The sequence below is a fragment of the Manihot esculenta genome, chromosome 15 (assembly GCF_001659605.2).
Source record: "Manihot esculenta cultivar AM560-2 chromosome 15, M.esculenta_v8, whole genome shotgun sequence".
NCBI classification, from domain to species: Eukaryota; Viridiplantae; Streptophyta; class Magnoliopsida; order Malpighiales; family Euphorbiaceae; genus Manihot; species Manihot esculenta.
In genome coordinates this window covers 8694250-8925451 of record NC_035175.2, presented here as the reverse complement: position 1 = coordinate 8925451, position 231202 = coordinate 8694250, and the positions used below count along the sequence as shown (strand labels likewise).

General features: G+C 35.3%; 27 protein-coding genes across 55 annotated transcripts; 16 read left to right on the top strand and 11 right to left on the bottom strand.

The window, feature by feature from the left end:
• Window positions 1-429: 429 nt before the first annotated feature.
• On the top strand, window positions 430-2230 carry LOC110602748 (L-ascorbate oxidase homolog). The gene is made up of 3 exons (XM_021740344.1): window positions 430-668; window positions 746-1852; window positions 1930-2230. The coding sequence occupies exons 1-3, from the start codon at window positions 430-432 to the stop codon at window positions 2228-2230; spliced, it is 1647 nt and encodes a 548-aa protein (XP_021596036.1).
• Window positions 2231-5150: 2920 nt separating this feature from the next.
• Window positions 5151-7028, top strand: LOC110602716 (L-ascorbate oxidase homolog). Its single transcript, XM_021740308.2, has 3 exons — window positions 5151-5413; window positions 5498-6604; window positions 6694-7028. Exons 1-3 carry the CDS (start codon window positions 5151-5153, stop codon window positions 6992-6994), a joined length of 1671 nt encoding a protein of 556 aa, XP_021596000.1. The 3' UTR covers window positions 6995-7028.
• Window positions 7029-7778: 750 nt separating this feature from the next.
• On the bottom strand, window positions 7779-9452 carry LOC110602697 (gibberellic acid methyltransferase 2). Of its 2 annotated transcripts, none has more exons than XM_021740276.2 (3): window positions 8671-9452; window positions 8272-8565; window positions 7779-8172 (listed from the first exon to the last, which is right to left on the bottom strand). In XM_021740276.2, exons 1-3 carry the CDS (start codon window positions 9193-9195, stop codon window positions 7810-7812), a joined length of 1182 nt encoding a protein of 393 aa, XP_021595968.1. In that variant the 5' UTR covers window positions 9196-9452; the 3' UTR covers window positions 7779-7809. The 2 variants fall into 2 exon arrangements, with proteins under 2 accessions (XP_021595968.1, XP_043807447.1); XM_043951512.1 differs by having other exon boundaries at window positions 7927-8203.
• Window positions 9453-12475: 3023 nt separating this feature from the next.
• Window positions 12476-19672, bottom strand: LOC110601929 (transcription factor Pur-alpha 1). Its single transcript, XM_021739340.2, has 5 exons — window positions 18981-19672; window positions 18844-18891; window positions 16025-16165; window positions 15664-15906; window positions 12476-12982 (listed from the first exon to the last, which is right to left on the bottom strand). Exons 1-5 carry the CDS (start codon window positions 19317-19319, stop codon window positions 12830-12832), a joined length of 924 nt encoding a protein of 307 aa, XP_021595032.1. The 5' UTR covers window positions 19320-19672; the 3' UTR covers window positions 12476-12829.
• A 1549-nt stretch (window positions 19673-21221) lies between these two features.
• LOC110601928 (pentatricopeptide repeat-containing protein At5g56310) lies at window positions 21222-31126 on the top strand. 4 transcript variants are annotated; one of them, XR_006348779.1, is made up of 4 exons: window positions 21222-22958; window positions 23063-23227; window positions 27312-27703; window positions 30449-31126. XR_006348779.1 is itself a non-coding variant. In XM_021739339.2 (1 exon), exon 1 carries the CDS (start codon window positions 21251-21253, stop codon window positions 22898-22900), a length of 1650 nt encoding a protein of 549 aa, XP_021595031.1. In that variant the 5' UTR covers window positions 21222-21250; the 3' UTR covers window positions 22901-23057. The 4 variants fall into 4 exon arrangements, 1 of the variants encoding a protein (XP_021595031.1); XR_006348780.1 differs by lacking the exon at window positions 23063-23227; XR_002485914.2 differs by lacking the exons at window positions 23063-23227; window positions 27312-27703.
• LOC110601927 (kinesin-like protein KIN-14T) lies at window positions 25417-32364 on the bottom strand. 2 transcript variants are annotated; one of them, XM_021739337.2, is made up of 12 exons: window positions 31932-32364; window positions 31537-31741; window positions 31381-31464; window positions 31041-31208; window positions 30842-30948; window positions 30541-30719; window positions 29692-29853; window positions 29228-29443; window positions 28813-28850; window positions 27978-28105; window positions 26232-27678; window positions 25417-26037 (listed from the first exon to the last, which is right to left on the bottom strand). In XM_021739337.2, exons 1-12 carry the CDS (start codon window positions 32082-32084, stop codon window positions 25922-25924), a joined length of 3003 nt encoding a protein of 1000 aa, XP_021595029.1. In that variant the 5' UTR covers window positions 32085-32364; the 3' UTR covers window positions 25417-25921. The 2 variants fall into 2 exon arrangements, with proteins under 2 accessions (XP_021595029.1, XP_021595030.1); XM_021739338.2 differs by having other exon boundaries at window positions 31537-31801; window positions 31932-32074.
• Window positions 32365-37605: 5241 nt separating this feature from the next.
• LOC110602692 lies at window positions 37606-42637 on the bottom strand. 3 transcript variants are annotated; one of them, XM_021740270.2, is made up of 9 exons: window positions 42487-42637; window positions 42181-42313; window positions 40860-40962; window positions 40630-40689; window positions 40398-40460; window positions 40088-40285; window positions 39883-39994; window positions 39562-39779; window positions 37606-38071 (listed from the first exon to the last, which is right to left on the bottom strand). In XM_021740270.2, exons 1-8 carry the CDS (start codon window positions 42500-42502, stop codon window positions 39775-39777), a joined length of 690 nt encoding a protein of 229 aa, XP_021595962.1. In that variant the 5' UTR covers window positions 42503-42637; the 3' UTR covers window positions 37606-38071; window positions 39562-39774. The 3 variants fall into 3 exon arrangements, with proteins under 3 accessions (XP_021595962.1, XP_043807441.1, XP_043807442.1); XM_043951506.1 differs by having other exon boundaries at window positions 39562-39994; XM_043951507.1 differs by lacking the exon at window positions 42487-42637 and adding an exon at window positions 41116-41188 and having other exon boundaries at window positions 39562-39994; window positions 42181-42314.
• A 1413-nt stretch (window positions 42638-44050) lies between these two features.
• Window positions 44051-45113, top strand: LOC110602471. Its single transcript, XM_021740005.2, has one exon. It carries the CDS (start codon window positions 44205-44207, stop codon window positions 44979-44981), a length of 777 nt encoding a protein of 258 aa, XP_021595697.1. The 5' UTR covers window positions 44051-44204; the 3' UTR covers window positions 44982-45113.
• Window positions 45114-46185: 1072 nt separating this feature from the next.
• LOC110600831 (60S ribosomal protein L9) lies at window positions 46186-47760 on the bottom strand. The gene is made up of 3 exons (XM_021737723.1): window positions 47318-47760; window positions 46624-46746; window positions 46186-46466 (listed from the first exon to the last, which is right to left on the bottom strand). The coding sequence occupies exons 1-3, from the start codon at window positions 47690-47692 to the stop codon at window positions 46380-46382; spliced, it is 585 nt and encodes a 194-aa protein (XP_021593415.1). The 5' UTR covers window positions 47693-47760; the 3' UTR covers window positions 46186-46379.
• A 4220-nt stretch (window positions 47761-51980) lies between these two features.
• Window positions 51981-76173, top strand: LOC110601863 (nuclear pore complex protein NUP214). The gene is made up of 17 exons (XM_021739231.2): window positions 51981-52384; window positions 52484-52692; window positions 52772-52943; window positions 53276-53422; window positions 54135-54259; window positions 55709-55821; window positions 57481-57620; window positions 58196-58358; window positions 58503-59520; window positions 59667-59819; window positions 63985-64042; window positions 71798-71931; window positions 72018-72142; window positions 72377-72722; window positions 73512-73707; window positions 73802-75853; window positions 75935-76173. The coding sequence occupies exons 1-17, from the start codon at window positions 52171-52173 to the stop codon at window positions 76099-76101; spliced, it is 5532 nt and encodes a 1843-aa protein (XP_021594923.1). The 5' UTR covers window positions 51981-52170; the 3' UTR covers window positions 76102-76173.
• A 32-nt stretch (window positions 76174-76205) lies between these two features.
• LOC110602428 (E3 ubiquitin-protein ligase SIRP1) lies at window positions 76206-80956 on the top strand. Of its 3 annotated transcripts, XM_043951148.1 has the most exons (3): window positions 76206-76526; window positions 76758-76915; window positions 79560-80956. In XM_043951148.1, exons 2-3 carry the CDS (start codon window positions 76899-76901, stop codon window positions 80761-80763), a joined length of 1221 nt encoding a protein of 406 aa, XP_043807083.1. In that variant the 5' UTR covers window positions 76206-76526; window positions 76758-76898; the 3' UTR covers window positions 80764-80956. The 3 variants fall into 3 exon arrangements, with proteins under 3 accessions (XP_043807083.1, XP_021595642.1, XP_021595643.1); XM_021739950.2 differs by lacking the exons at window positions 76206-76526; window positions 76758-76915 and adding an exon at window positions 78390-78598; XM_021739951.2 differs by lacking the exons at window positions 76206-76526; window positions 76758-76915 and adding an exon at window positions 78627-79031.
• Window positions 80957-82864: 1908 nt separating this feature from the next.
• Window positions 82865-89108, bottom strand: LOC110602490 (2-oxoisovalerate dehydrogenase subunit beta 1, mitochondrial). Of its 3 annotated transcripts, XM_021740023.2 has the most exons (13): window positions 88843-89105; window positions 87727-87838; window positions 87440-87475; window positions 87312-87371; window positions 87171-87228; window positions 86962-87059; window positions 86131-86220; window positions 85962-86030; window positions 85804-85890; window positions 83918-84013; window positions 83766-83843; window positions 83221-83307; window positions 82865-83096 (listed from the first exon to the last, which is right to left on the bottom strand). In XM_021740023.2, exons 1-13 carry the CDS (start codon window positions 89031-89033, stop codon window positions 83061-83063), a joined length of 1098 nt encoding a protein of 365 aa, XP_021595715.1. In that variant the 5' UTR covers window positions 89034-89105; the 3' UTR covers window positions 82865-83060. The 3 variants fall into 3 exon arrangements, with proteins under 3 accessions (XP_021595715.1, XP_043807369.1, XP_021595716.1); XM_043951434.1 differs by lacking the exon at window positions 87440-87475 and having other exon boundaries at window positions 88843-89106; XM_021740024.2 differs by lacking the exons at window positions 83766-83843; window positions 83918-84013 and having other exon boundaries at window positions 88843-89108.
• A 7024-nt stretch (window positions 89109-96132) lies between these two features.
• On the top strand, window positions 96133-101696 carry LOC110602722 (probable serine/threonine-protein kinase PBL16). Its single transcript, XM_021740317.2, has 6 exons — window positions 96133-96709; window positions 97827-98134; window positions 98267-98402; window positions 99568-99704; window positions 100707-100830; window positions 101046-101696. Exons 1-6 carry the CDS (start codon window positions 96646-96648, stop codon window positions 101408-101410), a joined length of 1134 nt encoding a protein of 377 aa, XP_021596009.1. The 5' UTR covers window positions 96133-96645; the 3' UTR covers window positions 101411-101696.
• A 15596-nt stretch (window positions 101697-117292) lies between these two features.
• LOC110602724 (probable WRKY transcription factor 50) lies at window positions 117293-118863 on the top strand. 2 transcript variants are annotated; one of them, XR_006348699.1, is made up of 3 exons: window positions 117293-117516; window positions 117742-118376; window positions 118463-118863. XR_006348699.1 is itself a non-coding variant. In XM_021740318.2 (3 exons), the coding sequence occupies exons 1-3, from the start codon at window positions 117479-117481 to the stop codon at window positions 118668-118670; spliced, it is 375 nt and encodes a 124-aa protein (XP_021596010.1). In that variant the 5' UTR covers window positions 117360-117478; the 3' UTR covers window positions 118671-118863. The 2 variants fall into 2 exon arrangements, 1 of the variants encoding a protein (XP_021596010.1); XM_021740318.2 differs by having other exon boundaries at window positions 117360-117516; window positions 118248-118376.
• A 1062-nt stretch (window positions 118864-119925) lies between these two features.
• LOC110601812 (ruBisCO large subunit-binding protein subunit beta, chloroplastic) lies at window positions 119926-124425 on the top strand. Its single transcript, XM_021739140.2, has 15 exons — window positions 119926-120080; window positions 120741-120995; window positions 121094-121219; window positions 121492-121629; window positions 121727-121822; window positions 121931-122173; window positions 122264-122498; window positions 122640-122809; window positions 122913-122990; window positions 123077-123148; window positions 123239-123343; window positions 123457-123549; window positions 123635-123727; window positions 123963-124086; window positions 124185-124425. The coding sequence occupies exons 2-15, from the start codon at window positions 120756-120758 to the stop codon at window positions 124196-124198; spliced, it is 1827 nt and encodes a 608-aa protein (XP_021594832.1). The 5' UTR covers window positions 119926-120080; window positions 120741-120755; the 3' UTR covers window positions 124199-124425.
• A 580-nt stretch (window positions 124426-125005) lies between these two features.
• Window positions 125006-141651, bottom strand: LOC110601989 (protein PHOTOPERIOD-INDEPENDENT EARLY FLOWERING 1). 6 transcript variants are annotated; one of them, XM_043951034.1, is made up of 22 exons: window positions 141439-141651; window positions 141287-141312; window positions 141118-141163; window positions 139926-140006; window positions 139690-139797; window positions 139446-139526; window positions 139267-139355; window positions 139031-139161; window positions 138880-138938; window positions 138041-138176; window positions 137002-137070; window positions 136843-136916; window positions 136626-136757; window positions 135824-135874; window positions 134549-134617; window positions 134328-134390; window positions 131173-134242; window positions 130774-130838; window positions 130612-130682; window positions 127189-127981; window positions 126385-126905; window positions 125006-125902 (listed from the first exon to the last, which is right to left on the bottom strand). In XM_043951034.1, exons 3-22 carry the CDS (start codon window positions 141160-141162, stop codon window positions 125461-125463), a joined length of 6150 nt encoding a protein of 2049 aa, XP_043806969.1. In that variant the 5' UTR covers window position 141163; window positions 141287-141312; window positions 141439-141651; the 3' UTR covers window positions 125006-125460. The 6 variants fall into 6 exon arrangements, with proteins under 6 accessions (XP_043806969.1, XP_021595111.2, XP_043806970.1 ...); XM_021739419.2 differs by having other exon boundaries at window positions 127189-127978; window positions 141439-141650; XM_043951035.1 differs by lacking the exons at window positions 138041-138176; window positions 138880-138938; window positions 139031-139161; ... (5 more) ...; window positions 141287-141312; window positions 141439-141651 and adding an exon at window positions 137721-137949.
• A 1119-nt stretch (window positions 141652-142770) lies between these two features.
• On the top strand, window positions 142771-145074 carry LOC110601001 (protein MET1, chloroplastic). Its single transcript, XM_021737968.1, has 7 exons — window positions 142771-143319; window positions 143534-143640; window positions 143729-143823; window positions 143930-144006; window positions 144204-144324; window positions 144488-144547; window positions 144635-145074. The coding sequence occupies exons 1-7, from the start codon at window positions 142904-142906 to the stop codon at window positions 144776-144778; spliced, it is 1020 nt and encodes a 339-aa protein (XP_021593660.1). The 5' UTR covers window positions 142771-142903; the 3' UTR covers window positions 144779-145074.
• Window positions 145075-151069: 5995 nt separating this feature from the next.
• LOC110601798 lies at window positions 151070-152525 on the bottom strand. Its single transcript, XM_021739113.2, has 2 exons — window positions 151768-152525; window positions 151070-151327 (listed from the first exon to the last, which is right to left on the bottom strand). Exons 1-2 carry the CDS (start codon window positions 152172-152174, stop codon window positions 151264-151266), a joined length of 471 nt encoding a protein of 156 aa, XP_021594805.1. The 5' UTR covers window positions 152175-152525; the 3' UTR covers window positions 151070-151263.
• Window positions 152526-158742: 6217 nt separating this feature from the next.
• On the bottom strand, window positions 158743-159309 carry LOC110601304 (dirigent protein 4). The gene has a single exon (XM_021738394.1). The coding sequence runs from the start codon at window positions 159307-159309 to the stop codon at window positions 158743-158745; it is 567 nt and encodes a 188-aa protein (XP_021594086.1).
• A 2647-nt stretch (window positions 159310-161956) lies between these two features.
• LOC110600949 lies at window positions 161957-165182 on the top strand. Of its 2 annotated transcripts, none has more exons than XM_043951463.1 (2): window positions 161957-162477; window positions 164755-165182. In XM_043951463.1, the coding sequence occupies exon 1, from the start codon at window positions 162099-162101 to the stop codon at window positions 162432-162434; it is 336 nt and encodes a 111-aa protein (XP_043807398.1). In that variant the 5' UTR covers window positions 161957-162098; the 3' UTR covers window positions 162435-162477; window positions 164755-165182. The 2 variants fall into 2 exon arrangements, with proteins under 2 accessions (XP_043807398.1, XP_043807397.1); XM_043951462.1 differs by having other exon boundaries at window positions 161957-162482.
• A 12011-nt stretch (window positions 165183-177193) lies between these two features.
• On the top strand, window positions 177194-180577 carry LOC110601965. Its single transcript, XM_021739382.2, has 7 exons — window positions 177194-177631; window positions 178269-178355; window positions 178458-178715; window positions 178857-179021; window positions 179137-179190; window positions 179293-179439; window positions 179912-180577. Exons 1-7 carry the CDS (start codon window positions 177461-177463, stop codon window positions 180287-180289), a joined length of 1260 nt encoding a protein of 419 aa, XP_021595074.1. The 5' UTR covers window positions 177194-177460; the 3' UTR covers window positions 180290-180577.
• A 156-nt stretch (window positions 180578-180733) lies between these two features.
• Window positions 180734-190200, top strand: LOC110601975 (calpain-type cysteine protease DEK1). 5 transcript variants are annotated; one of them, XM_021739403.2, is made up of 7 exons: window positions 180734-181650; window positions 181740-183310; window positions 183598-183740; window positions 184419-184632; window positions 184719-184856; window positions 189596-189729; window positions 189806-189943. In XM_021739403.2, exons 3-7 carry the CDS (start codon window positions 183706-183708, stop codon window positions 189837-189839), a joined length of 555 nt encoding a protein of 184 aa, XP_021595095.1. In that variant the 5' UTR covers window positions 180734-181650; window positions 181740-183310; window positions 183598-183705; the 3' UTR covers window positions 189840-189943. The 5 variants fall into 5 exon arrangements, with proteins under 5 accessions (XP_021595095.1, XP_043806864.1, XP_021595092.1 ...); XM_043950929.1 differs by having other exon boundaries at window positions 189803-189933; XM_021739400.2 differs by having other exon boundaries at window positions 189596-190200.
• On the bottom strand, window positions 186261-187931 carry LOC110601976 (acyl-CoA-binding domain-containing protein 3-like). Its single transcript, XM_021739404.2, has one exon. The coding sequence runs from the start codon at window positions 187366-187368 to the stop codon at window positions 186604-186606; it is 765 nt and encodes a 254-aa protein (XP_021595096.1). The 5' UTR covers window positions 187369-187931; the 3' UTR covers window positions 186261-186603.
• Window positions 190201-190801: 601 nt separating the features above from the next.
• On the bottom strand, window positions 190802-193464 carry LOC110601348. Of its 5 annotated transcripts, XM_043950978.1 has the most exons (7): window positions 193276-193464; window positions 193037-193144; window positions 192656-192871; window positions 191946-192216; window positions 191785-191862; window positions 191422-191475; window positions 190803-191032 (listed from the first exon to the last, which is right to left on the bottom strand). In XM_043950978.1, the coding sequence occupies exons 3-6, from the start codon at window positions 192856-192858 to the stop codon at window positions 191425-191427; spliced, it is 603 nt and encodes a 200-aa protein (XP_043806913.1). In that variant the 5' UTR covers window positions 192859-192871; window positions 193037-193144; window positions 193276-193464; the 3' UTR covers window positions 190803-191032; window positions 191422-191424. The 5 variants fall into 5 exon arrangements, with proteins under 5 accessions (XP_043806914.1, XP_021594140.1, XP_043806913.1 ...); XM_043950979.1 differs by lacking the exon at window positions 193037-193144 and having other exon boundaries at window positions 190802-191032; XM_043950977.1 differs by having other exon boundaries at window positions 193037-193464.
• A 2059-nt stretch (window positions 193465-195523) lies between these two features.
• LOC110601106 (probable LRR receptor-like serine/threonine-protein kinase At1g53420) lies at window positions 195524-201604 on the top strand. Of its 2 annotated transcripts, none has more exons than XM_021738120.2 (24): window positions 195524-195682; window positions 196185-196341; window positions 196422-196496; window positions 196575-196646; window positions 196752-196823; window positions 196905-196976; window positions 197083-197154; window positions 197346-197417; window positions 197499-197570; window positions 197645-197716; window positions 197852-197923; window positions 198026-198097; window positions 198212-198283; window positions 198447-198515; window positions 198607-198675; window positions 198754-198822; window positions 198951-199012; window positions 199162-199523; window positions 199604-199928; window positions 200018-200148; window positions 200245-200515; window positions 200602-200845; window positions 200945-201101; window positions 201190-201604. In XM_021738120.2, the coding sequence occupies exons 1-24, from the start codon at window positions 195589-195591 to the stop codon at window positions 201502-201504; spliced, it is 3120 nt and encodes a 1039-aa protein (XP_021593812.1). In that variant the 5' UTR covers window positions 195524-195588; the 3' UTR covers window positions 201505-201604. The 2 variants fall into 2 exon arrangements, with proteins under 2 accessions (XP_021593812.1, XP_043806789.1); XM_043950854.1 differs by having other exon boundaries at window positions 196716-196823.
• A 2349-nt stretch (window positions 201605-203953) lies between these two features.
• LOC110602305 (disease resistance RPP13-like protein 4) lies at window positions 203954-207661 on the top strand. The gene is made up of 3 exons (XM_021739793.2): window positions 203954-204092; window positions 204333-204379; window positions 204607-207661. The coding sequence occupies exon 3, from the start codon at window positions 204704-204706 to the stop codon at window positions 207365-207367; it is 2664 nt and encodes an 887-aa protein (XP_021595485.1). The 5' UTR covers window positions 203954-204092; window positions 204333-204379; window positions 204607-204703; the 3' UTR covers window positions 207368-207661.
• Window positions 207662-211555: 3894 nt separating this feature from the next.
• LOC110600716 (phosphoribosylaminoimidazole carboxylase, chloroplastic) lies at window positions 211556-217625 on the top strand. Of its 2 annotated transcripts, XM_021737558.2 has the most exons (15): window positions 211556-211934; window positions 212017-212232; window positions 212688-212799; window positions 213621-213683; window positions 213783-213921; window positions 214409-214538; window positions 214704-214851; window positions 214967-215140; window positions 215355-215442; window positions 215529-215645; window positions 216213-216310; window positions 216448-216565; window positions 216648-216742; window positions 216929-217035; window positions 217146-217625. In XM_021737558.2, exons 1-15 carry the CDS (start codon window positions 211702-211704, stop codon window positions 217237-217239), a joined length of 1932 nt encoding a protein of 643 aa, XP_021593250.1. In that variant the 5' UTR covers window positions 211556-211701; the 3' UTR covers window positions 217240-217625. The 2 variants fall into 2 exon arrangements, with proteins under 2 accessions (XP_021593250.1, XP_021593251.1); XM_021737559.2 differs by lacking the exon at window positions 211556-211934 and having other exon boundaries at window positions 212049-212232; window positions 212684-212799.
• The last annotated feature ends 13577 nt before the right edge of the window (window positions 217626-231202 follow it).

The following is a 231202-nucleotide window of genomic DNA, read 5'->3' as shown; positions in this document are numbered from 1 at the left end:
TTTGTTTACTTAATTTTTGAATGACTTAGCCGATGAGGAGAAACTTGTGGGAAATAAAATGTTGAATGTTTGGAATGCAAGAAAATGAGAGAATTCGGATCCAAAGAATCTAATTAAGAGTTTCAAGGACAAAAGAGGTCTGAGGTCAATCACATAATAAAAATAGTACGAGTTTTTTCAGGAATAAAAACAGCAAGTGTGTGTGAGGAAGAGCGAAATGGAAGGAATGGTTACCATTTATCCATGGAAGAGGATCCCTTCCTATAAAATGCCAGGCGAAACAGCAGGTAGCTATGTAAGAACGCAGAAGAAGCCAAAGAATCTTCTTAAATATAGAAGAAGAACTCACTCGAAACATATTCCTATAAAAATTATCATACATAAAATAATATATATATATATATATATATATATTAATTATAAAGAAAGATGGGTGGGGTGATGTTAATTCTATTACTATTCCTCGCAATTCTGGAGGTTAAAGGTGAAGATCCTTACCTGTTTTTCACTTGGAATGTCACATATGGAACCCTCTCTCCTTTGGGAAAACCACAGCAAGTGATTCTCATCAACGATCAATTTCCAGGGCCTGTCATAAACTCCACAAGCAACAACAATGTTGTCGTCAATCTTTTCAATAATCTTGACGAGCCTTTTCTCTTGACATGGTATAATCTTTGGTTTCCTATTTTGTTTTTTCAGCATAGAATTTGGGATGTTTATATCTTGATTGAATTTATTGCAGGAGCGGCATCCAACAGAGGAAGAATTCTTGGCAGGAGGGTGTGCTTGGAACCAACTGCCCAATTCCCCCTGGAACTAACCACACTTATCATTTTCAAGTCAAGGACCAAATTGGGAGCTTTCTTTACTACCCAAGCACATCGATTCACAAAGCAAATGGTGGATTTGGTGGCCTTCATATCAACAGTCGTTTGCTCATTCCTGTCCCTTATGATGCTCCTGAGGATGACTTCACTGTCATTGTTAATGATTGGTACCTCAAGAGCCACAAAGATATCAGGAAGTCCTTGGACGCTGGAAAAACACTTGGTCAACCAGATGGAGTTCTCATCAATGGCAAAAACGCTAAGGGTGATGGCAAGGGTGAACCTCTCTTCACTATGAAACCTGACAAGACTTACAGATATAGAATCTGCAATGCTGGGCTGAAGACATCAATCAACTTCAGGATTCAAGGCCATTCAATGCAGCTTGTTGAAATTGAAGGCTCTCATGTGATGCAGAACGACTATGATTCACTTGATGTACATGTTGGCCAGTGCTATGCTGTACTTGTGACTGCTGACCAGCCTCCCAAGGACTATTATTTGGTGGCTTCCACTCGATTCTTAGAGAAAGTCCTCACTGGTAAGGGCATCGTTCGATATGCCAATGGCCAGGGACCACCATCACCAAAGCTCCCAGAAGCACCTGAAGGATGGGAATGGTCCCTAAATCAGTTCCGTTCCTTCCGATGGAATCTCACAGCCAGTGCTGCCAGGCCAAACCCTCAGGGCTCTTACCATTATGGATCCATCAACATCACCCGTACTATCAGACTCGTTAACTCACCAGGCGAAGTAGAAGGCAAACTTCGTTATGCCATCAACGGTGTTTCTCACACTAATCCAGAGACTCCACTCAAACTTGCTGAATATTTCGGAATTGCAGACAAGGTCTTCAAGTACGACACCATTCCTGACGATCCACCTGCTAAAATCGGTGAGATTGTGATAGAACCCAATGTCCTCAACATGACTTTCAGAAATTTTGTAGAAATTATCTTTGAGAATCATGAGGAAGCCATGCAATCATGGCATTTAGATGGGTATTCGTTTTTCACAGTCGCGTAAGTATACATATTTCAATTGATGAATGCCCATAATCGACTGGTAAATATAACTAACGAATTCAAATGATCAACAGATTGGAGCCTGGAACATGGGCACCTGAAAAGAGGAAGAACTACAATCTTCTCGATGCAGTTAGCAGGACAACAGTGCAAGTATTTCCAAAATCATGGGCAGCAATCTTCTTGACATTTGACAACGCTGGAATGTGGAACTTAAGATCTGAATTGTGGGAGAGGACTTACCTTGGACAACAGCTTTATGCAAGTGTTCTTTCTCCAGCACGCTCACTGAGAGATGAATATAATCTGCCTGACGACCAATTGCTATGTGGGTTGGTGAAGGGCTTGCCGAGGCCTAAACCTTACACCATTTGATTGAACTTGCACTTCCACCATATCTATGATCGGTAGAGATAGAGGCCGGAGGAGGAGGATTAATAGTTCTGACAAGATTTTCTGATTTGTGCAAGAACACGAGGTAGATGATAACACACAATAAGAGGGGTTGGGACAAAATTCAGTTGGCCGTTTCAACCCCTTTCAAAATGCCATTACACTTTTTTTTTCCCCTTTTATTCAATGAACTGAAATTACAATTTTCTTTGCTAATTTTCACTGTCAACTTATATCCATGGGAATAAGAAATTTATTTATTTTATATTATAAATTATAGCAGCTTTTTTTAAATATATAGCTACGCTCTAATTGAATTAATACTTTTTTTATTTTAATTTTTAAATCGTGAAAAATCAATTAAAACTCAATTGAAAAAATATAAATTTCTTTATGCACAAAACTATACTAATTAAAGATTAATTTCGTAATTGTATGGATTAAATTAAAATGTTTTTCTTTTGAATAAAAATATTTTTAAATGTAATCTATATGAAGATTAAAGACTTAAAACAAAACAAGTAAAATTGAATTGAAATCAAACCTATACGCATTGCACATCTTGAATACTTTTCAATAATCTTCGACATTCTTCGGAGGAAGGGAGAGCTTTCGTGAACCAAAGAGGTAGAGAGAATAGGTGAGGGGCCGGCCCTTCTGCCTTAATTAGGGCAGATCTTTCGTCTTTTTTTTTTTTTAAAAAAAAAAATTTGTTGGTTTTCTTTCATGCATGTGTGTCTTTAGGTGTGGTGGCTTTTGGTTTCAGTTTTGTTGTTTTTGGGTTGGGGCTCTCGCTTGGATGGCGTCATAAAAAATGCTCAAGACCAATGATAATCGGTGTCAGAGCATGCGTTTGGCTCTATAAAGTGGCTTTGTTGCTATACTAGATTGAAAATATCATGGATCTATCTTTGATTTCAGCGACTTTATTATTGAATATAGATACCTTAGTTCTGGTTTTCTGGGTTCGTGGTACCAGCACCAACGGTTGATTTTGAGCTCTCATTTGCGTTTCTGTTATATATGTTGTTCCCTAGAATGGTTATGGTCTTTGGATTTGTGGTACCAGCGATAATGGTCGACTTCGCACGATAACATTTGGTCTCTAGTTTGTAGGCTCTCTCATGATTGGCTCTGTGGGGGTTTCTGGCTGTTGCATATTGTTGTCCTCCTTGGTCTAGCGTGGAGCACTGGTCGCGGATGCTATTGATGATGCCATTTGAAGCAGTGCAATGGATAATTGATCGACGGCATGAGGCTTTCCTATCAGTTGCGGTGCATAGCCTGAGTTAGGCTGTGATTGGTTTTAGGCTGGGTTGGACTGTTTGTGATCTTTAGTTTGGAGCCTTATCTGTAAGCAATATGTTGGTTCCTTTTTCTATAGCCAGCTTTCTCCAGTTTTGAACCATAGCTTGTGTCTGTTCGTTTCAATATTTCCTTATATCATATTTTTAGGTAGGATGGCTAGGCAATCTAAATGCAATTGAGTTTTAATGATAAAAAATACTTTACAATAAATGTTAAAATGTTTTATGCAATTAATAATATTAAAGTCTTTTTAGCATATTCAATTAATATCATATTATAAACTATTCACTTAATAGTAAATTTATATTGTAAAATTAATATTAATTTTATTAACATGAAATTAAATAAATTAATAATATTATATTAAAATAATAAATATTAATTTTTTACACTAGAAATTTATTTTTTTAATATTTAATTAACTTATTCTCTTTATTTTTAAACTCCAACTAATATTATTTAATTTTTAGTAGACATTCATTTTCGAAATTAACCATCCAAAAATATTGTTAGCAAATTTGCATAATTGCATTAACTAAAATAGGGTTTTTTTTTTTTTTTTTTTTTTGATATAGAACTAAAATAGGGGTTTAAAAATTCATTCTGGATATACAGACATCGACACTAGTAGGTCTTTCTTTTTTTCTAAGGTCATCTTATATGTTTTGAAGAAAAGTTCGAATTTACCCTTAAATTTTTTTTTTTATATATATAACTTGAAAGGTTTTTTTTTTTAATTCTAAATTCTTTTATAATATATTTTAATTGAGTAACTAAACATGGTAGTTCCATTTAACATAATAATAATAATATTATTATTAGTATTAAAAATTAAATTTTTTTTTTTGAAATAGAGATTTGAGAATTGGATCTCTTAGATTTTTTTTTTTTTTTGAAATAGGGGGTGGGGGAGTCGAATCTTAGATCTCACAAGACTGCTAGGATGCACTTTCCACTAGGCTAAACCTTGGAGTGCTAATAATTAAATTATTTAAAATCAAATAATAACAATAATTAAAATATATGATAACATTTATTGAATAAATAATAATATTTTTAATTTTAGTTATGTGTCTAAATATTTAGAAAAAAAAGAATTTAATCAATTGGATCAAGTGGAATTAAAGTGTAATTGTATTTCTTTTCCTTTTAATTTTCAAAATATTAAAAAAAATTAATTTGATGGGAATAAATTAAATTAAAGTTTTTTTTATTTATTTATTTTTATTATAAAAATAGCGACTTAGTCTGGCATAGGAGAAAGGAGAGGAGACAGATCTTACATATGTAGCTATCAAGGCAAAAGAAGAGGTAAAAAATAGAAAATTTCTATTTCAGTAAATGCCTAAAAATTGTCATAAAACAGCAAAATTCATTACAACTCTGCGTAATATGCGGATGAATACTCAGTGGTTTGTATTTTGCGTTTGCAGCTATAAAAGGGGATAATAGAGATGGAAAACAAAATGTAGAAGAAGCTATACTTCTTCCATCAGGGTCGGTCACTTCAATTAGCTATTACCCTGAGAGGGAATATATTGGAAAGGGCTATATTATTATATATAATATATAAACACATAAAATCTATTAAAAAATGAAGAAGACGGCCGCCGGAGTGGTGGCGCTGATGCTAGTTTTATGCCTCTCGGCTGAGTTAATGGTGGGGGTCAGGGGTGAAGACCCTTACCTGTTTTTCACTTGGAATGTCACATATGGAACCTTGTCTCCTTTGGGAGTTTCACAGCAAGTGATTCTCATCAACGATCAATTTCCAGGGCCTGTCATAAACTCCACAAGCAACAACAACCTTGTCGTCAATGTCTTCAATAATCTTGATGAGCCTTTCCTTTTGACATGGTAAACTTCATGGGAATTTATCTTATTTTTCTCCAAGCTTTGATTCTTTTGTTGGTTCATATATTAGATATACTTTTGTTGCAGGAGCGGCATTCAACAGAGAAAGAACTCATGGCAAGAAGGAGTGCTTGGAACCAACTGCCCTATCCTCCCAGGAACCAACTACACCTATCGATTCCAAGTGAAAGACCAGATTGGGAGCTTTCTTTACTACCCAAGCACAGCTTTTCACAGGGCAAATGGTGGCTTTGGTGGCCTCCATATCAATAGCCGTTTGCTCATCCCTGTCCCTTATCCTGATCCTGAGGATGACTACACTGTCATTATCAATGATTGGTTCACCAAGAGCCACAAAACTCTCAGGAGTTTCCTGGATAATGGACGCTCCATTGGTAGGCCTGATGGTGTTCTAATCAATGGCAAGATTGCAAAGGGTGATGGTAAGGATGAACCTCTCTTCACCATGAAGCCTGGAAAGACATACAAGTACAGGATTTGTAATGCTGGGCTTAAGACATCCATCAACTTCAGGATCCAAGGCCACACAATGAAGCTTGTCGAGTTGGAGGGCTCTCATGTGATGCAAAACATCTACGAGTCCCTTGACGTGCATCTTGGCCAATGTTTGAGCGTGCTTGTAACAGCAAACCAGGAACCAAAAGACTACTATATGGTGGCTTCCACTCGATTCCTAAAGACTGTCCTCACAGGTAAAGGGATCATTCGATATACTAACGGCAAGGGACCAGCATCGCCTGAGCTCCCAGAGGCACCTGTAGGATGGGCTTGGTCTCTCAATCAATTTCGTTCCCTCCGGTGGAATCTCACAGCCAGTGCTGCCAGGCCAAATCCTCAGGGCTCCTACCATTATGGATCCATTAACATTACCCGTACTATCAAACTCGTTAACTCAGTAAGCAGGACAGGAGGCAAGCTTCGTTATGCCATCAATGGTGTTTCTCATACGAATCCCGAGACTCCACTCAAACTTGCTGAGTATTTCGGGATTGCAGACAAGGTTTTCAAGTATGACACAATTCAGGACAACCCACCTGCTACGATCGACAAGGTTGTGATACAACCCAATGTCCTAAACATGACCTTCCGTAACTTCGTGGAGATCATCTTTGAGAATCCTGAGAAAAGCATGCAATCATGGCACTTGGATGGCTACTCCTTCTTCGCAGTCGCGTAAGTACTATTTGAATTGATCAATTAACTCCATTAAAATTCCTGAACATAAACTCGACTGTTAAATAAATGAACTTTTGGATCAACAGTGTGGAGCCTGGAACATGGACGCCTGAGAAGAGAAAGAACTACAATCTACTTGATGCAGTGAGCAGGACCACAGTGCAGGTGTTTCCCAAATCGTGGGCAGCCATCTTATTAACATTTGACAATGCTGGAATGTGGAATCTAAGATCTGAGATTTGGGAGAGAACCTACCTGGGACAACAACTTTATGCAAGTGTTGTTTCTCCAGCACGATCTCTCAGGGATGAGTATAATATACCTGACAAAGCTTTGCTTTGTGGGCTCGTCAAAGATTTGCCAAAGCCCCCACCATACACCATTTAAACTTGCACATCATCGTCCTCCCCTGTGCCATACTTCCAACTCACTCCTCTCATCAAGTAGAGGTTTTTTATGTGCTAACCCTTTCCAATATATAAAACATATATATTTTGCCATTTTCATCATACATATATCATATTACTCTTATGATAGTCCATTCATCCAATAATCCATATGGCATGAGTTTGGGCACAACGATGATAAATTGAAAATCTCCCATTCACATGCAATAGTGAATATAAGTGATTGAATGGCAATATCAACAACTCAATTATTTATATAAATTTATATAAAATTACGTTATAAAAAAATTCATATTCATTAATTGAATTTTTTAGTCTTAAAAAACATATTAAAATATTCTAAACGTTTTATAAAGTTTAATAGCCAGTTGTATTAATTTTAACTGTTAAATATTATAAAAAAATTAATATAAAAGAACTAATTATTAAATTATTTATAAAAATAAAAAATTAACTAATAAATTTTTGTTAAATTATATAAATTAAATACTAAAATATTTAATGGTTAAATTTAACGAAAAAATTAATTAATAAATATTTTTAACACGTTAAAATATTTTAATATGTTTTTAAAAGTTTAATTTTTTTTATAATAATATAATGATTAAATAGTAAATTTTTTAAAATAAATTAACGTTTTTTATATTCCACATTTCTTCCAAATTTAACAATAGTTAAACTTTTTCCGGTTCAAATCTAACATAATCCTACAAGCTATAGGCTTGAAATATATGCAAATGTAATGAAATAGCAGCATAATGAGGTGGATGAAACTTTTGTGCATTATAGTACGTGTCACGTTCGGATGGCACACACAACAATAACACCATAATAACAGGTTTTATGGAGAAGAGCAATATCAGAAGAAACCCGATTTTGGAAGCGGATGAAGAGTTGATGAGAGAGATAGGGACCAAGGTGGGCCTCAGCAATGGGCCCTAGGGTGGCACGTACTAAGTTGGCTTTGGCTCTGCCGTAGGAAATGGGATCCCTCATCCATTGCTTTTGCTTCTCCAATGAATGCTCCACTATTCTGCTATATTCCATTCTTTCTATCTCAAACCCACCGCATCTCTTTATTGCCCTCTCCACCTCCGCCATGCTCCTCATGTACGCCGGAATGTTGAACCCATCTCTCGTCTCCTCGTCGATCAAGCCCTGCATTACGTCGCCAACGAAGCAAATTATTCTTTCTTTCCCCTCACCATATATAAAGAAACCCAAAAAGGAAATGTACTGTAATGTGATGTAATGTACTTCGTTTATTAAATCTTGCCAAGCTTGATCCAGGGAAGTGGTGAAGGGATGCTTGGCTCTGGAGTCTGGATCGCCCAGCTGGTTCTCAGGCTGCTGAGACGCAGGCCTCCCTCCCATCAGCAAAAACAGCATTCCTCCTTGCACCATTTCTTCTTTCCTGCAGCTCAAGAAATCCTCCAAGTCTTTCTCAGATTGTTTCGCATATGCTTCCACTACTTCCTTTTTTGCTCCATCAATCCACACTCTTCCTTTGTTCCAGGCTGCTGATGTTTTCTCCAAAACAGCGTCCGGTATCTGATTGCCATTCACTATTATATTATTATTTGGATTAATTTTATATGTCCAGAGAAAGCTAGTGCCAATGGAATAGTAAACAAAATTGCATGTATATGAGTTTACCTGAGAAAGCCAGTGTAAGGCACTTAAGCTAACGGCGACGTGAAGCTTCCCTCTAGGAAAGAGACGAGTGTAAAAAGATCCAGGCACCCCAGCAGCGTAGTACTGCTTCGTTTTCTTGTCAGCAATGTTGCTCAATGATCTAAACAAAGAGTTGAAATCATTGGAAGGGAGATCAGAAAAGAAGGCCTCGAATTCAGGCTCAAATCCGCAATGGTTAATGTATTGCTGTCTCAAAGCATCCACCACCATATCTATTGTAGCTAAAGTATTGTACCCAGTTGCACAACCCAAGTCTGCAATCCTTAGAGACTCAGCTTCGTCCTTGTTACTGAAGAAAACTTTCATGGATTGAATAGCTTTTAAAAGCAAAGGTCTACATAAGCTGATAGCAGATGCAGGCGCTTCTGAGTTTTTTGCATAGCTACTATCGTCGTCTCCGCCTTGCATACACAAGACTCTGTGAAGAGCTCCTCCTGTCTCCTTGGTAATGCAGCAGCTAGTGGGGTGCTCTTGGGATGAATCCATCTGCCTGGATTTCTTTGTATTCTCTCAAATTAACAGGGAGAGAATCAAGAATCGAGATCGGTGGGTTGCCCACATGGGAATCAACAGAAGCCAGCAGATGATAAAGATCCCACAAAGGCAACCAGAAACTAAAAGTAGGAGAGATTTCGGGAGTTTCCAGTTTCGTACGTCCAGACTGCCTCCCCTTTACGATTAATATCGTTAGTACTTTACAGCACAGGAATCATGGGGGGGCCGATCACACTTAATAATTTTATTCTCTTTCTTCAAAATTTTTTATTTAGTATATATAATATTAATCTTAAATTGATTATTATTTATCCAAAAAATATCTGAATCTCATTTAATTTTGTAAATTTTAATTTAATAATTTAGGTAGAATATAATTTAAACTGGTTTATTTATGTTTTAAAAATTTTAAAAATTAAATAATTTTTTAAAGTCCATTTAATATATAATATACGTATACATATGTTTATAAAAAATATATTAAATTATCTAATTAATTATCTATATAAGTATGATGTGACAAAAAAAATGAAAAAAGAAAAAGAAAAAGACATGACCGTGCAAATCAGCCCTAGCTAGGTCAAGAAGCATGAAAAAGCGTACATTAAAATTGTTCTTATTAGAGTTATGGAGATTTTAATTAGGATGAAAAAAATTATATGGTATTATATTGAAATTGAAAAATAACCGCTACAATAACAACAATATGAAATTTATGTTTACTCTTTTGCTTCATTTCTAATTTTTATAAAAAAAAAAAATCAAATCAAAATTCTTAAACAGGTTCAAATTAGAACCAAATCGAAAAAGTAACATGCATACATATACTTTTAGATATATTTAAAAAATGAGGATATTCTGCATTGGTTAATTTTGGTTCTAGCTTTTAATTAGAACCTTAATTGAATATCTAGATTTCGATATTCTGCACACAGATTCATTAATTAATAATGTAAAAAGTAAATAAATCGATCGATATACGTAAATGGAGACTAAAATTAACCTTTTCAGGGGAAAAAAAACTTTGAAAACTTGCAGAGACACATGGAATCAAAAGGGTTATTGATCTAATGACCACAGTCCAGGCAGAGCTATATGTTTATCTTTTGTGGGTCGCCATGTTATTGCTAAGAGGACCTCTCTCCAGAGGGGACCCAAAACTAAGAGCTTCCATTGATCAGCTTTGACATCAATTGGTTTGATGATGCATTATTGCCATGGAGAATTTTTTTTCAAGGAGAAAGGAGGGAAGTGGGTCTCTTTGATTCATCTTTTAATTAAATTATACTCTTTGTTGTTTTGTATAATAGAATGAGACAAACTACACACTTGCTAAACTCAAGTCCCTATTCTTTCCCTTGTTCATTGATTTCAAAATCACTGATCCTCATGTTACACTTGTCTTATTTTTCTTAAGAATTTCATGATTTAATATCAATATAGAGAAATCAATTAAAATTTCTCTTAAGTTTTGTTTGGAAAATAACCAACTAAAACAGCAGTATTTTAACATTTCTTAAAAACTTCGAAGTTTTTTTTATGGTAAATTGAGTTATGGGTGTATTAGAAGAAGAAAATGATAAAGCTAGCAGCAAACCACGAAAAGAACTTTTTTTTTTTTTTTTTTTTTGTAAAAAAGAAAGAAAATTAAGAGAAAGAGAAGGGTAGAGGTAAAAAGAAAAAAAAAAAAAAAACCATAAATAATTGGATTTTTTTAAGCAGTGGTAGTTAAACAGTCTACTATCATGGATGCAATTCAGCAATTGTATCCTATAAGTTTTTTTTGATAAGAAAATAAAATGATATCTACTTTGACCTTTTTTTTCTTTTGAAAAAATCACAATCATAATGATGTTCCAGAACTAGAATACCGGCAACGGTCTTGAGCTGGCACGACAAAGAAGCGCAGACTAAGATGTAAGCATGATTTATTTATTATTATTATTTTTATATTGAATCACATAATTTCATTTTTTAATTAGTTTCTATGATTACTGTTATTATTATTAACTGATTAAACTAACTACTATTATTTTATATGGGTATGAGAGAGTTTAAAAAAGAAAAGATATAAAGCAATGAGTTTGACATGGAATCGAGTAAGGAGAGGAGGAAGAGATGAGAAAGCTGGAGACAGTAGGAAGTGGTCCTAAAACACTTCAACAAATAGAGACTTGTCACATTCTATCTGGGCAAGACATCACTTGTATTATGAGAGAATAAGATGGTCCATATCCATGTATGTATCTGCAATTTTCACCTTATGAATAATCTCTACAAAATCAAATTAATTAAATAAATAAAATCAGCCATGTTTATATAATCATTAAAATGAAGATGGGGAGTCAGCGTTAGGGGTCGTGGGAGTGAAAGCGAGGCACATTGAAATATTCCTGAACAAACAGAGAAGCAATTACATGTGGAATCGAAGAGAGGAAGAAAGAAAGAGAGGAACGGAAGGGGGGGGTCGCACTCACATATCGCTCAATTCATATAGGTATCTCCATCATTCAACTGACGATAGTTGTCAGTGAGAGTACTAAGCACAGACAATCCCTCTGAGTTGTCGCTTTCACCATAGCTGTGACCCATCTGGACTCCAACCCCTCCTTCCTTGTTCCATTTCTGCTTATACTTTCCTGCTTGTCATTTTGCTTCCATCCATTGCAGCAACCCTATTTTCTTCTTTTTATTATTGTTATTGCTCATATCCATCAGCAGTGCAAGAATTTGTAGTTCTAAATATAATATTATTATGTCAATCTCATTATTTACGTAAAGTTTTTGACCACGACTTTCGAATGCTAAGAGGCTGACACATTATTCTGTCAACGACTCGCGTCCAACTCCTGATATTCCCCTTTTCATTCTCTACTCCCTCTTCTGCCAAACATAACGAGTGTTGATTTTATCAATTGCCCCATCGACCACTAAGCTTTGAATCTCAAACCAATTGAGATCAACTATATTGAATCATTTTGTCATTGACCTCTATTTTCCAAGTTAAAAGCAAGCAATCAATCATTTTCACAATTAGTTGCAACAACAAGACCTGAAATACAAGCTCAAACTGGACAAAAGCATCAGGAATCGGCATTATTGAAAATAGAATAACAAGGGTTCCACACTATCAAACTCACAATTACAAACATCCCATTTTGTTTCTTCTGTTATTCCCTTTCTCCTGTTTCTTCTTTTCCAAGTTAAAAGCAAGCAATCAATCATTTTCACAATTAGTTGCAACAACAAGACCTGAAATACCAGCTCAAACTGGACAAAAGCATCTGGAATCGGCATTATTGAAAATGGAATAACAAGGGTGCCACACTATCAAACTCACAATTACAAATATCCCATTTTGTTTCTTCTGTTATTCCCTTTTTAAAGCTACTCACTCCTACTATTTCCGAAACTTTCCTGTTCATCAAACAGATCAATCGGATTATTTTTTATACTTAGAATCAGAGAACAAGAATTTAACAAGAAACAAGCTAAGCACAATTGCACGCACTGCACTGCACCCCCTAATCAAACACCTATTTGCAGCACCACATCATCCCCTTGCACCAAATATAATAATATGTTGTTTCATCAACATACAAGAGCCTCCCGGAGTTATCCCCATTCATCTCTGTGGAGGATCCACAGTCCGAACATTTGCACCTGTCATTCCTTCAATTCTATCTTTTGTTATCTCCACAAAATGCCCCACTATCTCATGAAACTGCTTCAGCCCAGACAGGGGGAGAATTATGGACGACCTATCCGAACCAGCAACCTGTAATTATCACAACACTTCTTTAATTAACCCAGAAACCTTTGAGATATTATGCTTTAATCATCAACATATATGCATACATGTACATCAGCTACTTCTCAATTCTAATTTTCTTTTATATATAATTATTCCTTTTTCCCTTTTCATTTTCTCCCCTTCTTGGCAATCAAGTATACATGCTTTTATCAAGGGATTCAATATCAGCAAGTTAACAACCATCATCAATACCACTATTTGCATCTCCTAACCACCAAATCAACTACTCACTCATGGCAACTCCCAAAACCAATAGCCACAACCATAACTATTTTGGTAGTCCCTCACTGTACCACCATTTAGGACAGGTGTCCAATAATGTGGCATGTCAATGGTAAAATCATGATGGTATACAATTTGGATCTTTAAAACCAAGATCAATACTTCTCAACTTGATCTTGCTAGCAAGAAAATTATACTAATGATCACTGTTGAATCCCACATCGATTGTGGAAAGGGGTAATGTGCCCCTTATATGGGCCATAGGCACTACTCCCCCCTTGAGCTAGCTTTTGGGGTGAGTCAGGTCTGACCCAAATTTAACATGGTATCAGAGCCTCCCATCCGATGTTGGGCGTCCCATAAATGTGCCTAAAAATTCTGAGCGTGAAGGGATGTATTGAATCCCACATCGGTTGTGGGAAGGGGTAATGTGCCTCTTATATGGGCCATAGGCACTCCTCCCCCTTGAGCTAGCTTTTGGGTGAGTCAGGCCTGGCCCAAATTTAAAAATCACTAAACTAGTTGCTAAATTCTAGTAATAATTAAGTCACTAAGCTTCAATTTTAAGTGAACAAATTTATATCCCATCTTTTATTGTGTTCCCAGGTTTTATTAAAATGTGGAATTCATAACACCAATGCATAGTATCTCTCTTAATCAATGAAAACCTAAAATAAAAATACCATGAGTTTGGTCTTGGATCCCAACAATATGAAATCAGCTTAATAAATTAATAAAAAAATTGTCCACATCAGACTTCCATTCACCTGTTCACCAGAATATATTCAATTAGACCAAATAGATATAAACCTAAAGTTTAGTGATTCATTTATAATAAATTGATATCTTGCAGCCACAATAGAATTTAACAACAAATTTTAGTGATTGCGAGGCAATTACCAAAGAAAGAAGAAAGATCATAAAGTCCCGGCAAAATAAATGGCAAGGGAAATCCACACAGTAGAGAAGTAAAAGAAGCAACACGAAGCAAAAGAAGGAACTCTCTGCTTAGATCATTTTGTGCTGCTATATTATTGTTGCTGGTAAAAGGTTAAAAAAATAATGCATTTTAACTGTTGGAAGCCTGGTGAAGAATAATAATTTCTTCCAACTCCAACAAGTTAAAATATCTGGGTGGCAAAAGAAAGTTAATCAAACCCTTGGCACTTTTCAGCAAAGATTTGATTATGGAGCTGGCAATATCAAGGAATCTATATCCTTGATATTAAATCACTTGGTGAGCATTGCAAGCCCATTTTTCATTTTTTATTTTTGGCTCATATTGATGTTCAAACTCAACATTTCACAACTCTAAAGACAGCTTCAGTAGCCAAAAAAAGAAAAGAAAAGAAAAGTATCAACATTGATGATGCCTCTTGTTCTATTACATTGGCTATTCCACCTGCAACATATGCAGATTGATCATGCTGCAAAATATGCAATGGAAGCTCTCAAGAGGAACAAAAAATGTATGGACTCAAGCAAGATGATTGCAATTAAAACTGCCATTGCACTAATCAAACCATCCCATCTTAAGACATTTAAGGGTTTGGATTGTTATAATTGTGGAGGAAAAGGACATACTTATAAGAATTGCTCCTAAGAAATATAATGTTAATGTGATTCAATAAAGCTAACAAGGCATAAAACAAACATAAAGATTTCAATAGTGATTACAAGGAAATTGTTGATCTTGTGAAAATTTCAGGTTTTACAACTAATATGAAGAAAATGACAGGCACCTTGGGCTTCACGCAAAATCACAAATGGTCATGCTTGCAATGTTCAAATACATTTGAAGAAACTGAGGAGGCACCCAATATGCAATGAATATTTTAAGTCATGTGCTATACAAAAAGCAATGGAGTGAGTATAAAACCGTGTGCAAGTATCTGTTTCAGAATATCCTTGTCCTCGTACTGATAATTCCAAACATCTAAAGCTACAATATGAACAGGCATATAAAGATGGACTCTGAACCAACAACAATAACATGTTCTGCTCAACCTAAATGGCAGCCTGTTACTCAAAACCTCAATATCTTTGGAGAGTTTGAACACCCAAAGTTACTGTAACTCTCCTCTAAGGAAGAAACTTTATTTTTTCCCTTTTTTTTTTTGGGGGGGGGGGGGGGGGGGGGTTTGGGTGGTGGGGTATCGAAGTGAAAAAACAGATAGAAGAAAGAGATGAGAATGAACAATAGTAACTCTTTCAATTGCTGAATGCTCAACCAAAGACCTAACCTATATATACATGCACATTAGCACATAATGAAACCCTTAATAAAATAAAATACGTGAGGATATAAATCCCATAAATAAATATTAAAAATAAGGTAAATAAATCCTACCCAAAAATAAGGTTGCATAAAACCCATTTGACCAAGAATATAAAGCTCTACTAAATTTTTTTGTAAAACTTGCCTCGGAAATTCTCAGGAAATGACCTCTGTTGTTGCTACCAAGATCAAAGAAGAATTTCTTCTGGTCAGCTCTGATCACCTTTGAGACCCCCATATTTCCAATTTCTTCCTGTGCTGTTAGTTCAACTGACCTATCTACATTCAATTCAGATGCTGAAGCAGGTTGGCTACTGTGACCAGATATGAAGCCGGCCCCCACATCATCCGAAAGGCCAACAAGGCGCTCTGAAGGTTCAGAACTTTGCTGTTTAGGCACCCAAGAAACAGGGTGGAAATTTTGGAAAGTGAGATCCCTCTTAAAAACAGAATGAATGTTCTTTCAAGGAAAAGGGAAGAAGCATGAGCATGCAACACAAAGGCACCTGATTGGGCATTATAAATAGTCTTGAAGCTTCATTGATCTCTGCTAAAATATTCCTGAATGCTGCCCAACCTTCACTCCGGGCACTTCCAGCAGGAACAATTATAGTACTGCGGTTTCTACTAACAGAAGCTTCAGATACCTGTGTGTATATGTTTATTAGAGCAGTTAATACAGAATATGTATCAAGTCTAACAGGCTCAATTTGATCAAATGAAAGAGATGATAAAGCTGCTTCAAGTATTCTTATATTTTCACCCACTTCCAAAGGGAGGAAATGGTGCTTCAAGCAATAGGAAAATTCATGTGATTAAGAAGGACACTGCTATTTAAGTTTTTTTAGAGTGGCAAGGATCCAGCTACTTCTTTCTCAGTTTTGTCCTGTAACTTAAGTTTAATAATATTTGACTTTGGAGAATGAACCTCTAATGACTAGTCCTCTAAATGATTCTCCAAAATTTAGAAGTATAATAATAACCAGGCGTAATGCTAGAAATTATTAACGAGCAGATTGCAGGCTAAATTTCAGAACCCATCAGCAGCCACTGAACTTAGGATAAAATCATGCCAATAAATTAAACCAAAATCTATGAGATCCAGTATTCTGAGAAGATTGGAGAGGATACTTCCTATCTTGCCAACAGCCAAGCCCTATCTTGTTCCCAGATAAATATGGGAACTTGACCATTTAAAAACAAGAACAAAATAGTACCCCATAGATAGATTATTCTTGATGAAAACTCACACCAAGTGAAAGTTACAATAAGTTACATTGGATCTATATAGCTCTATTAATGGTTCTCAAAGACAAAGCATCTAACTCAAGCCTCATTATTCAAGGTCCCTTGCCTTACTAGGCGCAAGATATCATACTTTTCTGAAAAAAATGGTACCTGACACCTGCAAAGGCAGCTAAGGGATTGCAAATAATCCAGAAAAAAATTAACATCACCTTTGCTCAAAGAAACATGATCAAACCTTACAGTCTGATTATTTATATAGTTTGGCTGAGAAAACAGCAGATTATTTTCTTTTTTAGAGCAAAAGCAAAAAAGAGAACTAGTTTTTCTTAGGGCGTAGGATTCACATATTGAAAATCATGTGACCAACATTGGTCACCCCTACTTGTAGTTTTCCAAACAAATTAAGATCAACTGACATCAACATAAAATTATATATGCAACGTAAGTGGAATGACAGCATTAAAACAAATAATTGCATAAAAAAGCACAATACACTGGATTGTAAAAGGAAAAGCTCAACAGTATTAAAACAATTGCCAATTCGATGCAAAATAAACAATATCTAAAACCCTGAGGTACAAACACTTTTCTGCTTTATCCATTTACTTAATAGGCAGCATCCTCAAATGACTTCCCAACCCCTTAGTCGTTCATACTTCAGATCATGATAACCAACCTGGTTACTTCTGGATATTCCAAGCTATCAACTTCCACTATTCTTTTACTCGTAATAATTTCACAGAAACTAAGGAGCTGGTGCTTTTAAATAACATCATCAAAGTTCCACTTACTCATTAGTTGCTCCACAGCATGGTGCAGTATGCTGAGTGATGGAACTCACTAGGAGATAAAAGAATGGATAATCCAGAAAAATCAGACCTACATGCATCTCTAACTTTACCAATTAAATCTTCAACTGGAAAAGGTTTAAAGATGTTTTGTACAAAAACCTGAAGCATGTCAAATGCCACATTCAACTTGACTAGTAGCACAAACCATACTCCACATCGGCACATCTTCAACTTTAGCCCAATTTTCAACCATCTCAGTAATGTTAAATATAAAATTAACCAAATTCTAGTTAGATGGTCCTCAACAAGAGAGCCAAACTGTCATAGGCGAGATGAATTAAATAAATGAACAGTACTGAGGCTAACATCATAAGAGCGTAGGCCAAAGAAGATGAAATTAGCTAAGAGGACTAGATCATATAAAATGAAACACCATTTTATCTCTCTGTGGAAACTTAATCCAAATGAAAGGGAAATATAGGATAAAAACAGACCAATTGGACCAATTCTGATAGGCATAGTAGTAATTTCATTAAAGAGCACAAAGGAAGTACAACCTATGTAGAAAGAAACTAAGAAATCAGATGCAAGGTAAGAATTTTTCTTCTATGATAGTTGTTTAGTGGTTTAGCACCTTCTAAAAATTTCTTCTCCATTCTGCACCAATACACAGCTGTCAACATATTAATGAAATCTCAATTCCTAAGGCTGCTACACAATACAAGTAGTGTCAAATGCTACACAATACAAGTAGTGTCAAATGCCTAAGGGGGAGGGGGGGGGGATTAATCTCTGATTGGCTCTTTGGTTCAGTTCCTCACAAGATCTGTAAAGTGTTCTCATTAAAGCACTCTATAAAATAGATATTATCTCCCTTCAAGTTTGACTTTTAAATTTTTATCCTATCCACATTTTAGTACATCTTGAATAAAATGTAGTTGATGAGGGAATACTGCATTGAACTCCAACCAGGGACTTAAAATAGTAATTTGAGGAATCATCAAACCAAGCAACTCGATTAACAAAGTTCTGCAGATTGACGTTTCTATCAAAGGCAAGGACATGAAAATTAGAAAAATTAATTTTATAACATAGCACATCCTGTATGCAATTGAATAAGCACCCCAATATTTACAGCATATCTAAACTGGAAGAAGAACCATATGAACAAGCGATACAGTATGACTCAAAAGCATTTGACGTAAGAGTAGTAGCAAGTAAAATGTTAAAGAGTGTTTTGTGTTGAAGTAGAAGGAACTGAAAGAGAAGGGCCTTGGTCCGGTTACCTTCAAGAAGCGGCCTCTTCTGTTTTCACCAATGTCAAAGTAGAACACCTGCAACGGGCATTCATAATGTGGCACTTAGGTGAAATAAATGAAAACGAAAGAAAGAGGAGAGGAGAGAAGAGGAAAAAGGGAAATGCCTTGGTGTCGAGCTGCAATTCTTTGCTAAAGAGGTCCTGATCATCAGAATTGACATAGTAATTGAAGAGATCCAGGAACCAAGAAATCCCAGAGGAGGGAACGATGATGGTAGACCTGGTAGCGGACGTCTTCTCAGAAATCTTCAAATAACGCCCCCGAGGGTTCTCCTTCAGATCGAAATAGAACAGCTTGTGTTCCACCTGTAGTGTCTTGCACATGAGCTCGACATCATTCCCTCCTCCACCTCCAGGACCACCAACACCAACAGAACCAGCACCGGCGGCAGCAGCAGCAGCAGCAGCTCCACCTGCTCCTCCACCACCGGAATTCCCCTCCATATACGCAAAAATATATACAATAGGATGTATATACGTACAGAAGAGAAGTCCTTTGAGCGACAAAACCCTCACCTCAAAAGTCAAAACCCACCACCATAAAAAGCCAAAGCAATCAGAATGAAGCGTGTATATGACAGTTGGTTTCAAAACAGAGTAATAAAAGACAGATCTGCAAGATAATTGGTAGATTCAGAGCTCCCCAGTTCTGCAACAACTGATTGCGTTTAGGGTTTGAAGAAGGAGAAGGAGGTCGGAGGAGCAGCAGGAGGGATAATGAGGATTGACTTAGTCTCATATTCAATTTTTGGTAAAAATAAAAAAAAAAAAATAAAAAAAAAAATTCAGTTTCCTTTCTCTCTCAAAGGGTGACCTAACCTTAACCAAAATAACGTTTTTTACGCTCTTCTACTTAGTGCTGGGGGCTCCGCCTCTGACTCTGCCTCCCGATGCTAAGCACTTCACTTTTAGGCATCATATTAAATTAAATATTTTTATTTAAAAATATTTACTTTGAAAAAAAATAATAAACATTTTTTATTAAACATATAAAAATAAATAAAATATATAGAATAAATTACTAAATTATAATAGCATCTTCCTTTTTTTATATAAACAAATGCTAACATCTGCGATCCGCGTCATCGATGTTTGTTTAAAAACCGACTTCTTTAGTTGCTTTCAAATGCTACAATTATTTATTTATATTTATACAATCTTCCCTTCGGTCAACTTTCTTTGTTTGGCATCCTAAATTTCTACTCAAAATGATTTTTTTTTTTTTTATCTTATTCTGAGCCTTTTCGAAGTTAGAATATAAAGGAGTAATAAAAATATAATTTATTAATAAATTTATATATATAGTAATATTAATAAAATTTTAAAGGGTAAAAAATAATTTTATTTTTTAAAGAGTAAAGTGTAAAAAAGAAAATTCTTTTTAATATTATAGGTGATTCATGTAAAAAGCCATAAAAACTCAAGCATTTGATTAGCTTAATATAAATGTTTAGTGCATTTGATTAGATTTTTAAAAGTTGCTAATTATATTTAAGTTGTGTCAGTAGTCAGTAATTATAAGAGATAATAGTTTTATATTATTTTATATATATAATTTTAAATTATTTTATAAATGTTATTTTTAAAAGCTTTTACCATTAAAATGCATAAAAATAAATTAAAATAAATACATTTAAAAATATTTACAATTTGTTAATGTTAATATTCTTTTTATAATAATTAATAATTTAAACGATAATACAAAAAAAATCATTGCTCAGCTATTGGCATTATAATGGTGTCGCTGTTGTTTGTTACTATGCAAGCAATTAGAGGAGTATTTTATATATTTTTAATTTATTTAATTTGATTTGATTTGATTTAAATTAATAAAATATTTAAAATAAATAAAATATTATATTTTAATTTTTTTATTTATTAATTATAAAATATTAAATTTTATATTTAAAAAATGAGAATGATACCTCTTGTTTTATAGTCATATTTTCATGTATATTATATCAAATTATGTTCATGCATATATAAAATATTTAAATTTGCTTGATTGAAAGATGGAAATTGAAATAATAATTAAAAAAAATAGACTTCAACGAGATTATAATATTTTTTTAACAAAAATTTTCGTTAATGCCTTTATTTATTTGTAAAAGATAATTTATATATGAAAATAATTTTTTTGTAATAAAAATATTTTTTGAAAAAATATTTTTGAATAAAAAATATTCTATAAGAAAATAATTATATAGATGAAATATTAAAAAATAAAGTTTCTAGAATATAAAAAAACGACTCATTAATTTTACTGAATATATTAAATATTTAAAAAATGTAATATTATATTATATATATATATATATATATATTAAAAATATGTCCAAGAAAAGAGATTGCACAAGAGATGTGCAGTCTGCACGATGCGCCTCGTTTCGCTTTGGGCGTCTCTAGAGTTCCACACAGACAAGCGTCTAGCAGAGCAGTTGATTTCCTCGCTACGCCACTGCTCAACTCTTAAACACATAAAGCAAACACATGGGTTCATGGTTTCCAGAGGCCTGGACCATGACAACTTCCTTCTTAGCCGATTCATCGACGCCTGTTCCTCTGTGGGTCTTTCTCTCTATGCTTATTTCGTCTTCACCCATAAACCAGAACCTGACATCCATCTATATAACACTATGATCAGGGCTCTCTCTTTCTCTCAAACACCTCCTCAAGCTGCAATCTTTCTTTTCAACGACATACAGTCCGCGGGCTTGCGACCTGACGCTTATTCCTACCCTTTTGTCTTAAAAGCCGTCATTCGACTGTTAGCTACCCGAACAGGGAGGCAAATTCACTGTCAAACAGTTGGCGTTGGCTTAGACACTGACCTTCACGTCGTTACTGCCCTTATTCAGATGTATTCTTCTTTTGGCTGCAGTTGTATCTCTGATGCTCGTAAGCTGTTTGATGGGGTATGCCTGAGAATTAGAGATGTGCCTCTGTGGAACGCAATGGTTGCTGGTTATGCCAAGCTGGGTCACATGGAAAATGCTCAACATCTGTTTGATTGCATGCCGAAAAGAAACGTGATTTCTTGGACGGCGTTGATTTCTGGGTATTCTCAGATGAATCGGCCCCACCAAGCAATTGCCATCTTCCGGAGAATGCAGCTTGAAAAAGTAGAGCCTGATGAAATCGCTATGTTGGCTGCACTTTCTGCATGTGCCCAATTAGGTGCATTAGAATTGGGGGAGTGGATTCATAACTACGTCGACAAACATGGATTACGCAGAACTGTTCCTCTTAATAATGCACTTATAGACATGTATGCAAAGTCAGGGAATATCAAGAGGGCATTACAAGTATTTGAGAGCATGAAGCATAAAAGTATCACAACATGGACAACTATGATTGCGGGACTAGCTCTGCATGGACTTGGAAGGGAAGCTCTTGACTTGTTTTCTTGCATGGAAAGGGCTAGAGTTAAACCTAATGATGTTACTTTCATCGCCATCCTTTCTGCTTGTAGCCATGTTGGATTGGTTCAAATTGGTCAATCATTTTTTAGTAACATGAGATCGAGGTATGGCATTGAACCTAAGATTGAGCACTATGGTTGCATGATAGATTTACTCGGGCGTGCTGGTTATCTCCAAGATGCGCAATTGCTGCTTGAACAGATGCCATTTGAGCCAAATGCAGCTATTTGGGGATCTCTTCTTGCTGCTGCTTATACTCATGGTGATGCTGTGCTTGGAGAGCGCGCATTGCAGCACCTGATTAAGTTGGAGCCCGATAACAGTGGAAACTACGCGCTCTTATCTAATATATATGCTTCTTGTGGTAGGTGGAAAGCTTCCAGGGTGGTGAGGACAATGATGAGGGACAAAGGTGTTAAGAAGATGCCAGGAGGGAGTTACATTGAAGTGAAAAATACAGTTAATGAATTTATTGCGGGAGAGACATCTCATTCTCAATTTAACGAGATATATGAAGTTCTGTGCAATATCAATGGGCAGCTAAGACTTGCTGAGCATTTGCAAAGCGAATGTGTTGAGTTGCTTGAACATGGCGAGGGATAGGATGTACTACTTTTGACCATGTGGAATCTGTTTCCAAGCCAACTTCTGCCAGGAATGGGTAAATTAAAGCTATGACCACCTGAGATGCTACATTACCTATTTGCCTTGCCTGTTCAACGACTGAGTAATTAAACTTATGATGTTTCTTTCTACTGGACTTAGATAAGTTTATGGATGTCATCAAATGGTTTAGAGTTTGTTTTACTACGGGGGCAGTTGGGAACTGTTTTACTTCATACCATCTAATTTTCGACTTGATAACTGATATCCTTCATGCGAGTGGAGCACTGCAGCACCATTGTATGTCTTCCATCTCACTAGCATGAGGTACATAATTGTAAAATCTCAACGATTTTCATGCTGCTGGTAGATTTCAGGCACACACATATTCCCTCTCTACTCTTCTTCTGTTTCTGATAATTAAACTGTTCTGCTAAATGTGGTCTGCTGTAGAAGGAAGCAGACATAATTTTCAACCTTGATTAGAAAATAAAATGGATAGCACATTTGTATCTAATTGGTCTAGTAAATTCTTTGAAGCAGCTATTGGTAAGAACCTTTTGACATCTGAAATACATTAGGGAGCTAAAGGGAATACCTAATGCATTTTCTTTTGAGCCTCTCCCAGAAGTCAATTGTTTAAGGGGTTCGGTTATGTTTGATGATGGTTATTCTTCTCAATTGCTAGTCCAAATTAGAATAACTGAATAGGTGTGGGGTTTTCTATATGATGCTCATACAATACTAGAATGGCTTCAAAGGGGCAGAACAAGAAAACTTCATTGTTGTTATAGAGAATAGTTAATCCACAACATTTAGATTTTGAAAAAAATGCACAACTGCGTTCAATAAATTGACTCATAAATGGGAAGAAACAAAAAGCAAACTATTGATAGAATGGACTATAATTCGGAAAAAAAGAAGATATTAAACTAAACTAGAACTATCGTGCAAACCATAAAAGCACCTGGAAACAGATAATTGGAACCTCCTATCATAGTGAGTTTTAAATAGTTTAGAATCTTTCAAGAAATAGGAGGGAAAAGGTTTATCCTTTTGGTTTTCTGTGGTGATATTTCTCCTGTAGACAGTGAATTAATGGCCAGAAACCTCTTCTCAAATTTTGAAAGTTCCGTCTGTGTACATTTTAAACGTAGACATTGCTGTATCCATATAATGAGACCAGTCATATTTTCTCTTGTAAAATAAGCCAATTCTCAAATACATAATTCCTAATTGATCTTTTATACTTATTTAGATTTAAAAAAAAATTAAAAGACACGTGCACAACAAGTCAAATTACTTTGTTCTGTTATGCTTTGTTTATTTGAAGGAAGAGTACAACGGAAGTTTGTTTTAGTCATTTCCTCTTCTTTGCAATTTTGGAAACCAAAAGAAAAAGGGAAAGAGGACAAAGGAAAGTAAATTTTTCCTAAGTTCCTTTAAAAGAGATACATTTTCCTCCAATTTGGAGAGAAACCAAAGGAAAAGAAGAAAATAACATTTTTTTTTCTTTTTCTTGCATACAACCGAATAAGGGAAATTTAACGTCATTACAAAACAACATGAGGGAAAATTTAATATTACTTCTTTTTTCTTCTCTTCTTTTCCTATCCTATTTTCTCTCTTTTTCTTTTGCTCAAATAGATAGCAGAACACAGTGTTAGTTAATCGGTGATAGCAAAAATGTATGAATTAAATTTGATGAGCCAATAAGAAAATTCGATTTTTATTGGGATTACCATTACATTCCTAAGGCGCTTGAAAGAAGATTTGGGTCCAAGTATCTGTTACATACCAGAGGAAAAGAAGAGCTGAGATTGTCTATAGAAGAGAATAAGTAAAGAGTAAGCAGGCGGATAGGAGAACTACATTATTGAGCTATAGAGTGGCTGGAACAGTTACTTGTGAGATCTAAAAATGTATTAGTAACAGCTATATTAACTAGACAAATCAAGCATCTTAGATTCTAATTCAGTTCTCTTTATTTTTCTCTAAATTCTATTTATTTCTATGCTAGCTTCCCATCTTCCTATCCTTCTCTATTGTCTAATTTCTCTGCTGCAATCAAGAACCATAACAGTGTCCCTAATTCACCCTCCTTTCGCTTCTGGAGTTCAATTTTATTTTGTTTTCTCCTTTCGCTTTTGTTCTGCTTTTGAGAGTGAGTTGTTATTTGTAACAGTTAAGTGAACTCTGAAGCCTTTAAGAATTGGATAGACAATAATATTCTGAACAATGACTTGTATTGAAAATCTCATCTTAGCCTTTGTTTGGGAGGAGATTTTTTAAAGTAATTCAAGGTTTTTCAAAGTTAAAAAACCTTGAACTTATGTTTGGGACAGAGCGAGATTTTTAAAATAAGGTTTTTGGAGGTCTCCATTTTCAAATTAGGTGGATTGAAAAGGTTTTCTCTTTAAAATCTCCAAATGCCTTAAAAAACTATCATTAAGTTTTAGAAAGAACTCTGAAAGTGAAGATATATGTGCACCTGTGTCTTTCAAAACTAACTCATATATGAGAATCTTACAAAATTCATTATATAATTTAAAAATATGTATACATAGACAGGGTCAATACAAGGTTTTTGTATGCAAGATGGCTTTTGTTTATCCCATACAGTTATGGCAAAAGCAAGTGAGCCTATTGCATAGTTGCAGTTAAACGTACATAAATATGTACATAGACCAATAGTTGTCTAGTCTAGCTGATGCACATCTTTAATTTTTGTGAGCTCTTGTTTCTTTGGATAGATATTCCAGGTTTGGAAGCTTGACCAGAACTTCAAAAAGAGCTTTCCTGCTATGGAAGCAGGTACTAATTACAGTATATCATTTAGACAAAGCCATGAAAACCTTTCCTACCTGCTTTATTGCACAAATATGCATGCACGCATCTTAAGCTTGCACCAAGCAAATACGACAGAAGGTTACAATTTGAGCTTTTGTGATGTTTCATTTGCATCTCACTCCCACCTCTCTCTACCACCAATATACAAGACTTTCATCCACTGGTGTCGTTTCAAAGCATTAAACCGGAGAAGAACTCATGCTCATATCCCAGGTTACAGAACCCCAGTCCTAGAAGAGCACTGATGTATAAAATCTCGATATGCTGTTTAAGAATATAGCATATTCCTGGCCAAAAACAGATCATGAATTTTGTAAGATGAACTACATCCTTAGTTCCTTACTAAAGTTGGATGACCACAGATCTAAATATTTTTCCTGCAGTTCTTTGTGCATGTTAGCTTATGAGATGTATTACTTTAGAAACAATGAACTTGGTAAAAAAAAAAAATTCAAATATCTGGTTGACCTAAAATCTTTACCTCTTTTCCGTGTTTCTCCTTGAAATTTATCAAATTGCTTAGTTAAACCCTTCTGGTTTGAACAGTTCTCAAATAAAGCTCTTTGAGATCTCATTTGGAGAATGCCACATCTTTCTTTTGCTGAGAGTAGAATAGAGGAGTCTGAGTCTTGCCTTTGGCCATCTTCCGTAACTGATTCAGTGAATGCTTGTGGACAGCATGATTCAAGTTCTACTGTTGATGCTGAGTCACTGGAATTCCCTTTTGAGAAGATGTTAGTGCCACCTAAATCGGATTGCAAAAGTTCCCAGCACCCATGATTCTGTAACTGTAAATTGTCTGAAATTTCATTTTCCCCTTCTACCGCCTGCATGATAGACAGTGCATTGGCTCCATTATGATTCTTACATTCACCTAGTCTATGATACACATCTTCTGGAGAAAAAATGCTCCATTTGTCATCATCTGTTGATGAGTTATCTACAGAATCTTGTGTTTGTATCATTCTGTTTCCTTCAGTTGTCTGAGATGTTGAACTGAAATGGGATCTCGAGTCCTCAATGAATAAATCCTGGAAATGTGTTGGTGGTTTGTTAGTTGCCACTTCTGATATAATCATTCCAACTCTGCTGACAGTAACCATATCTTTTTCAATGTGGACTTTTTGCATTCTACAATCATGAAAACTACTAATTTTTTCATCAAAAGCCACCTTTTCTTTTCTCTGCTTATTTTGCTTATGTTTCTTCTTGGGATCAGGAATAGCTAAAACCCGCTTAGTCCTATGAGTATAACCATTCGCATTGGTTTCATTCTTTTGTAGGTCAAGCCAATTGTCAACCTTAGAAAATTTGATGTAATCTTTAGTCGTGCCTGTCTGTCTATGTGTAAATTTCTGAATGCAATGACTGTCATTCATTTGACTAGCTGAAAAAGGTGCTTTTTCTTTCTCTCGGATATCAGTCATTTCAACCTCTGTTTCAAGAGTGTCTTGGCTGTATTCTGTTGCATTATCAGCACTCTTTCTCGTCTCCAATCCCACCAAACAGCTAGATCTGGAAACACTATGTTCTGATTTGTAATCTGAATGATCCTTCACAGGAAAAGTCACAGACTCAGCACGATGAGATGATGGCCTTTTCCTTCTTCCAGGTACTGGGATTTTCCATTCTGAAGCTTGGAAATTTGTCCCTGATTTTCTTTGGCTGCAAATGGTTGGCTGCATAAATCTTGGAACATTTGACAAAGGACCTACTGTTGTGTGTCCAGCACTGTTCTTTGTAAGTGGTTCTTCAATAAAATTATATGTCTCAAGTTGCTCTTCAGAAGATAAACTTTTTCCTGTGAGATTGTCTAATCTCTTTTCTAGTTTCTGAATTTCTTGTCTAACATGAAACTGCTCATTTTCAATCTCTATCATCTTTTGCTGCAGATTTGCCATTGCTACTTCCTTCTGCTCTCTTACTTCCTGGTTTCAAAAGTTCACCTTTTTGGTTAGCATCTTATTCATAATGGCTAATCCATCTCATTTTGCAGCAAAAACATCATTTTTATGACAAAGCAATTTGTCATTCATTTTCATTTTTATCCCATAATATGTTTTACTTGAAATATTTAGTAACATAAATTTAAAAAATTTATGCCTTTATCAAATAACAAAGCTCGATCTAATTAACAATTACTCTGTACTTTCTCAGGCTTAATACTTGTGATACAAAATATACAAACTAATGAACACAATCTTAATACAGTACAATGCTTACTTACTATTGTATCCTCATTCCCCAGGTGAATGTTTTTCACCCTTGTTGCAAAATTTAAAGAACATATGGTCTCACACAAATCTTGTTCTTTGGGACTGACATGGACTAGCATTAGTGTTTTTGAATCGTCACCTGAGGATAAAAATGTAAAGGTCTAGATAAGAAAATAATATTTAGATCATGGCACAAACAGCCTATACTTTGAAAACAACCAGTTATAGCTTATACTTTTGCTTATTGGTTGTAGTTCTGGCTATCCTTAAGTTCATTCTATTGCATGTAAAATTAACAAATACTAAGGACTAAAGCACATCTAATAAATTTGGTAGCCCATATCCATGACTTTTATATTTATGTTTGCATATTTTCTATATAACTTACTAATTTTACATGTAACTTAAAAGATTTAGGTGACTTTGTTATAAATGTGAAGAATGACCATGGTCTAAGTTTATTTGTTAGCCTATTCTTAGGCATGTTTGAATTTACCCTAGAAATGGAAATAGAATTCAAGTCCTATATTAGGGTCTCATTAAGCTGCTTGGTATAAAAAGAGCCCAAGCTCTAAGTTATTATGATATGTCATGCATTTGATTCACTTTTTTTGGTGAAAATGAGATTTAATTTTCTTATAACTTTTTAAAATTATCATTCATGCTTAAATCTAAAATTTCTAGTTTTAACTAAATGGCATTGAATTCCATTCCAATTCCATTTTTAAGGGAACCAAAATTGCCTCCTTGAGAGGATTAAGAAGTATGGCGCCCTACACTGAGTTCATAGCTGTATCACATGTTAGTATGAAAGTTAACATGAAATTTAATATAGGACATAATTACCTAGAGAATCTTTGAGAACTTGTGTCAACTTGCTATTCCTGTCAAAGGTAAAAAAGAGTATGTAAGTTCAAGTGTACTCTGATGCTGGATGATCCCCCATTAACTGGCCATATTGATTGGTATGTCTGATGCAGAATAGTGATGAATTTCTGTTTAATGCATGTGGAATCTTGAAATCTTAGCAGATTATATTCATTTCTCCTTTATAGTTTTGAGATGGTCATTGCGAGACAATTCTTGTTAGTTGGTCTTCTTTTGCTGTCACTAATAAAAATCTGTGAGGCACAGTGGGTGTTCTTCAAATAATCAAATTAAGGCATATGGGAGTTAGCATAGCACCAAGCAGCCAAAACAATTCTCTTGACCAACTGAAATTATGTTGATGACTTGAGAGATTGGGGAGTTTCACAGCTACCTGTAAGGTATGTGACGCCTTTTCATTTGGAGGGCATTAATTACATCTCCAAGAGAACAGAGTGACAAATTAATAGCTTTTCCTTCGTCAAGTCTTTTCCCCCATGCCTTTGTCTTCAGCACTCGCTCACTTCCTCCAAGGTCCACTAACCAAATTTTGTTTGTTTCCCGGCGCCTCTCAGGAGCATCAGAGCAAGTTATTGCTATGCGGATCATGCTATTGAAACATTGACAAAATAAAGAATTTAGAACATAGATTATTCTTTTTAAGACAGAATAACAGGGACAGTTTTATTGCCCCGCGCTAAGGAATTTTATTTTATTTTTCTGCACTAAGCAATTTCTGAACTTTGTTACAACTCAATCTCTAGAAAACTACATAATTGGTTATGTTTTTCATGCTTTACTCTGTCATTTATGCTAAATTGAACTGACAAGTAATATTCTAAGCTGTAAAGTGGTTACCAATGTGATCGGCTTGAAGTTATGTTGGAGTTTGTTGAGGCAGTTGATCTGAAACGGCATCCTAATCTGTACAGCCTCAAAGCTTGGTGGAAGTCATTCACTTGGATTGATACAAGATTGTCTATTTCTATTCTTCCCTCAGGATCTGTTTGAATTGAAAGGCTGTTCATAAAGATGTTAAATTATGTTGTAGAGGATTGTTGTAATGCATACATATTAAAAAGTAATGAAAAAGGTTCTTGAATGCCAACTAAGCTAGTTCTGGCTGTTCATCATTATTATTTAATACCTTAGAAACCATGAACTTGAAAACTATGAACTACCCTTTTTTTTGGGCATAAGTTCAGTGGTAAACGTCTCACTATAGGCATAAGACAAGTGGTAATGTGTTGACTCTAGATAAAAGAAGGCAAAAGCTCATAGTTTAGTAGTACTAAACTCTAAACTACTAAACTATGAACTACCTTTTTCCTTACAAATTGGGATGTGCTAGGAGTAGGACTGCTTGACATTTACTCTATAGCAGGTCAAAGATTGCATTTGTGGCTGCAACTGCAGTTTTGCTGAAGCCCGTTTTTTCTGCAATCTCAAACAGGAATCTTATGATCACATAGCACCCTTGTTCCCCTGCTCCTCCTTCAACGTGAAAATTTTCAACCCTTTGCTATAATGTCCAGATATTTGTTTTACCTTATTGGTTATTTCTCTTTGTTGATAAAACAGTTTTAGCTTGATGGCCATGAACTTTTGGTTGCAGAACGATTTTTGTTGATCATACTGGCATTGTGGATGAATAGAGGTCTAAACATCCAAACAAATATTGCATTCTCACTCAACCAACTTACTTACCAAGGAGACAAAGGATCAGTAGCTCTTGTTGGCTGGGGGACTAGCAAATCCTTTAGATTTCCCAGGTAAATCTCAAGCATACTGAATCTGATGAGAAATGAATGGTTACTGTCCACTGCTTGCTTGAATAGTGCCTGGAATGTGCGATGAACAACCCCAGGGGCATTTGGTGTACCTTCCTGAGAATATCATACCAAGAACAAACTTTAGCTAGAACAATCTCTTATAGATAGATTGTATCCATTTGATTTGTATGTTATGCATTTAATATGTCTTCATCTGCAAATTAGCTAGTCCTCACCATTGTGAAAGTTTTTCCTGTGCCGGTCTGGCCATATGCGAAAATGCAAGCATTGTAACCATCAAGGACAGACTTGATAACTGGTTCAACTTCGGAAAAAACTTCATCTGCAAAATTCCAGCTATCAAGCCATGCCCTTAACATACGAGCACTCTAAGCTTTTTGGCATTGAGACTTTGGTAAAAAGGTATTTGATTACCTTGTGATGATCCTGGGTGGAAAACCCTGTCGAAACTGTAATTCTTACTCTTGTTATCAGCAAGTTTTAAAAGAACAGTACTTGAATCCGCAGCCACAGCTGGTCTTAACCGACCAAAATTCTCCGCCATTGTGATAGGTCTTATGCGACAAAACACACGAATATTCCCTGCAAAGCCAAAATGTGAAAGAAAATAAAAAGCAGGCTCTTCAAGTTGCAATCTAACTTTATGACATGGAATTTCAGATTCTCTGACTCATTTGTGGAAGTCTCATTCTACAAAAGTTAAATAGGATAGAATTTATCAGCTGCAATTGATATTAAATGAAACAGGACTGACCTTTCAAATCCAGAAAACGATTTAGGAGCTGCCGTCTATCTACGTTGAGCTTGTTTATACGGCTAGTTAAGGCATCAAGTTCATCTGTTTAATTACAGGGAAGAATTAAGAGAAATTGCTGGTATGAGAATAAGGTTTATGTCTAATTCTTCTTACCTTTTATTTTTGAAATGACATTTCCAGAATCATCACCATCATCATCATCTTCTTTGGCATCAAACTCAGAAGGCAGGGTTTTTATTATATCACAAACTGATTTGACCCAGTTGGGAGTTAGATGTGCCTTTAGATCCAGAAGAGCATGAAGAGTTCCTCTAAGATTTCTTAAAGATTTTCTTGTATCCATGCTCGCTTCCTGAGACTATAAGATATGCACAACAAAACTTGTGTAAGAACTTCCTGTCCTCACTTTATTCACTTTCTGCAATTCCACAATTAGCAAAATAGATTAAGCGCTGGACTTTAAATGTAACATGTTCATTACTAAACAAGAGAAGAGATTAAAGAAAAGAAAATTTTCAACTGAAAATTTTAGAGAATTGAGGATACACCATTGACGTTCTGGTTGGCAAAAGGCTCAGAAGTTGAGAACTGGAGCTCAAGCCATGGAAGGCTAAAGAGATTATCTCATAACGAAGTAGGGAACCGTTCTGATTCCTGAACAAGGACAAAATTACTGCTTGAAAAAACAGGCACTGTTCCATCCCATTGAGTCATTTGTCTGAATGGTTCGAGTCCCAATGGCATAAATAACATGTGGGTTGGGTAAGAGATAAGGAAAAGGTAAAAAAGAAAAAAAAAAAAAAAGTTAAGGTCATGAAGGGATGAGAGAGATGGTAGAAATTTCAGAAACTGAAGAAAGAATTTCAAGTCTTCAGTTGCTGCAGCAGAACTCAAATGTAAGTTATTAATTATTCTGTGAATGAATATAAAAACATGTCTCTGAAATCCCATGTGAAACCCTAAAGCAAAACAACCCTCGCTTTCGTAATGTTGTACAGATTATTATAGTTGGCTAACTTGGCTCATACCTCATGACAAAACAAAACCCTACAATCAATTCCTTTGCATTTATGATCATGAAAGAGAGAGAAAGAGAAAGAGGGTAAAATTAATTACCATCTTCACTTACTGTTGGGGTCCCATTACGAAGTTTGATGAATTGTCTGCTCCTCACCAACCCCACTTGTTTATATATATTGCATGCAATTCACAATATGTCCTTTCCATTAAATTGAGATTATATATGTTCGCACCGGGCGAATAATAAAGTGTTTTTAATAAATATTTATTTAATTTACAAAAATTAAATTTTTTTATTTTATTTAAAGGAAAAAAGGTATCCAATCAATTATTTCAACCCTCTAAATTATTTATTCATTATATTGCAGTAGAGAGAAATTTTAGTGTACAAACTAAGCCATTACAGATCAATCAATGGTGTGGAGCTGAGAAAACACTGTTCCAACTTACGATAATGACACAAACCACAAGAAACATATATATTACAGTTGTTAATAGTTTTATAGTGATCAAGATTCAAGAACGTACCATGAATATTTGGAGAATGACACCATGATCCTCAGCCTAACCTCAAACCATTGGTTCCATTTCTGATTAATTTAATATCTTAGTTATCCATAAAGAGATGGGATCTCACCCATTTGGGCATTTTCCAATCAAGATGAAATCTTTTTTGTAATATATTTACACTGTGCATGTGAACTTCTTTGAACTACTAAACCCTAAAGCGATTACCACCAAGAGGATTCATTAAACAAATTAAGAGAAGGCATTAAACTAATCTTCCCCGTATCAATGCAATTGATGAAATTAATTGTTTCCCAGTAAAAAAAAAAAAAAAAAAGAGAGGGGTGGCCTTATTTTAGGGTTTGTTGGTGGGGAGGAATGTGGGGTTGGTGTTCTTAATAGTGACACATAGTGTTGAAAGAGTGTGGGGGTTGGGATTGGGAAAGGGCAGTATCTTTAAGTTAGGGTTCAATTTTGTGTATATAAAAGTTAAGCTTGATGGCAAAGTAATGATTTAATTACCCTAGGAAAGGAACATTCTCCTACTCCAAAAGCGACCATCATTTTTTTTTATATATTATTATTATTATTATTTTAAATTAGTTTGTGACTTTTTTGACATTTCTATTCATGTGACCTTTTAACAATAAATCAATTAATAAGAATAATTCAACATAAATGATAATTCTACTCAAGTTTTCTGATTTTTAATAAAAATATAAAATGGAGAAAATATTATTTAAACTCACACTACCATCCGCTTTTATATGTTATTTTTAAAGCTTATTGCATCAAAATTATATATTGAAAAAATTATTTATACAGTATTCTAAGAGATAGTAAAATTATTTACCATCTTCAATTGACTATAAACTTTACTTTATTATTTCTACAATTTTCTAAAAACTCATTTTATCATATTTTCTCTTTTGATTAAGCGACATAATTAGGGATCATTTAGTTAAATAATATAAATTTTATTATAATTCAGGAAAAAAAATTAAAATAAAATTATAAAAATAATCAACATTTATATTTGCATCCAACCAAATTCAATATAAACATTAACTTTAAAATTTAAAGTCACCCATTATCTGAATCTATTTTTATGAAAATAGAATTGTAATGAAATACCCAAAAGCAATTCTTACTTGTGTGTTTCTTTGTTTCTTGAAGCAATGTCTATATAATAAGATTAATTGCTAAATTGAATCACTTCACTCATTATAGATTCCTTTTATATAAAGAATCTAATCTTACTTTCTATACCTAACTAATACTCAATCAATTATATGCATAGGCATTGAAGTGGTCACCTTTCTAAATTCTTATATATATATTTTTAATTATTTTCTTGACATTGTTTTAGTTCATATAATCATGGTGATTGAGTATTGTATTACTTACAACTTTAAGAGACAAATTATAAACTGTTTGGAAACCATTAGTCTATTAATGGATAGATGAACATTCCTAATGAATTAAGTAATTAATTTCAATTTGCTTCAATAAAATTTACCATTTTTGTTATTTTATATCAGGATAAAAATATCATAACATTTTTTACAGTCACTCGTGAGATTTTTTCAAAAAATTAACTAAATTCAACCAAAATTTTTCAAGAAATTAAAAGGGTATTTAGATTTGATTATTTAGTTATTCTAGTTAACATTAAACAGTATTAAATTGACTCAAAGAAAATGATCCAATTAGTCACTTTCATCATAATCGTGCTAAAATACCATTTCAATTGAGAAAGATATTTTTTAAAAAATAAAAATTAAAACTTAGATATTAAAACAAGGTGACAAAAAGTCGCATTTTCAGTGAAGCACATGTTTATTTATTTTCTTCTCAATCTAATTCAAACGTCACATCCGTTTTCTACCCATATTTTCATTCAAAACTTGACATTCAAAGTGGAAATCCAGCTCTTTTCACTCCGTTTACAAGAATTAAAATAAAGGTTTTTTCTATAATTTTTGAATTTTTTTTTTTTATGTTTTCATCATTTAAAATAAAAACAATTCACATCTTATAAATAAAATAATAATAATAATAAAAGTGTCGAAATGGGCACCCCAACACCTTAATGGACTGGGCTAAGCCTGGGATCCCCATGGAAGAACTCTCTTGTTACTTGTTGACCCTTTCAAGTAAATCCTCACCTAAAACCGTACGCTTTATAAAAATCCCAATAATTGAATTTTCAACAATTTTATTTTTTTTCCCATTTGTGTTTATTTTATCAAAGTATTTCGCCTGAATATTAAGTTTAAGTATTTCCATGTTTCTTTTTTTTCCTTCAAATCAAAGATAATTAACTTAATGTAGTTTAATACTCTGATTAGAAATAAATAAAGATAAATGAAATAAATTGAAACACTATTAACTACTATTGAAAAAATAACTATTTAAATACATTAATAGAGAATGTGAAAAAATTAATTTATAAAATGTATTTAAATTATAAAAAAAAAAATTAAACTACTACATATTTAACATTTTTTTTTTAAAAAAAAAAAAAAAAAAAAAAGGTTATTTGTTGTTCTTTCAATCTCAAGTCCAAGTGACGCATTAAGCTAAAAGGAGAATGTAAATTGATAAAGTTATTGAAATTAGTGAGAATGGAAGTCCTTTCTTAACAATAGTTTGATTGTGTTAGTACTAAAAAATAAAATCCACAATGCGCCCCACCAGTCCAACCCTTGAGATTAAAGAAGATTCGACGAGGGGACTTTAGCCTTGATTATGTTAGCTTTTTTTTTTTTTTTTCCTGAAAAAAGGATGAAGGTTTTCATTTCAACAAAAAGAAAACAAAAGAAAACAAAACAAAGCACGGGAAGCAGAGAAATGCATATGTTGATAATAAACCAAGGAAGAAAAGTAGGAATGAAGAAGGCTGATGAACAAAAGTTTAAACATATACATCATCCACGGCTTGGCATGCAGAGCACAAAGAACCATGTAGCCAAGGACAACTTGCCAACTTGGTCTTTTGCTTCTTCTTGAATAGGCCACTGGTCGGCAAGTCATCCTTGGCTGCATACCACTTTGCACATCTACATGCAAACCCCATAGACGAAAACCACATATGCACGGGAGCTACTCAGGCTAAGCACTAGCAACAGATGTATAAGAAAGAAACCGAAAGGAAGGGCAGAGAGAGAGAAGAGAGGGCAAAAAGGGATGCATGTAAAGAGAGTTAATTAAAAGACACAGCTAGCCAAAAAGAAAATGTCTTGAATGGTATAGCTACTAGAAGTATCCTCATGTGGCCCCAATTAATGGGTTGGATTTAGAGAAGGCTGTTTGTATATTCCATTTATGCAAAAGTGTAAAAAGAAGCAAAATCGTGAGAGACTGAACATATAATATCCTTCCACCCTAGTTTACATTTTCAGAAAACAGTAAACAGTGACATAAAACAAGAACCAATGACATTTTTACTAATATATAGTGAGAGAAGATAATAGAGTAATGGCTTCGATGGTGATTGTCTGGCAGTGCAGAAAATAATGTTCACGTGTGTACCTCATTATTGCTCAGTAGTATCTCTGGAGCTGCTCCAAGGGTCACCAACTGAGGAATATAACAAAAAGACAAGCAAATAGATGAGGAATTGACAAGTGGGAGAATCTTGTACATATAAACATGAAGTTGAGTACTGCAACAGGTATATGTTCATTCTAGGGAAGTGATGCGAGTCAGAGATCAAGGCCATATGCGTTGCTGTGTCAGGATCTTGGATTTTTTCCTTTCACGGTCTGGGTTCTAAGAATAGAGCAAGGCCCATGTTCTTCACTCTGCCACAAAGATATCAGTGTCTCTCTCTCTCTCTCCCAAAAATCTCTTGCACACAAAAGGAAAGACGCAAACTAACTTTGCCCCTTATCCTGAAAGTGGGTGTCACAAGTTGTTTGTGATGCTAGATTACCATAAAACCCTGATGCTGAAAGATATTGAAATATCCACTCAAGAGTGGGTAATTACAAATCCGTTTCAAGAGTGTAATTACAAATCCGTTTTAAGAGTGGGCAATAATGCCACAGGCAGCAGAAGGCCACCTTTACCTTTATGCGTCAATTCGAGAGAGAATCAGTTGCTAGGCAAGTTCCCGAATTTCAAGAAAATGTCTCCAAAAGGCCATTGATTCAGAAGGCCCTTACACAATTGACATTATTAGGTCAATTCAATCCTTAATTAAATGACCAACTACTGTATTTTGATGGTAGGAGAATTGAACTTGAGAGTAAACAACTCATGTCCATTATAGTTTGACTGTTGAAAGGCAAACAATATTTCAAAAGACAAAAAATGTACAGAAATGAAAACTCTGCAAAACAGTGGAACCCATTACCTGCACTTACAAACGAGGGGAAAAATGATTAAATAGCATGGGACAGGCCCTTTGGATTTGAAACTGCCATTTGTGCGTTTGTATTTTCCTCCACACATCTCCGTGCACTAGAAGTTAAATATTGAAGAATATATAGAAGCAATAAAGTAATTATTCTAGTGCCATCTACTTCTAATAGGAATAGCGTTGCTACAGAGAGTTTGAAGAAACATGCAATACCAATAGCATTATTTCCTACTAATTTTCTCTCCAAAGAAGAGTAGAGAATGACAGCAAAGAAAATCTGGAAGCTCGAATAACTGCTGATAAGTAGTAAACATTTGCAGCTGAATATATAATACCAAACACAGCAGCATGTCTTTTCCATTACATGCCAAAATAATATCTGTTCTGCATACAGACTATATTTTCTACTCAAAATATTGGAGGCCATAACTTTGAAATCGATCTTAAATTTTGTTGCAACAAAGCTAAGGGCTTCCCCCACAGCCTACTCAAAGAATCAAAGATTACATTGCACAGGGATGAAATAGGAGTGCACAAGGTACACGATGTCCACACAAAAATTACTGTACTACATTACTGCCAACATCACATTAAGTCCTTACTGAGTGGACTAAAATCACAGGGCAATCTCTTACGCTACTAAGTACCACCAGAAAAAGAAGACTCAGTGCACAAACAAAGGTATTAGCTGACAGAAAACTGTTAAGAGTCTTGAGGTGTCTCAAATTTTGTCGGAGTATCAATCCCCATCACACAGCAAAGGCCTGATATTAAAATGATAAGCAAAACGATCCCCTGGGGCATCAGAAACAGGTATCATCAGGACCACACAAGCATCAAGATGTAAAGTATAATTTGAAAATGAGATGTAAGGAAGGGAAACAAGGAGATAAATATGATGGGCAACTCCAGCAAAGACATATTGCAGAATTTTTCATGCATGATATTAGAAACCAAAGAGCAAAATATTACAATTTTGAATTGAAGGTGGAGGTGAATGCACGGGCTAGAGATAAGAGTCCATGAAGTGTGAAGATTGGGCTTATGTGAGTTTTAGACCACCCATCACCAATAGGTTAGAACAAGCCAAATTAGTTAGTTGGCTCTTGACCCTTATGAACCCCTTAGAATTGATGTCTTCTTTAGATGTGGGATTCCTAAAGAAAATTTTACTGTACTGGTTTCTCCCGAGAACCAAAAATAAACACATACCCCTTATAGACAAGGCACTTACCTGTTCATTATGTTACAATAAACTAATCTCTCAATTCAATGTTCTCAGTCTTCTTATTCTTTTATTCTTTTTCTCATCATTATCTCTTATATCTAATTTCCTTTCTATTTTTCCTTCATTGTTTCTCACAGCCAAACATGCAAGTTATATCCAAGGTCCCAAACATTAGTTATTGCTTCGCTTTAAAATAAGCTCATCAGTCTTTCTTGCAAAAGGTCATTTATGTCATTAAAAAAAAAATAAAAATACAATTGGTCATGGAGAAACAGCAACTGTAAACCAGCTAGAGTTTAAAAAAGAGAGAAGAAACATCCAGTTAGGCACTTGGGTGTCCAAAGGATTTTTTAGCCATTAAAACTAAGGCATTAACATGGCTCCACTTAAAAATATAAAGGCTTGATGCTAAGTAAATGGCATATTCTGGGAAACCAATCAGGGACATCTAACCTCATTTGATCAGATGACGATTACTAAGTGGATTTGGCATTTCACCAGTATCTACACTCTAGAATGAAGGGAAAGATCATCAAGTATGGCGTTAGTACCGGAGAGTGGAGACTGGAAAGAGAGAGGGGGAGGTAAGTTTGTTGGAACAGCCTTGGTCAGTTTTGCTGGTAATCTATCTCTTGTATATGAATTCTCCTTTGAGATCCTTACTTCTAGTGCAGTTAGCAGAGACAAGTAATGCAAATTATAATTGTTGGTGGTCCTATGACTTTATTTGGTTTCTCTTTATTGTTTCTTCCTAGTCTAAGGTAGACTTGCACTTGCAAACTCCTTATGTGAGTGAAACCTCCAGATATTTTCTAAACAAGTTACTTAAAAAAGCTAGCATTTTCCTCAAAGAATACACATTACATAGACAAGAGAAGCACTCCTCATAAGAAAAAGTATACAGCAGGCCCTCTCCAATGAAAATGGACTATAACATCAATGACGACTCAAAATGACCATACATTCCACTGAAAAAAAAAAACTGAAAAAAGAAAATGCACACACACAACCTACCATTACAAAATTCAATTCAACTGAAACATTAAATGGAACTTACAACTAGAACTCCCTCCAGAAGTGATGATTTGATCTTGCAGACTTCATCACAAGCTGTGGAATTGAGCGGTCCATTTCCAGCAGTACCTTCAGCAAGAAATCTTTCCAGTTCTCGATGAGAAGGATTCTGGATTGGTCGAAATGGATCTGAAAGATAAAGTACTTCATACTTTGCCCCTAGTGTCTCCACAGAACTGATAAGCTTAGACAAAGTTTAACCTGTGTATTTAATTAATGTATTTGCATGAACATTTCTCAGACAAACAAGATGACATAAATTAAAAGATTTTGACATCCTCTATGATCAAAGAACTCAACAAACTTTCTGTTTGTGGTTGCTCAGGTCCGTTTGCAGAATAAGAGCCTCCATGGCAGAATACAACCAGATCTGCTTGCCCATTTGTTCTCTTTTCCATTGTTGAAACCAGATAGTCCTGTTCATTTTTTACAGGGGAAAGATAATCAGCAGTTCTCCACAGATCCCCAACAAGTGTATAATTAGTCAAATATTATTCAAGTTGATTTACATGAACTGCATCGACATCTGCAAGCTTTTGAAATTTGTCACCCTCTATAAAGCATGACTCTGAAAAAGCAACATTATTGATAATTGAGTCCAGCCCACAAGTTTCTGCAATACATGAAACAAAAGAATTCTCCATCGGCTCCTCTGATGCAGCAACATATGGTAATGCCAAGGAGAAATTAGACCTCATAAAAGAAATCTGTTCAAAACACGAACATAATTTTAGAGACAAGACAACTATATAATTTTGAAGGTTCCAATTCATTGACTCCAGTCATTAAGCAATTTGAAAATAGACAGGCTCCAGTCACCTTAAGCAAGTTCAGAAGAGCTGGATCTGCATTTTTGTTTGAAGAAATATCCAAGGACAGCAGCTATAGATAACAAAATTTATATCATCAGTAGACTGACACTTGAAGAATAGCACAAAAGAGTGCACCATATTGAATGGCCAATCATACATCATGGTAAAACTAAAGGCATTTGTATAGGACCATTTGCTTCCACAGCCTACTATACATTATAAGTCCCAAAATTTCTTACCTCTCTACCAACAAAAACAAGTGCTAGGTCCACAGACTTCTGAAGTTTCTTTTCTGAACACTACACAAACAAAAAAGTTAAACAAGATTAACATGTAACAGCTTAAACAGAAAAGAGGTGGAAATAACACAAGTTTTCTTTACTTGAAAATTTCAAGAAGAAATCACGTGTGGAATTTTAAATACTCAAAGCATGGAGGGAAACTATCAGCATTAAGGAAAGCTTAGAACCAGTAAGTTTGACCAGCCCCCTTCAGACAGAATAGACCTGGCAAGATCCCTTGAAGAAATTGTTTGATAATTTACTGCTTCATCCATTCTGTTGTTTGAAAACCTGTGACCACCCATATTAATATAGTATAAGATTCTGCTCTGCATGATTTGATAAAACTGAAAATGCTATCGGGAAAACATGATAGCCTACATTATTCAACCAAACGTTGTTTACATTGATCTCAATTAATATGAAGCACTTATAGCATCTTACCAATTATGCAAATGAGAACCATGGTTATAAAATCCTGGCTGCATTGTTTATGACAGCGGTAGTCAAAGTGTTACTGAAAGAGACGTGATGGACAATATTAATGATCATAAACGTAAATTCTTTATCTTCATGCCTCACGAACTCTACAAGAATTATACTATGACTAATCATGCTCACACTTCAAATGTGGAGCAAGAAAACAAAGCATCGTTCAATGGGGGACTCACAAAACTCTGCCCTGAGATAGCATGAACTATGAATGGCTATTGGAACTCTATATCACAGGGAATTTTGATAGTTCTTCAAGGAAAAGTTGTTTATTATTAAAGTTCTTTCAAATATTATTATATGCCTTTCATGTTTAGAATGTGGCATATCTTACAAGTTTAAATATTTAAATACCCTATACATAGTGATTTGGTTTCTTTGATCACAGAACACAGGGAATATTGACACGACCACGTTATTCTTTCATTTTACAAATTGAAGCTATGAATGCTATTCATTCCACTATCCAAGAGTGACACTGATGGCTGCTACTGCACTAAAAAGAATTATTATTTTATTTTAGTAAAATATGAGCAATTCGTAGGTGCACTAAGAGTCTAAGACTACGCATGATGCAATGATTCTCATGATTGCTAGAACTTAATGTGAGTGTCAAAGGAACACTAATAATCGTCTCCAAGCCTCTAATTTCATGGTGTCTTCATACATAACTACATTTACATAAATATTCTGCAGATCCTCAGGTGAGCTATATAAAAGTTTGATGATAAGGCAAAACTAATGCCGGTATTATTCTACTTTCCTATCAGGTACAACTATAATAGATCTTTCTTCTTATGATTACTCCAAAAACTTATGAAAAGCCTAAACTCAATCCCCATTCTCACAGTTGGGAATAATTCATAAACCCAATAAGAGGGTTCTCTCCTTCCTTACATTTTAAGAGCATGTAATCAAGCATTTTCCTTCTAACATCTTCCCAGGGACATAACTAGCATCTCTAAATCAGTAAATGAAGTCCATATTAATTTAAGAAAACTAAAGAGGAATACATACCGATTGTCGTGGTGAGAAGACCAGAAAAAAGCAGGTGTTGTAGATTGTAAACCCAGCACCAATGGAACCTGAGTCACAGTTAACAAAAAGGACATCATAACAGCCTTGACCATCATCGCCATCTTCATTCGACCTATAGACACCATACAAAATCAAAATGCAAAATCAGAATAGCTTAACTTCCAATGGATCCTGAAGAAATTACAAAAAGGAAAATCTCTAATGGAATCAATATCGACGAAAAATTCACCATTCTGCAATCCATAATTAAAAACTAAATCCAATAAAAATAAATAAAAAACAAACCGTAGGAGAAGCACATAGCGGCGAGGAAAGGAGAAGGAGACGGGATTTGATCTAAATCAGTTTTTCTCTTATCGCTCAAAGTAAGTCGCAGCGGATCCGGTAATCAGGACTCATTTTACTTTTAAAAAAAAATCCAAAATTTATTAAATTTTAATTGTACTTAAGCTGATTTATAATATAGTTTATGTGAAATAAATGAAAATTAATGCTTATAAAGCATTCATTAGTGAAAACAAAATATTTCTTATATTTTTTATTATAAATAATTTAATAATTTTCTATTAATAAATAATTATATTTTATTAAAATTTACGATTAAATAAAAATACTAATAATAATTTAATTATTAAAGACCATTTTTTAGAACAGTTAAATCATATATATTTTAGTATTAATAATGATTTAATCCATTAAATTTTGCTTTATTTTAAAATTTACAGTAAATTAAGTGTAAATTTAACAAACAATTTTGATAATAAAATAAAATCTTAAAATTAAAATGCTTTCTTATTCAAAAAATCAGATGTTAAATTATGACTTCTACTACAATTTAAATATTATTGTATATATGATCTTATAGTTTTTATGATTACAATATTTTTTTATACTCATGTCTAATGGAGAAATTTTTTATCTTGTCTATGCTCTTGGGTTAATTCATTTTGGGCTCGTACGTTATAACACCTGGCCTGAGCCGAATGATAAATGTTCACAGATGATTATGCAACACAAAACTTTTTTTTTTAATAAAAACGTAAATTTCATTAAAATTCAAGAAGATCAACTCAAATGAAAAAAAAAATTAATTAGGTCCAAAATATCATAGTTAAGTCGAGTAAGCGCATGAATTATATCATTAACAGAACTATGAATACAATTAATAAAAATAAAAATTATCTCTAAAATAAGATATTTATAATAAAAAATAAAATTATTAAATAATGACAAATCCTGAAAAATTTGTATAATACTGTGTGTGTGAAAATCAGTAATTGAATTAAATAATCTACCTCATATTATTACATATTATTACGGAATTACACGGAAGCATATAAGAATATTTTGAAAATCAGTAATTGAATTAAATAATCCACCGCATATTATTACGGAATACGGAATTACACGAGAGCATATAAGAATATTTTAAAATGTTATATGAGTTGATGAAAAAAAAAATTTAAAATTGGAGTTGAAACTAGCGGACATATCTATAAATCTAAATCTAAGGGGGGAAAACAAAATTTCACATGATATCAATACAAAGTAATTCAAAATTTTATTATTATTATTGTTTTTAATTTTCAGCTTTTATTTCATATAAATATTGAACTCGTTTTTTATGATTTATTAAAATATTTAAATATATGTATGCAAGGAGCAATGCTTTTAAGTGTACTGAAGATATTTGTTAATTATTGTGATTTTTCTGTCTATAAGGTATGATGTTAAATTTAAGTTCCAAATTTAAATAAAAATAAATAACAAATAATTGAAAATGGCGTCATTAATTAAAGGCACGAGAACAGTTGATGGAAATGGGAAGAAGCTTGTGAGTGCTCAATTACCCTTGGCTTCTCTTACGCGTCATGTGAATGATTTTAAAGAGAATTGAAAGGCCACACCGTTGGCTGCCATTCACGTTCCGTCTATGATCAACCACTTATTTCTTACTCCTTAAAGCCCCACTGTCACCTCTTTTCTCTCGCTCAACCAACCCCATGAAGGATCTCTCTCTTTTCTTCTTCAAGAACTCTGTGGCATCCAAGATGAGAAAAGGGATTAGAAATATTTGCCATGGCGATGGCTCAACGTCTACCCTCAATCAAAACACTTCTCCTAATAATAATAATTTCTACACCCACACTAGTGGTACTAGTGCCGCTACTCCTCCTCCTCCATCGTTGGAGGAGATGATCTTGCAGCTAGAGTTAGAAGAGGAGATTTCAAGAAATGCTAAGCTCGATCATGACCTCGTTGCAATGAGAGGTGGTAGAATGTCTTGTGTAAGTAGTTCTGACATCTTACGATCTGCAAGAAACGCTGCATTGAGTCAGTATCCTCGATTCTCTCTTGATGGGAGAGATGCCATGTATCGATCTTCCTTCAGGAGATCATCACCATCGCCATCTTCAAGAGTAAAATCCCAGCTGCCACCAATTTTGGCAGGGGAAACTGTGGTTTGGTGCAAGCCAGGAGTGGTAGCCAAGTTGATGGGTCTAGAAGCAATTCCTGTGCCAGTTATTAGAGAAAGAAATAGGAAGGAAACGTTGAGCTCCATAATTAAGAGGCAAAATCTTAGGAGAAAGGCGCAGAGACATGAAATGGAAAGAAGGCTTTCATCGGCAGATCATATTCGCATGCACATTTGTGATCATAGGGGAAGAGGAAGAGGCAGGATGGCTTCATGTTTAAACACGACGGAGCCACCCATTGATGGAGGTGGTTGGCCTACACGTCGATTTCGTTGTAAAAACTCTAATTTAATGATGCCATGAGTAATGAGCCCAAATCCATACTCTTAACTATTTAAATTTTAGTGGAAGTTAAATTTAAAAAAAATAAAATGAAATTATGAGGAACTTATGAACTGTTAAAAATGTTGAGGAAGTCAAATCAATGTTTTGTTATATCTCCCTCAATTGTTTACTTTTCATATATCATTTACCCTATTCATTAATTTTGCTACTCCAAACTCTATACATATACGTTTCTGCTATTCTCACTAAACAACATATTAAATTATCATGTCAAAGAATGATCAATAATGAATTTTAATATATTTAACTGTAAACATTATTTAAATAATGTAAATTAAAAACAATCAAAGAAAAAACTTTGGAAAATTATATAATTTTAAAATTATTTACAAAAATTAATACTTATTCCATGTCACAATTTTTATAAATTTTTTTTATTTTTTTTATTTTAAAATTATTGTTCACTTTTGTTTTAAATTATATAAAATAATAATATATATAATTATAACCCTATTTAATTTTATCTTATTTTTAAAAAATAAATATTTAAAATAAATTATATTTTTATGAAAAGGCAAAAATTATAAAATAGAGAATTTTATTTCAAAAAAAATACTAATACTCAATTGTGCAAGTGTTTTCAGATTTAATATGATAATAAGAGTCAAATTACTTTTAATAACTTAAAATGTTATTTTCATAAGCAACAATTAAATGATTATGAGAACACCACTTCTAATAACCAATCAAAGTGACACTTTAAGAGCATTTGGCTATTTTTCAAAATTTTCAGGATCATATCTCACTCTCTCATCATATCATGAATCTGAAATTGATAAAAAGTTGTTTTTTTAACATTATTTTCATAGTAAACCCAAAAATCAATTGCTACTAATTATCCAATTTCATAGGTCGCAGCTATCAAAAGCTCAAATTAATTAAAATAATTAATTGTTCAAAAAAATTAATCTAATTGAAATCTATAATTCCAGCTCAGTTAATGAAGTAACCCCAACTTTCTAAAATACTGAGATGCAATTTAAAAATACAGTAATTAATACATTGCTTGTCTGAATTTTATACGTAATTGAATTTAGAATACAAAATCATACTAATAATGACATGAAAATCAAAGCAAAATCAGTATATCAACCACTCGATTGATAGTAATCAAACGAAACATACTGCTCGAATGCATGGGGAAAAATACATAAACAGGAAATTGTAAAAAAAGGAACAAGATGCATAGAAATTTTCAAATACCCAATAATTTCTTTAAAATTCTCTGGACACACCAATTGAAGCAAAAGGTGTATCAGTTCCAAGTAAACTAACCCAAAATCATACATCTCCAAAGTTAATGATCACGCAAAACAGAAAAATAACCATAACCAGAGAAAATGATTGTAAATATGACTACTCTTCCTCAACGACGGTCCCTTTCTCGCTCACATAGATACCATCAAGGAATTTCCTTATATCTTTGTTCTTAACATGGCATTTCTGTACAACCAATAATGAAAAGCAGTCAGAACTTGAATAATAAAATCCTGTATGAGTGGGCAATGGGCATGCATCATTCATACACAAATAGTTATAGACTGAACAATGAATGTAAATGTGTTTATGCTTGTGAAACAGATAGAGATGAAGAGCAAACCTGGTTTATCAAGGCAGCTGACCGTGACACCAGTTCAATATCATTGCCATCCAATACAAGCTCATCCTTAACTTTGTCAGACCGAACAACAGTTACACCCTCAAGCATATCTACCTTCCTGACCTGAAGAAACCAGGCATCACTAAAACCCAAATCACTTGTGCAAATAAAGGAATATTTGCTAAGAACTACCAATCCTTATATGCTTTGAAAAACCCTGCTGATACATGAGATAATCACATCAATGTAGGCAAATTTCTATTAGTTACTAGGTTTCATCAATAATTGCCGACTAATAGTTACAAGGTTTCAAGTTCACTTCATTGTAAACACACAAGATATACATATAGAAGCAAATCATTCACTATAAACCCTGAACTGAAGGAAATAGAATATCTCAAATCATTCACATATAGAAGCAACGGCATATCAATTACATTGTCAATCTAAAGGCTACTGCTTGTACATAATGAGTAGGCCTACAAGACATATCAAATCCATCCCAAGTTAAACAAATAACAACAATTTACAAGCAATTTCTAAGCATATCAAATTTATCTCATCCTAAATACACACAACATTTCCAGGTATATCTAAGCATGTTATATTTATAACATCATAAATACAGAGAAATTCCAGATATATAGAGATCGCAACAGCAAGTACTGGACTAAGAGAGGAATAAAAAAAATACCCTCTTCTCGCCAAGAAAGTTACGAATCTCAATGGCTGTATTGGAGTTGGTGATGGAGGCGTTAATAGGAAAGTGAGCATACACAAATCGCATCTTGTAGCGGTAACCCTTGGTAACACCGGTTATAAGATTCTCAACATGGCTGAGGGCGGTACGGATGGAGGCGCTGGTTTTCCTGGAACCGAACCAGGCTTCTATCTTGAGTTTGCGTTTTCCAGTATCCTCGTCCTTAATGAGATGGAAATCAAGGTTCAAATGCTTGAAGTTGCGAGTGAGCTTTCCACGAGGACCCTCCACCTCTATAACCTTGGCGTTAATCTTGATCTTAACCCCATCGGGGATGTCCATGGTCTCAGATGAGAGTATTGTCTTCATTTTTCCCCCTTCTCTTCAACCCTACAGGAACTGTTGTCGGGCTGCACTTCCTAAAACCCTAGCTTCTCACTCTTTATATACCCAAATGAGTTCAGCTAGCACGTGCTTGCCATGTGCTTTCAACCCCTTAACAACAAAAAGTTCCTTTTTTTAATATAATAAACCGGAAGACAAGAAAATATTAAGACTTTTTAAATTATTCTTACTGTTAATTATAATTTTATTATTTTTAAAATTTTTTAATTAAATTATTTAATTATATTAATATTCTATTTAAATTTAAATTGATTTAAAAAATATCTTAACATTTAAGTTATAATTATATTAAATTTTATTATAAAAAATTTTCTTAAGCTTTAAATTATTTGTATTAAAATTTTATCATAAGTTTTTTTTTTAAATAATTATACTTTGTTATTATTTAAACTTTTTTAATTTAATTATTTAATTATATTATTTAATTATTTAATTATATTATTATTTTATTCAAATTTAAAATAATTGAATAAATTCTTGATTAAATTTTATTTACAGAATAACTTTTTAACATTTAAATTATATTTATTAAAATTTTATTGTAAGTAAATTTATATTTTTTAAAAATATAATGAATTAAAAAAATTCATATATTAATATAAATAGTTTATATTAAGAATTAAAATATTTTATTTATTTAATTTAATTATTAAATGCAATATATCAATATCTAATCAAAACGAAAATCAAGTTTATAATTATAAAATTTCAAAAATTAAATAAATAATTCATCTATTAATATTTTATTTCTATATTAAAATATTTACTTTTTATAATTTATACCATTTCCATTCAAATAGGAGAATAAATGCTAATTATGTCCAATTTATTATATATATAATCAATTTGAATCCTATATAAAATCACCTCATTATAAATAGATTTTTAAATACGTGAATATTACTCGTGATAAATACCCGATTAACAACATACTAATATTTAAATATATTTTAATAATTATTGTAATTATACCTACTTTATTACATATATAATCAATTTTAAATTTCATATATAATCACTTTACTGGAAATAGATTTTCAAATCCATGAACAATACTCCTAAACATTATGTGCCAGATGAACAACATACTAATATTTAAATATATTTTAATAATTATTATAATTTATTGTACTTTATAGGTTCAAAATTTTGATACTCTTTAACAAATCTAACAATAAATTAAATTATTATAAATTTATGACCCATAATTATATAGATTTTCATTTATATATATGTGATAATTAAAAAATTAATATTTAGAATACTTTTTTATAAAAGGAAATTTGTTATATAATGTTATTATAATAATTTTTCTTTTATTAACAATATATATATTATCTTTTATCTATTTAATTTATTTTAAATAAAGTTAAATTATAATTTTTAGAAAATTATATTTTTCCAAAAATAAATAAAATATAGTTTAAAATTATCTTAATTCTTTATTTCATTAATGAAAATCAATATATTATTATAAAATTACAATATAGAAAAAATTATAAATAATTATAAATAATAAATTATAACCGATATAAAATGTGTAACACACGTTTAATAAAACTAAATATTTATTTACTTACTATGTTTTAGATTTAAAAATAGTTAATAATTTTATTATTTAAATAAGTTTAAATTAATAAATCATTTCAAATATTATTTAAAATAATTTTAAATATTTATCATTTAAAATTAATGTACATTTAAAGTGAGTGTTTACCAGTTTAATTAATTTTATTTGATAATTACATAGTTTATTAAAAATTAATAATTTTGATAATATTTATAATAAAATTTTTAGATAGTATTATTAAAATAATAAATTTAAATATTAATTAGAATGTTAAAATAATTATCATAATATTAAACTATTAGATATAATTTGTTAATTTTTTTTTGTTTAATTAATTTTTTTGAAATGGAGTTCAATTAATTTTATATAGTAATTAAATAATATTCAAATATATTTTAATAATTATTATCTTGAAATTTTAACAATTTTTACATTTATAAACAAATCTATATTAAATTAAATAATAAAATAATTATTATAGATTTTCATATATATATATATATATTCGATAACTAAAATAATTGAAATTTTAGTTATCAGAAATCAACTTGAGAATGAGAAAAATTTATGATAATAATTTATTTTCTGATTATTGTAGATATTTTTATGCATATTATAATGGCTGATTATTTATAATTTATAATAAATATTAAAATACTGTTTTTTTATAAATAAATTAAAATAATATAAATATTAATATAGTTATAATTAATAATTATTATAAATTTATTATACTAAGTGAAATTAATTTTTAATATTATTAGTTTTAAATTTAGGAAAATTAAATTACTTATTATAATAAAAATAATTTATTAAATTTAATATAAACTTTAATATTTAAAAATTTTAATTATAAATATATAATATGTAAAATTTATATTTATCTAAATATATAAATAAAATTTAAGTAGAATATGATTTTATTATTTAAATTAATTTAAAGTTAATAAAATTTAAAATTTGTATATATTTAAATTTATAAATGGATGATAATTTTATAATTGAATTTAAATTTATAGTGGACAATAAATTAAGAAATAATTATTTTATTATTTAAATTAATTTAATATTAATAGAAAATTAAATATTGATTATATATAAATACTAAAAATTTATTTTTTTAAATTAGATTATAACTCAAAATTTAAAAATTTTTAAAAATTTACTGATTTTTTGAAAATTAAATGATTGATTACTGAATTTCTACCAATTATAGAAATTAAATAATAATTTTTTATAGAAAATTAGTATTATAAGGTTAATATTTTTATATTAATTATAAAAGAGAAAATTTATTTTTTAGTCCCTGATATTTAACGTAATTAACACTTCTGTCCCTCTATTTTGGCGACCCAACACTTAAGTCCCTCACTTTATTTTCTGTCCAAATTCATAGTCCTTCCGTCCAAAATAGTCGTTTGGGACACGTGAATTGACAAAATTAACCCTCACTAAACCCAAACCCAAATGCCTCTGCTTTTTCTTCTTATCTTTCTTCTTCGTACCCTTTTCTGCACCTTCTTCTTCAACAAACGGAGAAAACATGAAAGAGAAAAAAAAAAAAGGAATTTCACATTAAGAGAAAGGTATTTCTGGAAAAAATTATCACCTCTCACTTTTGACTCTTTGACCAAACGGTTTAAATGGACGGAAGGACTACGAATTTGGAACCAAACGGTTTAAATGGACGGAAGGACTACGAATTTGGACGGAAGAGAAAGTGAGGGACTTAAGTGTTGGGTCGTCAAAATAGAGAGACAGAAGTGTTAAGTACGTTAAATCTCAGGGACTAAGAAGTAATTTTCTCATTATAAAATATTATAAAAATTTTCTATTAAAAAATTTGTCAATATTATTAAAAAATAATATTGTTATTTATTTTATAATAATAAAAAAAAATATTGAGAGAAGACTATCTTATGATAAAAATAATAGTCAAATTGTTAAGGAGTTATTGTAGAAAAAACTACATTGTTTTTCGGGTAAACATCGCAATGTTTAACAATTTAATTATTATAGAATCAAACTTATCGTATTTTAGAAGAAATCAACTATATTTCAGTAAAATTATAAATTTTTTATTACTATAAAATAATTTAGAATAAAGTCATTAATATTTTTATTAAAAAAAGTAAAACTATTAATTTTCACCGTTTAAAAAAAAACTATTAATTTTCTGATAATAAAAAAAATATTGTAATTTCAAATAAATCATTTTCTCATAATTATTACATACCAATTTTATTTATTTATTTATTTAAAATGAGGCATAATATTGATTTTTTTGTTTAGCAGGATTTGTTTAAAAAAAATAAATGAGATTTATAAAATTATTATGGTTTTATTTTTTTAAAAATAAAAATATTAAAGTTAAAGTTTAAATTCTTAAAGTATTAAAATTATTCGATTAAACGGAAGAAATTAATTGTTTTTAATAAAAAAAATTTCATTTTAAAGTGTATAAAATCTTATATATTTTTATAAAAAATTATTTGAATATAAAATAATATGGCAGATAAAGTGTATAGAAAAAAAGAAGTCATAAATTTAATATAATAATACATGAATTTGAATAAATTAAAGAAATTTTAAATTTTGTTCCCACAAGTTTATAGAAAAAAAATTAAATTGACTTAAATTGTTGAAATTTTTTGTTTTAAATAAGAAGCAAGCAGACATAGGTGAAGTTGTGGATGCTTTAAGACGGCGTTCGTACCAGAGTGCCAGCCGCCTAGCCCGATCATTGAGGCCTTTTAGGGCTCTGCTATTCTTCCCGCCCAATGACGTAAACACTGGCCTTGCTGCTACTGCACACTGGTTGAACTGCTTCTGCTAATGCTAAATCGCTGCAAATTTTTTGAAAAATCAAAGCATGGGAGCCGAAGGCTACGATGAAAGCATAAGAAAAGTACAAATTGGAGAAGACATTGAGGGTGGCCATGAGGATTCGGAAGATTACTTCTTCGACAGGATCGGCAAGCCTATTCCGATCGTCAAAGGGGATGCCTACCAATTGCAATCTCCTCCCTCTCGTCCTCTCGCGGTCTCCGAGCACCACCGCCTCATCTTCATTGCCCATTCTTCAGGTGATATTTTGTGATTTTTTCTTTTGGAGGGTGGGGGACTTCCTCTATTCTTTTTTCGTGTACACTTGAATTAGATTTTGTGTTGCTTTTTTTTTTTAGGGTTTTGTGTTGCCAGGACCAAGGATGTTATGGATGCAGCCGAGGATATTAAGGCCAAGGGAACTTCTTCTTCTATAGAAGAGCTGAGTGTTGTGAATGTGCCTTTTGAGAATGTTAACATTCTTTCTCTCTCTACTGATTCTTCTACGCTCGCGGTTTCTGTTGCCGCATTTGTTCATTTCTTTTCTGTTGATTCTCTTCTTAAAAAGGTAGGGTACATACCTTTTTTCCCCCTTATTAGCTATACTATGTCACTATTTCCAGTAAAACGTTTCGAGTATCCTGCAGGACTTGAACCCAACTTTCTCTTGCTCACTGAGTGAATCAAGTGCTTTTGTCAAGGATATGATATGGAGAAGGAGATTAGAAACGTCTTTTCTCGTTCTTTCAAATCATGGAAAGCTATATCATGGTGCTCTTGGTGCTCCCCTTAAAGACGTAATGGATAATGTTGATGCTGGTATGCTTTTGTCTCTTATTTTGGCTCACTTGGACTTGTCATTCACTAGGATGCATAACTAGTTATATATGTATATAATTTCAAAGCATATAGCATATAGGTTCTATACTCAATGGTGATTTGTGCATTTTCTAATTTTGTGCTGGTTATTAGTTATTTAGTGATAGAATGTAGTCTTGTAGCCTTCCCTGATAGTTGTCATATAAAGGTAGCTGCCTCTATTCCAATGACTTAGTGAGGCTATGATCTTTTTCTGTTTTGAACTCCGATGGTAAAAATCTTGTCTCAGAACATACATCTCTTGCTTACTCTTTTTTTTTTTTTTGTGATAGTTGAATGGAGTTTAAAGGGAAAGTATATTGCTGTGGCAAGAGAAAATATTCTCCACATTTTGTCATCTAAATTCAGGGAAAAATTACACATATCCTTACCGTTAAAGTCGTGGATTGGAGATTCTGAAGAGAACTTCTGTGTTAAAGGTATTTTTCTGTTCATTTTTCGTCTGTTGTGGGGAAAAAATATACTTCCTCATGGAAATATGTAAACACACCATGTGGATGGAAGAACTTTCCTTTTCTAGTTGTAAGACTCCATTTCTACCTTTTCTTATTTGTTTGAGTTCACTTTCTTGGCTACTAATTCAAGACCTGGGATATGAATTTCCTGATGCTTCACAATGAACTTTTAAAAAAATAGTTATATGGTTTGTCATACATAATTAGTTATTCTTATTGGTTTGATTGGTAAGAGGCTTCAGACCTTATTAGCAGAAATATCTTTTTCAAATTTTTGGAGTTTATTTCTTTTTGCATGATTGGATTTAAAGCTTTGTCAGCTGTTCTATTTAGCAATTTCTAAAATCAGATCTAAATTGTATTTTCTGTGATTTTTTGGGTGAATCAGTTCAGTATAAAAAAATGCATACTCCCAGTGAGTTTTTGCTGCCCAAAAAGGAAGTATTAGATGACTCCGAGGAGGTTCCATCTCCTGTGTTGAGTGTACTACAGAAATATTGAGTTGTTGGAAAAATTGAAAAAAGAAGCTGCTAAATGCCAGCTATAATCAGCCTCCTAGACTTTGACTTGCTATTTACAGAAGGCAAATATGTTTATTTTCTTTCTTTTGCCTGTTTGAATATTTGTTCTCTTGTTTATTTTTGAGACTAAAATATTTCTTGAATAACTGCACCAGTGGATTCTATCAGGTGGGTACGTCCTGATAGCATTGTTGTGGGATGCTTTCAGCAAACTGCAGATGGAAAGGAGGAAAATTACCTCATCCAAGTTATCAGAAGCAAAAATGGCAAGATCACTGATGTTAGTAAATGATTCCTTGCCCCAGGCCTGAAGAATATGATTTTATTGTCATTATAAGCATATTTTCCATTTTACTGTTTCCCATTACTGCTGTGGTGAATTTAGTCTCGAGAGGTCTTGTATATTTGTATGTTTCTAGTTGAAATATATATAGTTGAGTCCTTGTGAACCTTACTTTTACTCATTTTGAATGCCGTAAGCTGTAAGGAACTTTTAGTGATAGATTGTATGATGCAACACCTTTTTGACAGTCTGTATTTGTTTAAACTGGATATAGGCTATTGGGTGTAGTAAAATATAAAATGCATAAGGCTTTTGAATTTTATTCAGGAGCAAAATTTTGCTCATGCTCAAGTCAAGGTCATGCATTCTAGGAGGCTGAATTGCATGTCTTATAAGGCATATCTTACATCCACGCTTGTGTTCCTGGTACTCAGATTTACTAGTTAGCAAATATTTGGACAACAATGAGGACTGTACTGGTTCAGTGTTAAATTATCACATAATTTGGTGAACCCATCCTGCCATTAATAGAAATGAAGGACCATGATCTGTTGTGTCACGCGGATTCACCCTTAAAATCGTATCATAATGTTCTTAAAAATTTAATTTATCATGCTTTTTCTGTTATTATATGTGCACGCAGGTGTCCGATGCTGATCTCAAAATGCATATAGTACAAAATATATACTTCTTTTTGCCTCCATATTGCTGTAGGAGGTGATAAATCTTGTTAAATTTGGGTCAGATCTAACTCATTCCAAAAGCTATATGGCACCCATGTAAAGGGCACATTACCCCTTTTCTAAACCGATGTGGGATTCAACACACTCCCTTACTCCTTATACTCAGAACCACACTGGAATACGACACATTTACGAAAGACCCAACATCGATGGGAGGTTCTGTTCTGATATCATGGTAAATTTGAATCAGGCCTAACCGTGTTAAATTTGAATAAGCCTAACTCACCCCAACAGCTGGCGGAGAGGAGTTTTATGACTCATATAAGGGGCACATTACCTTTTTCTAAATTGATGTGGGATGTAATACATCCCTTGCGCCTTACGTCCAAGACCACAATACCACACTAGAGTATGACACGTCTATGGGAGGCCCAACATCGATGGGAGATTTTGGTTTCATGTTAAATTTGGGTTAGGCTTGATAATGGATTATGAGAGAGGAGCCTCTATGGCCCATACAAGGAGTACATTACCCTTACTCAAACCGACTTGTGATTCAGCAAATCTAATGCCTTGTTTCTTCATCCCTCTCATCATTTTGTTTTTGTTTTTCTTTTATTGGAGATCCATCCTAGACAGTGAGACCTCATGTCCTTAATGAAGTAAATAAACAAATAAGAACTAAAAATAAGTAGTTAATTCCTTTTTTATTTGCATTTTTGCTATTGATTTGACTATTGATTTTGCAAATTCTCTCTTGCAGGCTTTTTCCAAGTCATCTGTGTTGTCATTCTATGATTTATTTCCTGGTCTCATTGACAACATTGTGCCCCATGGAAATGGCCCTTACTTGTTCTTGAGCTATTTAGGACAATGGTATGTGGCGATGATCTCTTATCCCTGAAGATTTTATAAATGCTGGAATTTTGGAACTTTTTTTTTTAAACCAGTCAACTCAACTTTGCCTTAGTTTTTCAGTCACTGAAATGGCCATAAATTTTTTTTTGTTATTAAAGAGGATTTGATACAAAGCATGTAGTATAAGTCAATTTCCATCGAGTCATCCATTCAATAAGGTTAGAGGACACCGCTCTTGTCCTAAATGAATTGAATCATACATGCTAAGGAGCATAGAATTTTGTCAGATGGAATTCAATTACATTGAGTTGCTTATTTTGAGACATCTGATAGGCTGTATATATTTTTGTTTTTTTACTGGTTCTCATTTGGACTTTCACTCGATCTCACACATGGCCGAGATAAATTAGCTGTTGCTAGTTGCTACCAGAACTTTTGTATGGAAAAAAGAATTATTATATACTGATACAGATCTACAGAATTTCAGCTTCATTTGTGTGTTGTTTTTTTTCTTCCCTCCAGACCTCCCTTGATTTTTTTTCCCTCTATTATTAGAACATTTAACTCTATAATCCATGTTGTCTTTGTTTTCTTTCTTCTTGTTCCTTAACTTCTTTTAATGATTATGACATCTGTCCACTTATGATATAGAGAGTTAATGCCAAGTGTCATTGAAACTTTTTCTTAAAATGCAATCATGGCCAATCCTTTTAATTTTGTCAATTATATACACAACCTTAAAATTGGTGTCAGTTATAGCCAAATTTGGAGGAGCACATGCCAATGTTATAACTCTCTAGTTGATGTGTATATATATATATATATATATACCGTTGATAAAATTTCCACATGTGCATTTTTATTTTTTAGAGGGAGTGGGAGAAGTGTGGAAAGAGAAAATGCAGTGAAATTTTTTTTTTTTTTTAAATTAAGGATAAACAATACTTTTTAAATACGATTAATAATTTTAAAAGGTTCTTAAACTCGAGCATTACCATATTGAGTGCTAACATGAAAGTTTTTTGATAAAAATATATATTACATAAGCAATTAGAGAGTTTTAGCATATATCCTTCCAAATTGGCTAAAATTGACACTAGTTTGAAAGGTTTTGTATATAATTGACAAAATCCAAAGGATTGATCATAATTGCAAATTTGAGCAAAGGTTTGGTTTTTTTTGCTTATAAACTCTTGTTTATAGCATTAGAGACAATAGGTTAAGAGGACCAAGCTTAAAAATAATAAAGTAAAACATGCTTTTTTTTTTAAACTCTTTTTGGACCAGTGTTGATTCATAGTTTTTCAGTAATTAGTGGTGTGATGTTGACTAGAATTGAATTTTTATTGTGTAAACTCAAGTTTGATACTCCATGCTGCGTAGCCTTATGGTTAATTTTCTGAATTTTTTTGAATATTTTTCTATTATTTGTAATTTTTAAAGATTCATGCAAGTTTCTTTGAGGTATTGAAGAAACTATAATGCATATGTTCTTAATTTGTGTTCTTAATCATGAATATTGGATTGCTTACTTGAATTTGATAAACTCCTAATTGTCGAACACATATCCTTATGTTTTTACTATTATTATATATATGCCTCACCCATTCTTTTCTTTCAACTTTAAGGTTAACGTAATTGTTCTTTTCTCTCCTTTCCCTTGGTATTTAATTGCAGGGCGCTTGCAATTACAGCAAACAGAAAGAATATCGATCAGCACATTCAATTACTTCGTTGGTCCGTAGAGGATGACACAACTGAAACTTCAGTTATTGATATTGATCGAGATACTTGGGTCCCGAGGATTGAACTTCAAGGTGCTTAAAATTGCATTCTATCTAGACTTGGTAATTATTGCATGTGGCTCAAGTGATTACCTTGTTTTTAAGCTATTCATGTTAATGAGACCAATAAGAACAGAAAAATTTTAGTAAGTGATTTTTGATGCTAGACTCCACACAAAGGTGCAAAAAAACAGCTAGTTTGTCTGTCGATCTGTGGTAACATCCAAAGTTCCAAACTGCCCCTAGATAATACTCCAGAAATGTAGTTGGTCAGTTACATGCCATGACAGAACAGCAGAGTTGACTTGGATATTAAATATGCTTAAACTGTATCCTGGACTTGGGCACTGGCCCAGGTTGCGGTTTGTTCTGTCATGGTACTATTGAAATGGGCTACTCGTCATTGAATGGGATATATCATCTTTATGGTTGGCTGGTTTGCTATCCAATATTATATTGTTTTGGCTACTAACAATTCACTGTGCCAGTTTTGTTTGCCTTTAAACTAGACTTTTAGTTTCATAATTTTATTAGCAATTTTTTGGATTTGACTTCAATGATTTTTCTTGGTTGTGGACCTGTTGTTTAAAATTATTCCTTTTTTTCAGGTAATGGTGATGATAACTTGATCATGGGACTTTGTGTTGACAAGGTTTCCCTCTTTGGAAAAGTTAGAGCTGAAGTGGGGCTTGAGCAGAAAGAACTTTCTCCATATTGTGTTCTTTTCTGTGTCACACTTGAGGGAAAGCTTGTCATGTTCTATGTTGCAAGGTAAATTCGTGTCTTTGATTAAATATCATGTCATTTATATGCAGGTGTCAGTTAAATTTTGATGTGCTGTCATCCTGAGTATTGTTTTTATCATTCCTATGCTATATGTAAATGTATTAGACACTGAATCAATTTGTATTGTAGTGCTACAGAACTTACCATTCCTCCTGAGGATTTTGCGCTTTATGATGAAGAGGATTCTTTGTCAGATATACCTGCAGAATGTGCTCAGTCGGAACTTCCTTCTGGATTAGGGAAACAAACATCGGAACAGGTAGATGTAGGTCTTCAACTGAAGAACGAGAGCAAATGGGAATCAAATATTGGTAAAGTTAGTGAAATTCCTAGAACCACTGGCCTTATGCCTTCTGGTAAGGGTGGTAGTTCAATGGCTTTGCTTGCTACAGAACAAACATCCTATAAAGGTACTATTCCTAAAGGGCGCCAAGTGGAATCTCTGGTGAACTTTGAGTTTTCTGTAGCTGATGGCCAAGAAAATGCTTCTGTCACAAAGCTGCACCATAGTGTAGAAGGTCAACAAGCACAGATTTCTGGTCAGCAAAGTGCCAAAGTTGGGCAGTCATCTTTGAAGAATTCACCCCTTGACGGGCCTAGTTATTTTGACAAACATTCTAGCAAAGCTGAAAGTCAAAAATTTGTGGAATTTAGATCTGATTCTACTGCTTTATTAAATAAAGTTCCTAAAGATATCCCCAGCCAATTATACGATAAGGAGTTACAAAAAAGTAATGACATGCCTGAGGCTTCACCAGTTGCAATTAGTTCCACTGGTTTACAAAGTGCCCCATCGCACTCATGGTCAAGTGGAAAGGTTATGTTTTCAGGGGGTTATGAAAGCAGATCTGCACTTTTAACTTCTACTTCAATTCAAGGAAATAAATTTGATAATACTGGCGTTAGCGTTGATGCTGGAATTGTTAGCAGATCTTCAACCAATTTACCTGTTAGATCAAACCAAAATCTGGGACTGAAGGCTTCTGTGATAGGGACAATTCAATCATTGCCTTCTATTCGTAGTTCACATTTACCATCTCAAGAAACTTTTGCTTTGGGCAACCATAGTCCTTATTCTTCAAAGGATGCTCATAAAACACTGTCACTGTCAAATTCTGAGCCATACTTATCAAAACAATTTGGCAATGTATGTATATGCTTTGGTAACTCTGTTTAACTTTGTCATGTGCACTCATATCTCTATACACCGTTATATGATATCTGGCATTTCATATTTTCTTGGGTATGGTGCTGCTTCCTTATCTTTTAACAAGCAAAATTTATCTCCTCCAGATTAAGGAGATGACCAAAGAATTGGATTCACTTCTGCATTGTATTGAAGAACCAGGTGGATTCATGGATGCCTGCACTGTTTCCCAAAGGAGTTCGATTGAAGCTTTGGAGGGGCACATGCAAACTCTTTCTGAAAAATGCAGAGCGTGGAAGGTAATGTTTAATTTTAATGGCTCACTGGCATCATCTCTTATGTCCTCTTCCATTTCTAATTGTTTGACATGCCTTTATTGGTGGTTTCTTTTCTTGCTACATTAGCTATGATATCATCCTTGGTTAGATGGAATAGTTGGCTTCTTGTACATATTATGAAGGTGAGTATACTAGATTACAATTATTAATTAGATGGCTAGAAGAGGCCATTAATATGCCCATCTTAGCAAATAGGCCCTGTTGAGATCTTTTCTGTAAATAGCCTATTTGTAGTGATTGTGTGCATAATTAGGGATATGATTGTGTGATATGATTGGGATATGATTAGGCTATAATTAGAGAATTAATTTATTATTGTAAGTAGTATATATTACCCCAGTTAGCTTGAGTTGGCTTGAGGGGAATAATCAAGAATCTTTCTCTCAAAATCCCTTTCTCTATTTCTTTTTTCTTCACTATTTCATGGTAACAAAGCCAAGCATCTTGGCCTATATGTGAGTGGCAGATCTCCCACCTTCATTTGGAGGTTTTTTGGAAGTTAGTTAATCTCACCACCCAGGCCACCAGCCTCACCGGTCTCTGATCAGCACCTCCCCTAAAGCGTCGTCACCAGAGACGCCGCCACTTGGTTTCTGCATCCAGTGCACGTGCCAACGTGTGACCCTTATTTCGGCGATCTTTTCACGCCGGCAACCCTTTCCCAGACTCGTCCGACGTCGGCGACTCTAGCCCTCTAGGTCCGATCACCTCTCTAGCTCTCTTTCACCCATCCTTCGTGAACAGTACCTTCGGGACTGTTGGTCACGTCTTAAAACAGGTTTCTTTCTTCAAACTCTCTCTCTCAACATGTCTCAGAAGCAGATAACCCTAAATATAGTTCGCATGGCCCAATCAAATAGAGTAGACTCACATTCCAAACCAAATCCAGTCACTCTAAATGAAGCAGAGTACAGAGAATATCTACAGTTTCGAGCTACTCAGCAACATTGTTCTCCAAATATTACTCATTTTGATAACTCTTTTGCTTATCTAACAGAGTCTTTACCCATTGGTTCATAGATCCTCGACGCTGGTGCTTCTGATCATATCTCTGGTAATTCCAATCTTTTCTTTACTCTTGTTTCATCTTCAACACCATCTAAACTCACAATAGCTGATGGTTCACAAACTCAAGTTAAAGGGGTAGTTAACTTATATCTCCTTTCTATCCTCCTAACTAATATTTTATTCACCCCTGAATGTCCATACAACCTAATATCTGTTAGCAAATTGACTAAAGATCTTCGCTGATCAATCATCTTTACTGCTTAATCTGTGGTTATGCAGAACCGAAGTACTAGGAAGATGATCGGAGCCGGACATGAGTCACACGGATTATACTATTTTTCCATGTTTGACCCTCCAAGTGCTTTTGTGTCTACCACTTTCGCTGAACTCATTCATAGTCGTTGGGGACACCCAAGTATGAACAAGTTACAAAAACTGGTTTCTAGTCTCTCTTTCTTGCCTTCTTTAGAATGTGAGTCTTGTCAACTTGGAAAGCAAACTCGAGCTTCTTTTCCCAAGCGAGTCAATACTAGTGCCACTTTTATATTTGACATTGTTCATTCAGATATTTGGGGTCCAAGTCGGGTTAGTACAACTATGAGATTTCAATATTTTGTTATCTTTATTGATGACTATTCTCGTTGCACTTTGATTTTTCTGATGAAGAATCGTTCTGAATTGTTCTCTATTTTTCAAAAATTTTATGCTGAAATTTATAATCAATTTGGTGTTCACATTAAGGTATTGCTAAGTGACAATGCAAGAGAATATTTGTCTTCCTCATTCACTCATTTTTTATCTACTTAGGGTATTACTCACCAGACTTCTTGTTCTCATACCACACAACAAAATGGGATTGATGAGCGAAACAAACGGCATTTGATTGAAACAACCCGCACCTTACTCCTACATCACAATGTTCTGTTGCGTTTTTGGAGGGACGCTGTCCTTACTTCCTATTACTTGATTAACCGAATGCCTTCCTCTCTGTTTTGCATCATCAAAGTCCTCAATCTGTTCTATTTCCTGACCAGAATTTCACCCAGTTGTCTCTGCATGTTTTCGGATGTATATGCTTTGTTCAGATCATACTCCTTGCAAAGACAAACTCCAGCCCAAATCGGTTAAATATGTCTTTCTCGGCTATTCACGCCTTTAAAAAGGTTAGAAATGCTATGACCCTACTACTAATAGATATTTTGTGTCTGCAGATGTCACCTTTTTTAAACCACTCTTTACTTTTCTTCAAGTCCAGCACATAAAACCTTTGTTCCTAGAGTTTTGCCTATACCTCCGACTTTTATCTCTCCTTTGCCTCAAGTGTGTCCATCTCCCACCTCTATGCCACCTCTCCATGTCTACACACGTTGGCCTCACCCATCTGCTAATAACAATGACATTTCTCTCCCTAATGCCGGTTTTTCTAATGACTCACATCCCGTCCCACTATCTCCTACTTCATTCATGCCTTCAGCAGCAACAACTACTCCTCTTGCTCTTCGAAAAGGTGTTCGCTCTTCTCGAAATCCTCATCTCATTTATAATTTTGTAAGTTATCATCGTTTGTCTTCTTTCTATTATACTTTTATTTCTACTGTGTCTGCTATCTCTTTACCCAAGATAGTTAGAGAAGAATTGGATCATCCTGATTGGTGTAATGCTATGATTGAGGAAATGACTGCTCTTCATAACAATGGAATTTGGGAACTGGTATCTTTCTCTCAAAATCTCTTTCTCTCTTTCTTTTTTCATCGCTGTTTCAGGCCCAATTGCATAGCAGTGAATGAAAATGTGATTTTTCAACAAGTTAAGCAGTTAGAGGGAAACTTGAGAATATAATTATTCAAGGCATGCTAGGCCCTAGTGCAAATTGTTAGTGGCAGTGCTCAACTGGGATGAGGTGAGGCAAGATCATGGAGAAGCACACTTTGTTTCCTAGTTGTCCTTTTGTGAGGTGAAAGCCATGGGAAAAATTGGATATCCTCTTAAATCAAGCACTCTCACTTGTCTAGCTGTCACCAGTAGACTCAATCTTCTGATATGCAGTCATCATTGATGCGCTGAAAAGATGCGGTTGACATTGTTGCTACCTATTGTACTACCACCTCCGGATTTGTCTGTCATCCACATGCATTAAATCTTACATTCATAGAATCCCTTTTCTATCCGTTTGATTGTTTTGATCAATGTTTGGATATGACCCATTAAATGGCATATTGACTGTTACTTAATGGGATTTAATGCTGTTGGCGTCCCTTTTTAACTCTTGCCTTTTCTCACTGCACATGCCCACCCACCCCCTGGGGCAGTGCAGGGTAAGTAACTTATTTTGGAACCAAATTTGTAATATTTTGACCTCAATTTTCAATTACAAGGATTCCAGAGAAAAGACTTTGGTAAATAAGTTTCTCTTTTTTCCAATGTCTTATGCTTTTCTTAGTTATTGTTATTATTTTTCTGCAAATTTCAAGTATAAATTGTTAGATCTATGAGATCATTATGCTCTTTGATCACCAAGTTTTTGAAGCAAGTCATTTTCTATCGTTCAATAAAAATGTCCCTTAAGGTGTTGTGTATTGGCATCCTGAATGTTTAGTTAAATTCTTGCTATATTGATCTGATTGATTATGCTAATATTGTAAAAACACTATGCTGTAGGATAGTGATTGAGTTATGTTTCGGTGTTATATTCTGCTATTTAACACCTGATTGTAATGCATTTCATATGTTTTTCTTTTTGTCATCTTTTTATTTGTTTGAGCAAATAAAAGTAATATAACTGGTAGGATAAAGGATAGATATTATAACATAATAGTGATGAACCCAATCTAGATTATGAATCATAAAAGAAAATGCCTATTAAAACCGATCACAGGAATACCAGTTACAGTCCCTACCATCCGAAGAGGAATTCTTCCAGTAGCATCGGCCATTTATCCCACTTTCCCTCACATTCAATCATGACTGAAATTTCCAATGTGTATTATCTGAGACATATTGACATTACTAATTACATAACATGTTGTATAGTATTAGGGACCTTTCATATTTGTAGAGAACTTGTGTCTATGTTGTTATCCTTTCTTAGAACTCTTGATGGCTAAATCTTGATTTGCAGATCATGATGGATGAGCAGCTTGGAGAGATCAGACATCTGCTGGATAAAACTGTGCAAGGTATCCTTCAGTTTTGTAGATATTCATTGTTATGAATTGCATATTCCTTTTTGTCAATTTAAAAACTTCAAAATACCGCCGTAAATAGATTTGCGATTCCTTAAATCTATGTGGGAGTCCTGTTGATGTAACAAACATTCAAATCTATCATAATGTAAGAAGTTCAAAATTCTCATGAAACATTGTTCCAGAATTACGATGAAATTGGTGTGTATCTCATATATTATGATGACCATATATTAATTTTTTATGGAAACCTTGTTAGCCAGTTTGGTTATGGGAAATTGACCGTGTTGCAAATCACTTTTGATGTTGCTGAAATGGTTTTCACAAGCATTTTGAAGTGTTCTGGTTGTCTGAGAGTCTCTCTGTGTGTATATATCAATGTTGTGAAAGGCGATGGGAGGCGCCAGGTGAGGCGTTGCCTGGTGCCAGCCCTCCATTTTTCTTCGACAACAGCAAAAAGAAGAAAAAAAAAAACAGAACCTCGTTTGAAGAAAGGCGAGAGGTGGAAGAGGAAGGAGATGCCTCGGTGGAAGAAAAAGTAGTTTAAATAATATTTAAAAGTTACTTTTTCTTCTTGGAAAAGGAAGAGAAATTGAATATTTTGACTTTTTTTCTTTTTTTGCTTTTTCATTGTTTTATATAATAAATTACCTTGGCATTAGAAACATGGAAATAAAATATGAATATTGGAAATATTAATATATAATAAATAATATTTATTTATAGAAATTTAATATTAATTAATTAATTTATATTTTATTATTATTTTATGTATATATTATATTATTCTTTTATGTTCTATACTATAATTATATTCTATATTAAATGATATTATTATTTGTGATATAGATTATAGTATATATAATTTAGATTTATGTACTATTTTATTATTAGTTAATATTATTATTTAATTAATTATTAATTTTATTATTATTTAATTATTTTTTATTAATTTTATTCATATATACTAAGAAATTAATATTAATCTCCTATACATTTTATATATATATAATTATATATATATATATATTGTCATCAACTATAATTTAATGTAATTAAAGAAATTAATATTTAATTAGATTAAAATATATAAACTATTGTAGATGGTATATTTATATTTAAAATATATAAAAAAACTTGCTTTGCCGCCTTTTTCAAAAAGGCGGTGCCTCGCCTCTCGCCTAAGACAATAGGAGCTTCTATCGCCTTAGGGTCACCTCTCACTCCTATATATATAGGAAAAGGTGAAAAGAAAAGATCTTATGATTATAACACTTCAAGGATTGTGTTCATTATTCTTTTTTGGTGCACACTCAATTATTTTGGGGTTGCCTTTTTTGTTGTACGACTTAACTCCATTAGTGGAATTCTAACATGGTGATGCATAAAATTTAAATATTTTGCATCTTTTCTCTTTCATTTGGCTGGTGCATTGAGTTGAGTTCCACCTACTCCCCGCTTGGTGGTGTGCTAATGCTCTTGGTTAGTGTGGCATAAAAAATAAAGATGACACAGCGTGGAGCTCACAAGAGAAACACAGATTTACTCATAAGTGCAAATTGAGAGAATGAACCCATCAGAAATTTTATATTAATCCAAAAGCTGCTAATACATGTACATTTAGGGTAGTTATAGAGTTTTAATCTCCTAATGCTAATGGGAATATAAACCTACTATTTAGAAAATAAATTAAAATACAAATAAGAAGATCTAAACTAAATAGAAAAACTTAATCCTTATTAATATGGGAAACTTAAATGACTAATCCTAAATGAATGAGGAAACATAAACCAATTTGTTTGGAGGCTAAAAACTCTCCCAAAACGGGTAGAATCTCTTCCAGAATAGGTTGGATCATATTAGGATCCTTGGGGACCCACTTGGGGATGTAAACAATATGTTCTGGGGCTGTGTGACCTGAGTTTCATATCTAACTTGAGAGGAACACACCCTTGGGCATGTAGGAATTTCTGGAGCACGCCCTAGGGTGTGTTGGACGTAGGATTGAGGCTAATGGGGTCTTCCTGCCTTGGGATGCCCCAGAGCGTGTTCTAGAGTGTTTGGCACGCCTTGGGATGTGCTGAAGTCCTTTCTAGTCACTGATTTATGCACTTTTGTCCACTTCCTTTCTTGAGTTATTTCCCCTTGTTTTAGTTCTAAAGTGCTCCGCGTCAAAAGACAGAAATGCAAAGGGCTTTGTTGTTTATTTCTTGAGAAACCAAACCAAAAGGCTTAATTTTATTCAAAATAGAAAAAAAAGAATGCAAAGGGCTTTTGCTGTTTGTTGCTTGAGAAACCAAACCAAAAGAGGGAGGGTGGGGGGCCATGTTTGATGCAGAGTTACTGCTCTCATGGGAATATGCTATCTTCTGGCAGGCCATTTAGTTAACAGAAAAGAAAAACTGAAATATTGAATAGTTCTCTTTGAATCTTAACTAGGGTATCTAAGGGTTGGGTTGGTTGGCTTGAAGAAGCGTTGAACGTACTCTGCCACGCCAAGGTTTGAGGTCAAGTGCTTAACCCAATTGATAATTTTAACATGAGATAAGTTTAGGCCAAAGCTAAAGTTATCTCATGCAAGTAGCTAAGAGTTGGATGAATCGGAGGTAAATCTTGAGAATTGTTAGGAATCGATAGATCATCAATTCACAAAGAGAAGGACAACAAATGGCCAAACTTGTAAAAAATATAAGGGGAAAAGACCAAAAAAATATAGAGAAGGGCAACAAATAAATGAAAAAAGAACGGGCAAATGGCACAAGATAGTTTTAGTGATTTTTGTTTTAAAATTTTAACTTGCTAATGTTAGTTTGTTACTTTGAGCTTAGCCACAACAAAGTCATTAGGTGCATTTTAATTTTATATTTGGTATATGATTTGGAGTTAAAATTTACATCTAGACTTTTAATAGGATTTCATATTTGTTGCTGTTGAGATACTTTCTGTAAATAGCCTAAATTTGTAGTGATTGTGTGCATAATTAGGGATATAATTGTGTGATATGATTGGAATATGATTAGGCTATAATTAGGGAATTAATTTATTCTTGTAATTGGTATATATACCCCAATTGGTTTAAGGGAAATAATCAAGTATCTTTCTCTCAAATGTCTTTCTCTTTCTTTCTTTTTTTTTTTTAATCATAGCCAAGCATCTTAGCCTATTTGTGAGTGGCAGATTTGCCACTTCCATTTGGAGGTTTTCTGGAAACTGGTTAATCTTACCACCTAGGCTACTAGCCTCACCGATTTCCAATCGGCACCTCCTTGAAGCGCCGTCATAAAAAACGCCGCCACGTGCCTTCACGCGCCGCCAATTTGTTTTTACTTCCTCTACACGGGCCAGCACGTGACCCTTATTTTGGTGACCTTTTCACGCCGGCGATCCTTCCTCCAGAGTCACCCGATGCTGGCGACTCCAGCCCACTAGGTCCGGTCACCTGCACAGCCCTCCTTCACCCGTCCTTACTGTTCACCTCCCGAAGCATATTGCTTTCCTCTTCAACATGTCTGAGAAGCACATAACTCTAAATACAGTTCACATGGCCCAATCAAATAGAATAGACTCATGTTCCAAACTGAATTTAGTTACACACTATAAATGAAGCAGAGTAAAGAGAATATCTACAGTTCTGAGCTACTCAGCAACATTCTTCTCCAAATATTGCTCATTCTGGTAACTCTTTTGCTTATCTAACCAAGTATTTACTCATTGGTTCATGGATTCTCAACTCTGATGCTTTTAATGATATCTCTGGTAATTCCAATATTTTCTCTACTCTTGTTTCACCTTCCACGCCATCTAAAGTCACATTAGTTAATGATTCACAAACTCTTATATCTCCTTCCTTCTATCCTCTTGACTAATGTTTTATTCACCCCTGGATGTCCATACAACCTAATTTCTATTAGCAAATTGACTAAAGATCTTCACTGTTCAGTCATCTTTATTGCTGAATTTGTGACTGTGCAGGACCGAAATACTGGAAATGTCCATACAAAAACTGGTTCCTAGTATCTCTTCCTTGCCTTCTTTAGAATGTGAGTTTGTCAACTTGGGAATCAAATTCGAACTTTTCCTAAGCGGGTTAATAATAGGGCCACTTCTATATTTGACGTTGTTCATTCAGATATTTAGAGTCCAAGTCGGGTTATTACAACGATGGGATTTCAATATTTTGTTATCTTTATTGATGACTACTCTTGTTGCACTTGGCTTTTTCTGATGAAGAATCGTTTTGAGTTGTTTTCTATTTTTCAAAAATTTTATGCTGAAATCCATAATTAATTCGGTGTTCGCATTAAGATATTGCAAAGAGACAATGCAAGAGAATATTTGTCTTCCTCATTCACTCATTTCTTGTCTACTCAGGGTATTACTCACTAGACTTCTTGTTCTCATACCCCACAAGAAAATGGGTTTGCCGAGCGAAAAAATCGGCATTTGATTGAAACAGCCTGCATATTACTACTACATCACAATGTTCCGTTGCATTTTTTTGGGGAAGCTATCCTTAGTGCCTATTGCTTGATTAACCAGATGCCTTCCTCTATTTTGCAGCATCAAAGTCCTCATTCTATTCTATTTCCTAACCAGAATCCACCCAGTTGTCTCTGCATGTTTTCGGATGTATATGCTTTGTTTATGATCATATTGCTGGCAAAGACAAACTCCAGCCCAAATCGGTTAAATGTGTCTTTCTCGGTTATTCGCGGCTTTAAAATGGTTAGAAATACTAAAAGATATTTTATATCTGCAGATGTCACCTTTTCTGAAACCTCTCCTTTTCTTCGAGTCCAGCACATAAAACCTTTGTTCCTAAAGCTTTGCCTATACCTCCGACTCTTATCTCTCCTTTGTCTCAAGTGTGTCCATCTCCCACCTCTATGCCACATCTTTAGGTCTACACACGTCGGCCAGTACTTCTAATGATTCACTTCTCGTTCCATCATCACCTACTTCGGTCATGCCTTCAGCAGCAACAACTACTCCTCTTGCTTTTCGAAAATGTATTTGCTCTTCTTGAAATCCTCATCCCATTTATAATTTTGTAAGTTACCATCGTTTGTCTCGTTCCTATTATACTTTTATTTCTGGTGTGTCTGCTGTCTCTATACCCGAGACAATTAGAGAAGCATTGGATCATCCTGGTTGGTGTAATGCTATGGTTGAGGAAAAGACTACTCTTCATAACAATGGAACTTAGGAACTGATATCCTTACTGCTTGGCAAATCTACTGTTGATTGTTGATGGGTGTACACAGTTAAGGTGAGATTTGATGGCAAAATTGGTCGCCTTAAAGCTTGCCTTATAGCTAAAGGTTACACACAGATTTTTAGACTTGATTGCAGTGATACTTTCTTTCTAGTAGCCAAGATAGCTTCTGTTTGCCTCCTTATCTCATTGGCTACAATAAATCGCTAGACTCTTTATCAACTGGATATTAAAAATGCCTTTCTTCATGGAGAGCTCGACGAAGAAGTTTACATGGAGCAACCTTTAGGGTTTGTTGCTCATGGGGAGTCAGGCTTAGTGTGTTGTCTTCGGCACTGTTTGTATGGACTAAAACAGTCTCTAAGAGCATGGTTTGGACAATTTAGCACTGAGTTCAACAGTCTGGAATGTCTCGAAGTAATTCTGATCATTCCGTATTTTTTTGTTATAACGGTAATAGATGCATCTACTTGGTAGTCTAGGTTGATGATATTGTCATTACAGGAAAGGAAATGATCATGATGGAATCTCTCAGCTTAAGCAACATTTGTTCAGTGATTTTCAAACTAAAGACCTGGGGAAATTGAAGTATTTTTTGGGAATTGAAGTAGCACAGTTTAAAATAGGTATTGGGATTTCTGAATGGAAATATGCAAACATGTGGATCTAAATGGATATAAGAAACAGACATGTTAAACTGTAGACACGTGGACACTCCCATGGATCTAAATGTCAAACTTGCTCTTAAACAGGGGGAGTCACTTAAAGATCCTGCTAGATACAGAAGATTAGTTGGCAAACTCAATTATTTCACTATTACACAATTAGATATTTCCTTTGTTGTAATTGTGGTTAGGCAGTTTCTTTACACCCCCTACAGTAGTCACTGGGATGCAGTCATCCGCATTCTTAGATATATCAACGGAGCTCCAAGATAAGGTCTACTTTATGAGGACAAGAGTCACTCACAGATTGTTGACTACTCCGATGCAGATTGGGCTGGTTCTCCTTTAGATAGATGATCTACTTCTGGATATTGTATTACGATTGGAGGGAATCTTATAACTTGAAAAAATAAAAAATAGGGTGTGGTTGCAAGATCAAGTGCAAAAACAAAATATCGAGCTATGGCTCTGGCAACATGCGAACTCATTTGGTTGAAGCAACTCCTTTAAGGAATTGAAATATGGCGATACTGGCCAAATGAAGCTGATATGTGATAATCAAGCTGCTTTCCATGTTGCATCAAATCCAGTCTTTCATGAGAGGACGAAGCATATAGAGGTGGATTGTCATTTTATTAGACAAAGGATTGAATCGGGATGCATTTCTACTAGTTTTGTCAACTCAAATGACCAACTAGCGGATTTTTTCATAAAATCTCTTCGGGATTCACGAATCGAATATATTTATATCAAGTTTGGAGCATATGACATGTACGCTTCAGCTTGAGGGGGAGTGTTGAGATATTTTCCGTAAATAGTTTAGATTTATAGTGATTGTGTGCATAATTGGGGATATGATTGTGTGATATGATTGGGATATGATTGAGCAATAATTAGAGAATTAATTTATTCTTGTAAGTAGTATATATACCAATTGGCTTAAGGGAAATAATCATGTATCTTTCTCTCAAAATCTCTTTCTCTCTTTATTTTTTTTTCATCACTGTTTCAGCTGCAATTGGAATTTTTATGTCTTTTCATAAAATTAGTAGGAAATATGTCTACAAATGTATATATATTATTTTCTATTGATCTTTCAAAGGTTGTACCAAATCTTTTGACTCAATCCAATTCTCAACTCAGAAACTGAGGATTTGGATTCTCGATCCAATTCTTGATTTGACATTTATGGTTCTGGCATAGCACATCATATGTCTTTTCCCCCTCAAATTTCTATTTGAAGTAATATTAAAGGATAGCTACAGCACTTGAAATTTATTATTTAGTCTAAACGTCTTTTGGAGAAACCAATTAATAAAATAGAATTTCAGTATTTATATTGTAAATTGTCCACATTGACATAATTGCCAAAAAAAAAGTTACATAAAAAATTTAAATTGAAATGCATAATTCTAGCAAGAATCATATGCCTATATAGTATATATATTTAGAGTTTAGGTAATTCACTGGACATTTGTCATATTAATGATATTGTGCAGGAGTGCACAATTAGAAAACCCTCAAGAACTTGGAAATGAAGCATTTTTTTATATTAATTATAGTGACTCACAGGAATGTACATGCATCAAAAGATCTGAGCATTGTATTTGATGGTGAATAGAGACATTCTAAAAGCCATGGGGAGCCAATTGATGCTTCCAACAAATAACTAGGACTCGGTGCACCATTAAACCTTGTTGGCATGGTCTCATTCTGTGCAATGGAGGAACTTATTCTTTCACTGTCCATCTGTGTTCAGCATTCACGTATTGTATTATAATTTAATTATTTGAAGTTGTGAACCGTATAATCTAAGGTTGCAATTTGCCTTACCGTATTTGCTGCAATGATTGTTCATGTGGCTTTCAGTTCTGGCGAGAGAAATATATATTGATGGTATCGTCAAGCAAGCCTCTGATAGTCAATATTGGGATCTATGGAATCGCCAAAAGTTGAGTTCTGAACTTGAGCTGAAGAGGCGACATATATTAAAATTAAATCAGGTAGATCATCAGTTGTTTTTAACAAGCAATATTAGGTCAGTTTGAACTTGATGTTCATTTAATTTCTCTATGTCATTTCCTTTCAGGTTTTGACCAATCAGTTAATTGAATTGGAGAGGCACTTCAATACCCTTGAACTTCATAAGTTTGGTGAAACTGGAGTTCATGTGAAATGTCGGAGAGCTTTTCAAAGTAGATACGGGCCTTCAAGGTATGACAAGTATTAAAATCTATTTCTTATAAATTGGTACGAATTCAGAATAAGGGGAAGAATTCCAATTCAGAAGTTGTACAAGTTCTGAAAGAATACTATAAATTGGAATGTTAATGATTTCTAGAATACTATAAATTGTTCTGTACTTGCTATCAAATAGGTGTGCAAGTTAATTTAGTTGTATTGTGAATCCAAAATTTGTAACTTCTAGAAAAAATATTTTGTTTGCAGACAAGTTCAGTCCTTGCATACTTTACATAATACAACATATTCACAACTAGCAGCTGCTGAACAACTTTCAGAATGCCTCTCAAAACAAATGGATCTGCTGAGCATAGAATCACCTGTAAAACAAAAAAATGTAAAGAAGGAACTATTTGAAACAATTGGAATCACCTACGACCCCACCTTCACCTCTCCAGATGCAGCAAAAGTTGGCGATTCTTCTTCATTGAAGAAACTTTTAATTTCTTCTGGTTCTGCTGCTAATAAGTCTCAGTCAAGAAGACGGCAATCAAGTGCTATGAACAGCTCTGATTCAGAAACTGCAAGGAGAAGGAGGGACTCACTGGATCAGGTAACTTCTTTTTAAATTCCTTTTGATATTAGTTCCCCTGCAGGTTTGCAAGTTCTGTATACAACATTTGGTTATATGCGATAAAACATAAAATTTCTCAAGTTGATTACCTTGTCGATAATTATCTTTTAGTTGCCCTTTTTATAACCTTCATATATTTTAATGATGTTTGTGCAGCCTAATGTAACTTATATTCACGTTATGTTGATTTTTGCCATGGTTTTATTATGTATCTAAGAATACCACGTATAAGGAGGATGCAGGAATGATATTTCTAGTATACACCTATCTTCTTAGTATGAATTGTCTCCGATTCATTTTAGATTTTTTTTTTCCCAACTGCTTAGTTTCATATCGTGTAGAATGGTTTCAAACTTACAGTAATTTTGTAGCTTGATAAAACTATTTTTGGTGTTAGTAATTGTTTGGAGGAGACTTGGCCACCATTCAAAAGTAAGGTGAAAATGATTTCTGATAATCTTCCCTTCCTCATTTTCTACATGGTAGTGTAGGGTCAACAAATTTGAATTTTCCATTTAGGACTCATTCCGGAAGGATCCTTACTTTATGCAATTGCCACCTTTTAAATCTGATGCATTGTGACTGAATTGATGTAAACAGTATTTTTTAACTTGAAAACAGATTGCACATTACTAATTTTTTCCCCCCAAACTTGCAAGTTCATTTTTCTTTTCAACTAATTATTTGAAAAAAAAATTCTCTCACCCGTTGGTGTTGATGATCTTGTGCTACTCTGTTGCATGTGTTACTTTGCTGAATTTGCTGTAGAGCTGGGCGAGGTTTGAGCCCACAAAAACAACTGTAAAGAGGGTACTTTTGCAAGAAAGTCAAAAGACAAGTATGAATAAATCATCCTTGATGAATATGCAACAACTTGGCCCTTCTTTTGTGGATAGCTCTACAGTCAGTCACCCGAAGGACCTCACATCTCCTTCAACCTATATGTACTCATCTGGAAACAAAGGTGATCCATGACTAAATGCTGACAAGTTTTGGTTTTACGTTAGTGCAATAGCTGATTAGCACTTCCCTGTTTTGGTGGTTTTTTTTTCCAATAGGTATTCAGCATATGGTCCCAAAACAGGCCTTGGTTAACAGATCAACTCCATCTAAATGGGTTAATGACTCTCCTCCACAATCTCAATCCACATCTAAAGCTATAGGGTTGAGGCCTCCCATGTTACAAAATAATAATGCTGTGTTGCCTGCAATTTCTCCATCCCAAGTGTTGCCTGTGACAACACAACTCCTTGTCAGGGAGAGTAGCAATATCACTGCTGATAGATTAAACAGTACGGCTTCCTCTGTTGGGAAGTCTGATTCTGTATTTATCAAAGACACCAAGTCTATTCAGCAATCTGAAGCTAGCATACACAAAAAATCATCAGTTTCAATGGAGTTACCTGCACAGACACCAGTGTTAACGAAGAAGTCAAGTGAAATGAAGGGGACTGTGCTTACAAATTCAACAACTGAAACTGTGGATCATGGACCAAGTAGCACAAAAAGTTACGGTTCTTCATTTCCTCTTCTCACCACTGCTGTTCCAGCGTCACTCTCTCATCCTGGAAAAGTTTCCCAGTTCAATGTTGCAGCTAGTGGGAGCCAACCTAGTGCAAAAACATCATTTTCTCAAGCATCCTCAATGCCACTTACAGTTTCTTCATCTCCAATGATTAACTCATCAAATTTTGCATCTTCTGCATCTCCTCCATCTTCAACTGGACTATCCTTCTTGGCTGCAATGCCATTTGGCACGTCTTCTATTACTTCTAAAGATAATTTTGATGTTAAACAAACAATTTCTTTGGCATCCTTATCTTCAGTTTCTCCTCCTAGTACTTTATCGCTTCAGGCTCCCAAGTCACTGTCACCCTCGCACTCTCCACCTCCAGTTTCAGAGTCTTCTAGACCAGAGCTTCGCTCTAGCACCAAACAAATGTCACCTCCTATAAATCCAAGTCATTCACCTTCAGTATCGGAATCTCTTAAAACGGAGGTTCATCTCCCTACAGGCAAGCTTTCTATTAGCTCAGCTCTACCTTTAGCATCAGTCTCTCATAAACCAGGTCCTGAACCCCCTACAGGCAAAACTTCACCCTTTTCTCCTCCGATTTCTCCTTTGACATCAGAGTCTCCTAAAATACAGTTGCAAACTTCTACAGACAAATTTAGCTCAAGAACAGCTGTCGATACTGCTATAACTGTTCCCCTTACACAGCTTGATCCTCCTGCATTTAATGTGAAGCTTGCACCTCCAGTGTCATCCGACCCTATGACTGAAATTTCAACCCAATTGGGATATGGAAGTCAGTCCAGTCTGAACGTAGCAAATCCTGTATCTGGTATAGAGCTGAATGTGCAACCTAAGCAGCCAGATGATGCGCGTGTTCTTTTTGGGGCGCCACTAGCTTCTGACAATGTTGCTAGTGGAAAGAATGCAAATTTGGATGTTGCAGTTACCGAAGAGGATGAAATGGAGGAAGAGGCTCCTGAGACTAGCCGCGCAAATGAAATTAGTTTGGGCAGCCTTGGAGCTTTTGGTCTTGGCTCAACCCCTAGCTCAACAGCTCCTAGAGCAAATCCGTTCGGTGGTTCATTTGGAAATGTGGGAACAAATCAAGCAAGCTCTGGATTCAATATGACTGTACCTAGTGGTGAACTCTTTCGGCCTGCATCGTTTAGCTTTCAATCTCCACAGCCTTCACAACAGCCTTCCCAACCATCACCACCAACAAATCTGGGTGCATTCTCTGGTGGTTTTGGTGCTGGAGCAGTTGGTCAAGCTCCTGGTGGGTTTGGCCAGCCTGCACGAATCGGAGCAGGACAAGCAGCACTGGGATCAGTTCTTGGTTCTTTTGGGCAGTCAAGACAATTTGGTGCTGGTTTACCTAGTGGCTTTGCTAGTGCTAGTTCAATGGGTGGCTTTTCAAGTGCCGCAGCAGGTGGAGGATTTGCTGGTGCTGGTTCTACTGGTGTTGGCTTTGCAGGTTTGGCCTCTGGTGGTGGGGGGTTTGCTGGTGCGGCTTCAGGTGCTGGTGGATTTGGTGGCATGGCTTCAGCTGGTGGCGGATTTGCTGTTGCTGGCAGTGGTGGTTTTTCTGGAGCAGGTTTGCATTATTTTTTACTTTCTTCTCTATTGTTTTGATTATTGCCCGGATGGTTGCTGATTTCTTGTTAAATTTTGGAAGGTGGTGGATTTGGGGCTTTCAATAATCAGCAGGGATCCAGTGGCTTCTCAGCTTTCAGCGGTAATGCAGGAGGCAACCAACAAGGAACTGGTGGTTTCTCAGCTTTTGGTGGCAATGCAGGAGGAACTGGAAAACCTCCAGAACTCATCACACAAATGAGAAAATAGGCTTGTTAGTTTTCTTTTCTTTAATGCTTGCAAAAATAAATCATTGGGTTTTTAATGAAAATCATTTTGCAAGTCAAGCTCCCTATGTGGTGTGATATTTGTTTTTGTTTACCATGTGAACCCTGCTTATCCTTGTGCATGACAATTGTGGCAAATCGCTGCTGCCTTGCATGCTTGCAACTATTGGGAACTGGTTTGACTAACAATAAACCAGTGGTCTCATGGTACGATGCTGCTATTAAATTGGCTTGAGTGGGTAAACTGAGTTGAGTTGAATGGGTTCAAAAATGCAGAAAACCCGAGACCTTCGACTTAGTCTTGGAGTGCAATTTTTTTTGGGAAGGCTGATGCTGATGAAGATAGTTTGCAGGCAGAAGTTTCTTCCTTTATTTTCCCAGACAACCTTCATTGCTAGGGGGCAGCCTGTAAGCTCGCCTTTGTTTCTGAGCCTATGAAATTTACATCTTCGTGGGTTTAACAAGACAGATGTCGAGTTTTTGTTGCTAATAATTATTTAATAGTTATGTATATATATGTTATAATAATATATAGCAATAGCTATTTATATAGTAATAATTGTATAAACACAACCATAAATGGCTCGTCCCCTTATGAACTCTTGAATTCTTAAAATTTCTGTCCCTCCATTCCCGCAGGGGCAAAGGAACCATCGCTTCTTGGCTGTGTTACTAGCGGCGTCCATGACTGGATTAAACAAATGTTCAAAAAATCAAGGCAGCTTCAGATGAATTAATCTTAGTTTCGAAGCAATTATTATTCCACCAGTCTGGAACTGGATGTCTACGCAAATAAGGTATCTTGTTTTTTGACTTACTGATGTGTGGGAAGAGTAAGGTGAATTTCTGGTTTGATTTTGATTGGCTAAGAATGTAGGGTCGCTGCTTTCTCTACAGGTGTTGGTTCCACAAAGCAACACATTTCGCGAATAGTTGGTCCTGGAATTGTCCTTCATCAGGATCAGATGTATGTTAATGATAAAAGTCTGAATATTCTTCATAAAAGATGGATGAATGTTTAGAACCAAGAGCTGGCTGAATTATCAAGAACAACGTGGGTACTGCTTCTGTCCCAACTTTTGTGGAGGATAGTAACCGAGTTTGTAAAGTGCTCTAAATATCCAAAAATAAAAAATAAAAAATTTAAGGAATACGGCAGACAGTAGTGGTCATTGAGCAAAAAGTTTGATACAATTTTGGAGATTACTGCCTTGCAACCCATGCAACTCATCTATTTTCACACCATCAGCAGAAGACCTTTATTCTCATAACTGCTTATGTTGTATTGCTGCAAACATTAGCAGAGCTCGCTCAGTTCTCTAGCGTAATATCTCACCATTAGCAAAAACTTTGACCACTTACTGAGAAAAAGGGAAGAAAAAAAAGCTAATTCTTCTGCTTGCTAACTGTTCGTTGGTTCTAAATTCAAAAAGATAAAGGAATATAACATTGGCATATATTGGTTAGTTTAGCCAATGAATTTCACAAAATGAACCATTTGAAGCTTACTGTAATTGTTTCCGGTCGTGCAAATTCGGAAAAGGAAAAATCTTACGTTCATAACGAATATGCTTTCGTGCTGAATAGTAAATGGGGTTCGTGATTCCTTTTCTTTATTTAAAGTTGACTTCCACATATAGTTTAATTTTTTTTTATTTTGTAATTAATACCATAACATCAAAGTTTACACTCCATTCACCTTATAAAATTTATTTATTTTTATTTTTTTAGAAAAAATAATATTTAAAACAATAAAATTCTATATTATATTTTATGTTGCAATCTATACTTGTATTTTTTCTATTATTATTAAATTACTCCTAACATTTATAAATTTTATATTTTAATACGTTATTTTAAAAATTTTCAAAATTAACTATAGTAAAAAGAGATGTAGCCTATAATTTGAGACGCGTAAAAAATAAAATATGCCCTTGTTTTAGACGAATTGAGTAATATTATCGAAAAGATTTCCCTTTTTTTTTAGACGAATTGAGTAATATTGTCCAAAAGATTTCACTTTATTGAGCTTTATAAAACTGATTGCATCCTTTTATCACAAATTTAAGTTCATCTTCCAATTAAAAATTGGTGAAAGCACAATGCATCTTTTTTTAATTTTATTTTAATATATCATAATATTTGGCAGGATGTAATTATGAGCTATTACAATATTATGAATTTAACGTAATGATGCGTGCAACACAACATAGATTTTTCAACATTTTCATTTAATTTATTTGTTTAATATTAGTGAATTATTATCGTAAACTTTGAATTCTTTGATTTTGATAGAATCAATATTCAATAATAATACTATTTTTTGGAGAAGGAAAGTCGACAAAAGCAAGAAATAAAGAAAAGGACGCGGTTTGGTTGTGTTGTGTGTCCAATAATGCGAATCTAGCTGTGTGTGTTTCTCCATTTCTTTTCCACCCATTCTCTTCTCCACCAAATTTTCCATTCAATTCCATTTTTGGGTAAATTTTTTTTCTCTTTATTTCTGTCGATCTTATTTATTATTATTATTATTTTTTAATTTTCTGCTCTTGCCTTGGGTTCTTGATGGTTCCTGCTCTTTCTCTGTTAATTTTTCTTTCAGAATTTTTAATATTTTTCTCTGTTTGCGTGTCAAATTCCAATACTTAAATCATCTTGCTCATTCATACATGGTTGAGGTGTCTGAGTAATTAAAGGATAAACTGATAAATATCTAAGAGCTTGTTTGGGTCTAACATTGGAAGCTCTGCTTCTGTGGATCCTTCCAGATCTTTCTGGGGTTTAAATTTGTGGGCTTGGTATGCCGACCTTTGATGAAATCATAAAAGGGTCTCTCTTCTTGTAATTATACTTGTATCTTGTATTCCTCTGCTATTTGGAGATTCTGAGTTAATTTTATCGTATATTCATTTGGTAAGAACTACTCAATTCTCTGTTTCTTTCTTTTCTTTATTTGCAATCTCATTAATGGTTTTCTTCTTCAAATGAAAATTCTCTTGTCTGCCAACTTGATACCTTTTTTTTTTCTTTGGATTGGTGTATTTTAAGATGAGTATTCTTGTTTCTGGATGAAAGTTAGTTTAGTTTAGGTTCTTTTTAATTTTCAGCTGGAGATTATTTCCTCTGTCCTGTGATTTTCTGATTGATGGATCTTGAAATTTATCACTTTTTGAACTGGAACCATGAGCTGTTTTGATTTTTCAAGAGACGTATAGTTGTTTTCCAGTCCCATATGATTCTGTGACATTTTCTGCTGGTAGTTCAAGGTTTCCTTTGATAGCGGAATTTTGTATTGGTATTGTTTATCAGTAGTTGAATCTGAAGGTAGTTGCAAAATTTTCATGCCACTTCTTTCTGTGTGAATTCAAGGTTGGAGTGGTGTTTGCCTTCTTTTTTAAAAAAAAAAAAAATTAATTAATTCTATTACCTTGGCTATGACAGAGATCACAAGAAAGAAAGAGAGAGAATGGAGGAAGCAATGGCACCGAGGTATTGGTGTCACATGTGCTCTCAAAGGGTGAACCCAATAATAGAAGTTGAGATAAAATGTCCATTTTGTCAAAGTGGATTTGTAGAAGAAATGAGTAGCAGTACAAGGGAAAATCAGGAGCCTGATTCCGATTTTAGTTCTGATCGTGCACTCTCCCTTTGGGCTCCAGTCTTGCTTGGAATGATGGGAAATCCTCGTGTACGTAGAAGAGTTAGAAGAATGGAGCCCGAAGAAGATGGTAATGATAGTGATGGCGGTGAGGCACACCATGGAGGAGAAAGTGAGTTATATGGTGAGCTTGAGTCAATCATGAGGAGAAGGAGAAGAAGTTCAGGTACAATATCACAATTGCTTCAAGGTATTCGAGCTAGAACGGTATCTGAATCAGATAACTCTGAAGGAGATAGGAGTAGAGATGGGGATAGAGATAGAATTAGAGCTAGAGATAGGGAAAGAGAACGAGTCATTTTGATCAATCCATTGAATCGTACTATCATTGTTCAGGGTTCATATGATTCAAGCAATGGTCAAAATCAGAATCACACTCTCATTGGGTCATTAGGTGATTATTTCGTAGGACCTGGTTTGGATTTGTTGTTGCAGCATTTGGCAGAGAATGATCCAAATAGGTATGGTACTCCACCAGCACAAAAGGAGGCAATTGAGGCATTGCCTACTGTAACAGTGAAAGAAACTTTGCAGTGTTCAGTTTGTTTGGATGATTTCGAGATTGGCACCGAGGCAAAGGAAATGCCTTGTAAGCATAAGTTTCACAACTCATGTATATTACCATGGCTGGAACTTCATAGTTCTTGCCCAGTTTGCAGGTTTCAGTTGCCTGCTGATGAGTCCAAGTCTGATTCTGAGAGGTCTCGGATCAGCATTAATCGGAGGGAGATCAACAATACCGACAATAACAATAGCAGTAGTACTACTGATAGTAGTAGAAATAATAATCACCATCATCATCAAGGAAATAGCAATGCAGTGAGAGAAGGGGAGGGAAGAAATGGAAATGGGAGAAGGTTTTCATTTCCATGGCCTTTCAATAGTTTGTTCTCCTCTTCCTCGGGGTCTCAATCTGCTGGAAGCAATTCAAGCTCAGCTTCATTGTCAAATGCTTCTGGAAATGCTTCTCAAATAGATGAGAATTGAATTATAATTTTTCTTTGGTTGGCACTGGCCATACTAGCTGCTCGTTGTGTTAGTTGCTTGGATTTGTATTGCCTTGTTTATGTGCATAGCATGTTATTATTTAAAGCCTGAATCTTTGAACAGAAGGGTTGTATTCTGAGCTGCAACCCTCGTCATTTATTTAATTTGCAAGAAGAAATCAGTTCCTGCTCTACATGTGTGTATTTTAATGGTATTGGAAAATGGTGGATGGATTTTGTGCTTGTTTGAATGGACAAAATGGACGTAAAGCCGAGTTGAGGAATTGAGGTCTTTTTTGGGGCGAATTTGATGTCAGGTTTATATAGAATTAAAGGTTTTATTAAAATTATCAGCTCAGAATTTGGTGTTTTTTTTATCAGAAGATTGAAAAAAAAAAAAAATTGGGGATGAACTGATGGGTGGTGAATGGTGATAACTGAAAGAGTTGTGGAGCCCATCAGACATGGGACCAATCTTGTACGTAGATGAGACCTTTAAGACGTTTGTTGCGTCGCCCATGACATGTGGTACCTGACCTGTCTCATGATTCATTAACCCTGTTTTTTTCATGATTCATAAAAGAATTTAAATTAATTTTTATACAATTATACATGTTTTATTTTTATAATTAAAAAAAAAACCTTTCGCTTTAAATAAAAAATATAAAAAATTTTAGATAAAAAGAATATAAAATTTTTTAAAAAAAATAATTGAAAGAAATTTTTATGAAAATTTTAATTTTAAATAAGGGTAGAAATTATAATTTATATGAGCTATTCTCATTTAACACATTAAATTTTTGAAGAAGTGGTACTTATTAAATTAAAAAAGACTTGTCTTTTTACTAACACTTCACCACACCAACACCTAAATTCCAGTTATTTCTTATGGACACCTAAATTCTAGTTCTTTGACCTATTTTAGCAAATTTTTCTATTTTTATCAATCTTAGCATTTGTATTTTAATTGAGATTAGCAACGCTGATGCAACAGCTGGTAAAAAAAATTCAAATACTTTTAATATTTATCTATTATAATTCAATTTTAAAATTGTATTTAAATTGGTCACTTTTGACTATTTTAAATCTAAATTAATATTTTAGTACTTAATAGATTTGAGTTTACATGTTTATTTGATTTCTTCTTTTTTTTTTTCGCGTTTTCTCTGTTTATTTGATAGATTTTGTAGTGGTTATTTGATTTTTTAGATAATAAATTTGAGTTTACATTGGGCGGCTTTTTGTCAGATTAAATTTACAATACAATATTTAACATTTGATGAAATTTACAAACCTATTTTTTATTTACGATAAATAATTTATTCATTTTTAATTACTAAATTATAATAATTTAATATTAAATTTCATCTTTTGTAATAATTTTATTGTTGTAATTTTAATTTTTGTAACAATTTAAATTTTCAATTTTTGGTTGATTTCATTAATTTATGATTAATTGATAGTGAATTTGACATGACAGATCTTTGGTTAAAAAAATAAAAATTTAATCCCTAAATTATTTTGTTTATAAAAGAATAAGAATTAAATTATAGATTCTCTTAAGTTTTAGGATTAAATAATAAATAAAACAATGTGGGGCGGTGTTTCTTAGTGGGAGTGCTGCAGCCACGTGAATTGTCTCGTCGAATTATTGGGTTCTGATGAAAATAACGTTTTATCCTTCATTGGTATGAAATGATGAGTTTCAATTTGAAACGTCCAAATCCACGGCCTCCCATAACTTCTGAAGATGGAGTTCTCATCTTCAGTTAAAATTATTTAATTTAGATTCTAAATAATTAATCCCAATAAACAGGCTTAAATCATAAAAATAATAATTTATTTTTGGATTATTTTCATAAAACGTAATGAAAATTGATTGGTAGGCAGAAGTCAGAAAATTAATACAATTAAAGGGATAAGCTTCAATTTTTAGCAGAAAAATTTAAATTTTATCACTGATAACATATGTTATAATATATATATTTTTTTTGTTTTTTTTTTTACTGAAACTTGAATTCAAGAACTTTGCACTGAAGACGAAGATCTGAACTAAATAAATAGAAAAACTACTTTGAGTCAAAATTTCAGAAACCAGAAGATATAGCAATTGCATTCTCCATTAACCCTTTATTTTTTAATTTTAGTATCAGTTTACAAGTAGAATGATGGACATACAGCCTCCCCACTTATTTCTCACATTTACAGGCACAATCTTTTGGGAATTAATTAAGGTTAAGTTGCTTGTGGACGATGGCATATCTTAAACGGAGCAGTTAGGAAGAGAGTGCTCAAGTTCTAGTAGTTAACAGTTGATTTGATTGCGTCCAGTATCTGCATCCAATTAGCCAAAAAAATAGGCTACAGTTAGGATTAGGAAAAAGAAGAAAAGCAAAACAAAAAATAAATGGAGGAGGATCTAATGTATTCAACTTGTGAACTTCAGGATACAACTCACTTTGTTCTTGGTGGGCATATAGAATGGCTCAAACACAAGAGGGAAGGGCGTATCCAGACCGCAAACTCTAGCAATAGGAGCCTCCAACTGCAAAGACCTTCACTGTTTTAGCTCCCAGTTCTAAGAAAATCTTACGTTTTTCACTCTTCAGCTGACAATAATTAGACTATTTATTTGGAGGAAACATCCTACATAACCATGTCCTAGACCCTTCTGAGCAAAATTAAGTATTGCAGTACAGTTTCAGCCGTTTGAAATATATTAACCCCTTTAATGGAGCATGTTGCGCTTGATGTTCAGGAAGCATTGCAGTGCACAGATAGTAAAGAGAATAACGCTCAGATTTCTGTTACAGATCAATGGTGGCATGCTTTAGTAGTATTGGTTGCTCAAAAACTAGAAAGAAGTCTAAAAGTCAATGTATTTTAACCTATGGAAGTTCTTGCTATCATCAAACCACTTAAGGATCAAATAATGAGGTTATCTTAACTGAAATATCCACATAGTTAAAAGCAAACAGATGAAGTTGATGCTTAGTTGCTCACCCTTAAGAAGCAACGCTCAACAATAGATGCGGAGATTTCAGCGCCAAAACCTCCAGTTACTGGAGCTTCATGACTAATCTACAAGAGGCAAGAAGTGATTGTTAATGCACCAGACACCTAAAGCACAGTTTTTGAGGAGATAATGTACTTACAAGAAGTCTTCCAGTCTTTCTAACAGAAGCCTCCACAGTTTCTCTATCCCAGGGTATTAAAGTTTTGAGGTCTATCAGTTCACAAGAAATTCCGTCCTGCAAAATCCCGCTCTCTATTTAAATGCTTCAAAGGTGAAAAATGTGATAGAAATGTCCTACTTAGCCAAAAAAGAACAGAACAGAAGGAGAGAGAGAGAGAGAGGGGGGGGGGGGGGGGGTTAGCACAATGATATTTCCTCAATCATCCATAACATTAACCATAAGAAATAAAATTAAGAAATTTAGTTATAGATCTAAAGTTCCCTTAGGCTGGACATATGTAGGTATGGTCTAGGTATAGATCACAGATATAAGCCGGGCAATTGTTGTGTCAATGTAACTAACTGATTTTCGCAAACGAATGTGAACAAATTATTCTTAATAAAGAATAATTACTTTACCTGTTATGCATTCAATTCTATACATAACATCATAATCTCCAAGACCTTGTTCTCTTTCATAATCCCCAAGTCCTTGTTCTCTTCTCCCTAAATAATCTCAAAATAAATCATTTATCCGAGCTATGCCTCGTGGTGTTTGTCTAGACAGGACCTTTTTATAGTTGAAAAGAAGCACTAACCTACTTCTATAATTCTCAATCAGAGAGCTTATTCTGCTAGGAATGCAGTCCATAAGCACTTTCTTGATAAATACATGTCTCACAACTTCGTCTCAAGTTCAGATTGCTTATCTTTACAGAGGAGCCTTGTATTGACTATTGATGCATATTGCCATCATTTCAGGAACCTGCCAATGCTTTAACAGCCATTTATCACCTTTCATGCCATGACATAGTTATGTTCATTACCTAAGGTCTTTCTCCACTATAAGAGTCCTTGATAATAGTTAATCTAATCAGATATCTCCTCCCATGTTCTTTAAATCTATGCTTCTTACTAATGAAGCTCAAATTGAACATATTAGTTCATCTCCTTCTTAATCATGTATTAGATCTTAACCTACTCCTCGTCTCTGCTAGCACCAGCATTTCTCCTTCATCTGGCTTCACTTCATTACTTCTCTCATTTTGCTGTTAATCTTTGGTAACCAATGTCAGTCTTATCAATGTAACCAAGTTTCAATTGTGCATTGACTTACCATTGAATTACCCTAGTCCTCTTGCCCAATTTGATACAAGCTTGACATAGGTTATGCTCATTTATCTTCAGGGGGTCTGTAGAGGTATATACTGTCAGTTATATCTAGTAATACATATGTACTTATCCTTGGCTAAACTTGTCCTTGCATAATTGTCAGCAAGATAGCTTAAGGCAGTTAATAACTTTATATGTTGTTTCATAGTACCGCAGGCCCATCATCCAAAAGGGATAGCTGAAACTGCTTTCCAGGTCTAACATACATTCTGGAAAAGCACAACTTTAGATGTTGAAAAAAGAAGTTAGAAAATATTGATTAGCTGTTTTTTTGAGTTCTTATGAATAAAACATGTTAAATTTAACTTAAAAGTATTAATAGCCTCTTAACTACTATATTTAAAATAATGTTTTTCTCAATAACAGCTCAAACAACAATACCAAATAGACCTTAAGGATGTTGCCAATAGAGTAAATGGGAGCTACAGGCTATGTGAAATTTTCCAATGGCATCCATGTGAGGTACGGGCACATGAATAAGAGCAATAATTTGGATTTCATAGCTCAGAACAGAAATAAAATGTCAATTCGAATATCATTTCTAACAACATCGGCCCATCATGCTAAAGTTGGTCATTTGGCCAAACAAATAGACCAAGAATCCTTCTACAGCACAGCTCGTGCAGGATGCAGATCATGACTCATAAAATGTATAGTTCAAGTTTCATGAAAAGGAATTTTGTGGCAATTTACCTTTTCGGCATCCGTACAAGCCTGCTCCATGACAGACAGTTGTGCTCCCCAACCAACAAGAGTTATGTCACTGCCTTCTCTGATCACCTGATATTTTATTTGCAATTTATTTCAGATTTATAATTGTAAATCTTCCCTAAAAGGTAGAACTAGCATACCTCTGCTTCTGACAATGGCAACATATAATCATGCTCAGGGACCTCTTCTACTGCCAACCGGTAAAGCCACTTCAAACAAAAGCAATTTACTTGACATCAAACACAGAAATCATGAATTGAAAAATGTGGACCAATTATTTATTTAATCTCGGCAGGAAGAGCACAGTACTTTTGGTTCAAAAAAGACAACAGGGTTTGGATCTCGTATGCATGACAATAACAATCCTTTTGCTTGCAGTGGGCTCCGAGGGATAACCACCTGTAAGGGCAACTAGTTAGGGTTTTTAGAGATAATGCGCGGATTTCGTATTGGAAAGAAAAATTCAAGTGAGCTAATTGTTATTTAAGTTTAGGAGGCTACTGAAAATAGAAAATTACTTCTCATCAGCATTATGGAACCTAACTCAAACTTAGATTGACAAATGGAAGTCATGGCACCCACCAAAAACCATTTTCAGTTCATATAAGGACTATGTCATATTGGAAACACAAACAATCATCTCTTTTAACAAAGGTTAGCCGAGTCAATCTAGGATCTTTGGTTTTTCTATAAGTAACACAGGAAAGTGTTTGACTCTATGACAAGTTCCATGAATTTTGAATGCAACAGCAATTTATCTAAAAATTTCTACTTCTTTGACATAAAATGGCACAAAAAGAACAGTGATTTTGAACTAAAAAGGGAAAAGGATGAAAATTATGTCTTGTTTTGTTTAGTGTATGTATGTACAATGTTTACATTTTAATCAAACTTGTATAAGTGCTAAGTAGCCTGTGACCCTGCCCAGTATGTTATGGGATGTGGTTAGCATAACTTGCCACCTATCAAATGTACATTGCAGTACCAGTCCTATCAACAACTTCACAAACTACAACATCCAGATAAACAAACTATTTTGCAATGTTATAGAAACCCATGATATAAATAAAGTAGGATGTGTAACAATACTAGCATTCCAATTGATAGCACACCAACCAATTTAAGGGGAAGGATATATACTTTGATACCAGGAACATGACAAAAGAAAGCTTCAGGGGATTGAGAGTGATAATGTCCACCATGGCCCACAGCTCCATATGGTGCTCTTATGGTTAAACCTAGGAATAATTTTGAACATTGTCATATTAAGACAAAATGACATGGAGAAAAAGGAAAATAAACAATCAGTTATTTAGCAGTAAATATCTGCAAAAAGAAAAATGAAACACCTCCACAATCATACTGATTCCCACTCCGGTATCTGAACTTTGCAGCTTCATTAACAATCTATTAAATAGAAAACCCCATCAATTATATGGAACTCTGGGAATAAGAACAAATGTCAGCACTGAGATGAGGAGGATGCTTGCCTGATCAAAAGCAGGATAGATGTAATCTGCAAACTGAATTTCTGCTATGGCTCTATTCCCCTGTCACATGTGATTACAAGGAGAGTTAAAACTACAAATAAGAAGGTATCCTAACATTCAATACTCACCATTGCTGCCAGACCAATGCCAAATCCAACAATCCCCTACAAGGCCATATAATATGGATATTAGATATTCAAAAATTGACAAAAAGAAGAAGGAGAACAAGATTAGAATGTTATGTAAGATCAAAAGTAAGATATCCATGTGAAGCTTCCCAATCCCATAACACTCCACTTTTATGAAGGAAAAATTTGCCTACAAAAGGTTTTCACCTCCTGATCTTTGAATTCCTATTCAAAAAGAAAATATGCAAATTACACCTGAGAAAAGGTATACAGCTACATAAAACTACCTGCTCACAAAGGGGAGTATTGAAGACTCGATTTTTGCCAAATCGTTCTGTCAGTCCAGTTGTGCAACGAAATACCCCACCAAAGCTTACATCTTCTCCAAATACATAAGAACTGGGAAAAAATGTAATTAATGAGTTCAAGATGAAGTTCAATCTGTAAACAGAAACTCATTATGATCATTCAAACTAGATTTTAGCAAAAACATAACTACTAAGTTGGAAATTCATGATGCCAGTCATATTCTAACATCCAAGGCTGTTTTTAAGCAAAGCCACGGTGGATCCAAAGTGCTTAAGGTATCAACTGGTACAAGCAGTTCATCAAGAGTAATGGCTTGTAATATGATGAAAAAAATATTTAGAACCTCAGAAAGGTCGTTGACATGAAGTGTATGGTAAGAAAATATGGTTCAACAAAGGAGTTAGAAAAAAAAAGGGCAACTTGTGATAAGGGATGTCAACTCAGTCAATTGCCATCCATAAACCTTTTTTTTTTGTTCGTATGAACATATAGAGACAATAACTTTTCACAATCTGACTTGATTGCAAAAGCTTTTATGATAGCAAGCCACGTAATATTTTGGCTAGATTCTAGAGTTACGTTTGATCATAAGACAAATATGCATAAGGGACCTTACTACCAACCACTTTGGTAGGGAATTTAGCTCTGCATTTGAAATTAAAAGGAATTTCCACAAGTTCCTTGCTTTTAGTTGTCAGCATTGCTTAACACGGCTCGGGTTAGAGGTAAGCACTAATCAAACTTTGGCGTCATCCTATCCGATGTAGGTGTTGCCCCTATTCTTCAAGACAGCTGAATGACTATTGAAAAACTCCAAAGGAGATAATTCTCTAGAACATAAACGATTAGCTGCTACAAACTTTGAGTTATCAGCCGGGCATTTGAATACGCTAAAACAAAAAGTTTAATTTTGACAACAAATTCAATAAAAGGACAATCAAATTCCCCTCTCTAGCACACAAACCATAAAGAATATCATTCAAAAACAGCCCAGTTTCTGAAATTACAACATACCCAATAAACAACAGAAGCAAAAGAACATAGAAATATACTGACTAAGAAGGAAAAATAAGTGGGGTTTGAGAGAAAGTTACCGAGGATCGGTTTCTAAGGCGAGATGGAGAGCTTGGTTGATGGCAGAACAGAGGTTCATTGATTTAGCAGTTTGTTGGAGTTGTTGATGTTGTTGTAGAATAATCTGACCTTCACAAGCTGTGGAGAGTTCCCTCTTCTCGCAAATTGAGACGGAGAGTCTTCTTCCATATCTTCTCAAACAGCTCGCCATTATTTGCAATTGCAGAGATTCTTGAAGGATGATAAGACGTATTGGATTGCACAAAGACAGTTATATTGGAGGACCTGCGTATAAAAATTTAGGATACGGCGACGCTTTTATCTTAATTTATTATGTTTATTAAATTTAAATTTAATTAAATTTATAATGTGCGAAAAAAAAACCCAAATTTATAATATAAATATATAAAATTTTATATAAATTTATGATTATTTTATATTATAAATTTAATTTAAATAAAAATTTAACGGTGGAGAAATAATAAAATCATTAAAAAAACTCTTAATTTTCCCTATTATTTACAATTATATTTTTTTATCATTTAAATTAATTTTAATGTATGTAAATAAAAACTCTTAACTATACTTTATATTATAATAAAGGATTAATAAAAATAATTTGTTCCTAAAATAATATATCTAAAAAAAATAAAAAAATAATTCAAAAATTAAAAAAGAAAAGAATAATACGATATAGAGGTTGTTTTATGATATAATTCTTTTACAATTTAGAATATTAAATTCTAACAACAATGGATGAACGTGAAGTTAAAAAATAATTAGAATAATTAATTTTAAAATTTAAATTTAATTGAACAACAATAGTCAGAAATTCATTAGAATTAGTTTTTTTTTTTTTCAAATCGTTAGATTAGTATATTTTAGATATTAACATTCGGTTTGACATGGAGGAAAAAATTTTCCTCCAGAGAGAGTGAAAAGAAGAAAAAGACAAAGGAAAGGATAAAGATCCATCGATGCCTGTAGCGATGCTTCTTCTTTGGGTATTGCAGGATTTCGTCTTTTTTAAAATCAAAGCGTAAATTGGTTGCTTTGGTTGTGGTTTCTTTGATCTTTGGAGTAGAAGAACCATCCGTTTTGGTTTTTATTTGATGTCTTCCATCTATTTGGTTTTTCTCCTCTTCATCAGACACGTTGGTGGTTTTGTTTAATTTTATATAGCCACTGATTTCGTGATATTCATGGAAGAATTTCTTTAGACTTATTTTTTAGATTGCTGTGTTTCTCTTCTCGGAGACTTCTAATCGGTGCGACATCGACATCTAAAGCCTGTACGGCTATATTTGGTGATTACTATCTTCGTAGGTGAGAATAACGCCGTCAAGTCTGTCACCATCTCCTCAAATGTGATGATATTTATTTTTTCGTACCAGTTTGAGATTTATTTTATTATAAGCCTTTTTTATCTTATTTTATTTGCGTATTATCACATGCCAAAACTTACGGATAGAAATAGAGCAACTATTAGATTTAAATTGTACCATTTCAAAATTAGAGTAATTAGTTTCAGGGAAGGTACTAGCTTGACCTCGAGCTAAATAGGAGAGGTGCTAGCTTATCCATAGCCGTTTGACACATAATTCTCCTATAGATAGAGCACTAAAAGTTGTATTTAGAGGTCCAACTTGCATTTCATATAGAGTTATATATCCAAAGACAGAGTTAAAATAAGAATGACCAGTAATAGTATGTTAATATCTTTAAGCTGTAATGACTGAATCATAGAAAGCTCAAATGAGAAAACAAACATATCTTAAAATAAAGCATCTAATATGATAAGCAGGTCAGAATCAAGTTATTTTCGGGAGGTGCTTAAGGGTTTCCCGACATGTTAGCTTGAAGTGCTTACTAAAATCGACGTGCTTGTTTAAATGAAATGAACTTCTAAAGGTTAAAAATGTAAGTTTAGTAGGTCAATCTATAAATATTGAAAGTTTAAAAACTAAATTGAAACATGTGGAAAAGTTTAGTAGGTTAAAATGTGAATATGGAAAGTTTAAAAATAAATTCCAAGTTTGGCCTCCATCTTTTTCTACATTTTCACCTAAACCTACCATGTGTCACCTAGCCATACATGAAGACATGACTAATCATGAAAGGAAAATGTATCTTCCATTTGCTCCATGTTTGCCGTAGCTACACCAAAAAGAAAAGACAAAGTGAGTTTTCTTCTTTTCTTCCATTTCCACCATATTTCACCAAAAAGATAAAATCTTCATCCACACAAAATCCTTTTTTAAGTGTAATAACCAGCAAAGGAACCATAGAAAGGGAGGAAAGAAGGAGAGAAGTTAAGGTGCTTAAGTGGTAAGTGATAGGAATTAAAAATTAGATTAGGCAAACATATTATTTAGTGTTTTTAATCAATTATATGTTGTTAAATGAATTAAAACTCATGTTTTTCTTATTTTTTGTGAAGAACAAAGCCAAAAGGAGTAAGGTACATCAAAAGGGAAAGGCAAGGAAAAAGAGTAACTAAGGTGTACCTAAAGTTTTTGGACAGAATTGTATAAAAAGTTTGGTGTTTGTATGAAGTTCTTAATTTTCTTTGATTTTCTCATGAATATGGAAAATTAGGGATTGGTTTTTATTGCTGAAAAGCTCTTTTGATTGTGTGGATTTGTAATATAAATGTTGAAGTGATGATTGGAAGGTTTAAAGCACATAGATATAACATAGGAGCTAAAAACACAAAACTGGCAGAATAGGTTCCTATAGAACAGCCTGTGTTTGAAGTCTCATAACTTATTGTGTAATCATTTAAATTAAGCTTAACATATACCAAATGAAAGCTAAGACAAAATCTAAAACTTTTCTGAAGTGACAAAATTCTGAATTTGTAGCTAATTATATGCAAATTGCTAGTGAATCTAAGCTGGTCATAGGAAATTGTACATCCGAAACAGTTTGTATCACTTAGACCATAACTAATGATTTACTCAATGAAATTAATTAAGACCAGTTCCAAATGAACCCTGAAAAGTATACCTAAAACTTTGTACAAGAAAGTTAAGCTTGAATCTGTATGCAAATATATGCATATGATATGTTTTGTTAGATTAAAAATAAATACCAAAACTGTGGTTAAAACCTGATTGGGTAGCTTGCAAAAAAAATTTCATAACTTAAGTTAGGAATGTCAAAATTAGATGTAATATATCTTGTTAGAAATCTACACAAAGTTCATGAAGAAAGGCGAGTCTAATTACGTCCATAAGATACTTAGAAATGTGATACAATCTCATGTATAAACAAATCTAAATCTAAATGATGACCTAAAAGGTATTGACATGCTAGCTTTGCGGCCAAATTACGCACGTGCTACCTTGACATGCTTGCTTTACGCACATGCTAGCTTAATAGACTAAAACTTTACACATATGTTTTTGATGAAATAGTAATATGTTTATGACTGAATATTATGTTCATGAGTGAATATAATATATTACACACATACGTATATTCTTAAGGACTCTTTTTATCGATGTGCTTGCTTATGAATATATAGTTCGACATATTTGCTTGTTTCAACATGTTAAGCATCTAAATGAATAATTTTAGTACCAATAAATATTTAACATGAAAATATGCATTATTGGCCCTAGTAAACCTCAGTGGGAGTCATAGATAGCATAAGGGTATGGCATGCCATATACAGTTTAGTAGTACTACGCCCTAATGGGCTACATGATATGATATATTCGACACACTATGTGTCATACATTTTCTCGGCTTTTGAGCCATACAGGCATAGCATTCGGCCCCTAGGCCATACAGTTTGGCACTTCGTGCTATACAGATACATTTTTCCCTTATCTAGCTAGCTGATCTTGCGAAGAGTTTATAGAGGCTAAGATTTAATTATATGACTTGTTAATAATTTACAAGTGTGCGCATAAGATGGTTGTCATAATATGAATGACCTTACAGTTATACAACTGCATAACTTGATTTGCTCACTTTTCACCCACTGACACATAAAATTTTCACTTGCTTTTATAAAATGATTTCATTATATCTATCATGAGTATTTCTACATATATTTGAATGTATATATATTGTTATTCACCCACTGGGCATAAGCTCGGCGCATTGGACTTTTCCATGCGCAGATAATAGATAGAGAAAGCAACAGTTAGGAAGTCTAGTTCTGCATCAGCACAGATATATCATCATAACCAGTTATTCACAATATTTGTATAGAGGTTGTTTATGTTTGGCATGTACATTAGTAGTCTACCAAGAGTCTGTAAATGAACGTTGAAAATAGTACAAATATATACAAATGTGTTTATTACTTTAAGTTAATATGTTCTATTTATGGATTTAATAGTGTGAAATAAGTAAATATTGAGATTTTATGATTATTTTCCATAGGGATAATTACTAATAAGCAGAAAAACTCTTGCAGTTTCTCCATTTATAATTGCTTGGTAAATTTACATGTATTTAAATAAACTAAAAAATAATTTATAATGTAAAAGTTAATTTAAATCCATATATATAATTGCATATAGTATAGTATTTGATATCTTTTACTGAGCTATTATATACGAGTAAGGGGTGTTACACAGATTATTCTCTATTTACATTTTCTTGATTTTTCGATTATTTGTATTATTACTGGTGTCATCGGTATTGTCGTATATTGCTGAATTTCAAGTGATGTAGGCGGTGCGAGGGATCAATGGCCAATTCATGAGCTCATTCTTTAGTTCTGTTTTAATTGGTTTTTTTTTTATTTTTATTGATTTGATTGATTTTTTTTTCTTAATTGATTTGATTGAATTCCTTTATTGTGTATTGATTTATCTTATAATTGTTTTTATGGATCTTTGGCTTTACATCATGTACTCCTTTTAACTCTTTAAACCTGTTAAAATGGAATCTTATGCATTGATAAAAAAAAATTTTAATAAAATTTTAAAACATTATATATAATTTTATTTTTTAAAATAAAAATTTTATTAGTTAAAAGAATGAATTATCACCTTCCAAACAATGAAATTAATAAAATATAACTGAACTGAATTGTTGTTAAAGTGTTAAACAGAGACTTTACCAATAAGTCGATGGGAAAGCTTTTATTCATGAAGCCTGCCATTTACATTCATTTCCAGCTGTGTTCTTTGGAAATATATTTATATATTCAGCTGTATTAGGGTTTTGCTCTACTTACAAGTTCATATCGCATGCAGGCTTTTATATTCAGATTCCTTTTTTTTTTTTTTTTTTAAGTTAGGTCACATAAGAATTTTGAATTGAAATGATAACTATTAAAAAAATTGGTAATTTTATTTGAGTCAAAATTGATAGTAATAACAAATTATTATTTTTATTTTATTTTTTTTTCTTCCTTTCTCCATGCGTACAGGGAAAGAAAATGTATGCTACACTAGGCATGGTGTGGGCCTTGAGTCTATAAATTTGATATTTTATAAAATAAAAGATCCTATCAATACAAGTACATCTTAATAATTGAATATTGTGATCGTTTGCATTAAATAATTTACACACGAAAAATATTTATTTTTAAAAAATTAATTTTTTTAAAATATTGAATTGCAATAACAAATTTATGTATATAAAGTTTAGTCGTAAAAAATATTCATTTTCCTTCGATAAGCAGCGATATAAAAAAATTGTCAAAATAATTAAGAAACGTAAAATTATATTATTTTCTTTATTATAACCTTTTACTAATAAAATTCGCTATTAAATATATAAAATTTTTTACTGCAAAAATTTTACTATTAAATCACTAAAAAATTACGTTTTTTTATATTTAGTAGCGAAATTTTAATATTTATTTATAAATTTTATTATATTTTTAATTACAATTATTTTCCCACTCTAAAACTTCCTCATGTGCAATTTGTTGAATATCAGCATTTTAGAAATTTCTCTTGCGGAATACCCAACCCAAGATATTAATTCAATATAGGATTGGGCTTCTCTCACTTCCCCATTTGAAGCTGAGAAGAAACAAAAATAAACTCGCTCTTATTTCAGAAGCCGAAAGTCATCAAATCTTCACAAAATGGAGAATGATCTCCACCCTTTTCGTCTAGAATTAGACCCACCATTCACTAACATTCTTTTCACTTAGCTCAAGGTCTTCCATAGCCAGAGGAATAAATTAAATGATAGAATATTATTTATAAATAAATACAATATGAAGCTTGAATTCCAAGTTTCTCGCAGTATAAAGAAGAATCTACAACTTTAATCGCAGTTGATAGTGAAAGAGACACAGACATGTGTACTTGAATTCATGCCACTTAATTTACTTCAGAGCCAAAAGTAAACAAAGCACTGCAAAACAGCTACGATTACTCTCTTCAAAAAGACGTGTTGCCGACTGGTGGTAGACAATATAAGCCCAGGGTTTGAGATTTTGATTAATCAGATGCAGAACCCGTCACTGATTTCAACTAAATTAATTTCGATTAATATTTTAAAATTCAGTAAAAATATAAATAATCTCGAATATAAAATCCATTCCCTCAACTGCTGTCTAGCTAGCTACAAACGCACTAACAGGAAGAGCACACATACATATCCCCTGCTTTTGTTTCTTTCTTTTTGGTATTTGATATATAAATTGAATCTCAAGAGAGAAAAAGAATATTTAATTATTTCAATAATTTTTATTTTCTTTTTTTTAAAAGTATGGCATAAGTTGATAAGCATTAAATTGTAATAAGCCAGTTGTGTAAAGCCAAGTTGTATGGGAGCGTAGACCAGAGAACAGAAGGCAGGAGCCTGAAATCGTGGTTGAAAGAAGGGAGAGGATGAGGCTGCATTAGCTTTTAGTCACCAAAAGATATGATGGTTTTGAAACTGGTGATGCTAACTCACCACCACAGGCCGCACAATGCCGACAACTAATTAGGCACTGCTGTCAGTTGACATCTTCTCACCTATTATACTTTCTAGCCCTTAGAAATCTTGTTTCTCCTAATTTTCTTCTTTTTTTTTTCTTTTTACCAATCTATTTCCACAATATATACAATCTATCAGTTAAAAAATGACATGTTGTGCAAAATCTTACAGTGTTTTACTTAAAATTATAATATATTAATTTTTTATTAAAAAAAACAACCCACGATTGTATTAATAAAATTTTATCCAATAAAAAAAATATTATCACAAATAACATATAATTAATAAAAGAAAATGAAAATCAGTTCACAAAGTATATACAGAGGAAATCAAGAAATGATAGTAGGTAAAGTGATTGCTAAGTTTCCTGTAAATGTGGTATATACTATGCAAGACACAGTGGAGAAGAGAAGTGGGAAATACGAGGATGATAGGCTATGTCTTATGGCTGATCAAAAAGCAAAGAGGATGATAGAAAAAGATTGGTGGGTGGGGTTCAAAAAGTGCGCACTAAAATGAAAGCGCATAAAAGGAGTCGCATTTGCTTCTGAAATCCAAAAACAAAACCACAACAAAACAAGAAACTATGCTCTTTGTGGGCCCATCTCCGCCATGGCCAAGGACTAGGCTGCCTCAGTCCCCACATCAGCACTCCCCTCATCATTTCCATCAACAACTCTCTCTTTCTCTCTCTCTCATCAGCATTTGCACCCACAACCAATTTCTCTCATTTCACTTGAGATAACCGGTTTTTGGAAGTATATTTTTCCTTTATGATTTGGGTGTTTGGTTAAATCTTTCCATAACAGTGATGTTAAGTTTCGTTTTGGGTTGATTGGCTGTTGATGGTGGTGAAGAAAGCTGATTTTTAGTTGAATTATTCTTTTGCTATATATATTATATATATTCATATTATAATGGGAAATTGTTGGTGTAGAGGGGAACCTTCAGTTTACAGAGTCTCGTCAAATGCAAAATCAGGTTGGTTCCTGATCTTTTTGCTTCTTTAATCTAATCTATCTGTTGTTGGTTTATTTCTTGTTTGATTTAAAAATGAGTCTCCTTTTGTTATTCTTTGTTTTCTTTACAATTAGCTAAAAGGAGGACATTAGTTTGGTTGAAGGATCATGCTCTGTGATTCTCTGCTTCTGCTCTCTGTTTCTCAATGTTATATGTTTTGTTTTCTTATTTTCAATTTTTTTAATAAATTTCCGTGTATACTTGATTTGATTCTGCTATAAAGTTTGGTTTAAGTGTTTGATTCTGATGAGATTGGATATTCACATTCTCTTAACGTCCTCTTTGTCTTGTATTCCTTAAGTTTTCTAGCTTTGTTTTGGGGCTTTTTCAAAGATTATCTAAAAACAGTAGAATTTGACATCTAGGAAGATTATTTCATAGGATTCTATACACTAGATATCCGATCTTTCTGCAATTTGTTTAAGAAGAGATCAAGAGAATGAAAGGAAATGTAGCTTCTTTCAGATTTTCTATTTCCCTTGACTTTAGGTTATTCCCATCTATAAAGGTGATTTACTTTCTATTTTCCTTTTTGTTTGGAAAGTGGAAACCTTCTCACTGTGGTGGACTGATACTTATCTTAACACTATTTTTATATTACTTGGAGTCAGTTGACATAATATATCCGCTGTTTCAAAGTTAAAGTAAGAAAAGAAAGTAAAGGTTTTATTATATTTTTTTAACCATTCTTTATCTTTTATTTTCTCTCTTTTTTCCTGCTTTAAAAAGGTTCCTTTCTGGGTTCTTTTGTCATTGATAATTCATTTCACACTGATTCTTTTCTTCTACTGGTGAAGAAAGGAAAGTAAGATGAACAAATTAAAATTTGACTCAATTTTACTGTCTTTATGGACATTTAGATTTAAATTATAATTTATAGTCTGAACATGGTTCTTCCAGATAATCTTCTTTTTTTAGCAAAAAATGGTTTTAAAAGCATTCTGTTTAGTAGAATTAAAACTTTATTTAAATTGTGTTGGACTTATTTATCTTACAGTACTTAAAGTAGTGTATAATAAGGTTTGCTTCTTTTTATCTTGTAATTTTGAGTTTGTGTTTTATCATATTTCTATTTTAGAGTCTCCAAAAGACCAGAGCCCTTCAGGGAAACCATCAAAGGATATTAAGAAGCTACCATCAAATCCTGAGGAAGTAGAAGACCTACGTCGAGATTCAGCTGCGAATCCATTAATTGCTTTTACATATGATGAACTAAAAGTGATCACTGCAAACTTCAGGCAAGATAGCGTGTTAGGTGGTGGAGGATTTGGATGTGTTTATAAAGGATTTATCACTGAGGATCTAAGAGAGGGACTTCAGCCCCTTCCAGTTGCTGTAAAGGTTCATGACGGTGATAATAGTTATCAAGGCCACAGAGAATGGCTGGTAATCTTTCTTTATGTTCTTTTTTTCCTCTGCTAAATATAAAGTTATCCATTATGAGACATAGCTAGTCCTTTTCTTCTGTTGTGTGATTTATATTCTTGATAAGATTGATTGAGGTTTGAGAATTTTTAGGCAGAAGTCATATTTCTGGGGCAGCTTTCTCATCCGAATTTGGTGAAATTGATTGGATACTGCTGTGAAGACGAACACAGGGTGTTAATATACGAGTTTATGGCTCGGGGTAGCGTGGAAAACAATCTATTTTCAAGTAAGAATCTCAGAACTTCTATGAAAGTATTGAAATCCTGAAAAGAATGTCCCTTGTTGATCTAGATGCTTAAATATAGTAAATAATGAAGATTTTATCAAGGAAAATATGCCAAATGCAATCAAATAATGCAACTACTTGCCAGGAAAACGATTCCAAAGAGTTTCTTTTCTATCTATTCTTTCATTTAATAGCCCATGCCTACCTTCTATTTTCTTACCTCTTGATGCCTTCTCTTTTACAAGCTTATTTTTTGTAAAGCTGAGCTCTAGTGTACTCATTGTTGGTGTGATGACATTGTAAGGGCCAGATTGCCATCAAATGACATTGCTTCTGAATGCAGTAGAATTTAGTTTTGTGTTTGAGTCATTTAATGAAAAGCCATTATGGTTTCTAGCAGCCTATGTCTAACATCTGATGTTACTTTCAATGAAGGTGAAAGTGAAATGGTATACTGTCAGGAGCCAAGCAAAAAAATTTTTGAGGGTGCTACTGTTATGTATAATGTTCACCAAATACTGGTTAATTATACTCATTTCCTATACATTTTGAGCGGAATGTTGTAATTCAAAAATACCCTGATAGAGGATAATTAAGTCAGAAAAAAAATTTTTTGATTGCATATGATGAGAAATAAATTGTTCTAATATTTCACATTACATATATCGATAATATAATAATTTAAATTATTTTGAAGCAGCCAACAATTAAAACAAAATAACATTTTTTTTAAAGTACATTTACAGACAAATAAATTTCAGAAGGTTGGTGCGTGTGTAAGGTTGGGGGTGCCTAGCCCCTCTCCCTCGGCCTCTGAGTTCTGTAGTATGGGGTTATTGAATTAAAATGTTACGCAGTCTGATAGAGGTGGTTCTATAGCTGGAAGTGATTTCTGTGGAATCCAAAGAGCCACAAGAAAGGTACTAATAGGTCATATACACAAAATATTGAGGACGTATAGTTGTATACCCTGCAGACCTCTAATAATTACTTAATAATATTCAAATATTTTTTTTGCAAAAACTTTTTTGGGAACATATCCAAATTTACTATGGCATAATGTACTTTTCTCAGTTTGATTGCTGCCCCTTAATTTTTCTCTTTTAAGTGTTTTCCATCTTTTGAGAAATATGACAATGTATTATCTATGTGTTCTATGTTGCAGGAGTATTGCTTCCTCTTCCATGGTATATTAGAATGAAGATTGCATTTGGCGCAGCAAAAGGACTTGCCTTTCTCCATGAAGCTGATAAACCTGTTATCTATCGTGATTTTAAGACGTCCAATATTCTACTTGACCTGGTTAGTTTATTGAAGATGCTACATTACTGTGGCTTGAGAAAACACAATGAAATGATTTATTTAGGTTCCATCTCTTCCTGCTTAAGTTGAAATTATAAAAGGTTGTTATTACCAAACCTCTGCAAGTCTACACAAGTTACACATATGGGCTCAAGACCAAACAGCCACGCATTAAACTCCTAGACTAACTGCCGAGTGGAGTTTGACTCCTTCAACTATTTTGATTATTTTATGCATTCAGTTATTTCTTTCAAGTTGTGCTTCCTGTTTTGTAGGAGGGAGTTCCTCCACTTTCTTTTAGTTGTTCTTAGTTGCAGGAGGGTGTTCCTCCACTAAGAAGTAATGCTCCCTTTGTTGTAGGAGGTAGTTATGCCTCAACATCAATCAATGAGAGAAGCAACTTCCAAAATCAATTTAGTCTTTAAGCACTTTAGTCTCAAGAGGTTCCAGGTTCCCTCTCTAGAGCCTGAACTAACAGCCATCATAGGTTGCAAAAAGAAAAATCCCAATCTATCCACTCAAACACCATCCACACCATTACCTGAAAGACCCATAACCAGATCCTTAACCCGGGACTATAACAGTTGTATCTTCATTTCCCCCAAAAAATAAAGAGTTTCTAACTGAGGAAGCAATGATAATTTGTCGTAGTAATCTTAGACAATGGATAAGAAGAAAGATATATATGGCACCTGTTCTTTTACAGTATATGAAAGTAGGGAGGTAACTTGTGACAAAACAGAAGTTTCTTACACAAGTTGAATCAACTTAGAGTACATGAATGTCTTTTGTTTTAACAGAACCACTGAGAATTAATGGAAATCTCAATCGAATATGAAATTTAACACTTCCTTTTCTTTTTCTTCCTTCCAATGATAGGCATCAAATCTTGTCAATTTGTGCAAAACTATTAGATGTTACTGCCAGATTAATGAAACAGCACATTGTTACTGTGACATAATCAAACCTTTGCTTACATTTGTGGTTTTTATGTGGAAACAGGAATATAATGCAAAACTCTCTGACTTTGGTCTTGCAAAAGATGGACCTATGGGAGATAAAACTCATGTTTCGACTCGCATAATGGGAACTTATGGGTATGCAGCACCTGAATATATAATGACAGGTAAGTTTTGCACCAAGTTCTCCACATTTCTCTGTTTGCAGGCTCTTAGACATGGGGTGGCCTTGATGTTATTGAAATTTTTCTTAATTAGCATTTGAAATAAGCTAATGCTATCATGTTTAGCATTCGAAATGAAGCTGATCACTTTCATGTTTATCAGAAGAATCATTCTGCCATGAATTATAACTGATATTAACCCTTCAACTTACGTGCAGGCCATCTTACTCCGAGAAGTGATGTATACAGCTTTGGTGTTGTACTTCTCGAGCTTCTCACAGGCAGAAAATCTTTAGACAAATCACGACCAGCCCGAGAGCAGAACCTTGCAGATTGGGCTCTACCTTTGCTAAAAGAGAAAAAGAAAATGCTCAACATTGTAGACCCAAGATTAGAGGGAGATTATCCTATTAAAGGACTCCACAAAGCAGCAATGCTAGCTTATCATTGCTTGAACCGAAACCCAAAAGCGAGGCCTCTAATGCGAGATATAGTTGATTCATTGGAGCCTCTGCAGGTTCCTGAAGAAACTTGGAATGGAAAATCTATGTTTACTGTGATTAATGATGTAGCAGATGGGTAGTTAAGAAGAAAAGAAGATCCACCGGTGACTGCATGAGCCTGATTTTGTTTCATTAAGCTTCTTCTCTAGTGCACTGGTAGAGAGATTTTGCATTGATGTGTGTCTAATGCCTTAAACTTTTCTTCTTTTCTTTTATTCTGTTTTTAATTTTTTGCCTCTTTTTTCTTCTTACTAAGCAAAAACATGATTATGAATTATGATACACAGGCAGATGGATTATTATTGTAAAAATTAATATCATTAATGATGTGTTATACATACTTTATTTGGTCTTTGGTTGTTAAAATATATCATAATTTTTTATTTTTTTTACCTTTTTTAACGCAAAAGATTTTTAAAGAATCGTATATTGAAGTTTGAATTTTTTGAAAAATTCAAAAAAAAAAGAAACATTTTTATGAAAAAAATTAAAATAATTTCATCCAGCATATTTACATTCAAGGCCATAAGTGTTTAATAGTCTTTTACACAGTCGCAGAATTAATTAAAAAAAATAATTAAATAATTATTATAAGAACATTTTACTATTTAATTTATATATTATAAAAAAATTTATTAATAAATTTCTCTATTTTAAAAAATAAATTAAAAGGTATATAACAGTTAAAAAAATTTATTAATTATTTTTTTTATTAATTTTAACTATTAAATATTTTAAAAATTTTTACAGAAATTAATTAATAAATTTTTTAAAAATTTAAAAATCAATTAATGAATTTTTAAAATTATAAAATTAAATAATAAAATATTTAATAATTAAAATTAATAGATAATTTTATTAGTAAATTTTTTAAAATATATTTTAAATTATCTTAAATATTAAAAAATATGTTTTCTAAAGAATATTTTCCGTCCGTTTAAATTATGTTATTTTCATAGCCACTTATAACATATCCAAGTGTGAGGAGTGTAGCGACAAATTAAGTAAGGTGACATCAGTATGCCTACGTCATTGTTATTGTTATGGGTGTCAACTGCCTTTTCCCCTTCACTTCTTTAATCGGTGGGGACCTTTTTTGAACTCTCTCGTCCTTCCTTTCTTCTTCAAATCCAGCGTGTAAATTCAATTTTTTAAATGATTATTTTTAATTTATTTATTATTTTGTATATGCTATCCCATAGTAAGATAATAGTTTTATTATATAATTTTTCGTCCAGACATAGTTTCATTAGTAAGTTTCAGTTTGCAATGAATTTAAAGGTTTTTAAATAATATTAAAAAGTAATTTAATTATAAACTTTAATATTCTATGTGAGTCAATAATCAAGTAATTTTAAATTTAAATAATAAAGATGAGATTTTTACATCATAAAAAAAATTTATATAGTTGGTGATGATAATCACTGATTGTAGTTAAATTTTTATAAAAGAGTCAAATTCAAAATCCATCAAACTTTATTACACAAGTTGGACTATCAACGCATAATTCAATTTATAATAGAGCTGAGTTGATCAAAATCTAGACTCATCAAAAAGAAACTCAACTCATCTGACGTGATGAAAGAGTAGAAGAGCAGATCTAGTTATGTTACGACTTTATCAATACAAACATAAAAAAGAATTAAATAATTATTTAACAATAATAAAAATATAAGTATGTCTGTACATACAACTATATATAATAGCAACACGTAATACTGTAATAGCAATAGTTATTTATTATTAAAAAATAAAAATAAAAAATAAAAAAAGTGTGAACCATTAAAATTAAATTCACTCACATTAAAATTCTATCTTTTTTTGAATTTCAAACCATCCGCTATTTAGGGAATTTCTCTTAATATTGAAGTTTACCGAATTTAAATTTATTGAGTTTGTCGGATTTAATTCTCATATATAATTATAAGATTAAATAATTAATAGTTGATAAAAAATAAAATTTAATTATTGATAGCTGATAATTAATTTTAATTTTATAATTATATTTAATGGTTATTATTAATATTGATGACCGCTGGATTCCTTCTTCCCTGGCCAGGGGCTTGACCACAGCCCAAAGCCCATGACGTAGAGGCCCACACACCTGATGTACATAACAAGCCTGGCTCATCCAACCCTCAAGGCCGGGCTCGACCCATCCTCTTCACTCAGGCTTAGCGTCCGGCCCAACTCCCGGCCCAGCCCAGGATCCAGAAAAATATTCACTAGGCAGCCTGGCAGATCCGCTCGAACGTACGCACGAGGAGAATCAGAAGCCGTTACGCATGGAGCAGGCGGCTGATACCCTAGTACCTCCGAATCTGCATGGCAGAGACGCGTGGTCCAATCCTGGAGAGACCTTTACACGTCACCAGCGAGCAAGACAATGTATAAAAGAGGAGTCCCCTCCTCAGAAAGCTAAGGTCTTATTCAGTAATACAAAACCCTTGTAAAACCCTATTCTATTTGATCTCAGATCATCAATTGGCGCCGTCTGTGGGAAACGAAGGAGATCTTTTCATCACCGGAGTTTTCACTTTCAAAACCCACTGAGATCCACAATGGCAAACCACCAAGAAAATAACCTTAACGTCATTCCAAATGACCTGAGCTCTGCCCAAGATGGGCAGCAGTTCTCCTTTTCTAGCCCTACAACGTTGAACAACCAAACACCTATTTCTCTTAATCCCTCGCCAAGCTTGGCAAAGAATACTCCCACCATGACCCTGTCTAACCAAGACATTCAAACCATGGCTCTCCAGCTACAAACCACTGCTCACTGGTTGGGGCAGATAATGCAACAAAGGGGACTTAGCACCCCAGTAAACGCACTCCCAGTAGTGGAGGAACCCAGAACCGATGAACCCCGACCTACCTCTGCCCACCTCCAAACTAACAACCACGATGCCGGAGAAGAGGAAGAACCAGAGGCCCGAATCCATGGGAGAAGGGCAAGAGAGTTGATAGAAAATGAAGAGGTGGACGACTATTTTGCTGAAACAACCAGGGAAACGGGAACTGAAACAGAGGAGGAAGAATGTAGTTTGGGCAAAAGATCCAGCCCGGAAGACGAGAAAATGAACCAAAAGCTGAAAAGGTTGAAGGAGCAGCTCCTAGCCGAGTTAGGTAAGAAAGATCAGAGTCAAACCTCCTTGCCTACTTCCTCTCCCTTCTCAAAGTTAATGCAGCAGGAGACCGTTCCCAAAAAGTTTATGATGCCGCCGATGGCGGCCTATAATGGGGCTGGCAACCCGAGAGAGCATGTCATGAACTATAAGACCTTCATGGAGTTGCAAACTCTGTCGGATGCTCTGATGTGCAAGGTGTTCCCAACAACGCTCTCGGGACCAGCGAGGGCATGGTTCAACAGCCTGGAGGCCGAAAGCATTAAAAGTTTCGGAGATCTTGCCACCCGCTTCATTAGCCGGTTCGTAGCCGGGGTGCCAGCAGATAGGAAGACGAGCTATCTGGAAACAGTGAGACAAAAAGCTGGTGAATCCCTCAGAGAGTATGTCGCCCGTTTCAATACGGAGGCTCTGCAGATTCCCGAGCTTGACGAAGGAAGGGCGGTAGAGGCCATGCAAAAGGGAACAACCTCTGCCGAGTTCTTTGGTTCTCTGAGCAGGAAACCTCCGACCTCACTGGCCGAGTTAATGAAGAGGGCGGAAAAGTATATAAGGCAGGATGACGCCTTAGTAACGAGTAGATTTGCCAAAGGGGTGGCAGGAAAAGAGAAAGCCCCGGAGGAGGGGAGGCCGGAGAAACACGAGAAGAAGCGTGGAAAGAGGCCTGAGCCATACAAGCAGGCCTGGGAAAGAAGAGATCAAAGGCCTCCCCCTCCTCCCAGGGCTCATGAACCACGAGTGCTCCCTCCTTGGGTTCCCGAGAAGCCTACTCCCCTCAACGCTTCCAGAGCCGAAGTGCTCATGGCAGTCCAGGATAAGGAGTTCCTCCAGTGGCCTAAACCCATGAAGTCGGAAGCAGATCAGAGGAATCCTGACAAGTATTGTCAGTACCACCGGACGCATGGCCACGACACAAACAACTGTTTTCAATTAATCGCGGAGATTGAAAGATTGATAAAAAGGGGGCATCTCAAAAATTTTGTGAAGAAACCGGAGGGGCAGAGGCCTCAACCCGGTCCGGCAGCCCAGATGCCCAGGAGAACTGGAGCTGGACCAGTGAATGATGGGTCCAGTGGGACTATTAATATGATTGTTGGAGGAATTGGAGGACGGATGAATCGTCGAGGAAAGAAGAGAAACCGGGAAGGGGAGACTAGCAATGGCGAAGTTATGCAGATCGTTGAACACTCTCCCATGACCATCGCTTTCTCTTCGGAAGATGCACAGGGCATTCAGACGCCCCATGATGACGCGCTTGTCATTGAAGCAGTCATTCATAATTTTCGGGTGAAGAAGGTTCTGGTGGATGATGGGAGTAAGGTCAATTTATTGCCATATCGGGTTTTCCAGCAGATGGGAATCCCAGAGGAACAGCTGGTTCGGGACCAGTCACCCATCAAAGGGATCGGAGGAGCACCGGTACTTGTAGAAGGGAAGGTGAAGCTAGCCCTTACCTTAGGAGAAGCACCCAGAGCTCGCACCCATCATGAGGTGTTTTTGGTGGTCAAACTCCCACTGAGCTACAATGCGATTTTGGGGAGGCCGGCGTTGTTCAACTTTGAAGCTGTCACTAGCATCAGGTATTTGGCACTCAAGTTCCCAACGGAAGAAGGAGTGGGAATGGTCCGGGGCAGCCAGGAAGAAGCAAGGGCGGTATACTTGGCCACAGTAACAGAGCCAAGCTCAACTGGAGAAGCAATTGACTCGGAAGTTCTGGAGGTCAGAGATGAAACAAAAGAAGCCCGGACAGAGCCAGTCGGAGAGTTGGAGACCTTCCCCTTATCAGAAGCAGATGCAAGCAAGGTCTTCGGTTTTAATGCCAGCCTCACCAAAGAACAAAAAGGTGAAGTCATGACCCTGATCCGAAGTCACGCGCCGACCTTCGCATGGAAGCCCTCAGACATGCCGGGAATTGACCCCAAAGTGATGACACACCGATTGAATGTCCTCCCCGAGGCCAGACCAGTAAAGCAAAAGAAGAGAGTAGTGGGAAGAGAGAAGCAGCAGGCTACCCAGGAAGAAGTGCAGAAGCTAGAAGAGGCAGGCTTTATTAGGGAGGTTATGTACCCACAGTGGTTGGCAAATCCTGTGTTAGTCAAAAAAGCCAATGGCAAATACAGGATGTGTATAGATTTTACCGACCTGAATAAGGCCTGCCCTAAAGATTGTTACCCCCTCCCCGATATTAATAAGATGGTCGACTCAACGGCCGGTTTTGACTATATGTCTTCTTTGGATGCTATGTCTGGTTACCACCAAATCCCAATGGAAAAGACGGATGAGGAGAAGACCTCATTTATGACCGAAGACGGGACTTACTGCTACAGAGCTATGCCCTTCGGATTAAGAAACGCCGGGGCAACTTACCAACGATTAATGAATAAAATCTTTAAGAACCAGATCGGCAGGAATGTAGAAGTGTATGTGGATGACATGGTGGTTAAAAGTTCAACTTTTCAACAACACATAACGGATTTAAGGGAGATATTTGGGGTGTTAGATCAATACAGGATGAAATTGAATCCAGCAAAGTGTGCTTTCTTCATCAAGGGAGGAAAGTTCTTGGGATACATGGTGAGTGGAAAAGGCATTGAGCCCAATCCGGAGAAGGTGGAAGCCATATTGAATATGCCAGAGCCGACCTGTGTAAGAGACGTCCAGAGATTAACTGGGAGAGTAGTGGCGCTTCACCGATTTATGTCGAGGTCGGCAGAAAAGTGTTTGCCATTCTTCAAAAAATTGAGGAAGGTTCCGAATTTTGAATGGACAGAAGACTGCCAAAAAGCCTTCACAGAGCTTAAGGAATACCTCAGCTCGCCTCGCGTGCTCAGCAGCCCTATAAAAGGGGAAGAACTCCTGATATACTTGGCAGCCTCAGAGCAAGCAGTCAGCGCAGTACTAGTAAGAGTGGAAGAAGGGGAGCAGAAACCTGTTTTCTACGTCAGCAAGGTACTCAGAGACACTGAGGTCAGATACTCGAACATTGAAAAATTGGCGTATGCCTTGTTGTTAGCAGTCCGGAAACTCAAAGTTTATCTGGAAGGCCACCAAGGAGTTGTGGTGACGGACCAACCCTTAAGGAAGATCCTACGTAGGCCGGAAACTTCAGGACGGATGTTAGCATGGTCCGTGGAAATCAGCCCTCACTGTCTGGAGTACCGACCTCGGACAGCTATAAAATCTCAAGCGCTGGCTGACTTCATAGCAGAATGCTCATTCAACGAGAAGAAGGAAGGATCATCTTCGGAGATACCAAGAAAAGAAGGAGAGGGAGAGCTTTCCCAAGAGTCCAGCTGGAAGCTATATGTAGACGGAGCATCAGGCTCTGAGGGCAGTGGCGCTGGGATAATACTTAAGGGGCCGGAGGGCTTTAAAGTATGTTATGCCTTACGGCTAGAATTCAAAGCTTCTAATAATGTGGCCGAATATGAAGCCTTGGTGAACGGAATGTTGGTAGCTTTGGAAATAGGGGTAACCGACCTCGAGGTGAATAGTGACTCTCAGCTGGTGATCAACCAGGTGACGGGAGTATATCAGGCCAGAGATCCCATCATGCAGAGTTATCTCGATAAAGTAAAAACTGTGGAAGCCGACCTCACGAGCCGAGGAGTTATTACCAGATTTCAGAGGATACCTCGAGATGAAAACGAGGAGGCAGACCTGCTTAGTCGACTGACCAAAGAAGAGTTAGAGCAGCTCCCTGATGAAGTATACATACAGCATGTCAGCATACCTGCTTTCAAGAAGACAAACACAGTACTGCAGGTGGAACAGAGCCCAACTTGGATGACTCCATACCTGAGATACTTGGAAAAGGGCGAACTCCCCGAAGATAAAGTTGAAGCCAAAAAGATAGCAGCTCGAGCTGCCAATTACCAAGTAATAAGGGGAACTTTATACAGAAAAGGGAAGTCCAGCCCATGGCTCCGGTGTGTGAGTCCGGAAGAAGCTGCAAAGGTAATGGAGAAAATACATAGAGGCCTATGTGGGGCTCATGAGGGAGCAGGGACATTAGCTAATAAAATATTCAGGCAAGGATACTACTGGCCCACTGTGAAAAAAGAAGCAGAAGAGTTTGTCCGGAGGTGTGACGTATGTCAGAGATTTGCTAATGCCATCAGGACCCCTGCCACTCCTCAAGCAAGCATATCCAGTCCATGGCCTTTCTCACAATGGGGAATTGACATCCTGGGACCTTTCCCCAAGACTACGGGGCAAAGGAAATTCGTAGTGGTGGCTGTGGAATATTTCTCGAAATGGCCAGATGCAGAAGCAATAGCCACAATCACAGCTCGCAAGATGATAGATTTCGTATGGGGACATATCATCTGCAGATTTGGCATACCAAGAGTACTTATCTCAGACAACGGCAGACAATTTGACTGCAGCACTTTCAGAGCCTTCACGACGAACATGGGCATATGACATAAATTCTCCTCCGTGGCTCATCCTCAGACTAATGGCCAAACAGAAGTCACTAACAGAGCTATCCTTCAAGGATTAAAGAAACGGCTGGATGGCGCAAAGGAGAATTGGGCAGAAGAACTCAATAGCACTCTATGGGCACTCCGAACCACTCCCAGAGCGCCCACTCAAGAAACCCCGTTTGCACTTGCTTATGGCACAGAGGCTGTAGTCCCAGTTGAGTTGCAGATCCCCACTCATCGAGTTCAATTCGTTAGTGAGAACGCTAATGGGGACAAATTAAGGAGCAACCTAGATGCTCTTGAAGAAGTTAGGGAAGAAGCCCAAGTCCGAACTGCTGCTTATCAACAACGAGCGGCAAGATATTACAATCAAAAGGTCAGAGAAAGAAGCTTGAAGGTGGGAGACCTGACTTTAAGAAACCTGGAGGCTACAGGAAAAAGAGCAGCCGCAGGCAAGCTAGCACCGACCTGGGAAGGTCCATTCAAGGTGACAAAAGTGGTTAAGCCCGGGGTATACCGAATTGAAGATATGCAAGGAAACCCCGAGCCCCACGCTTGGAACATCCAGCACTTAAAAAGGTATTTCCCTTGAAATATTTGTAAAGAGAAACATTGCATTTTGACAAATATAAATGAAAATTGTTTATACAATCTCTTTGTGAAAAACATTTTCCCATGAAAAAGAAAGAACAGGGCTCAGAAAGATCCCTTGAAAACAAGACCTCAGTTAGGCACAAAACCAGCTGAGATAACGAAGCGACAGTAAGGCCCATGAGCCTGAATCTTGTGCAAAACCTTAAAGAAGGTACCAAAAAACAGCCGGCGGGGCCCCGAGGTCACCCCGGAACGGCCGGTGAGGGTCTAAAATATGCCTCCCGGAGCATGAAGACCGGGATCCCCTAGAACTCCCGGGAAAACAAAACAAAAAAACAGCCGGCGGGGCCCCGAGGTCACCCCGGAACGGCCGGTGAGGGTCTAAAAGATGCCTCCCGGAGCATGAAGACTGGGATCCCCTAGAACTCCCGGGAAAACAAAACAAAAAAACAGCCGGCGGGGCCCCGAGGTCACCCCGGAACGGCCGGTGAGGGTCTAAAAGATGCCTCCCGGAGCATGAAGACCGGGATCCCCTAGAACTCCTGGGAAAACAAAACAAAGGACAGCCGGAGGGGCCCCGAGGCCACCCCGGCTCAGCCAGGATCCCGTAAGATCTCCTGGAATCAAAACAACCGGCGAGGCCCCGAGGTCGTCCCGGAAATTCAAAGAAAACCAGGATCCCATAAGATCTCCTGGAATCAAAAATAGGTCGGTGAAGGACTTAAGGGCCTCCCGAAATGAAAAATTTTCCCACACCACATGCAGGGACAACTTATAAAATCCAATTCCGACCTCGGAAAGAGAAGAGCCCAGAGCTGTAAAAAAATAAAAAAAAAACAAAAAAAAAAACAAAAAGACCGAGCACTCAGCTCGGATAGACTTATCTTCTCAAAAACTCAAGGTACGAAGAAAGAAACCGAACTTCCAGCTCGGATAGTCAAATTCCGACCTACTAAAAAGGCGCAAGGCCTAATAGCTAAAAAAGCGCCGATCTCAAAATAGATGCTAACAATAAAAGTTTAGCTACAGAGCAAGAGGCCTAGCTCTCAGCTCGGATAGATCTATGTTCACCGAGGCTGAAGACCGAGCTCCCAGCACGGATAGACTTACATCCTCAAAAGCTGAAGGTATAAAGGCTAATGAAAAAGGCCGAGCTCTCTCCAAAAGGACTCATAAATGAAGAAATCCTTAGGAGGATAGAAAGGCTATAATCAAAGCCTCAATCAGTTTATATAAAACAAATATAAAGTCACAACCAAGAGGGAAGAACTAAAGCAGAAAACAGACATGATAGTTGCCATTAAAAAGGTACGAGATTTGATCTCTCAGACTATCAGCTAAGAGCTGAGTTCGCAACTTAAGATTAATTCAGAACTTATGAATAAAAATATGTAGTTTACATCACAAATACGAAAGATAAATTTCAAGAAATATGAAACACAAAAAAGAGGAAACTGATATTTCATTAATGACTGTTACAATTTATCTCTCCGGCGAGGTGGGAGGATAAATAGTCCTTAAAGGACTTACATCAGTAAGAACACCCTCGCCTGCATTATCTCTATTTACAGTCACCTCCGAAGGAAGCTCGGTGTCCCTTGGGCCAGAGCTCTCAACATTAATAGTAGGGGCAACTTCTGACCCAGGGTGGAGGCTTTCTTTCTCAGAATCAAGATCATCTTCCTCCGACCCTAGCTCGGATTCCCCTGAAGAAGACTCAGCTGGCCGGTCTATGTTCCTCCGGGAATCTCCTCGGGGCAAAGGGAAATCATCCTCCCCGTATAGCACTGACTTGCCATCTGAGTCCACTTCGCGCCTACGAAGCTGGGCCAAAGGAATATCAGGAGCCTGTCTAGCTTCTCTTAAACCGCGATTGTAGCCAGTTACATACATGCGGTGGGCCTTATCAATGATTGCCTGTTTCATTTCACCAGAAGCTTTATACTCATCAAGATGTTCTTCACAAGCCTCAGCTACAAATTCCTTAAACTCAGAAGAGTCTTTGTAGTCCTGAAGATGAGCTTCACAGGCCTGTTCAATTTTAACCTTCAGCTCATCAGACTCCTGATACTCCGCTATACACTGTTCACGCTTTAGCTGAGCCTTCCCTTCGACATACTTTACCACCTCGAGCAGGGCTAAACATTTACGTTCCAAAGCCCTGACTTCATTTTTTAGCTGTTGTTGGCGAAGGTTGAACTCTTCAGCCAATGAAGACAGATCTTTGATACGTTCAGAACTTGTGCCCAATTCCTGCTCAAGGACCTCCACCCGGGCTAGGGCACTTTCCCTCTGAGCCCTCGCCTCATTCAGATGAGCTTGAAGCCCTTCAAAATCGGCCTTTAAGGCCTCATATTGACGCTGGACCTCAGCTTTTTGGCTTACAGCCTCATCCCTCTCCTGAAGGGCCGCTGTCATAGAGGACAGCTGCTTTACAACCTCTACACAACGAGCTTCTACCTCAGCTGCCCTCTCATCGGACTCCTGGAGAACCCTGCGAGTACGAGACAGCTCTGATTCCAGGGATTTGCTATGTTCTGCCGCCTCAGCCGCTCTGTCCTCAGCTCTTTTAGAGGCCTCCAGCGCAGAATGCAACTCCACTTGGAGAGACTGGATCTGCTCCCGGGCCGCTGCCAGGTGGCCCCTCGCGTCGCTGGTGGCAACCAGGTTTTCATCGCGACGTGCTTCCTCGATCCGGCGGTCCACGGACTCCCGGAGAGAGAGGTCACGGGCATCCACCTCCATAAATAGGCCCGACACCTAATACGGACGAACAATCGTCAAGAAAAGAAACAAAGCAAACTCAAAGAGAAGTGAAAAAATAACTTACCATTAGAAGCATTTCTCTAATCGTGGATCCGAGCTCCTCACGAGAGCGAGATTGGAAGGACACCTGCTCCTTGGTAGAACTGGCCAAGTGACTAGTCAGGGCCAGAAGACGAGGATCCGAAGCCTCTGTTATCCCGCCGAACATCCGCTCCCGGAGAAGTGCGGCTACAGCAGAGGCCGGAGACTCAGAGGAAATGCCTGACAGGTCCAGAATGTTGTCAGTGGGGGACGACGAAGGAACAACAGACACACTCTTCCCCTTCCCAATGGGAGGAAGAGGTGGGGAAGGACCCGCAGCAGTCCTGGACTTCTTCCGAGCAGGAGATGGGGTAGACGTTCCAGAAGGGGTTGGACGCTTGCCCCCGGTCTTCGATGGGACGCTCTCAGATCCCTCAGGCTCAGTCCTCACAGGGGCAGAGGCACCTTCAGCAGAAACCTCTGGGCTTTGACCCTCTAGGACGATGATCTCCATCCCTATCCCAGAGGTCTCCTTGTCTTCAGCAGGGGACTCAGACTTTCCCCCTGACACCCCCTCAGTAGAATGGGCAGCACCCCGCTCCACTTGTTCAGAAACTTGGGTCTGCTCCACAATAGCTAGGGAAGTTTCCCTCACGACCTCTGAGGAGGCTGGGGCAGATCTAGACCCTTCAGCAAGCGACAAAGTTGAGCTCGACCCCCCGCGGCTAGATGGCCGAGCTGACTTGGTACTGTGAGAGCTCGGCTTGGAAGCTCGAGAAGAAGCTTTGACGGGAGGTCGGCTGACCTTCTTGAAGGAAGCAGTTTGAGCCAGCTCCGCAGCAATCTCAGTTACCGAACGCCCATCCCCAAAGGCGTCAAAAATTGCATGCATATTCTCCCGAGACAGGTTAAAGTTCTTGGGGAAATTGATGCCATCCATTTTCACCTCAGAAGCTGCAAAAAACAAGAAGTTACAAAGAGTCAGCATATTTTCTGATATTACGCGCAAAGAAGAAACAGAATAACTGGACAAAGCACTATACCCGTGTCACGGATATCCCTAAGGTTGGAAGCAAACATACACTTTTCGACGTCATACTTCCTCTCAACGGAAGTCAGTCGAAGCAGCCCCACCTGCTCAATAAAACTCAATTGGGGCAAATCGTTACAGCCCGGTAAAATCTCTCCCCACGTTAGATCTACTTCCCATGATCGGCAGGACCCTAATTTCAGCTCCGCCACAAGGAAATTCTCTACCCAGCCCTTTATAGAATCCTTATAACCCGTGAGAAGAGATAACCCATTACGGGGGGAAAAGTAATAGAAGTTTTGCTTCGCCCTAACCAGGCGGAAAAAGGTGCCAAACAGACAGGCCGTGGGTGTAAAACCCCAACCCAGACAGATACACTCAAAACAAGACATGAACAAAATAGAGTTTGGGGATAACATCCGAGGAGTTACCCCGAAGTATTCGAAGACCTCAGTAAAGAAAGGGAAAAAAGGAAATGGCAGACCGAATTCCCTTTGCTTTAGAAAGAACACTATACGGCGATTCTCTTGGGGATCGATCAAACCAGGAGGGGGAGGGTAAGGAAGAACTATCCTCTCATTGGGAAGAGGCGCTCGAATAAGATACAGTGGAGTATCTAAGAGCCTCCGGAAAATATGCTTAGTTATGTTGGAAGGTGTAATATGCGACTCAAGGTCAAAAACATCAGGAAGCTTTGAACTTGCCATGGAAGAACAAGGAAGCGTACCTGAGAACACGATAAGGTGAAAACACGCAGAAGGAGTCGCAGGAAGACAGAGAGCAGAAGAGAGCTAATTTCTTCGGAAGACAGAAAGAATTCGAAATGAAAGGCAATGATGAGACGGAACGTTGATCTGAACAGTTTTGTCTTGGAGCGGCGCGATCATTAATTACTCTCGAAGTTTACCCTCTCAACGGCTAAGTAATAACCGGAGAGAAGGTAAAGGGGCAAAAGGATGATCGCTGGGCTTGTCTACATCTATCAAGGGCCAGGTCCACAATGATAGCCCATCACTTAAAAGCCCAGGCAAGCCCAACTTGTTCGGACCTGATTTCCAGCCAAGACAACTTAACCCACAAGATTCACTTCACCACATCCGTGGTAAGTATCAAGGAAATAGAAGGAAAAACTCAAAGATGCAAGCAGATGAAAGCATGATAAAGGTTAGACCTACTCATCACGTAGAATATATATAAGATTTGACTTGTTGTTAAAACAAGGGTTACGAGATCGGAAAGAGACGACAAGAGTACCTCAGATCCATACTGAGCTGAGAGCTTAGAGTTCAACTCATCAGAAGCCGAGCTCAGAGGTCGGATTAGTCCAGCTCAGACAACACGACTTGAGAGCTCGGCCAGCTAAAGGAAACTCAGAGCCCATTTCACTAAGCAAAGACAGAACTCTCAGGTCGGTTAGTCCAGCTCGAACAACATGACCTGAGAGCCCGGCCGGATGAAGGAGACTCAAAGCTCAATTCATCAAAGTAAAGACCGAGCTCATAGGTCGGTCAGGCAGTCCAGTTCGGAAACTTGAAAGCCCAGTTGGCTAAGTGGATCCGGAGTTCAACTCATCAGAGCTCGCAGATATGGTTAGATCAGCTCGGAAAAAAGCAGGACAGAGCTCAATTGGTTAAAATTATAAGGCGAGCAATCTAAAGTATTTCACACATGATAAAGGAAGAACAGCTTGAGTATGAGAGCGGAACAAGAACTTCATTAAAAGAAAAGTACATTACAGCACGTTACACAGGCCTACATTACAGAATGGAAGACCACCCTTAAAGGATTTACATATCCAGATACTTCATCATCTACGATTATCACCTACCCTACTATTCTAATCTTCAGTTTGGAGGACTTCTCGCAGCTCGGAATGTGAGTTTTTCAGAAAAGGCCAAGATCTGTCCCGCTATTATAGGGGAACTGAACAAGTTGATTCCCATAAGCATTTCTCACTGTCCCCCTGGGCAAACGTTCGGTTACCCGAATGTGATGCACGGTACATTCGAACAAGCTCAGATATTGTATGCCGGCCGTGCACCACACATGAAAAACATAAGTCTTCGGGCTATGGCCCCGAAGAGATCGCGAAGTACACATTCGAAGAAATCGCTGGAGACTTGACTGAGTGCAGCAGATCTCAGTCCCACGTAATACTGGTACTTCACACCAAAGGGAATAATAATACTGGTACTTCACACCAAAAAGAAAAACAAGCTGAGCGCCGGCGCCACTCCCATTTATATGAAAAGAGGACAACAGGGGCATCGAGGAAATTCCCTTTTTCTCTGTGGAAAAAGGTGAAGTTAGAGCGAACCCCTCAATAGCCCAGAACTTCTTTGGAGCCCGGACAACAAGCAGAGGAGGAGGCCGGCCAGACGACCTGGGTAAAGCAGTTTCAGCAGCTTGCCGAATGGTCCCACCCTTCGACTGCCATACCAGAAGGATCTTCAATGCACCCTCCAGACGCCTTAGAGGTAACATCAAATTTTCAAGAATTTTGAACTGACCCATTTTTATTTCAGGAACTGCAAAAAGTTTCAAAACAGAGACAAGTCAGAAACAGTTCTCCCTTAAGATGATAAGAGCAAAATCAAAGCAAACCTCTGGGGCACAAGGCAATCTGTTTGAAGAAGGCGTCGAATAGACCTGCCACAGATAAAACAAGAATTTCTCATTTCAACAGAAGGCTCAAGAATGAAGAAAAGCTGGCACTGATATATACTCGGAGCCTGAGGACTTAGCACGAGGCAGAGCTACACTAGACTCTAAGCCAGCGATGTCAGATTCTTAAAAGATATTCACGGGAAAGGAAAGAAAGGAGATGTCCAGATAATGATGACAAAAAAAGTAAAGGCGGCAGAGGACAAGAAGAATAGAAAAAAGACAGAAAGAGAAAAGAGCAAATAGAATTCAGAAACTGCGCAACGACTGAAAGATGAAAGGATGTTATTAAGGCACCTGAACCCGAACAGACGCGATCATAAAAGTTCTTGGTATTCACCCCCTCGGCAGTTGGAGCAATAACCGCCGAGAAGGTGAAGGGGCAATTGATGACCGCTGGATTCCTTCTTCCCTGGCCAGGGGCTTGACCACAGCCCAAAGCCCATGACGTAGAGGCCCACACACCTGATGTACATAACAAGCCTGGCTCATCCAACCCTCAAGGCCGGGCTCGACCCATCCTCTTCACTCAGGCTTAGCGTCCGGCCCAACTCCCGGCCCAGCCCAGGATCCAGAAAAATATTCACTAGGCAGCCTGGCAGATCCGCTCGAACGTACGCACGAGGAGAATCAGAAGCCGTTACGCATGGAGCAGGCAGCTGATACCCTAGTACCTCCGAATCTGCATGGCAGAGACGCGTGGTCCAATCCTGAAGAGACCTTTACACGTCACCAGCGAGCAAGACAATGTATAAAAGAGGAGTCCCCTCCTCAGAAAGCTAAGGCCTTATTCAGTAATACAAAACCCTTGTAAAACCCTATTCTATTTGATCTCAGATCATCAAATATTAAAAATAATTATATACATATTAATTCATTGTTAATAAAATAGTATTAATTTAATATAATATGTATAGTAACTAAAACAGGTAATGCTTGAGTTGAAAAAAATATAATTTTAAAAATATTTATTCTTTATGAATATACATGAATAGTTTAATTATTCATTATAATATTTTCATTATGTCATGTAATTTTAAATAATTTATTAGTTTATTAATATAATTTTAATTTAAAAGATGAAAGCATTTATAATTAATAATATTTTTTAAATTAGTAATATAGTATAAATAAAATAAAACTTGTAAAAATATCAGTTATGAATTATTTTTTAAAAAATATTTTTAAATATTAAATTGTTTATAAGTTATCAGTTAAACAATTTCCATATAACATCCCAATGAAAGCAGGACATGTGTGAGAAAGCCCATGACTGAGGAGATGCTAAGCTATTTGACGAAATGCTCAAGACTCGCGACTTATCTCGAGAAAATAATAACACGTAAAAATATTTTCTTCACGTATCTGTCTTTATATTTTTTGGTACGATATTTAATTTGTAATTTACCATGGAAAACTGTCCAATCCCGTGATGGAGGCTGAGAAAAATATTTATAATACTATTCCTTTTTTCCCCAAGCAGGTTGCTTTTTCTTTAGTCTCTTTGATTTCCTTTTGGCTATGAGTGAAGTTTCTCCAGCTGCTACAGAGGCCTCCATGTATGTTAGTTTTTCTCTTTTTCTCTGCTTAATTTCCTTCCATTTTCTTCTCATAAACCAAACCTCCATCTGCATAAGAGGAAATGGTCTGCATCTTCTAATATATATATTCTACAAAATTCTGGGAACCCAAATGGATTCTGAAAATTTCACTGCATGATGATGTTCTTCTGTATCTTTTCTGGGTTTTTTTTTTAAAAGTTATTTTTTAACCTTTTGGGTCAGATGAGAAGAGCTTTATCTTCCTTCAAATGCAAGTGTGATCTATATTTACATGTAAAGGGTGTAAGTCTGTTCTCCTTTTCTATGTATAGATCTGATCTATAAACAACTAAATAATATTTTTATGGGTTTTTTTTCTTCCTAATTCCCATACTTAAATGAAATATATGTAATAGATCTAACCTATTAAGGCCAAAAATATATATAATTTTTTTCTTATTCTTATATATATATATATATATATATATATATATATATAATATGCTGAAAGCTGCCTCTTATAAATTCTCATCCTCGTCCTAAATCCTTTACATTATTATCCATTTTCTTCCCAACCATAAATAATTATAATATTTTAATTTTTATTCATTATTCAATTAATTCGTATATATGATTTATTTCATTTTTCTGGGCCATATATATTCAGAATGGAAATATTGCAGTAATTTATGTTGTAGTTAGCAATTAATTATGCAAAAGCCTACTGATTCTATTTACGTTTAAATAAGGGAAACTGAGGAGGAAAATAGAGAAGAACAGGCTGTGGAAGGGGAAAGCCATAGATTAGTGTTACCAGAAGATGGGTACGAGTGGAGGAAATATGGCCAAAAGTTCATAAAAAATATTTCAAAATTCAGGTATATACACCTTTTGAATCTTTTTTCAAATAATAAAACCAGTATGAGTTTTAATATATAATGGAAAATTTGGTTGAATGTTTCAGGAGCTATTTCAAGTGCAGAAAGCAAAACTGCAATGCGAAGAAGAGAGCAGAGTGGAGTGAGGATAAGCCAGATAATGTGAGAATAGTGTATGATGGGGTTCATTCTCATTCCTCTTCTTCTTCTTCTTCTTCTTCTTCGTCTTCTTCTGCTAACCAATACAATCTGTTAACCCAAGTTTCTGGAAATCAACCCCCAACTTCACAATAATACTCTACATGCATATGAATTGGATCAGATTGGAATTAAACTCTCTCAGGTAGATTCTAAAAGAATTAAAAAAATGTAAAAAAGAGATTGAAAAGTTGGGTACCTTTTGAAATTTGTAAACCTATCGGATTTTGTTTGAAGGATTTCTTGTAGCGCAGTTTACCGTTTGAATGAAATTGACCAATTTTTATTATTTAAATTACATTAATATAATTGATTTATTTTTAAATGCTACTTTTTATCGGTTGATTGATATAATATCTCATCATAATCTCCGAAACTTAATTTTATAATTTAAACTTTTAGTATCGTTATGATCTAAATTGTTATTAATCTTTCACTAGTTTTTTTAAAAGCATGAAGAATAAATCTGACAAATTAAAAAGAACTTAAACAGGTAAAAAAGAGTTTTTTGATGAAAAATAAATTTAATCAGGAGTGAATGAATGTGTACTTTATTTACTAAATCACCACAGAATTGTTATTTTTGTTTTTACATTATTTAAATCTTATAATTTAATTAATTTATTTAATGATTACGTGCCGAGCTTGATTGTTATGATATGGACTTTGTCAGTGAAACGTATGAAAGAAATTTATGCATTGGGTCACACCTGAGGCCCAATCCAATACCTGACCGCATGCTTCGGTCACTCTCCTAATGGGTTATAGAATATCACCCGCGGTTCGATTTTGGTTTCAAATTGGAACCGATTTCACAGGCTTTTATTTTTTGAAAAAAAAAAGTCAAAATTAGAGAAATTGAGACCGAAAAGAATGATATCTAATTCTGAATTTGATTTTATTTTCGTTTGAATTTAATTTGCTTTTGATTAAATTTTAATACTCTTATAATAGTTTTTCACTTTTCAAATTAAAAAAAAAAAAATCAATTTTCGCTCGAAACTAACCTAAGATGGATTTACCAATTCTAATACAATTTAAGTACAATTTCAATCAATTTTTTTTTATTTCAGTTTTAGATTAGATCTAATTAAAATTGCAAAATGCATTTTTTTACTATTATTTAATTAATAATTAATTTTAATATTTTTCATTTTTTAAAATATATTATGGAGTTCTATGAAATTTGAATTAATAAAAAGCTTAAACAACGTGTAGTTATTAGCTATTTACCCCGTCAAAATGATAAATTGAGAATTTCCATTTTTCACTCCAATAAAAAACGATATGAAAGGTTCTAGAGAGTTCCAATAAAAGACAAAACAATTTGATGAACGGTCCAGATGGAGTAGAACCTTCAAGACCAACTCCAGCAATTTTATATCAAAAACCGTAGAGACTGCAATTTCATAGTAAGGATAAGCCTACGCCTCGTATCCAGTCTTCCATTCTAAAACCCTAATATCCCCCCCGCCTACCGCCACCTCTGCTGTCTCTCATTTCTTGGTCAGCCTCCTTCAAACCATGAAGCGCACATTTTGTTTACTGCAATATACTTGTGGTTGTATGTTGTATGTGTTCTGGTTGCATGGTTGTGTGAATTTGAAGCTTGTTGCTTTACATCTCTTATGTTGGTTTATGTATATCTATTTTTGTTTTCACGCTCTTACCTCATGGAATTCTGTGAGAAATTGGTTTGATTTGCTGGTCTTGTTAATGGATGATTGAAATGAGTTGATGTTGTTGGCTTTCTTTTCTTCCCAGCTCAACGTAACCTTATCCATCTGTAATTATGTGACACTTTGAACTTTTGTAATCTTATATAAGAGAATTGATGTATGTGCAGCAGATAATTTAATTCAGAGATCTTGAGCTTCATTTATTTCTGAGTGGATAACTAGTCAGTTGGTATTAGACTAATATGAGAGTCTACTTGACAGTCGGTCTATTGAATCATCTTCAATTGTGCCTCATTACCACTTCATAATCACAACAAAATCAGAGCTAAAATTACTGAAAATAAATTACATTTCTTGGCCTAAACTAGTATATCACTGTTTCTTAATCATCAACATCATTATCTATTTTAACCAAGGTTTGTTATTATTGGGTTTTTACAACTGATATCCTCTTCTGATAGCTGAATTTTTAAATGGTTGTCGTCAGGCCATCAGATAGTAAATGGCGTCCACCTTTACTGCTATATCCTCCGTTGGATCCTTGGCTGCAGCTAATGGCTGTGTGATGGATAAGAAACTTGCCTTTTCTTCAAACAGGCTATCATCTTTTGCCTCCATTTCCGGAAGCTCATTTGGTAGGAGGAAGAATGCAGTTTTACGTAGGCCATGTACACCTAAGGTTTCTGCCATGGCCAAGGAGTTGCATTTCAACACGGATGGATCAGCAATTAAGAAATTACAAGTGAGTTTTTGGACTATGATATTGCTGAGGCTCTGGCCTATGGTTTATGCTCTTTTATTTTTGGTTACTTCTTGTAAGCTTTTGTTACCTTGCTGCAGACTGGTGTAAACAAACTTGCAGATCTAGTTGGGGTTACCCTTGGACCTAAAGGCCGAAACGTTGTTCTTGAGAGCAAGTATGGCTCTCCCAAAATCGTTAATGATGGTGTGACTGTTGCTAAAGAGGTATGATATTTCTTGATTCTGGCATTGCTTCCTTGCCTTTACAGCTTGAAGCAAATGTTAGTTATCCCGATTGAATTTTAATATGGAGATTAGTCTGAATACAGATATAGTTGCTGCTTTGTGTCGTTCAGCTGATAGGTTATGGCCTTTCAATTCTTCCATATATTGACATCGTTACTACTGATAGTTATCGTATTCTATGTTTATTTTTCTTTCTCTTGCTATCTATGGGTGAATATTTATTGACAGAATGCTTCTTCTGAATCTTTTAGGTTGAATTGGAGGATCCAGTTGAGAATATTGGTGCTAAGTTGGTGAGACAGGCAGCTGCCAAGACTAACGATCTGGCTGGAGATGGGACCACAACATCTGTTGTTCTTGCTCAAGGTCTTATTGCTGAAGGTGTCAAGGTTTGTGCATGAATGACTTGTGTTCTCTTCTGTACGAAGACATGAAAGACATAGATGTTGCATGATGTTCATATTGATGGTTTGGTTCAATATTCAGGTTGTAGCTGCTGGTGCAAATCCTGTTCTGATTACTAGGGGTATTGAGAAGACCACAAAGGGTCTAGTGAATGAACTTAAGTCAATTTCAAAAGAGGTAATGTAAAAATGTGTGAAGAATCTTCATTGGTAATTTCATATTCCCATTGTGATATCCTCTTGTGCGTTAAAATTAGGTGGAATTAACTGCAGTATGCTGTTGCAGGTTGAAGACAGCGAGCTTGCAGATGTAGCAGCTGTTAGTGCTGGGAACAACTATGAAGTAGGCAACATGATTGCTGAAGCCATGAGTAAAGTGGGTCGTAAGGGTGTGGTAACTCTTGAAGAAGGCAAAAGTGCTGAGAACAGCCTATATGTTGTTGAGGGAATGCAATTTGATCGTGGTTATATATCGCCTTATTTTGTCACGGACAGTGAAAAAATGGCAGTTGAATATGAGAACTGCAAGGTGTGTTATACTTAAATGCTTACCTGGGGCTTTCTCTCCCCCCACTCCACCCATCATTTTTAAATTAATTTGTGTTTATCTTGGCTGCAGTTGCTTCTTGTTGATAAGAAAATAACAAATGCAAGGGATCTGGTTAACATTCTGGAAGAAGCAATCAGGGCTGGTTACCCAATTCTGATTATTGCTGAAGACATTGAGCAAGAAGCTTTGGCAACTCTTGTTGTGAATAAACTTAGGGGTACTTTGAAGATTGCTGCTCTCAAAGCTCCTGGTTTTGGAGAGAGGAAGAGTCAGTACCTTGATGACATTGCTATTTTAACTGGAGGTTAGCCCAAATAATGAACAATCTTTTAGTAACTTTTCTCTCTGTTTCTCCTTTTATTTCTTTTGCTACTATTGTATTTATTGTCTTCATTACCCCACACCTTCACCTGTATCCTTATCTTCTTCTTCAACTGATTCTTAGGAACTGTTATAAGAGATGAGGTAGGGCTTGCCTTAGACAAAGCTGGTAAGGAGGTTCTAGGCCATGCTTCCAAAGTGGTACTTACCAAGGACACTACTACCATTGTGGGTGATGGAAGCACCCAAGAAGCAGTGAACAAGAGAGTTGCACAAATAAAAAATCTCATTGAGGTATGCGATTCCCTGCCTGCTTTGCCAGCTCTCTCAGTGACGGTGTACAGCCTTATTTTACTACTATGAGTTTGATTGTTAATGAATGATAACGATTATTCAGGCTGCTGAGCAAGACTATGAGAGGGAAAAACTCAATGAGAGAATTGCAAAGTTGTCCGGTGGTGTTGCAGTCATACAGGTACGCTTTCAGTTTCCTTTTCCAAAAGCAATGCATGAAACCATAGTAGTAATGTCTTACGATTTTTGTTTTCACCAAATTTTTAGGTTGGGGCACAAACTGAAACAGAGCTTAAAGAAAAGAAATTGAGAGTAGAAGATGCTCTTAATGCGACAAAGGTATCTGTTGTATTGCCACTGCCATCTATTTTATTTTATTCAGAGTAGGTTGTGCCGGTGTTTAATTGTTGCTATCTTGGTGGTTTTCAGGCAGCTGTGGAGGAAGGTATTGTGGTTGGTGGTGGATGCACCCTCCTGAGACTGGCATCAAAGGTGGATTCCATTAAAGACAGCCTTGAAAATGATGAAGAAAAGGTAAATATTTGATAACATGGAATGGTGCTTACATACAAAATAAGATTTGCAAGGTTTTCCTTTTGGCCGTTTGAAATGGTGCTTTTGACTTGACCATTTATGCTTGATTGCAGGTGGGGGCAGATATTGTGAAGAGGGCTCTCAGCTACCCGCTCAAATTAATTGCCAAGAACGCTGGTGTTAATGGAAGTGTGGTGAGCGAGAAGGTAAGAAATTTTGAAATTACTGATTTATTATAGTTTCTTATGGTTTCATATGGTTTGCAACTAAAGCCAATATTCCTTCTTACAGGTCCTCTCCAGTGACAATCCGAAATATGGATACAATGCTGCAACTGGAAACTATGAAGATCTAATGGCTGCTGGGATAATTGATCCAACAAAGGTGAGTCAATCCGCGACATTGGAGAAGCAGCTAGTAGTGTTTTCTAAGGACAGTGATATCTTCTTTTTCCGTCCTTTAGTGTTGCATGTAGTTGATCATAAAAAAGGGTCTTGAAATTATAAAGCAGCTTAGGTTTCTATTTCTAGTTATAATTTTCTACGATACTTGATTCATTATTGGAAGCAGCATTAGTTATCCCGTCGCAGTAGCGCCAACATTCATAAATTTCTTGCAGGTGGTTAGATGCTGCCTAGAGCATGCATCATCGGTAGCAAAAACTTTCTTGATGTCCGATTGTGTAGTCGTAGAGATCAAGGAGCCTGAACCGGTGCCTGCTGGCAATCCCATGGACAATTCAGGTTTGCGCTTTTGAAATAATAAGTTTGTTTCTTGCTGCTGTTGTGTTAATTACCTAATTGGTTGCAGAAATTTATGTCATTTACACATGTTGTAACAGGATATGGTTACTAAGGTCATTGAGCAGCGTGGGGAGTGGGAGCCAAATAAAGACCAGAGTCCCCGTAGCAGCGACTATTTAGGTTATGGGCAATGAACGAGTTATTCTTTTGTAAATTAATCACCTCAAGTGGGTAGGACTTGCGGGTTCTGGTGAGGATAGCTTACTGGAGAGCGGCATGTATCTTGCAATTAATTGCACGATTGCAATGATAATTGATTTTGAACCCTTGAGTTTCAAATTCTTTCAGTGTTTATGCTTTTGGGCCCTTGTCTTCCTCTGCTGGCAAAGTAGATGCTAGATAACTAATCACATACAGTTCTTTATTTTTGCCCCAGCTGAGAAGGGAGATTGCATCATCTCTAATGATGCAGTAACCCCTCGGTCGGTCTGCTGTTCCCTCCATCCCCCTCCCGCCCCCTTTTCTTAGGGCGTCTCGGGCGCGTCCAATTCTTGATGACATACTGGAAACCAATGATATATTCATCACGATGAAACCCTCGAGTCCTTCGTGAACGAAGCTCACTTGAGAGCAACCGGGAAAAGCAAGTGGTCAGACACGATGGAAAAAAATGTACTTTATCTACTAATTATTTCTTATTTTAAAAATGAACTTAAAAATATTTATTTACAAAAAATAACTTTACAAAATAATATAATTAATATTATGAAGTGATGTTTATATTTTAAAGTGTAAATTACTAATTCATTTTATGAGCAGTGTAATACCTCAACTGGTACAAGCGGATGCTTCACGACCTTAGAAGAAATAAAAGGAAACAAGACAACCCCGCGTGTATTGAGAGGAGAAAGCAAGCACATGAGAGAGGAATACCTCACTTTTCATTGATAACCATATTTTCCATCCTAATTCTTGTATGAGGGAAACATGCCAAAGTTTGATGTGTTAATCCAAAAGCCCCAGCAAAATTGGCGCATCCCAAATAAGAATCTAATTAAAATGAAAAAAGAAAAAGAAAAAGTTACAATTCCTATATCTTTAACCCACCCCCCCCCCCCCCCCCGTCTACAGACCATATCAGAGACTCAAGTCACAAAGACAATTCCCAGCGGGTTAACAGGGAGACATCGTGAATGCCATCTTGTTCGTCTTTCAGTGTTTCTAGTCATCCACCACTTTGTCCCCCCCCCCACCCCCCAGTATGAAAACCACGCCATTTCGTTTGGCGTATTTACCAACTGGGACACGTTCGCAGTGAGATCTCTAAATGACACAAGCCAGAATCAGAATTTGCAGCTCAAGTCTCTGTTAATCCTACCCAATATCAGTATATTCAGGCAACAATGAAAAATCATCTAGGCCAGAGATTAAATCAGCATCATAATCATGAGGTATGGATTTAAAGCTGGCAAATTCCCCTGGAAGTTCCTCATCCCAAAAAGAAATAGAACAACTGTCTCTATCAATCATCCATCCATCCTGAATGATAGCTGGAGTAAGGTCAAACCTTAAATTGGGGTCCCTGGAAGAAACTGTCGATAGTGGTTGCAATGCTGGCTCCGCAAACAAATTATGCATCTCACCACGCTCCGATGTTTTCTTCAATTTAGATCTAGGTGGCTTTGAGTCGGAGACAGAGAGCTTGTGCTTCCCCAAGGACTGTGGTTTTGAAGCTGCCCGCAACTTTAAATCATTTGCTGGGAATGCAGATGATGCCCAACCCGGACGGCCTTCAAAGCAAGCTCTTGCTGCATCCCTAAGAAAACATGTCGCTTTATTAGATCTCCATTTAAAGCAAATATTGCAAACATTCTAAACATTATTACTTGTAAATCTGCAATTCCGCATAGAACAGCTAGATGGGTACATCTCTCAAGAAATTAACGAATTGCATGAAATGCATTGTAGACATTCCGACGAGAGGAAGTTTGGATGGTGACATACACCCATTTTTAGCAAGGTGACTATCAAAGCCAAAAAAAAAAATCTAGCAGAACTCCAGGTCAAACTGTTCAACTACAAGAAACTACAACCGTAGGCTTCTTGAAGAAGTTAAAGATGTGGCCTTGAACAAGAAATTAATCTAGCAAACTCCAGAACTCTAGATATGGCTGGAAACTACAGGTGTGCACAAGGCCACTAACCAAAAATTTGACAAAGAACTGTTGACAACAAAAGCACAAAGCAACTAGCAAGTATACAATGAATAGATAACTTCATGGTGGCAAGGGGCCATACCTGAATCGACTTTCAGCCACATTTGTCACAGCTTTGAGATTATGTTCTCCAACATCCTTGATTCTGAAATTTTGTGGGTCTGTGATAGGTATTGTCAAATTTATGATAGGTGGCAATGGAATTGATAAATCACCTTCCTCCTTTTCAAATTCCAATGTTACTTCTAACTGTTCAGAAAAACAAGGAGTATCTTCAATCCGGTTAGAAATGGAGACTGCATCATCCAGCGGTCTACTGTTGAATTCATGCAGTGCAGCAGCCAACAACTTGCAACTCTGTGCTGAGGTAGTGAATCTCATTCTTTTTGCAGGTTCTTTGACTGAATTCCAAGATATCTGATTGAAAGAGTTGAAAAACTTTCCACCAAAATAGATGCCATTTCTAGATGAAAGATTTTGTTGGCGATCAGCACGTGATGTCATCCTCCATACAGAAGAAAGCACGGCAGTGAAGTGCCTCTGGAGAAGTAACTCGTGATCAGGCTGCTCTGCAGCAACATTTAGAAGCATCTGAATATTATCCTGCCACGATGGAGAAATATATCAGTAGAACATCTCTTCACAATTATAATAGTGTTTCTTGTTACAATGATCAAACTGCATGTATTCACTTTATTGATTATTTAGTGATTATTCAGTTTTCATCCATGCACATCTATGAGCAGTTTAACAGGCCGAAGACCTTAATCACTCAGAAGCAAACGGTGTGCAGGTGAGCAATGTGTGTACTGTGGACAGAGAGAGCGATCAAAGCAAGGAAAACAGTCCATGTAAGCCTTGAGAGCCTTCATTTCTTTGATATTACCTCAGTTACTTTGAGGAGGGCCTTTCCAGAGCCTGCACTGCTCGTCTTTTCACTGAAATGATTTTCTGGCGCAGACAAGACATATCTTTGAATTAGTTCCCTATATCTCTCACAACAATGAACTGGATGGCGATATCTTCCCCTATAAAACCCACCAGCAGTCATCCCATACAATGTTTCACAGGCCAAGCTCCAATGCGGACCATATTCATGCACTACAGCACATAATATTGCATCTTCCTGTGGCAACCAAGAATCAGGTGATGGAACACAATCTCTTGACCAAAAATTCCCCTTCTTTAACTTCTCTGGCTTAATCATCAAGACCCGCTTCACAGGCATGGCGGTGATGGAGATCCTTCCTCCCATTTTACTTCTGCCTGCTTGCCTCTGCTCATGATCAGCAACCATGTTCTCACATGGTTTTAGTTCTACAGATTCATCTTGCTGCTTACCAGACAGGCTTGAATCTAGATCTGATAGGCAGGTTTCAGAAGTCGCCTTCAATTTCTTAGACTTCTTCTTTGAGCTCTTTCCAGATTCACCATAAACTGTTTCAACTTTCTTGCGTTTTTTCTGCACACTTGGGTATTGTGATGTCATGTCCGAATAAGCACCTTCTTCATAATATATTCCAACTGCATCTTCATCTAAAGACATAGTTTCTATTGATGGTTCCTCTTTCACATGTTTCAGTTCAGAAGTAAGAGATCCTTTCTTCAGAGATTTGAACTTGGCTTTCTTCTGTTTCTTTTTGGACTTGGGCTTAGTATTGCTTGCCATTTCATTCCTGCTAACCAAAAAAAAAGTGTCAGTTTCAAGTAACAATCCATACTGAGAAATAAAATAAACATACATATTCACAAAAGAAAATGCTCCAAGACTTAATGCTAAAATACACAAAAAGCATGTCCAACTGTCCAGCAGTTATCCTTTCCCTCCTAAACATACAACCCCCACCCCCCAAACAAATAAACAAAAATAAAGATTTACTCGATGAAAAAGGAGATCAAAAGGTAGTTGTTTTTTTAACTTTTGATAGTTTAAGCTTTCTTGTAAATGTTCCCATAGGAATTCCTTCAAAGGTATATTTCAAGGAAGAGCTAGGTATCAAGGTTTTGTTGCTTAAAACATAGTGCCAATCAGGGAATCTCTCCTTTTAGGTTGCCTAGTCCTAATAGGGAATAGAAAAGCCTCTACAACTGCCCATTTAAGTAAATACTTTACTTTTAGGATTTTGATAATCTTATAATGAGTAGTTTGACTTTATCTGGAACCACATGAGCCAACATGCCTCTTTTATATGCTTCCTCTTCTTGCCTTTACACTCAACTAGTTCAACATATCTTCTTTTCCTATCTATGTTCCAATCTTTTACTCTTCTCTATTCTCCCACCATCATACAACCTAGTTTCTCACATATTTGCTAGCCTCGATCATCAAATTAACCATTCTAAAACTGTTATCCCAACTTTCTTATTTTTCCAGAGTTGCTCAAATCCTCTTAATTCTTCCTGCAACAACACTTTTGTGCTCAAATCAGATAAAACACTCCATTCCTGTTCTATACAACCTAAACCCTAAGATCTATAAATTACTCAAGTTTCACCAACCTCTTTGGCAGTCGTGAATTATCAAGAGACAGAATTTAACATGAGTTTGTTTTATGCTAAAACTGAATTACAAATCTTCAGGTCTACCAATACCTACATAACCTTGAATTTTCTTAAGCTTTTGATAATAAATACCAAGTATTTTCATTTGGTTCGGATGGTAAACGTGTCATGACTCCTACAACCTCTCTCTCTCCAACCCTCCCCACCCCCCTTCCTATTACATCTCTTGCTGGACCAATACCATATGTCCCTAAGGCATGCCATATGCTCCATTATAAATATTTTATCTGGAAAAATAATTCCAGTGTTTGGCATGTGTAGGGAATTTCCAGTGTTTGGATATTGATGCTGAATTGATCTCAATTTGAGTGGCTCAAAAAAAAAGGAATCATAGAGGTGATCCAACTAAATTTGAAATTAAGGCTTAGTTGTGGCATGCATAGGAAAACTGGTCAAACAGGAAATATTTTATTAATCAAAAGAAAAACTTGCTAATCAAAAATTGAAGTACGAAGTTGTTTTGTAGGCGTATAAACTCATTAAAGGGAAAGGAATTAACAAGAAAACTACATTAACACATTCCATGAGAACCAACCATCATTGGCTGTCACTAGTTCTCATCAGTCATTACTGCATTTCTCCCCCCTTTATCCATTCTCATATTCCACTTGACCACTATGTTTAGAAGTTGCTATTGTATAAGAAAAGCATGGGCAACACTTAATCAATGCAATAGGAAAAGGAGAAATGATTTAAGCATTATAGGGTGGACTAATCATGTTTCAAAAATATTTTTAAGGCTGAGAGAAGGATAACTATTTTGAGGCATAACAAGTTGCGGTTTGAAAGGAGTATTAAACCTTCTTATCCTTTTTTTCCAACATCATTAAACTGCCAAAAAAGGGTAAATTATCCCTTTGCCTCTTTTTGATATTTTTCTACAGCTTAAATAGCCACCTCTTCCTCCAATTTCCATTTTCTTCTATCATTAAATCTCAAACAATCAAACTATGGCTGAATTCTAAATCTATCCCATTTTTTACTATTTACCCTAGACTCTAAACAAGTTATCCTATTGTTTAAGCACTGCAGAGCTTCCTCTCAAGCCATCCTACATGCGCTATATTTCAAGTCTCCACTAAGCTGGGGTTGAGATTAAATTGATTGAACTGCCTTTGAAGCATCATTACCATACACATTAGTTCATTGCACTCTGACATTGTCATGAGAAGTAGCTAGCACTAGCAATAGACACTAGTGCTGATGCAAGTTGCAGGTCTACATGCTAAGAATATAGTCACCAAATACCATCTCTCAAATCTACCCTCTACCAAGCCAAAAGCCAAAAGTGTGCCTGATGGCACAAACAAAGACATTTGTCCAGAGACTTGATCAACAAATTCTATTATTTTTCCCACAGACATCATGTTCTATTCAGCTCCATTCAACTAAGCCTTGATCCAAACCGATTGGGGTTGGCAGCAAGGATCTGCTACCTCCATTTCACCTGCATTAGGGCAACCACTTACGAACAAGTCTTATAGGTGATATCACTGTTCGTGGGGGTTGAGGCCAGGGCATGCCCACGCTACAACAAGAATCTATCAGCCAGGAACTGCAATGGGGTGTACCAAGCACTCCATTAAATTTTAGTGCCACTAACTCTTTATCCTTGGACTAAAGAATTGAAACAGTGGGTACTTGATGGCTCATCCACATCGACAAAAGTATATCTTAATATTATTTTCCACAGAACAAAAAGCAAAAGTGTCCAGCAGAAATTTTCCAGGATGAGTTAATATCTTACATCATGCTATCGCAATATCCATCATCGGCATCTTCCTTCTCATTAGCTTCAGCTTCCAGCTCTTCCATCAACTACATGACAAGCATCAAACAAGCATATAAATCAACCAGCTGTGGGACACATCTGAAGAAAAATTTGCACCATACAATAAAATTGACCAACCTGATGTTGAGCCAGGGCCTCAACTTGCTGTCGGTATGCCTCCGTTGCAAAATCAGCATCCCATCCTGATATTAGTAGACAAGTCAGTTTGCATAATAAACAATCGACAAGGATGATACTGTGCATAATGGAAAAAATTGTTCACCAATAAGTTTAAGACTAGAACGCCTATGTAAATACAATGCACCTTAACAAGCAGTTACTGGACATCGTTTATGCATGCCATATAATGTATGCAACTGCAATAAACATGGCATATTATTCATTACAAAAGCACTGCAATTGAACTACTAAATAAATTCTAAACACGTTGACATGATTGGACAATGTCTTGCATAACAGCATTACATATTTCAAAGTTTTGACAATATAAAGAAAATATCCATGAAACTTGCTTACTTTCATATAACAATGGTTCCTCATCATCATCAATCTCAGCTTCCATTTCCTCTTTGTATTTCTCAATACGATCTAGTTCCCATTCTGCCTCCTCAAATTGAACTTCAGATTCCATAGCTGCTTTGTCTATTATCGGATCCCACACTTCAAGAAAACGTACTGCATATCGGTCAATAGGACGTAGCTGATTCTCCAACGTTAAGATAGCTTGTCCAGCAGCAGCTGCTGCTGCAGCCATCTGTTTGACATCAGCCAGCATGTCAACATCATCTTCATTACCAGCAAAAGTTATAGTTTTTTCTTCAATGGGCTCCTTCATATTTATATTCACACCAGTGTCTTTACTTTGAGTTGTCATCTCCAGCTCAGTGGGCTCATCAGCCTTCATATCATCATCATTAACAAACTCATCATCTTCCAATCTTCCAATGGCTTCTGAAAATTCCTGGTTGTCGACAGCTTCTTCTTGTTCAACTTTCTTCAATGCCATATAATCTGCTTCATCTTCTGCATATTTTAAAGCAGCCTCCACATCTGCATTAGACAAGGAAACCTCATTTGCATGGCCATTATTCTTCTCTTTCTGTCCATTTTTTATTGGAAGAGCTTTATGACCAGAGAATAATTCCATAGGATCAAGCTTCTTGAAAAACTCAGTGTTATAACCTCCGCTCTGTATGACCAAATCATCAAGAGCTCGCTTCTGATTGGCTTTCTTTAAGATGTTCTCCTCAATAGTGCTCTCGCTGATTAACCTATAGATATGCACTTCACGTGTCTGTCCTATTCGATGGCAGCGATCTTGAGCTTGTTGATCCATTGCAGGATTCCAGTCACTGTCATAAAAGATAACTGTATCGGCTCCAAAAAGATTGATACCAACACCCCCACTACGGGTTGACAAAATGAAGAGAAAAATCTTGGGATTTGTGTTGAATCGCTGCATTAATGTTTGTCTCTCCTCTGGTTGAGTGGATCCATCCAAACGCATGTAAGTGTAACCATACAAATTTATGAAAGCCTCCAATAAATCAAGCATTTTGGTCATCTGGGTGAATATCAATGCTCGGTGACCTCCTGATTTCAACTTCCGTAGTAAAACTGCAAGTTCCTGCAACTTACCACAGTCAAATTGTATCAATCGCCTGTCAGGAAAATATACTTGTCTCCTGACAATTGCAGGTCTAATAGGTGAAAGAATAGGCAACAACATTTCTGAGCATTTCTCCTTATAAGTTGGATGGAGAAACACAGAAGTTCTTGTTTTACTGCACCAACAAATTGGCACTGGTGCACGTGCTGCAGGTATGGCAAACATAAAAGACTCAACAAGATCAATCATCTTCTGGAAGTGTTCAACGGGTGAAAGAATAATATCAGCGAGCTTAGAAGAGTACAAATAAGTGAGCTGATCAGCCTTTTGGCGATGAATATCATGCACCTGATTCTTTATGGTGACAAGTTCTCGAAAGGTAGTCGAGTACATAGGTTTTTTCCGGCACCTCAATGAATTCCACCATGCAATAGAAGCTGCCCGTTCCTTCACTTCTCTTAGCCTCTGCTCAAGCACTGCCTTCCTTATCTCTTCAAAAAAATTTGTTCCAGTTAACTCCTTATGATGTTTAGTTTGTGACCCAATTTCTTCCAAGTTATCCAGGTTGGCACGCTCTTTGATTAAGCTTGAAGGTGTCACAATAGCATTTACTTCTTCAAACTCCCAAGAACTCATGTTAAAATCAAGATGAGTAAATAAAAGTCCCAAACCATAAAGGTCAACAGTTGAAAATGGATCAAGTGAAAGCATTGCACATACAGAAGAACTCAACTGGATGTCTATACCAGCCATATCAAAAGAACTAATAATAGGCCGACCCTCAAATAAGTCTGGATGATTGCAGACTTTACGAAGTTGCATTATAATGCTAATCATCCCAAAAAAGTTAGCACTGGCAAGAGTTGCTTGTGTCTCTGAGCTAGCAATGAAGTCCTCATACAAGTTACGTTGCCTCTTTGAGAGCCTACAATAGATGACATGTTCATGTTTCATTGGCAGCTGCTTCTCCACATCCCTTTTCAGTCGACGAAGTATAAATGGACGAAGAACATTATGCAGACGATCAACAACTTCTTTGTTTACTTTTTCTTGTCCCTCTACCATCCCTGATATTGGATTGCAGAACCAATCCTTGAACTCCTGGTGAGACTGAAAGATGTGAGGCATCAAGAAATGCATTAGAGACCAGAGTTCCATGAGATCATTCTGCAAGGGTGTACCAGTTAATAAGATGCGTCGTTTTGAATTGAAGTTAAGAAGAGTTTGCCATCTCTGGGACTTCCAATTCTTAATCAGGTGAGCTTCATCCAAAATCAAGTATTTCCACTTCTTCCTCTTGAAGACTTTTGAATCCTGTATAACCAGCCTGTAAGTTGTGATGCATACATGGAAGAAGTTTGGTTTCAGCCAACCTTGTCTCTTTAATTTACGTTCCTTAGCACTTCCAAAGTAAGTAAGAATCTTAAAGGCAGGACACCATTTAAGAAATTCTGTTTCCCAGTTTAGCATGACGCTTGTTGGAACCACAATTAGATGAGGACCCCATATTCCCTTCTCACAGGCCAGGTGTGCAAGTAAAGCAATAGTCATTATTGTCTTTCCAAGTCCCATTTCATCAGCTAGAATCCCATTTAACCTTTTCTCATACATTGTTACAAGCCAATCCAAGCCAATATGCTGATACTCACGAAGTGGATACTTAAGAAGAAAAGGGAATTTTGTGCGCACTTTGGTTGTTGAAAATGTATTTCCTGTTGGCTGTGCAGATCTTGCAGCAGCAGCAGCATCAGCAATCCTATTCTCACTGTCATTTCCTTCTTCAGGAGTTTTCCCAATTGCTGCTTCTTGTTCATTTACAAGATGATGTTCAACTGGTAACAATTCACCAGGTTCAACATTTTCATCCATGGACGCATCCTGCTGCTTCAGTTCAACATCTTTAATCTCTGGGGAATCCAATAAGTTGTCTGATAAAGCTCCAGATTCATCATCTGAAACTTCAGCATTGTTGATCTCCTAATAAATGGTCATTATGACATAACGAAAATCAAGTTACAACACTATCAATGTGAGATAAAAGAAACAGCATTCCTACACCTACCTTTTTATACCTTGCAAGCAATTCTTCCAAAGGAATTTCACTCTCTTTTTGCAGCAATAGAATCTACAAATCAGCATAGATAGATTCAGACATACAAAACTCCAAGCAACTAAACCAGTGAGAATCCAGGAGGTAAATTGTTGTAAAAGAACCATAAATCTCTACCAAAATGCAAGGTGAATGAATGTAAAGAAACATGTCATATCAAACACGCTCTGTACCTCATCCATGGTATTGCTTGGATCAGCTTTTGCAAGTTCTTCCTCCTCTAACAAGGTTGTCTCATCATCCTAAGCAAAACCAAAAGATTGCACTATCTTAAATCCATTTAGCAAGAGCTAGATTTTCCAGAATGAACAAGATAAAGAACAACAAAACAAAAGCAGCCCTATGCGATGAAACATGGGTTACTGTATGACATGGGGTTGTGCTTCAGGTACACATCAGATAGGTTCCAATATCCAGTTGTCTCACTCCAAATTATTGACCTTTACAGCATTTTCATAAAAATATTCTAAAACACAAGCCAGTAACTTAGGGATCATTATAATATCAAACTATAGTTTTCAGCAGTACCCTGGCCAAAATATATGCCACAATGTTACATATCTCACCACACTTAACAATACATACTTTCATAATGAAAAACTCTGGAAGGGAATTATAACAACACAATCCTCCAGCCAGAGTAGACAGAACACAATGTAATATTATATCAATGTCATTACCAGAAAATTCCCAAACCAAAACAAAGATGTTCCATTCCAACAACACAAATGAACCATTATTTCAATTGATTTACATAATTGATCATCAAAATTTAACAGATATCAATAAATTCTCCGTTATAGAGCAAAAGGGACGAGCTTCAAATAGTATGCAGCATACCTTGTCTTTATGTCAAAAATTAGAATCAAATTTCTTTCTTTTCAAAATACCATGTCATGACACTAAAACTACAGAAGCAATTTAAATTGCTTGGAATGTAAAGAACAGTGACTCAAACACACAATCCAACACATCAAACAGAAAGAAGATCCTGAAATAATTGAATTAATGCAGGATGAATGTGTCAATTTGTCAAAGCCAAAGCAACATGTCCCTTTTACAACATCAATTCAAATAAGTGTCTGTCCATCTGTCCTCACACAAAAATTTTGGCGACACAAATACATCATGTATAACACTAAAAAAATGTTTCAAGAATTTTAGCCTCCCAACAACATATACAAAATTTCTCAAAGCCAAAAAAACCTACCATGATAAATCTGCCCAAATACTAATAGATAGTAAAGAAGATTTTTCAAGTAAATGCTGTACCGCTACCAAACAGCAAATAAGCTATTAATCATTTAGACCAGCAACTACCTAATTAAATGCAATTGCATGTCATTGAATCATTGGATCAATACTGTTTAAATGTAAACTAGCAATCTAGATAAGCTGCCTTCTTAAAAATATGGAAGAGGAAAGAGAATGAGGAAAAAGCATGCTACCATCTCATGTTCCTTTTCTTCTCCATTAGCAAGAACAAAATCACCATCTTCCTACATTACAGGAGACACAATGAAGCATCAAATTCAAATGAATAACTTGCAGTAACATTATAATGTGTGGTAGTAGTTGAAATTCACATTTACATTATGCTGAAATTAAAAATTCTAAACTATGCAAAAGAACACATTCAGGAAAGAGATAAAAGCAATAACTTCAACCGTTGGGTTCAGAAGCAGCAGAGCAAAACAGATGGAAGAATTTTTTTTCCAGGCACAAATGATGGCAGTACCATGGGTTGGGTCCTTGACTTCAGTTTTACAATATTAGTGCCTGTGCACACAAGCATGTATCTTTCTGTTGTCTGATTCTGGAAAGCTATTTTTCAATTATGTTGATTCATTTTCTCGAAGAACAAGAGAGCAGAACAAGGACTTAGTGTTATACGTTGCCAAAATTTAACTAGCTTTTTTAAAGTTCTCAAAAGAAATACCAATTTGAAAAAAAAAAAGCTTTTGTTGATTAAGAAGAAGACTTCATCATCACATCCCATGCATATTTTCTCAGTCTAAAAGCTGTAGGATGCAAGCTGTCTCCACATAAATGCCACTAATTCCAAAAACTAAAATTATAAATAGAAGAAAATTTATCAATTTGATTGTGTGCATGTTTATGTTCCATTGTTACAGAACCAGGCTAATTAAATTTTATCTCACGTAGACAGAGAACTTAAAGAAGACGTATTAGACCATGAAGGTAACAGTCCAAAAATTAAGAAATGCATACATGTACGCCTAGTAGTACCTGTTCCTCGTTGGAATCATATAGTAGGTCTTTGGTCAGATCACCAGTAACATCTGATTGGTTTCTGGTTTCACCCATCTCAATTTCTGATAAATGGATCTCTGACGTGACCATGGCACCATTTTCTTCACCCTGTATTTAGAATATAGATATTATGTTGAGCCCCTTAACTGACCTTGTAATCCATCAATGCCTATCACAAACACATACAACTTACACAACGACGACCAGTATTAACAGGCGAGCAGCTCATTTCAGGGTCACTGACAGCAGAATGATCTTTTCCTTTGCCTAAAAAAAATTATATCAACACCACTAATAATATCAATCACAGTCAAATTGCTACAGGTAACATGATTCATTAACTGCCACTTACTCTCATCATGATCTCCATCCTCAACTGTCAGGTCAGCTCCATTATTTTCTGGAGTATTTTCTCTACTAACTGCACTCATCGATAAAATTCATAAACAGAATGTTAAAAAGGAAAAAACAACACAAAATCAGAGTCCAACTAGTCCTTCTAGCATAGTTATTAAAGAAGTTCCTAAGGCTCAAGGCTCCAACCCAAATGCTTTAAGCGCATAGGCATGCGCCTTCTTCTAGGCTCAACACTCTAGGAAGGCACACTGGTAATTCCACCTTAAGCAAGTACTACTTTTGACAAGAAAGACCACCTTTAATTAAAATTTGTAAATCTATCAAAGTCCAATATTGATGACTAAGGAGTTTTCGCACTTAGTATCACTAGTGATAACTAGTCATTTGTAATCTCTGTTCTCATAAGTTGTTTTAAATATTCTCTTATTATCTTTCTCATCTTAACTGCCTTTTGTATTCTTTTATTTCTAGTTTATTTGAAACTATCATTTTCAAAAACCACAAACAATGCTAAGTGAGTCATTCATTATAGTACTATTGTGATATTGCTTTTTTTTTTGTAAAAAAGGACATTTACATGCCATTTTAAGTACTATATTTCTTGATTACATACCATATATGTCTATAGAAAAGAAATCTTAACATATTGCATAGGTACTATATTTCGTGGTTATCTAAAATTTTTTCTATTAATTCTTTTTATTTGTGCCTCACTTCATTTAGGGGCACGCCTGTGCTTGCTTCTAGGCCTCAAGATCCCTTAGCGCCTTGGTTCACCTTGAGCCTTTAATAATAATGCCCTTTAGCCAACATGTACACGTGTAGGACTGCATGGAAAATGTGAGACAGAGAGAGAGAGAGGACGACAAAAACAAAGAAACAACCTTCAACCTATCAAAGAAGTCTTTGATGCATGAACAAATATATGGCACCCTTATAAGTGATTATCACAAGAAGAAGCAAACATAACTCGGCATGGTGCAGAAAGCAAAAGGCAAATTGCACAGCCAAAGATAATCATGATAACAGTTTACCATTCTCCAAAGCATAGCGTTTAAGTAACTCTTCGACTGGAATATCAACTTCATCGCGCAAAGCTGCCAATTCTTCTCGCCTTTCCTCTTCAGTAATAAGAGCTTCATCTTCCTCAATGGTATGTTCATCATCTTCCTAGAAAAACATCATCATATGAGAATATCTGCAATTGCACACTGATTGAAAGAGCAACACAAGAAAGATCACTACTGCAGCACCATTGATCTTTTAACTAAAAAAGGCCAACATCTACATAGCCAAGGGACACAAGTCACAACAGAAAATTTAAGAATAATTATAAATGAATAGATAATATGCTAACAAAATCCGACAGTTCATTTATCATACCTAATAGACTGCATATATGTTGAATGTCCTTTCTCACCCTCCTCATTGGAATCTATTACGATTTTATTTTATTTAAATAGCATCTAAACTTTTTCAACTTCAATTCTTAATAATGGCATCTGAATTATCACTAATTTTAGTTGAAAGATTTGTACAAAGAGGAAAAAGATAATCCAAATGCTTTAAGGTCGAAGGGTTTCGTTCACAATTGAGAAAAAAAAAATGAAGATACTTTACAAGAACAGAATTATCTTTCCTCCATTCACAATTATGCATCTAAAACCTCTTTATATAAAAATAGTTCAAAGTACAAGAAGATTTCAACCAGCACCTAAACGCGTTCTATAATCCACATTTTGGGCAGTAATAAAACGTTAACCTGACAAAATATGCATAACAAATGCTCCCCTTTGACTGCAACAGGTTTTCTCTTATTATTGGTCCATCTAATTAAAGTGAAACCACATTAGAAAAAATAATAATAACTCACCGATTCATCTGATTGCAAATCATAATCATTGTCATTGTCTCCACTATCTGACTGATGCTCTGGAACAACATTGTTGAAAAAAGAGTTATGAGAACACATACCAATTACTCCAGGCATCTACTTAACAATGGCATTACAAGATTACACTTACCAGCACTTAATTCTGCTGGTTCCTTAGGATCATTTTGCTGTCTTTCCTCATATGGTACATTCTGTTGATCCACTATGGAAAGTTGCTGCAATGGCTTGTCAACTAGATTTTCTGCTAACATTGTGGAGTACCTAAAAACACCATAAGCAAAGTCAGTTACCTGTCCACCAACATAAAAATACAAACCAAGCTTCAAGTTAATGCCAAGAAAATGCAATAAAATAAAACAAATCCACCTCTCTGTTTGTCCTAGAAGAAACTCGAGCTGTTTATCAAGTGCCCTCTTCTTTTTTTCATCAAGTTCCATTTGATGCTTGTAAAGCACCTGGAACAAAATAAATGAATGAAGTTACATACATAATGAATTACAGAATCTAATGGGAGATGAATATTTAATCATTATACATAAACTTGCCAGCTTCTCTATTTTAATCCAGAATTTCTTCACATCCTTAGATATATTGAGTGCAATCTTTCGCAACCGCTGTTCCTCTTCCTGATAACAGTTAATGCTAACATTATAATCTAAAATGGAGATACCAAGAAAACATTAATAACAATTAGTAAGACCTCCTTTCTTCATCATTTATACAGTAAAATCCATTCCTCACAAAACAAAAATTCCTTTACAGGTCAATCATAACAAAATTTTGCAGAACCTTCAATTTCTTTTCTTCCCGGGTAGCCTGATCCAACATGCCTTTGCTGGCTCTCAAAGCAACCTTCTTAGCCTGAGCCAATTTCCATTTCCTCTCAGACTCAAAGTCCTGCAGATAACCATATCAATTGACAAGGCAGAATCACAAAAGGCGTGCACCTCATATTCCATTCATTTTGTCTCATTTTCCAAAAGAATGAAACAATAAGATCTTGAAGGAATCAACTAGTAGAATACCTTTGACAACCAAATCATCTCCTCCAAAACATGATCCCAATGAGTTTTAGGACGACGAGGTTCTTTGGGAGCTTCAAGTGCCTATGATCAAATCAACATGAAAGTCAATATCTCACAGCATCTTCAAAACCAAACTATGGTTATACATTGAATTGGAACATATTCCAATAATTAGAACATAACAAGAACATATATATTTTGGAACTAACTGAACTGGGTTATTAATTAAGCTTTGTTTATTTAAAATGACTGAATGCTTTGAAAGAAAATGAGATAAAATAATTGAATAATGCAGTAAAATTTTCTGGAAGATGTTTCCACTTATTGCTTTATACATTTACTTTTAAGCTCGAACCACCCACACTTATATACCCTACTTATAACAATAACAATGACAATAAGCAGCTACCTAAACTCAGCTCTGCCTCTGCTTAAAGGATGAAAGTTCAAATGTGAATCACTAACTATTATTCTACAAGGCATAGTGTAAAATTCAAACTATGAGTAAGAGAGTTTGATATAATTAAAAAATCACAACTTAACATGGCATTTCTTGCATCTTAACCTATGCTTGGTGACCAAGTCTTGGCCAAATTAACAGCCAATTTTTAATTTTTGTGGAAACTAAATGCAAGAATAAAGTTTGCCAATGGACCAGAAATCGGGAAAAAAATAAAATACAAAAAGAACACGAATTGCTCAGCTAAAACAGACGCACAATGATGTCAAGAGTATAGATGTCGTAAATTAGCCGTTACCTGGATTTTGATTTAAAATGTACTGATAAAATAAAATAAAGTATGCATATAATATACTGATAAAATAAGGTGAATTTATTTCAAGAAGTATAAAGTTGAATAAATGAGTAACATAGGTTACCGATTACTTCTTTTATTTGTGGAGTAAGAAATTGATAACAAAGGCGCATAACATAAGAAGAAAGTGAGGGCTTAAATTATCAAGGGTAGAGTAATCAATTTCACGGCGGAATGTTGTGCAAGGTATGCATGAGTCGTTTAATGTATTTGTGCAGATTTATAAGAAGAAATTATGCATTAGGGTTTGGGAATTACACCAATAATCTGATGAGGATTTTAACAAAAAAAGTTCAACATTGTACATGCAGAGTGACGGAAAACAATACAATGGACACCTAAAAAATAAAAATAAAAGCCATGTTATTTGGCCTTACCTTTTTCCTCTTCCTCTGCGTGCTTTCCTTGGAGTTGAATTCCATGCTGTTAAAAAAGAAAGAAAGGCGTATTGCACCTTGTAAAAGGATTATCACCTCTATCTAAAGTAAACTTGAGAGGGTTTTTTTTTTTTAAGATTGGCAATTGTGTACATAATTTGGTGCTCACCTTTCTGTTGATTGTGAGACTTTTCTCTGCATGGTTTTGAAAATTGGTCCAAATGAGAAATTGAATGGAATTATTATCGATTTGTTGGACAACAACCGCGCAGCTACATAATATCAAGATAAAAAATAATAAAATAATAAAAAAATAGAAACCTTTCCGGATCCGATTCAGCCGTCGTCGTGGCGGTTGCAGAGGGCATCGCTGCTCACCATAGTGGTGGCTGAGGCCGAGAAATCGATAGAGGTTTGGTGATGGAGGTTAGGGGCGAGTGGTGGAAGTCTTTGGAGTTTCAGGTTTGCTTTGCTGGAGGAGCTAGGGTTTGTAAAACGGTGTGTTTTGTGAAAGAGTGATTTTCCTTTTTGGGTCTTTTAACTACACGGGCCTGGCGTTGTGGCCTATCTTGTACTTATAGTGGCTTCTCTCTGTTGGTTGGACCCAAGTCCTGGGCTTAAGCGTTCTTCTTTTTAGGAAAAAAAAAAATCATTCTAGATAAATATTAATCGATAATTATTTTTAATAAATTATTTTAGACTCAATTACTTTTGTAAAGATAATCTATATATAAAAAATATTTTTTTATTTAATTTTAATGTTAAAAAAATGAAATTAATTAATCTTATGGTGTTAATAATATTATCAAGTCTAATAGTATTTTTTTTGAAGTCACAAGTCTAATAGTATTTAAAAAGTTGTCTTTAGAAATATATATATATATATAATGCAAAATAAACATATCAATCTTTAATTTGTTATAGTATAACATTACAAAAAATATTTTTTAACAAAAATTTACTTTTCATTATTAATTGAAAATTTGAAAAATAAATAATTAATAGATTTTTATGTATAAAATTTTAGTAGCATTAATATAATTTTTAAAAATTAAAAAATCACTTATTTTTCTTTGATTAATATAAGATTTTATATTGACCAGCTTTTTACATGTCTTAAAAAGTTAAAAACTATAGAAAAATGTTTTTTAAATATAAGTTTGGTTTGTCAGTAATTTTAAATATAATATTTAATATTTTGATTCAATCAAAACAGGTCTTTAATTTTTATTTTATTTTATTTTTTTAACCTTAATTAATTAGCACTATATCATTCCAGGTGCTCCTAGGATAATTTGTCAAACTTTAAAGATTATTGCAGGATATTGGAGTGGATTTGCTAGTTTAAATTTGACAGCATTGTTATAATTACAAAATTATTTTAAAATATTTTGCATTAATTTTTAGTTATGAGTAAAAAAAACTAAACTGAATATGCCAACATAAAAGGGAGCATATATATTAAAAAAAAAATAAGTATATACTGAATCAAAGAAGGAATATAATTAACATGAGACAAGAGTAAAAAGAAAGAAATAAAATTTTTGATCATAATTTGCAAGTTCTTACAACGTAGAATCCTGGCCACAACAAAAATGATACGTGGTACAATGCTATTTAATCAAATCATAGACAGTCCATTACAGCCACTAGTCATCCACTTGTAATCCCCTCTGAAACCTCGTCCACCTATCGTAAAGCTTCCATTTCACCAGGTTTAACTAACCTCTACACTTCTGGGTTCTCCTCCTCGTCTTCTAATAGTAGAACCAGAAACAAACCAGCCATGTCTTTGGCTCCAGCTAGCTATCCATCTCTCTACTCTTCATCGCCATTGCCAAGAACTTGTTGTATCTCCGCCACCAAGCAAAGCCCACTTCTCTTCTCCCAAATCAATCCGTGTTTATCCAAAAATTACTCATTTTTCTGCACTTCGACTTCTTTTTCCAATACCCATTTTCTAAAACCCTCGAATTTGATCTGTAAAGCATCGGAAACTGAGTCCAAGACATCTAAACCAGAGAATGAGAGTGAAGGAGGAGAAGAAGCGTACGAAGAGTATGAAGTGGAATTAATTCAGCCTTATGGGATCAAGTTTACAAAGGGCAGAGATGGTGGGACTTACATTGATGCTATTGCACCTGGTGGAGCTGCTGATAAGACTGGGTTGTTCACTGTTGGAGATAAAGTTATTGCCACCAGGTTAGTTTTCTTCCTTTCATTTTTTTCCAGATGATTTAATCATATTATTCATGTCATTTGTTTTGTATCTACGTTTCATTGGATCATTACTGTTTGATAAGTATTGAATTTTGTAATTGCAAGTGAATCTAACTAAATTATTATTGATTTCTGGAAGAATTGACAAGAATTTAGGTTGAGAATGTGACTTTTTGGAATTCTAAACCTTGTGCAGTGCTGTGTTTGGGACAGAGATATGGCCAGCGGCTGAGTATGGGAGGACTATGTACACCATCCGCCAAAGAATTGGTCCACTACTCATGAAAATGCAGAAGAGATATGGTTAGTTTACATTTGGTCTTAATAAGTTTCAATTCATTATTGATCAGAACATGCACAATGACTTTCCTTTTTGGTTCTACTCTTATAGGGAAGACGGATTATGCTGGCGAACTAACAGAAAAGGAAATCATTAGAGCTGAGAGAAACTCTGGTGTCATTAGTAACAGAGTGAGGGAAATCCAAGTGAGTATAAGCTAAATTGCATGTTATGTCCTCTAATTTGCTTCTGTATGTGTGGAATCTTTCTCTTAATATAATGTATATGTACCCAACTCCCAACTGGTTTCAGATGCAAAATTACATGAGGAAAAAAGAACAGAAGGAACAAAGAGAAAAAGATCTTCGCGAAGGCTTGTTACTATACAAGTAAGGGCTCCTGCTAGCGGTTCCAAGTTTTCCCGTTTTTCTTTCTATTTTTTCGTATCCGAATGAAGATGACTAGAGGGATCATCATTTGAATTGCTGCATTATTCGAAAGAAAAATATCTTCATTGGATGCTATGACTTGCTATCATTTGGTTGTGCTTATTACTTTACTCTTCATTGACATGTTAATGACATAGAAACGGAAAGTATGAGGAAGCACTGGAGAAATTTGAATCTGTATTGGGATCAAAACCAGACTCAAATGAAACTTCAGTGGCATGTTACAATGTCGCCTGTTGTTATTCAAAACTTAATCAGGTAAATGCTTTTGGCACCTTTGAAGTATACACTTGATGCTTTTTTCTTTGCTTGTGTGAGTGTGTTTGAATCTGCAGTTTTCTTCATAGATTAACCTGAATTTGAGCTGGAATTTCTTGATGCTGAAATATTGCTGAAACTCCTAAGTCCTAACTCCTAACAGATAAAAGCTGGGGTATCTGCACTTGAAGAAGCCATGCAAGCAGGCTATGAAGATTTCAAGGTATAGGTTCATGAACTAGTATTAAATTCTATAAACAGCATATGCTACCTAGTACAAGCTATCTAATAGTATTCATAATGTTAACAGAGAATCCGGACAGACCCTGACCTGGCCGGCTTGAGAACATCAGAAGAATTTGAGCCTCTTCTGAAAAGGTTTGATGAGTCGTTTATCAATGAGAATGCAATCAATGCCATCAAATCTCTATTTGGCATATTCAAAAAAGAGTAGAGCCCACAATTGTCCTCATAGAGTACAGGATTGAACATGTTCAATAGTGTCACACACATGAACCCGCAAGAAGCTAGTGATTGGCCAGAACACCTACTGCTTCAGATAATACGTTTCTTTTGTATGATTTTGATCATAGCATTGTTTTCAGGTGAGGTTGAAGAAATTCAGCCTAATTTATTATGGGAAGTCTCTTTTTACCATTTTTTATCAGCACATAGTCTATAATGATGTAGTCTCCTTGACAAGAATGATTGAAGTGAATTAAGCAGAAAAGCAAATCTTTCACTTGTTCATCTTGATTTGTTAGATTAACTACTCATGATACCAAAATGGCGTACTTGCATCTGCTGCTAGCGTACCTTTGTATATGAATCACTAGGAAGGATCATATCAATTATGGTGTTGATGGAAATGACATTGCATAAACATAGCAGCCCTTTACTCGAACTGGCATTAAGTGAAAATTGAAACTCTGATATGAATCCAACTATTGTTTAGCGTCTTTATTGGGAACTCTATGAGGTTGCTCAGAATCCGTTTTCAAACGAGGAATTAATCCGAAACCAAAGGACACTTTAGGCATCTGGCTCAAATTGAGGCCCTGTAGGGACTTGGATTCAAAATAATGAATCTTCCTACAAGCAAAAAAGCTAAATGGCGGCAAATCACAGTAAATTACATGGCTAATGGCAGAATTACAAAGAAATGTAAATGTAGATGATATGTTGTTGATCAAGGCTATCTGGGTGAGAAATGGTGATGAAGCTGAAATGAAAATGCTAAAATAAACTTACAAAATTATATTTGCATCCTTTTATCCATAGCAATATTTATTGAGTAAAACCGTTTCCATGCGGCCATGGAATATCAGTAATCTATGGAAAATAAGGGCTCAAGTTACCAATAGTTATGCTGCCTCTGATAAAGCCAAACCTTTTGCAGCAAGTTTTATAGCCAAAAAAGCTATCAGTTATGTAGTTCTCAGAATTATCTAAAACGTCATGCTTATCAGATTTTGAGCCGTTTACAACTGATGATACTAAATCTGCAACTTACTCCAAGCAATGCCAAGAGGAAAAAGGTTTAAAAAGAAGAAGAAGAAGAAGAAGAAGCTGTAAGACATAGATGGACAACTTGACAATTTGCTCGGATGATTCTACACAGGCCACGGCATGCATGCATTTTTGTTCAAAGCCACAAGTATGTTCAAAAAGGAAAAGAAAAATATTCGGAGTTTCTTCCCCTCTAACCCATGGAAAGAAATTCAGCAATCCATCTATGAGTAGAACTGCGAACTGGACATCCGCTCAAGAAATCCTTTTCAACTTATAGAAGCATTACAAATTAAATTACCCATGTATGCTTCTGCAATTCCCTATCCAGTTGTAGCATAAAAGATAAAAACGGCACGTCGTTGTTTGGTTAGATTAAACGACAGTTGTAATGCATTGTCGTTTTTTTGCTCTTTTGTTTTTTCAATGACGCTAGTACCCGTTAAGAGTCGTTCTAACGGGACCCGACTATCGTTTAGGTTATCGTTGCCAGAGCAACTCAACGCCGCCAGCTGCCCAAATTCCTCCTCATTAGATTATATTTCGGCAAATAGAACTATTTTCTTTTTATTTGTTTGGGTTTGAAGCTTGATGGTTTTCGGATTTATATTTAATTTCTGGAAATGAAGAAAATGAACCATGAGGAAGTAATGTGGCTGATCCACCACTTGATTACTGCCCAGCCATCTGCTGCCGGCGGTTCCATGGTTGGATTTGATTTTGCCTTACTCATCTGAGTATCTTATTTCTCTAATGCTATTAAACCCTTGGGGGAGAGAATCATTAAATACATGCTCTAGCGAATTCTTCAAGGTATGCCTTTTTATCTTTAGGGTTTTCTATTAACTTCGTCAAATTTATGCATCACTTCCTTTTTTTCGCCGATTTATTGATTGAGTTCAACTAGTGGAGGACAAATATTTTTGAAAAGGGTGTTAATTATATAGAAATGGGCAGATTGGGAACTGATGAATAAAGCAGGTACTTATGACAAATTGCCATAGCCTCCTGGCGCAGCATTCTGCTGCTGTGCCGAGCTTCTGTGATGTGTCTGCATGATTAAAGCTATAATCTGCTCACTGATTCCTTTCTAGCCCAAGATTTTAATCTTTATAGTTATTGTTCCATTTTTTTTTCCTTTGATGCCCGTAATTTTAACTAGCAGTTCGGATAGGGTGGAACTGGATTTTGTGTATGATATTAGTTTATGATTTTGGAGTCTCTTTTATCTGAGATCCTCCGACTCATGAAACCCCAGTTTGATTTCTGTCTCCTAGGTTGCTAAGTGATTGACATATGATGAAAGGCACATATCCTAGTTCTGCTGTTGTGTTGTTGGGATTCGGGAAGGTAAAGGTTGCCACATTTTATCTGGGTCGTGGTGCCAATCCATTGTTCAAATATTTCAATTAATAAAAAAGTTGAGGATGTTGATTGATTAAACACACACACACACACACACAAATGTAAGAGGGCTTCAATAAAAACCCGATCAAAGTTGGAGGTCTTCTTGTGCATTTATTCCTTCATATTTCTTAATCAATTGATGTAGGATTTTCTTTCTCAGTGGCAGAAGTAGATATTGGCAGATAATGAAATAATAAAATAAAAATGTATCAATCACATGTAGGAGTTTGTCTTTGTCCTATTTTTACTTTAGAAAGGGACAGGAAAGATATTAGAACATTACAAACACAATAAATGGATACAACACTTGGAACCTAGGACTGTTGTGGTTGCAGATGAATTGGAAGTGCTTTAGATGGTGTCGCACATGGGATCATATCCAGACTTTTCATTAGGTATATGAAAGTCCCATTTGAATCTTCTCAAAATATCATGCAAGAAAATCTCTAGTTGCACAAACTCATGCCCCAGGTGCATCCTTGGCCCCCCTCCAAAGGGAGCATAAGAATAAGTAGGCCCACACCTCCTGCAAACCTTGAAGTATCAGATCTTCTGGATTTGGAAAAACTGCAGGATCTTTGTGTGTCGAGCCACTGCTCAAATACAACTACTAAATGTAAAGCAAAATGCCATTAGTCTGATCACTAAGGGAGCAATTTTGTATTAATGAGAGACCAATGGACTTGAAAAACTAGAAGGTTATGGCTACTATCAGGTGAGAACTCAAAAATAGACCTTTGATTTCCAAACAGTTGATAATAGTACTTTTACTATAAAAAAGATCTTTACTTGTGTAGAACTTAATGTAAATGGGGATGCTACCATCCGTCCTTTTGGGATTGGATAACCTTGATAGGTGATATTAACTAGGGCCTCTCTGAAAGCATCACTTGCAGGTGGAGTCAGTCTCATAACTTCAGAGGCCACACTTAATGAGTACTTCATTTTCCTCATCCTCCCATTGCAATGACTCCCCTGGTTCTTCAGACTTGGAGTTATCAATTTGTTTAATATGCATAAAAAATAAAAACATATTTGCAAATGTGATCTGTGCAAGTTCCTCATGTAAGCAGTTATTGTCATTACTATTTTCATCCTATGAATTGAAAGTCAAGTCATTCAGGCAACAGTTATGAAGTCCTCTGTTTTATGCTTACATTTGCTGTTGATGAAATCAAATGAAATATCTTTTCTATTAGAAGTGTTAATCTTTGAGTATCACTTTGTTTACTCAATCAACAGCTCCTACGTGAAACCCCTACACTTTTAAGATTTTTGCATGCACTTCCGGCATTTCTCCAATCTCCAAGATATTTCATTAGCAGTGTTATGGCTGATCTGGAAGTATCATGGCCAGAGAAAAGCAAAAGCAGGATATCAACAATCTTCTTCTCCAATAGGAATCTTCTGTCAAGAGCAAATGTGACAAAAGATCTTGTTTATGTGAGACGTGTAGGATCATTGCTGCTTCCAAATATGTGACAGGCAAGATGAAAGGTATATAACTTGACTGTTGGGCAATCGGCTCTCTCCCTTCATTGTATAGAATTGTAGAAAAAATGCAATTTACAAATAAAATGGGTAGGTAGGGAATCATTTCAATACTTCAAGTTTCAAATAATTTGTATACCTTCTCCATGCTTTATAATACGTTCTTGGCCTTATCCATCCTCTCCATATACCCATTGATACGTAATGTGTATGGTTGTAGAATGAAGGTTTACTCTTGAAGTTGCATTAGTATACTTCAGCGGCACCTTTTGCCCTTGCTTGTCAAACTAAGGCTCTTAGGAAAGAACAGAAGGTGTCTCTTGAGAGAATTGAAGCTGAATACAGGGAACAATTAACTGAATTGAAAGGAGATGCGGAAGCCAAGGATCAGAAACTAGATGAGCAATGAGCTGCAAAGCATTAGTGCCTTTCTAAGTTTCATGAATAAATGTGCAGGTCTAGGGTTGTAGAGTCTAATAGCCGATGAGAAGATTAGTTCTACACGGCTTATGTGCTTGCTAGTTTCACCAAGAGATGCAGTTTTTAGGAAGATTTCTATTATGGATGTTGACTTGTATTTAATGTCTGCTTATGCCTCTTTGAAGCTGTTATGCCGAAATCGGGCACCGGATGTAACATGGGTGATAGACTTAACTGTTTTTAGGATGGAAGCTGTTAGTCGGATATTGGGCACCGGATGTAACATGGGTAATAGATTTGGCAGTTTTTGGGATGGAAGCTGATAGTCCAAAATCGGGCACCGGATGTAACATGGGTGATAGACTTGGTAGTTTTTGGGATGGATAAATTTATCAATCATAAACTTATGCAACTGGTGTATGTTGTTTGTCTTAAAACCTGCTTGGGCCTTAATTGAAACTGAAGGGTGATCTAGTTCATTTCGTGTAGGAAGATTCGCATCTGCTACTGCTTGCATTTCGCATCTGCTACTGCTTGCATTTCGCATCTGCTACTGCTTGCATTTCCTGGTGCATGAGATCATTTCCCACTAGACTCGACTGAGAGCTGGCGAATGAGCTGTGCTTTAGATTTCTTATCAAGCGTAGCGTCCAATGGTGACATATGACGCCTAAAATTTAACGGCTGCTTGCCCTCTCAACTGCTCCTCGGCGGCTGGAATAATCTATATATATTTTTTTCCCGTCCATTAGAAGTACGGGCAACTCTTTCTTGTAATTATTTGAAAACAAAAATTGGCTGTCCGAAACGCCAGATGCAATGTTTTTTTTTTTTTTTTTTTAAAAAAATTAAAAATAAAGATGAGAGGAAAATAACTACACTTGAACATTATATACAATAGAAGGCACCACAAATACTGGAGATAATGAGATCACTCAAATCTTGAAGAGGAATCTTAAATCTATGAATAACCAAAGAGAGTGAGCCGCCGAGGTGAGCAAGTTAGATTACACATATATTACTTTCTGTATAAATGTGGTTAAAATTAATTATCCAAATAGCAAGTCCCTTATATATTAACCGGAGTGCGCTATGAATTTTCAAATTCAAATCTTAGTTTGGCGATAGATGCTCCTTAGTTGCCATTTCAAACACATTTAGACTATGAACCTCCACCACCCTTCTAATGCCAGACCCCCAAGCCAACTTTAAACCCACAAACTGAACCCAAAGCTCAACCAGGACAACCGAACACTCACCAATATTTATAGCAAACCTTCCGACACATACACCTGATGAGATGGGATAACACCACCTGCAAAGGCTCTAAAGATTTGGCAAAACGGAGCCACCTGAATTGAGCTTAAACCAGCCAAATGGGGAGGAACTCAACCTACGCCGTTGATCATATTATCCTTAGCCATAGCCACCTCCTTACTGACAAAAGTTAAGATAACACAGGAATATTTGTTGGGTCTGATAAAATCAGCATCAATAATACTAGCATTCCGTCATTTTCATATAAGCCACACCACAATATTACAAGCTAGCAATACCATCAAACAGGAGAGCATTGTTGTTAAAGAAGAAGCCAAAGCTGAAAGTTACGATTAAAGAAAACGAAGCTGGCTAATTCGTATGCATGGAAACTCTTCCACACACTAATCCATTTACGATCAACTTCAATCAGTTAGACCTAGCCAAGGCTGAATACCCAGATTTGACGGTGAAAATAAAAAGACCATTTCCAGAGTAATAAGAATCTGGTCCACTATTTGACGAAGAAGTGTGTCGTTTAATTCAGGTTTTGTTAGCTCAGTTCTGGTAAGCTGGTCATATGTTGCGAGTTATGATTAAATTTACGTAATCCAAGGGCTCAAACAAGCCCTGTAAAAAATGAATTAGTCAACTAAACACATAACGAAGCTTCTACCACAGAATTAACATATATAATTTTAATAAAAATTAAAAAATCTTCACATCTTAGAAGGAAAACAAATTATCGGCTAATGAATGAGAAGATGGAGATAACAACTTCTCTTTGGCTTTCTCTTGTTGTTGAAGCTTTCACCACTGGAAGTTGCACTAGGGATTTGATTCTAATTTTGGCTGTCATAGAATTATACATGAGCACCCACTATTTATCTCATCTTCACTATCAGAATCTTCTGTTTCACTATTCAAGAAGAACAAAAAAAAAATTAGTGTTCAAGAAAAGGGTATTCTCAGTTTATGAAGGTTCCACTTATCTCATTTTATGTTGGCTGATTTCAATTAAAATTTTCCCAGAAATAACGTGAAATAGATGGAAAGTTGGGAACTTTCCTGCAATCAACCCCAAAACAATATATCCAAAGATATGTTTTTTTCTCAAGTATTCCCATCTTGGCCAAGAAATTTCTTCCCTTGACACAAATTACCCTCTTAGCAGCCTTTCTTCTGAATTTTATCAAGTTTATTCTTCCCCATTTTCTTTTAAAAAAACAAAAATGAATGCAAGAAATTATATAATTCAAGTGATTTCAATCTCAATTTCCAAAAGAATCCAAACCAGAGCTAAACTAATTTAGTCTAGAACAAGATCAAAGTAGAGAGAAAGGGAAACAAAGTACCAACCTGGATTCAAATTCTCTGATCTCAACAAGTTCTTTTCCTAAGAAATCCATCCACTGAACTCTCTTCTTCTCAACCTGTTTTGAATCCAAATCAGACCTTTTAAGACTACCTTTGAGGCAACTCTGAGCCTTTGATTGCTTCCCACCTCCATCTTCATCAACATCTAAACTCTCTTCTTGAACTCCATTGGATTCACTAGACACATGATGATCATTGAATTTAGAGGAGGCATTAACATCTGATATAACTGTTGTTGAAGCCACATTAGGACTATTTTCCAATTTCAATGGTCCTGCTGTATATATGCTGGAAGAGGGCTTGCAAAAACAAATGAAAGGAGGACAATGGATCTTGCAAAACAAAACCCTCATGAACAGAAAATTTTTCTTGATTCCCAAACAGAGCATAAACCAATATCATCTCATTTTATAACTCAAAATGGATCTAAACTTTGAACTCAAACTTTTTGGATTTGAGAGAGTATCTGTTGAAAAGAGAGCCGAATAAAGCTTTACTATGAAGCTGTTTTTATTGTGGAAATCCAAACAGAGGAAGAAAAATCAAAATTTTTTCAAAGAAAAGTGTAAAAACCAGATTGAAATTTGAGTTCTTGAGGTGTTTGATGATGAATTGGAAATCTTAATCAAAGTGGGTGTCTCTTATACAGTACGTAAAAGTATGCAGAGAGATTTGAGTAAAACAGTTTCCTCTGTTTCCAAGAATGAAAAGACAAGTGCTGTAATCTACATAGAAAACAAACTCTGTAAGATTATGAGAAATGACCATTATACCCTCTTCACAATTTCACTTCCTTGGGGATCTTCTATTTCCGTAATATGAATATATAGTACAATAATTAAAAAATATCATAAGATATTTTCCAAATCAATTATCCATAATCCATAATTAAATCTATTAAAAGACGGAAAATTAGCTTTATTAAATTAGATTATATATCTTAGATTTCCTTTTTTTTCAGAAAAATCCCAACTCAATATTCTATATATTTTGATATTATATAAAAAATTGTTAAAATTATTGATTTTAATAATGGTCTCATATGTGCAGTATCTATTTCTAATAACAAAATTATTATTTAGATTTATTGGATATTTTTATTATTATTTATCTAAATTAAAATGCAAATTGTATAATCCAAAAACATATAATCAAAAATTATCAATTTAAATTTTGTTATGATATTGTATCTTGACAGTATAAATTACGCATTGATATTTTGAAATTTATAAAATAAAATTTTACTGATATTTTAAAATTTAGAAAATAAAATTTTACGAGAATAAGTTTAGTATGAAAAGATCACTCCTCTCTCCTTTTATCTTTATTTTTTTATTTTGTAGTGATATATAACTGTTATCTTACTACAGTACTACTTATTTTTATTATTAAAATTCATATGTGCAGACGTAACAGTGTATCTTTTTTTATTAGACGGTCAATTAATTTCTCTCGACACGTATGCTGATAGAGCTGCAAAGTGACTAGATCTGTCTCCTTACTACTTATCACGTCATCGAACTAAACTATCTTTTGATGGACTTGGGCGTGGGGTCAATTCAGTTTACCTTGCTCATGGATCAGAGCACATGATGTTACGCCAGTCTCGTTCAGTAGATTCTGCTGGTCTTTGGGTCTGCATTTTTTTCCAAATTCTGATCTCACCCCAGAGTATAAGAAATTCGACGATCATCACATACGAATAAAATTTTCAAATTAAAAATAATTGTTTGATAATTAATAAGAAAATTGAACAAATAAGTCAAAATTAAAAATTTTAAAATAATAAAATTAAGAATTTAGAAGACTGAATCTCAGAGAAATTTTAATAATTAATTTGGAAAAATCTTTATGGATTGCACATCTTTTGAATTTTTAAAAGTCTATGCTCCATATTGGCATGAGAATTGTTTCAACTATTTTTTTTTTCTGGTTTTTATTGCATTTTCTAGTTCAGCAACCTTAAAGGCAGTCATGTTTGTTTCCTGGCAAAATGTTTCTTCGAAATAAAAGAAAAAAAACAGAAAGAATAATTTTTTTGGGAATAAAATCTTAATAAAAAATACCAGCAAATATTGAGATGCATAGCAATAGCATAAGAAAGAAAATTATTATTCTCAAAATTTGTAGCTTCCAATGGCCTCAATGGAACTGCAGAAAAGCAATTCTGTGAATCAAAGGATTTCTTTTGATTGATTTTAGATCCAATGGCTAGAATAATTGTCCTTTTCCTATGGTATAGACATTACCCTACCTGATTAAATTATTAAATATTAATTAATTAGGAATTTATTCTAATAATAAGACATTAAGTTTCAAAGGAATATTATGAAGATTTAAAGCCAAAGCAAAATAGCCCATGATTTCAAAGGCTTATTATTCTATCCCTTCAATTTGGTTTATTCATCATGAAATTTCTTGCCCTCTCCTCAATGCAAAGCTCTAACTTTAAAGCTTTTCTTCTAGATAGGCCTTAACTTTTTCTTTAAAAATAATTTAATATTTAAATGGAAAGAATTATCTTTTGTTATATGCTACTACTGCCACCATTGAATCTGCATGTGGGGGAAATTTTGAGATGATAATGTTTCTGAAAAGTGCTTCTTTGTGGTAATGAGTGGCTGAGAGCAATAGACCAGTGATAAAAGAAAATAAATATTTCATCAAAATTTATATCTGATTGTTAAAAAATATATATATTTATATATAAATATCAAATATTATTCGAATATCTGTTGGCATTAATTATGTGTAATTAATTTAACGTATACAAAGTGATTTACCGACATGTTCTGCTACATGGAAATAGACACAAGGTTTAGAATTATTATGGTGTGCCACATGTTCACGTCATTACATGGACCCACCAATCAAATAGAGGACATCATTAGCTAAACCTATCAAAGATCAGGATGGAGAGAGAGAGACAAGGTGAAGGGTTGAATTTATGTTGTGGAGACAAAAAAGCACGCAAGATTTAATCATAGAACCCTCAAATTTCTGAACAGATGTTAAAAATGGACTGGGCTCCCTCCAATCACTTTACCCAATTTAGGCTTCAAACCTTCTTCTAGATAGTTGGTGTAAATTGAGAAATTTATAATTGGTATTATTTGTCATAAACACATTTTTTTTTTGAATTTGAATCTAACTCCACTATAACATTGAGAATACGTTGAAAAATGCTTCAAGCAAAAACAATAAGCATGAAAAATGCAACATGATCTGAAATTTTAAAATGAACAGTGAATGTGAACACCTCTTGTGATGAAATATTTATCATATTTTCCGAATGTATCGATGCTTGCTGAACAACCTCTTTCAATATGTATTGATGATCTGAAATTCAATTAAGGATAGGATTAGGGTATATGTGTATAAATTAAGTTTCGTTGGCTCCCCTCCTCTATTTATCCTTTTCTTTTTTTTGTCTTTTAGCAACGTATAATTGTTGTCTTATATCCCTACACCTTATCGTTTCTGCACAGAGTCGTACATATATATACATTGTATTCTTTTTTCATTGTCAGACGGCTATTTAATATCCTTCAGCGTCATGCAGATATGATCTCAGACGTTCAAGATTCGTTTTGTCGCGTATCTGTCACCTTTAATGAGCCAGACCTCCTTCACGTGAGCTTGTTCCTCATTTGATTCGGCCTGCCTAAATGAAATTTGAGCTGCTTGCTAATGGTCCGACCTGCACATTGGGCTTGGATGGGCTATGGCTTAGTCTTTCAACATGGGCTCGACCGCGGCTTGAATATAAGAGCCTAGTGATTATCAAGTGCCTATTTATCCGTTCATTAATTATTTTATGATTAATGAGAGAGTAAATCCCGAAATCCCAATTATGGCTGCAAGACTCTAGGAATGGTTTTGCCAAAACGTTTTCTCTCCGCCTTTACCCATTTCAAATTTAAATTTTCAACTTTACTCTCGGTTCTTTTCTTGCGCTGCTTCTGCTAACTCGTTTTCTTTCTTCTCTGTAATCTCTACTTCCCCAATTTGAGGTACATCTCGCTTTACTCATGGCTTCCATTAGAATTTCTGATGTTGTTGGCTTAGCATCTTCTGTCACCCCTTCTTCCCTTCTCAATTTCTTCTCTCGCGAGTACACGGACACCACCATCTACAGGATTAGCGCTTCCCTTTCTAATGAAAAGATCGTTCTTCCCAATCCACCTCCAGTGGGCTTGATAGACGCCCAGTAAGGATGTAGTTCAGTTTTCTTCATAAAACAGCGCAATTTCGGACTAACATTCTCCTTTATCCCTTTCTTTATTGAGGCTTTCGGTCTCTTTAGGATGACTCCCCGTATGTTATCTCTCAACTTCATTTTGTTTATGTGTTATTTCAAGTTTGTTTGTCTATGTTGGGGTTTTACTCCACTATTGCTTTGTTCTCCACCTTCTTCTGCCTCGTCTGATCTACCCACGAGTTCTATTACTTTGGTCCCCGGGCAGGGTTATCTATTTTCACCAAGTATAAGGACTTGATAAAAGGTTGGGCAAAGGCCTTTATGGTTGTCGAGCTGAAAGAGAGCTCAGGGATCAATTGGGATGTTGATCTCTCTTGGGGGAGGTCTACCCAGGGGTTATATTACTTTGGTTCCCATGCAGGGTTGTCTATCTTCGCCGAGTATAAGGACTTAATAAAAGGTTGGACGGAGGCCTTTGTGGTTGTCAAGTTGAAAGAGAGCTCAAGGATCAATTGGGATGTTGATCTCTCTTCGGGGAGGTCCCTCGGGCTACAATGATTTTCCTAGGCTGACCCTGTTGGACCAGATCTGCCTTCTTCGACTGACCTCTGTAAGAAAAAAGTATGACGTCGAGAAATATATGTTTATGTCCAACTTTCGGGACTGTCAGAAAGCTAGTATTACTATTTTCTCATTTTTATTTCTTGTTGCATTTTCTTCTTGTTATTCAGAGTTCTAACTGAGTTAGCATCTCTTTTTTCAGTTTCTGCTATTCCTATGGAGAACATCAAGCTCTCGAAAAACTTTTCTTTGTCTAGGAAAAACATGAAGGTGACTTTAGTAGCCTTCAAGGCCAATAAATCAGTGGTCGATGCGACTCGAGAAGTTTTCTAGGCAGTGGATCCAGCAACTATAGGTCGTTTGACCACCCTTGCCCCTACTTTGGCGCTAGTACCTGCAGCAGGGGATTCTCGGTCTGCCACCTTGAGGATGTCCATTCCCACTAAAATGCGGACTCCAACCAAGACTCTAACTGCTCCTAAACCGGCTTCCAAAGAGTCCATTGCAGTTAGTGAATTTACCGAGAGAAGTTTAGAGGAGGGCACTAGAGTTGCTCCTTTTGACGTCCTACCTATCCAAGCTGTGGGGGCCATTGTGATTGGAGGAGCGACTAGCAAGCGAGCCCAAACCTCAGAGCTTGCTACTGAAGGTTGGGTTGCTAAGTGAGCTCGTGTTGTGGAGCCTATGAAGACAACCCCTCCTCCCTCCACTAATAAAGGAAAGAAGGTAGTAGAGCAGCTATCTTTAACTCTTGACAACGAGCTCTTGAACACTGCCGAAGTGACTCCTGAGTCTACGCCAGCTTCATCTGCCTAGGAGCTCTATAATAAAATATTTGGGGGAACTCTAGATGTCTTGAATCCCCACTTTATGGCTTTTTTCAACTACCTTGCTTGCTCCACCAAACAACAAGCGGCATTCAATACTCGTTTTGTGGATGACCTCAGAGACAGTTTGAGAGAGATACTCTTCATGATAAGCCATTTGTTTTTCTCAAGAGTATTTTTAGCTTCTTTAGCTTTTCTAATTTCATTTTTCTTTCTTTATAATAGGTTTTTGGGGGTATTTCTTGAGATTAATGCTTGGAACAGGTCTTTCCAGAGTTCAATAGGGCATCGCATCGCTAAAGAGCAGCGAGATGAGAACATAGGCCATTAACACAGACCATAGTCTTTCAAATCTGGGATTTGGAGCTATACAAGGTAGTTTTCTGCCACAGGAAGGACATTGAGGAGCATGAAAGCTAAATGCAAAGGTTTTACAATTAACATATGGTGAACATATCTTTCATTTAAGGCAAGCCACTTTCTTCATATTGTGAATTGCTACCATCTTGCTATTCATTCTACTAATTACATTGTGAAATCGAACCCACACTGTTGATGCATGAAATGATATAAATGTAATTATATTTTTATTAAATTATTTTAAAATCTCAATATTCTCTTAAAAATATTTATAAGATAAATTATTTACTTATTATTTAATTTATTTTTATATAATCATTTTTATTATTAAAAAGGAGTGGTTATTTATTTATTTATATGATTAGAATTAAATGTTAAATTATTTAAATTTATAAAAATAAATTTTAAATGTAAAGAAAAAAAAAAGAATTATACGAGTAATGATAAAAATGTTTAAATAGCTTTTATGAACAATTTAAATTTAGAAGAAAAATAAATAAATCTAGGAGAATTGTTTTTGAAAAAAAAAAGAACTTTGATATATATATAAATCAAATAGTATTTAATGGGTAATAAATTAAATTATTGAAATTAAAAAAATTAAATTAAAATAAAAATTAATTCAACTTGCAAAATTTGATGAATATACTTTTTTCACTGTTGCTTTGAAATTCAACCTAAAAATTTTATTTTTAATATTTATATAGACAAATTTTTTTAAATTAGTGAAATTAAAAATTTTACTGACATAATAAAATTAGACCCTAATTTATATTGATGAATTTACCACTACTCCTTTTTGAAATAACCTGCTGATCCCTCTAAAAATGCTGGAACGTGCTTGTCTTTGAAAATAAGGATCATGATGCAAATTATAAATTAAAGAATAATCTGTTCACGTAAATACTTATAAAAAAAAAAAAAAAAACATGTAGGTAATGAAAAATTAGTCAAACTTAGAATTAATTAGTTTTATTTAAAGAAAATGATGATGAAGTTTACAATTAATTAGTAATGAAATAAGGTGACATTATATTCAATAATGGCATCACCACTAGTGAAATTCAAGTAACGAGTATGCAGCTTCGCAATTCCTCTAGCCAACCTGAAACGTCCTCTTCCACCCACCACCGCAACCTCACGCTCAGTCTGCAACACTGGATTTCTCGAACAAACAACAAACGAGCTCCCATTGAACTTGCCTGCTATGAACCCAAAATCCAAGTACAACACCAACTGAAACTCATCCTTTTGGCTTGCTGCTACGTACAGACCTTTAGCTCTCCCAATCAATTTTGAGCTTGATTCTATGCCTACTCTTATTGCATCATTAACGGCATAAAGAGCTCCAAATGCGCCTAATCCTGTGTCGTTTTGAGAGGGTCTGGCTATTTGAGCAACAGTTGCATTTTCACCACTGACTATGTCGTGAAGAAAGAAATGGAGATGGGTGACTTTCTCCTTCAAGTGAGAAGCAGGGATTGTGTTGGAGTAGTATTCATGTCCTTGTGAATTTTCCATTGCAGCAGCAAGGATCATAGCCGCTATGAAGAAGAAGAAGATCTTTCCTTCCATCTTTGTTTTTCCTTCCTTCGTGTCTTTAGCTTGTGTATGTCTCTGATCTATATATACACATACATGCATGCATAGCAGTTTCTTACCTGTCTATTGGTACATTTCTTTATTTTCTTTTTTTTTTTTTTATAAAAATCTGAATTATCCCACATTTTAAAAAATTAAGAATTGTGCAAATTTGTTATTGATAAATTAAAAATCCTTGAAATTACCTAATTAATGTTAAATAATTTATTAATATTAGTGAATGTCTAATTATTCATGAGCAGAACTTTTTAGATAATCTTTTCCAAAAAAAGATATTTTTAAAAAAGACACACAGTAAATGAAATTTTAAATATATAGATAAATGTACATGATTAATTTAACACATTCGTATTAATTGTTCATACATATATAAAAAGATGAAGAAAGAATTTATAAAATTTGATCATAAAATAATCCGAATTAAGAAAAAAAAATATTTGAAAAAACATAAAATAAAGAAGAAAATCGTTTTCTTTAATTTTATTTTTCACCTACAAATAGGAACAATAAAGAAATCGTTAATTTTATTAATATAGGTTAAAAAAAAGAAAAATATATACAATTTATTGAAAAAATAAATAAAGAAAGAAATCGTTATTTTCATCTAAAAATAGGAACAAGAGAAAATATAGGCTAGTAAAATAGAGAGCTATTCAATTTTAAAAAAAATAAAGGAAAAATAGATAATATAGGCTACTAACATAGAGAGCTGTTTATTTATTTATTAAAAAAAAAGAAAAATATATGCTAAATTTAACATTAATTGGAAACAGAATATACAAAGCATCCTTGTATTATTCTTTGCATAAGAAAATTCAAGTACAGGAACGATAGAATAATTAAGAAATGGAAAAAATTTAAGAAAAAATAATAATTATAAAATTTTCTTTTTGAACTAAAGATATAAGGAAATAGAGGATTTTGAATCTGAAATTTCTATAATTAATTTAAATAGACCTGTAAGAAAAATTATTGTTAATCTCTACTTTTGATGCTTCCAATCAGATGGAGGTCCTCTACCTTGTAACTGTTGGCATCCATAGAAGCAGCCATGTTCACAAGCTAAAGTTACTGCTTTATATAATCTCATGCATATGGGCATGCATTCTTTCACACACTCTGAAATTGGTGTTATTTTAATTCCTTCAAGGCATGTGATTAAGAATAACAGAGACATCAAAATTACCAAACTTCTCTTGCCCATACTTTTTCTTTTTATTTTGGTGATTGTTTCATACTTCCTTTCTTAATTTCTCCTCTCTTTGGATTCCATATTAATGGAGAAGAATACATGGTCATAAATCTCCAACTAGTGTGAGCCTTTAAACTTCTTAACTAAATTCGGATCGGAAAGAAAGATATGAGAGAATTACGTTGCATTGGTGTCTGTATTAATTAAGTGATAGTTGACGAGTTAAAATTAGAAAAATTTGACATTTTCTTATATTTTTATCTCGGATGAGCTAATTCTACAACCCAATTTTTAATCTATGCTTACAAGTCTCATGCTGAAAAATTCTACAACCCAATTTATCTTTTACCAAATAAAATTACATTTTATAATAATAAATTAAAATAAAAAATAAAAATCCTCTGATAAAAATTCTCATGAAAAATTCTATAATCCAATGAGTCATAAAATTCTTCATAATATCATTTTAATTCTGACTTGGCTTTTAATTTTTAATTTATTCAGTTTGATTCGATTTAAATCAAATCATTTTTGGCTTCAATGGTCCTCTGTTTTTATGCAAATTGTTGGTTTCCTATGCTAGTACTGCATCTAATTTTTTGGTTTGCTGACGATGCCTTGGTTCCCTTGCTCTGTGAGTGTCTCTCCCAAGCATTGGTGATGGTTTTCAGAAGTGTCTCTTTTTACAAGCTAGGGTTTTTCTAAACGGGCTTGGACCTAATTGGGCCTAGATCTTAGACATTTGATGGGCGTGTATTATATTTTATTTATAAGTCTCTTTAGACCTGAGTGTTAGTAATTGGGCCTTAGGTCTTTCCTTTTTTTTCAATACAATTACCTATTTAAAAAAAAAAAACAATTCATTGAATTTCATAATTTATGATTTTTAGAGAAAGCTCGGATTTGCCATAGTCTATTCGTTGTATTTTATTTTTTATTAAATTAATTAAACTAATAAAAATTTAAAAACAATAAAAAAGTTATCTCTAATTGTGACTCATTAATTATTACTATATTTATTAATTTTTTAAATTAAAGAATTTTGCCCTAAACTAACCAATCTAGAAAGTAAATAATTTAACGTATCCTAATATAAAATTTGAAAATTTAAATTCAATTCTGTATAGTTATTTTTTAAAAAATTTATGAATTTTTTTATAGTGAAAAATCCTAAAACAGAGAGTTCATCACAACAAACAGATATTTACATCTTTTTTTTTATTTTTTAAATAAAAAAATCTTAAATTTAGATAGAAATTATAATCTATCTGTTCTAAAATTAAATTATTCAAATATTAAAATAAGAGATGGTTACATTTCATTATCATGTAGCTTATCTATTTTCCAAATTAGATATTTATCAAATAAAATAAATAAAAAATGAGACGATAACCTGTGCTTAAGAAAAAAAAAAAAAAAAAAAAATACAATTTAGGCTTCAGCAATTGACTTTGGCAATGGTGCCAAAGAACTCATTCATTTTTCTTCTTTTGAAATCCACCAACAAAAGCAACAAGCACTGGAATCATCAGGAGGGGAAGAATAAGAGGAAGAAGAAGAAAGATCAACAATGGTGTTCAACAGCTTGATAATAGCGTCAGTTGCTCACATATCAGCCGACGCATGGCAGCAAATTGCACGCATTCAACTCCAAGACCGTCTGAGCAGCCACCAGCTTCTTGATCTCATCTGCTGCTTTCCTCTCCAGCAATTGGGTAGTTTTGCTCTTTGGCTCTGGACTTTTCTCTGCCTTCCTCCTCCTGATTCCTTTTACCCTTACTCTTATTACTCCTCTTCATCAGAAGATGATGATCAACCTTATCTTCCTCACGCTTTTGCCTCTTCTTCCTCCTCTTCGGCCTCCATCGATTTTGGTGAATACTACCATGACTCTAACTCTGATTGATTGACAGCTGACGACTCTTCGTTCTCCAATTTCAGTCCTTTGTGTACAGTAACTTTCTTTCTCTCTCTTTCTTTGAACTTTGATTTTGCTTGCTTACTTTCACTTTTGCAATGTTGTTCTTATATTCATTTGATTTTTCTTTTATTGCCATTGCAATTATTATGATTATTTGGTAATCATAGGAGCCTGCGATCGATCTTTTGCCGGTGAAGGAATTTTTTTTCTTTTGGATATTGATGGATTTTAGCTGTTAGAATTCAATGATATGTGTGCCTTTTTTTCTGTTAGTATTGATATAGATATATTCATTTTGCTTTTAGGTTTTTCTTAAGATTCCTTTTGATTGTGCAATTTATCTATTTTTTGCATTTACATTTATGCAAAGCATATTCAATCTATAAAGGACCAGATATAGGAGTATATACTCACCCAGACTTGCTAGAGATGAAGAGTTTGTATCGCTGTCAAATTGGCTGGGTTGTAATGTTCCCTCTCATATTTACTACTGGAAAATTATCATTGTTACATATTCTAACTTCCATGGATCCTAAAAATAAATTCTTCTCTTGTTACCAGATATTGGGCCTTCTTGCTCTTATTATTTACTACCGAATGCAAATTCAACTTAGGGCAGCTTCTTGATTCCTTTTCTATTAACTATTGTTAATTGTGATCCAGGCTCAGTTGTTTTAAACATTTGACAACCAAAATGTTTTAAGCATTTGGGGCACTTAGAATAATTGGCAACCAAATTGTTTCTTAATTAGAGGATTAAGATATTTTTAAGGAAAAGGATTTCCTCCTTCATCTTGTCCTGGTGAAACTGGAAGTCCAAATTTTGACAAGCCCATTAAAATATAACCATCTGTCAGGAAGCACATGAGCAGATGCCAGATATTTGTCCACCAACCAACATGTCATTGTTGGTTGTCACTGGTCTCTTGTAGCTGCCAATGGTTGTTGACAACAACCATTAGACACTTGCAGCAATCACAATTTGACATTTTTCCTGCACTTTTGATCATATTCAACTTTAAATAGGAAAATCTGACGTTTTTATTATTCTACAATTTCTTAGATAATGCTTTCCTTCGTATTCCAAATTTCAGAAAGTACTTTTCTCCTAATTTTGAGTGTTTCAACCAAACAGTATTTCATTTTATCAGAAAATATTTTTCACAAAAAGTTATTTTCTGCAAAACAAATGTCATAATCTTAGGATAACTTCCTGATATTGGTTTGATAAAGTTGTTATTGCTATATATCCTTTGATACTCGTTTCAGTAACCTAGATAGCTGTGCAATGCATGAGCCTTAGAGATTTCAAATGTTATGTAACAAACATGACTGAGATATAATGTGTATTTCCACTTCTAATGTTGCTACTTGAGGAACATTTGAGTTGATTTTTCTCATGGGCGACACGTGTTAGCTATATATCAGGGCAGATTATTTGAATTTTTTCAGGAGCATTGGATGACCTGATTTTTCCATACTTCATTTTAGACAAAAATTACTAATAAATATAAAAAGTTCCATATATCCTTCCCCTTATCTTCATCTGGAAAACAATCATGAGATACTCATTTGAAAGTTATTAAAGAGAGAGCTGCAGCTCTAATACAATGGGAAGAAAGTTACTTTTTGATATTTCTGACATTATAGATAATTAACTCAGTATCTGTTTGTTGATCACTTATACTTTCATACCAGTTTAACATTTATTACTAAAATCGTAAGAAGATATATTTCATGAAACACATTTTTTAGTTTTACTGGAATTGTCTGTTTGTTCATCAACTTCAAGATATGATGGTAGGATAAAAGGTATAGACTAGAATTTCTAGCTTATATATTTATTTCTCATCTACAACATCTTTAAATAGCATAACAAGTTTACTTCATTATTGAGTGAAACTACTGTTTAGAGTCCAGTTGTTATTATGGGAAATGGGACTTGCAGAGGACAAAACTTCTTTTTAAGAGGGCTTGAATACATAAGAGGAATGGCTGTTCGAGGAATAGTTTAAAGAGACTTCAAAGTTTTTTTCTGATACTTTCAATTCCAAGAAGCAAAATGTCTTTGTAAAAAGAATGAGATATTTGCATGTACAAGATATCAGATTTTTATTTTTGGTGATCATGTAGGCATTAAAAAGACCTCTGTTTGTTGTTTTCCCAAAATAAAGCTCCATGATTGATACCCTAAGGTGCTGAGGAAATATGATCCAGGAATATTCCACCCTATTGAACATGTATGGACCCTTTTGTTATTGCTTTGATTGAACCTGAAACTGTAATAATCATTTGACCTTTTCAGGTACTTGCTGATGAAGTTAGACTTTCGCCATATGTATTCTATTGTAGAATTTGACTAAAAAGGGGACTGGGAGATGGCTTCTACACATGCTGAGACTTGATGCTGGATCATGGAAAAATATTTCTTTTCCAAGTAAGACAATTTGAAGGATCTAGGTTATGTTTGGGCTTGCCTTCCATTCTATGTACACCCATGGCTGCACTTGGTGTTGAAACTTTATAGTTAATTTCTGACTTTTAGAGATTCCATTATGATATCTATGTATACTCATGGCTGCTATAAGTGTTGAATCTTTATAGTTAATTTTCAATTTTTAGAGGTTCCATTTTCCTGCTGTTTGATATCTATGTGTAAAATTAAATGCACAGTAAAGCGTTAGCTTTGTGTATAAAAATTTTGGACTTATTGTTTCACATTTTTTGCTTAAATAATTATTAGAATTAACCTTTAATGTTCATTACCAATTTGCAACTGTGGTCTAGGTCTCGTTCCATTTGCAAATTCTTACGAGATCCTTCTTTTGCCTTCTTTATTTCATAGATGCACCAGATCTTATATTTTTCAGTTATCAATAATAAAAAGAATATGCAAGTTTTTGTTCCAGTGATGAAGATGCAGGTACAATCTTAATTATTGAAATAGTAAGTATTTTATTGTATCTAAGTGTTTTAATCCTTATTTTGATGCTAATAAATAATTTTTATGTTACTAATTAGTTTTAGATGTGTTTGTGTGAACCTGTATAGCCCTAAGTCCCTAACTTCAAATTCAAAGTTTCTAACTGCAAGAATTGAAGCATACTTCAAGAAGGGGATCCAAAAGTAAAAGTCTTGTAAATTTCAATTAATTAATTTTGTTTGTTCAGTTTTAGATTTTAAATTCTAAAATTTATAAATATGACCTATTTTTAAGAATTTTTTTTACAGGGCCAAAATAAAATTTTACGTATGAAGCATTTTTCAAATTATTTTTCTATAAAATAAAAGACTTTAAAATATAAATTACAACAATTCAAATAGGTTGAAAATTAAAAAACTGTAACCTAAGTTTTTATTCCATAAATTTTTAAGGGACTGAAATGAAACGTTACATATGGATTTTTCTGAAATTATTTTTCTACAAAGTGAAAGATCTCAAAATACAGGTTACAACATTGAAAATTGGAGTTTTATAGTTTAAATTATGATTTTTTTAAGATTTAAGGAAACAATCTTTTGGCCCTCAAGTTGATTTTAGGCGGCAGTGGTGCAAGTGAACAGATCTGAAAGTCCATATTTTTCAATGCATGAAAGACAAATTTTAGAGGATTGTTTTTTCTTTGTCTCTAAGGTTTAGCACCTATAATGAGTATTTCGGCTGTGAACCTGGATTTTCAAAACCCAATATAGATTTAAGTTATTAAACGGATATATTTGCATTAGTGCATTCTAATAGCCATATTTATGCTAAGACTATAAGTATAAGTTTGTTATATGAGAAAAGCTACGACGATCATTCGTCGAGATTACTGTTGTTGCATTGAATTCTTTTATACTTGCTCTCTAGACCTTAGTCAAACATTTAAATTTTTTGTAATTTATTATCGTTGAGATTGAAAGTGAGGTTGTTGAGAGTATTGATTGTTATTATCGCTATTTAAAGTGAGTTTAAAGTCTTTGAGAGAAAAGGGATTGTAAGAGGACAAGTGTTTGTTCTAAAACTATAAGAGGTCTTAATTTTCATCCAAAACTATAAGAGGTCTCAATTTTCATCAAAAAAGATTGACAAGTGGAATTAAACTTTCAAGGAGAGCTGCCTTAAGTAGAAATGTTGGTTTGGAAATTGGAATAGCCAAACCTCTATGAATTTGATTGTCATCTTCATTGCTCCTTCCTCCCTTCTTGTTCTTGTGTAGTTTTACCTTTTAGTTTTCACTTTTAAATTTTTATAAACCTAATTCACTAACATATGTGCATGAATACTCTCTAAGTTGAGTGGTAACAAAAACTGTTCTTAATTAAATTGCTTTATACCTTATTACAGACTTGTGTTGCAAATAAACTTATTAAATTGTTTTCACATCCATAAACTTTGTGATCAAAGACCTTATTTTTGAGTTCCAATAACGGGAAAATATGGAAGAATAGATGGAAAAAACAAGTTGTAAACATGTGTGTGTGTGTGTACAAGATGAGCAAATAATGTAAGAACTGACATGCAGTAGGAGGACCAGTATCAACTGAACATGATAATCTATCTTTTGAACTATGGGATCAAACAATAGCTAAGTGAATGATAACACTATTGATATCCATATCTTGTTTTGTTACCCATTTTTTCTGATCATGTTAATGGTTTCCATTGAGGAACCCTTAACATCCCAGCATTTGGAACTGTTCTAAGCTGCTGTTTCGTAGAGATTTTAACCTTACTTGAAGTGACATAGGCCTTAATGCTGAAAGATGCCCCAAGAGTATGGCTGAAGGAGCATTAAATAGAAAAAGAGATGTCTAGTTCTCCATTTTGATATTGTGACTAGGAATCATCCACTTATAGTTTATTAGGCAAATTGCTGAGGTGAAAGAGATAATAACCGCTGGAAGAGGGTTATGTGCTTCTTGTGATAATATGCCTGCTTTACATGGATGTAGTTTTTAGGACCCTTATGTGTCATAGGGCTCTTCGTTAAAAAGGACATTCTCATTCTCTTTGCCATGGTCGAAAAAGAATGGCATGTTATTGCTTGGCTTCAGTGGTTATCTTGTAATAATCATCTCTCATTTGATATATGATTTCTCACACTGCCAACACGAGTTCCACCCCCACCATCACCAATGGCCATCCTCTAGGAGAGTCATAATTTTCTTGCATGGCTTTCTACAAAGGCAAATCATGTGGAGGGACTGCTCAGTTCTGTTTACTTTCTGTTTTGCTGCAATCAGCCTATAGAGAAACCTACAACCTTTGAAGATTTTATTATTTGTGACTGTCCCATCTAATTCTTGCTGCATTTTTTGCATATTTATAAAATGCATATCCAAACTCATCTCCTTTCTCAATTTCTTTGGCCAATTACATGCTTCTGATTTTTCTATTCTTTTTGAAAACAAAAGCTAGAGCTGGGAGCCTGGGAGGAAAGAGGGAAATGTAGACAAGGTGTTTTTTTTTTTAATGTTTTCTTATTTCTGTGCATCTCTAACTCAAATCATTGTCAAACTTTTGTTTGAGAAGGCATCAAACAGAAGGCCTTGCCAGCAGCAAAAGTGTCCTCCAGCAACTTTATGTCCTTCTAAATCTTGGTATGTCTCTACCAATGTCAAATTGTCGTTTGATTCAAACTTCCAAGGAAAACTGGGCAATTGTAAGTTAGAAGATTTGCCGGTTTGAGTAACTACCTCTAGGGGGACTCACAGTTCATGGGCAGCATTCAACTCATTCTATTTTTTACTTTTATGGGATGGCTTTTCTGTGAACATATATTCTCTTTACAAATCCACAGGAAATAATTTGGGTAAATTAAAAAGCCCCTTGACATTAAGTTAATTCACACTTGAATCCTTGCCTTTAAACAATGAATTAAATAGTCCTTGGCTTTTTAGTTTCACTATATTCTAGATTTTAGTCGTCCCTTAAAAGTCTCATATGTTTACTTCCTAAAATTTCTACTTAGTCGTTCCTTAAGCAGTTATTTTCACCTAGAGGTTAGGGAGTAAAATATTATGCTATGATTAAAGTTTTTTTTTTTTCAAAATTCAAGGAGTAATTAGTTCACTTTTGAAAAACCAAGGACATAAGTGTGAATTTGACCTCACGTCAACAGGATTTTGTAATTTACCTAAATGATTTTGGCTTGTGTTCTGAAGAGATGATTCAATCCATTTAGAACATTTCCTTCTCTTTGTGGTCTTTTTTTTTTTCTGCGCATATAGAATGAGATTTGAGACTGTTAAAACAATTGGCCAGATTTTCCAGTAGGTTGTTGGTTTTAGTTTCGAATGTGTTGGAGCCAGCAAAAAGTCTAAACTGGCATAGACCTATGCAGAATATAAACACGACCAGCATGGGTTACTTAATGTCTAATTCTGGAATAACAAAATCACAAACAAAACATACTGGAATAACAACAAATAAGTCTGCTGCAGTGGTAACAATTACTGGAAATGCAATACAGGAACCCAGAAAATGAGGTGGGAGCTGGAGTGGGAAACCTAAAGGTGCCATACTTCCTACGAGTCCAATAGAATCATTGAATAGAGATGTAATTTTACAAGTTTTGAGTTTTTGATGATGTTAATGTAATATTCTTATACTTTGTTCTCCCTTCAAATAATTGACAATCCCTAGATTTTGTCTTACGATTAAAGGAGGAACACCTTTTCATTGCAACGTTTTTTTCAAATTTTTTTGTCGCCTTCGACTACCTGATGAGACAGAACCATGACATATTTCTACTTAGTTGGAGTAAATGCGTGAAACCTTTTGCAGATCCCACCTTATCTAGAGCAATATAATTTTCTAATTGTCCTTGTGTTATGTAGAATTTTCTTCTGCACATTGATGAAAAATACCTTGAACTGAATTTTTAGTTAAGGTTGATCCTTTATGGTAAAGCAGCAGTCTTCTCTGTCAAGTATTGGAACTTATTTAGCAGCAGTAAAGTCTGATTTTATGAGTGGAAGTGTTAAGTGCTATAAAATTTGTGGTTCAGGCTTATTATTTGAGCATGTGAGAGGAATAGAGTGTATGTGTTAGTATTATTATTAAGAGAGAACTGCGAGAATTGAAACTAGACCAGTAGGCATATTCAAGGTGGGAGTTGTGAATGACAGTTTTTTGATAGTTATGACAATTTTGTAAGTTTTTTTTTATTGCAAATGATCTGTAGAGTAGGCAATTCTTGCAGTCCTCTGTTATATATACTTGTGTTATTTGAGCATAACACGCATCATTTTGGATTTTCACTTTTCACTTCATCCACAGATTTAATCTCTGTACCATTGTTAATTCTAAGTCCATGTTGCTCCTTTTTCATTCTCAAACTGCATGAACTGTGCACTTGATATTTGAAGAGCACCGCTTCTTCAAGTGTTCACATAACTATCAATGACTAGCTGGCGAGAACTTGCAAAAATGGCTGATTGCATCACCGTTTTGTTGGTTGAGAAAAAAAAAAAAAAAACTTTTACACAGATTCAAAATTGCATATATGATGCTCCATATCTAGGGGATTTCCTTTTCACCATTTTCTGATGGCCTGTGTGATTCTTTACTAGTGGCAGAGAATTATTAGAATTGATCGAAAACTCTTGTCTGATATCCATCAAAAGAATTGATCTAGGCCTGCTTCTCAATCTGGGCCAAGGATTTAGTAACATGAAGTCAAAAGGTTATATTGGATTTTATTTTTATTAGTTTTGTGCTTTTTCCATCATAGTTTAGCAGGCTTGATCTGAAAATTCGAAGCATTCAAGTATAAAAACATTATAGAGAAAGTGGGGTTTCTTGTATATTAAACAGCAACCTTAATGATAGTCAACTTCAGTTAGCACTTTGGCAAATTCCACTGTCTACTTATGTTTTAATTATAAATCATGTCGATGGTAGTTCTATGGACCAACCAAGTATTGGTGTACAGTCACTTTCCTACTCTTCTACCTATCTTTTTTCTTTCCACTGAAATTGCGTAAGCTGCAGAAAGTGCAAAGAAAATAAAATAGATAGTCAATTTTGAATGCTGAATTAGCAAGTCCTGGTTATGAGAGGTGGTGGTGGTGGTTGACTATGGAGGTTGAGTACCATCCCTCCACAAAGTCATCAGGAATTTAGGCTCTGGGACACTTTCTCTTATCTTCTCCCTTAGCTTTCTTTCGTCATTACAATATAACTCAATATTTGCCCTAATAATATTATTCCATAATTTGCTTAATCTGATTTGATTTAATAAACTCGAATTCAAGTCTCTATTAAAAAGATTGTTGGAAACCTTATCTTTTATAGGATTATAATTTAAAAAAAAAAAAAGGAATCTTGAATGATGAATGTTATGATATGTGAAAAAAAGGCAAGGCTTGTTGAAAAGCAAGCGAAAACACCAATCACGGCACATGCGTATGATATAAGTAGGGCCTTGAAGACTTTTTAGTCCAATTAGTGGATAGCTTTGTGCAATTTAGGCAGCAGCTAAGAGCTCACCAATTTTCTAAAGAACTACATAACACAATCATGGAGCTCAAAAGAAGAATAAAAGGTTAAGGCTCCACTCCATCTTTGTCACTTCCATGCCCATACATTACCATTTCAAATTAACTAATAATAATTATAAATTAATTAATAAATTTTTTTTATATTATAGGGATTAAAGAGTAAATTTATAAAAAAAGTTAAAAAAAATTCATATTAGATACCTAAGTTTTCCATGTCTAAAGGGGGCAGCAAAAGCTGTGAAATGGTGACTTTGTGATATGGTTGCCAAATAGAGGTCAAGCCTTCAATTATTATGAGCCTTCTAATCCTTTTCTTGTGTGTTCCAACCCATTTCCACTATTACTACTCAATATTATTTTATTTTGTTTGTTAAACCTTTCCTTTCATGGGTCTTTGGTATTTTTTTTTAAAAATTTTTTTAGCATTGGAAGGAAGCAATTTGCATTTTTCCATGACCCATTATTAGCATATGGAATTGTCCCATAATTTTTTGCAAAGCAATCAATGATTTTTGAAAATAATCTGGATTTCTGGTTGATATCAAAACAAAATCCAATCCTAGAGTCAGTTGGAAAGTGGAGAAAATTCTATACTAGGTTTCCAACTTTTTACTCATCTTAAATCACACCACACCAATGAGATTGTAATAGTTTGTTTGGTATTAAGGTGGGAGTCAGAAAAACTTTTTTTTTTTAAAAAAAAAACATCATTTAAAATACCACATTAAAAAAAATAATATTGACGTGTGCCAATCGGGGTTTGGGCACAATGAATTTTAATAAAATTATATATTAAGATATAATATTTTGCCTCAACTTTGAAAAATAAAATATTTCATAAATATACTATAAAATTTATTAAAACAAAAGTATTTTTTTCTCTATCAAAAAATATAAAGGAATGGAAAAGAAAGTAGTAAATTGAAAAGTATTAGGGCCCATAGGATCAAATTTTCATTAAAATTTATAGCAGATGTGTTTCAGTTCTTGCATACAAATAATGGCTCTGAGTCCAGTCCCTCCGCAGATTCAGATATTCTCAGTACCGTCTCTCGTCCCACCCTGCTGTCAACTCCCATCACAAATTGGCCCTGCCACTTGAGTGCTCATGTAGTTCTTTTATTAATTTAAGAAATGTTTTATTTTTAAATTATATAAAAAGCAATATATATAATATTTATTTATGAAAAATGGAAAGATAATGTTTTTTTTTATTATTTATTTAAGAAAAGGTTTGATTTTCCAAATGTGTCTCCATCCAAGTCCAACCCTCCATAAATAAATTAGTGTCCCCAAGTGAAGTTGCAAATAATTGAATTTGTATGAGTCTCACCTATGAACTCTTCACATACAGCCAAAATGAATAATGCAAACTCCTAACCCCCACCGACAAAAATTTAATCATGGTTTTGTGTTTCTAAATTGTATTGCTCCACTATTCCCAATCTCATAATATACAAACATAAATACAACTAAGGCTATTTGATGAAGTTGAGTTATTTAGGTCCTGGATTCACACCAGTAAATATTGTCCGTTTTAACTTAAGACCGCACGGTTTTGCTTAAAACGCGTCCACTGGGATTTCAAGGATAAAGACTTATAAGGCCTTCTTTCTTTCAACCTCTTTCCGATGTGAGGTACCTTTTGATCCATCCGCACAGGGGCCTTCCCCCATACAGGCCTGAGCGTGCTCGCTCAGCGCACCGTACTCGTGAGGACCAGGGTTATATTCTTCCCACATACGGCACCATTTGATGATCTGAGATCCAGAAAAATAGAGTTTTTACAATGGGCTCTGTAAAACTTCCAAAACTTAAACCTAGAAGAGAGTATTCCTCCTTTTATAGGTTTCTGTTTGTCTGCTAGTGACGTGCCAAAAGAACGAGTACCAGTAGACCATCTGTCCCTGCCACGCTGATACGGACGTACGTGGGAATCAGATATTTGCCCCATGCGTAACGGCCTCTGATTCTCCCTGGACACGGATGGGCGGGTCTGCAAGATGAACGGATGGGTCTTACTCTGGGTTCCTGGTTGGGCCGGCCAGGCTGGGCCGGGTGAAGGGAACAAGATTGGGCTGAAGAGGGGCTCCCCTATGGAACTGGAGAATGGGCCATCCCGGTTGAGGCGCGTCAGGAGGGAATCCGGCCTTACCATTTGAATGAACCAGACCTTATTCATACTAAGGGCTCGAAGATGTCTGAGTAATGGGCCGATATTGTGGGTCTCGTCTCTGATTCGGACGAAAAAATCTCGCGGTCATCACTATTTATATCAAAATTATTATTTTTGAATTAAGTTATTCTCATTATATCTCGTCAGTTATATTTACTTTATTCAAAAATTAACTAAAAAATATATATATTTAAAATTTAATATATTATTTTATTTTAAATTAATATGAAATTCAATAATCTTTCCCATTTAAAATCTCACTAGTCTGCAAATGCTATGATATTATATTATTAACTTTGAGTTATGTTTAACTCATTTCAAAAATTAATTTTTAAAAAAATTAAAATTTTTATAAAAAGGATAATATGAAATTCATAATGTGTTGCGATCTAATATTTTTTCAAAAAAATTAAATATTTATATAAAAACATATAAATTAGAATGTGGAAGAACAATGATCAATTCAATTAGAGGCAAGTTTTATATGGATAAAATTGATCATAATTTATAATGTAAATATATAAAATTTTAAAAATTTTCTTTATGATTAGTAATTTAAAAATAAATGAATTAAATTAATATAATATAAAAAAACATTAGTTTTATATTTTCAGATTTTTCAATTATTTTTTGTAATATAAAACAAATATCTAATGTTTAGATAAATTTTTTGCAATAATAAAAAGAAATTATATTAGCGTCTATGTTGAAACATTATCAATAATAAATTCGCTATTAAAATATTATTTATTTGATATCTTTCCTTTAAAAACCAAAAGTTAAAAAGGAAGCCATTAATATAGTTGATAAACAAATGGCAAAATCAATGGAGCAAATTAGAGGCTATGTATTCGGCTTAAATTGAAAAAATTAATAAAATTAAATTAATTTAAAAATTCAGTTTAATTTTTTATTTAGTTCGATTCAGTTTAATTTTTATTTTTAAAATTTTGATTATTTTAATTCAATTCGATTTTGATAAAAAAAATTGAATCGAACTAATTAATAATAATAATATATTATTTTTAATAATATAGAAAGATTATATCATATTAAAATTAAAATATTTTAATTAAATTTTAAAATATTAAAAATAAAGTGTCAAAAATAAAAAATTTATTAAAAATTTAATTTGATTAAACTGAATCGAATTAAACTGATTCGATTCAATTAGTTTATAATTAAAATCAATTCGATTTAATTTTTATAAATATTAAAATTTTAATTTATAATTTATTTTATTCGATTCAATTGAATCGACTGAATATTTATCACGTGTAAAAATAATGAAACAAAAAACTATTTTTGATTGAAAACTCTATTTTAGTGAGATTTTGAACTTTGATTATTAAAAAAAAAAGTAAATAAATAAGTGGAATATATGATTATTCACATTTATGATTTATGAGGATATTAATTTATATATATATGAAAAGTAGGAAAGAAAATTAAAGTTGGTCTAATTCGAAGGATATTAATTTTAATTAATTTATTAAAAGATTCATAGGCAATATAAGTTTATAGTTATCATCAATGTACATCAATTATATACACATGGAAGTATAATATAAAAAAATAATATGTTTTTAAAATTCAAAAGACATTTAATATATTTTTAAAATATAAATATTTTATTTAGTCTATGATTTTTTTTAGTAGTTATTTTGTCTATGTTAATAATTAAATAAAATTTTTAAAAAATTATATAACTATTAATTTATAAATATAAGTGGTTAAACAAACCTTTCGTGTAAATAAAACTTGAGGTGTAAATATGTGTTCGGTTTGGGGAAAAAGCATGGTGTAAGGGGCTTACCGACTCGTATCATGGGAGCATCGTGTGGGTCCCAAAATCTCATAGAAGATCAAAGAGGAGCTGATCAGGTTGATGATGATGGAAGAAGGTATGGACACGTGTCAAATCATTAAAATAGACAAAAATGTCCTGCAGATGAGATGACTGACGAAATACACTACAACTCATCCTCACTAGCGCCCATGTGCCGCTGATGCAAACAGACATTTCCAGGGAGAGAACGGGAATGTCTCTCTCTCTCTCTCTCTCTCTCTCTCTCTCTCTCTCGATTCACTTATCGAACCGTTTCCTTTGGATTCTCTTTTCCGTTGGTAAATTCTCACTTTTATTTTGACTGTTTACCCTTCTCGTGATGTGTGTCCACTCTCGGGGTGGGGCTTGCAATATTCCCCGTGCAGATTGAGCCCTACTTACACGTGTATGTCCATGATGCAACCACACGTGTACATTACGCTGGTGTGAATGTTGACGGCGTTAAAAAGTCGAACATCCTCTTTTTTATTTGAGACATGTTGAAATGCCGAAAGTACACCTCCGTAGTTCCATACTTTTGAAATTTTCACCCGTTGTGATTCAGAATTTTAAAATAATTTTAATAAAGCAAAATAATTTTTCGGTCTCGTTATCTGTTGCTTATCGCATATTCAGCAGTCGATGGCCCATTACGATGCCGTTTGGTAAGAATTAAGATAAAAATCATTTGACATTTTATATTAAATTTTAATAAAAATATAATTATATTAATGCCTACCAAAAGTTACCCATACACAATAACCAAGTGGGAATAGCATCTCTTTCTTTCTTTGTGGGCTAATTTCTATCAATTAATTAACAACACAAGCTTTAAAAAAAATAATTATTCATGATAAAAGTTAAGCATATATCCACTTGGTAAATACAATATCTACCAGAATTTCAAAATTTAGCCTAATAAAAAGTGTATTCTAATAGATTTAAAAGGTCTAAAATTTCACTCCTCCAATTCTCTATTTCAAAAAAAAATACAATATTTACTGTTAATAATATTTTTTTACAGTTAATATATAAAAAAATTTGAAAAATGTGCACTGACATGACAATATCAAATTATGTCAATTTTGAAAAATGTGTTTGAATAAATAAAATATAAAATTTGACCACTGTTGGGTTACCTTTTAACATGCTTAATTTGGGTTTATTCCACAATTGTTAACCATAATTTAAAAAAAAAAAAAAAAAGAAACAGAAGAATCATTGTCTATAATAATATTAAAACATGATCATGGATGAGAGGCCAAGTTGTCAGTGATTCTCCTTCTTCACATATATATATTTTTTTCTCAATTAATTTTTAATATTTTATTCTGTATAATGATAGAATATATAAAATTTTCCTTCTCTTTGATTGGGCATTGGATTCCTTGAAATGATGGGAAAATGCATGCAATCATATGCACCCACTTGATCAATTTAAACACAGGAATTTAATCATCAACTATACCCTAAAATTCAAGCTTTTAATCAACATTATATTATACTAATGGGCCACTTTGTTCTTCTTTTTATCAAGTTCAATTAGGTTTCAATCTCAATTATAGAGATGGGTTTAACATTATTTGATAATTTAATTATTAAAATATAATCATATATGAGAAATATTAGTATGGATTCTGGCTCATAAGAGCTTGTTTAGATAGATGAAAAAAAATAACAAGTGAAAAATAAAGAGAAAATGGATAATGAAATTTTTAAATGAAGATATAAATATTTATTATTTTCTTTTCTCGGTATCCAAACATGGAGCAAAGGGGTGAAGTGAGAAAGTGGAGGGATTTTGTCATGTGGGTGGTCCAAAACGCTGCCCTCTGATCATGAAAACGACAAAGTTAGCTCATGTGAACACTGTACAATCTGATACTAATATCCATATTTATTTACTATTAATTTAATGGGACTATACCTTTATACGATTTTGTATGACTCTTTTAATACATCACTAAAAGATTAATAGTAAATAATTTATAGTATTTTATAAATTTTAATTTTTATATTAACATATAAAGAGTTGATTTAATTTAAAATGAATAATTAAAATTTTAATTTTGAAATAATTTGTATTTTTTTATTATTTATGTTATTCGTATTTTCCCTTTTTTTCATAGAAAAAGTGGGTTTTGTTAATTTTTTAAAGCACAGAGAAAGGGATAGTTTTTAATGAGAAAGTAGAGAGGGCGAAAATGACAAGAAAGGTGGGCTTTTAGAGAGAGAAAGTGATTTTTTCCCCTAAAGAGAGAGAAAGGGATGGTGGTGGTGGGCATCGTGTTCTTTGGATTTTTTTGAGGAAACAGAACCAGAGACCCACTTCAAAGTTGAGCGGAAGGAGTGCGTAGGATAAGCAGAGAAGAGAGAAAAGCTTGAGCCTTTTAAGCTCTATCTCTTTCTTCCCCTCTCTCTCTCCCCCTGTGTGCACATAGTAAAACTTGGCTACGCTTAGCATACGATAAATAAGAGCTTCTTCAGACATTCTTGGTTCTTTGGTGGGTTTTAGTAAAGATGGGTAGTGGTCGTGCGGATTTTAGCGGCTACAGAGGATTGACGATGGTTGTTTGCTTATTGGGTGTGTTGTCATTAACTTGCGCCGCTAGATTAAGTGTGGAAAGGCAGAAGCTTGAGGTACAGAAACACTTGAATCGCTTGAACAAGCCAGCTGTTAAGAGCATTGAGGTATATATCTCTCAAAAGCTTGTTTGGTTGCTGAGAAAGTTTGGGGGGTTGGGGGAGTTTTTGTTTTTCGTTGTCAAACGGCTTAAGATTTTTGGTTCGAGCTCTCAGCCTGCCAGTGGTTTTATATCGGGCTTGTTTGTGTAAAGGATTTATTTTGGGCTTTTGAAATTATGAATTAAAGTGCTAAAAATATTTGAAATGGGATTCACATTCTTTTCGTTTCCTTTATTTTTTTTCAGTAATCAAGTGGGTCATCAAAGTAAATGGACGCTGCTTATTGCTTTGATGCTGTTTAATATCCACAAAATAGTTGTTTTAACTAAAATTTAGACTTATAGAGTTAATGATTTTCTGATTATTTCCTTGTCTTCTCTCTTTCCTCTGCAATTATTTCCTTTTGTGGAGTTAAGAAATGAAGAGTAAAACTGAAGTATGCATTTCATATGCAACCTAACCGAACGTAACGGTTGATGTGTACTTTAATTTCCTTTCTCTTTTTTTTAATCCATCTACTTATTTTTATGTATTGGAGGTTACAAATCACTCGTTACCTTCAACATAAAAGTCTCAGAAATTTCTGGGTATAGGAGTTCTCATTTGTTTGTTTTTTCTTTTGGGATGTTTGATGATTATACAGAGCCCAGATGGGGATATCATAGACTGTGTTCACATGACTCATCAGCCAGCTTTTGATCATCCATTTCTCAAAGACCATAAAATTCAGGTACTCCTTTAACTGCATACTTCTCTTTTTAGGCATTTTTGCAAAATGATTTTCATTGCTGTTACTGATTGTATACATTTGGGATCTTTTGGGTTTCTATAGATGCGGCCTAGTTACCACCCAGAGGGGTTATTTGATGAGAACAAGGTGGCTACAGAATCAAAAGCAAGAACAAATCCAATCACTCAGTTGTGGCATGTGAACGGCAAATGCCCTGAGGGTACCATACCCGTTAGAAGAACAAAGCAAGATGATGTTTTGAGAGCAAGCTCAGTGAAAAGGTATGGCAAGAAGAAACACAGAAGCATCCCCAAGCCAAGGTCTGCAGATCCTGATCTCATCAATGAAAGTGGCCACCAAGTAAAGTTCTTTGCATTCTTCTTCTTTTTGGTGTGTGTTTTTTAATTCTCTTCCAAAGGGGCATGGTAAAGTAGCTTTGTTATTATCTAGTTGTTCTAAACGTCTGTTTGCTTTCCTTTGGCATGTTCTTGGGGCGATTAGCATGCAATAGCATATGTAGAAGGGGACAAGTATTATGGAGCAAAGGCAACCATTAATGTGTGGGAACCCAAAATACAACAGCCTAATGAATTCAGCTTATCTCAGCTATGGATATTGGGTGGTTCCTTTGGTGAAGATCTCAACAGTATTGAAGCTGGCTGGCAGGTATTATTGTAGTTTATATAATTCTGTATTTACAAGAAATACTCGAAATCATAACATCATATCATTTCCTATACCATATCCCTTTAATCATAATACTTTATATGGATGGAAACAGGTTAGTCCAGATTTATATGGTGACAACAACACAAGGCTTTTCACTTACTGGACCGTAAGCTCCATATTCACCATTATTACGCTACCTTGAACAGCTTGTGTAAAATTATTAATGGGTTTTGATCACAATGTTTCATTTGTGAAAATTATTTTACAGAGTGATGCATATCAAGCCACAGGATGCTACAATCTCCTTTGTTCAGGCTTTATTCAGATCAACAGCGAGATAGCAATGGGTGCAAGCATCTCTCCTGTTTCTGGCTTCCGCAATTCCCAATATGATATAAGCATTCTTATCTGGAAGGTAAAAAGCAAGACCTTCACATTCAGCTAAACAGTAGTCAATGGTAAACCATTTTTTATTAGGAGCCAAAGAGTAAAACAGAGCTAGCTGAGACTGTAGTGCATGTGAACTTTCAGGATTTTGTCTGTTTCAAATGGAGTATCCTTGGCCTTAAAATCAGGAGCTAAATATTACTTGTATGATAGAGTGAGGGTGTCAGAACTTAGAAACATCATTGTGCTGCAAATGCCGAGAATCTTTTTTCATTATCTTCTGATCAGTGACTTGGACATTTACTGAATGGTTATATAGGGGTTAAACAGAAAATGAAAAAGATAACGCTGCTTCTCATTACAGCCACAAATAATGAGATAAACACTTTGTTTTACAGTGTTCTTACTGCCTTTCTCTGTAGATACTTAAGTTTTAATTCTGCATCTCTGTACATTGCTTTTTCATGTACCTTTAATTTATTATCTGGGAATTCTCATAGGATCCTAAAGAGGGACACTGGTGGATGCAATTTGGCAATGACTATGTGTTGGGTTATTGGCCTTCATTCCTATTCTCATACCTAGCAGACAGTGCTTCCATGATTGAGTGGGGAGGTGAGGTGGTAAACTCAGAGCCAAATGGACAACATACTTCAACTCAGATGGGCAGTGGCCATTTTCCTGAAGAAGGTTTTGGTAAAGCAAGTTATTTCAGGAATATTCAAGTTGTTGATGATTCCAATAACCTCAAAGCACCTAAAGGGATTGGCACCTTCACTGAGCAATCTAATTGCTATGATGTTCAAACTGGCAGCAATGGGGATTGGGGCCATTACTTTTATTATGGGGGCCCTGGTAAAAACTCTAATTGTCCATGAAGAGGAAAATTACATTTCAGCTCATATATATTAATTCTCTCTCTCCCCTCTGTATCATTCAACCTGGTAATGCCTCCCCTCTTTTTACTGTTAGGTTGGGTTAGTGATGTGACCTCTTCTAGTGGCAAGTTTTGACTCTTTTTCTTTTCTTTTTGCTAAAATATTCTCCATGGCCAGAGTTTCTCAAAGCTAAAAGAAACAGGCCTTTGTTACTCTCTTTGTATTCTATTTGTTTGTCGATCTCCTTTCTTGGAGTAGCTTGTGAATGAATGAAATTTCGTTCCCATCTACATATTTCTTGCCCCTTTTGCAGAGAAAATTTACAGAACAAAAGAGGAAGAAGAAGAGATTGTGATCTAGCTAGTAGGCCATCTTTTGAAAAAATGACTGTTGGAGAAAAATATATTTAAATGATGAGAGATGCATGTGAGTGGGTGGCATTAGTGGTGAGTATCTAAGGTGCATCTCTACTTTTGTAAAGAGCCCCCACTTGCAGGCTCTCCACATCACCTTGTTCTCAACAATCAGGAAATAATAAACCATTTTGTCCATCCTTCTTGCCACCTCGAAATTGGAATATATGCTTAATGCTCCTCCATTATTAATGGGTTCCAGTTTGAGATTCCTTGACTTGTGCATGATCTTAAAAGTTGAATTTATATAACTTTACTTTTTAGATGTTAAAAAAATTGAAAATTTTCTGCCAACTACCTTTATTATTATGCTGGTTGGTTGATGTATGGAGAAGGAAGAGGATTTTAATTTTATTTGCTCCTGGATTTGTCAACTTTGTTGGGTTTAAAATCAATCATGTTATGAACAATTTTAAGGAAAATTACAGAAACCACCTTCTAGTTAGTGTCCTTTTCAAATAGACCATACTTGAAAAAGCCGTTAAACTGCATGTAGTTTTTTAATAATTATATTCTAATTAGCTAGGGTATGGGTAAAACACTTAAAAAATGAAGTTTTACTAGCTTGAATTCTTGAATTCTGAAGATGCAGAGAGGATTCTAAATTATTTTAGACACAAGAACATGTTAGTCTTGTTTTGCTAACCCATAAATCAGCATGTTCTTCACTCCCAACACTTGTTTTTGTCTCATTATTTGGTTCATCATTCAGTGGATATGATTTTACTTTACTGTAAATGCGTCAATTTTGAATAAAATAGAATTTGCCCACTTTAATAATTAGTATGTTTGTACCAAAAGTTCGTTTTTTTCCTTTTTTTTTTAAAAATAAATAATATATGTTGTAATTCACTTACTAGAGATATATATTACAGAAACAGAAAGCAGTGTCTGCCACTGCCTTGCCATTCCACCAAAATATGTGCTTTTCTTGTGCAGCTCAATGAAGTAAAAGATTCTTCCTATGGTTCTTATTCACCTCTTCGATTCCATTTCATTTTCTTACATTATCTCATTCAATTTCTTTTCTGTTTTAGTTTTATAATAATGGGAAGCAATTGAAGGAAAATGGTGACTCCCCAAATGGGAAGACTTCCATGAAGAGCACAAGTCACAAGGAAATGTTGAAAATCAATGACACTGAAGCCTCCAACCAAGCCAAGCCAAAAGCACTCATTAGGGTAAAAGGATAGGTTACAGATAAAAACAAGATCCAATCAATTGAACTTTGTCATCTCTTCCTGACATTACAACAAAGGCTGTCACTATTACTTACACACACATGTCTCTTGTACTACCTCTCTCTCTCTCTCTCTAGGTTCTTCATCTGTTAAATCTTTGATGCTGCCATTGCCAATAATTCGTTTTTTTTCAATTTTTGTTAGTACAGTGTACTGGTTTTTATTTATTTTTAGTTTTATTCTGAACCATGCAGCGAAAATTGCTCCATAGCAATCCCACTGAAAAAGGAAGAAAGAAGTTGAGTTCATTTATTGTTTTATGAGCATCAAGATCGAGAGAAATAAATGGAATTGAAGCAGCTTAATGGTGTAAACTTCATTAAATTTAATAGGAATTGATTTTAGTTATAACTAATTCCATAGAATTAAATTCTTGAAATTAAAATTAAATCAAACATAAAAATTTAAACATTAAAATCCAACCAAACACAGCCTTAAAAACATTGCCCATTTGTGTATGGGACTCCAGAAGAAAGGGGAAAGACAAAAGAAAGAGAAATTCTTGATTGTATAAATTTACATTTAAAAGTCATGAATTTTATAATTTAGATAAGTCATTTTGTAAAAGCAAGGAAAAAAAATCCATCTCCTAAATAAATTTGATATTCAAACGCAGAAATCCTTTACCTGCTAGATCAAGAAATTTACTTGTTTTGCAACCCCACAACAAATTCACCCTAAAAATCATACTCAAGACAAACGAAGTCAATTTTAGCAGGCTGGAGTCGCATTTCTTTTCACATGTTTTGGTTAATTGTTTGAAAAATCAACAATCTTACTCTCATTATGGAGCAAGTTTGTCCACGTATTTAATTTAACTGTTAGACTCAATTAATAATTGGTTGTTACTGCTGATGATCGATTGTTGATTGGGATTGAGATGAATCGCTTTCAGACACAAGTATAGCTTTTTTTTAGAAAATTTTTTTATAGACTCTGCTGATGTTATCTCCTTTTGTCATATCCCCCTTTCTCTGCCTCTCTAAAAAGTTTTCTTTTTTTAATTTTTTCACGGTTCTCACGTGGCAGCAGCCGGGTTCCATTTTTCGCTTCACCCACTTCCTCCCTCTTTCTGTGGAGCTGAGAAATTCTCAAAGAAGATAGAACTGAGTCAATCAAACACCTGACAGAACAAAACAAACCCTAAAGCAGCTAAATTTTGGCACTTGTTCATCTTCTTATTTGGCTGCAGGCCACCACCAAAACTCTAGCTTCTTCTACGTAAAAGCTTACTGATTTGGTTACAGGACTCAAAACCCATTTCCAAAATATGACCTTTCTGCACTACCTTCATACCTTATATGAAATACCTGTGTTCAATTCAGACCAGCACGTGGTTGCCCACCAAGCATAATTTACTTCTGTAGGTAATATTCCATTCCATTGCCTGCTACATTGCTTTTCTCGATCAGGGTTCATTTACTTGTTCACCTTTTCTTGGCTATGTATATGAAAATTGTGGAATTGGTGTTGATTTTCATATTCTATGTTCAAGTAATTAAAATCCATTTCATTGTTTCCTTCATTATTATTCTCATTTGGGATTCTCTTTATTTTCTTGAATATTATTTTTGTATGCTTGCTTTATATTTTTATATATGCAAGTGTATATATTCTGGAATTGGCATTGATTATGAAGCATGTACGTATTTAGTAGGTCAGAGAGGGGGGCCACGGAAGGAGATGGGCGTAGGATTGTATTGGCCTGCGCAATTTCAGGGACCTTTTTCACAGTTTTGGGCTTGGCTTCGTTTTGGATTCCATGGCAGTGAATTGGAGACCTTGGAGGATTTATAGGTAACTTTGTCTAGGTCTTCTTTGGAAACCTTTACTTTAGTTAGTTCTCATATCTGCCAGTGTCTTTGAAGTGCATAGGCTAGCTCTTGTAATAATTCTATCCGCTAATAATTGTTGGTTTGGTTATTTGGAATTGAGGTTGGATTTCTGAATGTCATATTAAGTTTCAGCTTCAGCGTTAACGTGGTCCATCTGATGTACCCTCATTGCTTTGTGTTTAAATGTGTAATTAGTTGAATATCATGGGTTCACTTGGTTTATTTATGAAAATCTGAAAATTTTTTATAAAGTTTTTCTATGGAGAAGTTTGGCAGGTCAGTTTATAATTTCCTTTAGAACTTCCATTGTCTTTTTCATTTTAATCAACATGGAACTATGGGTTCTTCAAGTTTTACTTTCTAATTTCCATTCTTATGAGTGTGAAGGGTCTGCTAGATGTTTCTGGTACACATATTTAAAGTCCTTAAACTGCATACATTGACTGGTTACTTTGCCAAAGCATTGCTGGTTAGTACAAATGGGAAACTGCAATGGCATGCAAATAGAGGTCAAAATATGGTCCACAGTCCATACATCAGTTTGACATGGCTTTTTCCAAATGTATTTTTGTTTATTTGGTAAAGACCATACATTGCAAGCCAAATTGTGAAACTATTTGAATTTCAATCAATGCTTTAGAGTGGAAGAGGGAAGAGGGGACCTTACTGGAGATGCTGGTGAGGAGATTGACATGAGAAGTTCCCAGGCCCAGATTGATCTTGCCAGTGGTAGACTATGGTTGCTACGTTTTAAACAAGAGGGCTTTCTACTTGGTGCCGGGAGTCCATCTGGTTCTGATGTGCACATTTCTTCTAGTGGCATCGTCCAAGGCCATGCTTACTCTTTATTGCAAGTAGGACTGCCCTTCTCATCTGACTATACAGTCATCTAGTAGCTAAAGCAATTCAGTAGTCAAACTTTTCTGAATTTATTGTTCAGGTTAGAGAGGTGGATGGACATAAGCTTGTTCAAATTCACAATCCATGGGCTAATGAAGTGGAGTGGAATGGTCCTTGGTCTGATTCATCACCTGAATGGACCGATAGAATGAAACACAAGCTGAAGGATGACCCACAGGTACTTACTCTACCTTTATAGACTAGCATTCTATCTTGTCTTTTCCTCTGATAAGGTTTCTTATGTAGTCTGATCTTGTCTTTATCAAAAGTCAAAAGATGGTATCTTCTGGATGTCTTGGCAAGACTTCCAGATCCACTTCCGATTGTATTCTGTTCATGGCCAATGGTGAGGCTACAGTCCTGGTGGTTGCCAAGATTATGCTTCTTGGAATGAAAATCCACAGTTTCGGTTGAGGGCTACTGGTCCAGATGCATCATTGCCAATTCATGTCTTTATCACCTTGACTCGGTTATACTTGAGTAATGACCCACAGGAAGTTTCTATGCCTCCATAGGTCTCTTTTCTGAATAGAGTTTATAATTTAATATCATCTAACATTTTGTGTTCAAGGGGGTAAGTTTCTCTAGACCGGCAGCTGGTTTCAGAAATTATCAATCTAGTCATGATTCAATGATGTTATACTGGGATGAAGATACTTAAGACTCATGGTCACCATGCTGCTTACAATATTTACCTGCATGAATCAGTGGGTGGGACGGATTATGTCAATTCTCTAGAGGTTTCATGTGAAATGGTTTTGGATTCTGACCCAAAAGGTTACACAATTGTGCCCACTACTATACACCCTGGAGAAGAAGCACCATTTATTCTCTCTGTTTTCGCTAAAGCATCAATTACCCTGGAAGCTTTGTAATATGCAGCTGTAGTTCTTTTGTTTGCTTGTCCTTTCGGCTGAGAACAAATCTGTGAGATTTCAAATGCTTTGTAATATTCATTGATCATGCACCACCTAAAGACAGGTTTTGCAACCACAAATCATTCTGAAGAATGGCTAGGTACCATCTCAAGTTCCTTTTTCATTTCCATACGAGCATTCACTCTCTCTTGGTATCATTCTTCAACTATTTGTGTTCTCAAGATTTCTGATAGATGCCTGTCCCTTTTGGCTAATTTTCTTAATCATATTTGATGATATGTAATTCTTTGCTTGTTAAAATAAGAGAAACTTAGTCACAATTCCTCAACAGTTCTAAAACTGTACTGTTATAATAGTGTGATAAAGTTTAAGAAGAAGATGTGTATTTTCAACAGTTTGGATGATCTCGTGCAAGATGTACAACCAAATTAACAGGAAACTAAAGTGAGAGTCGCTTATATATTTATTCTATGTTAGTGAAGTCATCTTTCTAGGGGTTGTGGCTGAAAGTGTTTATAGAAAATATTCTGCGTCTTACTTCTATTATTCAAGAGGAATAATAGAATTTATAGAAGTACATGTGAGTTGTTGAAGATAATATCAAATCTATACAAGTGATAAATACAGTATAACTAAGTGATAACATAACATTTAAAATGCAAAATCATATATGTAGAGACGTTTTTTTTTTTTTTTTAATAAAAATAATAATGTTATTAGAATAGTCTGCGTGCTGTGCTAGAGCATAGCAAAACTAAGAATATGGACCAACAATGAAAATTGCACCCCAGCCAATAATAAGATGCCAGATACCTTTTTTTTACCCTGTTTTTGTACATTATAGGTGAAAAGTAAAACTTTGTAAATTCAGATATCACCTCTCAAATAGAAGGTCTAGTTGATTTTCTTGAGATGGCCTTAAATCAGAAGCAAGGTTCCTTGATGCATCATTATCTGCAATCCCATGTGTACCCTCCTAAAATCATCTTTCATCCAACCAGGAAAGTGGCTTGAAAGAGGGTTGATGTACTGCTCCATAGCCAACTCTCATCTCATGTTCCCAAGTTGTTGCCATGCATTCCACTTTGAGCGAGAAGAGAACTTCAATGGCATGGGTGGGGTCTCATGGCAAGGTCCTTCGATGGCAACCTGGTGAAGCCCATAAAACGTCAGCATCAACTCAGTGCTAAAACTCGATATGTTATCTATAGAACCAACATACGCCACAGCAGCGCCAAAAAGCCTCTGCAACTCGCTTCTTTCTACTCCTTCCCAATCATCATCATCATCAATCAGCTCCTTTTTTCTACCATCAATCCCACAATTAACTTCACTTTTGTTCATCCCCAATTCCTTGTTTATGAAATTCATCTCGATTTCTTTCTGATGACTTTTGTCAACCAGGTGATCTTCGCATTCACATGCAGCACCGTCTTCACTATCTTCCGCTGTTAAATCAACAATCTCAATTTCTTCTCTAGGGAGTTGATTATTAGAAGTTTTTCCATCTTCAATTAAGTTAGACGATCCGAGACATTGCCTGGAAGATTCTTGTTGGGCAAGTTTATTCTCTACCGATTCGCTTACTTCATCAACTACGAGAATTTCCAAAACAAACCCAAGTTTTCTTTCCTTCTCCCATGCGTAATCATTAGACTCTGCTCGGAAACTGAGGTCATCGTAATCGACAATCCTCCTTTTAAAGTCATGTCCATGAGAATCAGCTGTTGCTACTGAGAGGAGCTTAGCGAGGAAGAAAGGGCAGAGCAAAGAAATAGCAGCTATAAAAAAGAAATCGAGCAAAAACTCCATGGCGAAGAGCAGAGTTTGAATATCAGAAGACGACGATGACGAAGAGGAAAGAGGAATTTGCAGAGCAAAGCAAAGGATATTCTAGGAGGAGGATGATTTTTCCTGTTGCAGAGTAATGTGTCGGTCATAGAATCTGCAGTAAACTTTTTGACAGAAACAATATTAGTAGACAAAGTCCATAGGAGATTAAACTTACTTGAAATTTAACGAATTTTAGTTTAGAATTAAACTAATTACTTAATTAGTTTAGTATGATTTTGTATGATCTTCAGATGTGGACTTTGAACAAAATGTCAATACGAGAGTCTGAAGATGGAAAAACATGGATCTCTAAATATATGAGTTTCTTTATATTCACTGGAAAAGCAAATCTGACAAGACATTGTTCAGTTGTATACCTGTCCAATTGAGTGCTTCAGTTTCTCAAAGAAAATGGTAAAAAACCAAAGAGAAGTCAGTCAGTTGACGAGGCTTTTGTGCAGCTGCATTTCTATTACCAGCTACTTTGCCTTTGCTTTTGCTTTGCAAATCATCATTCCAACATCAAGAGGTTGGCATGCTCATTATTAATCTTAAACTTTTATACTCATCATTATTTTCATCTATAGCAGTGATTTTTTTTGACATATACTATTGAGTTAATTTGAATTCGTACTGATCAGATTTATTAAGAGGCTAAAACGCTTTCTCTCAACCTTTCAAAGTATTTTATACACAGGATTCGAACAAAATCTCTAGTTAAAGGATACTTTTTAAATACTCTTAAGTGAGGCTACAAACCCCTCATCCCAAAACCTTCAATCTTAGAGTTTAGTTTATAGATTAGATCAATATAGCTTTATTTTATGTTTATGTTGAATCTCTAAAACTTTTGATAAGAGAAATTTTGTTACTTTGTACTTTCTGGGAGATTTTCTTTTCTTTCACTTAGTATTCTGCATCTTAGAGTATCTTATTTCACAGAAAATAGTTTAATATTTTAAGAATATGATATTTATTTTTGTAATTTCTTTTAATGTTATAATTGAAATGAAATTGACTGGTAATTTTATATGTTAAAATAAAAGAAAAACACTAAATATCTGCGTATGGTTTTTGTTAAACCTTCATTAGTTGTGTTGTAGTTTGAGCTTTTCTTGGCCATGTCATTGCTATGTCCAATCACAAGGGGGAATCCAGAAAAAGGGATTCCATCCAGCTGTGAAAATCCTTGTCAGATTTTCTTCATAATTGCCTGAAATGCATCAGATCAAGAACTAATAGATATAGAAGTCAGGATTTCAACATCAAAAGAAATTGAAAGCAACAACCAACTCCATTCATCTCATCTTATCATATACTTTTAATAATTTCTGAAAAATAAGCAACCAATTCAAGTGAAATCCTTACTAAATTAAGAAGCACAATCTCTCCTCCAATCACATATGGACCCCATCATCAGAATGAGGTAATGCTCCATTATTGTTATGTTCTCTGAATCATTAGATCTAATCCACCAACTAAAAGCTGCCTGATTACAGTTTCTACTCATATTTTTCACTAATCCTTCACATTCATTTAAGGAGCTATTTCTTTGGACAACATTATAACCCTTTCTATTAAATAAATTACATTAGGTTAGAGTCTGATGACATCATCTACAGGCACTTGTTTGATTTAAAGTTTAAACACAGGTACAATATGGGTATGATGAACATCTGTAATGGTTTCTGTAACTTGCATGACTTTAACATTAGAAAATTGAAAAATGAGAAGACAAGAGGGAAACATGTGGGACAAAGTAGCACAAACAGCTCTTAATTTAATGGAGAATTACTGAGCATCATCTTCATTTCATGATTAATCCTCCTGCTATTGCAGCAGAAGTAGTGTTAGGCTCAATCCTTCAAGTGTAGCAAGTCCAACTAGATTTTTTTTATACCCACTAGCTAGGCATGTGATCTCAACCAAGAATCTGTTTGGCAGTTGCTTTCTTTCTTGAATTAGAACTCTAATTTAATGTTAAAGGCTAATCCATATTAACCACATTTTCAAAAGCATGCCACCTAACAATTGAATTATTAAAGGTCTAGGCTTTGCTTTCTTTCTCCATTGAACTAACCTAATGTCATAACTTAATTATACGTTTATGCTTGTGAACTCAAGACATAATCATGTTTTAAAGCAACCCCACTTGCCAATTGTGCATAAATGATTAATTTTTGCACTCAAACATCTCCATGTTCAGATGAAATCCTCCAGGGAATACAAGAAGCAGCAGCAGAAGATTCAGCAGAGAGGATGCAGGGCCTTGTGTTGCAGTTGCAGGCTTAGTGTGTCTTCTTCCGAGGAAGCTGCAGAGAGCTCATCAGCTTCAGACAGGTATGCTTCAATCTCAAGCTTAGCACATGCCATGGTTCAAGAAAGATTAGACCAAATGATTAGAGAAAAACAGCAGATGGAAGCAAGACATAAAGAGAGAAGAAGGCTGAAAAATGAAGGGATCAAATTTGTAGTAATGGTGGCTATGGAGAAGAGCTCTTATGATCCGAGAGAAGATTTTAGAGAATCCATGGTTGAGATGATCTTGGCAAATAGACTACAAGAGCCTAAAGATCTTCGCAGCCTCTTGAACTATTACATTTCAATGAACTCTCAAGATTATCATGGAATTATACTTGAGGTTTTTCATGAGGTTTGCACTAATTTGTTCTTATATTGTAAATGCCATTGATGAACATGAAGAAGAAGCTTTATTCTGATATTATTAAATTATTAATATTCATGAATGAGCAAGCACTTTAGAAAATATAAGTTCATGATATTGAATGCTACAACAACATTTTCCATGATAGAAAATTATTTGTTTATTTTTTTTATACCATTTTCTGAGGATTTTTAATTGGAAATTTTGAAATTTTTGGTTGATCATTTTCTGGATCCTGTTAATTTAGAATGAACCTAATCACTAAATGGAAAATGAAGGATTAAATTAATTTTGAGATTTCATTATATTCATACTGAATAATATTATTTATTTTAATTTTAAAAATTAAATATGCAAAGAATCAAAGATGTATACTTAAATTGAAAAATTTTTGCTTGAAAATCACAATTGAATATTCAAGGCAAAATATTTAAAAAAAAAAAATCATATTTGATGATTCATAATTTAAAGAAAAAATGGATTCAATTGAGAAATAAATTGGAAGATAAAATATTTTGATAATGATGCTTTGTAACCTAAAATGTTTAACGAGGAACAACCCCAGTTGCCTCAATCATGCATTGGCCTAAAACCAAATCAGCCAGCCCCACTTTTGTTCCTCACACGTGGCACTTCCTACTGCCTAGTCCCTAGGAGCTAGGAGAGGTTCAACAACATTCAAATAAATAATCAAACCATTTAAAATGATTTATTATTGTATATTTTTTAAAAATAAAAAAATTACAATAAACTATTTATTTATTTTTATTTGGAGTGCAAAGTTTAGAAGGTGAAAGACTTGAATGCAACAAAACCCAAAAATTGTAACCTCACAACCATCTAATTTGGTCAGCCATTTCTTTCACTAACCATCGGTCCAAATCCAAATCCAATTCAAGGGACAGAAACCAACGTCAGCCCATAGAGTTCCAGTCCAGTTTAAGCCCTGAGATCCTTTGTAATAACCTCTCTCCCTTTCTGCAATAAAAACATTATATTCCAATTTGAAATTTGCCGTGTAAAATAGAGTGAAATTATATAAATTTCGTGCATTTACGCTATGTAGATCCAGTCTAAGATAAATTTTTCTTGTATTTGCAAATGAGTAATGAAAAGATATGGCACACATGCAAACTCCAGAGAACCTTGCAGTTGCAGAAAAGAAAGGACCCGTGAAATGCAAATGAAAGCGAACAACCATTAAAAATATCGCCAAGGAAATTTTTTTTTTTTACATTCCATGGTGAAAATTAAAAAAAAAAAAAAGAATTTAATTTATATTTCAATTGTCAAATTGACAAAAAGGCCATTGCTAAAATGTAACCAATAAAGAGAAGAAGAAAATATTCATTCATGTCTCCATTAACCTCTCATTCTGAATCGCTTTCCATACTTCCCATTGCCTTCAATCCTCTTGGTCTCTGCATCAAATAATGCCAAAATCAATATTTATCTATTTAAAAGGCTGCATTTTGATTAAAACCCAGTTTGCCAAAAGCTTTACAGGTAGTGTTTAGTATTTAGTGCTTAAATAGTGGTTCATGGAAATCTACCCTTTTACTGGAGTGATTAAAACAACTATTATCGCCAAATAGGATTTAAAACTCATTTCATGAAATTGCATTTCTCAGGACCCAAACAAGAAATGGAAATATGCCATATAACATTGAAGAAAAAAATCCACATGACTACGGAAGAATATATATATATATATATATAAAACAGAGCACCTTTTTAGAAGTCTTCTTTTCTCTAACTTCATACCTCTCCTGACATAAATCTGTTAACCATGCACCTGGACTGACCAACTGCACAACGAAGAAAATATCTAACAAACGGATAATCCCAAAAGCAAGGGGATAGTTGCAGAGAGCACATTTAGGAGACTTACAAGTAGAGATTTTTGTATCAGCTTGGCTCTTTTCTTAGGCCTTTGAGGAGGCTTACACCCTTTCATAGCCATGAAATCCTCTTCCTTCTCTTTGCTAGACAAAGTAGTAAACAGCTTAGGCCAAACAAAACCCTTATCTTCCTTCAAATTATCCACCAAAACCTTGCCATTTTCATCCAATCCCAATGATCCCCTTGTTGTGTAGTATCGATCTTCTTTCTCTGGTGACACTGCTGATGATCTCCTACTGTTCATTGGCAAGTCACAATTCCTATAACCACACGCACCCCATAATAAAATCAGTGCTTTTGCCATATGTAAAAGCATGGCTTGCTAGAAAAAACCAACAGGAAGATGCAATTCAAACTCAGTTGTGATCTTGGTATGATCACTCCAATTTCTAACAGTTTTTCTGTTTTCCCGATTTTCCCAATAACTATACAGGCTAAAACCCCACATTCATCATAAGGAAAACATCCTAAATAATAATGAAAGATTTCTTAAGCATAATACTAACAAATAAAGTTTACAAGTAAAGAACCTGTACATTTCTTAAGCATGCCAAAGGCTGAAGATTTTCCAAAGCTTTACAATAGAACAGTAGATAATTGAATTAGTACAACTATAACAATGTTTTCAATGAGATTTCCTATAAAAGGAATTTTCTTTGCATTGGGGATTAAAGAGTGTAGAGGGGTTAAGATTCTTACTTGATGGCAGGAGAAGGAGATTCCTTCTCAGCAGTGACAATACGAGTTGTAAATTTCTTCTTTGGCAAAGAATCAATCGGCTTAGATTTGTTGGCCAAGTTTTGGTCATTTTTGACATTCACACATCTAAGCCTCTTTTTGGTTCCCCATTGTAACAGAAAATCTGTCTCAGTGGCTGTTTCACACTTCTTTTCCTTCTCCATTCTCTCTCTCTCTCTGTGTGCAACAAAATTTGGAAGAGAGTACGAGAAATTATTCATGACTTATAGAACAATAATATACAGGAACATACGCCGTCTAGATTTTTTTTTTGTGGGAAAACACACAAAATGGAAGAAAGTCTGATTAATAGACTAATGATTTTAGAAAGTTGGCGTTCACCTCAAGTTCTGGCGTCAATGCAGTAGAATCTACAAAAAGTTTCCCTTCAATGGGCATGCATCTTAAGACAGACAGAATTAATGATCGACACAAACAAGTGTTTGCTTGCTGAGAAAATAAGAAAACCAGCGGTAGAAATTTGGAATTTCTGAACCAGGATTGTATTACTGTTTCTCGACAATCAAAAAACCCATAAATGCAAGAGAGAAACAGAGAGCGAGCGAGAAGAGAATTATTACATTACATAGCAGCAGCAGCAGCAGCAGCAAAAACTTGAGAAGATTTTGAATACTTAGTTTGGATAGAGAGGAAAAGACGATTTTCACGAGAAAATCAAGGAGTGAGAAATGAGAGTTTTATTCAAACTTTAATTGCCAACAAATTAAAAAATCGGCGCACCCCCTCTTATCTTCACCTCAGCTCTTCCTTTCTTTCACCCTATGATTAATTTTATTTGTATTAGTTATGAAATTTAATGATGTAAAATGGACGGCTGGATTAGTTTCCCTCCAATTGGATTGCGTTGTTGTGGAACTAGATTAGGTCTCCCAAGTCACGTGCAGTGGGTCATAGCACGTGACTTTGCTCTTTATAGCTAAAATCCATAACTACATTTGTGGGATGCCCAATTTGAATTGAATTGTTGAAGTGAGCTATATTTATAAAGTGAATGTTCGGAGGGAGAAGCTTATTCTTCTTCTTTTCAAGTTAGAAAGGCTCTTTTCTTTTTCTTTTTAGTGGATAATAATGTTGAGTTCAGATATATTCAGATTAAATTTGTGGGTATTATAATTGATATTAATTAAAATTTAAAATTCACACACTCAATTTCATTAATATTATTTTTAATTTCTTTAATAGATATATTAAACTAAATGAATATTTTAATTTAATTTCAACTAAATAAATCAATATTACATTTAAGATTTTCAAATACATAATAGAATTAAAAATCCGAATATATAAATGGACGTTAGGGTATTTGACTTCAGTTTAACCTAACATTAAAATTAACATGTATGTTTAATAATCAATTTAGCTATTAAAGGCAAGAAATCTAAGCTGGTCCGCAAATGCACGGTTGATGTTGTAGATAGGCGATGTTATGATGGGAGAGTCAACAACATAAGGGAGAATTGACCCCCAGATCAGCCGGGATCTGAAGGGCGTTATCAAAAGTGACGAATCATTCGTGGCAATACTTGTGTAGCACCGTTGGTGAATTTAAATAATGGAAAAATTATTATTTAGTGTTTATAATATTAAAAAGTTTTAATTTTAAAAAATATATTAAAATATTTTTATATTTTTAAATTTTTATTAATTAATTATTTCATTAAATATTTTATTATTTAATGTTTATAATTTTAAAAAATTTATTAATTATTTATTAATATTTTATTAGTTAGTTATTTCATTATTTTTAATTGAATTCATATTTTCTATTTTATATCAAAAATTTATAGAAATGAGAGAATGGAGTTTCTCTATAAATAAAAATTTTACTTTTTTATTAATTAAATTATATTTAATTTTATTAAAATTCCATTTAACTTTTTAATTTAAAAATTTAAATTAATTATGTTTTATTAACAAATTTTTTTAATTAAAATTTTAAATTTGAATTTTAATTGAGTCATTTAAATTAAATTTAATTATAATATTTAATTTTTAAATTAAATTTAAACTAAATAATATTAGAGTTAGAATCGAATTTAAACTTTTAAAATTTTAAACTTTTAAAATTTTTTAATAAATGAATTTAAGTTTTATAAAATTGATTCTATTCAAATAGATAACGGTCGGTAATATGTCGGTGTGAACAAAAAAATTCTGCTATTAAAAGCAATTAATTTCAAATAAAATTTCCACTAACCCATTGCAATATATATATATATATATATATATATAATTTAGGTAATTTCCAGGAGATGTATCCGTCAGAAGCATGATTGAAGCTGATTGACGTCACGACATTATTGCATACAGAGTCATGCTCTGCTTTTTTACTGATAAAAGGAAAGAGGAATTTTCAAAGTGGAAAATGGGCTTATCTTGTCGGCCGATCAATCAATGGGGAAAATTATAAAAATTTTGCTCAAGGAAGACTACACCAAAGACTTTCGCTTATGTTCTTTATAACTTCATATAATGCTGTAATGCAGTCATTGATCAAAGGAGAGTGCGATCAGCATCTTTTTACTTTTTCTTTTGTTGTAAATAATTAGTGGAAAGGCGAGTGAAGAATAATATATATATATATTGCTCAAAATTAGAGAAGTTGGGAGCTCATGATACACATGCTTTAACTTTTTTTTTCACTGCTCATTTAATCGTACAGTTTTGATTATTAAAAAATAGTTTTTTTTTAATTAAAAAAAAGAATCGAATTCTTTTTCAGCAAAGTAAAAAAAAAAAAAAAAGTGAAAGAAAGAACATGAAAGACATTGATTTATGACATTAGTGAATTATAGTGCAATGTGAAATTTGAGAGTTTTATTATATATAGAGCTGCGTGGCGGAGTGCGTGCGGTAATTAAAGAGAAAAGAGAATGACTGTTGTTGCTAAGCTTGTCTCCATCCTCCTCCTCCTCCTCTGTCTGGTCCGACGAGGGGAAACTGATGGAATATTGCCTGAAGATGAAGGTACAGTCCGATCGTCCATTCGATTTTGAATATTATTTCTCTTCCTGCTCAAGTTAGGAATTATATCAGCATCATTCACAAAACTCAAACTTTCGTCTTCCAGTCTCTTTATCAGATAATTTTGATGTTCTTAAACCTACTGAAGAAGATACACTTCACGCACACGCATTCACGTGACTGTAAGCATATATATAGTTCATTAAAACTAGTTTACTTAAAAATAAATAATATAATCATCAATTAGTAAAAAATTAAAAGTACTGCATGAATAATTAAAAGCCTAAAACATTATCTATAAAAATGATTATTTCTGTTTCCTGGACATAACAGAAAACTTTTCCCGGCCTACAGAAACAAAGAAGGGAAATAAATAGCAGAAAACAGAGCAAAAATTCAATATATGCATACATTTTTATTTATATATTTATTAGAGAAGAAGTCTAGAAGCATATAGTAGCTATTAATTATAACTATTTGTGGTAATTGTTACGTGATTTTGCAGTATATGCTTTGAGAGCAGTGATATCTAGTTTGGGATTGGCTCCGGCACCTTCCATTTCATCCTCGTATTGTGCATGGAATCCTGGTCGTGCTTACAGTATTTACATTATATGTGACTGCAATTATGATAACGGAACCATTTGTCATATCACCCGAATGTATGCTAATTTTTTTTTTCTTTCAAATATATATATATAGTTAACGAAATAATTTGGTTTTGGGTTCTGGGTGGTTGCAGAACCACAGCCAGCATAGACTTGAGCGGTGGAGGTATCCATGAAAGTATCTCTCAACTTAAGTATCTTGAGTTTCTGTGAGTATATACTTCATGTCATTCTCTCTAAGAAATTAATAAACTTGTTGCTTAATTAGTTGATTATGTGATGATCAGAGATCTTGGAAACAATCAATTGTCTGGTTCCATACCAGATACCATAGGAGACCTGCAGGCTCTACAAACTCTGTAAGAAGTCTCTTGTCAAATAAAATCTTCTACTATATATTCATTAACTTGCAAAATTGGGGGATTCAGTAGGAGAACTCTCTGTTTTACCAATGAACTTTACAGCAATTTGTACAAGAACTTGCTCACAGGCCCAATACCTCCATCTTTAGGGAAGTTATCATCCCTTAAAGAACTGTAAGCGTCAGTCTCCTAAACTCATCAATGTTGTTGATTATATATATATATTAATTAATTTTTTTTTTTATCAAATTTCAGTAGATTGTACAGGAACTTGCTGTCAGATGAAATCCCTAAGCAATTGGGCAGCCTATCAAAACTGGAGACATTGTATAACCTCACCTAAATCTGCTTTATTAATTAGTTTTCATGTTCCTCCCATTTTCTGTTTGGTAATTCTTTCTCTCTCTCTTTTTTCTTTGTCTGGTTTAAATAGGAGACTGGAACAAAATCAACTCAGTGGTCATATTCCACTGGAACTTGGAAACTTGTTAAGCCTTAAGCAACTGTAAGCATACCAACAATTTTTTTTTTATTATTATAATTTTAGGATTTTAAATTTCATTTTTTAAATTTGTTTTAATATATTCCTTGTTGTAATTTCTTTCCTGCAATAATTCTTTTTTAAAACAACCCATTTCTTCTAGACATTTTTTTATACAATTTATAATTTATGCTGAAGCTTTGTTGATTAATTAGGACATTGGATGAGAATCGACTGAACGGCACTCTTCCAGGAGAACTTGGAAATTTGGGGTATCTTCTAGAATTGTAAGTTGAGGACCAAAAAAAAAAATGTTTAAATAATTATATATAAAGCTACAATTGAATGATTTTTGTGGGTGCATGCAGTGATGTCAGTTCCAACAATCTAACAGGGGAATTGAACCAAAGCTTTGCAAGACTAAGAAGTCTCAACTTTTTGTAAGCAATTAGCTCCCTTTAATTCCATGCTATGTGTAACAGTTTCCTGAAATCTGTTGGGGTAAATTATGCAGTTCTGTAGCTGGAAACAATTTGACTGGTCAAATACCCAACTATATTGCAAAATGGAGTGGACTCGTTAGCTTGTAAGCATTCATTTATACTCAGCAAATTGGTTATTCATTTCCCTAATAGAATTTTTATTTATTTTTAAAAAACTTCAAAATTATTAATGAAAATAATAAGCAAATACGCATAACGGGGGATTGTGGAAATTGCAGGAATCTCATAGGAAATGAATTTGAAGGAAAGCTGCCTGAAGAGATTTTTAACATGGAAAATCTTGAAGTTTTGTGAGCAGATTTTACTACATTTCCTTAGAGCATAATGGCTAAATACTAGATTTTGCATTTCTCAATGTTAATATTTCTGAATATTTTTATTGTTTGGTACAGGAAGGTTAGTGACCTCAGAAACACTGGTTTCTCTATCCCAAAAGAAGCAAAACTGCCAAAAATATATAATATGTGAGTGTTTAGTTTCTTGTTTCATATATTCATAGAAAATTTATTATTTAATCTTTATATCACAGGTTCATTTTAATTCTTATCTATCCAAGTGAAACTCTTGAATTTTAACAGGGTTTTAAGGAATTGCTCAATTAATGGTTCAATCCCAGATGACATTGGTAAATGGCCATCACTGAGATACCTGTGAGTTCATTGCATTATTTCAGTTTATGATAATTATTAAAATATAATTAAAAAATTTGTAGTCAAGTTTTTGCAAAATCATATATTAATCTCTATTTGAGTCATCAACTTTCTTATTGCTCTTTAGATTTTATTATTTACATTTTCTGTTTTATTGCTTCAGTGACTTGAGCTTTAACAACTTAACTGGTGAGATTCCTGGAAAGTTCAAGGATCTAAAATTAAGCACATTGTAAGTGACTAAATTTATCATTGTTGAATCATTTTCGTATCATAAATTTTTTCTAAATTTTACTAATTAGATATTATATTATTGATCTTAGGTTTCTCAATAGGAACATGCTTAATGGAACCCTTCCTCGCTGGATTTCCGACGCTGTGGATACGAGACTGTACGTTCCCTGTGATTTAACATCTCTTCACAATTAATTAATTACTTAATTGCTAAATTGCCGATTGTTATGATGTAGGGACTTGACATATAACAATTTTTCAAAGCCCCTCACAGAACAAAAAAATCCTGTGCAACAGCTAAACATGTAAGTTTTTTTTTTTAAAAATTCTTTTGCATGTTGCCGCTGTGCTACATCAATATACTCTTTATTAAGTGGCCATCCATGGTTTCTTACAAATTTGCTTTTCGTTTTGGATTTTTTTTTTTTTTAAGTTCTCTCTCTAGGGATGACATACTTGCAATGAGAGATGAACATTGTGGGGACAAATCAAAATGTAAGTTTTACGGAGAAAATCTCTATTTCTATAGCTATTAATCTCTATGTTAATATCGAGCTGCATTTAGATAAAAGGTTGAACGAAGTCGATTAGCAGGCCAAGAAGAAGATATGTTTTATTTAAACAGATGATCATTTCTTTTGCAGACAATTCCCTGTTCATCAATTGTGGAGGTCCGAAGCTAAAAGAAGAAGGACATGAATACGACGAAGATAATTCCACCTCAACCTTTGGTAAAGATCGAGACGGGAAGTGGGTGTATACATGTTCTGGCCATTTCTTGTCAACAACCAGCAATTCAAGTGATTATCTCAAAAACATGACCTGTGGAGTTTCTGAGAATTCTTTGTACAGAACAGGTCGTCTTTGCCCTGTTGCTTTATCATATTACGCCTTCTGTTTACATGATGACCAGTACAACGTCACCCTTCACTTTGCTGAAACTGTTTACACAAAGGAAGAAGATTACAGCAGTCTAGGAAAACGTATTTTCGATGTCTATATTCAGGTACTCGGTTTTTCTTTTGAGATCGATCATTACTGGTTTACTCATATCTCAACCATGCAGCTGCTTGTTTTGAATCACAGGGGAAGTGTCGGCAAAAGGATTTTGAAATAAAGGGATGGAGTGGGGGTCCAAATCAAGAAATGACTCTAGAGTTTCCTTATACAAACGTGCAAGACAATTTGTTGCAGATACATTTGTATTGGGCTGGCAAAGGATCTCTCAACAACCCACCTGCTCTCAATGGACCGCTTCTGTCAGCCATTTCTGTGATTCCAAGTAAACCTCCCGGCAAGAAGTTAACCCCTGGACAAAAAGCAGTGATTATAATGGTCTCTGTTTTCACTCCCTTGCTTCTGTTGGCTTTCGTCTGGAAAATGGGCTGGTTGCCGAGCAGGGAGTGGGATGGTGAGATTACGTTGCTTAAAAACTCATTTTGCATGGCTTTACGATCTTAAGTGGAGAATTTATTTCCTATTCTCTAACTATTTTAATAGAGAAAAAGATACGGGTCCAAACTAAAGATGGAAAAGAAAGGTATGTTTCTCTTAGGGAGATCATCAAGGGCACCGGAAATTTTGATCTCCAGAAGAAGATTGGCGAAGGACGTTTTGGAGAAGTATACAGGGTAGATCAAACTTCTATTATTAATTAGTTTTCCACCTTTGTGAATCTTTTCTCTCTCTCCAATTTTAATATACACCTTCTTCGTGGATATATGTAGGGCGACCTAGAAGTGGAAGGTGAGAACATTTCATTGGCTGTAAAAAGGATATCGCAGAACCTATCAAAGAAAGGGAAAAAGAAATCTTCTGAATCGCAACAGGAAGTAGAAAATGACACACGAAGGCAAATTTTTTGCTTATCTTTGAGCCATGAGAATCTTGTTCCGTTATTGCATCACCACTGTGAACAAGGTCTGCATCTGCTGATATATGAATTCATGGAAAATGGATCCCTTGATCAAGCCTTGTTCAGTAATGATTCTGACACCGGTACGTATAACTATGTAGGAAGCCTGAAAACTTTTTTGCTTAAAAAATATCCCGAGTCAAAAGTTTGGTGCTTTGGTTTTGCGCAGATCCAAAGCCAGTAAAAAAGATAAAGCTTGATTGGAAAGCTCGATTAGGTATCTGCCTGGGGATTGCAAAGGGTTTGGAGTACATGCATCAGAAAAAGCATATGGAAATTATTCATGGGAATGTGAATGCCACCAATATCATGCTCGATGGAGATCTTAATGCTAAATTATCGGACTTCGGATTGGCTTGCCTTTACCCGGACGATCCAATTTTCCATTACAGACAGAAAAATAGTGAGCAACTGTAAGTAGCAGAAGCATATATATGACCAAACCTGAGATGGCATTTTGCAAATTACCCTTTTGCTCTTTGCAAGATTTAACCATTAATCTCTTATTACAGACAGCATTTGGCACCTGAGTGGACAGATCTTAACATGAAAAAGACAACTAAAGCTGACGTGTATAGTTTTGGAGTTCTGATGCTTGAAATTATCTGTGGAAGAAAGGTTGCAGAGTATGATCCTTCAAGCAAGAGTACTAAATCTCTATTAGACGATGTGAGTGACAGAACTGTAGGATTTGCTATGCAAAATGTGATCCGAGATGATGTTGTGGCTTAATATCTTGTTGAATGATGAAATGCAGGTTTCATCTGCAAAGGAAATGATTCTACGTCTGGTTGATAAGAAATTAACAATGTCTAGCAATAAAGAAAGGCGTCAGGCCCAGGAGAGTTTCGAGCTTGCCAGGGACTGCATCAAGGTCAGTGCTAATGATAGGCCTACCATGTCTCATATTGTCGAACGCCTCCATGAGTTCACTGACGAGGGAGACCGAAGTGCTTCCCAAGTTGATACACACTCAATCGAACCCCAGGCCGAAAGCCTTAAAGAGTTCACTGACCAAGGAGACCAAAGTGCTTCCCAAGTTGATACACAATCGATCCAACCCCAAACTTAAGCTCATTGGTGGAGACAGTGACGGGGTAAGAGGTTGGCAGGGCCGCCACCACCCCGATAAAAATTTTAATTTTTAAATGCAAGTATGAGTTTATTTTTAATAATTATTATGTTTAGCACTCTAAATTAAAAAAAAAAGTTTAAAATGTTGATTTTAATGGTTAAATATAAATAAAAACCTGTCCTTTTTAATTGGGCTTTTTACTTTTTCAGGTTTAAAAAAATATATATTTCTCAATTTCTGACTCAAAAAAAATATTTTTCGAAATTAGGGTGAAGAATCTCTCTCGCACTTTTTAAAGTGCGATAAAGCATAAGCGCGGTAAGCAAAGAATAAATTAAAAAAAAAAAATTAAATGCATTACCGCACCTTAAAGTTGCGGTAATGCATGAGTCATTAATTTAATTTATATAATTATATATTAAATTTATAAAATATAATTATAAAAATTATATTAATATTAATATTAATATTAATTAATTTAAGTTATTTATAATATAATATTATATTTATTAATTTATTTTATTAATTTATATAATTTAATTAATTATATATTAAATTTATATAAATATAATTATAAAAATTACATTAATATTAATTAATTTAAATTATTTATAATATAATATTATATTTATCACTTTATTTTATTAATTTATATAATTTAATTAATGCTAAAGATATATATAAATGTATTAATATAATTTATTTTATAAATATATTAATTAATGTTAAGGATATATACAATTTATTTTATTAATTATATTTATCAATGCAGAAATTATAAAAATTTAAATAAAAAAATACATCTAAATATTTAAAAGTAGTGCGATATAATAAAAATAAGTCAATATATATAAATGATAAAATAAAAAATTTTATTAAAAAATAATATTAAGAATGATCAAATCTCTTTCCGTCCTATATGAACGTTTCTTTTTTTTTAAACATTGAGTTTTATATGATCGGCGTTTATCATTTATATGGTCACTTTTCAATATTAATATTAATATTTGTAAAGTTATAAAAATATTAAAAATTAATATTTATTGAATATTTTGAGAGAAATATAAGAGAATAAAGAAAAATTATGAGAGAAAATATGAAATAAAATAAATTTTAATTTTTTATTGTAAATAAATTAAAATGATTAATATTTATAATAATATTAATATAATTTTTATAATTATATTTATATAAATTTAATGTATAATTAATTAAATTATATAAATTAATAAAATATATTAATAAATAACTTAAATTAATTAATATTAATATTAATATTAATATAGTTTTTATAATTATATTTTATAAATTTAATATATAATTATATAAATTAAATTAATAAAATATAATAATTAATTAAATAAAAATTAAATTTATAATTAAAACTAATTGAGGTGCGGTAATACATTTAATTTAATTTTTTTTAATTTATTCTTTGTTTACTGCGCTTCTGTCGCGCTTCTATACTTTTAAACTGCAGTAGAAGTTCTTTTCATCCTGATTTCAAAAAATATTTTTTTCGAATGAGGTATTGAGAAATTTTTTTTTTTAAAACCTGAAAAAGCAAAAAGCCCTTTTTAATTATTGTCTTTATATTTTCAATGCAACCTCTATAATGCTTTGATGAGAAAGTATTTTCATTAAATGGGTTGCTAATATGAACATAAATTTTTTTTACTCTATTTCCTTTTAAAGATTAAGTCTTTGCGGATTGATATAGAGTAAATCGGAAATATAAGCAAGACTTGGAGCAAATAATATTAGAATTTATATTTTTTTACTTGCCAATTATGTTAGATTAACTTTATAATTTTCAAACAAGTTAGTTTGTATGAAGTTTTAATTTCGTTGGGGCGAATATTGACATAAAATGATTTTATTATTTGTATAAGTTGAATAATTTTGTTTTTGTAAAATGAAAATTAGAGATTGAGGGAGTAAAATATATAAATGTAAACTGAATAAATTTGGATTGTTTATTTTAAATAAACAGCATTAGTGTTCATTGGCCATGCTGATGATCCGCCACTGGCAATAATAATCTTTTCTACCCGCATGCAAATAAACAGAAACTAATTTTAATAAAGCTAATTCAGGGCAAATTATAGCAAGTACATAAAATTTTGTTCCTACATGATTTTATGAAATATTTATAATAAAATTCATGTTGGTATTTAAAATGTTAAAATAAAATTAGTTTTCCTATTAATAATCAACAGGACTGTTGATGATTTAATTTCTTTATTTATTATATTCTCAAGTGGAATAGTGAATTGATTCTTTTTCTTTTCTTTTGTCACGAATCAACCCATCTGATTAATACTCACACATCGATATTTCAATATCATTTCCATTATTCCATTATGTTTTTTAATGCATTTTTAAAGATAAAAAAAAAAAAAAAATAAAGACCAAAAGTAAATAGAATCTCGAGTCAAGCTCCATTATTTCCTCATGGACCCCTTTACTGCAAAGTGACTTTAACGTGTCCCTGTAAGAACTCTGTCCAAACTTCATCAGCTTTGCTATATTCTCTGTGAGGCCTCCGAGTTCTTGATGAGTCACCAATGGAGTCTCGCTCTTGGGTATCCCTTCTTAACTTTCTCTATATGTTTTCTTCTTAATTAATTTCTGAAAATAATATTTATTCACTAGATCAGTTATATATATATATACTCTTTACATTTTCTTTAAATCCAGGGTTTTATTATTAATTATATTTATGATGCTAAAAATATTTATTATATTGCAGCTTTTTTTTTTTTGAAACCTCTAAAAATGGTTATGGTGTTTAGCTATTTATGGTTTTTTCATTCATTTCATAGAAGTGGAGATCTTACATGATCAAGATGTCCTGCTACAAACTTAATAGGTACTTCCTTCTTTCTTGGCCTAAATTCTGTAATTATATAACAAATCTTATAATTTCTTATATTAACTTTGTTTTTATACATAATTTGGTTTTAATCTTTATGTAAAAAATCTGTTTGCATTCTGATATTTACTTTGTTAATTTGAACATATGAACTTTATAAAATTATAATTATCTAAGTTTTGAACTTTGCAAATTGAAACTATTAGACTATTTGAATTTCACAGGTAGTAAGAGAAGACACCAGATAACGGCCATTCTTACCGGAACAATTGGCCATCTAAATAATATTTGAATTTCACAGTCAATAAGAGAAGATACAAGATGACAGGAGTTGCGGTGACCATACTTTCTGCAGTGGTACAAGGACTGGCTTCTGCAGTGGCGGAGGGACTGGTGAAAGCCCTTATGAAGAAACCTGACTGTAACTTTGAGGAGGAGCTCCAATCCATGAATAGGAGACTAGTTGATATAAAAGGCTTACTTGAGAAAAACGAAAATTGCGATGAACCAGCTGTCAAGGCAACCTTGGCTGCATTCAGAGATGTGATGTATGAAGCAGATGATATATTGACAGACTGCCTTATCAGACAAGAAGATCAGAAAAAAAGACACTTGTGCAATTTGTCTCTTTTTAATGTATTCTCTGGCAACTCTCAAGCAGCAGCCAGGAAAATACAGGATCTCAATCGGGGGATTGATGATACAAAGAATATTCTGGGTAAGCATTTGACAGCAGGAGGTAGCAGCGGCCTCCACGGTGGTGACACAGAAGAGTTGAGAAGGTATTATGAACAATCTGATGAAATATTCGGAATTGGCGATCAAGTGGAAAAGTTAAAGGGGTGGATTATTTGCAAAGGATCTGATGAAAAATCTGACTACAAGCTTGAAAAGATTGTGATTGTGGGGATGGGGGGGTTGGGAAAAACCACCATTGCGGATGTAATTTTTAATGACAGTGATGTAATGAAACATTTCGACAGGAATATTAAGGTGGTAGTTTCCCATTTTACGGAGGAGGATGTCGGGAGGAGCATCTTGGAAAAATTAGGAGAAAAATCAGGAGAACAACCATCAGAACTGGGCGGACATATAGCTGACGAGATGTTAAACCAGATTATTTCACGGTTGGAACAAGAAAGCTGTCTCATTATTCTGGATGACATCTGGGACAACGATCATTTCGCATGGTGGAAGAACAAGTTCTTTCCCCGTCTATCAAATTCAACTCTGAAAAAAACTTGCATCATTGTCACGACCAGGGACCACGGTGTTGCATCTAAAATTGGAGTTCATGAAGATCGAGTCCATGAGCCCCCATTCCTCGAAGAAAATGACGGCTTGTTATTGTTCAGCAAGTATGCATTAGCCAGCATAGATGTCAAAAATGAAAGTAGACGCAAAATATTTGAAGAAGAAGGAAAGAAAATAGTGGCTAAATGCGGCGGACTTCCCCTGGCTATCAAAACAATAGGAGCATTGCTGGGATCAGAACCTAATAGTTCTCTTGCTGGGTGGAAGAGAATTTGGGAAAGCTTTCGTGAACCCATAAGCCAGAAAGAAAATATTGTGATGAATTCATTGGAACTGAGCTACAAGGCGCTCCCGCTTCCTTTAAAGCAGTGCCTACTGTATTTTTCTGTTTTTCCTGAAGATTACAAGGTTCAAGCTGAAAGGTTAGTCCACTGGTGGATTGGAGAGGGCCTGGTCCAGGGAACAAAGTCCAAAACTGCAACGGAAATGGGCTTTGAACACCTATCTAAGCTGGTGAGCCGATGCCTGGTTGAAGCTGTGGAGAGGCGAGGCTACGATGGAGCAGTCTACAGTTGCAAAATGCATGATATGGTCCGAGATTTTACCCTTTTGAAGGCCAAGGATGAGCAGATTTGCTCCTTTGACCAGAACAGGCAACATTTCAGTGATCATTCTCGATGGTGGGGTCTGATAAGTGCCACAGAAGCGAAATCCTTTAAAGCAAGTTCAAAGCTCAGGGCTCTGTTGCTGATGTTTGGTGATCAAGCTATCATCGACATAAATTTGGGTTCATTCCATTCACTTAGAGCGTTGGACTTGTCTAACAACGATCTAGACAGCAATGCTTTAAAGGATCTCTTCAAATTGATAATCTCCCTCGAACGCCTGGCGTATCTGAATCTAAGCGGAGCTAAGGGACTCAAAGAAATACCAAAGTCGATTAGCAAACTCAGAGTCCTCCAGCTCTTAGTTTTGAACGGATGCGTTAATCTATCCAAGCTGAGCCCTTCAGTCACAGATTTGAAGAGGTTGCTAGTCTTAGACCTTGAGTCATGTGGTCTTAAATACCTCCCTCATGGACTAGGGACACTCTGCAAGCTTCAAGAATTGTCAGGATTTTGTCTGGAACGTCCTCCGCTTTTCAGAAACAGCTGTTCACTTCATGAGCTTGGAGAACTAAGTGAGTTGCGAGTATTGAGAATGCAGTTAAGTGAAGATAGTAAAGTAAGAAATGAAGATTCAGCAGTGATATCAAAGCTCAAGAAACTCAAGGTTCTAGCCATTGATTTTAACAAAGGACAGTGGAAAGAGGATACTATGTTTCAGATGCTAGACAAGCTTTCTCCTCCGTCAGAACTCAAGGAGCTGTCTCTTAGGCACTATTATCACAACAATTTGCCCAAATGGTTCAGTCCTGAGCATCTTTGCAATTTGGAGTATCTTTGCATGGAGGATGGACATATGACTGATATCAGCACAGATGCTTGCACCAGTTGGAAAGTGGAAGGCTTGCGTTTAAAGGTAGTGCCATTGTTAAAGATGGAGTGGTACGAGTTGATCGAGAAGAAGATGCCTATATTACGCTATGCAGAGGTTAGCGGTTGTTATGGATTAGCCAATTTCCCCTATCCTATGGACGACATCAACGTGCAGGCGATCTGGAGGCGTAGCAAAAGGCCAGAAATCTCTGATCTCCACCAAGATACAACACCGCAAACCCAAAATAATTGATGTGATGCGCTTGATATACGTGTGTGTCAATTGTCATTGCATGAATTTCTGAATAACTAAATGCTTATCGAACGGTTGTAATGTTGTGAAATTTGCTTCATACGTGTTCTGAATTTCGTTGCAGTTGCAATGTATATCAATGTGATATTGTGTGTTGAACTTATTACCAAGTTGTCGAAATTTGCTGCTTTGATTTGTTTGTTACGAGGACAGAATGCTGGGATGGGCATATGATTGTGTAGCTGAAGGAGTCTGTTTATAAATAAACTTGAGATCTGCAGATGTTTTCATTTACTGATTGTTACCTGCAAGATATCAACTGATCTGAAAAATTTAGCTATAACGGTTCTATATGGACACACATGACATATAGAATGGAACTCATATAAAATCTTGTACATTTATAGTATAGATCGATTTGATCTGCTTAAGGATTTGGTCGGCTGAATGCAATGTAAATTTACCTAATCCACAAGAGGTAAGCGTAACAACCATGACTGATGGTTGAAGCTGACATTATTGGGAGCAAGTGGTGGTCAGCTTTTTAGGGATAAATTGAAGAAGAATTTTCAAAAGTGGAAAAATGGGATTATCTAGATGGGATATTGAAAAATTATTCCATGCTACACCTGTGGGTTCAATCCATCTCTCCGTAAATATCATTTCTTTTTATTTTTCTTTTCTTCGGTGATTTGAGTTCTAGCAACTTAACTGAATTTAAGTACAAAATTATTGAGAATTTTCAAAACGTTATATATATATATATATATAAAGCTGAATTTAAAATAACTTATATAGAAATTAACAAATAATATATTTATACTGGATGTCAAATGTCACTCATAAATTTATATATTTGTATCAAATGTCACTCTTAATATATATTTTATTTTTAAATTATATTTTTATATTTAATAAAATTATTAATTAATATGTCCATAATAATATAATTTATTATTTTTATTATTATAATTTATAAATAATTTTTAATTTATTATTATTATTATTAGTATGTGATTTTTTAATTTTTTATAATTTTTTTAATATAATATATTAATCACAATAAAATAAAAATTTTTAATATATATATATATATTTTTTATTTTTAATAATAAATAAATTTAAAAAAATTATAAACAACCTTATTAATTAATTGATGGTACATTTTTCTATTTTAGGTGAATAATAATAAATATATTGAAAGATTACTAAGTGCATAGTTAACTTTATATAATTATGTAGTTGGTACAAATTTACAATTTTTTATATTTTTAATTTTATTTCTATATAAAATAATAATTAATATAATTTATTATTTTTATCATCAATATATATTTTTTTATTTTCAAATTTTTAATATAACAAGTATAATTTATTATATTAATTGTTATTAACCTTTTTAATTTTTTACTATTTTCTAATATAATATATTATTAATATTATAATAAAGTTTTATTGTATATTATTATTAAAAAATATTTATTGCATTTTTTATTTTAATAATCAATAGAATATTAAAAATATATTTATAAAAGCTGGATAATTATCATATAAAAATATATTTAGATAATTTATATATATATATAAGTTTATAATAAAATATTATATAAAAAATTTTTACTATTTCACAGAAGTATTAGTGTATTGATCTGATAATTTTTTGAAATCATATTTAATATAATTTAATTAACAAATGTTATATATTTTTATTTCTTAATGTGAATAATTATATAATATAAATATATATAATCAATTAAAATTATTATAAAAAAATATTAATTGTGTTAAAATATAAAATAATTAAAAAATTAATAAAAATAATTACATAAAATATTGTCAAACTAAAATTTTATTTTATTAAATAATTTATTCTTTTTATAAGCGGAGTAAATTTATATAAAAAATATTATTTTTATAAAATAAATTTATATTATTTTATAAAATAACTTCATATAATTCTATATAATAATAATATAAAATATTTTAATATCCGCGAAAAATCTACTAGTTTAAAAGTAAAGTGTAATTTTGCAATGCACCCACCTATATTTACAAATTTCAAATTCCTTTGCCATCACTAACTTAACAATATATGATTGAAACTCACCAAATATTTTTACACTCAAAGAATTTCATATGAATTTTAATTGATTTATGCATGCTTTAAAAAAATTCACACTATGTATTGATTAAACTTAAATCATAAAATTATATTAATTGCACTTTTAGATACTTATGGAAATATAAACCATTCTAATCAAAGATGACAAAAGAAAGGAAAATGGTCGAATAAAAATCTGTTTGGTAAAAAAGAAAAGAACTAAAACAATAAAAACTGAAATTAGAGATATCAAACAGTGAGGTGGTTTTGGAAATCTGTTTAGTAAGATTTGCTTTCTTTACAAAACATTAAGAAAGATCTATAATTCTTAATTTTGCTTCAAAAACAGTTTTGATTTTTTTTTTTTTAAGGTAAAATGACATCACCGAGTTCAAAAACAGCTTCAAAAATAGCTAACTTAGTTGAGAGTTTAATATCCCAAACTCTTTTTCAGAAAAGGCTCTAAAATTATTGAGATCTCGGTCCATGGCTTGCAACAGTTGCATTAAGTCTCTCTTTATTGATTTGACGTGCTATCTGATACCCATATTTTATTATGTATCTACCATATCTATTAAAGTGTCATACCATACGATCTTCCTGCTTGCAAAGACCAACAGGAATAAAGAGGATATTATTAGCGTCCTCTTCAACAAACATATTTTTAATTAAATCAATATTCCAACAATGTGAAGATGGGTGCATGAGCTAGTAAACTCAATGGATCTACTGATTGTGCTCCTGTTTAACTTTAGGTTTGTTTGTAAAGGAATTAAGAATCCAGATATCTTCCTTGCACATGATTGATCTACCATTTCTGACCTGCCACCGAACTCCTCTACTTAGAATTTGCCTTCCCCAAATGATATTTTTCCAACCCCAGGACGGCCTGTAGCACTCATTGGCCTTCATGAAGGATGAGTGAGGATAGTAGTTTCCTTTTAAGACTAGCAAGAAGTGTATTCGGTTGATCAATGAGCCTCCAACCTTGTTTTGCTAGCAGAGTCATATTAAATCTTCTGAGTTGCGAAAACCAAGCCCTCCTTTTGTCTTTGGCTCACACATGGACTCCCATTATGTCCAATGGACCTTGTGGTCCTCCTGCTATTGACCCACTAGAAATTTGAGATGATGGAATTAATAGAACCACAAAAGCTTGATGGAATTCTAGAAGCTGACATTGTATACATTGGGATGGTTGTCAAAACTGATTTCATGAGTACTTCTCTCCCTCTTTTAGAAAAAAGGTGTTCCTTCCATCCCATAGCCTTATTGGAATATGACTTTTGATGAAAGAGAAAATTTGGGATTTAGACTTTGGGATATCCGTAGGCAGACTCAAAATTTTTTATGGGGTATCTTATTTATTAATCTATAGAATATATACAATATTCTTTCTAAGATCTTGGAAATTATTTTTGCTGAAAATGAGGTATAATTTTTGAAAATTAATAGTTTGACTGCTAGTCTCTGCGTATTTGCACAATACATAATCAACTTTTCTTGTTTCCTCTACAGACACTTTTGAGTAGAGAATGGAGTCATCAGCCAATAACAGATGTGATATAGCTATTTCTAATACAATGAGAAAGACTTTCAATGCAAAAGAGGAAGAGTAAGGGTGAGAGAGGATCTCCCTATCTAAGCCCTCTAGAGAGTGTGATGTAGCATGTCTTGTATTCATTAATCTGAACAGAATAAGAGATAGAAGTAACACATTCAATGATCCAGATAATCATAGTGCTATAAAAGCCAAACATCAAGAGCATATAATTCAAAATATGGACACTCCACACAATCGAATGTCTTGTTTACATCAAAGGGAATGCATGATTTCATGGTTAAGCAAAATGCTGCATTGTCAATTAAACATCATGAGTCAATACTTAACACTATCTTTACAACCAAGTGAAAATGTTAAAATTTAAAAGTTTTAGAGAAATTTTTTTTTTTAGTTTATATAATTTTAAAATAATAATAATTTAGTTATTAAAATAAATGAGAGATATTAAATATTAAAAACTCACAAAACTAAACAATAATTTCTCTGTATTGCAAATGAAAATTCAAATCTTGAAAACATCTTATTACTTTTAAACAGTCTCGGGCCGCTGAGGTTTTCCCGGTGTAAGTAATAGCACCGAAAACAGTGCTGTGTCTGCTCCACTAGCAAATTTACAGTGTATTTCTTTCTTAAACCCTAAAATCAGGTGTTAGTTGTCACATTCGCACAATGCTGCTGCAACAAGCTTCCCCGATAATCAAAATTACCAGTTCCGATTATAGCTTCTTCAGGACTTGTTTCTCTCCACGAACACCACCAAAATCTCTTTCCTTTCCCATGGACAAAGAGAGGTCTCAATCCCCTCTTTCTTCTTCTTCTTTGCAGCTGAAGCAGTCTCAACAACGCTTCAATCCAGTTTTCCATTGCCAAGCGTCGCTTGAATCTCACGAGACTTCTCCCAGGTCATAAGCTGAAACGCCAACGATTTTGAATCAATTTCTGTTCCATTATGAATTTTAAACAGTTAATTGATATGGATTTTAGGAACGATGAAATGCCTGTCCATGGATTATCTACAATGATTGTTGGTGTTTTGGGAGGGGGACAATTGGGTCGTATGCTGTGCCAAGCAGCTTCCCAAATGGCCATTAAAGTAATGGTTTTGGATCCCCTTGTGAATTGCCCAGCTAGTTCTCTTGCTTATCATCACATGGTCGGGAGTTTTGATGACAGTGCTACGGTTCAGGAATTCGCCAAAAGGTTAAATCTTTATTAATTTTCCCTATATTTCTATCTAATATTATATTAATTATTGGCGTTTCAATTCCATTTTTCACGCCATTACTTTTAACTGTTAACACTTCGTGTGTTTTAGTCTAAAGGGTCGACAACCTTTCACTGTAAGGCCTCTGAAATTGTATCACTTGACCTATAGAATAGAAATCACTACCAAAAAGCTTTCAGAATACCCAAAAAACAAAATAAGAACCTTTCAGATAAAAGTAGTAGCAGCATAATTAGTCTAAATCAAATAAAGGGATCCCCAAAGCTACATAGCCTCAAATAATTAGTCTTTAGTACCTTTTGTATTTTCACTATATCGTTCAATGTTGTTATGCGTGTGTATGCGTGTGTACATTTGCTAAGTTTAATTGTGTTTTCTTTAAATATTTGGAGTTTATGTATTTACATGCTAATTCCTTATTGGTAGTTAGATGTGGAGTATTGACAGTTGAGATTGAACATGTTGATGTTGCTACGCTAGAAAAGCTTGAGCAGCAAGGAGTTGATTGCCAACCAAAAGCCTCTACTATTCGAATTATCCAAGTATCTCCCTTTTCATATCAATATATTCCATCTTTCAAACTATGCTATTCTGCTAGTAATGTGCAATTTGTTTTATTTAACTTTTTAGCTCATGGTTATGGTTTATGGAATGTCTCTTTTCTTGATGCTTTTTTAGCAAAACATGAGTTAAGTTTGAGGGATTTGCTCTTTAGCTTAGGACTGAATGAGCCATTTATTGTACTTTCTCTGGAATTTAAACTTAACTTTTTAGCTAGTGCTAATGCTTATGGATCATGGAATGGTTCTATTCTTAATGCTCTTTTAGCAGAACATGAGTTAATTTTGGGGGATTTCTTCTTTAGGAAAAATTTAATGTGCATGTTACTGCATTAATTTTTGATGGTTAAGTTTTATCTATTGAACCTTGCCTTAATTTTTACATTGACATATAATGACCTATTCTATTTCTATTCAAATGGTCTAGGAGTCTCATTGTCTGCATAGGTCTTTATGCATTTTGTTGACTCATGGCTCAATGCTTTTTGGATGGTTGTGTTACCCCCTTCAAGACCTTGTTCCTCTATTGTGCAATCCAATGATTGATAAGTACCCACAGTGGTTAGCTTGTATGTTAGAGTATAGGAGACTTTGTTGTATCATTTTTGAGCAAAACCTTCTTAATTTTTTACAAATGTATATTCTATTTGTTTTGGCATTACATTCTTTATTCAATTCTATTGGCAATCTGTTAGAAATATTTGTTGTCCTCTTATTAATTTTCTAAATATGAAGCAAGTTCTTTGTTTATTCATCTTAAGCAAACATGAATATTTAGTTGGACCATTGCTTCAATCTTGCAGGATAAATATCTCCAAAAGGTTCATTTTTCTCGGCATGGAATACCACTTCCTGAGTTTATGCAGGTGGGAAATGATAAGTTCTTAAGCACATCTCTAAAGAACATTACATGCTGTGATTTTTTTAAGCATCTGTTAATTGAAAATTGGTAATGATAACGACAGATAGATGATCTAGACGGTGCCAAAAGGGCAGGTGACCTGTTTGGTTATCCACTTATGATCAAAAGCAAAAGATTAGCTTATGATGGGAGAGGAAATGCAGTTGCTAAGAGTGAAGAGGATCTTTCTTCTGCTGTAACTGGTAAAGTTTTTCTAGTGATGATGCAAATGCCCAAAGATTAGGGGTGCTATATAATTTAGTTTCTCAATTCAGTGTTAAGCCATGCTCTACTATAATTGTCTTTTCTGGCTGTTATTAGTCATTAGAAATTTTCTTGCCCACCTATCCAAGAGCTGTCATTGGAGAGAAAGGTCCTTTGTAATTTTACATGATGTTACACACTTGTGCAGGTTGTCTGATACTTAGATTGAAAAATAATATGAGATGAAGCTATCAGATTCAGGGCATTGGAAATAAGTATGATGTCTGAACTGTGAATTAAATTTGGGAAAGGTCAATTCCTTTAAAGGTCATTGGGTGATTCTACCATTTTTGTCTAATGTAGACATCATCTTGTTTTTACAAACCAATACTTGCTATGCTTTTTTTATGTTTGCATTTATAGCATGATTTCATTGAGTTTCATTATGTGCTTATTATCTAAAAGTGCATGTTTTTTTTACCCCAGCTCTTGGAGGTTTTGATCGTGGTTTATATGTTGAGAAATGGGCACCCTTCGTAAAGGAACTAGCTGTCATTGTGGCTAGAGGAAGAGACAACTCTATATTGTGCTATCCTGTTGTTGAAACTATTCACAAGTAAGATAGCAATTCTGTATTTTCATGTTCTGTTAATAACTATTGGGTTTGTGTTGCATTCAAGTGTAATCAATTTTTTGTGTTTGCCACACATATTTGCTATTGATTTGCAAATAATAATTCTGCATCCATTTACAACTGACTGGGGATTATTGAGTCTTGTAGGGAAAACATATGTCACATAGTCAAGGCACCTGCTGATGTTCCATGGAAGATCAGGAAACTTGCCACTGATGTTTCCTACAAAGCTGTTAGTTCACTAGAAGGTGCTGGTGTGTTTGCAGTTGAGTTGTTTTTGACAAGTGATGGTCAGGTGATTATTCTCTTGTTTCATTGATTCTGTAATGAAATCCATTTTCATCTTAGTTTCAGCAACTTGATGCAGCTTCTTTACTGTATTTGTTGATTTTTGCATCTTATTTTGGTAGATTCTTCTTAATGAAGTAGCTCCTAGACCTCATAATAGTGGTCATCACACAATTGAGTCCTGCTACACTTCACAATTTGAACAGCATCTGCGAGCTGTTGTGGGTCTTCCACTTGGTGATCCATCAATGAAGACTCCAGCAGCTATAATGTACAATTTATTGGGTGAAGATGAGGTAAAATGGCTTTATCTTTTGTTTCCATTTCGTTGTCCTGCCAATGCCCCCTTCCTATGTATATGGGTGTAAAGAATTAGGAATCTGGAGCCACTCTGTGAGAAATTCAGTGCAGGCTGAGAGAGATAGAGAGAAGCTTACATCAAAAGCTGGTGCTACAAGGCACCCAGTCTTAGTCCAAAATTAAAATAAATTCCAATATACATGCTTTCAGGGAGAACCTGGTTTCCACTTGGCTCATCAGCTTATTGGAAGGGCATTAAATGTACAAGGGGCTACTGTTCATTGGTATGATAAGCCAGGTTAGTTTGCCTATTGTCATTTCCTTGTGCCACAATTAAATTGGTCAACTTTTTCTGTTTCTTCATTGGTGATATTGATTTTCCAGAAATGCGAAGGCAAAGAAAGATGGGGCATATCACTATTATTGGTCCTTCTATGGGCATTGTGGAAGCACGGCTAAATTCAATGTTGAAAGATGAGGGTTCTGATAGTCCATCTGTTGGTATGTTTGCTTTGAAGACTTGGTAACATGACTCGATCCCACTTTTGTTGCCTAGTATGATTTTGATGGAACAAGAAAAGCAAGCTGAACTTATGGCTTATTCTGCCATTCAGTTTTGTGGCTTTTCTCACCCTTTCCAAATGTAAATTTTCTAGAAGATGAATATAGATGTAGTCACAAATGGGATGAATTAATGTAGCATTTAATGCAGTGTCTTAGCCAGTTGTCCTCTGCTCTATCAACTCGTATGGTTTTTCTTCACCTTGTCTGGATGCAAAATTTCTAGAAGTCCCTTGTAGTAGAAATCACCATTTTAATCAATTATAAAATAATCACACATGAAGCTGTTGTCTGCTTCACTTGGTTCCAGAGCTGCTTGGACATTTTTTTTTCTAATTGTTGCTTGCATCTCACTTCTGGGACCCTATCCACAAATCTAGTTCAACTATGTTGTGTATATCTATGAAATTAATGTACTTCGTTTGAATATTTAACATCTACATATATTTGCTTTGGGAAAGTTTTGATATAATCATTGACCATTACCCCATTGTCGCTGATATGCAGTTACACCACGTGTTGGGATCATTATGGGCTCTGATTCAGATCTTCCTGTAATGAAGGATGCTGCCAGGATTTTGAATATGTTTGGTGTGCCTTATGAGGTTAGCTATATAATACTTTTCCTTTTTCGTGCAATTCACCAGCACTGGACTCTCTTTCTCCCTTTTATTTTAATTGCATTTTTTATTTTATTTTTTACTTTCTCCAGATCATTACTAATTATATTTGACCTTCATAGGTAAGAATAGTGTCGGCTCATCGAACTCCTGAAATGATGTTCTCTTATGCCTTAGCTGCACGGGATCAAGGGATTCAGATCATTATTGCTGGTGCTGGTGGTGCAGCCCACTTGCCAGGCTAGTTTCTATGTTGTGTATAAATTTTATTGCATCATCAAATGTCTTATTGGTCCTAAGTAAGCATTGGTTTGAATTTTAGGGATGGTAGCTTCACTTACTCCTTTACCTGTTATTGGTGTCCCTGTACGTGCTTCCTCATTGGATGGAATGGATTCCCTCTTGTCGATTGTGCAGGTAGAGCATAATCCCTGTAATTTAACTAGTAACATGTTTCACAAATTGGATGTATTGAACTTGAGAAGAGTCTGATCTTAATGTGTTAATTGCCATCTGAGATTTGGTGGGATTCTTTTCTATTGTGACATCATTCTCTGAATCTGTATGTGCTAAGCATGACGCCCCATGTATATTATTTTGCAGATGCCGAGGGGTGTTCCTGTTGCAACTGTAGCAATAAACAATGCTACAAATGCAGGTTTGTTGGCTGTAAGGATGTTGGGAGTTGGTGATTCTGACCTATTAGCAAGGTCATCTCCCTCTTTATTTCTCTTTTCCCTTCTCTCTGTATGTGTGTTTTGTGAGAAACAATGGTGTAGTGATTTTAGTTCCCTTGTATAATCTGTATTTATATGTGCAGAATGAGCCAGTATCAAGAAGACACGAGGGATGAAGTGTTGAAAAAGGCTGAGAAGTTACAAAGAGATGGATGGGAATCTTATTTGAATCCTTGAGTGCAATTACGCCACTCGCTGTATTCCTTGATTGTTTGAACTTATTAACATAGACACAAGAATCAGATATCAGAAGAGCATTAAGAGTAAACATGTTAGGAAGTCCATAGCAGATTGGAAAGGGCAGAAGGGGAAGGGGAAGGTGGATCAAGTTTGGAGGGAGAACAAATTTTGAAGCCTTATGAGATTATCAAATTTTTCCTTGATTGATCAATCAATTGAAGTTAATATTTGCATATTCTTCATCTCCAAGATGCAAAGGAAGACAACTGAATGCTTTGATGATTTCATATACAAAGAGGATCCAAATGCTAACATGAAAAATGCCAGTTTCATAATACACGCTATTTTTCGAAGGTGTTGGTAGATGTTTCAACAAATCCTTCTGATGATCTGAGATCCAATAGAATGGGGTTTTACAAGAGTTTTGGTATTTAAAAATAAACTTGAACTTTCTGGGGAGGGGACTCCCCTTTTATCCATTTCGCTATGCTTGCTGGTGACGTGTAAAGGCCTCTCCATGATTGGGACACGCGTCTCTGACATACAGATTCGGGCGTACGAGGGTATCAGCCGCCTGCTCCATGCGTAACGGCCTCTGATTCTCCCCGTGCGTACGCTCGAGCGGATCTGCTAGGCTGTCTGAGTATGGCTCTGGATACTGGGCTGGGCCGAGAGTCGGGCCGGACGCTGAGCCTGAGAGGAGAGGGCCTGCTGGTCGCGGACTGGGCCGGTCTGAGTGAAGAAGCTTGATTGAGCCCGGCTTTGAAGGTTGAATGAGCCAGGCTTGTTGTGCATATCAGGTGCGTGGGCCTCTACGTTATGGGCCTTTGGTTGTGGTCAAGCCCCTGGTCCGGGGTGAAGAAATCCAGCGGTCATCAATTGCCCCTTCACCTTCTCGGTAGTTATTGCTCCCACTGCCGAGGGGGTGAATATCAAGAACCATTATGACCGCGCCTGTTCGTGTTCCGGTGCTGTTACCTCTAAGGAGTCTGGACGGTGCTTTGGAGATCCTTCTGGTAGGGCGGCCGATGGGTGGGACTATTCGGCAAGCTGCTGAGACTGTTTTACCCAGGTCGTCTGGCCGGCCTCCTCCTCTGTTAGTTGTCCGGGCTCCAAAGAGGTTCTGGGCTGTTGGGGAGTTTGCTCTAACTTTGCCTTCCCTCGAGAAAGAAATTTCTCCGATGCCCCTGTTATCTTCTTTTGATATAAATGGAAGTGGCGAGAAAGATCAGCTTATTGTTTCCTTCAGTGTGGGGTGCTTACGTTACGAGGGACTGAGATCAGCTGCACTCAGTCAAGTCTCCATCGATTTCTTCGAATGTATGCTTTGTGATCTCTTCTGTGCCGTAACTCGAAGACTTATGTTTTTCATGTGTGGTGCACGGCCGGCATATAATATCTGAGCTTGTTCGAATGTACCGTGCATCACACTTGGGTAACCGAACGTTTGCCTAGGGGAACAGTGAGAAATGCTTATGGGAATCAACTTGTTCAATTCCCCTATAATAACGAGACAGAGCTCAGCCGACCTGTAGGGCTCGCTTTCCGTACTAGGGTAGTCCCCGGAATTAAGACTAAGATAGTAGAGCAGATGTCAGTGATGTAAACGTAGATGATGATGTATGTGGTTATGTAAATCCTTTAAGGATAGTCTTTCATCCCGTAGTGTAGGCCTTTGTAACGTGCTGTAATGTACTTTTCTTTTAATGAAATTCTTGTTTTTTACTCATACTTGTTCTTTCTCTGTCATGGATGAAGTACTGATACTGCTTTTCTTCATAGCTTTAGCCAACTAAATTTTGTTTCGTTTTTTCCGAGCTGAACTGACCATATTTCGTGAACTCTTGCTTTTAGTCGATGAGCCGAGCTCCGGGCCTACTTAACCAACTGGACGGTCGGTTTACTTTTCCGAGCTTGACTAACCGACCTGTGAGCTCGGTCTTTACTTGATGGATTGAGCTTTGAGCCTCCTTTAGCCGACCGAGTTCTCAAGTTATGTTGTCCGAGCTGGACTAATCCGACCTGTGAGCTCGGTCTTTTAATCCTTGAGTTGATTTCTGAGTTCTTAGCTCTGTATGATTCCGAGGTGCCCTTGTCGCCTCTTTCCAATCTCGCAGCCTTTGTTCAATAACGATAAATCAAATCTTATAACTTTTTAAGTGATGAGCAAGTCTGACCTTTATCATGTTCCCATTTGCTTGTACTTTTGAGTCTTTTCATGGTTTGCCCCTCTGTTTCCTTGATATTTACCATGGAGGTGGTGAATTTTGCAGGTTGAGTTGTTCCTGCGGGCTAAGTTGCTCTGACTGGCGAGTTGGGCTTGTATTATGTAGGTGGCGAATGGGCTTTTGATTGATGGGCTGTAATCACGGATCTGGCCCTTGACGGATGTGGAGAAGCCCAGCGATCATCTTTTTGCCCCTTTACCTTCTCACCGGTTATTTATCTACCCGTTGAGAGGGTAAACTTCGAGAGTAATTAATGATCGCGCCGCTCCAAGACAAAACTGTTCAGATCAACGTTCCGTCTCATTATTGCCTGTCATCTCGAATTCCTTCTGTCTTCTGAAGAAACTAGCTCTTTTCTGCTCTCTGTCTTCCTGCAACTCCTTCTGCATTTTTCACCCTATTGTGTTCTCAGGTACGCTTCCTTGTTCTTCCATGGCAAGTTCAAAGCTTCCTGATGTTGGTAACCTTGAGTCGCATATTACACCCTCCAACATAACTAAGTATATTTCCCAGAGACTTTTAGATGCTCCGTTGTATTTCATTCGAGCACCTCTTTCAAATGAAAGGATAGTCCTTCCTTACCCTCCCCCTCCGGGTTTGGTGGATCCCCAAGAGGGTCGTCGTATAGTGTTTTTCTTGAAGCATAGAGAATTCGGTCTGCCGTTTCCTTTTACCCCTTTCTTTATTGAGGTCTTTGAATACTTCGGGGTAACTCCTCGGATGTTATCCCCAAACTCCATTTTGTTCATGTCCTGTTTTGAGTCTATCTGCCTGAGTTGGGGTTTTACACCCACGGCCTGTCTGTTTGTCACTTTTTTTCGTCTGGTTAGGGCGGTTCAAAATTTCTATTATTTTTCCCCCCGTAGTGGGTTATCTCTTTTCACGGGGTACAAGGACTCCATAAAGGGATGGGTGGAGAACTTTCTTGTGGCGGAGTTAAAATTAGGGTCCGCCAGAATGTGGGAGGTGGATCTAAGTTGGGGGGAGATCTTTCCGGGTTGCAACGAGCTGCCCCAGTTGAGTCTTATTGAGCAGGTCGGTCTGCTTCGACTGACTTCCGTTGAGAGGAAGTATGACGTCGAGAAGTGTATGTTCGCGTCCAATCTTAGGGATATCCGGGACACGGGTATAATGCCTTGTCCGACTATTCTGTTTCTTCTTTGCTCATAATATCGGAAAGTATGCTGATTCTTTATAATTTCGTTTCTTTTGCAGCTTCTGAGGTAAAGATGGATGACATCAAGTTCCCCAAGAACTTTGTCCTGTCTCGGGATAATATGCATGCCATTTTTGACGCCTTTGGGGATGGGCGTTCAGTGACTGAGATTGCTGCGGAGATGGTTCAAGCTGCTTCCTCCAAGAAGGTTAGCCGACCTCCCGCCAAAGCTTCTTCTAGAGCTTCGAAGCCGAGCTCTCGCAGCTCCAAGTCATCTCGGCTGTCTAGCCGAGGTGGATCGAGCTCGACTTCGAAGCCTGCTGAGGGGTCCAGATCTGCTCCAGCTTCCTCAGAGGTCGTGAGGGAAGCCTCCCTAGCTATTATGGAGCAGACCCAAGGTTCTGATCAAGTGGAGCAGGGTATTGCCCATTCTCCTGGAGGGGTGTCGGGGGGAAAATCTAAGTCCCCTGCTACTGAAGACAAAGAGGCCTCTGGGACAGGGATGGAGATCATCCTCCTAGATGACCAAATCTCAGAGGTTTCTGCTCGAGATGCCCCTGCCTCTGTGAGGACTGGGCCTGAGGGATCTGAGGGCGTTCCACCAAAGACCGGGGATAAGCGCCCAGCCCCATCCGGAACATCTGTCCCATCTCCAGCTCGGAAAAAATCCAGGGCTGCCACAGGACCTTCTCCAGCTCTTCCTCCCCTTGGGAAGGAGAAAGGTGTTCCTGCTGTGCCTTCATTGTCTCCTTCCGGCAACGTTCTGAACACATCAGACATTACCTCCGAGTCTCCGGCCAGTGCTGTCGCTGAACTTCTCAGAGAGCGAATGTTCGACGGAATTATAGAGGCTTCGGATCCTCGTCTTCTTGCCCTGACTGGTCTTTTAGCCAGTTCTACCAAGGAGCAAGTGTCCTTCCGATCTCGCTCTCGTGAGGAGCTCGGATCTTCAATTAGAGAAATGCTTCTGATGGTAAGTTATTTTTTCACCTCTCTTTAGGTTTGCTTCGTTTCTTTTTCTTGACAGTTGTTCTTCCTTTCTAGGTGACGGGCCTCTTTATGGAGGTGGATGTTCGTGATCGCTCCCTCCAGGAGTCCGTAGACCGCCGGATTGGAGAGGCGCGTCTGGAGGAAAATCTGTCTGCAACAAGTGATGCGAGGAGTAATCTGGTAGCTGCTCGGGAGCAAATCCAGTCCCTCCAGGTGGAGTTGCATTCTGCACTGGAGGCCCTTAGAAAGGCTGATGAGAAGGCGGCTGAGACAGCAGGGCATACCAAATCTTTAGAAGTAGAGCTGTCTCAGACCCGTGAGGTTCTCAAAGCGTTTGATGAGAGGGCAGCTGCAGTGGAGGTTCGTTGTAAAGAAGTTTTGAAGCAGTTGTCCTCTATGACGGAGGCCCTTAGTGAAAGGGATGAGGCCGTGAGGCAAAAAGCTGAGGTCCAGCAACAATATGAGGCCTTAAAGGCTGATTTTGAAGAGCTTCAAGCTCTGCTGAAGGAAGTGAAGGCTTAGAAGGAAATGGCCCTAGCTCGGGTGAAGGTCCTTGAGCAGGAATTGAGTACGAGCTCTGATCATATCAGAGACCTGGCTTCATCGGCTGAAGAGCTCAAGCTTCACCATCAACAGCTCAACCATGAAGTCAGGACCCTGGAAAGTAAGTGTTTAGCCCTGCTCAAGGTAGTAAAACATGGTGAGGACAAGGCTTCGCTGGTGCGCGATCAATGTATAGCGGAGTATCAGGAGTCTGACGAGCTGAAAAGGAAGATCGAGCAGGCCTGTGAGGCTCACCTTCAGGACTATAAGGACTCTTCTGAGTTTAAGGAATTTGTAGCTGAGGCCTGTGAAGCACATCTCGATGAATATAAGGCTTCTGGTGAAATGAAAGCGGCTATTCTTAAGAAAGCCTTCCGTATGTATGTGACCGGCTATAATCGCGGTTTAAGAGAAGCCAGACACGCTCCTGATACTCCTTTGGCCGAGCTTCGCAAGTACGAAGTGGACTCAGATGGCGAGCCAGTGTTGTATGGGGAGGATGATTTCCCTATGCCCCGAGGAGATTGCCGGAGGGACATATGCCGGCCAGCTGAGTCTTCTTCGGAAGAGTCCGAGCTAGAGGGGGAGGACGTGGAAGTCCTTGAGTCAGGGAAGGATGACCCTAACTCTGAGAAGGAGGATCTCCACCTTGAGTCAGAGATAGCTCCTGTTGTAAACGTTGAGGGCTCTGATCCAAGGGATTCCGAGCTTCCTTCAGATGTGACTGCAAGTAGAAATAATGTAGGCGAGGGTGTTCTTACTGATGTAAGTCCTTTAAGGACTATTTATCCCCCCACTTCGTCAGAAGGATAATTTGTAATAGTTATTTGTAATGAAATATCAGTTTTCTTTTTCCTCAAAGTACTCTAATATCTTTTTTCTCATATTTGTACACTATGTATTCTCATTCATAAGCTCTGGATTGCTCTTGAGTTGCATGCTCAGCTCGTAGCTAATAGTCTGAGAGATCAAATCTCATACCTTTTAATGGCGACTAGCATGTCTGTTTTTTGCTTTTAGCCTTTCCTTATTGGTTGTGAATTTGGATGTCTGTTCCTGATAAACTGATTTTGGAGTATAGCCTTTTCCTCCTTCATTTATCCTCTTACAGGTTTCTTCGTTTATGAGCCTTTTGAGAGAGGGAGCCCGGCCTTTTGTTTTGGCCTTCATACCTTGGGCTTTTGAGGATGCAAGTCTATCCGAGCTGGGAGCTCGACCTTGAGCTTAAAATAGGTCTGTCCGAGCTGAGAGCTCGGCATTTTGCCCGATAGCCAATCTTTTAGCGTTAGCGTCTGTTTCGAGGTCGGCGCTTCTTGGCTATTGTGCCCCGAACCTCTTCAGTAGGTCGGAACCTGATTTTGCCTTGGTAGCTCTGGGCTCCTCTCTTTTTTGTGAGGTCGGAACTGTATTTTATAAGTTGTCCCTGCATATGTTATGGGAAATTTTCCTTTTGGGAGGCTCTTAAGTCCTTCTCCGACCATTTTTGTTTTCAGAAGATCTTTACGAGATCCTGGCTGTTTTTGTTCCGGGGTGACCTCGGGGCCCCGCCGGCAGTTTTTTGTTTTGTTTTCCCGGGAGTTCTAGGGGATCTCGGTCTTCATGCTCCGGGAGGCATCTTTAAGATCCTCACCGGCCGTTCCGGGGTGACCTCGGGGCCCTGCCGGCAGTTTTTTGTTTTGTTTTCCCGGGAGTTCTAGGGGATCCCGGTCTTCATGCTCCGGGAGGCATCTTTAAGATCCTCACCGGCCGTTCCGGGGTGACCTCGGGGCCCCGCCGGCAGTTTTTTGTTTTGTTTTCCCGGGAGTTCTAGGGGATCCCGGTCTTCATGCTCCGGGAGGCATCTTTAAGATCCTCACCGACCGTTCCGGGGTGACCTCGGGGCCCCGCCGGCAGTTTTTTGTTTTGTTTTCCCGGGAGTTCTAGGGGATCCCGGTCTTCATGCTCCGGGAGGCATCTTTAAGATCCTCACCGGCCATTCCGGGGTGACCTTGGGGCCCCGCCGGCAGTTTTTTGTGTCTTCTTAAGGTGTTTGCACAAGATTCAGACTCATTGGCCTTACTGTCGCTTCGTCATCTCAGCTGGTTTTGTGCCTAACTAAGGTCTTGTTTCAAGGGATCTTTCTGAGCCCTATTCTTTCTTTCTCATGGAGGAATATTATTCTTTTTCATGGAGGAATGTTATTCATAAAGATAATTCATATTGTATAAATAATTTTTATTTACTCATATTTGTCAAAATACAATGTTTTTCTTTACAAATATTTTAAGGGAAATACCTTTTTAGGTGCTGGATGTTCCAAGCGTGGGGCTCGGGGTTTCCTTGCATATCTTCGATTCGGTATACCCCTGCCTTGACCACTTTTGTCACCTTGAAAGGACCTTCCCAGGTCGGTGCTAACTTGCCCGCGGCCGCTCTTTTTCCTGTAGCTTCCAGATTTCTTAAGGTCAGATCTCCCACTTTTAAGCTTCTCTCTCTGATCTTTTGGTTGTAATATCTCGCTGCTCGTTGTTGATAAGCGGCAGTTCGAACTTGGGCTTCTTCCTTGACTTCCTCAAGAGCATCCAGGTTGCTTCTTAACTTATCCTCATTGGTATTCTCACTAACGAATTGGACTCGATGAGTGGGGATCTGCAATTCAACTGGGACTACGGCTTCTGTGCCATAAGCAAGTGCAAACGGTGTTTCTTTAGTGGGCGCTCTGGGAGTGGTTCGGAGTGCCCATAGTGTGCTATTGAGTTCTTCTGCCCAATTCTCCTTTGCGCCATCCAGCCGTTTCTTTAATCCTTGAAGGATAGCTCTGTTAGTGACTTCTGTTTGGCCATTAGTCTGAGGATGAGCCACGGAGGAGAACTTATGCCATATGCCCATGTTCGTCGTGAAGGCTCTGAAAATGCTGCAGTCAAATTGTCTGCCGTTATCTGAGATAAGTACTCTAGGTATGCCAAATCTGCAGATGATATGTCCCCATACGAAATCTATCATCTTGCGAGCTGTGATTGTGGCTATTGCTTCTGCCTCTGGCCATTTCGAGAAGTATTCCACAGCCACCACTACGAATTTCCTTTGCCCCGTAGTCTTGGGGAAAGGTCCCAGGATGTCGATTCCCCATTGTGAGAAAGGCCATGGACTGGATATGCTCGCTTGAGGAGTGGCAGGGGTTCTGATGGCGTTAGCAAATCTCTGACATACGTCGCACCTTCGGACAAACTCTTCTGCTTCTTTTTTAACAGTGGGCCAGTAGTACCCTTGCCTGAATATTTTGTTGGCTAATGTCCCTGCTCCCTCGTGAGCCCCACATAGGCCTCTATGTATTTCCTCCATTACCTTCGCAGCTTCTTCCGGACTCACACAACGGAGCCATGGGCTGGACTTCCCTTTTCTGTATAAGGTTCCCCTTACTGCTTGGTAGTTGGCAGCACGAGCTGTTATCTTTCTGGCTTCATCTTTATCTTCGGGGAGCTCACCCTCCTCCAAGTATCTCAGGTATGGGGTCATCCAAGTTGGGCTCTGTTCTACCTGCAGTACTGTGTTTGTCTTTTTAAAAGCAGGTGTACGGACATGCTGTATATATACTTCATCGGGAAGCTGTTCTAACTCCTCTTTGGTCAATCGACTAAGCAGGTCTGCTTCCTCATTTTCATCCCGAGGTATTCTTTGAAATCTGACGATAACTCCCCGACCCGTGAGCTCGTCTTCTATAGTTTTTACTTTATCAAGATAGTTTTGCATGATGGGGTCCCTAGCCTGATATACTCCCGTCACCTGGTTGATCACCAACTGAGAGTCGCTATTCACCTCGAGGTCGGTTACCCCTACCTCCGAAACTACCAACATTCCATTTACCAGGGCTTCATATTCGGCCATATTGTTAGAAGCCGTAAATTCTAGACGCAAGGCATAACATACTTTAAAACCTTCTGGCCCCTTAAGCATTATCCCAGCGCCACTACCCTCAGCACCTGATGCTCCGTCTACATACAGCTTCCAGCTAAATTCTTGGGAGGGCTCTCTCTCTTCCCCCTTTCTTGATATCTCTGAGGATGATCCTCCTTTCTCCTCATTGAATGCGCACTCCGCTATGAAGTCAGCCAGGGCTTGGGATTTTATGGCTGTTCGAGGTCGGTACTCTAGACAGTAAGGGCTAATTTCTACAGACCATGCCAACATTCGCCCTGAAGTTTCCGGCCTATGTAGAATCTTCTTTAAGGGTTGGTCTGTTATCACGACTCCTTGGTGGCCTTCTAGATAAACTCTGAATTTCCGGACTGCTAGCAATAAGGCGTAAGCCAATTTTTCAATGTTCGAATATCTGACCTCAGTGTCTCTGAGTACCTTGCTAACGTAGAAAACAGGTTTCTGCTCTTCTTCTTCCACCCTTACTAGCACTGCGCTGACTGCTTGTTCTGAGGCCGCCAGATATATCAGAAGTTCTTCTCCTTTTATAGGACTGCTGAGCACGTGAGGCGAGCTAAGATACTTCTTAAGCTCTATGAAGGCCTCTTGGCAATCTTCTGTCCATTCGAAATTCGGTACTTTTCTCAACTTTTTGAAGAATGGCAAGCATTTTTCTGCCGACCTCGACATGAATCGGTTAAGCGCTACTACTCTCCCGGTTAGTCTCTGAACATCTCTTACACAGGTCGGTTCTGGCATATTCAGTATGGCTTCCACTTTCTCCGGATTAGGCTCAATGCCTTTACCACTCACCATGTACCCCAAAAATTTTCCTCCCCTAATGAAGAAGGCACATTTCGCTGGGTTCAACTTCATTCTGTATTGATATAACACCCCAAATATCTCCCTCAAATCTGCTATGTGTTGTTGGAAAGTGGAACTTTTGACCACCATATCGTCCACATACACTTCCAGATTTCTACCGATCTGGTTTTTGAAGATTTTATTCATCAACCTCTGATACGTTGCCCCGTCATTTCTCAATCCAAAGGGCATAGCCCTATAACAATAAGTTCCATCTTCAGTTATAAATGAGGTCTTTTCCTCGTCCGACCTTTCCATTGGGATTTGATGATAACCCGACACAGCATCCAAAGAAGACATATAATTAAAACCGGCCGTTGAGTCGACCATTTTATTAATATCAGGTAAGGGGTAACAATCTTTAGGGCAGGCCTTATTTAGGTCGGTAAAATCTATACACATCCTGTATTTGCCATTGGTTTTTTTGACTAACACAGGATTTGCCAACAACTGTGGGTACATGACTTCCCTAATAAAGCCTGCCTCTTCTAGCTTCTGCACTTCTTCCCGGGTGGCCTGCTGCTTCTCTCTTCCTACTACTCTCTTGTTTTGCTTTACTGGTCTGGCCTCGGGGAGGACATTCAATCGGTGTGTCATCACTTTGGGGTCAATTCCCGGCATGTCTGAAGGCTTCCATGCGAAGGTCGGCGCGTGACTTCGGATCAGGGCCATGACTTCACCTTTTTGTTCTTTGGTGAGGCTGGCATTAAGACTGAAGACCTTGTTTGCATCTGCTCCTGATAAGGGGAAGGTTTCCAACTCTCCAACTGGCTCTGTCCGGGTTTCTTTTGTTTCATCTCTGACCTCTAGAACTTCCGAGTCGAGTGCTTCTCCAGTTGAGCTCGGCTCTGTTACTGTGGCCAAGTATACCGCCCTTGCTTCTTCCTGGCTGCCCCGGACCATTCCCACTTCTTCTTCCGTTGGGAACTTGAGCGCCAAATACCTGATGCTAATGACAGCTTCAAAGTCGAACAACGCCGGTCTCCCCAAAATCGCATTGTAGCTCAGTGGGAGTTTGACCACCAAAAACACCTCATGATGGGTGCGAGCTCTGGGTGCTTCTCCCAAGGTAAGAGCCAGCTTCACCTTTCCTTCTACAAGTACCGGTGCTCCTCCGATTCCCTTGATTGGTGACTGGTCCCGAACCAGCTGTTCTTCTGGAATTCCCATCTGCTGAAACACTCGGTATGGCAGCAAGTTGACTTTACTCCCATCATCCACTAAGACCTTCTTTACTCGATAATTATGAATGACGGCTTCAACGACAAGCGCGTCATCATGGGGCATCTGAATACCCTGAGCATCTTCTGAGGAGAAAGTGATGATCATGGGAGAGTGGTCAACGATTTGCATGACTTCACTATTGTTGGTCTCTCCTTCCCGGTTTCTCTTCTTTCCTCGACGGCTCATCCGTCCTCCCGTTCCTCCAACAATCATGTGGATGGTCCCACTGGACCCGTCATTCACTGGTCCAGCTCCTATTCTCCTAGGCGTCTGAGTTGTCGGACCAGGCTGAGGCCTCTGTCCCTCTGGTTTCTTCACAAAATTTTTGAGGTGCCCCCTTTTTATCAGCCTCTCAATCTCCGCGATTAACTGAAAACAGTTATTCGTATCGTGCCCATGGCTCCGGTGGTACTGACAATACTTGTCAGGATTTCTTTGATCTGCTTCCGACTTCATGGGTTTGGGCCACTGGAGGAATTCCTTATCCTGGACTGCCATGAGCACTTCGGCTCTGGAAGCGTTGAGGGGGGTTGGTTTCTCGGGAACCCAAGGAGGGAGCACTCTTGGTTCAAGAGCCCGAGGAGGTGGAGGAAGGCTTTGATCCCTTCTCTCCCAGGCCTGTTTGTACGGCTCAGGCCTCTTTCCATGTTTCTTCTCGTGTCTCTCCGGCCTCCTCTCCTCCGGGGCTTTCTCTTTTCCTGCCATCCCTTTGGCAAATCTACTCGTCACTAAGGCGTCATCCTGCCTTATATACTTCTCCGCCCTCTTCATCAACTCAGCCAGTGAGGTCGGAGGTTTCCTGCTTAAAGAACCAAAGAACTCGACAGAGGTTGTTCCCTTTTGCATGGCCTCCACCGCCCGTCCTTCATCTAGCTCGGGAATCTGTAGGGCCTCCGTATTAAAGCGGGCGACATACTCTCTGAGTGATTCACCTTCTTTCTGTTTCACTGTTTCTAGATAGCTCGTCTTCCTATCTGCTGGCACCCCGGCTATGAACCGGCTGATGAAGCGGGTGGCAAGATCTCCAAAACTTTTGATGCTTCCGGCCTCCAGGCTGTTGAACCACGCCCGCGCTGGTCCCGAGAGCGTTGTTGGGAACACCTTACACATTAAGGCATCTGACAGGGTTTGCAACTCCATGAAGGTCTTATAGTTCATGACATGCTCTCTCGGGTTACCAGCTCCATTATAGGCCGCCATCGGTGGCATCATAAACTTCTTGGGAACGGTCTCCTGCTGCACTATCTTTGAGAAAGGAGAAGAGGTGGGCAAGGAGGTTTGGCTCTGATCTTTCTTACCTAGCTCGGCTAAGAGCTGCTCTTTCAACCTTTTCAGCTTTTGGTTCATTTTCTCGTCTTCCGGACTGGATCCTTTGCCCAAGCTGTATTCCTCCTCCTTTGTTTCGGTTCCCATTTCCCTGGTTGTTCCGGCAGAATAGTTGTCCGCCTCCTCATTTTCTATCAACTCTCTTGCCCTTCTCCCATGGATTCGGGCCTCCGGTTCTTCCTCTTCCCCGGCATCGTGGCTGTTAGTTTGGAGGCAGTCAGAGGTAGGTCGGGGCTCATTGGTTCTGGGTTCCTCCACTACTGGGAGTGTATTTACTGGGGTGCTAAGGCCCCTCTGTTGCATTATCTGCCCCAACCAGTGAGCAGTAGTCTGTAGCTGGAGAGCCATGGTTTGAATGTCCTGGTTAGACAGAATCATGGTGGGAGTATTCCCTGCCAAGCTTGGCGAGGGATTAAGAGGAATAGGCATTTGGTTATTCAACGTTGTAGGGCTAGAAAAGGAGAACTGCTGCCCATCTTGGGCAGAGCTCAGGTCATTTGGAGTGTTAAGGTTACTTTCTTGGTGGTTTGCCATCGTGGATCTCAGTGGGTTTTGAAAGTGAAAACTCTGGTGATGAAAAGACTCCTTCGTTTCCCACAGACGGCGCCAATTGATGATCTGAGATCCAATAGAATAGGGTTTTACAAGAGTTTTGGTATTTAAAAATAAACTTGAACTTTCTGGGGAGGGGACTCCCCTTTTATCCATTTCGCTATGCTTGCTGGTGACGTGTAAAGGCCTCTCCATGATTGGGACACGCGTCTCTGACATACAAATTCGGGCGTACGAGGGTATCAGCCGCCTGCTCCATGCGTAACGGTCTCTGATTCTCCCCGTGCGTACGCTCGAGCGGATCTGCTAGGCTGTCTGAGTATGGCTCTGGATACTGGGCTGGGCCGAGAGTCGGGCCGGACGCTGAGCCTGAGAGGAGAGGGCCTGCTGGTTGCGGACTAGGCCGGTCTGAGTGAAGAAGCTTGATTGAGCCCGGCTTTGAAGGTTGAATGAGCCAGGCTTGTTGTGCATATCAGGTGCGTGGGCCTCTACGTTATGGGCCTTTGGTTGTGATCAAGCCCCTGATCCGGGGTGAAGAAATCCAGCGGTCATCACCTTCAATAATGAATTAATTATCAGACACTGAAGCTTGTGTTTGGTATCTTTGATTGATCAATGCTTAGATGGGTTTTACTTGTTTGATGTATATGTATACTTTTCTTGACTTGGTCATTTATATTTCAGGGACTTAAATAATAAATTAACCAAAATTGAAAAAGGAAAATCAGACCTTGGAGCTGTATATCACAGCGTGGCTGCAACTGAGGTCCAATTAAAAGAATCCTAACAAAACATTCCCTCCTTGATATTCATGAAATTGTCCATTATAAATAGAATTACTCGCATTCAAGTCTTGATAATTTCTCCCCAAGCCTTAAATAAATTAAAAATTAATTACGGATTTTGGCTACTCCACCAATGAGACAACTATCTTACATTAAACGTATCTGCCTTTTTGCCAAAACAAAGACACACATCTGCCGCAAACTTGGGGTTGTAAAGGTAAAGCTGAGGTAGAGGTTCTCGAGAATCGGGCAATATCAATGGCAACAGCTAACACGCTTGTACACATCGCTCGGTTTGCGTTCTTGCATTTTTACAGACTGAATTTACTTATTTGCCCTTGCAAAGTATGCAAGTTCTTTTTAAAAAAATAAAATAAAATCATACAGTCTATAAAACT

Coding starts and splice junctions, on each gene's coding strand:
- LOC110602748 (XM_021740344.1), top strand. CDS start 430: ATGGGTGGGGTGATGTTAATTCTATTACTATTCCTCGCAATTCTGGAG. Junction 669..745: donor GAGCCTTTTCTCTTGACATG/GTATAATCTTTG, acceptor AATTTATTGCAG/GAGCGGCATCCAACAGAGGA. Junction 1,853..1,929: donor TATTCGTTTTTCACAGTCGC/GTAAGTATACAT, acceptor AATGATCAACAG/ATTGGAGCCTGGAACATGGG.
- LOC110602716 (XM_021740308.2), top strand. CDS start 5,151: ATGAAGAAGACGGCCGCCGGAGTGGTGGCGCTGATGCTAGTTTTATGC. Junction 5,414..5,497: donor GAGCCTTTCCTTTTGACATG/GTAAACTTCATG, acceptor CTTTTGTTGCAG/GAGCGGCATTCAACAGAGAA. Junction 6,605..6,693: donor TACTCCTTCTTCGCAGTCGC/GTAAGTACTATT, acceptor TTGGATCAACAG/TGTGGAGCCTGGAACATGGA.
- LOC110602697 (XM_021740276.2), bottom strand. CDS start 9,195: ATGGATTCATCCCAAGAGCACCCCACTAGCTGCTGCATTACCAAGGAG. Junction 8,566..8,670: donor CCTTACACTGGCTTTCTCAG/GTAAACTCATAT, acceptor AATGGCAATCAG/ATACCGGACGCTGTTTTGGA. Junction 8,173..8,271: donor GGCAAGATTTAATAAACGAA/GTACATTACATC, acceptor GACGTAATGCAG/GGCTTGATCGACGAGGAGAC.
- LOC110601929 (XM_021739340.2), bottom strand. CDS start 19,319: ATGGAGGGGAATTCCGGTGGTGGAGGAGCAGGTGGAGCTGCTGCTGCT. Junction 18,892..18,980: donor AATTGCAGCTCGACACCAAG/GCATTTCCCTTT, acceptor TGCCCGTTGCAG/GTGTTCTACTTTGACATTGG. Junction 12,983..15,663: donor ATTTCCTGAGAATTTCCGAG/GCAAGTTTTACA, acceptor TGATAATTACAG/GTTGCTGGTTCGGATAGGTC.
- LOC110601928 (XM_021739339.2), top strand. CDS start 21,251: ATGCGCCTCGTTTCGCTTTGGGCGTCTCTAGAGTTCCACACAGACAAG.
- LOC110601927 (XM_021739337.2), bottom strand. CDS start 32,084: ATGGAACAGTGCCTGTTTTTTCAAGCAGTAATTTTGTCCTTGTTCAGG. Junction 31,209..31,380: donor TCGTTTTCTGGATTTGAAAG/GTCAGTCCTGTT, acceptor TTGGCTTTGCAG/GGAATATTCGTGTGTTTTGT. Junction 29,854..30,540: donor ACTGATCCTTTGTCTCCTTG/GTAAGTAAGTTG, acceptor CTTTATGAACAG/CCTTTCAATTCAAACAGATC.
- LOC110602692 (XM_043951506.1), bottom strand. Junction 40,963..42,180: donor TCTTCTCACCACGACAATCG/GTATGTATTCCT, acceptor GGGTGGTCACAG/GTTTTCAAACAACAGAATGG. Junction 40,690..40,859: donor GGGGCTGGTCAAACTTACTG/GTTCTAAGCTTT, acceptor TTGTTTGTGTAG/TGTTCAGAAAAGAAACTTCA.
- LOC110602471 (XM_021740005.2), top strand. CDS start 44,205: ATGAAGGATCTCTCTCTTTTCTTCTTCAAGAACTCTGTGGCATCCAAG.
- LOC110600831 (XM_021737723.1), bottom strand. CDS start 47,692: ATGAAGACAATACTCTCATCTGAGACCATGGACATCCCCGATGGGGTT. Junction 46,747..47,317: donor ACTTTCTTGGCGAGAAGAGG/GTATTTTTTTTA, acceptor TGGTTTCTTCAG/GTCAGGAAGGTAGATATGCT. Junction 46,467..46,623: donor CAGCTGCCTTGATAAACCAG/GTTTGCTCTTCA, acceptor TTGGTTGTACAG/AAATGCCATGTTAAGAACAA.
- LOC110601863 (XM_021739231.2), top strand. CDS start 52,171: ATGGGAGCCGAAGGCTACGATGAAAGCATAAGAAAAGTACAAATTGGA. Junction 52,385..52,483: donor CTTCATTGCCCATTCTTCAG/GTGATATTTTGT, acceptor TTTTTTTTTTAG/GGTTTTGTGTTGCCAGGACC. Junction 55,822..57,480: donor TTGAGCTATTTAGGACAATG/GTATGTGGCGAT, acceptor ATTTAATTGCAG/GGCGCTTGCAATTACAGCAA.
- LOC110602490 (XM_021740023.2), bottom strand. CDS start 89,033: ATGGCGAGCTGTTTGAGAAGATATGGAAGAAGACTCTCCGTCTCAATT. Junction 86,221..86,961: donor GTCATGTTCCTGGTATCAAA/GTATATATCCTT, acceptor TTGCCCTTACAG/GTGGTTATCCCTCGGAGCCC. Junction 86,031..86,130: donor TTGTCTTTTTTGAACCAAAA/GTACTGTGCTCT, acceptor TTTTGTTTGAAG/TGGCTTTACCGGTTGGCAGT.
- LOC110602722 (XM_021740317.2), top strand. CDS start 96,646: ATGGGAAATTGTTGGTGTAGAGGGGAACCTTCAGTTTACAGAGTCTCG. Junction 98,135..98,266: donor AAGGCCACAGAGAATGGCTG/GTAATCTTTCTT, acceptor GAGAATTTTTAG/GCAGAAGTCATATTTCTGGG. Junction 100,831..101,045: donor ACCTGAATATATAATGACAG/GTAAGTTTTGCA, acceptor ACTTACGTGCAG/GCCATCTTACTCCGAGAAGT.
- LOC110602724 (XM_021740318.2), top strand. CDS start 117,479: ATGAGTGAAGTTTCTCCAGCTGCTACAGAGGCCTCCAT. Junction 117,517..118,247: donor GCTGCTACAGAGGCCTCCAT/GTATGTTAGTTT, acceptor CGTTTAAATAAG/GGAAACTGAGGAGGAAAATA. Junction 118,377..118,462: donor AAAAATATTTCAAAATTCAG/GTATATACACCT, acceptor TGAATGTTTCAG/GAGCTATTTCAAGTGCAGAA.
- LOC110601812 (XM_021739140.2), top strand. CDS start 120,756: ATGGCGTCCACCTTTACTGCTATATCCTCCGTTGGATCCTTGGCTGCA. Junction 121,220..121,491: donor GTGTGACTGTTGCTAAAGAG/GTATGATATTTC, acceptor TGAATCTTTTAG/GTTGAATTGGAGGATCCAGT. Junction 122,499..122,639: donor CATTGCTATTTTAACTGGAG/GTTAGCCCAAAT, acceptor ACTGATTCTTAG/GAACTGTTATAAGAGATGAG.
- LOC110601989 (XM_043951034.1), bottom strand. CDS start 141,162: ATGGAATTCAACTCCAAGGAAAGCACGCAGAGGAAGAGGAAAAAG. Junction 139,527..139,689: donor GGGAAGAAAAGAAATTGAAG/GTTCTGCAAAAT, acceptor AACTGTTATCAG/GAAGAGGAACAGCGGTTGCG. Junction 134,243..134,327: donor TGCTTGCAAGGTATAAAAAG/GTAGGTGTAGGA, acceptor ACCATTTATTAG/GAGATCAACAATGCTGAAGT.
- LOC110601001 (XM_021737968.1), top strand. CDS start 142,904: ATGTCTTTGGCTCCAGCTAGCTATCCATCTCTCTACTCTTCATCGCCA. Junction 143,320..143,533: donor GATAAAGTTATTGCCACCAG/GTTAGTTTTCTT, acceptor AACCTTGTGCAG/TGCTGTGTTTGGGACAGAGA. Junction 144,548..144,634: donor CAGGCTATGAAGATTTCAAG/GTATAGGTTCAT, acceptor TAATGTTAACAG/AGAATCCGGACAGACCCTGA.
- LOC110601798 (XM_021739113.2), bottom strand. CDS start 152,174: ATGCTCTGTTTGGGAATCAAGAAAAATTTTCTGTTCATGAGGGTTTTG. Junction 151,328..151,767: donor ATCAGAGAATTTGAATCCAG/GTTGGTACTTTG, acceptor CTTCTTGAATAG/TGAAACAGAAGATTCTGATA.
- LOC110601304 (XM_021738394.1), bottom strand. CDS start 159,309: ATGGAAGGAAAGATCTTCTTCTTCTTCATAGCGGCTATGATCCTTGCT.
- LOC110600949 (XM_043951463.1), top strand. CDS start 162,099: ATGGTGTTCAACAGCTTGATAATAGCGTCAGTTGCTCACATATCAGCC.
- LOC110601965 (XM_021739382.2), top strand. CDS start 177,461: ATGGGTAGTGGTCGTGCGGATTTTAGCGGCTACAGAGGATTGACGATG. Junction 177,632..178,268: donor CAGCTGTTAAGAGCATTGAG/GTATATATCTCT, acceptor ATGATTATACAG/AGCCCAGATGGGGATATCAT. Junction 179,191..179,292: donor GGCTTTTCACTTACTGGACC/GTAAGCTCCATA, acceptor ATTATTTTACAG/AGTGATGCATATCAAGCCAC.
- LOC110601975 (XM_021739400.2), top strand. CDS start 183,706: ATGGCAGTGAATTGGAGACCTTGGAGGATTTATAG. Junction 183,741..184,418: donor AGACCTTGGAGGATTTATAG/GTAACTTTGTCT, acceptor TCAATGCTTTAG/AGTGGAAGAGGGAAGAGGGG. Junction 184,633..184,718: donor ATGCTTACTCTTTATTGCAA/GTAGGACTGCCC, acceptor TTTATTGTTCAG/GTTAGAGAGGTGGATGGACA.
- LOC110601976 (XM_021739404.2), bottom strand. CDS start 187,368: ATGGAGTTTTTGCTCGATTTCTTTTTTATAGCTGCTATTTCTTTGCTC.
- LOC110601348 (XM_021738448.2), bottom strand. CDS start 192,915: ATGAATAATTTCTCGTACTCTCTTCCAAATTTTGTTGCACACAGAGAG. Junction 191,863..191,945: donor TGATACAAAAATCTCTACTT/GTAAGTCTCCTA, acceptor TTCGTTGTGCAG/TTGGTCAGTCCAGGTGCATG. Junction 191,476..191,784: donor AAAAGAAGACTTCTAAAAAG/GTGCTCTGTTTT, acceptor TATTTGATGCAG/AGACCAAGAGGATTGAAGGC.
- LOC110601106 (XM_043950854.1), top strand. CDS start 195,589: ATGACTGTTGTTGCTAAGCTTGTCTCCATCCTCCTCCTCCTCCTCTGT. Junction 196,497..196,574: donor CTTAAGTATCTTGAGTTTCT/GTGAGTATATAC, acceptor TGTGATGATCAG/AGATCTTGGAAACAATCAAT. Junction 197,717..197,851: donor TGGAGTGGACTCGTTAGCTT/GTAAGCATTCAT, acceptor TGGAAATTGCAG/GAATCTCATAGGAAATGAAT.
- LOC110602305 (XM_021739793.2), top strand. CDS start 204,704: ATGACAGGAGTTGCGGTGACCATACTTTCTGCAGTGGTACAAGGACTG.
- LOC110600716 (XM_021737558.2), top strand. CDS start 211,702: ATGCTGCTGCAACAAGCTTCCCCGATAATCAAAATTACCAGTTCCGAT. Junction 212,800..213,620: donor CTACTATTCGAATTATCCAA/GTATCTCCCTTT, acceptor TCAATCTTGCAG/GATAAATATCTCCAAAAGGT. Junction 215,443..215,528: donor TCATTGGTATGATAAGCCAG/GTTAGTTTGCCT, acceptor TTGATTTTCCAG/AAATGCGAAGGCAAAGAAAG.